The 257069-nt window shown below is 48.7% G+C and overlaps 17 protein-coding genes across 18 annotated transcripts; 7 read left to right on the forward strand and 10 right to left on the reverse strand.

Moving 5' to 3' along the window:
• Positions 1 to 2907: 2907 nt before the first annotated feature.
• Positions 2908 to 9112, forward strand: CEL (carboxyl ester lipase; the record flags this gene model as incomplete). Its single annotated transcript, XM_082008873.1, has 11 exons — positions 2908 to 2988; positions 3504 to 3654; positions 4077 to 4199; positions 4547 to 4744; positions 4845 to 4975; positions 5411 to 5518; positions 5746 to 5863; positions 6747 to 6933; positions 7489 to 7692; positions 8194 to 8391; positions 8902 to 9112. Exons 1-11 carry the CDS (start codon positions 2923 to 2925, stop codon positions 9110 to 9112), a joined length of 1695 nt encoding a protein of 564 aa, XP_081864999.1. The 5' UTR covers positions 2908 to 2922.
• A 718-nt stretch (positions 9113 to 9830) lies between these two features.
• Positions 9831 to 16835, forward strand: GTF3C5 (general transcription factor IIIC subunit 5; the record flags this gene model as incomplete). Its single annotated transcript, XM_082008960.1, has 11 exons — positions 9831 to 9980; positions 10428 to 10650; positions 10876 to 11074; positions 12151 to 12346; positions 12716 to 12820; positions 13326 to 13440; positions 14108 to 14188; positions 14719 to 14816; positions 15493 to 15575; positions 15876 to 16018; positions 16678 to 16835. The coding sequence occupies 11 exons, from the start codon at positions 9831 to 9833 to the stop codon at positions 16833 to 16835; spliced, it is 1551 nt and encodes a 516-aa protein (XP_081865086.1).
• A 3534-nt stretch (positions 16836 to 20369) lies between these two features.
• On the reverse strand, positions 20370 to 45629 carry RALGDS (ral guanine nucleotide dissociation stimulator; the record flags this gene model as incomplete). The annotated part of the gene is made up of 18 exons (XM_082009167.1): positions 20370 to 21157; positions 21364 to 21478; positions 21623 to 21982; positions 22206 to 22407; positions 22562 to 22657; positions 22845 to 22966; positions 23209 to 23241; positions 23532 to 23618; positions 23716 to 23793; positions 24493 to 24577; positions 24941 to 25044; positions 25174 to 25389; positions 25547 to 25668; positions 26063 to 26256; positions 26431 to 26505; positions 26896 to 27089; positions 27645 to 27755; positions 45447 to 45629. 18 exons carry the CDS (start codon positions 45627 to 45629, stop codon positions 20982 to 20984), a joined length of 2553 nt encoding a protein of 850 aa, XP_081865293.1. The 3' UTR covers positions 20370 to 20981.
• Positions 45630 to 86844: 41215 nt separating this feature from the next.
• GBGT1 (globoside alpha-1,3-N-acetylgalactosaminyltransferase 1 (FORS blood group)) lies at positions 86845 to 93040 on the reverse strand (the record flags this gene model as incomplete). Its single annotated transcript, XM_082008821.1, is given in 8 exon segments — positions 86845 to 87071; positions 87074 to 87401; positions 87405 to 87531; positions 87984 to 88118; positions 90183 to 90218; positions 90317 to 90367; positions 91704 to 91766; positions 92979 to 93040. Coding segments are annotated over 8 exon segments (1029 nt in total).
• Positions 93041 to 96043: 3003 nt separating this feature from the next.
• Positions 96044 to 120952, reverse strand: CCDC180 (coiled-coil domain containing 180; the record flags this gene model as incomplete). The annotated part of the gene is made up of 37 exons (XM_082009140.1): positions 96044 to 96228; positions 97629 to 97767; positions 98304 to 98409; positions 98653 to 98764; positions 99752 to 99889; positions 100704 to 100864; positions 101295 to 101436; positions 101785 to 101851; positions 102793 to 102867; positions 103449 to 103578; positions 104355 to 104425; positions 105181 to 105380; positions 106058 to 106171; positions 106535 to 106633; positions 107051 to 107167; positions 107375 to 107519; positions 107795 to 107941; positions 108467 to 108647; positions 109762 to 109937; positions 110410 to 110627; positions 111218 to 111447; positions 111553 to 111592; positions 112050 to 112176; positions 112670 to 112785; positions 113312 to 113485; positions 114104 to 114226; positions 114723 to 114811; positions 115502 to 115581; positions 116267 to 116386; positions 116615 to 116778; positions 117031 to 117126; positions 118139 to 118249; positions 118399 to 118527; positions 118624 to 118733; positions 119212 to 119294; positions 120122 to 120306; positions 120884 to 120952. The coding sequence occupies 37 exons, from the start codon at positions 120950 to 120952 to the stop codon at positions 96097 to 96099; spliced, it is 4716 nt and encodes a 1571-aa protein (XP_081865266.1). The 3' UTR covers positions 96044 to 96096.
• Positions 120953 to 121637: 685 nt separating this feature from the next.
• SURF6 (surfeit 6) lies at positions 121638 to 124228 on the reverse strand (the record flags this gene model as incomplete). The annotated part of the gene is made up of 4 exons (XM_082008928.1): positions 121638 to 122356; positions 122834 to 122925; positions 123541 to 123756; positions 124135 to 124228. The coding sequence occupies 4 exons, from the start codon at positions 124226 to 124228 to the stop codon at positions 121685 to 121687; spliced, it is 1074 nt and encodes a 357-aa protein (XP_081865054.1). The 3' UTR covers positions 121638 to 121684.
• A 1856-nt stretch (positions 124229 to 126084) lies between these two features.
• Positions 126085 to 131590, reverse strand: MED22 (mediator complex subunit 22; the record flags this gene model as incomplete). Of its 2 annotated transcripts, none has more annotated exons than XM_082008995.1 (4): positions 126085 to 126277; positions 130393 to 130601; positions 130926 to 131006; positions 131468 to 131590. In XM_082008995.1, 4 exons carry the CDS (start codon positions 131588 to 131590, stop codon positions 126085 to 126087), a joined length of 606 nt encoding a protein of 201 aa, XP_081865121.1. The 2 variants fall into 2 exon arrangements, with proteins under 2 accessions (XP_081865121.1, XP_081865120.1); XM_082008994.1 differs by having other exon boundaries at positions 126085 to 126283.
• Positions 131591 to 132104: 514 nt separating this feature from the next.
• On the forward strand, positions 132105 to 136020 carry RPL7A (ribosomal protein L7a; the record flags this gene model as incomplete). The annotated part of the gene is made up of 8 exons (XM_082009141.1): positions 132105 to 132116; positions 132317 to 132437; positions 132892 to 133041; positions 133890 to 134030; positions 134382 to 134461; positions 134806 to 134936; positions 135300 to 135369; positions 135871 to 136020. 8 exons carry the CDS (start codon positions 132105 to 132107, stop codon positions 135973 to 135975), a joined length of 810 nt encoding a protein of 269 aa, XP_081865267.1. The 3' UTR covers positions 135976 to 136020.
• A 1122-nt stretch (positions 136021 to 137142) lies between these two features.
• On the reverse strand, positions 137143 to 141330 carry SURF1 (SURF1 cytochrome c oxidase assembly factor; the record flags this gene model as incomplete). Its single annotated transcript, XM_082009105.1, has 9 exons — positions 137143 to 137209; positions 137495 to 137576; positions 138030 to 138192; positions 138561 to 138633; positions 138917 to 139108; positions 139927 to 140009; positions 140374 to 140501; positions 140626 to 140707; positions 141268 to 141330. 9 exons carry the CDS (start codon positions 141328 to 141330, stop codon positions 137143 to 137145), a joined length of 933 nt encoding a protein of 310 aa, XP_081865231.1.
• A 174-nt stretch (positions 141331 to 141504) lies between these two features.
• On the forward strand, positions 141505 to 145429 carry SURF2 (surfeit 2; the record flags this gene model as incomplete). The annotated part of the gene is made up of 6 exons (XM_082009168.1): positions 141505 to 141612; positions 141964 to 142118; positions 142350 to 142453; positions 143666 to 143857; positions 144443 to 144609; positions 145346 to 145429. 6 exons carry the CDS (start codon positions 141505 to 141507, stop codon positions 145427 to 145429), a joined length of 810 nt encoding a protein of 269 aa, XP_081865294.1.
• A 2888-nt stretch (positions 145430 to 148317) lies between these two features.
• On the reverse strand, positions 148318 to 159414 carry SURF4 (surfeit 4; the record flags this gene model as incomplete). The annotated part of the gene is made up of 6 exons (XM_082008874.1): positions 148318 to 148584; positions 148829 to 149015; positions 149981 to 150024; positions 150636 to 150712; positions 151659 to 151845; positions 159367 to 159414. 6 exons carry the CDS (start codon positions 159412 to 159414, stop codon positions 148318 to 148320), a joined length of 810 nt encoding a protein of 269 aa, XP_081865000.1.
• A 480-nt stretch (positions 159415 to 159894) lies between these two features.
• On the forward strand, positions 159895 to 173714 carry STKLD1 (serine/threonine kinase like domain containing 1; the record flags this gene model as incomplete). The annotated part of the gene is made up of 19 exons (XM_082009142.1): positions 159895 to 159909; positions 160379 to 160474; positions 160964 to 161008; positions 162334 to 162408; positions 163039 to 163143; positions 163353 to 163423; positions 164046 to 164161; positions 164635 to 164747; positions 164849 to 165009; positions 165457 to 165587; positions 166045 to 166128; positions 167343 to 167459; positions 168033 to 168167; positions 169105 to 169233; positions 170326 to 170454; positions 171332 to 171460; positions 172000 to 172137; positions 172476 to 172555; positions 173667 to 173714. 19 exons carry the CDS (start codon positions 159895 to 159897, stop codon positions 173712 to 173714), a joined length of 1917 nt encoding a protein of 638 aa, XP_081865268.1.
• A 599-nt stretch (positions 173715 to 174313) lies between these two features.
• Positions 174314 to 179121, reverse strand: REXO4 (REX4 homolog, 3'-5' exonuclease; the record flags this gene model as incomplete). The annotated part of the gene is made up of 8 exons (XM_082008961.1): positions 178626 to 179121; positions 177925 to 178283; positions 177469 to 177624; positions 177062 to 177255; positions 176553 to 176641; positions 175900 to 175974; positions 175159 to 175233; positions 174314 to 174415 (listed from the first exon to the last, which is right to left on the reverse strand). The coding sequence occupies exons 1-8, from the start codon at positions 178824 to 178826 to the stop codon at positions 174314 to 174316; spliced, it is 1251 nt and encodes a 416-aa protein (XP_081865087.1). The 5' UTR covers positions 178827 to 179121.
• A 284-nt stretch (positions 179122 to 179405) lies between these two features.
• ADAMTS13 (ADAM metallopeptidase with thrombospondin type 1 motif 13) lies at positions 179406 to 199525 on the forward strand (the record flags this gene model as incomplete). Its single annotated transcript, XM_082009143.1, has 30 exons — positions 179406 to 179480; positions 179790 to 179856; positions 180677 to 180960; positions 181160 to 181301; positions 181667 to 181806; positions 182590 to 182673; positions 182759 to 182883; positions 183677 to 183823; positions 184154 to 184288; positions 184844 to 184994; positions 185660 to 185764; positions 186225 to 186376; positions 186504 to 186567; positions 187115 to 187241; positions 187456 to 187604; positions 188998 to 189118; positions 189871 to 189951; positions 190224 to 190405; positions 190847 to 190982; positions 192702 to 192831; positions 193487 to 193676; positions 194381 to 194498; positions 194857 to 194986; positions 195596 to 195775; positions 196373 to 196577; positions 197076 to 197388; positions 197756 to 197902; positions 198373 to 198549; positions 198899 to 199083; positions 199367 to 199525. The coding sequence occupies 30 exons, from the start codon at positions 179406 to 179408 to the stop codon at positions 199523 to 199525; spliced, it is 4401 nt and encodes a 1466-aa protein (XP_081865269.1).
• Positions 199526 to 201824: 2299 nt separating this feature from the next.
• CACFD1 (calcium channel flower domain containing 1) lies at positions 201825 to 209023 on the forward strand. The gene is made up of 5 exons (XM_082009169.1): positions 201825 to 202054; positions 206967 to 207039; positions 207457 to 207582; positions 207756 to 207863; positions 208317 to 209023. Exons 1-5 carry the CDS (start codon positions 201931 to 201933, stop codon positions 208408 to 208410), a joined length of 525 nt encoding a protein of 174 aa, XP_081865295.1. The 5' UTR covers positions 201825 to 201930; the 3' UTR covers positions 208411 to 209023.
• Positions 209024 to 214324: 5301 nt separating this feature from the next.
• Positions 214325 to 218572, reverse strand: SLC2A6 (solute carrier family 2 member 6; the record flags this gene model as incomplete). Its single annotated transcript, XM_082008863.1, has 10 exons — positions 214325 to 214480; positions 214569 to 214714; positions 214995 to 215168; positions 215404 to 215512; positions 215641 to 215793; positions 215954 to 216165; positions 216694 to 216793; positions 217375 to 217581; positions 217682 to 217844; positions 218472 to 218572. The coding sequence occupies 10 exons, from the start codon at positions 218570 to 218572 to the stop codon at positions 214325 to 214327; spliced, it is 1521 nt and encodes a 506-aa protein (XP_081864989.1).
• Positions 218573 to 241502: 22930 nt separating this feature from the next.
• MYMK (myomaker, myoblast fusion factor) lies at positions 241503 to 249170 on the reverse strand (the record flags this gene model as incomplete). The annotated part of the gene is made up of 5 exons (XM_082009106.1): positions 241503 to 241787; positions 242855 to 242971; positions 243966 to 244114; positions 246514 to 246628; positions 249036 to 249170. The coding sequence occupies 5 exons, from the start codon at positions 249168 to 249170 to the stop codon at positions 241641 to 241643; spliced, it is 663 nt and encodes a 220-aa protein (XP_081865232.1). The 3' UTR covers positions 241503 to 241640.
• Between the last annotated feature and the right edge of the window lie 7899 nt (positions 249171 to 257069).

Genomic DNA, 257069 nt, shown 5'->3' on the forward strand with positions numbered 1-257069 from the left:
GTCCCTTCTCTTCCGAAATCTGCAGCACAAACTTCCATTTTCACATGTTCCCATGATGGCTCTGAGTCCGCGTGTGCCACAGGCAGAAAGCAAACCCGATCCTTTCCCTCTTCCTTAGGGAGGGCTACAACAATCCCCAGGTGTCTGGTGAGAACCTCATTGGCCTCAGCAGGGCCCGTCGCCCGCACAACGCTATCTTTGTGAACTTTGATGATGAAGAAATCCCAACTAAGCCGCTGGATGCTGCTGTACAGACCTGGAAGAAAATGTGCACCAATCCTGTGGATAAAAAGGTGGAGGAAGAGCTGAGAAAGGTACGTGCCGTACTCCTGAGCTGGGCTGAGCACTACACTGTGACATGCAGACCTCGCCAAAAATTCTTGTGGTCATAACTACTGCTGGCTTCTCTGAAGGTTTTGTGATTGTGTTTCCTGTTTAACCTTGTCAACAAGTGAGACATGGGCCTCTGTAATTAGGCCAGGAACCTGAACCCAGACCTTTGGGTTCCACTCCGGTTCGATATCAGTTGTCCTTTGTGCCGTTACCAAAACACACATTTGCTTTTTCTGTTCTCTAATCTATCATATGAGAAGGGCTGTACTGGCATATTCTGCCAGGGATACAGGAATATTTGGTGTCCTGAACAGCTGCAGCTCCCCTTGAAATGATGGATGAGATAAAAATTTGTCAAGGCATGACAATGTCATGTCAGGAAAGTGAGTGAGTGGCACATATCTGAAATGCTACCCAGGGGTCTGAAATTGTCTTCCTTAGAGTTGCCAGTGTTCTGAAAATGAATTTTGCAATTTGCCTTCTGCAGAGATCTCCAGCCCTTTTGGAGAGTAGACTGGCTGCTGGAGAGACATAGTCTGTTTTTCTGAGGATAACGATGGGCAAATCCGAAGACTGACTGATACAACAAGTCTCAGTAGACACCACTGAGACCACTCTGTTCAGGTCTGTGGTTGTTTCTGTATTATTTTAGCTCTTTGAAGTCCAACCTGCTCTCGGAATGCAGTAAAAGCCAATATCAGTGTCCACCCGGACAAGCTGAAACTTCTGTTGCTGTGTTTGGCCTATTACATAGTGAGTCTGTACATTGTGCCTTGTGCCTGTCTGAGGCTGCTAGGAGGCAGAGCAAGGGAGCATCAGCTGGATGTTCCTGGTTCTTCACATCTTGTGCGGGACGCTAGGTCTCAACCTTGTGACACAGGGCTCTCCTGCTCTGATTTTGCAGAGGGCAAGTTGATAGAAAGGTCTTCCTGAGGTCATCTAATAAGTACATGACAGAGCACCCAGTCATTAACATCAGATCACATCTCCCCCTCTTTCCGGGTTAAAGGGTTTTGTTGACCTGCTCAGTCTCCTCTCCCCACCTTGCTAAAGTCAGCATATCCCAAAGAAGAGCCTGCCTTTCACACACCAGTCCAGCACTTCTGCTACTGAGCTAGGGATATTCTGCAGGGTGCTTGCCCTCAGTTCGTTACTGGTTTTCTTTGTTCTCCTCTAGGTTACGCCCCTAATGATATGCCCGTGAAAGCAAAATGCAGCACGTATAACTACAGTCTGCCCATCACTGTCAAGAAGCCAGGTATGCTGTGCCAGCAGAAGGGCTTTCTTTCATTAAACAAGCAGTGAAGAGCAGCTGGCATAGATCTGGAAAGGATAAGGATGGTGAAGAGGATGAGGAAGAAGAGGACTTGAAGCCTTCTGATGGGAGTGAAAGCAAAACGGAGACAGAAATTCTGGACTATGTGTGAACTCAGCGAGCAGCCTGGCTGCTGTTGGACAGAATCGTCTCTGCTCTTGTTCCCTGAATGCTGAGCGTCCAGCCACCATGCCCAGGACGTGGGAAAGCAGAACTTGTACTAAGATGACAGTGACCTGTCTGCACCGACTGTGGTGCCTACTGATGGCCATCATTCTGGATGTTAGGGAGCCATTGCCTACATCTTCATAACTTCTGGCTAATAAACCCTCAAGCGACCTCAACAAACTCCCAAGAGTGAGCCCAAAATCCAACCCAGCTGGCAATACACCTGGCAAGAGGAGAAGCTGCATTCCTAAATCTCTCCATGTGTGGGATGTGCACCTTGGCCACATTGGTGGCCAGATGGAGAGTGGAAAAGGTGCCTGAGGAGATGCTGGGGGAAGCACTCCAGGGCTACTGGAGTCCCTGAGGCAGGTGCTGCCCTTCTGCTTGTCTAAGGGGAAGGAAATGCTGTGCCATGACCTCAGCATCGAGTCTCACTGGCAGTCTTGGAAATCAAGCCAGCAGGAAAACACACTTTACTGGCCGTGAGTAATTCCCTTCTGCAGGACATAGTGTATGGTGTCCTCACCAGCTGATGCACTTCTCAGTTCTGTTTTGACTTCCCAGTAGTCAGTAAGGACTGCAGGAAGCAGGCAATGGGGCAGAGCTTGTGGTCCCCAGAGCTTGGCCACCTACTAGTCTGCCATTGCTGGCTGGATTGTTACCACCCAGTCCCCAAAACTAAGGGTCTGCTGGCATTTTCTGAGTGTTGTGCATTCCCCAGTGTGTTACGAGTGCAAGGGTTCTCATTAGTTGCCGCTAATATGCTCTAATGCGTGGTTTCAGCCATGGTTTCAGCCTTCTGCACTTGTGTGAGGCTTCTCAAGGCTTCAGCATTTTTTATGTTCTCTGAAGTTTTGTTTGACTGAGATACTTCCTTAGGTTTGGCTTCCAGCCCACCAAAGCAACATCTGCAGGGCTCTCACACAGCGACGCCAGTCTATGTCAGCCATGGTTTGCCCTCAGCATGCTGAAGGACAAGTGTGTAGAGGCTCCCCTGGTTTACCTTAGAGCCAAGTCTGGGTCATGGCATTGACACACAGCTGCACTCCTAGCTGTATATATGTACGGCTTCATTTGGGGACTGACTCATCAGGTGAGCACTCATCATGGCTCGCTGGGAGATCCTGTGCTTTGCCTTGTGTTCCTACCTTGGCATAGCATGGGCTGCAACCGTAAGTACAAAAGCACTTCTTATGGCTTTGCAAGACATTTTGCCTGTTCCTGTCTGAATGAGCAAACTCCTGCTATATCTGGTCTGGAGCCCATGAAAGAGGGCCTGCAGACCGTGACAGCCAAGGCAGGGTGTTTTCCTGCCCTAAACATGGCAAAGGCTCTCAACAACATTTTTCCAAAAGTTCCTGCACAGTTCTCTGTCAGGTCTGGCTGGGTTTACATCTTAAGGCTGAAAGTCCTCACTTTCTGCTGTTTATGTTTGGGAGTGCAGGAGAATTGCTGCTGCCTGTCTGCTCCAAAGGGCAGCCTGCAGGACATCTGCATGGGCACATCTCCAGTGGCAGCTACCTGTGGGCTTTCCACAAGGGTCTAAAGGGACGGCTGGGGAAGGGGGGCTGCGAGTGGGTCCATCCGGGGGACTGGGGAGGGCAAGGTGTGGATGCTGGCAACATGGGAAGCCAGAGGCATGAAGGACTGTGCAATGATTTTCTCTTCTCAATGGGACCACACGTAGCTGGGTGTGGTGCACACCGAGGGTGGTTTTGTGGAAGGTGAGAGTAAAAAACTGGGACTCTTTGGGAACTACATCGACATCTTCAGAGGGATCCCCTTTGCTGCCCCACCAAAGACTCTGGAAGACCCCAAACCTCATCCTGGCTGGGATGGTAAGATCTAGCTTTTGAATGCCTTTGGTTTGGGGTTTTATTTTTGCTTCTCTCTCTTTAGTCCACTATTGACGAGACAAAGATGTTGTTGCCTGCTTTCATCTGCTAAGCTTTTAGCCTCATGGTGGGTATGAGAGTCTGTGTCTAAGTGTTCCCAAGCAACTCAAGTAACCACCTGAAGTAACAAAACCAAAGCATGGCACCTGCATCTCCCCTCCCCATGCCTCGGCTGTCCAGAACTAGTTCACATAGGAAAGGGTTCCTCTTTGTCACTCCCTCAGACCAGTCACAGTGGCTGGGGAAGCTTTGCTACCTCTGCACTGGACTCACAGAGGAGAGGGTGGATGGACAGACAGCTTGCAACCAAAGGATGGAGTTGGTGCCTCTAATTAGGACCTGCTGTCTTTCCTCTCTCCTCTCAGGAACATTGCAGGCAAAAAAATTCAAAAATCGCTGCATGCAGATGACGCTTACACAAACTGATGTCCGTGGGAGCGAGGACTGTCTCTATCTGAACATCTGGATCCCTCAAGGGAAAAGACAGGGTATGTGCTTGGCAGAGACCTGGGGAGGAGATTCTCAGTTGCCTTTTGTGGACAAATTGCTCTGGAGCATCTCTCAGCCACTATGTTTCCATAGTGGGCAACAGTGGGAGCACTGATTTTCAGAGGGAAAGGTGGGAGCCATGTCAACAAATGTCCCTCAGCTGCAGCCTGTTGGGAGTTTCAGCCTCTTCTACAGAGCATGGACTTTCTTGGCCATAGGCTATGGCAAAGCATCATGTCTGTTCATGCCCAGGTGGAGCGATACTCAACGAGTGGGTATGGGGATGGATGGGCAGCACCTTCCAGCTATGTTGTGGCTCACACTGCTTTTCTTCCTCATCTCCCAGTCTCTACCAACCTGCCAGTGATGATCTGGATCTATGGCGGCGCCTTCCTTTTAGGAGGGAGCCAGGGAGCGAACTTCCTCAATAACTACCTCTATGACGGCGAGGAGATTGCCGTGCGGGGCAATGTGATAGTGGTGACCATCAACTACCGCTTGGGGCCTCTGGGCTTCCTGAGCACCGGAGATGAAAACTTGCCAGGTACCATAGCTGCTCCCTCTTCAGGGGACCCTGTCACAGGTCCCCAGCTTATCAGCTTCGCTGTGCCCTTGCTGAATGGTGGGTGCTCTCTGTTGCTCAGGGAATTATGGGCTGAAGGACCAGCACATGGCTATTGCCTGGGTGAAGAGGAATATCAAGGCCTTTGGGGGTGACCCAGAAAACATCACCATCTTTGGAGAATCAGCCGGTGCCGCCAGTGTCTCCCTGCAGGTGTGTTGTACTTGTCAGACACCACCAGAGCCACTTCTCTTCTCTGTAAACGGGAGAGATGGTCCCCTTGGCACTCCACCGCTTTCCTCCACACATGCCCCTGATTAACATCCTCTCCCACCCAGGGACAGCAATGCTCAGCCTCTTTGCTTTCTAGCTGCTCCTGCTTCTTCAGTTTCACCAGCCCCTCTGCTGCAGGCATGTGTCCTCGCTTTTGGGAGCTCTGGTGAAATGGCATTTACTTGCCATGTCCCCTTTTCTCTTCTCACCATATCACCTTTTAATTTTAACTGTTGTGACTGTTAAATAGCCTGAGAGCTGGCAGCTTCCCTGGGCCTGCTGCACAAGCCGTGAGGGGATCAGCCTGGTCTGGCAGGCACTGGTCTCTTCAGGATTTTGTGTCTGAATCCCCCTTGTTTCTGTTTTGCACTACAGACGTTGTCCCCGAAGAACAAGGGCCTGTTCAAGAGAGCCATCAGCCAGAGCGGCGTTGCTCTCTGCAGCTGGGCCATCCAGAAGGACCCGCTTGCCTGGGCTAAAAAGGTAACGCGCAAGTCCTGCCTGAGAGAATGGAAAAACCAAAAAAAGTGATTCCCTAGAGAAGAGTGTAACTAGCAAGGGATTTGGTAAGAGCCATGCTGCCAAATAGTGCTTTGGAAACATGCTGCTTTGAGGTTAAAACCAATCTCTCCTCTGCCTCTATGAAGCCGGTAATGAAGCCTGGCTTTGGAAGGTAATGCTGGGAGGTTTCTTTATCTCTCCTCCTGCAGCTTGGACAAAATATGGGCTGCCCCACAGACAACACCACTGCCTTGGCTGCCTGCCTGCGTGTGTCTGACCCCAAAGCCATGACGCTGGCCTACCACCTGCAGCTGATCAACCTGCCCTGTAAGTGCCCTGGCCTGCACTGTGGTCCCCCACCCACACAGGGCTCACCATGCCTTTGACGGGACGCTGGCGTGATTGCCAGGAGTGTTGAAGCAGTGCTTGTGTCCTTCAGAAAGGGGACGATAATGGCAGAACTTGCAGTCACCCTTCCGCAGGCAGGTGCACATTGCACTGAATGAACACTGTCCATCATGCAATGGCAGCAGTGGCAGAATTACCCAAGGGCCTTGCCTTGGCTCCAGAGCAACTGTTTGGGCTTTCTGTTCTGTAAAAGCAGCAAGAGCAATTCCAGAACACAGATTACAAACAAAAAAATAATTGACCACAACCCTGCTATTTTCATCTGAGTCGCTGGGTGGAGTGTAGGACTCTCACACCAGGCAGGGAATGCCTTTGCTGCCTGTGGTGATTCCTTTCCCAAGAAGACTCTCCTCCGCTTGCTCTCCTCATGCTCCTAGTAAATAGCCCCAGCGTTTAGCCTCGCTCAGGACAGAGAGTGGCCAAGCCACTGCTGTGCAGCTGCACTGGCCAGAGCTGGCTGGCCTGGCAATGAGTGAGCACAGCAAGATGGGATGGGGAGAAGTTCCTACCTTTGGCTGGGCTTTTGGGGAAGGAACTGGGTGGAGGAGAGGAATTTTTGATGTTGCCTGTTGGTACTTCGCTGGCAGATCTCTTGCTCCTCTTACAAGCATGAGGTTTACTGAAAGTGATCCTGTGGTCACCCTGCTTCTGAATGACATCCTGCCCATGCTGAAGTCACAGCCCAAGCTCTCATTCACCTCAGCCTATTCTTTCTACAGTTTTTTGAGTTGTGGGATGTGCCAGACCATACATCTGTCTTTTCTCAGCTCCTAATGGACTTGATTTTTGTCTCCTGCTGCAGCTCCCCTGGTTCACACACTTGTCCTCACTCCTGTCGTCGATGGAGACTTCCTCCCAGACATGCCAGAGAACCTCTTTGCCAATGCCGCTGACATTGACTACATTGCTGGGGTCAATAACATGGATGGACACTTCTTTGCTGGCATTGATTTACCTGCTATTAACCGCCCACTTGTGAAAATCACTGCGTAAGTGAAGAATGCTTTTAAAACCCTTAGCATGAGGAATCTTATCTTTAATGTAGCTCCCAAACTCCAAGGACTTAGGCCTGAGTGGACAGGGCGCTACCTTCAAAACGGGATGTCACTCCAAGCCAGGGTGCCTAGGGCATATGTTGCCAAGGCCAGAGCCTTCACGAGAAGGACTAGCTAGTGGGGAAGCCTCCCCATATACCTTTAAGGTGCTTCTGAACTCAGCACCGGTGATAGGGTTGGCAGCCCTGATGCTCTCTGTCCAAAGCAGGTACATGCCAGACATGCTGGCTGCCTACCCCATAAGACTCCTCTTTGGGGATGAAAGGAACTTGTGGCCGATTTGGCCCCAAGCTGCTCAGCTGGAAAAGCTGGGAGGCACATGCCCTCCATCTAAGACCTGGACTGAAATCACTGGCTTTTACTCCACCAAACCATTGCTAACTGCAGGGTTGGATGTGAATGTCAGTGGGGTCTGGGATCCATTTCCATGAACCCAGCCCCACTTGAAGCTGCTGGTCTGTAATTAGTTGATACTACTTGTCTTTTCAGGGCCGAGTTCTACAATTTGGTCACAGGACTTACTGTGGACAGGGGCGAGCGTGGAGCCAATGCAACATACAATATCTATACACAAGCGTGGGGTGACAAGCCGGACCAGGAGGTCATGAAGAAGACAGTGGTGGACCTGGATACTGACTACATCTTCCTGGTTCCCACACAGCAGGCACTGAATCTGCATGTGCAGCACGCACGGTGAGCAGCTCAGCCCTGGCAGGAGCCCAAAGCCGACCGGGGGGCTGAAACGCTGCATTCCCAGCACAAGGGGTTGGGGAGTGGGTTAAGAGGGCTGAACTTGAAGGCAGCAGGCTTTTTGGTACTGAGCAGACACTTACATGTAACTCATACAAACGCTATTTCTCTAATGCTGCAAGGGAGTCATCCTAGGAATTTGTTTTAAATTCCCATGAAAAGAAGTTTTTGCTTCCTAAAAACTTCAGACTCATCCTAGCAATGTTTGATGGCACAAGATATGGCAGTTGGATCATATGAGGGTTAGGGTGAGAATCAGAAATCAAAGTTTAAAATTACCAGATAGAAGGATGTTTTCTGCTGATAGCACCTCTTAGATGCATGTGAGCATCTTCCAAGGCTGAATCTCTGGCTCTGCTGGTATTTGGAGTGTGGTTATAAATCTGCATCCCTTTCTCTGCTCTCCACTCACAGCTGTTTAAAAAGTCTTTTTCATTTCCCCAGGAATGCCAAGACATATAGCTACTTGTTCTCCCAGCCATCTCGAATGCCCGTCTACCCAAGATGGGTAGGAGCAGACCATGCTGATGACCTGCAGTACGTGTTTGGGAAACCCTTTGCCACCCCCCTGGGCTACCTGCCCAAGCACAGGACTGTCTCCAGTGCCATGATTGCTTACTGGACCAACTTTGCCAGGACAGGGTGAGTGACCCCGCTTCCACACTTGGGGCTTGCTGCAGCACTTCAACCTGCTGCTTTTGCCTGTTATCTTCACAGGAGCAATTCCCAAAAGTGGGATGTCCACTATCTGTACTTCTGTTGTGAGCCTGGCTCTATGTCTCCCGGTAGTGGAGTTTGCAGTGGGTCCTCCTTATCCAGGGAACACCTGGGGACAGCAGAAGCATTTTCAGAACCTGTGAACTCTGCTTAAACTTAATTATGAGTTTGTTTCTGAATTCTGGTGTTCAGGCAGGAGTTAAGCCCCTGCATGCAGCCAGGGATGATGCTAGCGGGGACCAAGGGAGGAGACTGCAGGTTGGCAAGTTGCTCCTAGCAGGCAGAATTGCTATGGCTTGTCCCGATGTCAAACTCTCTTTGCGCTCACTTAAAGCCTCGCTTGAGCAGATGGGATCCCTGCCAAACACCACAAACCTTGCTGCATCCACACGCTGCCCTGATAAAACTGAACTTTTATTTCTCCCTTTTCCCCAGTGATCCCAACAAAGGGAATTCAAAGGTGCCCACTACCTGGCCACCCTATACCAGTGAGGGCAGTTACTACCTGGAAATCAACAACAAGATAAACCAGAACTCCGTGAAGCAGAATCTGAAATCCCGGTACGTGAACTTCTGGAACACGGTCTATCAGAGTCTGCCACAGGTTGCCAACATGTCCCTGACCAAGGAACTGCTGTGGAGCTAAGAAAAAACTTTTTAAGACAGGGCCAATTCATTAAAGGCTTGCTTGTAACTGAGTGATTCTGGCTTCTCCGCATCTTTGCCGTGACAGGATTTTCTTGCTGACATTAAGGTTGGGCAGCAAGTGACGTGCAGTCTCTGGGCAATGCTGTTCCCCTGACCCGTAACGCAGCAGCGTCCCGGTGAAGCTGCTGACACACGGAGCCATGGCTCGGCCTGCTCTGCCAGCTGTTGGCTCAGGGTTTGGTTTTCCTCCTTGCCTGTGGCCCAGTCCTGACCTGTCCTCTGGATATCCCCGCGTCACCATCAACATTCACGCTAATAGCAAACAGCTCTTAGTTAAGCACAGTTGTAATACATGCACGCAAACCAGTTGGTGAACTGTTGCCGTAGATGCACAGAAATCACCTCAGAAACTCAAAGAGGGCAAAATAAACCCAAGGCGGGAGGTTATTCTGCACTGGTTCATGGGCCCAAGTCCCTTCTTCGCAGAGGCCGGGCTGGGCTGGGCACTTCTAGCTCCGAGCCCGGGCAGGGAGGGCAGCACGACCTGCGACTGGCCACGGGCCTCGGCTTCGGGCTCCGCCTCCGCCTCCACACACCCACCCCGAACCCCGCCAGGCCCCGCGCCGCCGCTGTAGGAACCGTCCTGCGGCGGAACCTTTGTGCGGCGGCCGGGGGGTGGGTGGGCAGCTGTCGGGAGGGACCGCGGCGGCGGAGGGATGGCGACGGAGAGGCGGTGGGGCGAGCGGGGTTCGGCTGTGCTGGAGCTGCCCCGCACGCCGCGGATGGTCTGCGTGGAGTACCCGGGGCTGGTGCGGGATGTCGGGGCCATGCTGCGGACGCTGGGAGGAGAGCAGGGGGTGTCGCGGGTGAGGGGGGCCCCGGGAGCTGGGGCGGCGGTTTTCCAGGCAGAGGGCTTGTGGAGCGGGGAGCCTGGCCCTGGGGAGGGAGATGGAGGCAGGAGGAGGGCCGTGGCCAAGGCCCCCCCCGCTGTGGGACCGCCTGTCCGGGCCGCTCGGGCCCAGCCGGGCCCCGCGCAGGCTCCACGCGTGTGTGCGGGGTGGCGCTGCCCACCTGGGTCGCTGCTGCCCACGAGAGAGGAGACAGGAGGCGTCGGGCAGGATGGGGGCGGCTGCGTGTCCCCCCGATGTGCTGCCGGTGTTGGTGGAGTCGGGAGTCACATCCCTGAGGTGGTGTGAGGGGAAACAGCCGGTGCCCATGTTGAGGGTGTGGGGCCGGGGGCTGGCACCAGAGTGGAGAGGAGATGGGCTGTGCAGGTGCGATGCTAATGGGGCTGTGCCTGCCCTTGCTGACAGATCTATGCGGACCCTGCCAAAAGGCTGGAGCTGTATTTCCGCCCCAAGGACCCTTACTGCCATCCTGTATGTGCCAATCGCTTCCCCACCTCTACCATGCTGCTCAAGGTGAAGAGGAGAACCAAAAAGAAGAAGCAGTTGGATGCCAAAGAACAAATCCAGCCAGAAGTCCAGTTTGAAATGGAAATTCTTGGGACTGTCACCACCGTTTACAAATTTCAAGGTAATACTTGGATTTGTGTCCACGTAGCGTAAAGACAAGTATGTCTGATGGGAAAGGGAAGTGTTTCCCTCTAAGAATTTAGGATTGGAAGGACAATCAAGTCTCCTTGCTGTATAAACCTTTGCATAAACTTATCAGACTCCTGCTTCTGAATGTTGGGTGTTGTAAGAAATACGGTTATATTCACAATGAACTTCACAATGTTTTAACCTTCATTTCTTACAGGAATGTCTGATTTCCAGTACCTGGCAATGCACTCTGGTCCTGATGGCAAACAAACCTCCATGTATGACAAAGTCCTGATGCTCAAACCAGAGAAGGAAGAATTTTTCAATAGAGAATTACCTCTCTACATCCCGCCACCAATTTTTTCACGTCTGGACACTCCCATTGACTATTTTTATCGGCCAGATATACAACACCGGTTAGTGCCTTTTCTCATAATGTAATAAATAGCTATGTTCATTCTGGAATGGACAGGCAGTGAAACATTTTGCTGCTTTGATATATACTTCTAACAAAAAGACTTCAAGTTAAGATCTCCTTTTTCATCACTTGGAGATGCCTTCAGTCTATTCTGATGTCAGTGTTGTTCCAAGATCTGTGCTCTTGAAGCATCAGAGCAGCAGCAAATACATTGTTCGTGTATTTAACCTATTTAAACTGCTGCCGTGTGCTGTTTTATCCCTCTTGATTTGGCACAGCAGAGGCAGGCACGCTTGAGAAACTGCCTGGCAGCAGAAACCTCAGCAAAAGTCTGCTCAAGGTGAGAGGAGTCTTGCCAGGTGAGGGGACGTGGTGATCTGGTAAAGGTGACTGCATCCCACGACATGCAGCGTGGGATGCAGTGAGCCTGGCTCTCTGCCTGCTTCCAGTGGGCTGGAGCTGAGGGGGGAGCGTGCAGGAGTCGATGCCATGTGTTCCTGTGACCACGCTCACCGGGCCTGTTCCCTCCTGGTCCCCAGCTGGTTTTGCCAGAAGAACAATCTGTGAGATCTCCCACAAGAAACATCTTTCATTTTCTCACTGTAGTCCTTCATCAGCACTTAAAAAAAAAGTTATCTTAACTGCATTTCCATCTTGCCTTGTCCCTGTACCCTACTGAGCTGCAGTAACTACAGTAGAGCAAATGCAGTGTGAAGCCTTTTGTGCTGGAAATACGTTGCCTATGAATCAGTAGCCAACTGCCTGAGGGTTTTCTGTCAGAGTACAGGGCACCTCCATCATCAGGCAGCTGGATGTATTTTTCGCAGGGTTTTCTTAAAATCTAAATTTTCTTTCCTCAGTGGTGTCACAAGATTCTTCTGTGGTACCGGTATGTGATTCCAAAATCCCTAGGGAGGTGGGGCCAAAGATAAACCAACCCATTGCTCACATGGCTGGTCCCTTCTCTTCCGAAATCTGCAGCACAAACTTCCATTTTCACATGTTCCCATGATGGCTCTGAGTCCGCGTGTGCCACAGGCAGAAAGCAAACCCGATCCTTTCCCTCTTCCTTAGGGAGGGCTACAACAATCCCCAGGTGTCTGGTGAGAACCTCATTGGCCTCAGCAGGGCCCGTCGCCCGCACAACGCTATCTTTGTGAACTTTGATGATGAAGAAATCCCAACTAAGCCGCTGGATGCTGCTGTACAGACCTGGAAGAAAATGTGCACCAATCCTGTGGATAAAAAGGTGGAGGAAGAGCTGAGAAAGGTACGTGCCGTACTCCTGAGCTGGGCTGAGCACTACATTGCACCATGCTGTGTAGGGAAAAACTGCATGCAGCCATTTTCTCTGACTTCCCCAAAAGTTCTTGGTGATTGTAACTGATCGCTACAGCAAGTATCAGTAGATGCCACTGACACTGCTGTCTTCAGTTTAATTATGCACGTCACGATTGGAATCTGTCTTTGCAGCCAACTCATATTATGTTCCTTTTTGTACCACTAGTTCTTACATTACCGTTCTGATAGCTCATACTAAGAGCCGAAGGCCTCGATAAGGAAGAAAGTCCACTTGGAAAGCCGAACTGCCATCAGTAACCCACTTCCCACTGTTTCTATGGTTTCTGTATTATTTTAGCTCTTTGAAGTCCGCCCTGTCTGGTCTCGGAATGCAGTAAAAGCCAATATCAGTGTCCACCCGGACAAGCTGAAACTTCTGTTGCCGTATTTGGCCTATTACATGGTGAGTCTGTACATCGTGCCTTGTGCCTGTCTGAGGCTGCTAGGAGGCAGAGCAAGGGAGCATCAGCTGGATGTTCCTCGTTCTTTACAGTTTCTGAGGTCCCAGCACTAAGCACCTGAGCTTAACGTTATGTAAAGAGAAAGAAGGAAGGAAAGTCTTGCTTTTGAATAGGAGTTAAAACCATGGAGGATTCAGTAACTTTTTGCTCCATTGGTTCTAACTGGCTTTGCAGTTCAGTCAGACACTCAATCGACTGTCCATCTTGCAATGGTAGCAGAATTTTGTGACCTTGCAAGTTAGTTTGTTAGAGCACACAAATATTTGTGCTTCGATGCATTGATTGCCCAGGTGTCAGTATATAAATTCTGGCACGGCAAGTGAGGAAAGAGCTGGTAAAAGAAAGAATCTTTGGACAATGAAGGGAAATAGAAGTTTTTTTGAAGAGCCTCTGCAACACTGTACTGGTTTATTTTGTAACCATCTTCCCCCATGTGTGTTTATACAGTTAACCGGTCCTTGGAGAAGCTTATGGGTTAGATTTGGGTATGACCCCAGAAAACACCCTGAAGCAAAGATTTATCAAGTACTGGACTTCCGAATTCGCTGTGGAATGAAATATGGTAAAAGGGCCCAACCCACAGAGACGCTCTCTCTGCTTTCTGATTAATCCTGGTAGTACTTTTCTTTTTACTTGCTTTTCAAACTCTTTTGCCATATTTCTGCTCTGAAGATGGCACCTTTTGAGCTCATGGCTTACCATAGTTCTTCCATAAACTCTTTTAGTACTTTATTTCACAGTATGCAGTATGCCTTGCCTCATCTGGCTGACTTCCCTCCTCCTTTGTGTTCAAAGCCCAGTGGATGTAGTAGACCATCTTCTGTCTTGCTCAGGGGAGGCACTGAGCAAGTAGATTCTGTTTACATAGTAGCTTTTCCTCAAGGACCTCAACGTCTTGTGCGGGACGCTAGGTCTCAGACTTTGGGACATGGGGTTCCCCTGCTCTGATTTTGCAGAGGGCAAGTTGAGAGAAAGAACTTCCTGAGGTCATCTAATAAGTCCATGACAGAGCATCCAGTTGTTAACATCAGATCACATCTCTCCCTCTTTCTGGGTTAAAGGGTTTTGTTGACCTGCTCAGTCTCCTCTCCCCACCTTGCTAAAGTCAGCATATCCCAAAGAGCAGCCTGCCTTTCACACACCAGTCCAGCACTTCTGTTACTGAGCTAGGGATATTCTGCAGGGTGCTTGCCCTCAGTTTGTTACTGGTTTTCTTTGTTCTCCTCTAGGTTACGCCCCTAATGATATGCCCGTGAAAGCAAAACGCAGCACGTATAACTACAGTCTGCCCATCACTGTCAAGAAGCCAGGTATGCTGTGCCAGCAGAAGGGCTGTCTGGCTCTTCTGTTTCTTTGTTTACCCCATCCTAGTCACAGATGGTGAAGGGTCTTTCTGTGTTCTAGCTGAGCCAAAATTGGAGCTTTATATCTGGTTATATGGTACAGCCAGTAGAAGAGTCTCCTTCCTAGAAGAGGAAGTTTTGTGAGAGTCGTGGATGCACGTCTGGCTGAGCCACAGTATTCATTAGCAGATAGAAGGGAGTTCTGCAGACAACACTGTTGGAATTCAGGATGCACTTCTGTTCAATGATGGTGCAGAGTCAAGGGAGAGTAGAAAAGGTTAAAATTATGAACAAATGGGCTGCAAAAAAAGCTACCAAACTCACCACCTTTCCCATGACTGTCCAGTAACATCTCTGAAGAATGAGCAACACATGCTCAGTTGCATGGTTGGTCTGGTTTTTGCTGACCGACAAAGTTGAATCAACATAGAGAATTGACAATACAATGCCACAGAGTGAAAGATGTCCTTAATTAGGACTCTTTTTTTCTCTTTCAGTAAGTCATACAGTCAGCATGCATGATCTGAAACAGGGGCTTGGTACATCTGGTGCATCCAGTGCAAAAAAGCCTGCCTCCAGCAGGTATAAACTGAAGGTAAGCATTACTCTCTTTTTCTGGAATCTTTAAATAGCTTCCTGAAAAAGGGGCGTTTCCTGTTTTGTCAGTTATTAAGGGGACAGTTGTGAGTGAGTTGATGTCCTCAGGTTTACCTGGGAAGCTGCTAGTTGTACATGTCGCTACAGAAGGTCACCTGCTGTGCACTGGATGTATTTCTTACATGCTGGAAGATGGGATTGGTATACTTAGCCCTGGTCTTAGATGTGATGAGCATTTTGTTTTGATTGGTAAAATTGGGACTTTATGGACAGTGAAGTGCAAAAAATCACTGTGTGTTTATGAGGTTGTCCTGCAAAATCCAGCAGGGCAAAATAAATATTTAAGCAGGAGTCTTTTATTCTTCCCTTTTTGCTAGAATGAAACCTATGTCCACTGTTATGCAGTAACAGGCTGCAGGCAGAGCTGCAGTTTGAAGAGATGAAGTGTGTTCTCTGCACAGCTGTGCTGTTGTGACTATGGCTGTAGTGAAATTTTGCTGCATTCCTCATTCAGCTTTATCTTTGCCATACGCAGACCTATGCCTTGGAACCGATTTGTGTTGGAAATGCCTTGTTCTTGAATCAGCCCATCAGAAGTACTTTCAGTTATGCCAGAGTTGTCCTGTTACACCATAAAAATGCACTTCAATCCTTTCCTTGTTTCTTCCACTTAGGAATCCATCTACATTTTCCGAGAAGGAGCTTTACCCCCTTACCGGCAGATGTTTTACCAGCTCTGTGACTTGAATGTGGAAAGGTATTGCACTCTAGCAGCTGAGTCTTCTGTTAGAGCTAGATTTCAAAGCCTATTGTTTATATCCAGCCCATTCCCCTCTCTCTCCTTGACTGGGAACTTGAGAGGTGTTCAGCTTCTGAATAAAAATAGAACAGACTTTTCACACATGAACTTCCTTTCCCATTTGACAATTATCTGAATAACCAAATATGCTATTCCAACTCAATGAAGTAAAATGGAAGTAAGCCATAGTCTGTCTCAATTGAAGCCTACTTCAGAATGTAGAAGGCTAATGTTTCCTTCCCTTTTGCTGCTTCTTAGCCTACAGAAAATCATCCGTCGGAATGATGGCACAGAGTCAGAATGTACAGAGCGGGATGGGTGGTGCCTTCCAAAGACTAGTGATGATCTGCGAGACACCATGTCCTTGATGATAAAGCAGATAATCAGATCCACAAGACCTGGTAAGGATGCTTGTAACCATTAAAGTGTATAACTACCTTCCAGATGGTGCTGAGACATTGTGGGCTGAATAAGGATGTTGCAGTCAGCACTGGGGCAGTAGCGTTCCTGCATTTGCCTCCTCTTTTCTGCTATGCCTGGTGTTCTTTGTGTTCCAGCTCATTACACTGTGTGAGCTGAGGCTGTTGTCCTGCAGCATGAACGTGGGTTGGGATTAGGAATGGCTGGGAGTAAAGGTGTTCTGTTTCATCTTCCCACTATCATGGCCTTCAGGTTTTAAATGTCTTTCCCAGTGATAATCAAGATCTTATTCTTACTGATCTATCTGTTGGTGGCATTTTACTTCTTATTGATGTTATTAATTGAACAAGTGAGGAAATTATTTTTCCATGATGCTGGGCCAAAGCACTATCCCAGTGAATTAGGTCAGAATCAGCTAGGAGAAGAGGCACAGCACTGCAGATCCGCTGTTGTTCTGCGAGCGTTCCTGTAGTATGAAAACAGATTGCATTGGGCTTGATCAAATTCTACTAAGCTGTGCAACTTAGCTGTGCCCCTCTGGCTTCTGCCTTCCTCTCACTTGTTTTATGAACTCTACTGCAAATGCCCCCAGGCTTCACTGAGAGAGGCATCACAGTGTCTTTCTCTCTTCCCAATTAAGCTCTTTTCTCAAGTACAACAAGCAGTGAAGATGGCAAAGAGCAGCTGGCATATGAGTCGGGAGAGGATGAGGATGATGAAGAGGAGGAGGAAGAGGACTTCAAGCCTTCTGATGGGAGTGAGAATGAAATGGAGACAGAAATTCTGGACTATGTGTGAACTCAGCGAGCAGCCTGGCTGCTGTTGGACAGAATCGTCGTCTCTGCTCTTGTTCCCTGAATGCTGAGCGTCCAGCCCCCATGCCCAGGACGTGGGAAAGCAGAACTTGTACTAAGATGACAGTGACCTGTCTGCACCGACTGCGGTGCCTGCTGATGGCCATCATTCTGGATGTTAGGGAGCCATTGCCTACATCTTCATAACTTCTGGCTAATAAACCCTCAAGCGACCTCAACAAACTCCCAAGAGTGAGCCCAAAATCCAACCCAGCTGGCAATACACCTGGCAAGAGGAGAAGCTGCATTCCTAAATCTCTCCATGTGTGGGATGTGCACCTTGGCCACATTGGTGGCCAGATGGAGAGTGGAAAAGGTGCCTGAGGAGATGCTGGGGGAAGCACTCCAGGGCTACTGGAGTCCCTGAGGCAGGTGCTGCCCTTCTGCTTGTCTAAGGGGAAGGAAATGCTGTGCCATGACCTCAGCATCGAGTCTCACTGGCAGTCTTGGAAATCAAGCCAGCAGGAAAACACACTTTACTGGCCGTGAGTAATTCCCTTCTGCAGGACATAGTGTATGGTGTCCTCACCAGCTGATGCACTTCTCAGTTCTGTTTTGACTTCCCAGTAGTCACACAGAGCTTGGCCACCCGCTAGTCTGCCATTGCTGTCTGGATTGTTACCACCCAGTCCCCAAAACTAAGGGTCTGCTGGCATTTTCTGTGTGTTGTGCATTCCCCAGTGTGTTACGAGTGCAAGGGTTCTCGTTAGTTGCTGCTAATATGCTCTAATGCGTGGTTTCAGCCATGGTTTCAGCCTTCTGCACTTGTGTGAGGCTTCTCAAGGCTTCAGCATTTTTTATGTTCTCTGAAGTTTTGTTAGACTGAGATATTTCCTTAGGTTTGGCCTCCAGCCCACCAAAGCAACATCTGCAGGGCTCTCACACAGTGACACAGAGCTGTGCCCCTGGATATGTATGTATGTGTATGTATACACAAGCTGCATTTGGGGACTGGATCCTCAGCTGTGCACACATCATGGCTAACTGGGAGAGCCTGTGCTTCTACCTTGGGTTAGTGTGGGCTGCAGCTGTCAGTGCAAAGGCATTTTTTATGGCTTTAAGACTTTATAAGGAGGGATGTGCACCCATCAGTCTGTCTGGGGCCACCTCCAGCCAGGGTTGGGTGTAGGTCCTGGCCCTGTGGGAATTCAGAGGCATGGGGGACTGTGCAATGGACTTGCTCTTCTCAACGCAGTGCAACAAGGCACTAAGAAAAAAGGAGAGCTGCGGTGGACATACCACTGCTGGGTAAGAATATGTGCTCAGGTATTGGCAAGCATCAAGAATAATCACTCTTAGCAACTCTAGGAAAACCAGACAAAGCCAAGCTTTCTATCAACAGGAGGCCCAAGGCCAAAACAGCCAGAAATAACTTGTGCCAGGGTTCATTTATTTCCCAGCTGTTTTCAAAATTCCTCTGCCTGGGAAGACTGCAGTGGTTTGGATGCTTAATTCTGCCTGAGCAGGTAATGGCATTACCAGTCCTGTCTGTACAATACGATCCTTTCATTTCCAAAAACCCAGCTTTAAACTAATCTACATAGCCAAAGGCACTGAGAAATTCTAGATAGTACACCCACACTCAGTATCACCACACCATCCACATAATCTCCACTAATGTCTGTGCAATTATAAAATAGAGAATAAATATGCTGGCCACGTTAGGAAACGAGCCCCTGAGCGTCAAAGGAACGATGCCTCAAAGCAGAACCACCGTCTCCACACCATAAGGACCAACCATTGCATATGCCCTTAAAGTCATTACTTCTCTCAAATGGAGTAAAACCAGTAAAGTGGATGTCACATTTATGCAGCTGGAAAATGCAACAGTCCTAGCAACCTGCAGGCTGAAATGGGGACGGTTCATTTGAAAAATCAGGCACTGGTTCCTCAGACAAAAAGCCTTTCTCAGTTTAAACACACAACAAAGCTCAACACGGCAGTTAAGGTAAGGTACAAACAACAGGTGCAACTGCTGCCTCCTGCACAGTCGAGTCCTCTCCTCTTTCTCCAGGAACATGCCAGTATTTTGGGGAAGGAGGCCAGGACAACCCCTGCCTTAGGGCAAGAGACATTTGAGCATCAGTATTTTATTGCAAAGACTAATTACATTGCTGTGTACAAGTCACACCAGGCAGTGTGCTCCTTCATTGAAGTGGTACAAAATACATATGGCACAGCCAGTCCCTCAGGTGACGCTGGGCTGCTGGGGGACACCGAGGGGAGGGGGACAGTGGGGGCCAGCGTGGCCCCAGGGTGGGCAGGAGCTGGCCAGCACAGAGCAGAAGGAAGACCCTGGGGCACTGGTGCCCAAGGGCAGAGGCTGGGCTGCAGGCAGGGTGGGAGGCAGGAGGCTGCCCCTGCGTCAGGGAGCCAGCGGCTCCCATCATGTGCAGCGATGGGTGATGCCACCTGAGGGGACACGGGGCTGGGAGAGCTCAGGGCTGACCACACTCACACCCATGCAGCCTCTTCCCCACCTAGTGCCTGGGGCCCACAGCCCAGCTCCTGCCACCAGCCCCCCAAGCACAGCTGTGCAGCATTGCTGCATCCCCAGGCACTGCCCAGGCCCCTCTCCTGGAGCCGGGCAAGGTGCCGCACCCGCAAGGCAGCACGGACAGACAGGTAACAGAAAAGATGTGCAGAAAGGAAGCACTTAAAAAAAAAAAAAAAAAAAAAAAAAAGAGGGATGGAGCCAGGAGCAAAAAAAAGGTCCCCCTTGGGTTAGTGTTTCCTACAGTGATTAAAACAAGCTTTTCTGCCCCTGCTCAAGTGACTAGTGGTACAGAAAAAGGGAGGGGGGAGCAAGCAGCATCTGCACCCCACAAGCACGGCAGAGCAACACTGCTGCTGCCAGCTTCCCTCCCAGCAGCCTTAAATAACCAGGGTGGGGAGAGGAGAGGGACTGGGCTGCAGGGCAGAGGGAGGCTGGATTAGTAAAATGTACAAGTTCATCTCTTCTATTTACAACCAATAAATATTGCCCCCCCAAATCAGTAAACTTTTTTGTTTTATACAAAAAAAGTCTCATTGCTGCTTCTCCCATGGTCAGTGTTTGGAAAAAGTCTGGTTAAAGCCCAAGGTAAGTGGCACTTTCTGCAGGTCAGGTGGTGGCAGCCAGGGCACCCAGAGCACCCTGAGCTCTCCAGCTCCTCACCTGTGTGTGCAGACCCAAGGTCTCTATTTACACAAGTTTGAACCTAAATTCATTCTCCTCCTCCTCCGCATTAGGCTGGCAGCCCTGGGGGCACGGCCCAAAGCTTCCCCTGCCGGTGGAAGAGACACTGGCGTTTGATCTTTGGTGCAAGTTTAATAGCGGACTGTTGAGTCCAGCTGGAGGATGTGCTGGATCGGGGCGAGAAGCGAGACCACGCAGGCTTCCAGTCGTCAAGAGCACGAGGTGCCCACTCCATCATGGCATGGACACAGCCTTCCTCCACGGAGCTCCGAGCACCGGTGCAGGGCTGCATCCTTTCCAGCTTGCCTCCCAGCCTGGGGCGTCCGCAGCTTCTCTCAAAGGAAGGAGAGGCAGAGATGCCCAGTGGTAGGGATGCCAGTTATCCCAGGAAGGATGTGGAGGTAAAACACCACCAGGAAAGCCGGGAAGGAGAGCACCCCACCATGTGAGAGGCTTTTCAGCCCCAGGGTGATGGCTCATGCTCTGCTCCTTGTGAACGGCCCCTCTGCGAGTCACTGCTCCCCGGCTTGCTTGGACACAAGGCACCTACGGCAGAGGCGGGCTCCAGCTCTGGGCTGGCTGGTGGCTGGACTAGTGTCGCACCGTGGAAGGTTAATAAAAAAAAGAAAAGAAAAGAAAAGGAGATATCCCCCCCCTCCCCCCCCTCGCTGCCTTCCTGTGTAGAAAAAAAAAGACCTGATTGAAACGGGAGCTTGTGCAGAGAGAGGCGGAGGCCGGCACTGGTTGCCAAAGCGCCCCGGCTCTCAGTGCAGGAGCGAGATGCACGGCCGTCCCCCGTGGGCAAGGGTCGCTCCTCTCGCCGTGCCAAGCAGCACAAGGACCGGCCGCAGCCGAGCTCAGAGCAGCCTGCCCCCAAGGCCCCGTCGGTGATGGGTGGCAGTGGGGCTGAGGCTAGAAGATGCCTTTGGCAATCTTCAGGCCTTTCTGCTTCATCCTGGGCAGGGTGGAGCTGGAGCCGTGCTTGATCTTCACCCCCTTGGAGAAGCCCCGCTTCTTGAGCACGAAGTCATAGTTGGCGGCAGAGTTCATGGCGTAGAAGACATTGGCATTGTCAGGGATCTTCAGCTCTGGAAATGAACAAAGGTGAGGGTCAGTCAGGCATCCTGTCCCTGAAAGGGGCCCAGAGTGGGGCTGAGAGTTGTTCCCGGGTGCTGGGATCCCTCTGCTGTCACCTCCCAGCCTTGCTCCAACCTGCTGCTGCCCAGGCTGCAGCACCATGTGGCTGGCGGGGGATGCAGCCCCCCCGGGAAGCCCCCCTCACCCCAGCACACACCTCTCTCCTCCGAGATGATCTGAACGAGCTCATAGTCTTCAGGCCGGTCCCCGTCCAAGTTGTGTTTGGCCATGGCCTTGCGAATAACGACTGGGGTCTTATCCTGGCTCGTCACCTGTGAGCACAGAGCGTTATTAACCAGGGAGTTCAAAACACTGCAAAGCCTCCCAATACTCTCTCCTCCCCAAATGGGCCATGCCCACATCCGAGCAGGGCGAGCCGCCCCTCCCCGGCATCAGCGCGGGTGCCCCGTGCTAACCAGGATGCTCTTGTACATGTTGCCGTTGTCCACAGCCAGGCTGACGCGGATGATACAGCAGTCATCGACCTGCTGGTTGTAGAGGGGCAGCGAGAGGGAGGAGTAGCTGGAGATGCCGGAGACCGAGCGCTTGTGGGTGCGGGAGGCCGTCACCGGCGTGGATGAGACGGAAGAGGACGAGGCACTGCTGGAGCCCGAGCCAATGCCCGACGTATCCAGGGAGGAGAGGGAGGTGGATTCCCAGAACTGGAGGGCAGGGAGGAGAGGGGATGCGGAGGACACAGTGGTTTTAGCTTCTCCATCGGCCACAGACGGGGCGTACCAGCGCTGGGGGAGGGAGGCCAGAGGAATCTCACTGACCTGTGACAACGGGGGACCGACACGACTACAGCCACTGGAGGTGCGAGGGCCCTGCCACGCTGCTGGAGCAGCAAGGGGCAGGGGCCTCCCTAGCCCCAGCAGGTCAGAAACAGCCCCCAGGACCCCCACCCATTCCCCCCAGCACCGGGGCAGAGGTGGGGCAGTCCCCACACGACGGCCACACCTGCCTCCAGAGACCCAGACCCCACCAGCTGCTCCATACCTTCTTCTCCTGGCAGTCAGGGGACTCGGGAATGAAGCTGATGTTGATCTCCTCCACGTCAGAGCTGCTGGAGCCGGCGGAGGTGACGCTCACAGAGTCGGTGGCATCCCCACTGCACAGGTACTGCCCACACTTGAGCTGGTCGAAGGATTTCGAGTGGGAGCTGCCGCTGGCACAGGGCTCGGTGCTTGGTGGCTGCCGGCTGCCAAGAGAGACACAGGGCAGGTGAGAAGGGAGCAGAACGAGGGAACGTTCGGCTGGCAGGACAGCAGCCACCCCAGCCCGGTGCTCTGCAATGCACAGCCAGAGACACCCCACGCTGGCCCCCGCCTCCAGCCCGCATCCCACAGACTCACTCGCTCCATCGCTTGATGATGCCCGTGTTTTTCTTCGCCTTCAACGTGTTGCTGGCTGACTCTGACAGTGGCTCGATCTCGCATGATAGCCCGTAGCTGGGAGAGGAGAGATGAGGGTGTGAGCCCTCTCTGCTGCCGTGGCGAGCACCGTGCCGGCAGGGCGAGGGAGGCGCAGCAGGGAGCGGAGCTCGGGGCAGCTGCTGCTCAGCAGCTGGAGGAGATGAGTGGTGGGACCTCTTGATGCACTGGCGGCAGCAAGGCCCCAGACCCTGCTCAGGCTCACCTCTCGGCCTCGCTGAGCCGCTCCAGGCTATGGAACCAGTCCACAAACTGGTCCTCCTGTGTGAAGCTGTAGTTGTTGCAGGCCGACTGAAGCAGCTTGATCTGGGCAATGACTTCAAACTCCTGCAGCAAATGGAAGCTGTGAGACCAGACCTGTTTTCCAGCCCCAGCCTCCTCCACAAACAGCCCAGCGCCACTCACGGAGGCAGATATGAAGGACTAGAATCCCCCTCCCCAAAAAACAAAGAACATGACAGCAAAAAAGGAGAGGGATCAACCCCAACGAGACTGGCGCAACCTGGAGTTGCACCAAATCAGCTTCCTCCCTCCGCCCCGCGGTGCTGCTGCCAGAGCAAAGCCCTCACCTTCCTTCTCTTCTCAAAGTTGATCAGCCCGCCCTGGAAAAGAAGGAGCCGAATGTCAGTGTGGGGCAGGCAGAAGAATATTGCTCCCACCCCTCCCTGCCCACCGGCTCGCTGCCACTGCAGCGTGGGCATCCCTGCCAAAGGGCAGCGCAGGAGCAGCCCACTTCCGTGGGCTGACAGAGGTGGATGTGCAGTGTCGGATATAGGACGCGCAGGATGCAGTGTCAGATACAGGACGCATGGGGGACCAGCCCTCCATTTATCAGCCCAGGCTCTGGGGCGGCTGTGCGGAGGAAGGAGAGGATAGAGATGGAGGTACATACATCCAGGAAATCCTTCATGGCGGTGTCAAGCATGACCAGGTCCGTAAGGAAGGTGCCAAGGTAGGGGATGGTGCCCTGCATCACACCCTGCAGAGACAGAAGGGACAGCGGGGTCAGCAGAGAGCGGGGACCAGCCCAGGCAGCCGCTGGGAAGGGGGCATGGGGGCAGCCGTGCCAGACTCACCATCTCTCGCTGCTGCTGCTGCCGCTTCTGAGCCCTCTTGGGGTTGATCTCCAAGGTGGCAAATTTGGACGTGCCCTCCTGGATGGTGGGAAGAGGTGAGGATCAGCGCAGGTGGGAAACTGCACTAGTAGATGAGCTAAAATTCACCCCTGCTTTTATCGGTACAACTTTCCTTGTAGAGGGAAAGAGGGATGAGGGGCAGAGGAGGAAATCACAGCTGAGCTTCACCACTCACAGGGAGGAGAGGCTTAGTGAATAGGAACTGCTGCTCCCATTTCCAGCTCTCCATAAATAGCTCCTCAATGGCATGTTTTGTTCCCCTTTAGATCTTGTGTCCTTTCAGCCCCCAAACTGGAGCTAGGCTGGGAAGCTGCAGAAAGTCTCCATGGGGAAGAAGGACATTTTTGCTGCAGCCTGTCACAAACCCTACAACCCCACTTGAAATCAAGAGGACTTTGCACTGGGCTGTTAAAATGCAGCTGCCTCTGGGGAGAAGCCGTCACCTGGTGCACTGGATCCTATCCCACTGGTTATCTCCGCTTGCCGAATTTCTCTGTGAGCTTCAGGCAATGATGACTTTTCGGCAGAGAAATAGAAAGCCCAGTCTGGTCCAGATATCCCTGCCCTGCTCCTCAGATTCAGCAGGCCCTGCCTGCACCCCTGCCTGCAACCCTGGCAGCATTGCCAGAGCTTCAGCCTGGTAGCTGGAACAACAGGGGAATTTCTGCCAGCATCAGCTGCCAGAGACAGGGCAATGCGGGTGCCGCTTCCCCATACCTTGATGAGAAGCTCCCGGCTCAGCGAGTGGTTGTTCTCATCGGAGAAGATCTCTGAGAGTTCATGGAAAGTGCGGAAGCTCTCCCTGCTCAGGGGAAAACACAAGGGGAAAGTCAGCAGCGGTGCCACCCTGGGGTCTCCTCCTTGCGCTGTCTTCTGCTCACCCAAATGATCCCAGCTATGCTCACAGCTCTAGCAGGGCCTTGCTTTTTGGGGGCTATTCCAGGGTGTTTTGCATGGAAAGGAGGAGGATGTGATAGGGCTTTTATTTCCTCACCCTCCTTAGATTCCCTGACACCTTATACTGGTCCCTGGGTTTTGGGCACACTCAAAGAGGCAATGCTGGAGCTGAGATAATCCCATCTATACATTCATGGGCCACAGCCACAGCACAACCTCCCCCTTTAAACCTCCCCGCAGCTGCAGGAGCCCAGCAGGTGCTGCTTACCGAAGGACCTCGTCCCAGGTCTTCTTCAGCCGGTGAACAGCGTTGCACTGCAGAGCCGAGAGGATGGCTCGGAGGGAGGAGAAGTTCTTCAGGATGCGGCACTCCTGGGAGCAGACAAGGAGATGACAGGACACAGCGTTAAAGAAAGCCCAGGGATCTGCTGGGATTCGCACACCGCAAAACCTCAGCCCTGGGCCAAGGAGGGAGGCGAGTGGGATGGCAGGCCGTCCTACCCGAGCCACTTCGATCCACCGCTCCACCACTTTAGCCCGCTGCTGTGGCTTCAGGGACCGGTCTCCGAGACACGTGGCAATGACACAGTTGGCCACGCTATTGAACTGCGAGACCGTGGCACGGATGGTGGGTGCCAGGTGCTCTTTGCCCTTCTTGTCTCGCTGGGACCAGATGCAGCCCAGGCAGTGGTAAGGCACCACTTTCTTAAACAGCTCCTGGAAGATAAAGGGATGGAGATGGGTCTCTTTCAGGTCCTCAGGAATGGAACAGGCCAGGAGGAAACGGTGGAAGGGAAGAGACAGGCCTGTGCCCAGAGCAGCAGATAGCAGGCAGGCAGAGCACCACTGACCCGGACATCAAATGAATACTCACAGCATCCATCAGCGTGAACTGTTCTGCCACCATCTCTGGGGAGAAGGAGAGGAAATCCGGCTTCCCGTCCCCAACCCCGTTCTCCTCCACCAGCTGGAAGGTGCAGCTGCCGTGGTCCACTGCTGTGAGAGACAGCGCAAAGCTGAGCGCTGCAGCGCTGTCGCAAGCCGGGGCCCACGCCGACCCATGCCAGACCCCTGCAGACACCCACATCCCACCTCCCAGGCTCTTAATTCCCATCTGGCTTCACACCTTGAGAAACGAGGCTCAGATAAAAGGATGGTAATTTTAAACCTGGACACAAGTGTCTGCAGAGGATTAAAGGCAGATTAGCTAATCCACTTAGAAATCCCACTTCTGGTACAGTTGGATTAACTTCCTGATATACCTCCATGTAAATGCAGGCAGCGTTTATGAAGGTTCAGCAGAGTTTTGGAGACCCTTGATGCCAACCAAGTAGCACTCTCTCCACCTGCAGCCCCAAATGGCCCCCCACAAGTGGGGAAAGGACCCCACCTTCCGCCTCGGACTCGCTCTGCTCTTGCTGCTGGAACTGGGCCAGCAGGATGCGGGCTCGGCGCTCCAGGTCGGAGCCAGGGATGTTGTGGCGCACGTAGGAGATGAGCTGCTTGAGGCAGGTGAAGTCCGGGGGCTTGCGGAAGTCCTCTGAGTACTGGTCCAGCCAGGCACCCAGGATGGAGGAGATGGTGCTGCAGGGAGGGGAGAAACACAGGCAAGCCTGCGTAAGAACTGGGTGCACCTGCGTGCACCCGCACGAGCCCCAAGCACCAGGAGCACCCCTGGGACAACACATCCCTTTGTACGAGAAACACAAGAGCTATCACCAGAGCCACCCATCTTGTTCACCCACAGTGCAGACTTACTTCTTGAGCTCCATCCTCTCATCCACAGCGTGCCTGGCATGGTCCCCGTTCGCCTGCACATGGAGTTTGCCGTACCTGGTGGGGCACAGCGAGGACGCAGTGAGCATCCTGGACTCCGCTGTGTCTCTCTTCTCTCCCCACATCACCCCCAGCTCTGCCAGGGGGTTGGGATGAACCTCTCATGCACTGTCCAGCTCCCCCCAGTTTGCCATGGCCCTTGTGTTATGGGAAGAGGGAAGCAGCCAGCACCGGCCACCTCCCAGCAGGGTACCCGCTGGAATGGCTCCAGCTCACTGGGAGGTTGTGTCCTCCCTGTCCTGCCCCAAAACCTTCATGCTGATGGGGCTGGAAGAAGCCCATCAGCCTTCCAAGGCACAGCAGCAGAAGATGCTGAGGCACTCCTGGCCAAGGGGGCTCAAACTCTGGCCACCCCCAGCTGCGTTTTGGGGCTCAGGGCAGCCTCACCTGTTAAGCAGCAGGTCCAGCACTTGCTTGGTGGTGGCGAAGGCCCGGTAAGTGCACAGGAAGATGGTGACGTAGGTGGAGTCATTGCCCTTGAAGGCTGAGACCAGGTACTCCACCAGCTTCTCCAAGGTCCCAGCTTTTATCGTCCGCACCTTACAGGTTTCGTAGAGGTTTAAGGCCGACTCATTCTCAAACTGCCAGGACAAGAGCAGAAGTCAGTGGGCTGGGTGAAAACAGACACGTTCAGGTGCAATGCGGTCCCACCAGCTTTGCAAGCAGTTTTTGGGTCTAGGCTGGGACCACGGACCCCCTACAGTGCCTGGGGCTCTCGTGATGGGCCTGGGGAAAGGGAAGCTGGGGTCTCCTCCAACACCGAATACCAGCAGCTCAACTGAGAAGACTTGAGCATTTGGGAAATCCCAGGAAAGGCCTCAAGGTTGCCGAAATCTAGATGCAAATGAGGGTTCCTCTATTGTGCAAAATGGAGCTTCAGATTGCTTCCCCTGTGACCCTTGCCGTGGGGCAGAGGCCAGCCGGTGCTCCTATACCCCTGCTCCCAAATAAGTACATGATTCCCAGACAAGGCTTGGAAGGAGCCCCCTGGACAGGAGCGTATAGGGGAGCAAGAAGAGGGCAGGACATGGGCTGGTAGAGACCCTGCCAAGCCCTGACTTCAGGTCACCATGTCTCAGGCAGGGAAACATCTGAAAACACGCCATGGTGGGAGGCTGGCAGAGCCCCCAGCTTACCCCCAGCCATCGCTGCCCTTTGTTGGCCGTGTGATGGAGCTGCACTTTCCGGAGCGATATGCTGTAGATCACGCCATCCTCCAGCTCTTCTCCGATCTCCTGTGTGGAGCTCTGCGCAAGAGGAGAAGATACACAATGAGATAAGGAGGGTGAAGCATGACAGAGGTGCTCTTGCGGGCTCGTACGAGGCATCTCAGCAAGCCAAAAGCAACAGCCGGCAGGCAGCGAGAGTCTCCCTCATCTGCTCAGAAATGCAAACCGGGCGACACCAGTCTGCACAGCCAGCTTAACCCTGGGCCCACCGGAGCCTGCACACAGGCAGAGACAAGACTTCTGGAAGCTGCTCTCGGTCTGCTCCATGTCCCCTGCCTCTGCATCTCAGCCCTTCTGCAAAGCGAGGCTGCACCAGCGCCGGGTGCCGGGCAGAGCAGGGAGCACTCGCCAGGCAGCCGGGGGGCAGGTGGCAGCACACCCCCGTACCCAGCCCCGGCTGCTTCCCCCTCCCCAAGCCTTTGCCTTTCCCGTAAGGTGACGCTGCTGCCCGGTCTGACCGTAATCTCGGTAATCTGCCCCTGCAGCAACTGAGCACCTCGGCGCAACTTCGGCAATAAATAATAACCGTGCAGCCAAGCCGCCCACGAGCTTTGGCAGCGCTGGCCACACACACAAGGCAGAAGTCCAAGGGAGAAGCTCAAAGCTGGGGGGAAACCTTGGGGAGCGGCACCGGGGAGGGCTCAGGCACAGCCGGGACAGGTCCCTGCACCCCTGGGGACACGCATCTCCGGGCCACAGCCCAACGCAGCTATGAGGCTCACGTTTCTGCTCTGGGGAGATGAAGACCATCTAAAGATTTGGTGAGGAAAGAGGGGATGCGTCTTGGGGCAGGTCCCCAGGCACACGCCTGCCGCAGTTCTCCCAGCCCCACGTGCCAATGCAGGGCTAGGCAGCAGCTCCAGCCCCACAAGAATAATTCAGTTCCCTCCCCCTTCTCTCTCACCATGCTCTGCTGAGTCAGCGCCTCTCTTAAGAAGATTTATTCAGATCCTTTTAAACACCGCGGGGATCTCCCCTGCCCTCCATCCCCCACGCCAAATGGCAGGACACGGTGTAACACGTGGCAAAACCCACTGCTCACCAGATGGGGAGAAAATGCCCGAAAGCAATAAGCTGGTTAGCAGGGGGAGGTGACCACGCGCTGGAGCGCAGGGGCTTGAGGACAAGTCCCCCCTGCGTAACACGCTGCTAGCCAGGGGCCAGAGCCAGCCCGCAGCTCTCCCTGCAATCTGCCTCTTAGGACCACAAAAGCCCCCAAGCAATGGCACAACGCAGGGCTCGCCGGGGACGAAGGTGCCGTGGGGCGGCCCAGGACGGAGCCGCAGGAGCGCCGCTGCTCCCTGCAGATATCCCCCTCCCAAACTGCTCCCCACGAACATGGGAACAGCCGTAGCCGGGGCCCCAGCTTCAGACCATGCTGCACATTGAGAGATGCTGAGCGGACAGCACCGAACACAACCCCGAGCCAACATACCGAACGTGCACCTAACATGCTCTTGGACCACCACCCTTCATCAGCAGCATCACAGCAGCAGTCACTGTGCTGTTATCGTACCCTGCTCGAGTCAAGTGCTGTTATTAGCAAGGAATTAAGGCAGGGAACAGCAGCCGGCTCAAAGAGTACAGGGAAAACTCTAAAAAGCCTTTCATTCATGGTTGTAATGAATGAGGACAGAGGATCCCCCTGGGCAGGGTTACTGGACTTCTTCCTCACTTTCTGATCAACCTGCTCTTCTCACTTCATGCCAGACTATCAAGAGGTTTGGTTGGCTGAAGCTCGAGGGGTCGCAAGGCTCCTAACTACGGCTGTGCTGTGAACATCAGAAGTCTTTCCTGGGGTGCAGTCGCTTCCAGACCAACCCCGACAGCACCCACACAGGCGGTGGACAGACAGACATCCTTCTGGACACCTGCATCAAGTCTCCCTGTTGTTCTTTGCTCTGGGATAAATTATAGCATAAATTTACATTCAAGTATAAACAGGTCTGAATTTCAAGAATAGAAAAGGCAGCCACCAGCACGGCATGCCCTGCGCCTTCCTAGACAGCGTGACACGAAAATACATCTCCCTCCTGCCTCAGTGAATCTCCCAGGCTGATGGTGCTGGCTGCTGCGGGTACTGTAGATCTGACCCCAGCTTTCCCCCAATTTATCTGGCCCAGGCCCAGGCAGGCTGGCAGCCCTGAGCCCCCACGGCTGGCACCACCCAGCCCAAACACCGCCAGGGTTGTGAACATGCCCCTGAGCCCACCCCAACACCCTGCTCCTCTGCAGCCCCACGTCACGTCCGCGCTGGGAACCATGCCAGAGCGGCCACCCATGACATTGGGCCCGGTGCAGGGAAGACGAAGCTGTTTAAACACATCAGTGAGGGGAAGGTGAGCTTGGTATGTAGCTAAAGGACCGGCAGCAGAGAGAGCGGGGCTTCTCCCCATCACCTCTCCATCTCTGCACCAAAAGCTCACAGGAACGAGGTGCTCCTATGCCACGTGAGTCACCCCCAACCCCAAAAGCAGTGATGCCTTAGCTGGGGATCGGAGGGACTGGCACAACCTCAGGAGACAGCTGCTAGCACTGCTAAAGCCTTGCGTCCGCCCTAGATCGGCCACCTACAGTGATGGCACCCAACCTGAGCCCAAGTCAGCCAAGTTGTCTTTATGCTATATACCTATAGATGCAGTTTCCAACAACAAGAAAGAAAAACTGTGGGAAGTCTTCCCAGTTTGTCCACAGAGACCATCAGACCCTGGTGCCCACAGCTACGTGCCGTCTTCCGGAAGCAACAGCAGTAGATGCCTTGGGTGCGCAAGCCCGCTGCCCGAGGGGCAGTGACAGAGAAAGGGGATCACTACCAATGGTGCTTCACATCAGCTCTCCCGGGCTCTCTTCCAGCCTTTATCACCCAACCTGCAGGTCAGCCCTACCACACATCTTCCAGTTATTCTGACTTTGGGCTGGAGGAAAGCTCTGGGTCCAGCAGGACCAGTCCTCTGTAGTCTAACTGAGGAAAGAGATTTGGCGGGGCAGTGGTAAACCCCAGACACAAATATCAAGAAAAATCAGATGCTTGCTGAGATGCAATTAAATTAATAAAGAAATCAAATCATATGGGAGGACAAAATGTCCCAGGATCAATCCATGAATCATTGGCAGCTGCTGTGCAACTACAGTGGAAAGTATTGCCATAATCATGCAGGGGTTTTCACTCCGTATTTTGTGTCGCGTGCAGAGGATACATCCAATTTTGATGTGCGTAGAAGCAAATTTCATTTCCTTCCCATATTCAAGACTGTCAGATTCATTCATTTTTTGTGTTGCTGACTTGTGCGATATCCCCCAAGGTTCCCCCTTTACAAACCACACACGAAGTATGCAGCTTCCCAGCGGTCTTCAGCCAGCCTCATGCCAAGAGCCAGGCGAGCTGCTACACTGGTACATTTTAAAATTTGGCTATTTATATTCTGCGTGAGCTTCCTCTTTCCTACCACTGCTTCTCTAAGATGCTGATTGTGCATTCCACACACGTTGGTTAAAAACCAATGAAGCAAAAAGCAGCAGCAGGATGGAGCCAGTGAAATCCCACTCCAACACCTGCACCAAATGTACGTTTCTCCCTTTGCAGATGAGGAGACACAGGGTGGGAGCAGGGCTGGGAGAGACAAAACCTTGACCTGTGGCTTACGTACATGCTGGCCACCAAGAACGCTGCAATCTTAAGTCTGGCACTCACACCAGGATTTCCAGCAAGTCAACCAAAGATGAATGTCTTCAAAATGGTCTCCAAAGAGCTCTGACAGACAAGTGCTGCTAAATATTACTGCAACAGCTACTGCTCCCCGTTGCCTGCCCTACACATCTGCTGGAGTTTTCCGTCCCTCGTAGCAGACAGGAACACGAGTCAAGCCTCAGCCGGCACAACCGCAGCCCAGCACCCACACGCAAACCCTCCTTCACCAGTGGTTCAACCTGAATAACCGAGCACCGCACCATGGCAGAGATACAGGCAAACCTTCCGCTCACTGCATCGCGTTGGCAGAAGAGATGCATCCACCAGGCCCAGACAGCGCTTTAAACAGCTGCAACAAGATTCAGCAAAGGTTTCCCGTGAAAGCACTAACGTGAAGCACGTTGATGATTACAGCATTTGTGCCTTCCGCCAAACTCGTCTGGAGGGGACTCGGCACACCAGAAAGTGAGATCCGACGCATTTCAAGATGGGCACCAAGAAAGGGAAGACATAGAAAATGAACATTCGACCACGATTTCACCAGCTCAGTGTGCAGTCCTGCTCCTCTCCATACAGCAGGAAAAAGGCCTCTCGATGGAGGGGCACAAGCTAAAAACACATGTTTAATTTAGGGGTATCAGACACCCAATTCTGCAGAATCAGAGGCTTTTGCAAAAGCAGCCATAAGTGAACTCTGCAGGAGTTTGTCTCCTGAAATATGAAACTGGAGGTCTGCACCAGATGGCTTGCCTGGTTTTAGAGACTGCTTCTTCCAACCGCAGATAGCCCCAGGCTGCGCGAGCAGCGAGCTCCCCACCGATGGTTCAAAGCATTGGTGACTACACCGGGGAGGAATTCCTGCTCCGTGCAATAAACTCCTTTACTCTCTGGTGAATGTTCTAGTACATGGCGTGGTGTCGAACCCCACGTCTTCACACGGAGGTTTAATAACGAGCTGTAAGATGTAGCCAAGGTTCGCGAGCCTGGAGGAAGGGCTGCGGTGCGAGGCACCCTCGCAGGAGCCAGGCAGAGAGCACTTCAGCTCTTCTCGCTGGCTTAGGGGAGGGGAAAATGCAAAAGCCAAACAGCGAAGCAAAATATTGGCTAGGGATCTGCATTTTAGAACGTGTTTGAGATCAGTCACGAAGGTGATTTTAGTAAGACAGGAGCAAAGTACAGGATTAAGTGTGAGCATGACAGCATCGCTGCACGTTACACACAGACAATTACCCAATAATTACCAGGTCTTAAGAGCTCTGATCCCACGTGCCCTGGGTTAGTGCATTGGCCTCCAAAGACACAAAATAATGAACTGTTATTGGAAAAAGGTATTAATTTCAGCACACGTGGAAGAGGCAAAACTGCTTAAAGTGCTTTTACTGATGCTCCCTGGACAACAGCTGGTTTAAAGATCAAGATGTTCGCGTTACTCTGTTCCCTTTCAGCTGGGCTTCACAAAATGCCTGTTCTACAGACAAGCATAACATACCACCGAGAGTATCTTTGCACTGTGATTTCAAAGGGCAGCTGCTACCAGCCTCAAGAGAGAAGCAGACACTAACCCTGCCCGTGGGGAGCTGGGAACCTGCGCCTGCTGGGAATTAACAGTCTCGCTGGCTAACGAGACAAGAAAAGGCAGAGTTGAGCCTCAGAGACATCACCAGGAGTTTCTCATTGAAGCTCCGCATTTGCACAAGTTCGAAAGGACTTGATTAAAGCTGGTAAAGCCAGAAACAGAAAGTGGGGGTTTGGTCTTTACAATCCCCAGTCCCTTCTCAGAATAACCCTTTCCCCACCAGCAATGGGAAATGGGCCTTTCCAGAAACGAAAGAAACCGGCTCCACCAAGGACCACGTCCTCCATGGCTGACACAAGCCCCGAGTTAACTTTCGTTTCGCTCTCAGGAGCGAATCCCGAAGTCACGCAACGAACGGCAACGACTTTGGGGCCTCTTATGTAAACTGAAGCGTATGACATTATGTAAAAGGGAAGAGGAAAAAAGCCACCCACATCTAGTGAAAGGAAAACAACTGCAGTTCCGTGAACCAAAGATAAAGACCGCGAAAGCAGAAGTACCGTCTGTCCTACACATCCAAAATAAGCGCACGCAGCACAACGCCCTTCCTCACGGGGACTTCCAGGCAAAAAGCCCTGTGGTGGATGTTCCCCCACAGCTCTGCCGGTCGGGATCCTCCGCTCCTCACACTCATCGGCAGTTTCCTTTCCCCGGCCGCTCTCAGGAAGGCTACAGAGACTACCCAAAGCTAGCGAGGAAGCTGCTGAATATCCCCCATTTTCGGGGAAAGGAAAGGTGCCCCATGCTGGTGCCTGCCTACCCCAGTGACCCACGGCATGTGCTTTGGATTAGCAGCCCCACTGAGGGCAGGAGCAGTCTTGCTCCCAAACACCATCCCAGTGATGGCCGTGGTGGCACCGGGGTTCTCTCCAGACAATGCTGGCCTCGGGCAGGTTGATCTCCTGTTGTCTCCTTTCTCCCCGAGCCGTGTTCCCGATGCCGCTGCCGGAGTTCAAGTCGCCTGCCACAGCTCAGCTGCACCCGGCCCCTGCCCTGGGCACTGCCTCCGCACAGAGATGTGGGGCAGATGGACATGATTCCTCCGGGTTTCCTGCACTCTCTGCCTGCCTTCCTGCCTGCTCAGAGCCGCCTGAAACCAGGACCGATTCCAACAGCCCATTAAAACATAATAACAAAGAGGGAAACAGGAAGAGAATAGAAAAAGGGCCAGAAGCTAAACTTAAACCCACTATGAAAAGAGGGTGTTTTTGCCAGGACACCCAGACAGTGGTGACAGCTGAGAGCCTGTTCTCACCCCATCTGCTGCTGGGCTCTGCAGCCAGGCTTTCCTGACACCCTCAGCTCCACTTTTGCTCTGCTTCAGGTGTTTTAGCAGCAAAAGCTGCACCCAGTGCCCGCAGGGAACAGCCCCGAGCTGTGCAGCACCCAGCAGCATGTGCTCCCAGGGAGAAGGACAGGGCAGAGGGAGGGAGCACATCAGCCCACATCTGCCTCTTGTGGGGATTTTACACTTCCCCCCTCGGGGTCTGGGGCTGCCCGAGCCTGATGGCAGGTTTGATCCTGCATCCGTAACCCAGACGGGTTGGAGACAATATTCAAAGGCAGCCTTTGCCACCCTCGCGTCTTAGGAAGAAGAGAAAGCAGCGGCTGGCAGATCGGTTACAAAGGCATCTTGTGACTTGCAGGCAGTGAGTCAGTGGCTGGAGCGAGGATTAGGAGCTCAGCGCTCGTGTCCAGAAACGAGACACAGCAGATACACAGGATTCCTCACCCGTTTGCTTTTGTTTTGCTTTTAAAGAAAACCAAGAGCCTTCCCACACAATAGAAACTTTTTTGCTCATTTTATGGTCTGGAAATCAAGAGTCAAAGATCTGCAAAGACTCTCTGTACCCAGTCCTCGCCGCCAGGCCCCGATGCAGGGGGTGATGCAGGTGCTGGGGGATCGGCCTTGGAAGGAGAATTCCCAGGGAAAAAACAAGCTCCATCTGCAACTGGCAGTGCCAGAGATACCTGCTTGGCTCCAAAGCCTGCATTTCCTACACCCGGGAGTACAGAAGACTACCAGCACCTCTACCTAGACATTTCCACCCTATGCGAAAATGCCACCGAAGCAGGACTTCCCTCGTGTTTCCTACCAGGGGATGTGCTGGGATGGGCTCCCTTCGCAGGCTGCTGAAGGTTAGAAGAAAACTGAGTGCAGCAGGTTTTGCTTCCTCTCTAAGTTGATGGAAAAAAGATCCCGCCGACACAGCAGTTCTAGCTCTTGCTCCACAATCCTTAGCTTTGCGTTCGTGACCGCTTCGGTGTGCGTTTCGGCAGCATCCATGCTCAGCGCCAACGCCTACACAGGGTCAGGCTCACGTACGAGGGACGCAGCTGGCCTTCGCTTACAGAGCAATTGCTCTGCTACAAACTCGCCTACAGCCCGGAGGGTAATTACTGGAAGTGAAACCAGAACGACATGACTGGTGGCAACTGGTGTATAAAAAATTAATACGTATTGCTCTGTAAGGGTAAATAAAGATTGAGTAGTTCATAGTAAGTCATTTCATCTCAGAACAAAGGTCTGTATTTCACCAAGATGGAACAATCTGCAAGAAACATAACAGAAACAAGTTCAAAAATTGATTTTTTTTTTGTGTGTGTACAGTAGCACCTGTAAGTCACAGGCAACGTGACAGCTCTATAATGCCCTATCCAAATGCAAAGAAAAACACAGTGTGTGTCCCAAAGAGGTTACAGTTCAAGCCTGATCTAATGTGAGTCTATTGATTCCACTGCTGAAACAGGGCCCTTTTGCACCAAGTGTGTTATTTCTGCGGCAGCAAGAACTGACATATATCACAGAATCACAGAATCACTAGGTTGGAAAGGACCTTCAAGATCATCAAGTCCAACCATTAATCCAGCACTACCATGTCCCCTAAACCATGTCCTGAAGCGCCACATCCACACGTTTTTTGAACACTTCCAGGGATGGCGACTCCACCACCTCCCTGGGCAGCCTGTTCCAATGCCTGACCACCCTCTCGGTGAAGAAATTTGGAAAGGTCAGCATTCAGAGCCGACATACCTTGAAACCAATTGGTATGCTCTCTCCTGAAATGCCAGTTATGTCTTAACACACGTTAACCAGAACACAAAGACTTGCTCGTTGTTGCAACTCCAGGGCAATGCTCGTCCCTTGCATGTACCATGCAAGCTAGTGAGCTCATCTATCCCAAAAGTCAAGTCTTTACGTTCTCAGCAACACAAAGCCTCGAATAAATATTCTCCTGCTCTCAGCTCATAGCCCACGTGCCAGTCCAAACAGCCAAAAAATTAATTTGAAGAAGTATCACCTGCTCTAAAACCATCTGCTTTTGCCAGACCTCCCCCTTGCCCCCGGCACGTACATGACCCACATGTACGAAGCGCACACCTCGGCACAGACCTGCGGCACGGGCAAGGCACGTGGGATATGCAGAAAGTGCAAAGCAACGACCATGGCTCCAGCAAACGCCAGGCATAAAACAGCCCAGAGTCAGGAAGCGGCTTTCAGCCCCTCGTGCCATGCTGAACCATCCCACTGGCTCCACGCCGACATTCCCAGGGAGTTTTGCCACACACCGTTCCCGAGCAGCCTGGAGAAGCTGTAAATGGCTGCCTATGCAGTAACTCACCTGCTATAGCTTACAGAGGGAAAAAGAAAGCAGAGCCCTATCTTTTTGTACTTTTGAAGGTGCACAGATTGGGGTGGACAAATTGGAGGCTGCCCAAAAGCCACGGCCCTGTCTGGCTGCAGTCTGGGTTACAGTAACTGCGCCATCACCCTTCATTTCAATTTGAACAAGGTTAATTTCGATTTAGCTCAGTCACATCCGTAGCGTAGATAAAGCTGAACCAAAATAAGCCCTCGTGAAATAAATGTGTCCACCCATGTATTTACACTGCCTTACATCAACTTACGTTCCCTCCATTAAAGCTGGTGCAATTGAAGCGTGGGCAAACCCGACAAGCCCAGACCTCTTGGGCCCCCCTCCCCAAATCCGATTGCCCCAGCTTGCGCAAAGGAGGATGCCTGGGGGGCTCCGGATGCCCCCAGCCCACTCTGACCCCAGAGCAGGGCAGGCTCGGGCACTCTCCCAGCTCGGTTCAATGCCGCCACTGTGCTCCTCGGGGCCGGAGCGGGGCTCGCGGTGCCGGTGGCACAGGAATGGCCTCGCCGGATGGCTCGCCCTTTGTGTGCGTGTCTGCATCAGGGTGACCCAGTAAACAGCTGAAGCAGAGAAAATGCAGGAACAATCCAGTGCAGGGAGGCAGCGAGGGGCTGCCAGTGAAAGGACGGGAGGAATAAATGCGAGCCTTTGTTCTCCGGCCGTGCCCCTCGCGCCTGACTCCCACCCCGGCCGGGATGACGTAGGACGCCTCCATTTGCTGCCGGCATGCTTCCCGGGCCGCCCTGCGCAAAGGTCCGGGCTGAGCCCGTCTCGTCCCAGCCTCCTCCTGACACCCACAGCCCCAGCACGTCTCAGGCCATCCCCTTCGCTCTGGGGAAGGGCTGGGAGAGATTCTCCTCTTGGATGGTCCCCCCTACTTGTTCCCCTCCCTGGGGCGCCTGTGGGAAGCTGGAAGAGAAAGCACTTCTGCTTTGTAATCAAGAAAATCTCACCTTCAGAGCATTACTTAAATAGGTGTCAACGAGGCAGGAGGTGCTATATAAGCAGGTGAGGAGGCAGGAGTCAACAAGCCGACACCTGGGGGGCCTGTAATCAGGATGCTCAGTCAACTAAGTCCAATTTCCACAGCTGAAGCAACTGGGAGCTTAAGTTTAATCGGCACCTTTGGGGCGAAAACAATTTGGGGAGGGGGGGGAGAATCCAGCTGTTGTCAAGTGCCTGAACACGCAGGCTGAGAGCTCGGGCAGCGAGGTTTGGACCTAGGCCCTGCCCCGAGAGCTGGGTGTGCCGGATCCTGCACATCCAGAGGGTGGGGAGCGGCCGTGGTACGAGGAGCACGGGTGTCCACGCAGGGCACGGGCAGCCGGGGTGGTGGGATGAATTCCCTCCCTGGACCCTCAGCACTGCACTTGTAGGTGCAGGTCCTGCCATGGACCGTGTCCAAGCATCAGCCACAGCGGGACCCACTCCATCAGCTGTTAGCCAGACCGGCGGGGGTGGCAGGGAGACAGCAGGCAGCTTCACACAGGGTTACTCCATTTCCCCACCTACCCTGATTCAACACAGATGTTTGGGACCATGCTTTCTCCCACTGTTTAAGACACAGCCCTTTTCCAGCGATTGCTGATGACGAAGGCGTACCAGTGTCTGCGGCAGCACACCTGCATCTGCTCGGGGGCACCGGGTGTCGGGATTTCAGCCTGGCACTGGGTCACCGCAGGCAAGCATTCCCTCGCGTTACTAGAGCTCTTTCACGGCAGGTAAAAGGCCACGCAAGGAAGCCGGCTCCTCCTGGCCACGGCACTTTGGTGAGCCGGTACAGGCATGCTCCCACCCTCACTGGTCTGTTCCTGCCACCCGGCTCCGTTCATCCCCTGGGATCACCGACCGTAGGTGAGCATCCCTGCAGCTCACCCTCCCATTTAAAGTTATTTTGGGGGACAAATCCTGGGATACCCAAAAAAGCCAATGTGCACAACGACCACGGGGCAGCCTCAGTGTGAAGAGGGCTTCCCTGGCTCCCTTCCTTTGACACTGCCTGGACTAAGACGGGTCAAGCCTCAAACAGCCCCATCCTCCCAGAGCTCAGTTTTGCTGAGGAACATGCTGAAATCTGTGGGAATGAGGACTGGGAGAGATGGGGTTTGTGGGATACCCCCCCCAAAGAAGCACCTCAGGGAATAAGTGTTTGTTATGACACCAGCATGAGCCATAGCTACGCTCTGAGTCACCCCCAGCGCGCTGCGAGGGAGGGACCAGCCTGGCCTGTCTTGATGCCAGTTCTCACTGTCGCAACCGGGACTGAATCTAGTAAACCGCATTGTCTAGAAATCCAGTGATCACAGTTGACGGTCACCAGCAACGGGCACCGCCGCCACGTTGCTCAGCGTAGAGATCCAGCCAAGGAGTCCCCATCAGCAGAACTGCAGCTGGGACCAAAGAAAAAAGAATCAAAAGCAAACAAGTAGAAACATTTGGAGAAAAGCTGGGTTGCTCTAAGGTGATAAACCAAACCAAGCATTAGCCTTGCTCTGAAAAGTCTGCTGTGATTGTGGGGGTTGCAGCGTGGGAGGAATGGGGGTGACACCATCAACCCCAGTTAACACTCCCATGTCCTCCAGTGCCCGCAGCTCACTGGCTCCACTGCTGCTCCAACGCACGGAGTGAGACCTCGCCAGCAGCAGGCCACCAGCTGAGCCTAAAAAGGCAAGTGTCTTTGAGCAAAATCTTGGGGGTTTTGGCCTAAACTGGAAGGTGAGGTCCCGAACCACACGAAGGTGTGCGCTTCAGCGGCCTTGTTCACTTCCCCCAGCTGAGTTTTGGCCCTGCCAGTCTCAGGCAACATGCTTTGCTTTGCCCAGCTTGGCTAAACGATGGTTTCCTGAAGTTAGTTCCAACTCTGAGAAGCCAACCCAAACCAAACACATCATTTCACAAACGAAAACACCGGCTTGAGCAGGGAGCCTAGCACAGGCTCTCAGCTTGCAAGTCTCCATGGAGATCCGACCACTGCAAAGAGCAGGGAAAGGTTGTGTGGTTTTGCTCCATCACATGAAAAGAAGTTCTGGTAAGACGGGTAGCGAGCCCTTTGAAAAGCAGGTTTCTACACAGGCCCTCGCTCAGCTGCTGTTTGTTAAAGTGTGGTTAGCAGAAAGAAAAGCCGCTCTAAAAATAATGCCTCAGCATTCCAGATGAAGTTGCCTCCGACAAGTTTCCTCTCCAATCTGCTCTGTTTGCAAGTCAAAACAACTTTGTTCCTCCCCTGTCAGCTCGGAGGACTTGGCTAGTGCCTGGCAGCGGGAGCCATCTCCGTCGACCCCGGGGCTCGCCAGGCAGCTGTGCCCACTGGCCCCGCTGCACAGGCACTCAGCACCCCACGTGCGGAGCGGGAAGACGCCCTTCCCCGTTCCAGAGTATTTCTGACAGCAGGGCTCATCGAAATACCAACTGTGTAATGAAAACAAACTCGCTGCCGTCGAGCTATGCAAGTGAAACAGGCCACGCATGTGCCTCTGCGTGTGCTTAATCTCCACCGACATTTAGCTGTCACATAACTACTGACCCTCAGGTATGTTAAAGAGGAACTCTCAGCAGTTACCTAATGCGGGAGCGCTGCCCTGTAGGAACCTGTACCAACACAGCCCCGGGAACAGAACCAAACTTTAAGTGATTATTTGCATAACATCATAAAAACAAAACACGCAAAATCAGGTGGAGAGGGACAGAGGTTTTAGGTGCTGCAGAGTCGCCGTTTCGCTGCGCCGAAGGAAACTGGTGTTTGCTCACTGCAGCCCACGCAACGGCATGGCCCACGCAGAGATTTAGGAAAGGGCTTTCCTGTCGCCTCTGGGAGAGCTATTCCCAGGTGTTAAAAGAACAAAAGGCCCATCCACAAAAACCCTTCTGCAAAGATCACACATGAGCAAAGCCTCTCCTGCGCTAGCCGGCAGCGTGTGTTCAGAGCAGGCTCGCCGGGCAGCACCCTTGCACCTCTGCCCCTGCTCCCATCCCCTGCCCGTGTCTCCGTTCAGGCGGCCAGCCTGCGAGGCAGAGCCCGGCGAGCGGCTGGGATTGCCCCACGCCAGCTCAGCGCTCCCTTTCCCTAACGACTCAGGAGCAAAGTCCAAATGCATCTTTGCCAGAGCTCCATAAGCCAGGAGGGCTGGGGCTGCTGCGACGTGCGGGTGAGTCCCACACGGGGACAGGATGAGACAAACCGACAACTGAAGTAGCCCAACAGCTCAATCCTTCCCTTGCTGCCAGTTTTCCCAGGCAGGCATGCTCCAGCTGCAGGCTGCGATACAGCTTCGGTGTGATGCTTAACAGGTCTCCCTGGACACCAGCTCCCTCCTCGTAAGAGCCCTCACACCAGCCTCATCTTTCAGCCTACAGATGTTTCTTGCTGTAGAATGAAGGTCCCACAGACTCCCGCAGCAAACACGACACACTTCGCACGAGCCACAGATGCTGCTGTTGGGTCTAACCCAGCACCACACGTGGATAAGCAAATTAATCTATGGAGGGTATGAGCCCTACGACTCAACTCTTTCTCCCCAAGGCCCAAGTAATGCTTCAAATCCCAACTGCCCTCATCCAGACCCTGCAGGTGCCATCCCACCAAAGCAGTGTACAAGCACTGACCTGCCACGAGCTGTGCTGGAGCCCCTCGGGCCCCCCGCCAGCAGCTCGGCCAGCTTTGTGTCCAAATCCCGCTCCTTAGCAACGGCATTTTTTCCCCCTCTCTGCTGGGTCCGTGGGAGATGAAGAAATATTTGAGAACTGAAACAGCCCTGCTGCAAGTATATATTCAAATAAAAGGACCACAGCCGCTTGAAAGCCAGTCACGAGGCAGCTCTGGAGATAACAGCATTAGAGAAAGTACAAAGAGGGGATGCCCAGCCTTTAAATGTGGTGTAGAGTGACCTAAATAAGCTCTCTGCTCCTTCAATTACATGGCCCTTGGGGGACAGAGCGTCTGGCAATTAGAGAGACGGAAAGGGTCATGGAGGAGCTGCGAGTAGTGAAGCCCTTCCTACAGCCAGACCAACTCAGGTGGCCCTAAAACCAGGCCATGCTCTGTCCCTGACTGTGGGGTGGTCACAGCCAACCCCTCAGCTCCAAAACAGCAGTGTTGGCTAAGCGAGACCCATCCCCGCAGGTACAGCTGGCTTGATGCTCTTTTTGCCCATTGCACCCCAAACCCCGGCACAGGGAAGCGTGGAAATCTTCCAAGACCGCATTTAGTTGCCCTGCCCAGCAATTCCACCTTGCTAGCTAGAAAATTGTTGGCCGCAGCAGAGCAATAGTGTGATCTGGGGGCCCCTGAAGCACCCTGAGCTGCAGCATGGGACCTCCTGCCTCCCCTGTTGCAGGGAGCCCCGGGAGCGAAACCGAGGTGCGGGGGTGGCTGGGGTGCGGCTTTGCCCATCCAGCCGGCGGATAAACAAAGATTTCAATTTCCAGGGCTGCCAGTCTGGTACTAAATCCACTAAAACCTCAGTGAGATCCCAGTACTGGAGGGTTTCCCACCCCTATGGAAACATGGCACAGCAGCCTCTGAGTAACACGATCCTTATACAAACACATTTAGAAAGCGCTCTCTGGCTTCTCTCTAACCATATCAAATAATAATAAAAAAATCCCTCCCACCTCTGTTATTCCCATCCTGCAGCAGCCACCAACAATCAGTACCTAGGCCTGCTCCTGGCCTCACTGCCGGCTCCAAACCCTTCTGGGAGGGAGCCAGAAGGCAGGTCCCCATCCAAGAAACACCAACAGATGATGTTCATCTGGCAAATTGCAAGGGGCATATCAGGTTGTACCTGGGGGAGAACAAGCTGGGAGAAAAGGATCTTCTTCCAAAGGCACCATAGGAAGCTAAAAGAAAATGGCTTTTAAGAGATATCTTTGCCCCTCCCTTGCCTCCTTCCTGGCTGTAAAGAACAAGCACTGACCTTCAAGGCATCTGGGCTGAGCAATTCTAGTTTTTGAGCATGTGTTTAGCAACTGAAAATCTCCTAATTATTCGGAAAACAAATAGAGCGAGAATAGCAAGGACACCAGCTTTTTTGATATGCATCAGCCCAGCCACTTGTCTAGAGGTTCAGAAACTTCAACCTCAGGAAAGTTTCAGTCTGTGTCATCTGCAGTGGTGTTTATGGCCCACTTGTCCAACAAGGACTAGGAGGAGGGCCACCAAATTCACTTTGTGGCTGCCACTGGACAGGAAGGATTGACACTCGCTGCTGATTTAGGATGGACTGGAACTGGAGAGGTCAAAGCAAAAGGTCTGCAAAGCTGCTCTGTTGATCCCTCGCTTGAGACAGTCAGTTTAAATTTTCCATTCCCTGTGGTTAAAATCACGGTGAGAACACTTGGCAACACGTGGCCATGAGACCTCGAGTAGAACCTCAAAGCGATGCTTGGATGACCGACACGGCTGCTGCGGGATACAGGCAAAGGTCTGCCCTGCTGACATCCGCAGGGGCTCAGCCGAGGAGCGGAAAACGAGATCTGCATTCCCCGCAACCTGCCCAGCAGCTTTCCAGGGATCCTCTATTCCCTGTGGGACCAGACTAGCTGTCCCACAAGCTGGCACAGCTCCAGCGAAACCAGCTCTGTCCCAGCGTGGGGGACACGCCGAGCCTGGGAAACACAACTCCTGTGGCGGAGGCGGCAGTCCCAGGCTCCCACCGGAGACCCGGGGACGGTGGCAGCACTGCGGGGCTGTTAACGGGAGTTAGCAAAACACTTACGGTCTCCAGTGTTTTTCTCATTCAAATAATCTGTCTTCCCCTGCCAGCGTGCATCTTTGCAGAGTAACTCTACCCGAGGATTATAACCAAACCAGGCTGCTGCCAGGACAGTTGTCACAACACTGACACTAATTTTTTTTCCTTTCCCCAAGCCGTGCACTGTAATGCCAGCAAGCACATCCCTCCTGGCACGGCTTAGTGAGCAATAGGGAGGCCCTCGCACAGGAACACGCCAGAGGTTAGTGGCTCTCTGAGCATCTCAAAGCTGCTCGGAAGGCAGCAGGTCACCCACCATATACCGCTCTGGGATTCACCTTTTCTCGCTGTCACTTGCAAATGGATGGTACAGAGAAAGGAGGAATTTGTCTGCAACTCGTTCAGGGCTGGGAGGCAAGCACAGGCAATCAGATGCCAGGACTGCGCTCGGACCATTACGCAGCACGGACCCATGTACAGCCCAGAGCACAAATCTAGGCAAAGACGACTTCGGAGGAGGTCTGGTGGGCAGTCGTGTCTCTGCGCTGCGCACAGGTGAGCGGGGGCTTGCTCAGGGCCAGCGGGGGCCATGCAAAGGCGCCTTCCGCCCCAGCGACCTCCTTTGCAGCCCCCATTGCCCGAGATGCTGCCAAACCCTCTCCTGATCTTCGGAGCCTCCTCCGTCCGGGGTGCATGGGGGCTCACATGTGCCAGGCAGCCTCTCCCCTGGGGTGAGAGCAGCACGCTGCATCACCCCCTCTTTTCCTCCCCACTCCTCTTGCTCTCCCTGCCAAAAGCACGGCCCCTCGGCCTCCCGGAGCGCGGAGGGCCGGAGAGGCTGGACTTCCTGCCAGGCATAACACGAACCAGATGATGTACTCCAAACAATGTCAGTACGCCCACCCCCAGGAGAGAGAAGCAGGGAGGGGAAAGGGGGGAAAATAAGCTGGATGGAGCTTTCATGAACTCTCGGCAGAGCTGATGAGTCCCTGCCATCAGGCCAGAGGTGAACCGATACAGCCGGAGCCCGAGATAATCCCTTCCCGTCTGTCGCTGACCAACACTTTCCATCACAGGTTATGGGGTTGATCGTTTAGCGCTGGGAGAAGGAGCCATCTGCCCCTGAAACTCTGGCTGCCCTCCACGGATATCTGCACGGTAACCCAAAAGGTTTTAGTGGCGATTCCCTCCCCTCCGCCAGCCCTCTCCAGCGGGAAGCATCCAGAGCGGAGCAGCACATCTGCAGCTGGCTCCAAATCCCAGCAAAGCCAGACTTGCTGACCCTTGTTGATATTAACCCTTGCACCACCAGCGCACCACGCAGGCCAGCCGTCAAAGCACCACCTCTGAACACCAAAACCTTCCTCCAGTTTCTGAGGTTCTCCCAACACACCGTTTGCTCAGAATCAATGACACTCCTGGTACGCTGAAGATGATTGTTCATTACTAAGAAAAAAGGCACAGCTCTGACTCAGATTATTTTGGGTGCCTCCACATGCAACTGCCATCAACAAACCACTCAGGCTGAGATCTCTAGGGGACCAGTCTGCCTCTGAACCGCCCAAAGTTGAATCCAAAGAACCACAAATATTTTGCATCCTCCAGCAAAGTCCTCCAGATGCCCGTAACCTTCCCAGAGGACACTTTTGTGGTTTGGACAAGACTGAAGCCTTAATAAGCAGCTCAAACCCAAGTAGACTCCTGCCTCCAGCAGCCAGAGTCTCAAATAAAATATTGAAAGCCCCCAGTTTTAGCAATCAGCCCCTTTCCCTGTTTGTCTTGAGGAAGAGCATCTCTTTGGTTTCTCCCAGCAGAGAGCATGGCAGCCTGCCTGCCAGTCAACAGCACAGGGACACACAGCAAAAAAACCAAGCAGGGGCACCTATTTATTGAATAAGATGAAACAGCACTATGCGTAGCGGTGCCCACAGCCATCCTCTTACCAAACTGCAGGCCGGCTTTGGCCAGGCTGCCAGCAAAGCAGAGAACCCCAAACTACAGACGTGCTCTGGGGCCCGCTCCATGCAGCGGGCTGAGCCTCTCAAACTCATCGCAGCAGTGACGCCCCCAACCACCCCCTACGCTCCCACTCACCTCCAAGGGCGGCAGGTCGGGGTCGAGCTGGGTGAAGCTGTGCAGCACCACGGGGCTGCTCTCCCCGGCCACCTCCAGCCTCACACCGCCCCAGAGGCTCCTGGCCCGCCGGCAGCCCTCGAACATCCTCTCGGGGGCGGGCGCGGCGGCATGGTGCGGCGGGGGGCGCCGGCGGCTCACCATGGGCAGCGCCGCCGCATCCCCGGCCCCGCACTCCGCCGCCGGCCCCGCCAGCGCCCCCGGGGTGCCCGGGGAGACGCACCGGGGCGGAAGGACGGACGCCCGGGTAAGGCCGGTCCCGGAGGGCTCGGGAAGCGGGCGGAGCGGCCCGGGAGGCGCGGCGTGAGCGCCTGCAGCAGCGGGGCAGGCACCAGGAGCCCGCAGCCGCCCCCGCCGCCGAGCAGCCGGCCTGGTGTGACGGCAAGCCTGGGAGGGAACCGGCGAGGCTGCAAAACCAGGCGCTGGATTTCCTCCCGCAGCCTCCGCCCGCCCCGGGGGCCGGCCCGCTCCGGCACGGCACGGCACGGCCCACGCGGGAGGGGAGGGGACACGGAGCCGTGGGAGGCGGCCGAGCTATGACCCCCCCCCCGCCCCCGAGCCCACAGAAACGCGAGGCGGGAGCTGCGGGCGGCGGGGACACGCAGCTGGCAGGAGGAGCGAAGCGGGGGCGGGGGCTGCGGGATGCGGACAGGGTGGGCGAGCCCCGGGGGTCTAACTAGGGCGGGCGGGTACAAAGCTGAACCGGTGACAGCAGCTCTGGAAGAGGATCCTTGTGTCACCAGGGGTCCATACAGCACCGAGGTGTGGGGTTCACACACCATCACCCCCCCAAAAAAAAGGGTAAATTCAGGTGCATGACTTAACAGCATGTGTTTTTGTCTGAACAGACAAGTTTTATCTCATCACATGAGCTCAGCCCCCACCAGCAGTGCCGTGTGTGTTCAGAGCACTGCCCAGCCCTTCCCTCTCCACAGCTGGACTTCATGGGGCGATGTGGTCATGGTGAGGCAGTGTCCCCAGGGAGCTGAAGGAATGTGACCAAGGCTTCACTGTGAGTTAGTGCCCGGAGCAGGGTCTGACCCCTTCCCTGTGCCAGGCCCCCCATGCGTGGCAAAGGGGGGAGCAGGGACCAAGGCACCTGCGCTCAGCTCAGCAGGGTCTCAGGGAAAGAGAGATGCGCCTGGGGGACAGCAGGGCTGTAGATCCCGCTTTAAGGAGGCTCTGAGCCTCCAAGACGGTGCTGAAACCCTGCAATGTAATTTTGTTTTCAGAGGAAAAGAGAAACGGGCAAAACCGTTTGTCATTTATCACCCCCCTGCGCGGAGCACAGCATGCTCTCACCCTCCCCTGGCTCTTCCCCTTCCCTCCTCACATGCTGCTGATAAACTGCATCACAAGGTCCAGGCAGTTGCTGCTGACAACACCAAAACCCAGACTTTTACGCCTCAGCTCCCTGCACAGCTGAAATAACATCAGCCTCCCAGGGCCTTCCAGCCCCACGGCTTTATTTCCAATGAGAACATGGAGCCTCGCCTCGCACATCCAGCCCTGCCGAGGGCACCAGCAGCCCTGCCCAGGCAGGAAAGGATTAAAAAAGCTGCCAGGGATGCGATATGCTTCAAACTCAAAAGTTTACCAGGCAGGAGGATGAATGAGGACAATGTGGGCTATTGTCCCGCTTATCTGGAACCACAGAGGGTCAAGGGGGCTTCCCGGGACACCCTGGGAAAGGGGACCCAGCCCTGCACCAGGGCCTTGCGCCGGCCCAAGGCAGCCCTGCTCCTTCGGGATGCTTTCTTGGAGGTGATGGGGATTTTAACACTGCCCAGACACAGAGCTGTGGCCCTGATCCCTGCCCAGGTTGCTCTGCCATACTGGTCAGGTCACCAGAGCTTTCTCCACCGTGGAAAGGATGTGACAATACTCTGCACAGAGGTGTCCTTAGACCCACTGGTGCATCATGCAGAAACTGTGATACTGCAAGATGGGCTATAAACTGAGATCGGTGGCACACATCGTTTCACTCTGTACGTACAGAAACACGAGGCAGCGCCCGGTTCTCTAGCAGGTATCAGTGCTGCCTCTCTGGGCTGTAGGGTCTTTGGGAGGGAAACTGTGCTTTTCTTCAGTGTTTATCTCTTAGGCCAGCGTAATCATGGCCCACCGCTGGAATTGCTTGGCACCGCTCAAGTGCACATGATAAGTAACAGCATTACTCATTTTCAGCTGGCAACACCCTCAAAAACCCTCCAGCTTTGTCTGACCTCTACAGAAAGATGCAGCACTCTGTTTGATGGTCAATTTTCACCAGTCCCTTGGCTGACCACTAAAGATGGTTTCAGAGGAGAAACACTTCTGATAATGGATAATAAATAATATAGGCAGGAAGGCAACTGTGAGGGTTTAAAAATAGCCAGCCAGTTTCCTTTCTCCTCTCCTGGGAACCTTCTGGGTCTGAAAAGCAAAACACTCAAACTGGGGTCAGGAGCCCAAGTTCAGGATGTTTGCTCAGCATAGCTAACCCCAAACACTCGGCCGTCAGGGGCCAGGCTCTTGAAAATCGTGAGATTCAAAACAAATAACTTTTCAGGCCTTCTATACAGATATACAGACAAAAGGCAACATGCAGGATCACATCCTCAGGTTTCTCCTCTACACCCTTGAAGGTCTAGAAATTGTTGAAAAATGCAATTATTTTACATGCACAGGACTCCAGGAGCAGGAGATTTAAGAAAAAGATCAGTGATTGACTCATGAAAAAAAAATAATCATCATCAAGTTACACTTGGCAAACTCAGCAAAAACTTTTCACAACACACTGAGCATTTTGCATTGACGTCAGCTGTAAATGTCCCATCGACTTCAGCGGGTGCAAGAGCAAAGACGGGCGCAGGAACCGGGTGCTGCGGGAAATCCCTTACTTCGTTTCTTTCTGCCACTCTGCAATCAGGACACGGCTGAATAAATACAAACCCATATGGCCAACGCTGGAGCATCTACAGATCACAAATCTATGCTCCTCTGTCACAGTCTCCAGCCCGCAGGCTTCTCTGCACAGCAAATAATGTGGAGTGGGTAACACAGAGGGGCTTTTGCAAACTCTAAGCCAGTTGCTCAACCTATTTGGGTCAGGACCTGCAGATTCAGACCTTAGTTTGTTTCTTAATAACCAGGCTCAGCGCGAACCCCGAGTCGTCTCTCCCCAGCACGTACAAGCTCGTACACGCAGCCTTTCAGCATCCCCTCAGCTCCATCCTCCAGCACTCCCAGCAACTGCCCTCCTTCGCTTTCATCTCGTGCTCCACTTCCAAGAAGGGCTGTCCAGCGTATTTCCTACAGGACAAAATTCACAGTGACCCAGTTCCTGTGCTCCTGTACTGCTGGGGCTTTTCCTTCCATCAGGCCGCGGACTGAGCGAGCGAGGCTGCCCACCCCAAAGCATCGCTCAGGAACGCTTTCACAGGGGTTGCTGCCTCCCGCATGGCATCGGTCGCTTGCAACACCCCCAAACGCTCCTTGCCACCGCTCCGAGGGCACGCACTGGCACCGCCTCGCAAAACCCGTATTTTCTTTCAGCCTCAATGAACCTACACGGGACAGATGCCAGAGCAAAGAACTGAAAAAAAGCTGATCTCAGCCCTGGCCACAGAAGGCAAGAATCAGCCCCAGCCGCCTCTAGCCGAGCTGCTCTCGAGCATCGTACACCACCGGCTTTGGCTGTTCGAAAAGCGAGTGAGCCGGGACCCAAATCAGCCCCAGTCTCCGATGGGAACCGGGCTGTTTCATGTGGGAGTTGCAACATTATCCGGCCTCTGTCCCAAAATCTGGCACCAACTCATAAGGCGTGTTGAGTAAATCCCTGCAGTGCTCTGTGTCAGGCCGTGTGCTATAAAATGGAGACGATAACACTTCCTTCTATTGTAAGGGCTGGGGAAACCCTTTTCATTGCTGTTTGTAAAGCACTTTGGAGGAAAAGTGTTACCAATAGAAAAGAATTATTAACTAAAAGTCAGTGCAAGTGTAACAAACTGCCTGAGTCCCACATCAAAACTTTTTGAACATCCAGATTTTAATTTGAAAGACTTTCCTTTCCACTGCCCAGGCTCAGTCAGAAGATTATTTTATTTTTATTTCTTATAAAATAATAATAATAAAAATGAAACAACTAGTAGTATCTCTTCTACTTCAGGATGAGGAAAAAAACCTCCAAGCTTGTGCAAGAAGGGAAAATGATGTCACTGCTCCATTCAGTACAATCTGTATATAGATGTTAGATTAGAGCAGTTGCTCCCAAAAGTCGGGGACCAACAGATCACCGCCAGCCCTCAGTCCCTCGCAGACCCAATTCTCACTTGCAAACATGACCGATGCCCCTATTTAACCATATTTTAGGGGTGAGCCACGCACCACCATGCTTACAGCAAGCATGGATTTTAGGAAATTCTCCGCCAAGCATTTCTGATCCAGGGCAGCTGGATCACCTGCTCTGCCTCCAGGCTTCAGGTGTTTCTCAGGGCCGTTTCCCCGGCCGATCAGGCACTATGAACTCTTTGTGTTGGCAGGGAGGAAGGCTGACTTGGGCTCTCCTGCACTTTGTGCCCCTTCTGCCGGTGGCACCTGCCCTCCAGCTGCAACACCTCCTCCTCCCCACGGTCCCCCATGGGCAGCTACCGGTTAAGCGCTGGGTTAATTCAGGAACACAGCTCTCCCCCAGCCTCTCCGAAGCATGCCAAACATCTAACACAGCAAGGCAAGCTCCTAATTATTGTCAGTTCCTAGCAAAGGAAGCACACCAAATCCCCGGGCAATTAGGATCTAAAACTCTCCATCCAGCTATTCTGTGTTTCATTTCCTGCAGCCCCTGAGCACAGCGGGGCTACAGCACCTCCTGCGGAGCCTGCCGACTCCTGAAGCTCAGCAACAGCAATGCAATTATGCCACAAGCATTGGAGACTCAAGAGCTTGCAGCAGTATTTCTCCTTGATCCTACTTCTTATGCTGTCCACTTGGCCCTAGTATTTGAGCATCTTCCATTAGGGTAGCAAGTGACAACAGAAACCTCTGTTTTTCAAGCTTGCTGACCTCTAAAAACTAAACGAGGCCAACACGGCGGTGGGGGGGGAAATCAAGCCACTTTCTAGGAAACAACTGACCACAGCACACTTTGTGCGGGCATTTCTGGGGAGAGGCGCCTTGATTCCTTAGCAGCAGAATGCTGCACAGCCATTTACAGTGAAAAGAAAATACCCAGAAAAGTAAGAGGCAAAATATAACTACTAACATTAAAATATGCCCAGAAAGCCATAGACGACGGGGTCCATCTTGTGAAAAGCACCAAGAGACCTTACAGCATTTTGCAGGGCACTGGCAAGGAGGTGTGGGAAAGCGGGCACAAAAGCTTGCCCAGAGCTCGCTGTTTTTAGAGGATCACAAAATACCCAGCAAGTTTTGTTACAGACCATCCCCGCATCGAGAGGGAGCTGCAGCTGCAACTTTCGCAGCACCTTCCTTTTCCACGCGCTTCTCCGCTGCCGTCCACGGCGCTCCCCTGAGTGCAGAGTTCAGCAGGCATTAAGCTGCTGAAGCCTGACACGCCGCAGACACACCAGAGCTCCTCTGGTAAAGACTATTATTTCTTGAGCTGTTTGTCTTTTATCTCCCTATCACCTTTCTGCCAGAATGTTTCAGTCAGCTCTTTTAACAAATACCACCTAAGGTGCTTGTAACCAAAAGAAAAACAGGAAAAACATTTTTCTATGTGGCTTAGCGATCAGCGTACGACGAGTTCAAGCCTCCCAGGTGCTCAGAGTTATTACAATTTCCATCCTTGCTTGCATGCGTCCTCTGCATAACAGTTGGGAAAATAAAATAACTGATAGAAAAGAGGAGAAAGGTTATGAAGCCGCAAATATTGTTAGGGAAAGACAGGAATGGGTGTAGCCCCTGAAGATAGGGGAAACTCCGTTCTGAAATCACAACAGCCTTTCTCATCTACCAGAAAAATAAAACGACGTAGTGAGATTTCATTATATATTGGAAACACATATCCAATCGCTGACGTTGGGCAAGGTCCAACCGTGGCAGTTTCATTGGCAAAGCACCCCGAGCCCTGCAGGGTCCCCCAACAGCTAGAGTCACTTTCCCAAAGCCAGCACAGCACCCCGAGCCCTTCGCTTCCCGGAGGGCACCCCGAGCGCTGCCAGCCTCTGCTGTGCTCAGACACAGTGGCCAGGGGCTATGCAGATCCACAAAGCAAAGTTAATCTGCCTCTCAGCTGCATCGCTTCCCAAAAGAAACTCATCCTATCAAGGAATTTACTGGGCATGACTTATTCGCCTCGGTACAACCTTCAGCGAGGGAGGAATGTGCTGGATTTTCTGTGCACGCGACTGCTCCTCCCTCCAGCACTTTCGTACTGTGCTGCTGGGGCCAGACTGGGAGCACTACCTCAGTTCAAAACACTGCTCTGTTAAATATGCAAAATATTCACTGCAACAACCGGTTGGTGACTGCCTATGAAAGAGGGAGCAGCATCACCTGCCGTCACGGCTTTGGGATGCTCATGTCTTTGCATGTGTAGGGCTGCGCAGCCCCGTCACTCCTCAAACGCCCCTTCAGCCTAGTGCAGCTCCTCCTAAATCACCCAGGGCAAGTGCTCTCCATGGCAGGGCTCGTGAGCCTGAGTGGAAAAGAAACAGAATGAAGCTCTGGCTCTGCTCACCTTACAAAAATACATTCAAGGGCAGGCAGTACATTTTTCCACAGACAATAACCAGCCAAAATGACACGTTCAGCTGAATCGTGTAAAAGGAGACTTTCAGAAACAAGAGGCTCTGGCAACTGATCAATAGAGAAATCCCAGCTAATGAAGAAACTTTGCTCGGCAGAGTGCCCGTCCTCATCATCAGCTCCTATCCCGGCACGTTCTCTAGCCCTGCTCTCACTCGCGCCTTGCCTGGCCGACGCGGGTGGGCTGCGCTGCTGCAGCCCCAAAGCGACATGTACACCCCACATCGCCTGTGCCAGGCTGACAGACAGACGGGGAATTCGGACCGGCCTTTGGGTCCCACTCTCCAGCCAGGGGAGCGAGACGGCAGCTTTATTCTGGCTGTCACCCCGCTGGCTCTCCTCTCCTCCTGGGTCAGAGAAGGTGGAGAGAGGCTCACCCCCGGCCCTCTGCCTGGGTGATGGCTCCTACAGCATGGATGGGGCACTGTTGAGCACCTGCACTTGCGTTATAGCTGGGGACATGCTCTGACTCCACACTGCTTGTTGTCCCTGGGGACAGGGATGCAGGTTTGCATCTGTGTGACTACCTCAACTGATGGAAATGTTACCCCAGCATGCTCAGACTCAGTTCCCTGAGCCTAATCAGCACCATACGTTCCCCTATCACTGGATCGACATGTCCGAACACACGTAGGAGAGGGAACGGTGCCACGAAGCTGCTAAGAAGTCCAAGAGAAAAGCGATGTCATAACACAAGCACAGGGAAGCAGTGCATACAGTTGATATGTTGCACAAGATTAAATTATGTCCAAAGCCTAGCTTAAACGTGGGAGCCAAACGGGCTGCAAGATGCCAGGCTGCTATGCCGAGCTGATCTGAAGAGCTACAGGTAGCAAAATAAAACAGATTTATGTGCACCCTAGGTTAAAGAGAGAATTATCCCAGCATAGGAATAAGATGGAACAGAATTAAATGTCAGATCCTGGAAATAAGTGAAGCAACAGTAAGGTGTACCACACACATAATGTTAATACGACAAGTATAAAATAAGAAATCCAGTTAAACAGGAACAAAGCCCCTTAATGGGGGACATGGAAAAGGATGTTCCAACAATGGTCCTGTATCTCCTTTGGCTGCACAAAGGTCAGGGAAAGCATACATCAAAACCCGGACGCATCGGAAAGCTGCCGTGAAAGCTGCAGGAAAGCTGACTTGATTTGAAGTGAGGAGTGAAACCTTGGAGCCAGCTCTGGCAAAGTGAAGAGCTGATGTGATTGAAAGTGAGCAGCCAAGAGAGGAGCCAGAGGGCCCGGAGCAGCCGCAGGGATGAGGGAGAGGAACTGAGGAAGGAGAGATGTCCAGCAGCTGGACCGGCAGCTAGTGTGCCCGGGTGCTTGCTGACACTGAGCGGCCCCTGCCAAGTCATTTGGGCCAAATATACGTCGGTCTCGGCTCGTATATTTGTATATTTCGCAGTGAGTGGACATTCTTTAACAGCTTGAGTACACACTTACTGGCGTTGGCCACGTGAGAGTCAGGAAAAGAGGCTGGCAAGGGCTGGAAAGGGAAAATTTCATTGCCCAGCTCTGAGCCGGGTATTGCAGAGGTGAAACAAAACACTCACATGGCTGAAAAGTCAATTAAGAATTGTAAAAAGTCTTTTAGTATTCCCAGGTATTGTTTGACCCTCAGACAAAGAATGTTTAAAAAAAAAATATATATATTTTCCCCTAGGTAATTACCACTTTAAAAGGTTTCCGCTCCGCATTGTTTTAGTGGGTGAAGTTATTCCAGCGCGTCTCTCAGTGGCCAGCAAAACTCTTTTTGTTGCGGGTTTTTGGCTTGGAGGAGCAGTGTTCTTCCAAACAATACTGTACGCCGGTGGCTAAGGGCCAGCTTTATCTCTCGGTTACAGTGGCACAAATATCAACAAACTCGGTGAGCGCCGCTGAGTCACACCACGACGCTGAGTCCATCCGCAGCGCTGCTGACCCTCCTGGCATTTTACCTTCGGGTCCATGATTTATGCTGTTTTTCCTTCAAGTCTTGGCTCCGTGAATCATGTTGAGTGCCGAAGAATTTTGGTTTTCATTAAAATAAAAAGGTCATCCCGCGAGCACTGAAACTACTTGTGTTGTTTCCTATGGTTTTGTGTCTCGAGACGGTCTTTAGTGCCTAAAAATGTACAAACTGAGAATGAAAATGTTTTTGTGGTTAAGCGTTTGTAAGAAGCATCTCCCACGTGGATTTTCTGGTGTCTAATAATACATGAACTCATGCTACAGATGTTTCGGGGCATTTAAAAGATTCTTTTCCTCCTCTCAACCATCTTGTTTCATCGTATTTGCGGACTTAATTATTTGCGAGCCCTCAGCCAAATTTGCATGAAGCAGGCCAGCAGCTTCAGAAGTCATTTGGGGAGAGAGGACACAGGCAGACAGACACTGTGATGACATTAACCTCATCTTGGTAGGAATAGATTTTAAGAATTTTCTGCCCTCCTCACTGCAGGAAAAACATTGCAGGAGGGTCAGGGACCTGACGGCGAGTGAAACAAGCTGCTCCCTATAGGTCTCATCCAACTTCAGTGAGACTTTCAGCAGCAGCGAGGCAACATCCTGCCCCCGATGAGCCTCTCCCATCTTTGACTCTCACGGCACAGAAAAGATGGGCTGATTAATCCATTCCTGAGCGGCCAGCATCAGTGCAGGTCAATTTGTTTTAATCTCAGCAGTGAACATTATATACATATCTATGATTAATTACCCATTGCTATTCGCGCTGTGCTGGTAAGGAGCGGTGTCAGTGTTTCCATTACACGTAGGCGTGTAACACAGCGGCACGCAGGTGCAACGCCAGCCAGAGCACGCACTGAGTCACCTTTTTGCAAAAGCCAAACCCCCGGAGAGCTTCCCTTTTCCCCCTTCCTCACCCCGGTGGAGATTCACCGCCTCTTGCAAAACTCTTTTCCGGAGCAGGTTCACAGCAAGAGAGTCGGGGCAGTGGGTACGTTTAGCAATCGAGGGCCCCTGAAAATCAAGGTCTGTTGTGGGTCTCAGATGGAGTCTGGTGCCATGCTGCAACTGGCATGGCAGCAGCAGACAGGTCTCCAGCGCTTGGAGACAGGGCCCTGCCTTGTGCTGACCCCAAAATAACTGGGGATGGATGGGCAGAGCCAGTTCCCCCCAGGGCCAAGGGCTGTGGGTGCAGAGGCATCGAGCCCTGTGCAGTGGGAAAAGGTGGAGCTGCACCCCCATAGCTTGTGCACCTCCTTCCCTGTGTTTCCCCCATCCCTCTGCCAAATAGAAAGGGAAATCCGGGATTTTCAGTCGCTTTTGATTCCCTCTTACTCCGCACACAGCGGGATGGGAAGGGATTAGTCTCCATTTCCTGGCTCCAGCCAGCTCGAAGGGCTGCCCAGGCGGGACCCCCCAGTCAGGGGCTCCCCGACCCCCGACTGCGACGCTGCCGGACCCCGCATTGCTGCAACAGCTGTCTCTATCCCGCCCTCCTCGGCACATCTCCCCAGAGCCCCCAGACATGCCTCCCAGCTGCTCCGGTCGGTCAGCCCAGGGTCTGGCACTACAAACTGCATTTCCCCTCCTTCCTCACTTGGTTGCAGTTTCTAACTTGTACTTGGTTTCTAGCATGGGAAGTAGAAGTGCTCGGGAGGGTGCGATGATGAAAGAAAAACCCCAGACTCTCAGAGCAATGCACACAGGAGCCTAAAGGGACAAGAAAAGAATGAGCAGAAAGGGGTTATTTTTAAGGTGGTGTTTTTGGGTGAGGCAGGAGACCAAGCTCCCTCGTCTCGGACCACCAGTGCTACCGGGGGTGTTGCTCTGCGTTTCCCCGTTGCCAACATCACAGCCAGACACCACTGAGACTGTCGCGCTACTCATCCCAAACAGCTCCTCAACATCTCCAAGTTAAGGGCCTGGATCCTGCCAGCTGCCCTCAGGAGCTCACAGCACCCAGCCCCAAACTACAAATGCAGCTGTCAGCAGGACGGGATCGGGATTCCCCACTCCCAGACTGCCGGAGAGGGCAAAGACCTGAGGTGCCCAGTTGCCGAGTGCTGCCGCAGCCCCACCACAAGCCCAGAGAAGCCAGGAGAGGAGCGAGGACACGGCAGAGGAGATGCCTGCATGACTCTGCACATCAGATGACACAAGAAAATCAACAAAACAGCCGTTGGATGTAAACAGCCCTTGGGGTTCATAACATATCAAGACTTCACTTTAAGATAGAGGAAGTTTCTTACCATAGAGGCACAGAGGAAGATGAGCACCCGCGACGCTGCTCACGACCAGCATTTGCATGGAAGTAATGCCTGAAAGCCTCAGCTGTGGGCCACAATACCAGGGTGCAAGCTGCCGCGCCAACAACGCGCTCCCCTCTCCAGACACCATGCGTGATGCCATGCACATGACTCCAGGAGCTGGGAGTTAAAAATACCAAATATCACAAGTTCTGCCCAAACCAAACGACCAGGCTGCCTGGCCTGTCCATTACAGCATTGTCATATGACAGCAAACAGCTCCTTCACCAGGCAGGAGGATCTGGTGAGAGCCATCTCCTCGGGCCGAGATGGAGCCAATCCTTTCAGCAACGTTAATACTAAAATAACGCAATTACAGCACTCCAGGTTGACATCAGACGGAGCCAACACGGAGCCACATCCGGCTGTCCTCTGCTTGGGCTGTAGTGTTTTATCACCTCACAAGCACATTGCTCGGAAACCAAAGATGCTATTTACATCAAAATGGCACTTGATAGCCAGCAAAGCAGCCAAATCAAGCCGTTTCAGGACAGGGCTCCAGGCAGGGTAGTTCCTTAGCATTATTTGAAGCTCACACGGCTAAATTCAGCCCTATCTGAATACAGCAGCAGTGCCTATCCGTGCTCAGCAATGCTTGAACAAAAAAAATTTGCTGTCTTATGCATGGGGACACTAGGGCACACTTAGGGTCAGGGGATCCACCGAAGCCACGTGTTGGCTTTCGGGAGGTGCTGAGAGCCCTGAGGCACGTCGGTGCTGGCCGAGAAGCAGCCGTGCAGCGACTGTGTGCTGATGTGAGGACCTTTCAGCAACACCCCGGACCGCAAGAGTGGAGCTTAAGTCAGCGAGAAGTGGTACCACCTGCCTCTGCAGCGGGAGCCACATCCGAAGGCAGGCAGGGTCCAGCTCAAGGCATTTAATTGCACGTCAAGCGCTCGCAGGGCACACCTCTGCTTCAGTATTGCCTCTTTCGGCTGTCTCAGCTGCAGCACGGCCTCGGGGCTCGCTGTTTGCTGCTGAAGCATGGGGCAAATAAATAGGGCCAGCTCCCATGGAGTCCCTGGATGGGAGATGCCCAGTGCTACATCCATGCTCTGCTGTCACATTTGTGGCTGTGAATGGGGTGAAACCTGGTTTCCCCTGTGTTTGCAGCTGGCAGACTCCAAATCAAGTGGCTGTATCGATGACTCCCACACCTACCAACTCATAATGTCTGCTTAGGGAGGGCAGAATAGCCAGGCACAAAGTGCCCTGTGCTCTTGCAAAGACCCGAAGTGGGCATCGCGACCCGCCTTTGATTGCCTGTAATGTGCCCAAACCAGTCAATGAACTGGACTGGACTTGCCCTGTGTGAGCACACGAGGGCTCCGAGCAGCGCTGGCAGCCCTCGCGGCACACTCCTGCGACAGCTGCTTCTGCAGGCGCTGCTCCGAGCCCCGATGCAAAGTGACAGGTGACAGCGAATTGCATTGACGGGCCCTTATTGAATCAAACTGTCAGGAGGCAGCTGCTCCGCGGCCCGCTGCCGATCTGCCGTTCATCGGGGTGCCCAGCCCCGGGGTGCAGGGATGGAGCCAGCTACTGCCAGCAGCACATGGGCACCGGGACCCGAGCGTGCATCTGCCTCAGCAGGGCCGGAAGCCACAAAAAACGCTCTGCCGAGTTTGAGGGTCCCCATGGTATCGTCAGGATGAAAAACGAGAGCGGAGAATGAGAAAGCCAAAAGCACAGAGAAGAGATCCCATTTCACTTGAGAAAAGGAAAGTGCAAGAGGCAGACCCTGTACCTCTCGGTGATACGTATTTAGAGAGTAAAAGCTGCAAAAGGAGCAAGCTGTTACATTGCCCTCAGATTTCAGACAGAGAAGCTGGTGCTAAAGGATGGGAAAGAAGAGCAAAGCAACAAAGAAATGCTCTAGGATGTCACCTTGAACATCACTCCATGTCATTAGCTAGAGATAAGTTGTAATGTCACCAAAATCAGTGGGTTTGCCTTGATTTATACCAGTAGACGATGTGGCACACAGTATTTTACCTAATTTTCTTTGCAGTTTCTGCTCCACAGCTAGTGCTAGCAAGCACAGATCCAGCCAGGCCACTTATAAAAATATATTGAAAGCAGATCGATCGAACAATTACTGGAAATGTCAGCTCCTTCTGCACTTGCAATACACGGAGAATTAGCATTGCTTTATCTGCACCAATAACTCCATCAGGGCAGCAGCAAGAGTTGTACAGGGGATTCCTGCCTCTGCAGCAGTGGAGCACCAGCGAGCACCCAGCACCCAGTGCTGCGGCACACACAAGGCAGCTGCCTGGAGATGCCACTGATGTGACCAAGCCCAACCTGCCGGCTATGCATGGGCCAAGCACAGACGCTTGGTGAGCACCATACATCTCAAAATCTGCAACTGGGACTTCCCAGAGACGATTGTGTTTGGGCTGTAATGACAAACCCTTGGGCAAGATGTACCCCAGGGACCTGCGTCAGACACTGGTCGAGGTTCCAGAGGTCTGGGTTTTCATTTCACTTTGGCAACCCTTGTCTGCCTGGCTCCATCAACACAGTCCTGCTAACTGCTTATTTCAAGTATAACCCTGGTATTAGTGGCCTGGCACTCCCATGGCTGTATTTCACTTGTTTATTCAGCCAGCGAACACAGGCACATACGGAGGTGAAGACTCTGGACGCTTTAGTACCAGTGAACCAAAACATAGCAGCAATCGGTGACCGTTTTCCCAATCCCTGTAAGTGTAAACACTCAGCTTATCACACCAACCATTCCCCCTCTGCAGCCTCATCAAGGGCTGGAAGTGGGGACTGCCACCGCCCTCCTGGGACAGCCACATGCAAAGACACTGCCTCTGCCATCAGCCAGCCAAAGGCACATCCAAGAGCGCTCATCGCCTTGCACGTTCATATTCACAGCTCATGGGGCAGCGGTTAGAGACCCTCTCCCAGGACTGATGAAACCAGCACTGAGGTACAGATGTGGCAGAGGGGTTACGCATGCTGTCCCGGGGGGCTGCAGCAGCACCCCATGGCACTACTGTGGAGCCACGGACAGGCTTAAAGCTGCCCCATACATGCACACAAGACACTTGCCAGGGCGATTCCCAGAAATCCCAAGACTTTACAGCACACTCCTGAATTTCTGCCCTTACAGATGAGAATTCAACCTGGGAGACTTTTTCCATAGTTTCTAGTTTTCTCCAAAGAAACTGAATGATGATTCACCCAAGGGAAAAGGAGAGTTTGGCCAAGAGCAGGGATGGAGGGATTTGTTGTTTTTGACTGCAATTGTGGTCAGGAAACAGTCCCAGCGCTCATTTGCAGCTCCTCCCTCTCGATAACATCTACCATACGCAGGCGGTGGAAAAGAAACAGCCTTTGATATAAACACAACAGAGTTTGATTCATTGCGGCGCTGTTTGCAGCTGCCGCTTCACCCCAACGCTTGGTGCATGGCTTCAACCTGTGATCGATGCAAGCACCAACTCCGTGGCCCCACTTGGCTCTCAGTTAAAGCCTTTCCACTCCCAATGTGCACAGGCTGGCCGAGCCGCACCGAGGGAGCGGAGGGATGCTGCTGGGGTGGCAGGAGAAGTCGAGTGTCTCAGCCCCAGCAGGGCTCAGTTACCAGCAAGTGTTCACCAGCAAGACAAGAGGATTTCACACCGTGCAACCCACCCCGCTCACAAGCTCACCCCATCGCCCAAAGCCACCCACTGCATCTGTGCCCCACAGCAACCCCCTGGGAAGGAGCTGAACCCCACTGACCCAGCATGGGGGACGCGTCTACCTCCTAGCCCTGGGGATGTGGCCTTCCAAGCTTGGCGAGGAAGGTGCATTTCCAGCCCCTTTACAGCGCCATGAACAGGATGGCCATCATCCTGCTGTGGGACGCAACCATTGAGTGCTGGACTGAACCACAAGGCTGGCTCTGGTGCCCATTGACTAAGCAGATCCTTTTGCTTGGTAAGTAACACCATTCCCACCCACTCCTGCGAGGACTAATTAGTTGCCATTTATGCAGCACTCCAAGGTGATACCTGTGCTGCAGACCAAGCAGCAACAAAGCTGGAAATTAGTAGCTCATTACTGCTGATCTGAAAGTTTTTCTTCTGCGTGCCAGAGGACAACATTTCACCCAAGCTACCCAGGTTGCAGTCAGCTAAAACACTTAAAGCTCAACTGAACAAGATCTCATATGCAGCAGGGTATAAGCCCGTGCTAGAGCAAACCTGGGAACTAATCATTTGTTCCCATCTCCAGCTCCTCTGAGCCTGGCTCTAAGGTCAAACTAAGCTTTTATCTTCTCCTGTATTCGAGCATGCTAGGAAAAAAAATAATATTAGAGGAATAAATTAGCATGTGAAATGTAATTTAACTAATTAGCCCACTGGAGTGGAAAATATTTGCTAACCACTTTGAAGTCAAACCTACTGCACTTATTAGGACATCACAGAGGAGAAAGGAAGGAGGCGAAGAGGGGGAGACCGCCAGCACAGGCTCCCAAGGATGCAAGAGCCTAAGCAGGACACCAAGAGTTTCACCTGATCATTTCTCTTTTCTCCTCACTCTGTAGAACTGCAATAAGCGTCCAACTCAGACATAGCTGTCCTGACCAAAGGCTGTGCTGCACTCCCCTCTGACTTGCCATTTACTGGACATGGCAACAAGAGGGTATTTCCCAGCTATTTTTGCTGCGACACAGGGCTGGGTCAGCTGCATGGCATTAGCCTGGGGTGCCGTCGGAGGCACAACCATGAGCGGACTGACCTGTAGGGCTGGAGGGATGCACTGGGACTTTGCGAGAAGGGCCTGGGCAGCAGCACCCACCCCTGCGGGACACTGGCTCACAGGCAGCTCGCAGGGAGCAGATATTGCTAATTAAGCGGACAAAACAGAGTGCCATAAGGCTCCATCATATTAGAGACCTGCCCAAGATGCCACAAAAAGCCGTTATATCACTTGCAACAGTCCATTCATTGATTTCCCCATTTCCCAGATATAGAAACTGTTGCTCTTTTATTAGCAAAACTTTGGAAATCCCTACCCATAATAGCAAGAGAGGCACCCTGGGAAATTTTGCAACTGCTGTGGCTGAATTATGAAAGGGAGGGATTGACAGCCCCACCGAAAGTAAGCAAGGGAGACAGAAACAAGAGCATTCTCTGCCCAACATGCACCACCACGTTGGGAGTAGTCGGGGGGACGCTTGTTCCCTTTCCAGCTGACCACAGGCACGAGCATCCCACATCTCTCCATTGCCTCAAACGGTCTACTGCTGGCTGGTGAAACACTTTCCAAAGGAGCCCTGCTCCACGCTGGGGCAGAGCAGTTTTCCTGAAAAACAGGGGTATGAGATGTCGACCCAACAGAGCTGCCATTCTGGAGGAACGGGCTTGAGCCCGAGTCTCATGTCTTAGTGGGGTGCCCCAATCCAGGCCTTGCCTGGCTCCCTTGCTCCTTTTTGAGGACAAAGCCCGGCTCCCGCGGGAAGCCAGCCTGAAAGGGGCCAGTTGCGTATTCAGCGATTGGATCTGCAGCACAAGGAAAGCACATTTTTCAAGCCAGGTCTTCCCCCAGCTATGGTCCAACTGGTAATGAGACGGATGGACAGGACCCTGCAGAAGAGCTTCACTGAGGTTATTTCCACACCATGCCTTGCTTGTGTGGGAAATATGGGCCAGAGAGATGGCAGGGTTTGTCCCCCGGGGAGGGTAGAGACCTGACGGCAACCCGGCTGTGCCAGGTCTCAGCAGGAGCACACACGACAGTGACCAGATGCTCCCGTGGCTTTCAGCTTTGCCCCGCACCTCCTGTCTGGGTCGCCAGTGCTGCTTAGTAGAGCTTCCTCTGGGTGCAAGCATCCAACGGTCCCCATGTAACACAGCTCCTAAACTTTTCTCAACCTGCTTGTGCCATCTCCAAGAAGAAAGGCAATTCATGAGCCTGGAAGTCCTGAAATAGAGGGGGGAATGCCAACACAGCTCCCTCCACCATGCCCACACAGACTGGCGGAAGCGACGTCGGGGAGATGAGCAGGCACCCGCACACAGGTGGGCGTGAGACACCAAACCCTGCCTGGCTGGGGGGAATCTTTCAGCTGTGAAAGAGGACTTTCCCCATCACTCCACAGACAGAAATGCTGCTCGGGACTTCCCCGCTGGCATTTCCGTGCTGGCCCATGGTTTGCAGCAGAGGGAGGTGCCAGGTCCACAGGGGCGCAGGAGCAGCTACGCACCCATTTTCCAGGAGAGGAAAACAGGGCGAGCATCCTTGGCCTCAAAGCAGCAGTATGTGAGCACGGAGAGGCAGAGCAGTCCCCAGTCCTCCTCCTGCTCACGGGTGCTGCCAGCCAATGCTCGCCCCTGGGTGTCTCAGCCTGCTCTGCCCAGTGCAGGACAGGACAGGGCAGGGCAGGGCATGAAAGCACCAGCAGAGCCCTGAGCTGGGATAGGTGACACAGCTGGGAAACACACATGGTGCACATGCAGAGCCTCAATTTGTGGAAATGGGGATACTGGAGACCACACTCCCAGCCTGACCTCATGGCAGTTCGAGTTTCCACAGGAAAGCGCTAACCCTTTCCGTCCTGCGTCCTGCACAACGGAGCTAACGCCCCAGCAACCACCTGAGGGCTGAGGACGCCCTGATGTGCCAGATTATGGACCGGTGCCTCACCGTCACACAGCTCCTGGGACTGGCTGTGACCCAGCAGTCGCCAAAGGGTTAGTGGGAATTGTTAAAAACCCACCCAACCAACCAACCAAAAAATCCTCTAAAACACTGCCTGACCCCTTTAAAAATTATTTTTCTTTTCTGCAATAAAACCAGGGATAAGATGAGCAAATGGAGGTCACTTCCAAGCAACCCCGGCCAGGGCATCCCCTGTGCCTGGTCCCTGGTGCTGCCCAGGTGAGCACAGGTCTCCAGCTCAGGCTTCCCCCTCTGCAGGAAGGGAAACCTCCACCTGTGTCGGGCAAACCCTGAGGATCCCCCACGCTGCACCACGGACCGCAGGGAAATCCAGCACCAGATTGCACTACTGAGCAGGAATGGATATCATGTAGCGTAAGCCTTGAGAAATCTGCTGCTCAAAAATCAAGCTAAATGAGAATAAAGCATCCTGCCACTGGTTCACCTGCTTCATCCCATACTCCAGCCACCTCCCAACGCCCAGCTGCCCTCCCTCCTTCCCATGCATGCTGCAGGAGGCACCTGCACTTTCGGGGCGCGTTTCCCACCCTCAGCACACCCCACCAGCTCTGCAGTGGCCATCACAGGTATCCTCATTAGTGCAGTAACACCGTAGAACCTGGCAAAGCCCTGGGGTGTTTCTAAATATAGGAGGCTCCCTGCAAGTCCCCTGTCCCTGCAGACACATTCGCAGGCTGCTGAGCTGGTGCTGGGGCTTCCCGCCCCTGCTGAGATCCAATACATCACCCTGCAGGAAAGTCCTCCCTCCTCCGAGGGAAGCAAGCTTCTTTCTGTACCATCATTTTACGTCTTTAAACACACACACACATAATGCAGAAGAGAAAGTAACATTAACCGTGACATATCAATTGTTTGCCATCAAGAAAAAAGAGATTTAAGGGTCCTGCAGTGACAGTACAAACACTGAATACACACAGCAAGAACATGGACTTTTCCCTGCCCTGAAATCAAAGGAGTTTTGCCTCAAATTTTAACAGCACCTGAATCACACCCAAAACCCTTACACAGGCGGGACACGGACCACTTGCCACCCACCAGCTCTGGGAAGAATTGCCCCTATTTCAGGTTCTCTAGTAGCTTTATCACAGGGTCCCTTCTTTTACAGCCAGATTCACAGTGTATTTCTGTGAGGGGCAGCGTTAAGGTGACAAGAGGAGCCCTCACCAGGAATCCCCTGACCCGAGTACATCAGGAAACCTCCACCTCAGTGCTGCAACCAATGCCAGTTTTTGCATCATGGCCCAAACGCAGCACAGCAGCAGAGTAAGGGGCAGGATCGATGCCCGCACAGGCGGCAAGACCACACAGGGCAACCACCAAGGTGTGTGAAGGCAGAGTCAAGCTCTGCAGCCGATTGCTGCCTCCCAGGTTTTCACACCCATCAGCCACCTCAGGGCAGCAGAGCCAGGACACACACAGCAAACGCTCCCTTTTGCACTGAGCAACAACAGAAGTCTTCTTCCATATAGAAAGGCTTCCCCTCCCTCCTAAACTCCTCCTTTCATTTTGGTGCCCTGGATTTGGCAAGTGCAAGACATGGTCTGCCTCAAAATACACCACTTCAGAGAGGAAACAGTCATATCTGGAGGCGGTGCCAGCTCTTGGCATCTTTAACTTTGCCAGAAGTTCACCACCCCAGACAGCGCCGGGGTGGGGTCATGGCATCTCTCTGCCCCTTGCACACCCACCCCGTTCCTGGAGCCGAAAACAGGCTGGCGGCTCACTTGCCTTCTACTTACATCATCATCCTGCACGCTCAGGGGGATATCCAACATGCACATCTGTACAGGCTGCACCAGAGCCTTCTGCACGTTGAACAAAGGTTTCGCCTCCATCTTCCCGGGGATGGAGGGGCTGCTCATTCTTCTCTCTCTCCTCCGCTACTCCTCTTCCAGGAGCAGGTCCAGCCCAGGCAGCGAAACAGATTGGAGATCTCTCCGTGCTCAATTTTGTCAGCACATCTTGCCAACAGCTGCTGCTTCTGCTTCTCTAAGAGGTCTTATTTCCTTCCTTGCAAATCAAAGAGCTGTAAGGAGCTGCACAGAGAGGCTGTGTGTGCGCGTGTGTGAGCAAGTGCGCCTGTGTGTGTGTGTGTGTGTGTGTAGCCAGCGACGTTCCTGAGGTCGGTGAAGCAGCCCTTTGCAAGCATGCCACAGCACGCTGCCTTCCCCCAGCCTCTCCTTTCTTTCAGGGCAATCTCGGGTCTGGCTCTGGCTGCTGCTTTGCACTGGCGCGAGGTTTTCAGCCTCATCTACATGCATGGCACTCTCAAACCCCATGCATTGTCTCAGAGACACAACAGGTCCTGCCTGCTGTTGCTTTCTGATTATGATCAAACTGTGTCTGCAGCAGCTACAGCATTTCCCTCTGGCTGTTGTGGCAGGCAAACAAGCAGAGCTGGAAGGATGAGAGGGTGTGAGACAGAGAGCATGAATTATCTGAGCTGGAGCCTCCCCTTTTCTTCTCTTCGTCCATCCCTCCTTTCCATTGTCAGAGGCAGTTTCAGCTCAGTGCCTTCCTGCACTCCATGGACCACAGTGAGGCTTAAATAATTCACATCCAGAGCGTGCTTCGGAATCTTATGGCACTGAAAATGCCACGTGGCACTAAAAGATGGTGAATATTGTTGATCATTTTGCTTGCCCGTCAATTCTGCGTGGAAAGTTTCACCCAGGTGAGCATGGCACCGTCTACCCTTTCCACCAGAGAGAGCCTGTGACTCCAAAACAGAGTTTTGCCAAAGGGACTATGGCACAAAATGGGGTGCTTTTGCTACAAAGAGGATCCTACTGCAATAGCAGTAGGATGAGAGAGTCGACACAAAGCAACATGTATAAGACCTGCACACACCTGTCACACAGACCTTATTGCTCTCACAAACAAGAGTAAACCTGGAGCCGAGTCCGTGGGCCACCTTCTCACCCCCATCAGCTGCAGGGACCAGGTTTAATAACTTGGGGAAACACCCAGGGCATCTCTCTCCAGGAAGGGCAGCAGTAGAGGACAGAAGCAGTTTGGTGGGTTCATCGAGCTGCACCCAGCGAGGGGAGTCAGTGAGGCCAGCTAAGTACCTCACAGAGGGGCCATGTGAAATGTCGGGGCCAAGTCAGTAAAAGGTCCCCATTGCCCTCAAACAGGCACTTGTATCCTCACAGCTGCCTTTCTTGCCGGGCCCAGCAGGGACAATATCAACAGGGTTAACAGACGCTGCTCCAGGCAGACTTTTTTGGGTGGTTTCCCATGACTACAGGCAACAGTGGGTCCCACTTTGGGGCTGCCCCTTGTTGCATGCAGGGCAAAGGTCTGGGATGGTGCAGCCCTGTTCCAGCTTTCCCAAAGCCAGCTGCTGCCTGAGGCTCACAGTGCTCCTGGGTTTCAGAACAGCACCGAGGAACCCAGCTGAGCCGGGCATTCCTGTGGCGTTAGGTAAGCTGGGCTTGGCAAGCCCCGCTCAGCACCCAGCCAGCGCCGGCCCCGCTCCCTCCTGGCCTCCCTCGCTGGGCTGAGTCATTCGCACAGGAGCCAGAGCCAGCCAAGATGCTGGGGTTAGACGCAAAGGGTCTCACGTGCACATGGACCCTTTGTGCTGCTTGCAGTTGGAGCTGGGCACCTTCCCAACACGCTGGGGCAGAACGTGGGACTGCAGTGGGGTCCAGCCCATCATTCCTGGGAGAAACTCAAGGGTGAGAAAACCAGTGTTTACATGCTGTGGGAATGGGAGCTAATGAACAAGCCTGGAAGAAGACCAGATAGGGATAAACCCACCATAAATAAATTTTAACTGGAAATTAGACAGATTTTTCAACCACCATATGGCTGAGACAAGCAGCAGCACAGGACACAGAGGCCAGCCCTGCAGCAATCCTGGGAACAGCCTCACAGGGGAGGAGAGACAGTAGATCACAGCTACAGCACATGGACAAAGCAGTATTCCAGGGCCATCCCCCAGCTGCTGGCTGACAGCTTGGCAACTGTCTGGCTCTCTTCATGGCAGAGAGGTAGTGCCACAGCCCAGGAAACACCCTGGCATGGCCAGTCACTGCCCCTCTACGTACATGATGTCTTGGTGATTCAATACAATGTGCACTCCCATGGAGGACAGTCCCATGTTTCACACTGCCATCACCAGCAACGAAATTTGCCCCCAGCATGGGCAGTACCCACAGCTCTGGTTCCAGGAAAGGTGATTCAACCCCGTGCTTCAGCCCCAGCTCAGGTTACTCACCTCCCTGCAACAACAGGCTGGCAGAGTACAGCTTTCCAATAACAACTTTCCAGTAACAAGCTGGGCTTGGCCAGCCAGGATTGCACCTTTCAACAGGCCTAGAGTGACTGCACCAACATCATGAGAAGGACACAGGTTTCACACTCAAGTGCCAGAATCTCCAAGGGCTACTATCCCCAGGAACACACATCATCCTGTTCAGTGACTAACCTTTCCCATGGGAACAGGAGTCTCTGCAAAGGTGGTGTCGAGGTATACGAGTCCCACCATTTGCTGGTGCCGGGGTCTGTGGAGCTCCCCTGGACCTCATGGTAACAGCAAGGGATAGACGGCAGAGGTTGCTACCCCAAAGCATACACTGCTGGCAGGGGCTCAGTCTACTCTGCTGGTCCGTAGAGCCCAGTGACTTCCCACCAGGCAGCCGTAAAGATGCCAAAGGGATAACCATTCTGGAAAAGTCAGAAACCACACAGGCAGACTGTGAAGGAAAGCAAAACTACAAGTGCAGAATTCCAGGAGAGATGCAAGGCCAAGCAACAGCAGAAGAGGCTGGATGAAAGAACAGCCGCTCTGGAGAACCGTCACAAACCAACAGCAACAGGACACAGTGGACGGGGGCTGATGGGACGCGAGAGCTGCTCTGCATGGAGAGTTTTAGCCAAAGGTAACCAGCCAGATGTCATGGGCATTTGCACAGTCCCAGAGAGAGCGTGAAACCTTCCCCTCGTCACCAGGGGCCAGCTCATGCATGTCTACCCACCAGTCTCCCCAGACACCTGCATAAGTCACTGGGGAACGTAACGGTCCTTCAACAGAAACCTGCGAAGTGGTTTTGAACAATTTTCCATTGGGAGACTTTCAGCAGAAGTACAAGGCGAAGATTCCCCCAGCATCGAACCAGCTCAGACAGGACGATCCTACGCAGATTTTTTGAACGACAGCCTCATCCTACTCCTCCTCCGGTCTGGCTGGCATGAGTGGAAACCGTGCCACAATCCCAGATCCTACAGCAACAGCAGCCGAGCACCTTAAATGTACTGCCTCATCGGTAACAAGAAGAGCCATCCCGACAAGCACAGGACTAACTCACTGCTGGAGCCCAACGGCACCGTGTGCCAACCCAAGGAGCGGGGAAGACCTGCGAGGGGTGGAAGAGAAATCTCCCCCTGGTATCACCTTACCCCAGTGGCCACTTCTGGCAGACAGGGAAGCCCCAGCACAGCCACTGATGCTCCCCCATTTCATTTTGCACTGGAGCTTTATTGTTTCCTGCAGATCCAGCTGAGCAGATAAAGCCCATCATGAGACCTCACTGCTTAGCAACCATTACTGGAAAAACACTGTTTTCCAGTAACAGTCTTGGCAGGAACAGAGCAACTACAGGGCAAATAAATTGCAGTCCCTACACCGGATGCATCCTGCTCACAACTGCTTTACTCCTGCCCCCACATTCCTTAAAGTCTGAACAGCCTCTGCTAGCACACTGTTTTGGGCACTTCATGATGGACCAGAACTGAATCTCTGCATAGGTGGATGCAGGTTTCAGTGACAAACTCATGCATAGGAGGATCTTAGTACCCATCGCTGCGATGGCGTAAACATTCAGAATGCTTCAAGAACTGGTGACCAACCTCTCTCACCATGTTGGTCATTCCTTACACCAAGCGACTCACAAGGACAAAGGCCCACCTAAGGAAGGCTGACTCCAATCCTTGATACAGTCAAGCATCAAAGACTTCCACAAAACTAAAGAAATTCCACAGAAATAACAATGGTGAGTTTGTTTTTCAAAGGAAATTTCAACTCCAGGTATTGTCCACAAGCTCAAACATCACTGCATCCTGCACATGCACGAGAATGCTGTACTTGAAACGACACAAAACCAACTAGTTTATTTTCACTGTGCGAGGCTGATAGAAAGGCAAAGAGGAAACAAAGCCGCATGAGGAATGAAAGGCAAATGGAAAATCCCAACAGCTCTTCCCCTTTGATACTTACTGTAATAGAAAGAGGAAATCTGCTTTCGAAAACAGAGAAATCCCAACCTGATAGCATCGCCCTGAAGAAATCTGTCATTTACAAAAAGCCTACGGGTGGATTTAGAGAAGCAGATGCAGACGCAGACACAGACATGAAGGTGGATGCCCAGTGGGACTTCCAGGAGACCATAAGCAGGTAGGATACCTATTTCTCAGTGAAAATCAGAGGCACCTTGGTATCTAAGCTCATGGGTGCTTCTGTGTATCTCATTTGAAATCTGTCTTGACCCAAATGAGTATGAGAACAAACCCCATTGATTTGTATCTGCACCCTTGTTTTAGGGATTTATTTGAAAAAGCTGCCCTTGTTCCCTTGTTCTCTCAAAGTTACTCCCGATAACAGCCACAGCCCATGCTGCACCTCACGCCTCTGGAAAGCCTGTCTGGCATTCAGCACCCTGAGCTGAATAAATTCCTGTGCTCCCCAGAATAGATACGTATGCAAAATTAATTCGCAATCAAGCCCGCGTGAAGCATGAGACGGCCTTTTAATAGGTGCAGAGCAGCAATTACCAATGCAAAGTGAAAGCCAACAAGCATTAAAGGGGGAGTGGGGGAAAACCAATTAGCTTTCTTGGGATTCCTCCACACATTTGCCACTTGAGGGATTTCAATTTTCACGTGCCCCTGGGGGCTGAGAGTGCACCCAGGGAGCCATCACGTCCCCGTAGGAGGGATGGGGACGCTTCCCCATGGCCTCCCTCCCCGTGGTCCCATGATGCGGCTGTGCTGGACCAGTCTCCATGGAGACGGTCACTGCAGCAACGGAGACCAGAGGTGCTCATGGGGCTGCAAGAGGATGCAAATGAGACTGAGGACCACCTCTCCCGCATAGGAAAGGGGCCATCAGGTACCCACACGCCTCCTTTCTGCTTCTGAGACTGTTTCCCTGCATCAGCAGGATAAAAGGGCTCTGCTGCTTGTGATCCAGCTGCCTCATCTTGTGCTGCAAACACTTTATCCTGTTTAAATCAGTCCCACGGGAGCTGGTAATATTGAGCTGTGACGGTGGGTACGGCACTGGGAGGGAGCTGAGCTCGAGGCTGTCATGGCAACAGTTTATTGAGTTTCCATAACCACCCTTTCCCCCAGAGACAGGGCCAGAGCCCACACCGGGGCACTAATGCAGCCCCCCGCCAGACGCACATGGCCAGGGAGCCCAGGCTGGGCAGAGCTGCTCAAGGAGGGGTACCTGCGGCTCTGGCCACCAGCCATCATGCAGCTGCCCGTGCCCCAGCTGGAGGAAGGATCCCATCCCTGGGCAGACACCGCAGAGCAGCTTCCCACTCCCTCCTGCCCCAAGAGGCACCAGCACCTGCTACCACCATGCTGCTGGGGGGCAAGGACAGTCACCATGTAACTCCCCACAGTTCATCACTGCCCCCACCATCAATCCTTCATTTACCCCAAAACTGATCTCAGTTTCCTGCTAGACTGAGCCCATTTAACAACATCCCCCCTGGTCTCATCTCCCATGTACAGCCACCCTGTGCTGCTAGAGTGACCTAGGCACAGCTCTCAGGCAGGGACATCCCCAGCACAAGACCTGAACATGTTTTGGGCATATATTACTGAGATGACTGTATTCATGCACGGGTGCCCAACTTCCCAGGCTGGGCATACACATAAGGCTCAGGAGCTGAGGGCTGCAGAGGTACTAATGTGAGAGGATGCCACAAACTGCCATGTGCCCATCACAGCTGTTCCCTCCCAGCTCCAAACATGAGGAAAAGCCCCATCATCTCTCAAAACATCTTACCATCAGGGGAGCCATCAGCACTCCAGCATTAAGACAGACAGGGGCCAAGAACAAGCTCCCAAATATAAGCACACCCTGGCTGCTCTAGGGCCAGCTCCAGACCCTGCCCTGGCACTGCAGCCAGCCATCTCGCTGGCACTCAGGCAGGCACAGCGCAGGGCACAGCAGAGCTCAGCTGACCCCACACCATCCCAGCAGCACGACCAGACATTTGCAAACAAAATCTTTGCTGGAGAAAAGAGAGGTGCTGGGGGAAACGGAGAGCTGAGGGTACCGGCAAGCCGCGACAATCCCCGCCGTTAGCAATTACAATTTCTCTGCAAGGGTTTATTCCACCTGCCAACCAGGCCAGAGCAGCAGCCATCTGCAGTGAGAGACCAGGCTGGCAGCAAGACCAGGGCATCTCTCCGGGCATATCTCTGCAGGCATCCAGGCCTGCATGCAAACAGAGGACACACAGACGTGATGTACAGCATTGCTACCTGGAGCACTCGCCACAGACAGAGCATCTACTGCGTCACCCATTTGGCTGAGCCTCCAGCACTGGGCAGGGCTGTTCCCTTCAGCACGTTTGCCAGGGCTTAGCTGAAGTTTAAACAATGACAAAGGAGGAGATTCCTGTCCCCCTAACCCTGCTCTCGCCCACGGGATGCGTGCCACAGAGTCTAAAACTATCTCAGTTCCTCATGCATACTTTAGCCTACATAACACATGGCCAAGAGGTTATCTTCAGATCCACATCACTGCTCTGTGTCACTTGGCAGACAATGGCAGGGCTCAGAGAGATAACAGAAAGAGACACGGCTGTGGCAGCTCACAGGTTTCCAGCCCTACACACTAAGCCAAAGGCTATCCCGATCCTCCCTCTTCATGCTTGCTTTGCAGGCTAGGGGGTTTAAAGAAGTTGCCACCATGCACAGTCCCCTCTCCACCAGCTTGTGTTAGCCAGGGGGATGGAAAACACTTGTTGTGTGGCCAGATTCCTGAAGCAGGTTGACTTTCCTGGAAGTTTCTTTCAGGGCTCCCATTCAGCTGCATTACGACAGGGAAGGGTCTGATGTTGCTTCCTCGGCTGTGAGGGGAGCCAATGCCTTTTGCAGACCTCTCCCAAGTGGCATGGCCCTGGATCAGAGCGGGAGAGGCATTTCAGCCTGGATCCCCCTTCCAGGATGGCAAGGGAGGCAAGGACACAGCAGGGCAGGACTGACCAAACCCCAAGGCTGTCAGCTTCGGTGGACACAGTCCAGAGCGCAGAGACCCCCGTCCCTGTCCCCCATCTCAGCTCTCCCAGGCCTGGTCCCCACGCAGCACAGACGTGCAGCCCGCCATGGAGCGGGCTGCACACCCCCCTCGGGGGCTGGGAGCCCGCTGCATTTTGGGGATGGGGAGTTGTGAGCTGACTTTGCATTGCACAGATTAATGAGCCATCCTACCAACCTGCTGTCTCCAGATGCTTTCTCACAGCAGAGAGGAGGGTAAAGCTCTCTCAGGCATCGCAGAGCAATGCAATGCAATGCAGTGCAAATGCCCATTCAGCTTTTAGGCCAAGCCTCCACTTTTGGCTGGAGAAAGAGAAAATGCCTGGGTTTCCCAGCAGCAGGCACAGGAGCTCGGGAACACCAGCCAGTGCCTTGGGACACGCAGCCGGTGCCATGGGGCTGCGTCAGCATCCTGACTGCCCGCGTGGTCCCAGGGGCTGCACTGACCGGGACCCTCGAAGCCAGAGAAACACGTGGCCGCTGCCGGCGGGCCAAGAGCATCCTCTGCATTTGCAGGAGGCCCCACTGGAGCAGCACACAGCGCGGGAGGTGGTCCGTCCTTCCCTCTGTCCTCCCTCCGGCACCGACCCGTCTCGCACCACACACCCAGCACAGCCATCTAGTGACTGCGCTGCAAATCGGATGAAACTCAGCCCTGGAGGCCCACCATTGATTTCTGTCGCCTAACGACAGGAAAGCTTTATAATCCTATTAACTAAACACCCTTTCAAGCAGCACTGGGAACAGTGCAAAGGGGAATTGTATAAGCAGTTAGAGCCACCCGGCGCAGCGCCCGGCTCTGATGGGTGCTGGGTGAATTCCCCAAAAGCATGTCTGCGACACCCGCAGCGGCTGGTGCAGCGCCAGTGGTGGTCCCTGCAAAGACATATTGGATCCTACCAAGAAACACGTGCTGTGGCCGCAGGTTGCTGGCCAGAATGCAAAGGAGCTAGGAGGCCTTGCACAGGAAAATGGTGCCCACACTTGCAGGACTTGTCCCCTGAAATATTGGCAATATGTACAAATATAATTGCATTTCAATCTCTTCCTAATTATCACCACCTTGGTAATACTTATAGACGTTTCCCAGCAAAAGGTACACTGCCTTGGCCAAAATATATAAACATTACATGGAAGAATGTGAATTTCGTTGTGACTTCCTAAGGAGAAAGGATATATTTCAGAATACTTTTATTTGCAAAATGTTTCAAGATTGCATCCCTCCACCCTAGTTTGCAACGATAGCGGGGTGGGGGGGGGGTGGGGGGGAGGAATAAAAAAAAAAAAGAAAGAAAAATCAAGCTTGCGCAGGATAAAATCCCAATTTCCTGCCCAGGCCCCCCAGAGTCATGCTGCATTTCCATACGAGGGCGAGAAATCTCCACGCTCCAGCAAGATCCAAGGAAACGCTACCGAGCCACAGGCAGAGACAGAGACCGGAGCAGCCGTGGGTACTGTGGCCAGACCTCCCACCGAGTGCCACAGGAAGGGCTGTGCCACTGCGCAAGATGCAGATGCCTGGCTGATGCCTCGTCTGACTAAAAGCCTTTCGGGTCCAGATCCCCTCCAAATGGCATGGTTGGAGGGTTCCCCTGAGGAGGAGGGTCTGTGCTGCGGCGGGAGGGAGATGCCTTTCCACCAGATGCACCTTCCCCAGACTGTGGAAGCATTTATCAGTCATCTCCCCTTCCCTTTAGTTATTCACACAGCATTGAAAATTGCCAGACCTAATATTTTCCACAACGGGTTATGAATGCAGAGGCACGGGACGGACTCTTTGTCAGGGGACACCATGCTGCAGGCATCCCCATCAGTGCCACGCACAGTGACGGAGAAGGAGGCCGGGCACAGCTCCCCTAAACAAAACCCTTTCCCTCCTTTTCGTGCTTATCCCACTGGGAGCAAAATAAACTGCCCTCCATGAGCACTAGGGAAGGAGCATGTCCAACTCTCCCATACTGGGACAAGGCTGCGGGGCCATAGGCTCTGGCTTGCAAACCCACCCCACTGAGGCACAGTGCTTGCACTAGCCTCGTTATTTTGGTGCCACCGAGGACAGCACAGCCACCAGAAGCGCCTGCCTGTCACCATGGAAATGCTGAACAGGAGGGTTTGAAGCCCACTGGGACTTTCAACCTCCGTCAAGCAACACAAGGCCCTTAAACAACCACGAGCCCTGAATGCTATTATGAGACTTGAGCTCCCCTCAGCCTGCTGGGCATGAGGCAGTGAACGTGGGACATGTCCCAGGGAAAAAGCTACCCGGAGAAAGGACAGCCCCCTGCTCCTCCGGCCTCTGCAGAGGCAGAGTTCAGCCCCGTCCCTCAGCTGCTCCTGCCCTGGACCAGCCAGCCCCGTCAGACGTGCACGCCCTGGATCTGCCCCGCAGACACCCCACAGCTCAGGCAGCAGTGGTTTTTGGGGTCTGCACGGCCAATGCTTTTACATGCCTCAACCACCACTGCCGTGGGAAGACTCCTCCATCCCCTCCAACCTGATTGCTGGCCCTTCCCCTGGGGCTGCCCAGCCTCCTTGGAGAGGGGCTAGAAAGCAGCCAAAATCCAGTGGTATTCCTGTTCCCCCATAACTTGGAGCAGGGCACGCAGCAGCAGCAACCATCCTGACCAGGGTGTTTCCACCTGCCCTGGACCTTGCCCCATGCCACCCGTCACTGTTCTTCACGCCGGTGGCGTCTCCTCCTCAGGGAAGCAAAGAGTCACGACTGCACGGGACACTGGACCAAGCAGGACAGGCAGGAAACACATGGTGGGAAATCCGCTGTGGGAGGGAAGCAGTGGGGCTGCCAAAGATTTCAAAGGGGCCTACAGGCTGCCCTGTGAAATGACCCCGACCTCCCCATTCCGTGCCGATGGCCCGCATGGAGCCAGGCAGGCTCCTTCGGTGCTGAACATGGCCTTTGCAGTGTTTGTTTCCTGCCTTCAGGCCAGGCAGGGTGTTTACAGCAAGGGAGTGGGAAACGGATCGGGATCGCATGGGGGAGGAATGATAAAAAGGAACAGCGGATGTCCTGAGAAACCCATGAGGGTGCAAGCCAGACACAGCTTTCAGGGTAGTATCAGCCAGCACGTGCCTTTGGGGAGGCTGCGAGCAGGTTTATATGGCCACATTGTGAATCCGGGGCAGAGCATTGCCTCTAGGCTGTGCCAGCAACCTGCATCCCAGTTGCTCGTCCCCTCCTGCGATAATGCCAGGAGTGCTTCTCCAGTCACACAAGTAATCCCTCCAAACAGCGTTGGTCAGCCTACAACAGTCAATACCTACACCACACCTCACTCATTTTCTCTCCCCACTCCTCCCTTTCTTCTCCAGACCCTACAGGGAGGTGTGGAGCCTTATCTGGGATGCCTTGACATCCCAGAGCTCTGGCGTCACATCTAAAGCCTCTCTGATTTTCTCCAGACCCTACACAGAAGCAGGACAGACCAAGGGAGGGCTTCTCCACTCTGAGTTGCAGCAGGCAAGCAACCCATTGGGGCACTGCTGTGCCCCTTCCTTCCCCCCCCAGCCCCCTCGCCCTGCCTTCTTCCTTCCCCCATCTTTTGAAATCTCTCTGCAGGCCGAGTAGTGAAGGACATTGCATTTCAGCTACATCTCCTCCAGGGAGTATGCGACGTTCACCAGCCCTGAGCGCAGGCAGGCAGAAGCCCACGGGGCTGTGCCGGAGCACAGCTTAGCGAACCCAGGAGCACCAGGGGCCTATAAATCTTTGCAGTGGATGAACTCCCGCTGGACTCCCGGGCCTCGAGGGAGCAGGAACTCTGTCCTGGGAGCCTGTGATCCCCTGGCATGCCACCACCAAGCCACCTTTGACGTCAGCTCATGTCTACAAACATTGTCTTTGACCCAGGGCCAAAACTTGCAATGCAGAGGAAAATCAGTGGAGAAAGCGAATCTCCACGGAGAGCCTGCTCCAAGAGCGCAAGGTGGCAAGGGACCGAGGGCCAAGGGCGAATGCACAGGCGCACCCAGGGTGACTTGGGAGCCAAAAGGGCCCCAAGAAATCAAGTCATTTAAAATGCAAATCCCCAAGGAAAACAGATGGGTGAACCTTCACTACAGGTCACACAGGCTGGACCTGGGCAGTCCCAGCAGGGAAACCTGCTAACATCTGGAGGCTCTGCCGCTGCCAGAGGATCATGCAGCAGCCGGGGGCTGACCGCAGGCAGAGCAAACTGGATATCTGGGAGACGTGGATCAGCTCAGCACCCAAACAGCTGCTGGCCAGTCCCTGCCACGGCCACTCCTGAATGCCCAGTGCTGCTCCAGCCACTGGGGCAGCAACACAGCGTGCTCAACCACACTGCCCCACATACGCATTTAAATACTACTATACCAACACTAACAGCACAGATGTGGCAGCCTGGAAAGTGGCAAAGGCACCTCTCCCAGCCACTACTGATGGAAAGGTCACGCGTTTGCCTGTTGTTTACTGAGCGCTAGGGAAAGCTGGGGGGTGGGTTGACTGGTGACAGTGGGAACAAGCACGAAAGGGAGCTGTGGATCAGGGCTTTCTTTTTGTAGGAGGGACACAGTGATTGACATGGCCTTGCTGAGGTCTCACGGCAGGCCCACGGTGGCTTTGGGATTGGACATCTGGTCTCCAAGGATTGACCTGGCTCATATTACTCATCACCAGGAAGCCAAACACAGCTCCTCCTCGGTGAGCAAGACGCAATCAACAAGCTCTGCTGAGCAGATCTGCTCCCTGCAGCAGAGCCCAGCTTGGCGTACGCGCCGCTTTCCAAGAGAGCCAGGCGCCTGCCATGCCCCGGCTCCCATCACCACTGACCCTTCTGAGCGCTGATGACGGCAAAACCCAATAACTCATAGGGAAAACAACAGTGCCATCTGCTGCACAGCCCCACTTGGCCCTGAGTGGTCCGACAGCTCGTGGCCTGCCCACACAAAGCATTCACACAGGCTTACACAGCTTGTGCTGGTTACAAGAAGCATGCAAAATGCATCCCCAACCAGCACCAAGCCAGGCACAGAGGCAGCAGCAAGCATCACTGCAGCAGGAAGGCAACCCTACAGTAGTCCTGAAAGCCGCCCGCAGCTGAGTGACTGGCGACAGCCTCTGGTTTGCACGGAATAGCAAAGGACAGCAGGATGGGGAGGCAGAACAGAACAAGAGAGCATCCAAGAGCCCATTTAGTGACCACAGGGTGTGAAGATGGAGGAAGAAGCAAGCTCACTTGGCAAAAGCAGGCAAACAACCCCTCCATCAGCACCCTGCAGGTGAAGTACATCTTGCAGACTCTCTACAGGCAAGGGGAGGAGGGGAAAAGGCAAACAGCCCCTAACACCCACCAAGCCTTGGCAAGCTAGCTGACACTATCCCGAGCTTCTGCTTTGGAGAGAAATCCCAGATTCTGGCACGAGATATCATGCACTCCCACATGTACTTTGTCACTCTGATACCCCAGAGAAACTCCAGGTAGTGGGGACACCTCGGAGAGCAGGGTCAGCCTGAGGGAGCTAAGGGCAGTTTCTCTGCACCTCCAGCCCCAGCAGCTGTGTGTGGTTGCCAGTTAGCCACCCCTGCTCCACAAGTGATCGCAGTTTGGTGGCAGGTGAAGCAGTTTCTCTGCATACACCACCTGGAAACCATGCTGGCATCCTCTGAGAGACATGTGTTGCTATAGCAATGGGAAAGGTATCAGAAGCAACACCAGCATTGATGGATAGTGCTGATTGCTTTTAAGATTGCCACACAAGATCAGGACCCCTGCTTCTCAAGGTCCAGTAGCCAGGCACCGTATAAGGGATGGCACAGTGAAAACACTGTGAGGAACTGAAAAACACAACCCCAAAGATGTCCAGAATAAACAAAGTCCTGAAAAGCCCTTCCTTTCCTCACATAGTCATCTCAAAGCAAACCAACCCTAAGGATAATAAACTGCACTGAGCTACAGGATGTCAAATCAATCATTACAGTATCCCAGAGATTTATTCTGGACCCTGCAGCAGTCACTGCATCCTCTGTTCACGCCTGACCAAGCCCTATCTGTGGGCACGTACACACATGCATGAGTGGGAGCTCCAGATGGAGCAGCTAAACCACACTGAGGAGGAACTTTGCATCTCTCCAGCTGATTCCTCTCAGACCCTGATGCCAGCTGGACTCTCGCCATCACTTGTTGCCAGCTTGCCCTCCAACCCACAGCAGAGCACCACCGACAGTTAACTCCTAGCCATTGGAGTCACTTCAGACACAGCTCCTTTCTCTGCCTCAGAGCAGATGAGAGACAGAGAGAAACAAATTCAGCTCCAGCCTTGCTTGCCTGCACTCAGGCACTCTGTGTCCTGCCCTCAGCCAGCCCCAAGGCTGCGTGTCCACCATCTGCTCCCTTCTGCAGTCCAAACGGCCAGTAAGGGAGAGAGGGGACGAGTCTGCAGCTCCAGGAGTTTGGTTCAGGATGGAAGCCACCTTCTAACCCAGCTCACATTCAGGTTTCAGTTTTAAAGGCTGAAATCCACCCTTGCACATGAACCTTTGCTTTCACATGTCATGACATCCTGAACAACACACCTGCAGCAATTAGATCAAAGGTGAAAAAAAACCCTCCTTGTTTGCTCAGCTTGTTTACTTTGCCGCACTCAGTTTTCCCAGTTGTTTGTGTCGGTCTTTCCCTTAGCAACCAGGGAGAGAAACATTTATGAGGCATAAAAAATGTAGCTGTACAGCCATAAGAGCTGGCAGGGTGCGGCTGTGGGTGCAGCTGGAAATTCCTCCTAACTGGTGGTCACAAATGATGGGACTTTGATGAATTGCACCCCTTAAACAGCAAAGTGGCCCATTCTCTTCAAGCAGGACATGCAGGCAGAATCAGGATTTCTAGCCTGTGCTCTCCACCATACCACCCACCTTGCAGGATCCTAGGCTTGTAACAAATACCCCTACATGCCTCAGTTTACCCATATATAAAAGGGGGGTAAATATAAAAAGTGACAGGAAGGATAAATTTGAGCCCTTAATACAAAGCACTCCATAGGAATGCAAGAGGCATTCCCCAACGCAGAAGGGAGACTGAGCTCTGGACATCTTTTTCTAGACAGCTTTGCACCTATAATTTTCTGGATCTCCCAGCAAGGTTATTCTCCACAGCCATGGTGACAAGGTACTCTTGTTCTTGACCCTTGGCAGGGTCAGAATCCAAACCCCAGCATTTTGGTTGCCACTCTCCTTTTCCAAAGAGACATGCCACAATCCAGCACACATGCATATGCTAGCACAGGCACTAGCTCCTACCTCACACACGTACCCCAAACAGAGCTAATTTAGCTTTTGCTTACAGGGCTGGATCAAGGCAAATGAGGCCCACACCAAACAGACCTACTGGGTGCAGGAGGCGGCTCTGGTATGCGCATTTTCCAGTCCAAAAATGGATCCCAGCCCACTTTTCCATCACAGCATCAGCCCTCCCCTTTATTCATCCTTTGGCTCCCAGGAACCATCGCTGCCCACTTACCTTCCCACCGCCCCCACAAGCGCAGCAGCACAGACCCTCCCTTCCCAGGGCTGGGGATGGGAGGGGAACATGAAAAAGGGAATAGAAAGTATAAAGTCAGAGGAGCATCAGGACCAAACAGACAGCCACATCCCGATGAGACCGCCAAATTTCATGCCTTTGCTTCATTATCCCCTACCCGAAAAGCACCAGCGGGTTTTTGACTGTAGAGCTTTTGGCCACCTGGGCTCTATTTGGCTTCATCCAGCCTCATAAACGCACCAGGCAGAGACAAGGGACCTCCTGGTGCCACTTGGCCTGAGCGCTGCAGCCCCAGCTTGTTGGCATGACACGCAGCAGCCACACAGTTCTGTAACGGTTGCAGCATCGCACTCACAGCAAGAACTTGTCCCAGACAGTCTTGCTTTCATTCCCAAACCTTCATCCCTGCTTCTACAGGCCACGCTTATCCATTATACAGATAGAAAGCAAACAAACAAAACAAAAAAACCCCCCAAAACCAAACCAAAACAAAAAAAATCCTTTCCCCCCACAAAGGCTTCTCCTCCATCAAAGCTCACGCTGCAACCCCGGGGGTCCGGACTGCTGGCACGTACAGTGTCCCCCTCCACCAGCAGGCAGCAAGGGACAGGCACCTGCAGCTACAGGCCCCCAGGAAATTGCCAACAGAGCCCACCCTCTCCCCGGCACTGCACATGCATTAGTCACCCGTGGCGGACACGCGTGGGCCGCCGTGAGCCCCCTCTAGCCAGGGTGCTGAAGGGGGCCGAGCTGGGCCGCCCGCCCCGCAGCGGCCACCGCGGAAGCGCTCCGGGGAAAGACAAAGCCGACGGGTGCAACGCACAAACTCACCTGAGTGTCGATCATCATCGTGCCCCGCGCATAGCCCTCGCCGGCCGCGCAGGGAGAGCCGCTGGTCCCCGCTCCGGGGCTCCGCGGGGCCGGCCTCACCGCCCCTCCGCGCTCCCGGGCGGCCGGGGCCGCGCCGCGCCGGCCATGGGCCCCCCCGCCGCCCCCGGGGACCGCCGGAGCCGCCGCCGCCAGCGCGGAGCGCGGCCGGGAGAGGCGGGGAGGGGCGGGGCGGGGGAGGGAGGAGGGAGGGGCGGTGAGCCCGGCCTGGCCGCCCGCGTCCCCGGGCGAGGGCCTGCAGGTGGGTGCGGGGGGCACCTTGCACCCCTGGGCCGACAACGAGGGCGCTTCCCCCGGGCACCTCTCCAGATGCACCCTCGGCCTGGTGCACCTGGGCACCCCACCTCGGTTTGGGTCACACACACCACCCCCCGAGGAGGTGGGTGCTGTGGGTGCCGCGGGGGGGCAGGACCCGTGGGAAAGCACCTTGCAGGCCTCGCCGGGGAGCGCGCAGCGGTTCGGCGGGTTTTGGCAGAGCGCTGCTGCGCAAGCTATAAATAGGAGAAAAGCTTCAGGGCAGAGAAAGGGGTCATCTGCTGGGCGAGATCCCCTGTGCGCGCTGCTGCCAAGCACGCCCCAGCAAGACACCTCTACCAAGGCGAGCCCGGCACCCTGCCACATCAGGACTGTGCCGCCAGCGCACAAACGTCCACCCTCCCTGCCTCATCCCTGCTCAATCCAACACCCGAAACGGGGGCATGGAGGGACCCGGGGAAAAAGCTGCTGGAGATTTCAGTGCACAGTCGATGTGTTGGAGCATGAGCTGTGTGAGACAGCGGAGGCTGAGTGAGCAAGGTTGCCCGGGAAACAGAAAGGCTGCATGCAAACGGCTCCAGTACTCATAGTTTATATTTATGAGGCCGATGACATGTGCCATTGCAGAGTGATGTCAGGAGAAGCAGGAGCTGAGAGGAGGCTGCGTCACTCTCCACAGCCCAGTGCACCCGAGCGGTGCAATGCTCCTGACTCAAGGCTACAGAGCCGGCCACTGCACTCTTGGGGACCAACAAACACACCCAGCACCCACACCAGTGCCACCGTATCTAACAGTCCCCTGTCCCAGGAGGCAGCAAGTGGGAAGAACCAACTTCGCCAGGGTCACAGTGGGAATTAGTGACAAGGCAGAGCCCATCACATCCGACCGTCCCACTCCTCCGTGGCTCCAGGCCAGCAGAACCAGCAGCTCTGGATGGGGAGCATAGCTAGGAAAGGAGAAGGTGCTGCCAGGGCTCTTGCTCTGGCACTAGATGCTGCTACAGAGCAGCATCATTCTAATTATAGTAACAGTGTCAGTGCTGAACAGTGGGAAAAATACATACTTCAAAAGGTCTGTAACTATGTAATTTGCTGCTGGGAAAACTCACTACAAAAAAACCCAGAACTAAGCACTTCTAAAAAGTAATTTGTACTCATCTGATTTGCTTTAAATTAGATAAAGGTTTGGGGGGGGATATTGGGTATGAGGTGGGCATACAAGCAACAGAGATTTCTGTTTAAAACTGCCTTTCTATTCATATGGCTTCATACTAGTTTTACATGAAACAGCGACATTTGGTGGATCTATGTTTAATCTAAATATAGCCCAAGAAAAGTCAAGTCAGTACAGCATTACTCTTACACTTAGAGAAAGGAGGGCGTTGGGTGGGTAGGCAGACATTTAAAAGTCACTTCTTCGATGCGTTTTGCTAGCAATACTTCCCTAAATTATTCGATTGTGTGGACCCACATGCAGAGCAGAACTGCAGGATTGGGGATTTAGCATGAGTAAAGTGCAACCCACTCCTGTAAATTCCTTCTCCAGTTCCTGCTGTCCCTGAAAGCACCCATCACTGTCATTGTCACGCCACCTGGAGAGCGGCTGTTGCTCTCTGCATGTTTCACCCCTGGGGATCCCACAGGGTCTTGCTGGGACAGGGAGGTGAAGCAGAGCATGGGGGAGAAAATTGTAACCCTGGTGCTTAGACCTGTCCTTTGAGATTAGAGCAAATCCCTACTGAGAAAGAAACTCATTCTGTGTATCTCACATTCACTAGTGAGCGACCAAGACTAGACCCTGTGTAGACACAGAAAAAGAGAGAGTCCCTTCCTTGAAAAGCCACAGGCAAACAGGTAAGACACGGGTAGGAAGAGTAAAACTAGCCATTCTGGCAGGGAGCTCACAGCCTTCCAGCTCCTTTCCACCACCATGCTGCTTTTGCTGCGTTAAGCCAGCCAAATGCACATGGCTATTCCCCAAGCTGGTTTTGTGCAGGGAACATGTAACTGCTGTTCTTATCCCTCCTCATGCGTATCTGCTTAAAGACCATGTCATTTCCATGCCTCCCAGCCACAGATCTCACACAGAGAAGGTTTCACCAGGCTAGTCCTTTCATAACTATCACTAGTTATCAAAGTGGTTGAGAATGACATTTCTGGTCAATAATGTCGGCCAACACCACCTGTGGGAAGGTTAAGGGACAGAAGTGAAAAAGGGTACTAGTCTGTCTTAGTGAAAATGATTCTTGTTCTACCAGTGGGGAGAACGAGAGGATGACAGTCTGGCCCTGCCTGGGATCATATTTGGTGCTGGAAGTGTCTGTTTCTTGCCCTCTAGAGTGGGGATGAATGCACCATGCAAGTCACCAGCTGGGACAAGAAAAGAAAAAGCCTGTCAGATAGGTTCTTAAATTAGATGGACAATGAATGATGAGTGTTCCAGCTGAGCAGAAAGGGATGGATGGAACAAGGGGCCCTGGGGAAGGCAACAAGCTACTGATCTGAGGCTTAGTTAAGGACAAACAGGGCTTGAGTCAGAAATACCTTGAAAGCACGATCAGATCCTCAGGCAGTGTAAATCAGCTGATGATTTATTTACATGTGGTGATTCACTTTTCATGCAGTATTGCGTACATGTTTCCAAGTCCAAATTCCCCTGGCACAAGGACATATGAGACAGCATTGTCCCCTGTGGTGACTGGAGGAAGACCTCACACGCAAGAGTGCCTTGCTACCATGTGCCTCCGCTTACCCACTGAGCAATGGGTGTTGGTGGGGAATTCAGATCAGAAAGCAGGTCCTCATGGAGCTCCCACACTGCCCACAAGTGCCCTGAGGGCTGCACAATCCAACTGAGAGAAGGAAAGCTTGCTGCTGGTGTTGGGGGAAGGGGATTAATGAGCAGGAGATGACAACAGAAGTCCAGGCTTTCATTAATTAGAGGAGGGCATGAGCATCTCCCACACTGCATCGAGGAGTGTGTTTCTGCAGTCACATTCTTCTGCTCACTGAAGAACGCAGGGAGTTTCTAGGTACTGCTTCAAATCACAGCCCTGTCAAGCAGAACTGTGTCACATAACATGTGACACAAGTCCTTCCCCTGGGGAAAAGCTGCAGGCCTGCCATGAAGATAAACATGTTTGGCACTGCACAAATCAGGCTATTACCACGTCGATCACAGGGTCTTGCATTCAGCCAAAAGGTGCCTAGGAAGCAGAGCCAGAAACCAAGCCTTTCACAAAAGTTTTTCAGAACAGGAACCCCAGGAACAGCGACCACCCTCTATCACACATCATTTGTGCTGGAGAACTTCCTCTCACAGTGGATTTAGTATAGGCTATGAATACCTGCACAGGAATTCAAGTACTAAATTAGTATGGCAGAATGAAGCCCAATGGCTGCGAATACAGGATGCAAACACAGATTAATTTAGAGCAGAATTAAGGCATAAGGGGAATTAGCCATTGGCACAGCTGACCTATGGATTTGTGGCTGCTATATTTGTTTTTATTGGATCTAAATGCTTTTCTAAGAGATCTAGCACAGCACAGTGTGTATGTATTGTGAGCTTGATACTGACATCAGGAGATAAAATTATCTGGCTTGTCCTGTGCTCATCAGACTAGATAGTTCCTTCTGGCTTGTAAAAGAATCCATATGCATATATATAGCAAAAGGCATAATGAGACCCTAGTTTCAGTCATGGCCTTTGGACACAACTGTTTTACAAATAAGACACATACAGTATTAATCTTTGGTTTGGTGGGAATATATCTTTTTGGAAATATTTGCATAAGGATCTTTCTTCACCTTTTTGGCTTAGATGATGTGCCTGGTTAACAAATAAAAAGACATCTTCACAGGAGATTCAGTTCCAGTTTAGTTATGTAGAGGGGTGTCTTCCTCCAGCACCACAGCACTAAGAACAGTCTGGACAAAATATAGTAAGGTAGACCCTTTTCTGGATAAAGCATGAATCAGCAGACCCAGCTACCACTAGGCATTTGGGGCTGGAGGTATTTTGTGTACCTTATCTATATTATGGGTACTGTGAAAGCTTTTCTAATTAGTCTTCTGGAAGATGAAATGCCTACAATGACACTGGCAAGTGCCATTTTCAGCCTGCTCACACAGGACTGAAATGGCTCGTTAAGTCATCTGCAGTCAGTGGTGGGGCCCTAAAGCTTTGAATACTTGACACACTGCCATACTGCAATTTTCTCATGTGAAGAGAAGCAAGAACAGTCAGACACCTCTTCCCCATTTTCTCCCTCCCAAATGAGCCTTTTTTCTTCCTTTTTTTTTTTTTAAACTGTTCCCTCAGAAACAGTCACCTTAGCCCTTTCACCCCTGCTTCTCTCCGTACCGAACAGCATGGCAGCAGTACTCGCCACTGCCATTCTCTGCTGCTCCCTGTGGTCTCCCTCCCTGCTCACGTTAAATAAGCATGACACAAACTTGCACAGCCCTTTGGTAGAATGCCTCAGGAGGTACCGCAGGAGATGTTTATGGCAGATGTGCTGTGGCAAGGTAGGTGGCACATGAACCTCCATGCTGTGACCTCAGTTGACAATTATGCAGTTGTCATTTGCAAGCCGTGGCTGTTCCCCATGTTTGGACCACCCCCGCCTGTTCACCCGAGTGAGCTGTCAGGCTTTAAAGGCTGCAAAATGCCTGGTTCAGCTTCTCATCACATTCACGCAAAGAAAATGTTAACCCCAGCCTACTTCCAGCTCTAGTCAGAACTCAGTTTCACTAGAGCATTTCATTATAAAATGAAATCACCCTGTTTGCTAGAAACGCCTTAGCTCTTACTGTCAGTTCCAGCAGCTTCTAGCCAGTTTGTTTTCACAGAGCTTAGAAAAGTTGGAAAGGACTGAAGTAATGGATAGGAACATGAGCTTCTCAATACCAGATTTTCTGTGCTGGAAAAGATTACATGATCTACAGAGACATGTGAACCAGGGAAAAGGTTCAGAGCACATCTGTGATTGAAATAAACCCAAGGAAGTTCAGTCTGGGTCTGAGCTGTGCCAGTTCCATCTAAACTCGGGTCTCCAAAACACAGATTGGAATTTGGAAGATAACTGCTCTGTGAATTCACACTATTTGTCCTGACAGACCAGGCTTCTTACTGGCAATGGCTGGCACCAGCTCTCTGCTGAGAAAGTCCAAGAAATCCTGCTGCACACTCATCTTGTTCCGAGCGCAAGATTCCTCCTGATCCTGACAAAGGTTGTGAGTTTAAATCACAATGCATGAAAATTTATCACCCTGCAGAATTCTTTTTTTTTTTTTTTAAAGTGAAAACATCTTTACTAAAACTCGAGGTCTTCTCCACAGGAATGTCAAATACCATTTTGATCTTGCTAAGTTTCTGCTAGGCTTCAGGAAAACAGGCAAAGGCACCTGCAGCCTTGCTATAAGGGCAGCCTTGCATTTCATAACTGGCCTTTTGGATGCCTTTTTGTATGCTGCAGACTCAAGCAGGATGCTTGTATTTACAAAGATCAGGAACCTAGAAACCTTTTCATTCTCACCTCCACTTTGGCTGCTGCTTCTGAAATGCATTAAGACTCCTGTTCTCCACAGAAGCTATCCACATGTTCCTTTCTCAGTTTGTTCACACTGGGAACAAAAATTCATGATGGGGCATATTCTGTGGGAGCTAATATTCAGTGGGTTTGATTGTGTAGAGGACATCTTTGCAAGGATCAGATGGTCAATCTCCCATCTCTTTGTAGTTTTTACCCATTGTGGAAAAATGTATGAGGTGAATTTCAGGGGGCTTTGGCTTCCTGTCATCCCATAAATACTCTGGAGAAAGCACCTTGGAGGGTTTGTGGGAGAGGAAGTGCCTGTTGAGATGGCTTTCTTCCTGCCAGGCTGCCATGATCCCATTGGCTTTGTCTGTCAGGATGGTCATGTGGCAAGTCTTGGTGAACTCATGACTTTCTTCACCAGCCCTCCAAACACAGCTCCACCGTAGTAAAAGTCCTCTTCTCCATCAGGGATGTAGGCTGCTGGATGTAGGCTCCTCCTCTCATAAGGGAACTGGTTTCGAGGGACATTGAAATAGCCAGGGCGTGTGGCCGCTACTGTATCACCCAGGGTCTCAGGCCCCCAGGCATTGTAGAACACCATGTCAATGTCCAGGCAGAAGAGGTAGTCCACCTCTTGATGGCTCGTCTCTGCTATGTGCTTGTTTATGGCCTCCATTCTGCGCATGGAGATCTTTTGCCAGCTGGGGTATTTCTTGATGGGGACAATGACAAATCTTCATCCAGGCTGCAGGTGGACATTGGGAATTGTCTCAGGGCTGTCAGTGAAGATATAATAGTTTACCTGATAGCCTTTCATGAAGTGTTTCTCTGCTGACTCCAAGAAGCGGCCCACAAACCTTGTGTATCTGTGCAGACACAAAACGTGAATAGCACAGCAGAGACAAGGGGATGCATGGTGGATTATGAAGGGTATTATAATGAACAGAAGACGACAAGGGATGAAGAGCGCTTACTAGCTATTGATGCAAGGACCCATACGCTTATACATGCGATAGGTAAAGTACAGTGGAAGACAAGGAACAAGGTGGATTTTCCCTGCTTTGACCAACCAAACACCTATCTACAGCTCTAATTCCCAAGACACATGCTAGTTCTTCAAAAATACTGACCATGCTTTAGGTACCTTGGGTGCTGAGTCTGTTGGCTTCTATGATTATGGACACAACACATGGGCATAAAAGTTTACTACAAATTAGGACAGATTTCAGCTCTGCTGAGGACAAGAAAAGCCAAAATGATCTTTCCACAGAGGAAGTACATCAACTCATGAACTGTGCCCACTGAGTGGTTCACTTACTTTCCAGTGGCAAAGGCTGTCACCCCTATGGTGAGATTCAGTGGCCTGTAGGCATTGTCTAGGATCTCAGAATTGAAGGTTCCTTCCCAGATGATGGGGGCCAGCCAAGGTGTGACTGTCAGCACATCCTGATGCCTGAAGGAAAAGAAAAGAGAATGTTAATGAAACGTAACTGTTCCTTTTGGTTTCAAGGCCAGTAAATGGGAAAGAAACACTAAAAAGGCAGCTAGAAGAAGAGTGTATCAGCATTAACTCATTATGGATGGTGTTATCTTCAGATCTTTTACCCTGTCCTCTTATTTAAGGCTACCAAGCACGGATTTCAGTTCCTGGGGTGAAATTAAGCACTGTTTAATGAATTGGCAAAAACCCAAGGATCTACTAAAATCTCATTTAAGCTCATAGGACATTTCTGCTGAGGAGAGTTTAATGACCACTGAACTCACAGAATGAGAAATTATGCACATTTGCTATCAGTCTGATGCAGATTGCTACATACAGATTACAACACAAGCAATAATATGAAAATTACTATAAAATTATACACCATTGCTGTGTTATTAAAACACAGCTTGCAGCATGACAGTTTATTTTTCCAGTATTTATATATAGCTTTAAAACATTCAGATATAATTTAGAATTCTGTATGTGAGCCAGCATTCAAATGTGTAACAAAGTTATAGAAAATCCTTAATCTCCTGTGTGGATAGTGGAAATATTGACTATACATGCAGCAGAGTCTGATTATGCCCTATTACAGCTATGCAATGCTGTTTCAACATTATTCTTTGTTTTCAGGGTTTCTTTCTTACATTTTTGATGTTAAAACAAGATGTCATTTATGATGTGTAATTTACCCTAGCCTGCTCACATTTGCCCCAGACCATGATGATTAGCACTCCACTAATGAAATTTGCCATACACAGTGCTCCACTTGGAGGCTGAAGCAGTCTCTCATCTGACATGCTCCCAAGGCACTAATAGCACAAAAACCAAACTAAGGGACCTGTGGGGAGCAGTTTGATGGGTGAGGCAGGAGTACACTTTCAGCCCAGATCTAATACTTTCAGTCTGAGTGGATACGAGAATAACAATTTCACTCCCTCCTGCAGTAATGCATATAAGTAAAAGATTAAATTATATAGGAAGAAAAATTTGGTTTGTACAAAATATACTGAGCTGTTCTCTTTCTTGGTTAATTATCTTTTTCTGGAGGGGGAGAGAGAGAGAGAAAGAAGGAAATCTGCAAGTTTGTTTTTCTAAGCAGGGCTTTTTTAAATTTAATTTTAAAGGGCTGCACTGGGTTTCCCAGTGACTCATTTCCATGGTATGCATCCTCTCAGTGTGTGCTAGTGAACTCCCTTCAGAAGATACAGCGCTCTAAACACTACATGATTCTCTCCTGATTTAGTCCAGTATATACTAGCTGATTTCACACATTAGTTTATTCCAATACGGAAGAGAGAACTATTCAGGCCTAGCACATGCTGTTAAAATAGAAGGGAGGGAGGGGGAAGATACGTACCAACAGGGTATGTTTATTAACTTGCAAGAGAATGGTGGCTGTTGAAGGTGAACTGCTAGAGATAAGAGTCAGGTCATAGGAGCTGGACCGAAGGAGACTGCTAACAAACACGAGCTGACAAGGAGTGTTTGCCTAAGTCACTTCTTAGTTGCTGCCTGAAACCTTCCAGGTCTGTTTAAGCTCACTGGTTTGACTGCTGCTCGTAGACTTGTCTGTGTGAGTGCCTGTAATTTGTTCCAGTGCAAGATCCAGCAGGTTAGCCGAAACCATTGCTGAAGGTCATACAAGGCACTTGCTTGATTTTGCCCTGAAATGGATTCAAAGCTCTTCCACAGCTGATTACAGCTACACCACAGTTCCAGACGGTATTTCTCACTGTCTTCCAACTATTAAATATCTCCTTGTCAAAAAGAGGCCCTGGCAGCAACACGTAGACAGGCTGTGTGTGCTAATGTATTAATTGGGAGTGTACAGTAGGTATGCTAGCAAGTATACAGTGACTAATCTCAATCTACAGCAGCATAGACAGCTGTAGACCTACCCATATGGTTCAAACTTCCCTGGGAACAAGCTGCTGTTCAGTGTGTACCAGGACTTTGAAACTGTGAGTGCCACCGAGCTCCCAAGCCAAAGTCAGCAGAAGCAAACAACAAAGTTCAAACAAAGAAACTTACTTTGGAGCCAGCACTCTTGGTTGCTGATAAAATAATCTGTAAAAAGGAAAAAATATGCACTGAATAATACATGAATATGCCTGGAAGAGAGGAACAGCAGTTTAAAGGTCAGGAAATAAAAAGCCAGTAATAACTGAGGAAAAAGCTGGATTAGCTTCTCTTCTGTGTATTGGAGTTTCATGGAGCTGCATGATGAGGTGGGAAAAGAAAGGGATTGTAATGCTTTTCCTAAAACAACAATCAGGTTCAGCTTCAGGACCTGTTGCTGTACTGACAGCTGTCCAAGTTCTTGCTCCAGCTGCTGCGCGCACTGCTCTGCCTGGTACAGAGAGTCAGACATTGCTTGTATGCGCCTTCAAAGGTTGCCAGGCGAGTAACAGTTCTGAAGCAGAGCATACAACAGAGCAAAGGCAGAAAGACGCTGGCAGCTCTCTGAGTCTCGTGAAGTCAAGTCAGAGTGTAGGGGTCAAAAACCAGGGAAGCACATGCTTGTTGGGGACTGCTACTTCTGGTCATGCATGTGCTCCATTCCCTGCATAACTGTTTCTGTTCACGTGGAGGGCTGAACTACCTGAAATATATCATACTTTAAAACAGCATTCAGAGAAATAAGCATCTTACTAGACAAAATGTTTTTTAATGGCTTGAAATAACCAGAAATGCTTCTGTAAGAGATCATCTTTTCTCTTTGCATTTTTTTGTTTTGTTTTTACAAGATCAGTAGGTCATGACAAAGGATGGGAAAAGGCGTGGCTTGTCACATTACAGCTATGGTCCGACAAGGCAGTGAAGTCACTTGGGCCATGTACCCTGTTCTGCCACAGTGTAAATTCTCTTTTATGCAGCTTTGAGATAGCTTTTAGGACCAAAGCCAAGTCAGTTAACTGTACATTAGTTTGCATCACGCAATGAAGCTGACCCCTTTAACTGTAAGGTTTCTGGAGAAGCATCTACCATTTAATTTTGTTCAGAACAGGCTTCTGGTCCACGACTCAAGTGCTGCCATAACACAAATACATTCATAAAGTGAGTGGAAAGCACTGATCATAGAGTGAAGATGAACATGATTAGGAGACTGGAGAGTTACTTCTAACTCTGCCAGAACTCCTTACGTGATCATTCATTTCACCTCTCTGATTTACGTTTCTCCATCTAGTAAGCTGGGATACTCAATCCACATCTCAAAGCAGAGTGAGATCCTGTGTGTACATGCGCACATGTGTGATTACAACCTGATAATGAACCCACTGTTAACCTGCTGGTCATGGTCTCTGTGATCCACAACAAAAAAGGCCTCACTCATGCTGTACAAACACAGAGCTGTCCTGAAGGGCAAGCAGACCAAAGCAGAAGAGGTTGCATTATTACTATTTTGTTTTAAGAAAGTGAATAATTATAGATTCATCACTGCATAAAAAAGAACAAGTGACTTCTTGTTAATAATTACTTATACCGTCAGTGAAGTACAGCTCCCATAACAATGCTCTGCATTATTAATTACATACAAAACAGAATACTTACAAGATTTCTGGGCAAGGAAGGTAATACGGGAGGTAGCGCACTTTTCCATTTCCAGCTGTAATCCTGTGATAGCAAAGAAACGTTTTAAGATAGGTAACGTTGGAAGAGATCTTCCTAGGATTTTCCAATCTTCTGAGAATCTGGCACAAATTTTGAGAAGTAACTCTTGCTAACTGCTTGTCTACTTTATTAATTAACATAGGATCCAGTGTATTCATGTTTTAATGTAATATACCGCTGCTAAGGCATAAATGGGAAACTCAGGACAAAACAAATCCAGAAGCTTGTAACATCAGGTCTATGTATTTTTATTTATATCAAGTGGCCTACGAAATGTAGGTCTACATGTTTTTGAAAAGCGTACACAAATGGATACACATAAGGCAATGCTCAAAAAGATTAAGTATGTAATACACACTGATGTGACATACTGACACTTCCTGGAACTTTAAATACTGTGTGTGCGTCCTTTAATTTACCTAGCAGACGAATAGGCTGCATAAGCTTTTTTATCCCTTCAGTTTTGATCACCATCTATATAGATTTTTATATACAATCACGTACTACTGGTGAAATGCAAACACCCACAATGTGAAATAAGAGCAAATTGCAACATCAGAAATACAGTACAATTAAGAATAATTAAGGCTTAATACAGTCTGTTCTCATAGTGGAGACTCTCAGGAACAAATTTGTTTCAAACTGATTTTAATAAAACATATTTCTTATAAATAACGTCTTTAACTTACAAAAAAATAATAATTGATACTTTGGTAGTTAATAGAAATGCCTAATCTCAGATTCCTTTCACATAGTGTTTGAGTTTGCTCAAGAGAATCTGTAAGGTATACTCAGTATTCAGTACACTCAAAGCTACCAACATACCCAGTGTCTGAAAGCAGCAATGTTTGATAGCTACAAAGCTATCCCTAGTTACATTGGAGTGAGTTTGGACTGTTTGGAGAGACAGATAATCATCTCTTTTAAGGAACTGAAATGTAACTGAAATACTCTGTACTTGAACATTTGTTTGTGAGTCAGATAAGGTGTTAGCAACCTAAATTAGACACAATTGGTCTTTTTTTCTCTCTCCCTTCGGAGGCTTCTCCCTCCACTAGTGTTACTTTATCTATTGTATGAATTACCGTTCGTTCTTACAGCTCTAAGAGGGACTTTCCATAAAATGCACTGCCTATATTTTTCTGCTACTACACGCATTACCGCATTATAGACAGGATGTTTTAAATATGATCAAGCTTGCCAGCAAATGCTTACCAGATAAACGTGATAACAACAAACAAACAGACAAGAAATCCCAACACTCTCCTGGAAATCATGTCTTCTAGAAAGAACAGCAATTTCTTACTCCCAGCAGCTTTCAATCTGCAAAGAACAAAAAAGCATGGGAAATTGGCTATAAATATCTCAATATGAGAGAAATGGATTATTTTATTTTAGAAGCATGAGGTTCTCCAAGCAGTTTCATTTTAATTCAGTCTTTCTGAAATCAGGAACGGGGAAGGAATCAGACTGTAAGAGCCAGGCCACTTAAGTCACTGAGGCAGTTCCTGTAAACCATTTGAGAAACCTCTCCATTTCAATGAGATCTAATCACAGTTATAAGTGCGGGGGAGCCTTTCTGATTCGATTCTAGTTTCTATAGATTTCATTTATTCATCTATAGCACAAACCCTTTGCAATTTAATAAACTCACCAAAACCAGTCATATCAGGTGATATGAAGAGCTAATACAGTTACCATTTCAGCTGGTAAACTCCGTCTTTCACAGAAGAGTAACTGCTAGACAGCTGCCTCCAAAGATGCATGTAGGAGAAAGGTAAGCTGTAAACGATGCAAGCAAAGAAACATTACATGACAACAATAATGCATATTGGCTAACGATATTTCTCTGCAAGTCTCCCTTTTCAGCTGCCATAAAAATCAACTTCCCCTAGCTCAGCTGTCTGACCTTAAAAGCTCAAATTAATCCCTTTTCTGTTCACAGGGAAGTAAAGGTTCCCACAGTGTGAACCACAGGCCCTGTGACAAACACACAATGCCTTTGCATGTGGCCTCCAAAAGGGCTTGTTACAAGCACGTTAATTGTTACGGGCTACATTCATTATTACCTTTAGTGAATACAAAACTACGGTACTGCAGGTAAGTCTCTTGTGTGTGCAAGCTCACTTTCGCCTCCTCAGCATCCTCCGTGTCCATATAAAGTGCTCCTCTGCAGAGCAAGCTTTCCAGGCTCCTGCTGTAGGGACTGTAATGCAGTCTCACGTTAGAGGAAAGCACTTTCTAGCATGTGACTGGAGCCTGGGGGAAAAATAAAGGCTGTTTGTCAAACTCCTATTTATAGACAGTCAACAGCATTTATGTTGGTGGGAGGAAACGGTACAGGGCATTCCTTTCAAGGAGGCTGAAGTAAGCATCAGAGATATCTTTTCTGTCCTCGCCCTTGGTAAGGCATACAACAATGCCTATGGATCTGAAAAGTCAGCGGCGATTCTCCCACCTTAATTTATTTGGTTATAAAAAGACAGGTAGCAAGAAGTTCTTTAATTTGCTTTATTATGCCATACAGAAGTCTGCTCTTGTGCTTCTTCCTCACTCTCCTGCCAACTGATCTAGTCAGTTTTCATCAAGAAGCATCACAAAATCCCACTTTAAAAAAAAAACAAAAAGTCTCAAGGCATTCCACCATTTAAAGCCTTTGTGGATTCATGCTGACCAGTTCTGGATTCTTGCATAAAAATGCTGCAGATCCACAAACGTAGAAGGATTTGCAACCAGCCTTTCCCATCTAGCTGTTATTCTATGCTTTCACCAGTTTTATCTAATTCCTGTGCTAATTCCATAATGAGAGTTGCTACACTGATGCGAGGACTTTTCAGTGCCACATATCTGACCTTGTGCTTGATGCCTCTGGCACATGCAAAATGGACAAGGGTGCAGAAGGGGCTTCAAAGAGTTGCTTTTCAATCATTCTTTGAGAACTGGCTAGTCATAGGGTGGGTAGGCAACCTATGACAGTGCTTTACTGCCCTTCTCATCAGGAGGCTTCCTAATTTCCAACCAGGATCTCCCTTGCTGCAGTTTAGGTCTGTGCCTTTTTATGACAGTGATCATGCACCTGGAGACTCCCTTTACATATCTGAAGGCTATGATATTTCCTTCCCTCTTCTATTCTGTGGGAATAAAAGTTAGCCTCAAATTGAATAGTAAAATTAAGGCAGAATTAAAAAAAAAAAAAAGACATGAGCATTCTGGTTGTTCTAGTGTAGTTTCAGCTATTATAACAGGCATAATGTACTTCCATGTGTCTTTACAGAATAAAGATCTAATCCCTCAGGAAAAGTAATACACATATTTTGAAATATTGTATCATTAGGAGCACAGCTGATGCATTCCCCGCTTCGCTTCAATTTCTCTGTTACAAATCTACAAGAACACTGGAGCCCGATGAGTTCAGAACATCTCCTTGCATTTAAAACCATCTCATTGACATTTACTGTAGTTGTCAACTCTAGGCTTCACAATGAATGCAAACAAAAATTAAATAGATGTCGTTGCAGTTAGTGACAGACTCTCCTAACAATCAGGAAAAACAGCTAAGGCACATTTAACAGTTACTCTGGTTCCTTGAATTTGTCCAGAGAGCTTTTTGAAAGTGATATAGTTGAAAGTAGCTATATTACTCCTAAATTAACTTGCTTGACCTCCCAGAACAAAGTAGTACTTTATCTTCAAGTCCTGCCTCAGAAAGCATTCTGGATTGCAAATAAATACCTCACTTGTAGACCATTCCATGGAAAATATTCTTTGTAGATCCACCATTTCAGATTTCTAAACCTGTATTTCAGATTTCTAAAACTGAAGTAGCGAGCTGTGAGTACAGTGATGTTCAGAATGTGAAGAAAGAGAGGATATCTGTGGGAAGGGCTTCATCTGTGCTGAAGAAAAAGTTTCCTTGCTGGGCTCCATTATTAAACAGGCTGCCTTTAACTATTATAGCTTCAGACTGTGCCATGACACAAACATATTCAATCACGCCTGAGTCTTGAACATGAACTTCAGTACAAATCCACTGCTTGGGCTTCTAGCTTTTCAGATTCTCATATTACAGCTAGCACCACAACGAGTTAACTTTACTCTGGCTGAGATCTGACTAGGAAGCACTGCACAGAGTCTACATTGCATTTACAGCACATTTGTCCGATTTTTTTATTTCAAGAGGCAAAAAATACTTCCTTTCACTATTGCACTTGTTCAGTGCAACAGAAATTTAAAAAAAATAGAAAAAGACTAAATCTATAACATCACTGACATTAGGACAAACTTGTTAGTTTACACCAACAGTGATCAAGACATCAGCAAGATTTGACTGATCTCATGTATAGAGTTGCTTTATCTTCTGGATGGATCGTTTCCACCAATCTTCCCAACGTTGAATTGTCAGCAGCTGAGCTGTACTTTCTTCCTTGATCTGGGCAAACTGCTGCTCGAGTTTACATTTGTATTTCTGTATAAAAAACAACAAGAACAATAAATGACAAAATTGGTAATGATGAAATAGAATTTTACTTTGCCTAAATCCAGGTCCTGATCCACTGTGTCAGAAGATTGCTTACAGGCCACTTATTTTCTGCCTTAGACAATAGAACTATATGAACAATGAATTACTCATTGCCTTCCTTTGGTGTTCCTTTTAAAGACTTCTGAAACTAAATTATCAGCAATAGTTAAATTTTGCTAAAAATGCAAGATCTCCATCTCACTTCCATCAGCTCCCTTTAATCAAAGAGCTGCCTTCTCTAGAGAAGAGAGAGGAAAGTGACCGTCTCAAAGACGGAATGCATTCTGGCTCATGCTGGAACTTCCTAAATCACGAGTATGAACTGAACTGTTACAAAGCTGCTAAAAAGGTATGTCAACGAAACAGGAACTTGTAGACTACCAAGAAAACCTCAAGGCACCTTTATTAAAGAGTCCCTGCTCCAAAATATAAAATACTGTATTTTTAATGCAACATACATTCAGGAAAATATTTCTGTGGCATGCATTTACTGTATCACATTCTGCTGACAAACTACATTCACTTCAAAACTGTACTGTAACCTGGTGCATAGGTACCATAACTAGATACATAAAACACATGCAAACTTATACTTTTGATTGCGTTTGCCATTGTTGACAGTGCATTTTACATTTCCCTATTAAAAAAAAAAAAAAATTAATTCAGTTCACTGGCAGTACAGTCACTTCCAGGACAGATGCATAAACACTGACCATTTATTTCCAAATGACTTAATGTAAGAATATTCTCTACTTCTCACTACTGTTTCACAAGCTATTGCCAGTGCAAATCAGAGTCTTGGACTTGTCTGGAACGTGCTCATTCTTCTAGCAGACTTAGTGAAGAAAGAGTGATCATTTTTATGGTGGAAACAATGATCTGTGATGGTTCAGGATATAAGATACGTATGAAGTATCTTACATCCTTCACCTTTTATGGAAAAATCAGCCTTTGTGATCTAAGGCTAGAGCCGTAGGCTTTAGAAAGAGAGGTGAATGAAAGCAAGCTGTATTGAAATGGCACTGTGTCAGCACCTTACTTTTTGAATTGTGATGCTGCTGAAATGCATGAAGTGTCCTGTTTCTGCCACCATCCATGCTTCTCTGATGAAACAATTCCCCATTGCAATGTATCTGAATGAGAGGGCTCCCTGAGAAACCAACTCTACTTTAAACACCATCACAAAGAAACAGACACAAGAGAGGATTTCTACTCAGGGTTGATATGGCTTTAAGATCTGAAAACTGAGTACATTAAAAACTTATATATAGCTATAATTTTCTTTAAAAAAACACCAAATCCACAACAGTAGCATCCCTACTCACAGTCCTTTCCCAGAGACCAACCTTATATACAGCATCTCTTGCTTCTACTACTGCTACGTGGCCCAGTGTAGTCTTAGCTGTTGTAACTGATGCAGTTGCTCTGCAAAGAATATAGTCTGAATTGTCTGTAAGAGTAGTCATGGGTATTCCTGGCCAAGTCCTTTAAAAAACCAAAACAAACAAACAAGCCACATGAGAGAGAAAGTTAGAAAAGAGAGCAGATTATACTTCTGTTACTCGTACTTGAAGTGCAAAAGATTAAATGGGATGTTTAATCTCCACAAAAGAAGTACCCTAAAAACTACTTTATTTAACACAAGCACCTTTTCTTTTAAGACTTCAGGATCTCTGCACAGTAAGTAGAATTCATATCTTCAATATAGAGTATATTCATAGATTTGAAAGCATTGAATTGATAAATAGTGGCTAGCACAGCGGCATAGCAAGAACATTGATATTGTATTGCTTTTCAATACAACACATAATTCACTTTTATTTATTTGGATCTATTGCTATTCTTTCTTTAAGATCATTACCCATCCAAACTGCCCCATAACTAGATAAAGGTCATCACTAATGATGAACATAGTATTCAGCAGTTTCAACAAGACAGCAAAAAACTATGAGGAGAATGTCCGATACCAGTTTAGAGAAGAGAAATTACATAGAACAGTGTTCAGTATCTTCAAATATTACCTGCTCCCACGCTCAATTAACTGTTTAACTTCACAGATTTCTAGAGGGAGTCCAGCTTGCTTACGACGGATTAAAGTGGATGTCTTCTCTCTTGGTATTTCAGTTTCTGGGAGAGAGTAGAAGCCAGACTCAGCAGCAACAAAACAATGGCAGTAATACCATTGTTTTCAAGTAACTATATGGAGCTAGATGTTCTTCACTTTCAAGAAATAGCTTTGCACACTTCATCATGCAAATCTTTCCATTTAAAGTACTATAGCATGTAAAAGTCTCTCCTTCCTAGGGAAAATCTGCTGCAATCTCTGAGAAGGAAGTGGAGGCCTGAACAAGCAATCTCATCTCTACTTACTTGCTACTTGTACATCATCAATAGTGATACTTTCATCTAATTCCAGAAGCAGCTTTTCAGTGAAGGTAGATAGTGCAGAAACAAAGTTCTGAGCACACTCAGCAGCACAGTCCTGTTGGGACATTGGAAACAAGTGAGAGGAATTACTTGGATAATTTGATCTCCTCTCCTTTTAGTTTAGCTCAGGAAGAACTACACAAGTATACAACCTTGACATTTTGCATCAGCTGCAAATAACAGACATAAGGCTCTAAGTTGCACATAAAAGGGTTTAAATGTGCCTCTCTGCAGTATTCTCAACACTACCTGCTTGCCTAAGGTAGAGTACATAGTGTATAGTTGCCCAGTAGTTGCATATTTGGTTTAAGCATCTAAACCTGATAAAAAACAGCTACCTGTAAATGAATCCTTCTGCCCAAAGCAAAGGCCATTTTGGACTACGGGTACTTTGGGTGGAAGTGCTTTGGCCAGGTATTATTGTAAAACAGGGTGTGTTTCTGTGTGTGTAGAGAGAGAAGGAGCTATTACTTCAGAATCCAAAAATTCAGAATTTTGAGTAAGTGGTCTGAGCAAAATAAACAAAGAGCTTTAATGCTGGGGAACCCTAGAGAATAGAGCAGGAAAAGTGTTTTGATTCCTGGATCTCTCCTGTAAAATTCTGCTTATTCCAGTTCTTAATCTTGTGTAGAAAAATGTCAATTATTTGCACTAGTGAAATGCACACAGAAGAAACCCTTCCAGGCATCTGTTGTCTGCAAGTAATATAACTAACCAGAGGATGTCACTGTTGCTCCCAATTTAGACTTAATATCCAATAATTCTACTATTAAGAGATGTCATCTCTTTCTCGGTATGTTCTATGAATGATACAAAAGATGAGTGAGTTCCACAATAAATCTATGTACATGTGCATATGCATTTATGTCTATATTGATCTAATGCTGATAATATGCAACTTAAAAGATAGATGAACAGGATTGCCTAAAACTGAAAACATTTTCCAGTTTACTTTTGATGGAGAGGAAAAATGTATCCAAGATGTACTCTCCTTTCCAAATGCAACATCTAAGTTCATATTAAGCAATGGTTTTACAATTACCTGCAGCATCTGTGCGTTGCGATGAATACCATCTGCTTGGTCTTTTTGCCTTTTTATTTCCTCTTGGCACAAAGCGTCCAGCTGAAGTAAGTTGTCTGGGTGTCCCAGAGAGGGATGCAACTGGTTCTTGTGCACAGCCTTTAAGTAAATACATAAGAAAGAAATGCCTTCAGTAAAGAATGTGCAATTGAGTCATAACAAGGAAGAAGTAAAACCCACATATTTTATATAAAAGTATTCAGAAAGACAAAGAAAATTTAGTGTGTTCCTTGACTCTCTAGAGATAAACCTTGCAGGGCAGTATATACCAAATTGCCTATCTGCTGGAGAGCAAGGCCTCTGATCTCACTTTGGTTTTTGTTTTCAACAAATAATAATCTCTCCTACCAAGTGGTAAACAAGATATCTTTTATACCTTTATATTTGTATTTTTTCCTGAATTTAACTTAATACTCAGAGGAATAAAATCTCAAGATACTACTCTGTAACTTTTTCTGCATGATCTCCATTATGATTCTGTTATCAGTTCTGATATTATCAGACAAAATATACCTCTTTTTTGAAAGATAGTAAATAATGATATTTCATTATCTGTATGTCACAGTACCTACAAACGAGCGCACCCATTCAGTGTGAGCTGTATAGCCATACTGCAACGTCACAGCCCTTAAGGAGTTTATAATCTTAAGTGTAAGATGACAGGCAGTGCTGTACAAGACTATAAAGAGGCAGCCCAATGCTGGAAGCAGTGAGAGAAGGGATTGAGTTACTAGAAATACAAGGCTTCCAGTAAAACTACACAGACTAACTGCAAACACAGAACTAAATCCATGCCTAGCTCAACAGTGAGTGATTAAGCAAACAGTGAGATTAATAAAAAGAACATTTTATAATTCTGATGCATTTAGCATTGCTTACACTGGAAGCATTCCAATATGTCCATGATACATACCTTCACACTCTCCCAGTCTTCCAGCTGTTTATTGAAGAGGTGCCGAATCTGACCAGTGGAATAGCTGAGCTTCTGCTCATGTTCTTTTAAAAGACTATAAACTGCCAACTGGGAGACATAAGGGACCTCCTTCTCAAACAACTTCAACTGATCCTGAAATTCTTTTTGAAAAAGACAGGGTGTTTATGTGACACAGAAGCATTCATTGCAAGGAAAAAAAAAGCCCCAAACACTCAGCTGAGTTGAATGTAAACTGCAAGGGTCAATCAACCTGGAATTTTCTCTCACAGAGATTCTGTCCCTGCCATTCCTTTTTCTACGTCCAATGCTTTGAGAAATATGCACTTGCTAAAAGACGTGACCTTGTACAGTGCTCTCAACTTAGTCAAGTGCCCTTCTGCCACTCTTTTCATAGCTGATAATATATGAAAGAGAGTATTGGCCCAGTTTCCAGTAAAATCAACTGGCGTTTTTCCACTGAGTGTGATGGATTGAGAAAGCTACATAATTCTCAATCACTGCAATTTTCACTTTACATAACTGAAAAATTATATACACAAGAAATTAAAAGTCTTAACTGAACGAATTTACCTATAAGACAGGAATTGTAGTAAACATCTGTCTGACTTTGGTATGACAACAGCTTCTGTTTGAGCATTTCTGCACAATGTTCAAATGTCTTTGGCAGATCTTCAGGCATTGTGATTTGAGGTGTCTCTTTTTGGTAGAACTCCTTCAGGAGATAAAGATAAAACAGAAACGTTGATAACACATTCAAACAAGTCACATCTAGGCATATTACAGTAGCTGGGATACATAAGGCTATCAACCACCAAAATAGCCATAAGGCTATTTGAGACCAGTTTTCTTCCTCTGATTCTGAAATGCTTAGTTAATATTTATAAAGAAACCTGTGATTAAAAATACACTGTGTCAAATACTTTTTTAAAAATTAGATGCATTGGCGAAGAAAGGAAAAATTTTGCATGGCTATCTAAACATTCTAAAGGACCAAAATTATTTAGCTGACACAGGAGACCTATGAAAGCAAGAGTGACCCAAGAACACTGGGTTTTCTTACCTCAGCGAGGCAGAGCAAGCTGTTATTACCCATCCAGAGAATATTCATAATAAACCCCTTAAAGGTACTGAAAATAAACAAAATTTCAAAAAATATTAAAAAAAGGACAATCACACTGTAAAATTATCACATTGGCAATATTTACTCTTTTTCAAATATTTTGTCCAGGTTTATTTTAATACATTTTTCAGAGCATACACAAAGAAATATTCAGAATGCCTAAGAACCTTCACCCCCATTAGTACAGATTCTCTTCAGAAGAAGTAAGGACTCTGAGCTATTGTCAATGCTTACTGGAGAACACCTCCATGGCCCTGTAACAAAAAAGCAATCTTAGCCAACTTCCTGTGCTGAAAACTTACCTTAAGAGCTTATCATGCGTTTCAGATAAACCAAAAATATTTGAAGGTGGATCTAGCTGTTTACTGGAAGTATTTTGAAATACAATGTGGAACAAAATTCCCAAGCACTTAAATGTCTTAGGCATTAATTTTAAGGGTTTTGCATGGCACATATGAAATATCTCAATTCTATATAGTACAACTGCACAGATCAAGAAAAAATGTGATCATTTTCTTAGAGGAGAATGGAACCATTTAAAAATCACCTCCTAAACAGTTTTTTCCTTGTTTATTCATATAAACATAATATTGAGCACAAGAACAAAGTGTATAAAATGTATTGATCTTTTTAGAGGTGAAAATAACTGAAAGACAGGCTATTTTGCATTTTCCAGCCCATTTTTTGTAAATGTACAAAATAGGCTCCAATGAAGCCACCTGTTTCAGATGTTAAACAGACTAAAATGGATAACTTTGATATTCACTATTATTACACTTCAGAAGGAACTGTTCTGCAAACACTTTGACCCATAAATATGAAGGCTAAATACCTTAAAACTCAATGGTGAACTCTATAGTTCACAATGATGGATGGATGGATGGATGGATGGATGGATGGATGTTTTTTTCACATTAACTTCTATTTCTGCAAATATACATGACTTACTCAGATTCTGGAGGCTTCTCCCCAAATATCTGGAATGTCTTGTCACTCAGAACTGGTCTGGTGTACTTCTGTATCCTAGGGAGGTAGAACGTTAATTTAAAACTATCCACAAGTATTTTCCTTCTCTGGCTGATTATTTGAGCTAGTCGGTCATATGATGGACATGAAACAGAAGAAAAATTCAGAAAAAATGTAACTCTAAAACTAGTTTTATATGAAAATAATTTTTTGGTGGAAGAAAATTCTCATCAATGGCTCTTCAAAAATTTTCTGTTGCTTTCAGTATTACAGTAGCTTGTTTCATCTGTCTATGGACTAAGCTGAAGACATACTATTTAGACACCAGACCTGAAAATTAAGTCATATTAATTTAAGAGTGGGGCTAGTCTATATTTCAACAACTTCAAAGTACAAAACAACAGCAGATGAGGGAGAAAAAGAATAATGTTTTTCCAGCCAAAATCTGAAAAAACCCCACACAGGGCTGATCATGAGGACATAAACAGGGAAAAGATCTCAAAAGATATGCATAGATGGAAAGAAGGCTAACACAAAGAAGCATTAAGAATTTTTCAAAGAACAGGAAGTGGATAAAGTTTAGGTAAATTTCTGCATAGGAATATTATAAGTGGAATTCCTCCTTTCAGGGGTCTTACCTTCCTGTTGGCATCTTTTTGTTAAAAGACTTCTTGGGGATCTGAGCTGCATAGCTGCAAATAGCAGAGTTCTGAGGACCTTCATCAGATACATTTAAGTGAGAACTCCTCTTTGGGGTGGGAAGAACTGCTTTATATTTAACAAGAAAAGATGAAGAACATTGTATAAATGCCAACTGAAGTCTTTTTTATATGGTTACATAGTTTGTGTTCTCATTTCTATAACCTTTCCTTACAACATTAAGGGGACAACTATAGGAACAATCATTTCTGGCAGACAGAACTGACATAACCTGGCAGTGGCAACAGCAATAAAGGCTGTGCACTGGGGCATGAGAAATGGGAACGTCACAGGAAATACATGGTAGATGGGAGGAGATTTAAAACAACATTAAGACAGGTAATAAGACAGAGAATGAATGGGCTACATTCAGAGTCTTGGCTGTGATGGGGACTTAGGAATGTGGAAGAGAGGATATATCTTTGGAAGTGACTAGAGGAGTCAAGCTCTGGAGAAGATAGATGAGGAAATGGGAACACTAGGTAGGGAGTAGCTGGGGTTACATCTGCACTCACCTCCGAGTGAACGATAATACACTGTGAGAAGGATCCCTGATCCCCTACATATTTTCATGACTTCTGATTCTTTTCTCCACCCCTTTACCCTTTTGCCATCACAAATATGGGTACGTTTTATAAGATTATCATCTCATTCTGCAGCTCCATTGGTTAAGAGCCAAAAATCATCTTCTTATTGCAAAGATGTCCAAGAAAAAAGTTGGGATGCACAACTCTTTCGGAGCTAGCATGTAAGCCACTGGCCTGGAACATGCTAGACCTGCTCAGTGATACGCTAGGAACTACAGTTTAGATGAATGTAATATATTAAAAGAAATGCTGGCACACCTGGTCCTAATGAACGTGAGTGATCATTTCTCTCCTGATTTAGGCCTGAAGATTTTCTGGATGGCTGAATTCTGAAACAAAACAAAAAAAAGAGCTAAGCAGCTACTCAATACCCTGCTGTTTTATATTATATACTGTACTATATTATATATTATATAGAGAACTATATAAGTTCTTTATCCCTACCATGTGCTAAGTGCAGTTAAATTTCTGAGATAATATTTAACAGATAGGATTACTTTTACAACTGACAGTGTAAATATAAATACTTTTATGGGACTAATTGTTTAACTGGAATCTCATAATTTCCACAAGCAAAACTCCATTAAAATATTTATTTGCAAATCACACACTTGTCACACTGTTCATTTCACACTTTGTATGTTCATTCAACTATGTAGCATGTAATCACCTTTCAACTAAAATAAGACTCTAAAAGACAAAAATTTAATACCTAAAACTTCTCATAGTGCTATAAACTAGATACCACTTATTACTTACATTGGGGCATTTTTGACTATTAGAGATCTTGCTCTTAAAAAGCAAGCAGTTTCAGCTAGACTGATTTTTAAAGCTACACTGATCAGAAAGTATGTAGTAGGATTATCTATGAACAATACGTTCAGTAGTTCTGCATATACAAAAGTAAACTACAAAATATTAATTCAGGAAAACCTTTATATGCTTCTGGAATATACATGTGAAAAAGACTGTAGTGAAGGCCCACGTAGTGTTATCATGAGCCTCATGACGCAAAGAGGTATATATAGCAAAGAAAAGATAAAGACAATGGCAGAAAAATACCTTTAGGCAAACAAGTACTTACTCAAGTAATTTTTTTATAACGCTTATTGATAAATCATCAACTGCAGACTTTCCCATTCTGCTTGGATTTAACAAAGGAAATTTGTCAGGATCCATCCCCATCACCATCACTTTGTTCTCATCTCTGAGACACTCTGTTCGAATGGCAACAGCAATTGGACCTTGTAACGTAACATCCGCTGGAAGAGGGGTAAAGTCCTCCTGAAATGGGAAGAAAAATGAAACCCTGTTGAATGTGGCAGGCAATTAGTGAAAGCATGACACGTAGTTAGTGATTACTAAAGCAGATTTTCCAAACATACACTATTTTGTTTCACAGGCTGAAAGAAAATTTTTTATAATTCTAGGAGTAATGTTGTTACAGCTATACAATACTGAGACACTTAAAAGTAGTTAAGAATAGATTCTCATAATTATCATAAGCAGTATTTAAGTATATACCCTTAAAACAATGATCCACTGTAGATTACAAAACAACGACAGACTTTCCAGACAAGGAAGGTAAAAAACGCCAAACCACTTTAAAAAAAACAAACCTCTTCAGGATACATTTTATTTTTTTTTTTAGTTATTTAAAGAAGCCCATGAAATATGTATCTATGAATAGTGCTACACCTTGAAAGTAAACTCTTGTGAAGAACCAAGCAACATGTGATACTGCACATCTTTAACATTTAGTAAACTCAGTGGTGACTGATTTACTCAGCTTCTTAAAAAAGCTGGCCTAATGTTACAATGTCTTGGACAGCTTGGCATAATGCAGCATCTTTCTTCATTTGAAAATTCAAAGCACAGATTCTGAAAAACCTTTAAAACGTATATACATAAAAATTCACTCAATATTAAATAAAACATAGAGAACTTAAATGCTATCTTACATTATCATGTGGGCTCATTGCTTTTACTAGCAAGCAGTCAAGATACTGGCTCCTCTTTTTCAGTTCTTTCAACACTACTTTGGCAAAATCATACAACCCTTCAGAAGTCAAAGCCTGAAAGATATAAAAATACAGATTTACTAAGCTATCTATTTCAGAATTTTCAAATATACTGACTGATGCATACAACATCATTTGATTCCATTCTGTCACCATTTTATTTACACATACATGGAAGAAATGAGATTGTGTAGAGGCTGAGGTTTTTGTTTGGCAAACAGGAAAGCAGGTACAGGACCTTCCTGAGCAAAAATTCTGTGGTAAAGTATTTTATTTATCTTTCCACCCAATCTTCCAAATGTGTATAAACATAAATCTACCTCAAGAATATATGTTTATACATTATACAAACATGCAGAGTGAGTAAAATTAATACCAGGTCAAATTAAATACCATTTCATCCTGATTAGAACTTGCTGCTTTATCTGCAGTAGGATGAGCACAAGCATCTATCTTCTGATGGAGCTTCTCCAGATAAGAGTTTAATGTCACTGCCTGCAAATTGGATTTTGCTACCTAAAGGAGAAACAGATATTGGTGAAATCTCATGAATCTCATTCAAAGGATTTTCAGAGGATCCATTTTGAAACCACCAGACCTGCTGGTAAAAATACTCAATCGCTGGTACTCAGAGGAGAAGCTGAAAACAGTAATTCACAAAAGCAACACTTCATGTCTTTTACTGCACCACACAAAAATGCTGGTCTATTCAGATGTACATACTCAATGTGCTGCAAGACCACAGAGTTCCAGCATAGTTGCAGCAGCAGTAAAAACATAGTTTTAAGCTGATAATGATAGAAAACAGGGTTTGAATTAATATAAAAAGTCACTTAATGTTTGTCCACTCTGAATTCAGCCAAAAATCTTTTCAATGGAATAAAAGATAAATTATAATTCATTTAAGCAAAGTTCTGATGTTTCTGTTTGTACCTCTGATTTGATTTGCACTCGTAGATTTGTCAAAAATCGTCGGATCTTCTCCATAAAGACTCGATTCATAAAGAGGTAGCGGAACTTTGTTTCAGACTGGTTGATAAGTTCAGTAGCCTTTAAGAATGCCAGAAACAAGAGACAGAACTAATTAATTCTCACTTTTTAAAACTTAAATAGAACTCAGCACTCCTAGTTATTTTTTCTGTCATGTAATTGTCACACAGAACAGTCTTACAGTCCTAATGTGGGAGCAGGCTGATTATAAATCACATCAAATATGCAGATATAATAAATAATTCAAAAGAATGAAACTCTGCACACCTGCTCCAAGCAGCTCGATTCCATTTTCTCCACATCTGTCTTGATTAAACTTTCAAAAGAGTCAATACGCTTACTTTCTTTCTGAAGACGCTTGCTGAAAGACTTTACCTCCTCAGGAGAAAAGTTACCTCCCTCCAAAAACAATCTGAAAGCAACCAGCAAAGTAAAAGCAATTGGCTATGAGTCTTCCTTGTATCAAAGGCTATTTTAGCTAAGCAGCCTGAAAACATAGATATCAACACAAATGTGATGAAAACGGTATAATAATTGTGACTTAACAAAATAAATTTGTTTTTTTAAATAGCAAACTAGATCAATAATAAAATAATCATTAATTTTACTGTTCTGCCTATGCAACAAATGTTGATGCCCAGAAATAGGTAGCTATTTATAAACAATACTCCAATGAAATCTCTATACCTGCAAGCTTTGAGAAAATCCACATTTGAATCCCTTAATTTTCCTAAAGCTTCCTCCAGATAGTTCCGGTAACTCCTGAGAGAAACCTGGATCACTTCCAGATGATTATGTAGCTCTGAGTGCAGATTGTTGCTGAAAGAAACTAACCTACCAGCACATAATAAGACAGGGGAAATATACAGAAAGAGGAGCACACATTATGATTCAGAGACTGCTGGCTGTAAAGCCATGAACAAAATCTTAGAGCTCAAGAGTGTTTTAGTATTCTGAAAGCAATTCACTGAACTGTGATTGCTCTGATGAACACTTGGAAGATATCAGCAAGCAGTTGATGCTATTGAAGAGTATCCGTCAAAACCAATTAGTCAATTGTGTAACTTCAGTAAACTGTTCAAAATCTAAACAGACGAAACATCTTTTTTACTTTAAGACTGCCAGCACTTTGCAAATACATGAAAATTGTCATGTATTCAGCACTGATTTTAATTTCTTCAGGGAAAGATAGAGGAAACAAAAATTCTTTAAATTTTTTTAAAGTTTCATGAAGCAGTCTTCATTGAAGAGTAATGACATATAAAATAGATTCAGATGCAAACCAGGAACATCTCAGACCGTAATCAAGAGTATTTAACTATGGAAATTCACAGCCAGCAACACCTGTGGCACACTTACTTCTCAGTCATAGGAGCACTGAGGAGGACAGACTCCATGTCACAGATTCGTGAATGTAAGTTTTTGCTGTTATTATTTTGCTGATCACAAAATTTGAGAAATTCAGCACGCTCTTTTTTCAGAGCTTCCACCACCCCTGCACAGTGGCACTCGAGACGCTCTTTGTGAAGCAACAGTTCCACTGATAAGAAAATAAATTTTACAATATGGTCATTATTCCCTGTTTACTATGGGCTATCACAACCACCAGCCAACCTATTATCAGAAGCAGCAGCAAGATAAACTGAGCCAAATCTCAGAGTGGCTGAAACATACAAATAAAATAGATCTGATTCTGTTTCTTTGACTTTTCTCCTGTGTTTGACATCTATCCCTGGCAGCTCCCAATCCATTCAAATCACCAATGTCTTTTGTTTACTCTAAGCCCTCTTTTTCCTTTATTTTTGGTCACTGCTAACATATGCACTATCTATCTGATCTCAGTCTTGTAACAAAAGTAAAGGTAAAGGTTTTTTTTCTTCAATGGAAAATACACTTCTCCCTACTGTTGTTGGGAAAAAAAAAAAAATCATTTTTGGTCTCCCTTCTGGAATGATATTGGATAAATCAAAAGCCAGCCAATCAACCTTAAGAAAACTGCCAGAAAAGGCACCTGTCCTCTTTGCAGGAAAAAGTGGAATTGAAAAATTATTTGCCTGTTCTCCCAGAAGACAATTTTTTACTTTATATGTTAAAAACCAACAAACCTGTCTTAAATATTTTTTTCCACCAGAAAAACCTGACACTTCTCAAAAAAAAAAAAAGCGTTCTTATTAGTGGCCAATCTGTAGCTGCTCCGTGACACTTCATGTAGCTAAACCCTTCCTCTCCTGTATTCAGAAGTCAAGCCCTGGCATTTTGTCTCTCCCAACACTTGCTAATTCTTTTTCTGCAACACTTTTAAAATTTTTTTTTGTACATTGCAAGCTCTTGTTAAATAATTTCAAGGAGAATGAGGATTCACAAATATTGACAATACAAACTAAATGTTCTACATCTGTTACAATCAAGTCATCAATCAAGGCACTGCTGGGTATTTTCCAAACATAATATAGCACAAACCAGTATGAGCTATAGAAAAGAAACATCTTTTTAAAAATACATGAGTAACATATTGTACTAGGAATTAGTAGACACTCAGCTGCTTCCTGCTGTCCTCTATTACTGAGTCAACTGACACTGAAACATATTTTGGTCTACTTCTGGTCATCTCTAAATGAAGACACGCAATGCTCAGAGTAAAAAAAAGTCGGTACCAGCTCTAACATTGCAGATATTTGTCTCTATATTCTCCTGCCTTCGTTGATGCAAGCAAAGACGTAGATGAAGTTCTGAATTCAGCTCCTCTTTCTTGGCAGCTACAAAGACACAGGAGTTGGACAAAGACTCTGCAAACCATTTCTCCAAGTGCTCAAAAAAGCAGAGGCGAATCCTATGAGTGAAAAATATTACAGTGAGGAACAGTAAGTAATAAATAAGAATTTATTAAATATATTAATTCTAAGAACTTAACTTCTGACTATAGGAAGATATGTTTTATTACCATTTGCACAATACCAGTATAGTTTTTGAGCTGGCTGCATAATACTGAGTACCAGGCATTTTACCTTCGTGGCTCTGCAGGGAATTTGGGCAAATTACTTGCCTTTCTGTAGTATGTTTTCTCAGTAAATAATTTTCTGTAAAATATTAGTGTTCTGTAAGAGGTAAATGCTTGTGTGATACTTTGAGAGCCACGATGAAAAGCATTATAAAAATTTTCACTTATTTTTATCAATTTAAAAAGAGGAATAACATCAAAATAATTAGATTTTTTTTGCATCTTTAGTCTAATATTTCTTCCAAACAGCTGAAATTTGTCTATTACCTAAAGGGAAAGAAAGAACAAACTGTTTTCTACTAACCGTTTCTTCAGCTCTACAAACACGGTTTCTTTGATAAGTACGCATTTCAGGTACGTAGGAAGTGATTCTTTGTTTTCATATTTTGTAAAATAAGCCTCTGGGATGTCAGTCTTTCCTGCCTCTTCAACTCCAAGAACTGTGTAAGAGTTTCTACTAGAAGTGGAAAAGGTCTCAACAGCAATTTCAGAGCTTTCTGCCTTGCTGCTGTTGAACGTAACCTAGGAAACAACTGGAAATCATCATCTGTTACCTTTAAAGGTATAATCATAGAATCAACAGTGCACAAGCTGATGTAAGAATCCTAAGGACATTAAGAATAACATTCTTGTTCTCAATTTGGACAACATTCATGCAGAGAATATGCTTGCAAGTCTCAATAGGCAGAGTCATCAATGTTTTGAAAGGTTTTTGTTATGGTAACAAAGTCACATAACTAAAGACCTGAAAAACTAATACTTAGATACAAATACAGCTTAAATCATTCACCATGGGTTAAGAATACTATGATGAAAGAAAGAAAGAAAGATATTTCAAAAAAAATTCCATGCAAAAGGTTTTTACAAGGGTAAAAGCAGTGCAAGAGGAATGGTTGTAAACTGTTTTATACACTCCATTTGCACATAAAAAGGTCTAAACCCCTAATAGTCCAGAAATAAATGGAAACAATAAAGACTCCTGCATGTTTTGTGTACAAACTAAATCTAATCTCTGTTAAGGAATTTAGACTTACCTCAAAAAAAGACGACTTCCTATTCATCATTATTTTGTGCAAGACTCCACCTTCAAATTTATTCTCTTTTTCACTTACCTGTGTAAAGCTTACCCCCTGTTCTGCATGCTCAGTTTCTTCACTTCCATAAGGAATAACTTCTTTTTCCTCTGTTTCTTCAGTTTCCTGTGCAAAGACCTCCTCATTCTCAGTTGTGATTGTTTCCTCATTTTCTCCTTGAAAACTGTCCGTCTTTTCTTCTGCTTCATTTTCTTGCACAATGCTCTCAGCTTGCTGCTCCACCAGACATTCAGCTTCTGAAGCCTTAACTAGTTCTTTCCAGTTAAAGCAGAGTTTTACTGGTCACAATCCAAAGAAATACAGATTGAAAAACAAGCAAGCAAAAATACCTGTTTGTACTGTTGATGTATTACCTTGATCGTGAAATGTGGAGTCTGTCTTTCCTTGCAAGTTCTAAAAGCAAAACAACAACAAAAAACCCCACACAATTTAAAAATAAGGATTTGCTTGCTATTAGAAATCCATATTCTCTTACTATTAAAAATCCATATTCCTTCTCAAAATATATCTATTTCAATAAGATATGATAGTCTTGAATGGATCACATCTTCTAAAGAAGCTGTAACACTCGAATTGATTAATATCATTTTGTTACCTTGCAGTTTTCTGTTTAAAAGGCAAGTGAATTTGCTGAAATGCAGTTTGTAACAAGGACAGAGTTAAAAGTGTAGGACAGAGAAAGGTTTTGTGTTATCCCCTCTATTACTACCAAAAGCACTTAAGTCCTATAGTCAAAACAATGCTTTAGTTAATATAATCCAAATTTTAAAGCTAACGTAAATGTTCCGAAAATTGAAAAATTAATACACCAGTAAGATTTTAAACCAGAAGAAGTTGTTTTTCTTTATACCTGTTTGAAGATTTCCTTTACATTAAAATATTGGCTGATGGATATACTATAAGAAATCAATTCCCACAAAATAGCTTCTGGGTAAGCCATTACTTTATCCATTAGAACTTGGTTGAATGTCTCATACCTGTCAAATTTAAGGTCACTGTTTAAGAGACTCATGTATGTATAGAAATAAAATTAAATACGACTACAATGTCTTTAAATCAACATATAACTTTTTGACAAATCTCATGAAACCTTTGGGCTAAACATTGTACTATGTTTAGCGTGAATACAATCACATCCTGGCTTGTAGGGATTAGTTTATCAGAAATATAAATGCACAGAAGTTAAGAAATATTCACAATAAAGTATTTCAGATCTTTCATTTTGGATGGGAAACCACTCAAGACCTGTGCTTACATAAGGAATATTAGAGGTGAGAGGTCAAATTACTGTCCTTCATGTTAGTTCTGTATCACACTCAGCTGTGACTGAAGTTTTCATTTTACATTCTTACATGAAGTAGCAAGCAGTGTTTTTCCACACCTTCACACTACAGCATAAACAAGACCTAAGCAGTACAATCAACATTCAAGTATACTTTACTTTTTAAGTTTGCACTAGAAAATTCATACCTAGCTCTAACTTCATCTAAAGAAGAAAGGGCATTCTTCAAATATTGCTGCAGCTTTTCTTCAGAGCTCGCGGTTCTCATTTCACCCAAAATTATATCCAGATTAGCTTCCATAATCTAAGGCCACATAAAAAGAACCCAGTAAAAATTATTTACTAATTACTGAAATTCTTCATAACTATTTACGATTCAAACAATTTAATTCTGTACACATATTCTACACCAAGAAGGGATGCTACCTTACCAAAACTCATCTATTATGAAGATCTTTCATAATGAAAGATGAACACCTCTGACATTGCCACTCTAAGTTGTATGTTATACCCATGAGAACTTGACATACAAACAAGACTCTATACCTGCACAAGTTCTTATGAGTAGTAGAAACTTGCAGCCATTTAATACCCAAGATATAATCTTTATCACCATTGCCATATCAAGAATATGACTGTACGTTAATTGTGAATCAAGCAATTAGCAAAAAATGTACCTGACAGAATGAAACTACCCTGTAGAAATTCCAGTATAAATGTCAAAGAATACGTTTTAAATTTTATACCAAGTATTTTGAATTCCAGAGGGTTCTCTGCATTAAGAAGTCCTTTCTTTACATCATACCACATCTTTGTTTTTATGTTTATACCTGTATTAAGTTATCCTGTTTCGATCTGCATTCATCTAATTTCTTCTGAAGTTCACCTTCCTGCTGGGACAGTTTGACTTGATGGACATCCCAGAGACCCATGGCCTCCTGAAAATAGCTGTACAAGTCTCTACAATTCTGCTCATTCTGTTTAGCCAGCTCCTCAAAGTCTCTCTAAAGAAATACATGTAAGTGAACCAGTTACTATTAAACTGTTTGCTGGAAGCTGAAATGAATAAGTAAGGGGACATTGGACATGATAAAAGGCTGTCTGGAAGTACATTATCAGTATTCAACACAGTCTCTTCTATTTGGAGAGGAAAAAATAGTCCAAGTAATCTGGAAAAGAATGTGGATTTTTGTTCTAGATGCTGAGAGTATCAAAACTTCAGTTTATTCTTCTGGTACTGTAAAGCACAGAATCATCAAATTCTGCATATGCCGTGAAGTATCTGGCCATCTATCATTTTAGGAACAACTGTCCAGTCATTTTCATGTATGGAATCACAAAAGATAGGATTGAAGGAAATTTGGGAGATCACTGAAATCTATTTCTCTGCCTCCAGGCAGGATGGGCTACCCCTAATTTATCCCCGACAACCTATTATAAATATAAACCAAACAATTATGAACTCTTCTCCTTGAATCACACCAAACTTTTTTATTTCTGGGGCAGGTGTTCAGTTACACTATGGACCTCTTTCTAAAGTGACATCAATAGCCTAAGAGGCAGTAGTGCAGGAAGAACAGACTACTCCCAAAGAGTAATAAAAATATATGTAATAAACGTACATTCATATGCTCCAGTTCTTCTTCAAACTGACTTTTTAGTTTCTCAATCAACGGAAGTAAGTCAGAATTCACAATTTCTTCAGCCTCTTTTTTTGTGCAAACATTCAGATTCAACAGGTTATTCTAAATGAAAAGAATGCTAAGTTATTAACATGCATGTAACATAACAAATATTGTGTGGCTTTTTGAGACTATGGCTAAACTTAACATTTCTTCTTTTCTTGTGAATGGAGAGAACAGATTCAACCGCCAAGATCTCACTTCTGCTAGGAAACAGTACAATTCTATTTGGACACTAAAGGAGAAACTCAGGCAGAGAGGGGGAATTTCTTTCCTGAGGTGAGACAGATTCAGCACAAAGGTTCTGACCCTGCGTGTTCCACTTGAGTCGGGGACAGTACCCTTTCATTACTGGCATTTGTTACTGCTTTTACACATTTCAAGTACAAATACCACATGCTACTGTGAAACAAAGTAAGTTTTCTCACAGAATAAGACAGAGGTTAAAAAGTAATTTCACTTGTTATAGCACTGTTTGGTGGACCCTCAAACACTGTAACAACACATCGTGTACTGTTACCAACAATCCTTCCAAGAATTTGCAAAGCTAGATACTAACCTTGCATAACTGCACTTCTGCCAAACATTTTTGCTGGACTACCTCATACTGGATGCGTATTTTCATCATACACTGCACATTGTGGGTATCTGAAGGATATGGAAGAACAGACCATTGTAAAGATTTCCTTATTTCACAGTGCAGTGTGAAATGGAAACATGACAGAGGTCCTGTGCTTAGTCTCAGCACAGGTAATGTATCCCAGTAGTGTCTTCACACTTGTATGATGCTATCAACCAACAAAATAAGATGTTTTAATACAAAACTTTTTACCATGATGCTTCAAAGTAGTGAGCTATTTAGAGTCCCACACAACTTCTTTGCTACTATGCAGGCTACAAACATTAAGACAGGAAAAGGGAAACAGAGGGTAGACATACAGAGGGAAGGCATACTCTAGGACTCAGAGAAAGGAAGCATCTCAAATACTTCCCCTCTCATTCTCCATGAGGTAAAAAGGAGTATTTTTGTATGATTGAGAACTGACCTGCATTAAAATTAACCTTCTATTTTCCCCAGGCTAATTCTAAACAAGTCAGTTCCTGCTAGATTTCACCATGCAGAAATGTTTGTTCTGGCAAAAGGGAGGCGATGCAATAGAGAGCGTATTTCAGCCGTATTGCTAGCTCAAAGCAGCTTAGAAGGTACATGGAATCACATGGAACAAAGAATATAGCAAACATATACTTTCAAAGCAACCATCTGACTCATTACTGCCTAGAAAAAAGAAAGAATTAATTCCTTGAATTCCAGACTAGTTTTATGATTTCCGAACTTACCTATACTTTTGTTTAAATTCACCAAAGATCTGTACCATTCATTTATCTCGGCTTTCGTGTGTGTTGGAGGCAACAAATCACTATGGAAATCACAAACAAGAATCAGATATCTTCAAATATAATCCAGTCAGTGCTTAAAGGATAAAATTATGAATCAAAGTAACTATAGTACTGTGCTTTATTTTATTTACAGCCATCTCAGCAGTGAAAACAAAACAAGATGATTGCTGTTTTTGAAGGCCACTGTTTACTGACAAGGAACTAACTAATCTATCTTGTCGCTACATACATTGTAAGACAAAAACTGTAAATATTGTAACGCATTGCACCCAAACCTTCTTCTTGTTGTCAGGATGGACATTCAAACATAGCAGTGTTTGATTTCTATCAAGACTTCTTTCTTAATTTATTATAGGAATTAAACTCCCACAAAGAAATAATGCCTTGACAAAAATCACCAATTTTTATTTCTCTGACCATACTTGTCTGCCCCTTTCTACTATGTTTCAAATGTTAGTAAGATTTACTTTTGTCTTCCTGCATTTCTAGCCCTCAGTCACCCTCCATTTAGTGTAACTGGTGCACTGAAAACTAAGAATGCATTTTTTCCATTAAAAAGAGCTTTACAAAAGAAGTTTAGGCCCTGCCTTCCTGCTGCATTGTACAATTGCACACTGAAATGGAGTAAAGTGCATTTTCTAGTTAAACCCCTCATTAACTCTAGAAAGAATTCTTTTTTCCTTTTTTGCTGTTCTTTTGTCATACCTAAGATGCTGCAAAAATTCCAGTCTCTTTTCACTAAGTAAAATCTGATCTGTTAACATATTTTCTATTTCTGTTTTCACAGTTGGGGGATTCTGTATTTCTTCATTTGCCATAAATTCTCTGTAAGATGGAAGAACACACTGAAGTAAGTATCTGTTTGGGAAAATCTAATGTTCAAAATACAAATACAAAATATATTTTATACATACCAGGTAAAAAAAAAAAGAATGTAAAGTTCTTTTAGCTTTTCAGTTTTATAGTGGAAAAATGATATGTATAGAAAACACAAGTGAACATTAGTCACTATGTGTTATTCATACTCCAAAACATAATTGTAAAATTTCTGACCTGAAACTGTGAATTACATAATTCTTTTGGATGAGCTTCCAGTCCTTGACTCTATCTTGCCATTTCAATCGATCTGATAATTCCCTCTTCATCTCTGATTTCATTAGATTAAAGAACAGCTTGGCAATTGCCCTCTGATTAGCCAACAGTGCTCTGTTAATCATCTGTATATTAAAAAATAAAAACTGGAATAAATGCAGCATATAACATGCAAAAAATAAATATTGCCTGTTCTAACTAAAACAAAGGAAAAAGAATGCAAATTATAAAGAATACCCTGCAAAATAGAAAACTCTCCTATATTGCAGTGATTGATAGGTAGAAATAATGAATTTCAGTTGGAAAAAAAGACATTCTGGGAGTATTCGGATTGCTACCTTCTCGCAGGTAGATCAGACTCAATATGAAAGATTTACCATAGCCTCATCATTCATGAACCTGTGAACATCTGCTGACAAGAAGAAGGAAATTTCCTCCAGTATCACGGTATACTTCCTCAGTACTTCTGTTATCTGTGCAATAAAAGAATAAAGAACAAGAACAAAACAAATCTCTGTAACTCAAACGTCAGTTTCGCAAGTTAAGCAATGATATGAACAAGCCTATTTTTTTCCATTAAAATTAATACAATCTGATAAACAGATTGAGAAGTGAATCTCAAAATACCTATCTTAAATACCGATTTTTTTTTAATCATTCATAAAAATAGTAACTAAAACATCCCATTTCCTTACTATTCAAGTGATTTCTCTTTAGTATCTGTGATAACTGAGTGCTCTGCAGATAGGCTGCAATCTGAATTTAATAATCAAACCAACTTCCTTTCAGGTATCTGTAGTGAATCCACCAGTGGTTGTTTTAATTTAAGCAAATGTGGTTATCTCTGGTATTTTTCATAACTAATCAAACAGAAAAGTTACTGGTGATACTGTCATGCCTATATTGCAAAGAGAGGACAACCTGACACGGGTATAATAGATAGCTTCTGTTTGCCTACAAGGACAAAGCAGCAAGGACTTCTTTATGGACTATCTATTTATTTATCCAAACTTTAATGTGATAGCCAATGACTTTTACAGGTCAGGCTGAATGTATGTAACTATAGCATGTCTGCTACTGATACCCAGCCTACGCAAACTAAAATTAGCTAGGGTATGTCTGTGCATGTTCTCAGCTGCTGAAGAGCTATCTCCCAACAAAACAACATTAGACCTGATAACAGTTTGATCTAAATAACCCTGCAGAAAAATAAAAGCAGCTCACGTATTCCTTGCATCTTTAGTACAGGTAATCGTGTAAGAAACAAACACCTTGTAACTGGAAGAGAAATATTTTCTCCTGATTATGTGGGTGTAAAATGAGAGAATGATCTATTGACGAAAAGACAGTAATCACCTACACAACAGAAGCCCTGGCAGATCTCTTTGACTCCTGTGGAAACAAGCTACCCTTTGTTCTACATCCAGCATTATGAGCAAATAATAATTTTATGCTTAATTAACAGCTATTAAGACTACAGCTCACTTTATCAGCCCGACTCCTTTCAACCTCTTTTAGGGATTCATCCATTTCCCTAATCCACTTCTTTCTGGTCAAGGATTCCTGCTGGACGATATTCCACAGTTCTTCCAAATCCTGCAAGAAGGATTTATTCTCAATCTCACTGAAAAGTAAATGTGGCGAAAAAAAATTCTATCTCAAAAATTAGGCAAAACATAAGAAGCTATGTTACGCAGACCAGGTGCAAATACCGGATGATGAGACAATGGCATGAACTGCCTTACTTCAATCGAGAAACCTTCCAGAGTAGTGTCAGACTCAATCTTTTTAAACAGAAGTTCAATTTTTCTGTCAGATTCCATGAGTTTTGTCAGAAGGAATTTTCCAGGCTCCAAAACAAAGGGTTCCATCTCCTAAAAAGGTGAGGAAGTCAGTCTGATCTTTTGAATATCAGGCCCTGACCTTAGTATAGTGCTCTAGACTACCTGGATTACAAAATCCAGTTTTACCCTGGCAATGCAGGCAAGCTCATGATACATTAAGGTTAGTGCTTCATCATGACGGGCTCGTCGGCGTTCTGACAAGCGTTCCAAGATATTACTCCTCGTTTCATCAGGAACTGCCAAGAAAGAAATGAGGATGATGTCGCTTGGAACTGTTGCTGCAGAATGCATAACGCATGCACAATGAATCACTAAAACCACCCTGTAACCTCTGTGGTTTGTGCAGCTATTACAGTGCGTGGCAGCTTTCCTTCCCAGGAAGGGAAATCTATGCAAATGTACATTAAAAATAGTAAAGCCTATTTTAAATTTTCCTTTGATTTTATTAATTTGGGATTTCAATCAAGCAATGAGATCTGCTTACGTCATAACTGGAATTTATGTCTAAACATTGACTGTTATTGACTGACAATTTTACAACCATTTTTTCTACAAGTAGACTCTTCATCTTCAAAATTACTTACAAATCATCAAAAATGTGTTGGGTCATTTCTGAGCTTGATTTTATACTTTGTTCAGCTAAAACCATTATATGTATGGTGGCTCCTAAAAACACAAATTAAAATATCTGACATTGAGGGAAATAAATTTTACCAACAAAATCAGGTAGGGATCTGACTTCCTCAGCTGCATTTACATCTACATTTTTCCAAGCCTTTTGAAATGTCGCAGCTTCGCTGAAACAGAAAGAGAATAAAGCTTTGATTTGTATTAAATACGTAAGAGTAGGGATCTGCAATAGGTATAATATTCAACTTAATTGGCAAAATGTAACATTTAAGTGAACACAAGCATTCTAACTTCAAAGAATGTGGTTCAAAGAATTAATGTTGCTTCTGAGATGAATTGGACTGAGTAATTATGTATCCTGGGTTGATCACAACCTCAAATCTGCTATGACATCATAAAAAACAATAAATGCTGGATTTAACAGATGTAAACTACAAAGACATACATACTATCTCTAAAAGGTATAAAAACCTATGAACTGTTAAGTAAGAACTATCTAGAAATGCGGAAATAGCCTTTATCTGCCTACTGCTAAGGCACTGTGTTTCTGCCTGGGGGAAGTGAGAATAAGGGTATTATTACTCATGAGAAGAGTTAGGGTGAAAAGGATGGATGCACTAACTTCTTTTCTTGCTCATTGCATAAAAACTACTGCATCATCATGTAAACCATTAACACAGTTTAAAATATAGTTCAAAAATATATATCAGACTGTGCTTATATCTGATTGCTTTGAACAAAAAAGACATACAATTTCTTTTAAAAAGAGAAGCCACAAAATATGTATGTCATTACAAAGATTAGCCTGTTAATCTGCACTTTAACAGGCAGCAGCTCATTATACTTAATTTACATCTGGCAAGGAGACAGTCTATTACAAGTTTTTAGTGCTTTGACTAAGAAATCATGATCATCTAGCTCCCAGTGCGAACCTTATAACTCCATACCTATAGTCATGAACATATAATTGTTTTTTTCTGCCTCTAATCTTTACCTGTACGGTGGTGGCTTTTCTGTGAAGTCATTGTAGGGCGTTCTTTCAGCACACTTCTGTTGGTAACATGGTAGTAGCCTGGCATCAGTAGAAATTTCTGAATCCCTCACCAAAGCAAGTCTTTCACTCTTCATAGAAAACCTAGACTTGTTCCTCACTTCATCTGAAGAGTGTACTAAGTGAACCTTCAAAGAACCGTAATCAAAATGGTTAGAATTCTTTCTAGCCTACTGAATGAGAATAATGACGAAATAATTGATAAAAACGGGGCAAATAATTGATAAAAACCAGGATGGTGGCAGAAGAGAAAGGTAAAATAACTAACATTACTTGGCACATGCATAACAATTTTCATACAAGGCTATTTTCAACATAGGAAAAAAAGAAATCCCTTTCCTCAGAGAGGAAAACTGAAGCAAACTCAGTTGTGTGCCTAGCTTATGGTTACGAGGAAAGTCAACAGCAGAGCGAGAACTGCCTGAATGCGGCTTACCATGACTCTCAATTTATCTTTACTGCTGCATTATAATGATTCTGCCTTCAGTTAATGTATCCTGGTACACAACAAAGATGCAGAAGCACCCATAGGTGCATTAGAAAGCCCATGCTGAAGATAACACAACTATTTTCTACTAAAACAAGCAAAAACCAGAAAGGTTGAAACCGACCTCTGGTTTGAGGTCACCGCTTCAACAGCCAGCTAACGACTGACCAACTTAACTGACTCACTTGGCTTTTACCTGTTTTTTGGGGTTTTTTTACCTCATCTTCGAAGATATGTTTGTAGACTTCCCTGCCGGGAATGAGGCGCACAGCCCGCACCGGCTGCATGGGGCCCAGCACAGGTGACTTCCAGGCCCGTTTCCAGAAGAATTGCAATTTACAAGCTGGGGGCCGAGGGAAGAGAGAACATTTCGGTTGGAAACGGTTCTCCTTGCAGGGAGGGCTCTGGAGTGAGGGGGGAAGAGCCCCTCTGCCCCCCGGCCGGGGCTCCTGGGTCCCCTCAGGGGAGCCGAGGCGGGCCCGACCGCCAGCGCGCTCACCTCAGCCGCGCTCCCGCCGCATAGCAACAGAAAAGAGGGCGTGGCGGGCAGCCCTTCGCGTTGCCACGGCAGCGCGTGGAGGCAGGGCCTAGGTCAGCCCCGCCCCCCCGGGACTCTGCCCACGCCCCCGGCGGGAAGCTGGTTCCGGGGTGGGGGCGCGGCCCGGTTCCCCCGGTGGCAACCACAGCCTGCGGGCTTCCAGATACGTCCAGCACCGTAGGGTGCGTCAGGGGAAATAACTGCAACTGACACTCCCCCTTTAGGAAAAGGATAGTCATTATTGTAATAAATCAGCGGGAAGGTGTTTCTTCGGAGTAAGAAATTTAATTAACACACAATAGGCTTTTTTTTGTTTTAATGTTAAGTTAGGATGCCATGGCTATGCCTGCCCCACAGGCTGGCATCCTCGGTGCTGCCTCCTCCGGGACAGGCAGAAGGACAGTCCGCTCTACAATGGCTGGTCCCCGACCCCACAAGCAGAACTTCCCTTCCCAGGCTGCAGGGACCAGCTGCCCTGCTCTCACTTTAAGCCAGCTTTTTTCAAGTCCTCTGGCAGAACCCGGCCTTTCTTCCGGGCCCTGGCTTTCTTCTTCTCCATCCTATCCTTCTTCTTCTTCTGAATGTTCTTGCGGCGCTTTTCCTGCTGCTGTTGCATCCTCTCCACCACTTTTTCTGTCCGCTTCTCCCACTGCCTTTGGCGTTGCGCTTTACGTTTCTCTTTACGCTTCAGAGCTTCCTTCAGACGCTCCTCATCATCACGAATCTTCACGCCTTCCGCCTTATAGAGAACATTTGTCCATTTCATCTTGTTCTCTAGCTCCTGAGCTTTCTTCTGGTCCTTATCCTTCAGTTCCTCCAGCTTGTTCTTCCTGGTCTCCAGCCTGCTTAGCAGCTGTTTGTAGTTTTTGCCCGTCAGAGGAGTGATATTGCCTTTCACTGCTTTCCTCTTCTCTTTCTTCTTCTGGATCTTGCTCAACTCATTCTCTTCATGGACTTCAACCCTGTTAAAGACAACCTCAGCTGTGCTCTCCTCCTTTTTGCTTTCTGGCTCTACCAGTACCTCCTCAGTTTCTTTCTTATCCATTTTTGCCTTCATCTTCAACTCCTTTCTTCGGCGCTTCTTTCTCTCTCTCTCATACTTCCTTCGCTGCCTCTTCTCCAGGACTGCAGGGGGTAATTCTTTGCCATCGTCCTAAGAAAAAGGATGGACATCAATCAGGAGCCTTAAAGGGATAAAGCAGAATTAAAAGTGGGATGTCCTCAAGTTCCCCATTTCAAACTTCTAGGAAGTATAGTACATGTGACAAGAAGCTGTGGGCTCAGCTTTTAGAGATACTAAACACAGTAAAGGCATTTCAAACCCTGTATTCTCTCTCAACACCCCACAGCTATGTTCCCTTTCAGGCTCTTAGTGCTTTTCTCTTTCCTAAAAATCACCAGAAACATGCACTCCTCCAAGCCAGGCCCTACCTTTTTTTATGTGTTTTTCCAGACCACAGAATACACACAAGTCTCCCAGCAATACCTACCGGCACTTCCTTAGGAGATGGAATTAGCTCAAACACTGAGCCCTGCAAGGTCATAGTCTTGCCCCCACATCCCCCAGGAGGCTAGGGAGAACTTCTATTGCATAAATACACATATGGATATATAAAAAGAGTTCTCATACTTGTCCAGAAGCTTTTTTAATCTTCTCATGCAGTCTCTGACGCAAGAGATTCATTGCGGAAAAAGAAGTGGAACTTGGTTCACTTTTGCTCCCTGAAAACAAGAGGAAGAAAATAAAAATACTTAAGAGACAGCACTAGCTACACAGAACAACTTTCTATGTCTATGGGAGAAGCTGAGAAGTCTTTAGATTCTGTGAATAGAAGAATGGAAAATCTAAAGAAACCAGGAGCTTCTATTTCATTGGTTTCTTTAGAATTCCCCCTTTCTATCCATATTATCATTCAACACTGCCAGCCAGAGTGGCCTGGCATGCCCTGTAGCTGCCTAACAAGCCAGAAGAGAAGTACCAAGCTAGTGGAAACAAAGACGCCAAGGACATCTTTTCTCTGTGATCAGGCTTTTCAAAATCATAATGAAAAGCCTGCCTGGCATGACAGATTGCATCCAGTAATTCCCAGAAGTTACCCAAATACATAAAAAGTCTGTGATTCATACTAAACGCTCCTGTTTCCCGAGAGCCACCCAGTAGTGACGTTACAAATTTATGTACATGTGCTTTTAGGGCACATGGAATAATCAAAGACGTTTTCAATTCAGCTGAATGTCTTAAAGGCTTTCCAAACTATACATGTGTGAAGACACTGAAATGCAGCCACCTCAGGTCAGGTAACTTTAACCAGACCATGACAACACTGGTCTTCTTACCTATAACCAAACTCTCATTTCTGCTCTGTGTAACACCCTGTGGAGATGATTTGCTGGCTTGAGGGACTGCTTTCTGTTCTGGAGTAGGTTCATTGGTGTTAGAGACCACCTGTTTGACTGAAGGAACATTTGTCTTCTCAGCTTGCTTCCTGGGTTTCTTTCTCTTCTTTTTCTTGAGCTGCCTGCTGGCATCCTCGGGCTGACCTGGCTTAGATACTAGAAGACAAAGACAAGTTACACAAAACAGGACACCGCATTCCCACTTCATAACATTCAGTTATTACTGAAGACTAAAGTTCCAGCATGGCAATGGCATATCTCAATCTTAAAAAATTCCATAGTTTAGGATTTATTTAAGTAGAGCCAAACATGCTTGCACCCTTCACGAAAATCCCAGTTCTTCCACGTCCAATCACCACGTGCATACAAGTGCCCAGAAGCCCCACGCTACAGCAAAGATTGTTTTTTCTTACAAAAAAAGGGCACAACGCCGCTCCCCCGGGTCAAGCACCCCGTGGAGGCGAGCCTGTCACAAGCCCCGACTCCCAGAAACCGGCCGGGAGGGACAGAGCCGAAGCACTGCAGCTCCGTTACCAAATTTCCTCTTCCGCGACTCCGGGGCTTGCTGCAGGCAGACCTTCCTCGCCAAGCCCTGCAGGTAGGAGTCCTGGGCGGCCAGGCTGGCCATTACGGCCCCGGGGTGGCCCGCCCAGCCCGGGCGCGGCTCCCTCAGCCGAGACGCGCGGTCCCCTCCGCCGGGCACCGTGAGGACCGCAGCATCCTCCTCGTGCGGCGCCTTCGGCAGGAAGTGACCTCAGCGCGCCGGGCAGGAAGTGACGGCTGCGCGGCGGGCAGGAGCCGGCGGGCAGGAGCCGGCCCCAAGAGCTGCCTCGGCGGAGCGTCCGCCGGCGTCGCTGCGGAGCTCTGCCCCAGCCAGGCGGGAGGCGCTCGGCCCTCCGCTGGAGCGGCCGCAGGTCGTCCCGCTGCCGGTAGCCCTCCGATCCGCCCCCTGCCAGGTTAGGCTCCGGGCTGGAGGTCCCAAACCCTCATGGGCGCTGAGCGCGGGGGAGGAGAAAGACCTGTAACCGGCTCGGTCTGTAGGGGCCGAACCTCTGCCTGCACGGGGTGTGAGGCTTCCAGAGTACGGCTTGGCTAGGCTCGGCTCTCCGACAGGTTTAACCATAATGACGGTTTCTGTGGCATGGAGGGGACTGCAGCCCTACATGGCGACAGCTGCAAGGAGTGGTTTTTTCTTTCAAAACCTGCAGAGAAACACTCGTCCTTAACACTTGTCATATTTTCACAAAGCTTTGTGGCTGAAAACACACGCTTTAAAAATTGTACAAAAGAGTTAGTTTTATTAAATCACCTAATTACAAAAATAAATGGAATGGAAGGAAAATAAAACAAAAAATATACCAAAATTCACATCCTAAGAAACAAGACGTTACAGCAGAATGCTGGGGAAGCTCGGCTCAGCTGTTTAGAATGGACCCATGGCTCTGCGGTGCCCACGACACCGAGCTGTCGCGACCATATTCCAGTTCAACTAGACCCCCCTTTCAGCTGCATGGTCCGAGTCAGCGCAGAACAACCGCCAAGAGAAAGGGCAGAAGACGTGCCAAGCTGCCGCACAACTGCAGACAAAGCACCAGAAGTGTTGTTTGGAAGGAAACTGCCAGAGTAACTGAGTATTGCTCAATGCCCCATACACCTCAGTTATCTCAAGATTTTTTTATTAGACTAAACTATCAGTCAGTGTAAATGCTGGCTTCCCGTTAGCTCAGGCTATGTTAATAAAAAGTCTCTGTGTAAACACTGAAAAAGGAATTGGACTAACTAAAGCATGTTGCTGCTTCTATCTGCAGCCTTCAGCAAGTGGCACTATCAATACCTCAGTCTGATTCCTCAGTTTGCCCTTTCCTCTTCAAAAGGGGAATACTGCTTTTTCATAAGGGTCTCCTCAGAGCCTCCTCCTAAATGACTGCAAGCAAGAAGTTCAAGTTTGTGAAGCACTCTGACAGCGAAGACTGCTGTGTAAAAAATACTACAAGATTCTTATTCTAGTTAAGTAGAACAGAGGTTGTCAGATGCCATCCTGAGATAGCTTTAAAGCAGCCAGAACATCAGTAACCTCAGCAAGCAGGGTAAAAACCCCAACACACTCACTGCCCCCACACTTGGCTCAAGTTTAGCCCAAACAGATTCAACTCCCAACACTCCAGCATGTACTTACTGAGATACACATGGAAACAAACTTGATTTCTAATGAACTCTACAGTAACTGCCATGTAAAAGCAAACCTAACTTGTTAGAACAATCAACTTTGTATTTACTTATCACTATCTCTTAAGGGAGAGGAACACTCATGGCAATGTCCCGGGGTGGAGAACACACTGTGGCTATCCAGTGAGCAGAAACCTGCAAATACAGCTCCAGTGCCTTCTCCTGACAGTGGGAGACGCTTGCTCAGTACAGCAGGTGGAAGACTTCCAGCAGCGCAGTGCTGCCAGGAGGAACATGTTCAGCAGCAGAGGATCCTCTTCAGGAGTGCTCTGTGGGGCCTGCCCCGTGCCCATTCACGTGAGGGTGCGATGGGGTTGAGCTCTGGGAGGTAGCAACACTCTGCTCTGCTGTGGCAGCTGTCAGAGGCATGGAGAGGCTTTCGGGGGACAGCGTGGCAAAGTCTTGTCTCCAGTAGGCTTCGCACAGTGGAAGATCATTGCTGTCACATAGACTGTAGCTTTCCAGAACAAACAACCCCAGTAAGGAGAGACAGCAGGTGCCATAAGAGAGGAGAGGAGGGAGGAAAAGGGTGGGGGGAGCAAGACAGAAGCAAAGCATTAAGAAAATGGCAAAAAAACGTTCATGGATGTAAGGTCTTGTGTTCACAAGTTCATCACAAGTCTTGTGACACTGGCTTTCCCTTGGCCACCCCTTAAGGGCTGGTCTTGAACCTCATGGGCCTGGTGAGAATCAGGGGAATTTCAGAGACAGAACTGTTGCTACAAACTGAAACAGAGGCTCAATTCTACTCCAGATGCTCTAAGTCCCTGAAAAGATCTGGGCTGAAGTCCTGGCACCCCAAGTTTGGCAGTTCTGCTACTGATTTGAATGAGATGAGGACCTCATCCATAATTATTTTACTTGGCATTAGATCACAACCTATGTGAAGAAAAAAGTATAAATCCTGCTCTAAATTAAAGTTCATCAAAAAAGCTAGTACAATTGTTTTAGGGCCTGTCCCTGTCATGATAAAGAAGAAACCCATGTGCACCCTTGCCCTTTCTTGAAAGTGCTCCACAGAAAGTCTGGGTCTTCTGTTGAAGCTCCCCAGCCTGACTATAAAGTACAGACGGCTCCTACCACTTTCAGCAGAACCTGAGCTAACAGTTCGTCTAAAAACAGCTTGCTGGATGAACCAGCAGTGTGGGAAAGTAACATTTTTAAACAACTGGCTAATTCTTGCCTGTGCTCTAAGGAAAACACAATGTGTAAGGGACAAAACTAAAAACGATAGAAGAAACTGGAACAAAACCAAAACAAATTCCAAAGAGAGGAAGGACCTGCACACACAGGAGACACCCAAGACAAAGTGAGTGCTGGAGCGGAAAGCAGCTTGCGTTCAGAGTAAAACAAACCCAATGGGTCAAGTGATTTTGTTGTTGCAGCTTTATTTACATTTTTAATGTATGGACTTGAATAGATTCTTAGGGAAATATTTTAAGTGTAGAAATATGAGACACTTCAAATTGCACAAACATGAAACACGTTGAGATCTAACCCCACACTCAGGACAGCTCCTATGGTCTCAGAGGAGAGAGCAATAGAACACAAATGCAAGTCTGGAGCTTAGAAGGCAAGCTGGACTTGGAGTTATCGCTTTGGGGAACAAGCACACAAAGCACTAGTTGCAAGCATCTGCTTCTGAGCTCTTTTCTGGCAGCATCACCCAGCTGGTTTTGCAGCAGAAGTGAGAAGGCAGTGGATACAGGTTTTATATCTGGGGCCTTTTGTAAAATTCCTCGGAAGATCACGCTTCCCTACAGTCCCCAACACACAGTGAAGTTGGGCTCAGTTAGCAAAGACCTTCAGGACCGAACCAGAACTACAACTTCTTTTCTGTCTTAGACCTCAGGCTATGGTTTCCAAGGAGAACCATGCCACAGCATTCACCACATCTTGGCAGGGGAGTTCCTAACAAAATTTTAGCTGTGTCATAAGCATAACTGCTTTTCCTGCTGGCCCAGTTAGAACAGTTCCAAAAGTCTAAGCTTCGCCTCTCATGTAAAACTCCTCAAAAGTCAGGGAGAATGAGCAGCTACTGCACAGCCCACAACAGCACTGGCTAGCCTGCTACTCTGTCTTTTGACTGAGGGCTTCTCAGTGCGTGGAAGGGACTTGACTACTCTCCTCGAGCCACGCAGCCAGGTCTGTGTGCAGAGGAACAGCTCTAGGAAAGCTACTTGAACACTGTGACCAAAAGCAAAGATTCCTTCAAGAACAACCTACTCAGCTTTAGTTTCAAGGACTTGCTTTCAGGTCTCCTCATCAAAACTCCAACATAACCTGACCCTACACCTGAGGCACATCCTATTAGTTACTCACTATGGGCAAGGGGCTGTCTCCTAAGCCCCTTTAGCACAGCGGCAGTGACAACTGCTAGGCAGGAGACACTCCCTTCCACAGGCTTTTCACAGCAGTTGGGAGCAGTGCACAGAGACCAAGCAAGCTACACAGCATAGGGCAGCTCTCAGCTTCACAGCACCTGAAGGCGTGCTGCTGCAGGGAGCTCACTTTTCTACAGCCTTCCCTGGAGGGACAACCTAAAATAAACTAACCAGCAAGCTTCCGGGGCATGGGGGAGCAGTTTGATGGGATGGCTGTATGGAACCTATATCCTGGCCTCACAGGACTGCACACCTCTTTGTAAATCCTGTGGGATCAAGCCCCACAAGAAAGTAACAGATGGTGCAGAGAGGCAACCCCAGCTGGGCTCCCAGGACAGCGCAGAATGCCTGTTTGTGGGCAAACCAGCTATTGCATTTATAGCCATTTAAACATGATTGTCACTCAAGACTATGTGTGACATAACAGAAACCCTTTTTCCCACATTAGACAATAAGGTTTCATTAAAAATATCTTTGTACTCTAATTATAAAAGGACTTTGAATAAATCACTTTCTATATTTACACATACATAATTTCTTTGGTGCAGAAAAAGGCAAGAAAGAGCACAGGAAGGGAATAAGTGCTAAAAGCAAATGACCAAGTGCTACATGATATGAGGTTTCAGTGGAGGGATCCTAGCTCTGTAGATCTGCCAAGTTTCCTCACCTGGTGACCACTCATATAAGAAAGCACGAAGGCAACTGTGTTTGGTGCATGCCAACATTTGTGCTTAGGCGTTTGTTACGAAGGGTTGCTTTACATGGCAGCTGGTGCCAGGCAGGTGAACCGACCATGCCAGCATGGTCAGAACCCCTTAGTCCAAAAGTTAAAGCTACTGACACACAGTGGTGGCAGTCTGGTGGCAGTGTGAGAAGCATGTCTGGCACACGTGAAGCACTATCATCCCACACTGCATCACTTTGGATACAGCTCACTGCTATGCTGTATGTAGCCTATGTAGTGGACGCACCCCTGACCTATTAGGGCCTGGACTGGTGCTTGGGTGTGTGACCATCGCTCTTCATGTTGGAGATATTTCTGGGATCCCTTGCCACTCCCCAAAAAACCCGAGTAAAGTTCGAAAAACAATTCTAAACTTTTACCTCGAGTTTTCTTTCAATGTCATAGCAGCTCCTAAGTTATGTCATATCAGCATCTTTTTACTCTTAAAATACATACGTTATCCATAAATAATGACCTAACATCTGAAGATACTGAGCAATTAGGGTTTCAGTTGGCTTAGCTGGGATTATGAGCATTCAGCGTTTTTAGAAAGAAGGGAAAGGCAAAAATAGAAAACCTGGTCATTAAAATCTTAAGTAAGATTTTGAAAAGTTAAGTTTTTGTTTAGAAGTCATAGGATTATTGCACTGACTTTACTTAGCTTGGACAGTGCAGCCAAAATATTCAGATTTTCATTTATTTTCTCCTGCTTTCATTTACTGCATCATCAACTAGAAGTGCTGGAGTGCATGACAGAAAATAAAAAAAAAAAATAAAGTGTCTGAATTCTCTAAAGCCTCTTTTCTAAGAATCTTTTTAAAATATTAAAAACCCCACCAAAAAATCAGTAAGAAGTCTCCCATAGAAAATTCTATTACAATACTTCGTAATTCAATGAAACTAAGTCTCTTTTCTCATTGCAAATGTTCACCCCACAGGACTCCAGGCAGCTGGGGGCATTGGACTACAAGGGAAAAGGCACACTGTGTAACCAGGTCACTTGTGAAAGAACTCACCATGAAGACGTGGTGATCTCATCTAACATTAGGACCCAGCTCAGCAAGCTAGTCTCCAAGCGGGGGGAGAGAGAGAGAGAGGCTCCTCCAGAGGGATACTCAGACAGAAGCCTATACCCCCAAGGAAATTCATCTCCTTTTACAATGACTACAAAGGAAGCCTAAGCAAATTATCTGTCAACCCTATCCAACTAAATCGGGCACCTAGAGTTGGATGCTGTGAATACCTCCTTCACCATGACATTTATACCCCGTAGGGTATCTACAAGGAAAAGGAAGTTCCTTTAGTTGTAGAAAAAGGGTTTGACCTCATTAAGAACAGGAGCAAAAATTTGTTGGGAACATTCTCAAGACCTATACTCTAAGGACTACTTGTTTGTCTGGACTAACTACCCCAAAAGGACTGGAGTCATAAGGCAGAAGTCCACTGCCCTATTTGTACCTGGAAGAGTAATATTCTTCTTCTAGCTCGTACAGGTCAATGGAGATCTCATCCCGTAGTGCAATCAACTTCTTGTCACATTCCTCCTGCAAGCTTCTCAGCTGCTGGTTGCGCTGGTTGATAGCTTCATTCACAGAGGGGAAATCATTGAGGATCAAGAACTGCTTCAGGTCAGACACAAGTTTCATCAGGGACTCACCAGCTCGGACCTTGTAGCAGCAAGAAAAATCACATAGCCCATAGTAGATCAAAACAGTGCTTTGCTCCAAGCCTAAAACAAGATCTCCCAAGGTGCTTCTTCAGCCCAAGCTTTGAATAAAGTAAAAAAATCCCACATTATGTGAGCATTCTGACAGAAGCCTATAGCTGACAAGCCAGGCTACCCAGCTTTCCACAACCACCCCAAATATCAAGTTACTCTTCTAGCAGCAGTCCTCATGAGAGTTATAAAGGCTGCCCTAGATGCAATAATGAATGCAATGGTACCCAAAGGATGTGCTGCCCACTGATTTGAAACGCAGAGTGCTACTCACAATGTTTGCAGCTCTGACATGCATCTCATAGTTATCTTGTTCACCCTGGGTTGCTCGAGAGACTTGAGTTTCATCCTCAATCTAATGAAAAAAGTATACATATCCACCTTTACATACTAAAACCCTGACAGATGATTACTACATTACAGGGCATTTCATTTTACTTCAATCCACACCTGGAATCCCTGTGGCTGCCTCTGGACCCTATGGCATCTGCGTATCATCTTTGCTACCCGCCCAGGTTGCTTCTGCAGCCCTCCCCCGTTCAGCAACCCCGCTTCGCTGCCCACAGGGCGGAGGCGGGGAGGCTGGCGAGCAGCCGGGGAGAAAAGGGTGCTGCCCGCCCTGGGGAAGGGACTCTCTTCCCGCATGGCCGCCCTCGAGGGAACCGGGAGAAAGGTACCCCCGCCAAGCCCCTCAGGGACCCCCGTCTTTCCTCAAAGCTGCCTCCGGTGAAAACCCACCCCTCTCCCGTCAGGAGCCCGGGTGCTCCCGCAGGCGCGGTCCCCTCCCCTCGGGGCTCGGCTACAGCCTAGGCCCACCTTAGCAGTCTTGATGATTTCGGTGAAGTTGTCCATGATGGACTTGACGTCGTCTTTGAGGCGCTTGTTGTAGGACTGCAGCAGAGTCTCTTTGCTCTGCGGCAGCACTCGCTGCTGCGCCATGGCTGCCCTGCCTTCCCGCCCCTCTCGACCTTTGGCCCCGCCCCGCCGCGCGCGACGCCGCCGTCCTCTCGCGAGACGTGACGCCCCATAGATATTTCCCAGCATGCACTGGTCTGCCTTTCTCTTCCTGAGTCCAAGATGGTGAGTTCGGGCGAGCGCGGGGCGGGGGCTAGGACTGGGGCTATCTGCTGCCATCCGCCCCCATCGCTGGGCCGCGGCCCGGGAGGGAGGGCCGCGCGGGTGCTCAGTAGCCTGGGAGGTTGTTGGAGGAGTGTTTCGTGCCCGATTTATGGTGCCCGGGGCCGGTCCGGCGGAGGCCGGGTCTGGGCCTACGCGCCTGCAGCGGGACGTCCACGCAGCGCGGCGCCGCCTGGCTCGGGCTGCTGGGAGCGGGGCAGCCCGGTCAGGCCGCAGCGCGTTGCCAGGTGGAGGGCGGATCTCGGCCCGGACTCGGTGGCCACTAGCTCGCGCTGGTGGTGTCGGGGAGCGCAAGGCTGGGGGGCGCTAGCTGCTCATGGGGCCATTGGTGCCCGGCCGAGGAGAGCAACACGCAAGTTCTAAACTGCGCCCGTCTCGAGGAGGTTCATAAACCTTTTAAAGGCAAATCGAAGGATTTGCTCTCTCTGGAAGACCAAGGCGAGGCTGAGAGGCTTGCAAAAGTGCATTTCCAAGGTGGACTGAAAGCTTTGGAAGCAAAAGAAGGAAGAATTTATTTTTTGCTTGCAGCCGAAAGGAAAGAAGGCCAAGGGCAAGAAGGTGGCACCAGCCCCTGCTGTAGTCAAGAAGCAGGAGGCCAAGAAGGTCGTCAATCCCCTCTTTGAGAAGAGGCCTAAGAACTTTGGCATTGGTGAGTAAGTGGACATCTGGGCTATGCATGCAAGGTGGATTTTTTTTGTTGTTTATTATAGTCAGCTATTTAAATTGCAAACAATCATATTGTAATAAAGTTATAGACAGGAGAAAGTGATGAAAGCAGTTGACTTGCTGCCTGCAATTAAGAGGTGTCCTTTGTTAGGTATATGGAGGTGGCTGTTGACAATTTGCTGAATATCTTGTAGTATAAAGATTCATTGCGTGATTCTGTTGTGATGAATCTTGCCATTTTGCACGTGGTGTGGTAAATAAGTTCAGACTATCATAGTGCCATTTGTGCATGGTGTGCAGATGATGTGAAAGAATATTTGCTATCTGAGTGATAGTGCTGACACTTCACCACCAAGATCACTGATGCACTCATGCCCATTCCATGCTGTTGCTCTCTGGGTTTGGAAAAGCTTTGAGTTAAAGTCTGTATTTTTTAGGACAGGATATCCAGCCAAAGCGTGATCTCACACGTTTCGTGAAATGGCCACGCTACATCAGGCTGCAGCGCCAGAGGTCCATTCTTTACAAACGCTTGAAGGTGCCTCCTGCCATTAACCAGTTCACTCAGGCTTTGGACCGCCAGACAGGTAAGCATGTGCCCCACAATGTTCTGTTGACTTGGGTTGTTAATGGGATATGCCTCAGAAGAGGAAAGAAACCAAAATAAGACTTAATAAAGGTAAGATGGAGAGTATTTTTTGAATCATTTTAGGGAGGCTTTAATAGTGACTGGTGATGTGAAAAGCAAGCTGCTGTCTGAATTTGCTGGCTTAAGTCTTGATAGCTGCTATGTACTTTGAAAAGGGGTATAGAAAATACCAAAGGTCCTACTCAATGACCTGAACCCAGGGTTATTGTAACTGCATGTTTCCATTGGAGTCCGTTCTTCCAGCTTGGTGTAGAACAGTGCAGGGTTCTTTTAACTGTGTAAACAGATAGCTTGAGAAATCTATATGAGTGCAGACTTTGGCAGGAAAGCCAGCATTCTGCAAACTGACATCGAGATGGGGGAAGAAGGGACTTCAGGGTCTTCTGTGAAACAAGTAAATAGTCTTTTCTGGGTGACAGTGTTTATGCAAGAAACTTTCAGCCTATGTAGAGTAACTCCCTCATAGATGTTGCCAAACAAGTTGCTTGCTTGAAAGGAGAAAGCGCACCACCTTTAATCATAATTGCTGCGAGGGTCAACAGGCTTTTTTTCATCCAAACAGTGAAGGAGCTCTCATTGCCAACAGAGGTGCACCTATGGCCTCTAGAGGCACTCTGCTAGCTCTGCTCTTGCACTGTGCGAATGATGCTAACTCTTTGCTGTCTAAATATACTTTGATGACAACCACCAAGATCGCTGATGCACTGCAGTCTTTCTAAAAGTAATGCTTAGATTTTTTTTTTTCCAGGTTATGCAGCTAACTAACTAGTAGGTGTTGTCTTACAGCTACACAGCTTCTGAAGCTGGCGCACAAATACAGGCCAGAAAATAAGCAAGAGAAGAAGCAGAGGCTACTGGCTCGGGCTGAGCAGAAGGCTGCAGGAAAGGGAGATGCGCCGACTAAGCGGCCACCAGTCCTCCGAGCAGGTAATTGTACTTGGCTGCTTGCATGTATGGGAGCATGGTGCTTTGTTAGAGAGAAAACTGATGAGTTGGTGCTCCAACTAAACAGGACTGGACAAGCTATTGCAATGATGTATGAATTTCTTCACCTGAGCTCAAAGTGAAGAGCAAAATAGACGAGCTTTTTAACCCTGAGCTTTAGCAGATTGTCCATGGAATATCTTCTCTGTACTGCTGAATGGATGTGAAAAGTTTTCACAACTTTAATAATGAAGCTGCGCTATGGAATCTGAGCTGATTGTGTGAGGCTTATAGGAAAGGTCAGAAAATAGACTGTGAGCGGAATCAAAGCTTACCTATAATGTGTTTTTTCAGGTATTAACAGTGTCACGACTCTGGTAGAGAACAAGAAAGCTCAGCTTGTAGTTATTGCCCATGATGTAGACCCCATTGAGGTAAGCATACTCGCTTGTACATCTTACAGGCTACCTGTGTAACTTAACTGCAATAGAACTAGGCTTGGGGTGAAAATGCATTTTAGGAGAAATTTACTGCATGAAAATGGAATGCATAGAATGATGCATTTACCAGAACTGGAATACTTAACGCATGTTCATAGTTTTTCTGGTGTTACAGTGAGGCTTGGTCCTTGCAATGATGTATGAATTTCTTCACCTGAATCAACAATGAAGAGCAAAATGAGCTTTTTAACACTGAGCAACTGTCACAGCCCAGGCTGATTGGAAGAATAAAAAGATAATACTCCCTCAGTTATATAGCACACTCCCTTTCTTTTCAGCTGGTGGTGTTCTTGCCTGCTCTGTGCCGCAAGATGGGAGTGCCATACTGCATCATCAAGGGCAAAGCCAGACTCGGGCGACTGGTCCACAGGAAAACTTGTACCTCTGTTGCTTTCACCCAAGTTAACCCGTAAGTGTTCTGCATGCTGCACAGAGTACAGGGCAGACAGATAGCAAACTTGTGTCTCTAGTTTAAAGGAGTAAAACTAAATAAAATACTACTAGATGTCCTTTTGTATGAAGAGCTCTGTCGGATCCTGAAGATACAGATTATTTTGGTTTACCAAAATGGATGGTTACTCTAAAATATGTGGATGGAATTATTAACCTTAATGTGAGCAGTGCAAGTTTCTAAAGCATCGATGGTTGGCATGGTTAACTCTTTCCAAATGATGCTTATGCTTAACCTGAAAAATCACATTGCCACTACAGCTTCAGTCTTGAGGTAAAAGACTTGGGGAAGGTATTGAATTAAGGCTCTAATCACCAACAGGGAGGATAAGGGAGCCCTTGCAAAGCTGGTGGAGGCTGTCAAGACCAACTACAATGACAGATACGATGAGGTAAGATACTCTGTGCTGCTACCCTTGTCTTATAGTTTATACTGTTAATGTCCCCAAAAGCTTCCTGGTGAAATGCAAATTATTTCAGACATAGTGGCATCAGCTTTAAGCCTGTTGAGTGTGTTGTACCTAGACTGCTTACGATGTGTTCAGATTCTGTACCTGAGGGTGGGGTAAAAAGTGAATGCTGTCACCAAGTTACAAATAAATGGAGCTATCGCAGGGCTAGGATTGTAGAGAGGGCAACAGCTTCTGCTAGGCTCAACTCCATCCCCCAAGTCCAGAAGTTATGTGATGGCTGAATCCAGCATCATTAACGGGGAAGGGTTTTAAACTCTTGTATTTCTGCGCTACCCCAAAACGTTGTACTGCTTGAAATGTGTAGGACTTCCTGGCTGAGGGAGCTCTTCCCCTTGTGCATAAAGGAGTGGAATTGAGCAAGTCGTTTGAAAGACATCAGGGGTTCTATGACGTATTTAACCTGTTCTCGCTTCTCTGCAGATTCGTCGTCACTGGGGTGGTAATGTCTTGGGTCCAAAATCAGTGGCTCGCATCGCTAAGCTTGAAAAAGCAAAGGCTAAAGAACTGGCTACCAAGCTGGGCTAAAGATGTACTGGATTGCTACCGTGTTTTCTGTACATAAAAAGAATAAACCCCTCAAATTAAGTTTCAGTGGTCTCTATTAATGGGAGTGTTCCAGGTAGTGGGTAGCACATTAGCATTGCCTTCCTTCTGTGCCTTCCATCAGAGGATTGAGTAGTGCTGCACAGGAACAGCTACGTAGAGCAGGTTAGTACTTTACTTGGAGCAACTGACCTTAACTGCCAGTCCTCCCCTTTGAACACACAGCCCATCAACAGCAGCTCAGCTGCACATGCTGTGTGATCATAGAGTTGAATGGGCTAGGCTAGTTCTAGCTACAAATCTGGCTGAGTTGTGCAAATACCTCTCCATTGGAAATGGCTCTAGATCATCTTCATTAGTACTTAAGGCCTGATTACAGTATGGGTTAGATAGGGTGTTACTTTTTAGCAGACTAACCAGATGGGGATGTCCTCCTGGGAGTCTGTAATGCCTCTTCCAGGGCAAGAATGATCAGTGAAGGCAGGCTGAAGTGGGGGAAGAATCTAGACCTTGTCCATGTGTTCTTTCCTGACTACTGACTTGGTCTTGCAGTATTAGAGGCTACCAAGTTTGATAAGGCTTCAGCAGAGGTAGCTGCTGCTTGTTCTTGCTAACCCTCATGATGCTCTTGCCCACCTAGACTTGAGTATCCACAGTAACATTCAGGTCTGTCACTATTAAGATGTGAGATGTACAATGCAAGTCATAAGGCAAGCACCTATAGGTCCTCTTTATTTATTCTGGTGCAACTGCTGTGAACCACTCCTCGCTTCAGGAATGATTCCTCCGTAGAAAGAAAGTTTGATTCACAAAATCCCTTCCCATCTTCCAGAAAATACAGCAGTGGCGAAGTTAAAATGTTGTAGCTGACAACCAACCACAACAGAAAAATGTATCCTTGGGATTACTGCATGAATCATCTTTGCTAGAAGTCTCAGCCATGCTTCCAAGCTGTGCAGGCAGAACCACACTGGTAGGAGCTTGGGGGCTGCAGCAGTGGCTTAAAGTCTATTTGCAGCTTCAGAGCTGAACATGTTGCCCTGAAACTCTGGGTGCTTCAGTTATTCAGGACTGATCAGGCAACAGCCTTGTATAAAAGTGTGCTCTTCACTGTGGTGTACAGTACAGTGAAGAAAGTAGCCCTTCCCCTCACAGAGGTATTTTTTGTATAAATTTTCTGTACCACAAGAATGAAGTTGCAGCACATAAGCCATACCTATGAAAGAAAAGAAAACCACACATTTGCACCTTTTCAAGATGGACTGAACCTCCTTAAGTCAGCTGCGGTGCAATAAAACACAGTTATTTCAAATCGCCTTGCAAATGTTACTTAGGTTAAAAATTCAGGCTGTCGTAGCTTAAGCACTCATCCAGTCTCACTGATGCAGGAGCAAGGATGCTGGGCAAAAATTGCTCCCTTGCTTTCAACAGAAAGCAGTTCAAAGCTTTGCCTTCAAAAACCCCAATGGAAGGTCAGTCAAATCCTGGCTGGGTGACTTACCAGGTGATGATGTACTGCATGTGCTCGTTTCTCAGGCTCACTCTTGTCTGGCCACCGATGGGTCCCCCTGGGACTGTGCTTCCTATAGGTACATGGTGCACAAGTTAAAGCTCTAGTCTGTGCGTAGAGCTGCCCTTGCTGTGAGAAATGGGATGAAGGTGGTAAGTCGTGTGGATACCCTGCCCCTCTTCTTGGGCAACAGTGTTCCCAAGTTAGCAAAGCCAGAGCTGTGGGGCCTGTGGCCCTACAGCAAGTGACTGGTTGTGCTCAAGGCATCAACCACCACCTGCGTCTCTTCTGAGCATCCTACTGTCCCCAGTGCTGGCTGCCTCTCGCCTTCCAAATAGTGAACCTAGCAGAGCACGCAGAGAAGGATGCAATACCTTGTGGGACTCCACTATCTTAATGCTCTTTTCCAACCTAAATGATTCTATGATTTTACCTTTCCAAGTGTCCAGGAGAAGTAACTAACTGAATGGGAAGGGGGGAAGACTGATGTAAATTGGAGGTGGGGTTGGGTTCCTCTGTGACTTACTGAAATCTGCATCAATAAAGACGGGCTCAGCACCGGTCACCTTTGCCATAGCCTCCAGGTCACGGTAGTGCCACCGGTTTTTCTCAATGTTATTTTCAGGTACAAAAGGTTTTCGGGTTTCTGATAATCTCACCACCCCAGTGAGATCAATTTCATCTTCAATCTGAAGAGAAAGGCAGAGGAGAAAAAAGTAACCTTTCAGGACTCATTTCATGTCCTGGCATACAAAGTCGTGGTAGAAAAATATGGCACTTTGCGGGGTCTGATTATAAATCAAATGGTTGTGCCCTGCAGTGGGGCAGTGCTGTAACACAGCAGGGGAAAAAGCAGATCAAGAACAGCTTCTTGTTTGTAAAAAACATTACTTACTTACCAAAAAGGTGGGAAGAAAAGGTTTATCTTCAAGAAGTGCAATGACTGTAACTTCCCATGATGCTGAACATGGCTACTACCTTTCTTGGTTTGTCAGTAGTGCCTCTGGGTAATCACGGGGCAGAGAGTAATATGCAACATTCCCTGTATCCCCCTTACCTGTCCCTTCAGCCTGGTCTCCGGTTTCAGTTTCTTTTTGGGCACAAATCCTCGGTTGACTAAAATTGTCATCCTAGAGTTACATAAAAAGGTACGGCTCATGAGTGAAAGGAAATTTATGCTTGCTGCTGCCTAGAACTAAGTACCAAAAACAGAAGCAATCCATGTGTTTGGTGCCACTTTTTTTGTCATCTTGAGTGCACATTATAAGGGAATTTAAATACAATTTTGAATCAAATCTCAGTGACTTAACAGACTGTGAGAGGAAGCAATTTATATAAACCCAACCACCATGATTCAGCTTTTCAAAACAGAAGTGAGTTGCTCACATGAACTGTAACTTTTAATTTACTTACCCTAGTTCTGTGCAGTAGAAAGGAGTAATGACATTTGCTCCATTTTCTGGGTGGGATGTGAGCCGCCCGGCTTCTCTGGCTTCTCGCTCAGGGTCCACAAGTGACCGTGGCAAAATATAGAGCTCCTTGGAGTGGTCGAAATGCCCTCGAACCTTTACAGGTCTGTACTCCAATTCCTTCAATTCCATGGGACTGCATGGAAAAAGATGAAAACAAAATCATGGCTGCAACAGGCAAATTGAGTTAGGGGATTTTGGGATTCTTCTTTACCCTAATGGTTCGCTCCTCTAGGGCCAGGGGGCAAATACAAATAGAAGACAAGCACCTCATAGAATAAGCAGCTGGCTTACTATTTTATTACTATCATAGTGGATCAAACCAAGATGATCATGAGTATTTAGAAAGCAATTCTCTTCCATGATATCCGTAAGCTAGTGCCACCTCAATGACACACACAGCTGATCAGCAGGAGGATACAGTGCATGTGCATCCAGCCAACAGGGAGCATTTTGTTCCCATCCCAGACTGAAATGGAACAACTGAACTGTTTCGACTGTTGTGCCATATGGCCAAGTGACCTTAAAAATCTCTCTCATATCTGACACAACTGCTCCACGCTTGGGGCAGGGTCTGCTATTGATCTAAGATTCCCTGTTGCAGGAATAATCCCTTTGGGATATCACAGGCACCAGCTACCAGGCCCTCCTTCTCCAGGTGAATTACATACGGTACGAACTACATACCACATTCTCCTGAATCTCCTGAGATTCATCCTTTTTACGTGCATTTAGAGTATCCCATAGGGAAGTGTTCACTTACTTAGTCTCTTACTAAAAATAAGGAAATTAACAGGATGTCTATCCTTCTAATTTGCTTGCACGTCCTAATTCCTATTGCATTCCTTCATTTTCATGCAGTTTAGTTCAGTATAAGCTCATTAGTGCAGGAACCATATATGCCCAGCACACTGTCAGTACTCTGTAGACAATAAACTGTCTCAGCTTCCTTACTCTAATGTCAGAGGGATGGGCTCTGATGTAATTCTTGATGCCAGTTGTGCAATCAAATCTAATTTCCACTTTCGCCGCTGAACCTGAAAGCACACAAACACAAAGGTAATTCCGTATGGTAGAACAAAGCAATAAAATAGCCCAGCAAGTCTTAAAATCTGTGTCTTAAGTTTCTCCTCAGACCTGGCCTAAAACCGGGTAATTTGAGACATGGAAATGGAAGCTACTGACTTTAATTTGAGGAAATATTTACACTGACATAAAAGTGTCAAAAATAAGAATCTCTCCTTTAAAGATTTACAAATGGACACTTAGAAAACAGAACGGTAAAATAACAGCAAATCTTTACCCTATATGTGATTTGAACTAGATTAAACAGCCAGAGATGGAAAAACCTGACGGCCCTCAAGTGCTCATCTCTTGAAAAAATGAAATATTTGTTTGTACCTGCCAAGTGCCAAGACAGAATGTGGCCAGAGGGACCAGGAAAAGGCCCCATTTGAGTAAGATATCCTCTCCAGATGCATCAGCAGCTGTTGTAGAACTTCGTGGTCTGCAGAACCTCAAACAAACATCTAGAGAAAAACAAAACGAGGAATAGAATTTGTACAGGAGAGGAGATGCCAAATTCCTGCAGAAAACGTCACCTCTTGGTATAAGGTTGAAACAGGGCAGAAGCCCAAGTAAATATTTTCTTACCTTTAGTCTGCTGCACCACACCAGCACCTGCTTTAGTTAGAGGATACCCAAAAAATGTTCTTCTGATCAAGCAATGTGATACCTACATGAAATAAGAAGGATCCTTTGTAGTGTCTCTGTTTTGTAGAATTTGTATCTAGATGATACCAGTTGCCTCAATGATTGCATGAAATTTTGTCTACCCATTGATGTAAGTCTCATCTGAGCAACCGCCTGTGAAACACTACGGGTTAGGTTATAATTTAAACAACATAATAACCAAATTCCAGTTACAGAGCTAACCATAGCACAGCAAATGATCTATCCCTTTCCATCCATGCCATCAGCAAACGTACACACCATCTTAATTTGTTCTTGAAATAAATGCCAGCCGAGCACCTGCCCTTCCCGCTTCCTCCCCTCCCTGCCACGCTGGAGCGGCACAAGGACAGATTTACAGTCTTCTTGCCACCGATTCCGCTCACTTTCAGCGCCGCTTCTCCCCGCGCAGTGAAACCGGTTCCCACACCCTGACGAGGGAGCACCAACCCACCGCGGCCACAGCCCGGGCCCTGCCAACGGAAGGGCGGCGGCTGCGGGGAGCCTGCGCCCCGGACAGGATGGGGGCCTTACCCGGCCCGGCCCGGCCCCGCTCCCCTCAGCCCTCACCTGGTGCTCCCGCAGCAGCCGCGGCCCCGCGCGCAGCAGCAGCCTCCCCGTCGCCATGGCAACGCCGCCACCGTGGCCTTCCGCGCCGCCACTCGCCTCCGGCCCAGGCAGTCCCGGCGCGGGCAGGCAGGCAGACTGCCTCTCTAGCCGCCCCTCTCTATGGTGTCCGCCGCTCCCCGGCGTGGCCGGCACCGGAAGTTGAGGCGAGCGCCTGTCTAGCGGCGCCGCGCTATGGCGGGGCTGGGGCCTGTCGGCGGCGCGGCCATGTCTGAGGTGCCCGAGGAGGAGCGGCTCTTCCTGCGGCAGCACCCGCTCCTCAGCCTTACGGAGCCGGGCAAGGTGGGGTTGGGGCCGGGCTGTGAGGGGCTGTGGGGCGCCTTGAGGGCTGGGGCTGTCCTCGAGGCGGGCCGTCAGGGGGGCCGGGGGCGCCTCCCTGAGGGGATGCCGGGGCTGCGTCCCCCGAGAGGGCCGTGAGGGGAGACGAAGCCGGTTGGTAGGAGGCCGGAGAGGTTACCCTGGCAGATGGGCTCGGCCCCAGTGAGCTCCTTGGCCCGGAGGCTTTTTTCCCGCCGTGGCAGTCGGAGGAGGGATGGGGAGGAGGACGCTGGTGAGAGCCTGAGGTCTCTCCCGCCCTTCCCAGCCCTCGGGTAAGCCCCTGGGCTTCCCTGACCAGACATCGTTTTTCTTCAGGTGAGATGCAGGCTGACAGGCCACGAGATGCCATGTCGGCTGTCAGAGCTGCAGGCTTATACTAATGGCAAGAAGTATCAGCGGCTGATAAAGACAGCCAGAGAGTTTGACTATGGCAAGTTTGAGCCCCATATAGTGCCCAGCACAAAGAATCTGTACGTATTCTTCTTCTTGTGTGTTATGCTTCACACCTTGTTCAATCTATCATCTCAGACATAAAGTGGTCGACCTTTACAAAGTTCTTGAATCTTTATGGGTTTTGGGAGAGTGGGAAAGACCTTATAAAGTATTTATCAACTTTGAGCCCAGTACTTGTAAGTGAAAAGTTATTAAGTAATAGCATACTTAAACTCTGTCGCTGGCTTTTTTATTTCTGTGTCTGTCAGACACCAGCTGTTTTGCAAGCTCACTCTCAGACACATCAACAAGTTTCCAGAGCATGTGCTGCGTCATGTCCAAGGGAAGCGCTACCAGAAGGCCCTAAAAACATGTAAGTAGCTTTTCACAGAATCACAGAATCACAGAATCACTAGGTTGGAAAGGACCTTTAAGATCATCAAGTCCAACCATTAATCCAAAACCACCATGTCCCCTAAACCATGTCCTGAAGTGCCACATCCACACGTTTTTTGAACACTTCCAGGGATGGCGACTCCACCACCTCCCTGGGCAGCCTGTTCCAATGCCTGACCACCCTCTCAGTGAAGAAATTTTTCCTAATATCCAATCTAAACCTCCCCTGGCGCAACTTGAGGCCATTTCCTCTTGTCCTATCACTAGTTACTTGGGAGAAGAGACCAACACCCTCATCGCCACAACCCCCTTTCAGGTAGTTGTAGAGAGCGATAAGGTCTCCCCTCAGCCTCCTCTTCTCCAGACTAAACAACCCCAGTTCCCTCAGCCGCTCCTCATAAGACATGTGCTCCAGACCCCTCACCAGCTTCGTTGCCCTTCTCTGGACACGCTCCAGCACCTCAGCATCCTTCTTGTAGTGAGGGGCCCAAAACTGAACACAGTATTCAAGGTGCAGCCTCACCAGGGCCGAGTACAGGGGCACAATCACTTCCCTGCTCCTGCTGGCCACACTATTCCTGATACAGGCCAGGACGCTGTTGGCCTTCTTGGCCACCTGGGCACACTGCCGGCTCATATTCAGCCGGCTGTCAACCAGCACCCCCAGGTCCCTTTCCGCCGGGCTGCTCTCCAGCCACTCCTCCCCAAGCCTGTAGCATTGCATGGGGTTGTTGTGGCCAAAGTGCAGGTCTGAAGACAGAAGCAGTCAGTTTTTTCCCCTGAGCTGTTGAGATTCCCGTAGCTCTACATGACGGAAGGGGATCCATTTTCTTTAGATTGACAGTAATATACTGCTGTTGCTGTGTGTGCTCCTCTGCTAGGAAGGAAGACCCCAGGTACAGGGAGCAATAGGCCTCTAGCAATACCTTGGAACATCCTTACTTGAGAGGAGCGGTTCTAAAACTTCCCCAGAGAGGGTGGTTCACACGTGTCCTGCACAGTCTCTGTGTTAACATCTTTCCTGTCTTTCATGGTCCATAGTATCGATGTAGATTACATGAATGTATATTAGAGTTGGATCTTGACATACTTTTGAGTTGTATTTAATATAAGCTAGAGCTGGAGATGAAAAGGAATAAGGTGACTGTGTGGGCTTTGCTAAGTGCTGCCTGACCCCTTGCACTATTAGATGAGGAGTGCCAGAAGGAAGGAGTGGAGTATGTCCCTGCCTGCTTGCGACAGAAGAAGCAGCGGACACAGCACCCTGATGATCAAATGAACCGGAGCAGGCAGCCTTACAGAAGAGAGGAATTCTGGGAGCCAAAGTCCAGTGATGAGGATGGAGAGGAGACGGACGACAGCATGAGTGACCTGTACCCATGTGAGTAAGAACATTGGTATCATCTATGTCCTGAAGGGCGTTTGTTGGCTAATTTTCTCCTGGCTTCTTTATACTGCTCCCTGCTGCTCGTGTGCTAGAGGCATGTGACTTCCAGTTGGGAGTTCCTGGGTTTCAGAAGGCTTACCACCAGTAAATAATAGCAGTCATCACTAAGTAATAACCAGAGTTGGATCACATAAGGTGTGAGGGGAGGGATACAAGATCCACTGGGATTTGCTGCTTTAGGTATCTCTGCTTTCTTCATTTCTCAGCAAGTGCTTGAGTCTGACAGAAGTTGGTCAGACCGTTCTGTTGACTTATGTCTGGAGATGCAGCCTTGCTGTAGGAGGGCAGAGGTGTAACACTACAGAACCACCCATGCTGAATGGTTCCCAGAACGGGGCTAGTGAGAGCATGAGGCACATTTCTAATAGAACACCAAGTATTTCAGTAGTGACATGTACACACGCAGAGACTGGAAGCAACTTGGGAAATTACCTTTAAGATGCCCTCAAAGTAAAGTTAGGGGGAGGCAGAGCCTGTGTGCACAGGAGACTGATTCTGAGCTAAATCTTTGTATTTTAGCTGCACTCTTCCCAGAAAAAATCCCAGCAACTCCACAAACCACAAAGGGCAGCGATGACTTTGCAACAGACAGCGAGGATGATGGCACCAGGCAGAATGGTGACGTGAACGGAGAGGACGGTGGGAGAACGGATGTCAACAGAGCAGTTGGCAACAAAAGGGGAAAGGTGGGAGTCACACTGCCACATGCAGCAGCAGGGGAGCGTGGAACTGGGATCCCATCCTGTAGGTGTTCATCTGATCTATTCCTATCCAAGAACCAGCAGAAGGTGCAAAGCTGATCAAAGAATAGACTTTCCCCAAGTGCCAGCCACTGACTCACAGCCTGAGGTGTGAATTACTACCAGTAAATGCTTATGCTGCCTGCAGTAACTAGGGATGTTCCTGCCTGTATAAATCTTTGGTGGGATCCTGCTGCACACTTCACAGGGAGACTGAAGCATGTCTTGTGGGTTCCATAATCTTCTTCCTCATACACACAAACAGTAGTTAAAGCCTTTTGAAGTCACAGGGTCCTTCTAGCCCCTTTTTCTGCCTCTTTTGAGGAGGTTTGGAAAGCAGGCAGATGTTACATACATAAAGATGCATACACCTTTAACTCTAAGGCAGATCCTTTAAAACCCTATCACACCAGAAAGTGAAGGCTAGATAAAGTTTAGGCTCATTCCTGAGGAGACTGTTGCTGTTTGCATCTAATGAAACCACCTGCCTGTCAGAGAAAAGGATGCTAGCCAGGATCTTTCCTTGCCCTATCTGCAAGCTATCTCCTACCAGTGCTGTGCTTGTTCTGTGGTATCCTTGGTAAAGGAGACCATACTCAGCTTCTCTTCTTTAAGATACCTTGGGCAGGGCTAGACTTGGGTTTTGCAAAAAGCTGATTAACTCTTTTTTTTTCTTCCACAGAAACAGTCAGGCCCTTTAAAGAAGAAATTCAAGACTCATCATCAAAAATCTAAGATCTTCAAGAAAGCAACAAACGGCAAATAAATTTTATGATAAATACATGGCCTGAAGCCTGTTGTATAACAGCTCTAGAGGATGCCCAAGTCTGGCTGAAGTATGTGTCTATTCCAGTTAACCATTACAGCTGGGGAGGGGAAGGATAGGGTGGAATTAAGCTGTATTCTAACAGCCTTGAGCCACCCCCCACCACTGAGGGAAGGATGGCTGCTGCAGTCAAGTGCTCAGACCTCAATAGGTAGGGGGGAAAAAAAAGCACAGAAGACCACTAACCACCATTTCCAGGTAGCCTAGCTGTGGAGCATCACCAGTCACACACCCCAAATGGATACAAAGATGCCATTGTTTTATTTTGATTGTTTCCAAAAATCAAAACATTTTCAAACACAACTAAGGTACAAAATACAGCATAAAATGAGAATTTATACTTATTTCTTTTTCCACATAGAAAGCAAAAATATATTCAGAATGAATTCCAGACCACTTTGCAGAGCCAATTGATAGCTGACATCCTGCTTGTGAGAGCTTCTCAGCCACGGGGAGAGGTCACTGTATTTTTGGGAGATGCACAAATACAGCAGTGTATGTAGGAAACTAGAATCTTCTGCATCAGGACTCACAGTTAGTAAGTCTGCCAATTGCGCTGCCTAGAAATGCCTTGTAATGCCCTCCACCTAACTGTGCCCCTTTAGTACCGCAATACTTCTGCTGCAAGGGACAGTATCTGTTCCTTTTCTGGGATCTTTTGGTGGAAAGGGGACTTGATTTTCACAGAGGAAACCAGTCAATATTTCAGACTAGTTCATCACCCAGCTCCTTAGACAAGACACAAGGAAGTTAAGAAAACCAACTTAAGGGCTACTTACAGGAGTTGTTTCTATCATTCCATTTATAAATACTATGAACATCAACAGCAGTTAAGATATCTGAGAACAGCTGCCTTGATGTAGCCTGAAACCATCCTAAGACCTGGAGTGAAAGTGAACAAAAGCATCCTGTGCTGCACATCCATAACTGAAAGGACCAGTTTTGTTTTGCTATGAAGAAACGGGCACAGTGAAGACTTGAGGTGAAAAACCTATTTAAAAAGAAAGCTTTATATGTGACCTGAACATAAATGCTGGCTTCCCCTCCCATCTACCCCCACATACCAATACATTTCTTTCAGCAGCAGCACATCTTGCTATTACATAGGCTGTTTTCCCCTTAAGATGATGAAATCACTAGTTTAACACTCAACAGTGCTCTTCTATTTGTCATCAGTTCTTTCAGCCTAGTTTTCTTTCCTAAAATGGAACCGTTAAGCTGAACTGTCCAGGTTAGTGTCCTTACCAGGAGACCCTAGTAAATAGCTCCTGCTGGAGGTACTCAGCTGAATTACTCCTTGAACAAACCATCGAGCAGCTTTCTCAAGGGAGACAACAGTGCAAGGAATCAACATAACATTAGGAAGTTGGTAGGGCTCATGCTTTCTAGAATTCTTTCATGATCTAGTGAAACAGGTTCACCTAGTTTACTAGCAGAGGACAAAATGTCTCTTCTGATCAGCACTAAGCATGTTCATGGCACAGAGGTGAAAACAGGGCCTTCCTCCTCACCATGATGCTGAGGAGTTCCTCCCTCTGAACATGCAAGTTACACCCCTGGCTGCTTATTTGCTGCACAGGCTTTGCACTTGCGTTCTTCAGCTATAACCGTTTGTGTACAGAGTAGAGAACTGGGGCTATGGCAGCACACAGCTGACTTCCCCATTTCCTCCCTACACCTCTCAGGCATGGTCCGAGATGGCAGAGAGAAGGGGCTGTTCTGGAGAGTTCAGCACCCCAGCTCTTCCACTGTTCAGTCAGCTGTGACTTTCACAGCTGAGAGACTGACAGAAGTGAATGTAAGAAGCAAAGACTACAGATTAGAAGATTGACTGCTCTCATCACACATGTACTGAGTGCGGGGGAAAAGGGGAAGTTTCTGTAATTCTGAAGACACTTTCACCAACAACCTGCAATTCAGATATGAACTGGGGGCATATATAGATGGAAGCTGGTTAATAGCAGAAAGGAGCTTTTATTATGGAACCGGCAGCACAACTTGGCTCCCTTCTTGGGAATTCAGGAGGGGCAACTGGGGAAAGAATGCTGAATAAAGAGTTCTTTTGGCACAGAATTTTAACAGAATCTAACATTCTGTCTCTTCAGGAGTATCTCCCCCCTTCCTTCTTGAAATTTCATTAGCCATACAGGATTCCTGATTAGCAATACAGGCTTCTCCCTTGTCCCCCTCAAGAGAGGGGAACTGGGACATATTAGAAAACCCTCTCCCTTTTCTTACCTACAGCAGGGTACAATTATTTTCAGGGTTTTCTTTTTGCCTTTTATTTGGGGCAGGAAACACCTCCCCTCTTGTTAAACAACATCTAATTACAGGCCTCTCTGATTATTCTTCTTTTGATGCTGCTTTCCACCTTGATAAGCAGTGCTATAACCAGCAATGGAACTCCTTATGCACAAGACCGTTTTGATGAGGGTGAGAAAGGGGATCCACTTTTTTAGTTATAGCTAGAACCCAACAGCACACTGAATGATACAGCTGTATCTGCTCACAGTACTTCAAATTTTAAAACATTGCTGACATTAAAGACAGCAACTGTTCTACTGCAACTCACTGAAGTGTCAGCAAAATGCAGGTTCCTTGGGTTAGTTCCAAATCTAGGAAGTTAGAATAAGCCTAGGCAACATTCCTTGAAGAAATAGGATTTTATCTATTGTATTACTGGTGCCACTGTAAATCAAATTCAGAACATCTGTGCCTTTAATAGGAAGGGGGCATGTACATGTAAAATGCTGGCAGTTTTTGTTGAATCCATAGAGAATCAGTTCTGAACTTAATAGGTTATGTCCCAAGAAGTGTTGCTATTCCTGTTACCACTCTTTTTTCTTCTCATCCATGGAGACTCCACCAGGGCCCAGTGCAACCACAAGGAGGAGCCCTCCAATTACAGACATGGTCTGGAAGAAGTCGTATTTGAGGAAGTCATGCATGGGCTTGTAGGCTGGGACGGTCCAGAAGGCATTGAAGTAGATGTTGATGCCAAACAGCCAGATGACTAAAGTCAAGGCAGCCAGCTTAGTCTTGAAGCCAATTGCCACCAAGATAATCAGGGCTGTGCCCACAATGTTCTGCAGAATCTGCAAGGAAAAAACCCACAAGCTTACATACGATTCTTAAACAGATATACAAACATCAGGACAGAGCATGGATAAGTTCAGCAAATGGGTTGTCATGGCACAGATGATTTAATAACTTTTCTAAATATTAATTCTACTAAAAAATAGATTTAAGTTAAAAGCATTGAGTACATCCTGCAGCCAATCTGGGAGCTGGTACTAAATTCTAGTTTCTTAACTCATACTTTTATACTCAGATACTTACAGAAAAGAAGTTCATATCAAAATGTAGCAGTGTCATGAACATGAGGACCAGCAGCACACGGCCCCCCAGCTGCATGTACTGTTTAGGAGAGCTTTCCCGCATGGTAGGGACACCAGCAAACATGCTCTTCCCCTCTGAGCGTGACTCAGCCAAAAGCAGCAGTAAGCCTCCCCCAAGGGCAAGGTTCCTACAGAAAGATAGAAATGGAGGGGAAAAAAAAGTAGTTTATTACAGCTTGCACTGATCTACAGATTTGAAGTCTCGCCTGACAATTTCAACTCAGTAAGAATCTGCATGCTAGGGAGGAATGATGCACTCTGCACCTTGTGATGCGTGTCTGCATTAGACTCCACAGCTGAAATGGCAGCATGGTACACAATTTACACAAGCCTGCATAGACAGGTACAGCCTGCCAGAGAAGTCCAGCACCCACAGTTCAGGCAGAGTTGCTTAGCATCTATTACAGCATGCATTTAGTTGTGTTGAAGTTATTCTGTACCTCAGGTTTAGCCATATATGCCAAAGTAGTGCAGAGGTTGCTTTGAGAAAACACAACAGTGGTACCGCTAAAAGAAGTTACACATTTACAGGGTTGTAGTAAGCCCAGAATGTAGTGCTGCTCCCTGCCCTCCCCACAGAGGAGTGAAAAGGCAAAAGCCAGACATCACTCAGGATTTTACAAGAAAGCTCATGTTTAAGAACCCTGCCTTCTACTTCAGGAAGGTGTTACAGATTTAAAATCCCAGAAACCACTCTAATACCTACATGCTTTGTTTTCTCAGAAAATGGCTTCAGTCATGCATAAGCATGGTTGCTATTTTAGCCATTTAGGAAATAATAGCAGCTCACTGATCCAGTCTAGACAGTTGTTTGCGAGCTCTCGGCAAGGAGGTTAGTAGCAGAAGCACTTAGATCCTAGTGGGTTAGCATTAGTCTTTCCCTTCTACAGCACTGAGCCAGCTGTCTATGGTTTAAAACAGACTACTGATTTTTTTTTTTTAAGTGCTGTCATTTCTTGTTTAATGCAAATGCATCATTTATAAAATCTTCCTAGTAAATACCATGTACAAAGATTACTTCCACTATCAGAGAGTGGCAGTGACAGACAACAGTTTTCATTGTTTTGATAAAAGCCTTAAGAAGTAGACATACCTCATCAAGAACTTCAGGTCCCATAGAATGCTGTATGCAATTGTCTAGGCAAAGAAGAAAACAGCTTAGAACACCATATAAATTACACTGAAGTTCTGTGATTCTGTTCTGAATTTACGTTATAATCTTAAGCCTGTCCTATCCATAGCAGAAGTCAATTAGAAGTGTGTTATACTGAAGGAAACAAGGTAGATTACATCAATGTGGTCAGCGTAAAACAGAATTTGACTTGTGCTTTAGCCCCCACAACTCCTCATTGGTTTTGAACAGGAAGGATGCTACTAGCTAGGATCCTTTGTGATGGGGACAGTCCTTTATAGCAGCTGTGTGCTGCTGAAGGCCAAAGTAACTGCAAGTTCCACATTTGGCATGTTATTGACATACAGGTAAACTGCAAGTTACTTCTGCTAAATTGGTCAAGTATTGAATCAACATCTCCAGCTGACTAATTGCAACTACAGCCAAGGATCTAATGGGCACATCAGCAGAACCAAAGTAGCAAAATAGTTCAATGCCATTGAGGACTGGCACTAGGCCAGGGTGGAGAAAAATTTCAGGGTTGTGAGTTGTATTTAAGTATGTTGGCAATAGTGGGGGCTAAGAGAGAAGATTTGAAAGACGTGGTTTAGAAGGGCTGAAGACTGAAGCCTCCTACCTGTAATGCTATAATTCCAAATAGTCCAAAGCAGGCATATTGCACAAAGTTCCTACTCAGCACCAGGATACAGCCGCCTGAGTTGGGGAAATTGAACACAGTTACAGTTTTGGCTTGCACAGGAAAAGATGCTGCAGGAATGCTAACTTGTTTTGAACTGAGCAGACCGATTTCTTTCAACTGTGCCACAAAGAACATCAGGCAGGAAATTTTAATGGCACACTGGCACAAATCAGTTTGAGAACCAAGAAGTTTTAGTGCATTTTAAAATGTTTTACAATTCCAGAAGTATCTTTTACTTTACAAAGGGTAAGCACATGCTGAATACAGTCCCCAACACACAGCACTGTATAGCAGCTATCAGTGTTAAAGCATTAAAAGAAGTTAAAAAGAAACTCAACTCATCAAAAATAAACTGGTGGAGCAATCAAGAACAGTAGATCAGGGACATAATGTAAACAGAAAAGAATTTTACTTCTCTCCATTTCTGACGCCCTAAGTCCACCTAGCACACAGAGAAGCTCTGCTTCTGGGATTATTTTGATTCCTGGGCTTTGAAAGTCTGACACAAGCACCTCTCAGGCTTAAGTGTACCAACTGCAGGATAAGACTTTGCCATTGAGATTAATACCTATAAAAATAACAGGCTGAGAAAGTCTTAACACTGCCCTGTTTAAGAAAATACAAGTATTTCATTTAGTGAATTCAGGGGGTGTGGTATGTGTTTATAGATGCATGTACAGAACTGAAAACAGATTGTCCTAATGGATTCTTGGCATCTCTGACTTGGAGGTAGTGTCACAAGAAATTCTCTAAGACTACTTCCAGGAAAGGCCAAAACAGGTCAGTTAAGGTTCTTTTCATTCAGCCCATGCAGTACTATCAGTTCTAAGCTGCCAATGGCTATTAAGAAATCAGTGAGGCATCCCATGCTTACATGATTCACAGTGCTTACAGGAGCCAGGGTGGCAGACACACTGGAGTGCTCTGGCATCCACCTTTAACAGCCTTAAAGCCACTTACTCAGCTGTCCGAAGAGATTTATGAACACAAAGATGGAGGCCAGGAAATAGCCACAGTTCCACGTGCCGTCAATGTAATCCCTCTGTTCACTCCACTGGAACCACATGCGGATACCATCCTCCAGGAAGGTGCTGATCAGGCACAGGCGGGCCACGTGGGGAAGGTACTGCTTCGTCACCCTCAGGAACTGCATGGGCAGACAGCAGAGTTAGCAGGGAAGGAAGACAAGGTGATATTCAAGGCATAACAGATCCATGCACTCTGTAGACTCTGAGGTCAGCAGTTCTCATGCACACAGGGTCATCAACATCTGGAGAGCAACACATACTTGGGACTTGGATTTAATGAAATTCTTCTCCACTCCCATCTGAGAACTCTTGGGAGCAGTGGAGGAGAACCTGTTGTCGTGCTCCACTCAAAAAGCGTTTTGGACAAGGACTTTGAGAAAAGCAGAATCCAGCAGCACCTTTCTATGTAGGAACAACTGTGTTTTGATGGAGCTCTCGCTAGATGAAGGCTGACCTTGGTTTTAGTTTGTCTATCTCAGGGTTTCATGTTACAGCTCAACTATCAGATAGCCAGGAGCCGAAAGGGCAATCCTACTCCCACCCACATGCTCAGGCACTCAACACCCTGTAATAAACTGATCCAGGGAGTTAGGCTGACAGAAGACTAATTCTGTGCAAATTAAAAACATTAGTAAGCTTTCTGCCAAGCTAGTTCCCTCTAACAGCTCAGAAAAGCAACAGTACAAAGCATATGTACTCGTGTAGCAGGAACAGCTATAGCCATTGCATGAAATTGCAACCTCTACCCAAGCATACATGGTTTCTACTTCCATTAAAAATAGCATCCTCTGCAGAAAGAAAATACACATTTATATGTGCAATTCAGTGTAGTAGTTAAAAGGAAATTATATCATCATGCAATAGATGCTGAGCCTTAGTTCTTGGGAATGCAAGACGTATCTGGTCCCACATACCCCTTCGTCCTGCATGCTCACTGGTTAGTTTGCTCTACGACTACAGAATTATAAAGGACCAAATACAGAATTGCCAAACAGGGTCTAAACTAGCATACTCTGCAGGACTGTGAGGTGCACAGTAAAACTTACTGCCTCTGAATTATGACAAGTGCTTAACTGTCACCCAGTTTCCTAAACAGCGCTGGTTATTACTTAATGGAGACTTCCACTAGGATTTGCATTGTCACTGTGAACACAAGATAGCACCTGACTGCCCTATTTCATGCACAAGTTCAGCTCAGCCAGATCACTAGGACACGTTTGGAGTCAGTGTATACTACTGTTTGAGTAAGCGCAATCTAATAAGAAACAAATGTAAATTTAATCTAAAACTAACTACACAAGATTATCCAACAGGTTTCTACCTTCAGGTGACAGGAGCAGTTTGGGCAGGTTGACACTTGTGAAAGTAAATGCCCATGCCACAAGCCTTCATGTAGAACTGCCAGCCTCCACAGAGATCCCCGAGTTAGAACTAGGAGGAGGAGCTATTTAATAAAACTCCATTGTCCAACACAAAGTTCAACATGTTGTAAGGCACATTGATTCATACACTTTATGCAATACTAAAATAACTGAAGCATGAAAAAGGGTGGGGGAACCCACTTGTGTATAGGTGTTTTCCAGACGGCATTAAACTATATTAGTAAAAAAATTAACAGAAAAGGCACACAAACCTTTTCTTTCATAATTCAGTACTTACATGGACTTCAGATTAGACAATACAGCTGATAGTTTCTCTGGGCAGAATTTTTTTTTTTTTTTTTAAGTTCTGGCAGCATTGCATGCTTTCATGGGAGTATGGGGAAGGGAGACTAAAGACATTTCTAAAAGTTTATTCTTGCCATAGTAATTAGTAAATACTAAAGGCTGTTCCAAATCCTATGCAAATGACAAGCTTTGCTTACTTGTGTACTGAAGATTATAACAAGAAAAAAAAATAACCTAGCAAACATGCTTAATAGTTAATTCAACAGTTAATATCAGAACAAACTACACTAGTTGTACTACATGCATCCAGAGTCTAAGGGTCAAGATTCAAGTTAATCAAGTGCATTTTGAAGTGCAGCTGTACTCTGACTCAGGGCTGCCACTTCAGGCTTTTTTAACCCATGTTAACAGTTGGATGAATGAGTCACAAGAGAATTTGTGATCTTTGTCACTGAATGAGATGCACATCTTCGTTTACAGGTTGCTTCTCTCCTGGATTTCACTGTTCGGGCAAGCTTGCTCAGGAATACTAAGGATAAAAGTTGGTTTGGAAATAGTACAAAACCAGACGTGGTTTGTGAAGTAAGTCTGCCTTGTCAAGACACAGAACAGGCAACTTTGGTCTAGAAGGAAATGAAAGAGGGCAAGTGCTGGGCATCTATCTGTAAGAAAAGGTAAAAAAAACACTGCTGTGGAAAGGCTGAAAAAAGAAGCAAACATTAGAGATGATACCTGCCTCCAGGCCTCATCTTTGTTCTTTTGAAGTGGGTCATGTGAGCCAATCTCATCTTCCCCTTTCCTGAAACCAAAGAACTGCCAACAGTCCAGGTGAAGGAGCCAAGGTGGCATTTAACATTTACCTGTTCTCATGGCATATAGTGGGAATTTAACACTATCTATTAAACATGAGTGTGCACATCCAATCAGCTGAAGGCAAGTCAGAAAGACTGAAGCGTAAGGCAGCTGCAGTGCTAAGCAACCTTATCATGACACACATCATCTCTGAACATCCATAACTCATGTAGCTGCATTTACTTAGCTACACACAAGTTGAAACTCATGTACACAGCAAACTTAAAGTAAGTAACCTTCAGAAACAGACTGTATGAACAAAAAAATCCAAGCCGAAGAACAACTAGCCATGGAGACCCAGAAAGAAAGGAAGAAAACAATTACATGATAACTACAAGGGAACCTAAACAGACATCAAGTGATGTTACAATTAGAGGATTTGGTTATAAATCACCTAAATCACTTAACTAAGGACAGAATAACTTATAAGAAACAAGAGATTTCTGGAAGTGGGACTGAACTAATAGTACCAGACCCTGGTTTTGCTCCTACACATCACTAGCAAAGCGTGGTTCAAATGCTGCACTCAGACCACTTCCTACTTCCTTTATGATTCACACAGATAAAAGCAGCACATACAGGAAACTTGGTAGCTGCAGTTAATAAACATATCCAACTAAGACATGGGACTTGGAATGCACACTCCACTAAGCACAATACACATAAGCCAAAGCAAAACTGCTGAGACTGATGGAGGTGGCAGTTTTAAACTCATTACATTAAGTAACTGGATGGTTTATTCTGCTATGGGCTTTGCATCAACTGTTCTTAGCACATACTGCCTCCTTTCAAGAGGCAAAGCATCTTGAGAAAAGACAACAAAATGCTAAAGTAAAACTATTTTAAAGAAGAACAGCTGGTTCTGTGGTCGCAGCCAAGTCACTAACATACACCAGAGGGGCCTTCTATTGCCACTTGCCCCTCTATAACAGGATTAGAAAGGCAAAGATAAATTTAAATGCTCCTCTTAGTTTAAGCAAAGATGCACAAGAGAATCCAGGGATCCCTAAATCAAATCTCTGCTCAAAATCAGTTTTTCAAAATGAGGCTTTAAATATTCAAACCCATAAACAGGCCCACCCAAAGAGAGGTACAGTGACTCTTTCTGACTCTTACCATACTTTCTAAACTATATCCCATCTCCAACAGTTTCAAGTTACAAATGCAGTCCATTTTGTTAGAAGGGTACATACTATAGCATAATTACAGGTATTTTAAGATCAATACCCAGCCAGGATTTTGGAATTTTTTGCTGTCACCTAGGTATATTCTGTCCAAACAGAGAAGCCTTTTCTGTGTGTGTGTACATGTGTGTGTTCTTGGATGAGGGATGTTATGATCAAGGTGATGAACAGCAGTCTGCTATTCTAGGCAGAAAGCCCTCTTGTGGGCTGCACAGCATTATTAGCCTACAGCTTCTGACAAAGGCATATTCCAAATATCTAGCTTGTATTCATTTAAGGGATTACTTTGTTCTGGGAGGACAGAGACCTCTGGGAGGTCCCCAGCAGCCTGGGACACCAGTGATCTCTTCTGGAATAGGTTGCTCAATCCTCTGGCAGAGAGAAAAAAACCACTTCCTTTCACCAACCTGTACATACCCACTGAAGGAGATCACACCTAATAATCACAAGGACAGTAACACCCACCACACTGCACTAATCAACGTCTACAAATTATTGTAAAAGCTGGGAACAGAGGCTTTCCCACTTATTTCAAAAGGCAAGAGGAGAGCTCCGACCCACTAGAACATTGCCAGAGGTCTTAACTAGGTTTTTAATTGCAGGAAAATTCCTCATTACAATGCTTTTCACTCCTAAAGTGTGCTTTATACCAATTCCCTTTTCCAAAAGCCTATTTATGAATCAAATCCTTAAAGTAGGATTTATTAGCCATGTGTTGCAGTTTGCCATCTCTCTTCATGGGACGACTCTTTCTCAGCTTAATCAGAATAGGCTATTTGGCTTACAACGATAAAGGATCGGTGTACTGACATGACTACATTACCAAGAGTTTTCAAATTCAGTTTTTTAATATAAAACACAAGAAGTTCAAGCTAACAATGAAATGTTTTCTTCTCCCTTCTGTTTTCTGCAACATAGGATACAGAGATGTCAGAATTAGCTGAACAACGAGCATCAGCATTTATGTTGAAAAATCAATCAAAAACCCCAGAGTCTGTTCTCCCTTAAAGTCCTTTCACTGCAGTACAATGACTCAATAGTCTCCTTGCATTTTTGTCCATAATTTTTTTTCAGAATAGCAGAAATACCAGGCACCCACATTCCTAAAGATTATTGCAGACACCAGAAGAGTTGCCCGAGATCTTCTCCCTCTTATGGGGATTACAGAGGACAGACAACCAGTTCTATAACCCTAAACAATCAATACAAGCCCCAAATATAGTACAACGTTAGCAGTATACGGTAACTGCAACAAAGGGCTTAGCATGTAATGTTTTAACAAGAATCACTACAAAAGGGCTTAACTTCTGAGTATGTAAATTACTTAATAACATTGGGCTAGTGTTATGGGGCTTAAAATCAAACCAACCCATAAAGCCTATAGCTGGGCATCTGAACCAAGATCTTGATTTCCTTGCACTGTGTATCACCTAGATTTTAAGAACCCTTAATAGCTTTTCCACCCTCCTCAATAGCTAATAAGTTGCCTTCCCTGAAATCAAGAGCACCACCCCCCAACACCCACTGAATAGTGGTCTCCGCTGCAGTCCTTGGAAACTGCCAGCAGCTCAGAGCAGAACAGCTCGCCAGCCGTACTGCACACCTGCAGGCTACAAACTCATGCTATAGCTGAGCTAAACTAAGGGCTTGTTCTCATCACAAGTGACCTTACCACCAGCACTGGTGCTCGCTTGACCTAAACAATGAGATAATTGAACCAACAGAAAAAATAAACTCCTTTTTTTTTTCTGCCAGTTCAGCTCTCCAATCCATTGACAGAAAAGTGCTAGTGAGAGAGAAAAGGTGAACATAGCCTTGGGAGAAGTAGGACAACCCCTTTCACTGATACCTAGCTGTCAGACAAGCTTAGCTGCCTTGTAGGACCATGTCTTCAGTGCACTAGTTTACCTCTCAAGTGGAATTTGTTACTTGTTACTACTGAGCCACTTGTTACTACTGAGTACCTTGGCATGTAAGGCGTAATTTGCTAATTCAAAGGGAAACTACAGCATTTGAGAACATTTAAGCTTTCATGTTTGAATTTAAGGAACAGATTATCCTTGCCTTTAAGAGACATTCAGTACTTACTGAAAAGCCATGGAAGCAGCTGTAACACTTTCCCACAGGGCTTTTATGCTACAGACATTACGACTCATTAGCTCTTGAGCACTAGTACAGGGACTGGAGAAAGCAAGGTTATCCATGAGTTCAGCTCCCAGAACAGCCATTGTCCAGCTTTGTTACCTCTGCCTCCATCAAGGAGAGTTTCAACATAATTTCAGTCCTAGCATTTTTTTTAATCCAAGGTGAACTAACAGTTTCTGTAGGGCCAAATGCTAACTTTGCAATATACACCAAAGGTAATTGTTTAGTAAATCTCTCCACTCCTACACTGGTGTGATACTGAGTTCTAGCAGCATACACAGTACTGAAAGTAACCGACTGAGCTAAGAGGCAGCTATTTGGATGCAGAATTATCAGAGTTAGTTACTTGGAAAGCCATAAAAAAATGTTTTGCAATCTGATGGGTAAGTGTATGCAAACACTCCAAATTCTGCAGCTAAAGGAAAGATTCATCTTTAAATGGAATGTGGCCAAGCACAAATAAAGTTGTGCCATTTAAAACTCATTTCAGGGGGAAGCAAACTGCAATTTAGCTGGACAAAAGAGCTTTAGGTAATATGAAAAAAGGGGTCTTAAGACATCTAGAAATAGTCACACAGGAATAAATAAAGAGGTGTTATAAAAAGGTCATGACAAGTGTTGTAAATTTTGGCAAGTAATTTGAACACTGTAGCGATAGTTTACTTTCTCCTCTAAAAGGAATGAGAGGCGAAGGTAAACAGAGAATGACAAAGATGATCCAGACACCCCTTAAACTGAATACTCCACACACCATAAGAAGCTCTGTCTCTAAAACGAGTCTTCCATCTGGGGGTGGGGAGGGAAGTGCAGAACAGGTTTTCCCAGTGAAACTCAGTTAAAGGCACAGAGGAAGCACAGCCCCCTCAGAGCTGTGACGTGTTATCGTGCACCACACAACTCGCACAGCTTCAACAGGCAGAGTTGTAGAAGCAGGCAGAATCAGATTTTCCAGAGAACTTGCTAAATATGATTAGATGCTGCCTCTTATTTTCAATTAGATGAATCACCATGACAGTGAAGATTTTTCTAACACCATCACCAGCAAATCAGCTACTTACACTCAAAATATTCCTGCTCTCACATACAGTAAGAGATCACGAACTTCTATTTAACAGAAGTCTGTTAAGGGCCTCCACTGAAATAAATGCAAAAAGGATTACAAGATGTCATTTGCCTTCCTTTTGCTCCAATTCAAGCACAGTACTAGGGTGCTGGCAAGCCAGTTTAGGTTTCCAGATAATCAGTCGGAGTTTAGATTTTTGCTTTCCTGTCACCACCACCTCGCCTCCTTTTCCTATGCCCCTTTATGCCCTACTTGCCAGCCTGGACGGCTTGCAAGAAGACGAGAGCAGCTCGGCCTCCTGCTCTCTTTCCATTTATTCTCTTCCAGGCAGAAGCCCAGTTCCTGAAGAGAACTCGCCTGCTGCACTGTAGGAGCAGCTCAAGAGCTGCCGCAGAGCTCGCATGAGGGCAGGGGGCAGCCCCTCCCGCTGGGACGCGGCCGCTGGGCCTGCGCCGGCCGCCCTCATTCCGGCAGGGCACCGGGCCCCCAGCCTCCCCTGGGAGGCGACGAGGCCGAGGAAGCCCACAGCCCCACCGGAGAGACAGGCCCCAAGGCGGCGACCCCGCACCGGGCGGCCGCCATCCCAGCCGGGCCCCTCAGGGCAGCGGCCTAACCTCCCCCGCACCTCAGCGCGGGGCCCACCGAGGCGCCCCCCTCACAGCCAGCTCAGCGCCCGAAAGAACGGCCCAGCGCACAAAGGCCACCCGACCAGAGAAGGAGGGCACCCACCTGGTCCGCGAAGTCCTCAGCGGTGCTCATGATGTCGTTCTGGCCCATGGCAGCGGGAGGGGGGCTGCTGCGCGCCTGGGGCCCGGCCTCACTCTCACAGACGGCTGCAGAGAGGGCGGGAGGGAGCGCCGGGCCGGGCCGCGCCGCCGCTCGGCTGCTGCTGCCACGTAGGCCAGCCCTTAAAGGCGCCGCGCGGGCGGCAGCGCCGGCGCACGCGGGGCGGTGACCCCGGGAGGGCGGGCCGGCCCCGCCCCTCCGCGCCGCGCACTTAAAGGGACCGCACCGCCTGCTGGGAGACGTTCTTGGGGGGGTCGCGCGGAGGGGGTGGGGTTGGGTTCGGGGTTTACTCCGTGATTCTGCCCCAGCCTGGGCGTTTATAACTGCGTGTTTTGGGTTTGAAAGCGTTGCCTGGGGAGAAGGGGAAGCGTCTCTGCCTCTCCCTGCCCTGCACTACCAACGGCTGAGGGGCCGCCCTGCGCCCGGGGGTGTCTCCATACTCGCCGCCGGGAGGCTGGGCCCTGTCCTGCTATGGAGAAATACAAGGTGCTGCCCGAAGAGGCAGGCCCTGCCTGGCAGGAAGGGGGCAGCTGTGGCCCTGCATGGTGGTGTAGCGGAGGGGGCGTAGTACCCTTGGGGTCGTACATGACTGGGGGTGGGAGTGTTAAGTGGCCTTGGGGGGTACATGGCCCTGGAGGGGGTGTGTGGCCTTGATGAGGGTGTAAGTTGCTCTGAGGAAGAGGCCTGTATGGCCCCAGGGAGGGAAGAGCTGGGGTGTGGATGGCCCTGGGGAGATGGGGGGGTGCTTTGCTCAGCAGGGGGGAAGGGAGGGGAAATGTCCCTGGGGGGAGGCCTCTCTGCTTCTCCAGAGCTGGGGTGGCTGTGGTCCTGCAGTGGGAAACTAGAGGTGTGTGGAGGGTGTCTGGGGGAATGTGGTTTGAAGGGCCTTTCTGCCTTGGTTGTTCTACCGCTTGCAGCTGAGCAAGTGCATTAGCATCTCTCCTCTGCCCCACAGGTGCTGGGGCAGCTGCAGCCTGGGGCACTGGGCACTATGCTGGTAGTTGAATTGAAAACAGAAAAGGGTGCGGAGAAGAAATATGTGATAAAGCAGGTGAGAAGGTGGTTGCTAGGAAAACAAGAGTCCATTGGCATGATTGTTATCTCCATGGACCCTTCTTACAGTAACAGAGACAAACAATGTTAGGCAGCTTGGCCACAGGGTAAGAGTAGGCTTGCACCTTACTGTGCTGCTGTTTTGGAGATCACAAGTTTCAGATCAGTTTACTAGAATCTTGAGGTTAAAAAAAGAAGGGGGAGCAGCCTATTTAGGTCCACGCAGTGTGTTTTCACCTTACTTTCACAGCTTACTGCTGTGTTGATAGTCCAGGAGAAGGACTGGCTACCTGTTGCAGACTATTTAAAGCTCTGTTTCTGGCCATCTCCCAACAGCAAGGCTGGTCCAAACATTAGAGATTGGTGCTATCACTGAAAAATTATGCTAATTTATACATACTTTGCAGTTCATGTCATCTTGGCAAGATTGTTCTGACTTAAAGTTTGTCTGTCTCTGTATTACATCCTAGTCTTCTGTTTGGTGCAGGTTGAATGCATTGAAGAAGGGCAAGCAAATGAAGCCTTGAAGGAGGTATCAGTGCAGTTTTTCTTTACTACTTCACTTACAAAGACCAAAGTCTTAACAGAATAAAGTCTTTTATCTACAAGGGTTGACTAAGTAAATAATCAAGATATAAATCAGGTAGGACTATCTGAGGAGTGTTCTCCTTGCCCTCTGCTTGAGCTCAGGCCAAGATTTTGTATTAATTGTTCTTATATTTGAATATGTAGATTCAAATGGACAGCTGCTCTCAGAGGGATAGTCTTTTTTTCAGAGTGTATTTGTTTTGTGCTGAAGACATAAAGCAAAGCTCACCCTTTTGGCCTTTAAGCTGAAGGAGAATCTTGATCTGTTTACAGTTTATTATTAATAACTCAATTTCTAGTTAACATTTCATTATATGTTCATTTCTCAGAGTTGGGTGGGTTTTGATGTGAATGATTTGACCAGTTTTCTTCTTTTGTTGAACTTTTTTTGTGCGAACATGTTTCAATGCCTCGAGTAAGAAGCAACATCAGAAAAACTATTAAAATAACAAAATTTCTCTCAACAAATTATGTGAAGTAGCACATGATGAATTAGTCTCACAGTGTCCAGTATGCTTGACATCTGCAGTTCTAAATGAGTGAGAATACATGTCTGTACAGATGCTTCATCCTACTCGAGAGGTGACCTCTTTATGTACCGAGACTGGCTTTACTGATAAAGTTTCATCCAGTTTTTCTGCTGATGTACACATCTATTGAAATAAATGCAGTTGTACCAGCTGAGAGCATGGCTCTTCTTAGTTTTTCTGGTGTCTGCACAGCCACGAACATAACTATAGGAGAGCATGTTGAATTCTTTTTAACTTTTACATCATCAGTAAATTTGCTAAAGTAGTTGGTAATTGTTAGAGCTCTACACGGAAATCAACTTCAAGGAGATAAGCATCTCACTAGTGTCATCATATTTTCTGAGGTTCAAGCTTATGTAGGGGTTACTGGAAATAGTGGTTATGCTAGAAAAATCTTCTTGACTTTCATATTCTAGTATGTGTTTTCTGGTTTGGATGTTACGAACTGAAGAAGGGAGATGTTTACATATCATCTCCCTAAGGATCAGTTTATAGCCTTGAATCTCACTCACAAGGCTGCTACAGCATTACATTGAGTACAGCCTTAGTGAAATATTTTCCTCAACTTGACACTTGCGCATGCAAGTATATAACAGAGCTTGCACACTGAAAGAATTTGATCAGACATGCAACATGAACAAGTCGGGAACTCCTTAGGATATTATTGTTTAAGGTCTTCTTAATGGGAAGAGCTATGTAGCTGGAGGAAGCTCTGTATTTTTTTTTTTATTCTATGCAGGCAATGGATTTGCTAAAACTTCATCATACAAACATCTGTGCTTACAAGGAATTTTTTGTGACTTGGGATAATGAGGTGAGAATGAAATAGGATTGGTTAAACTGGAATACGTGGTTAACATTGTAGGCATGTAAGCATTTTTGCAGATTTAAATTTCGGGTCATTGGTGTGATATACTAAAAAAGAAGGTTATTCCATTTGAAACAGGCCTGCTTTTTAAACTCCTGAAAAAAAACATGCTGAAAAGCTGTGAAGATATATGGATTGGAGCCCACCACATGGCAGTATTGCACACTGACTCACTGATTCTGATGTGAATCAGTGTGCAATACTGACTTTCATGCCTGCATGAAAACCCTTTTATAGGAGACTATAGGAAGCTGAAAGCCCTGACTTATTTTCAAATTTTATTCAGTGCTCAGGCAAAATTTGTCTTGATTTTATGGATGTATACTTGACTTGAATTGTCCCATATGGCTTCAGATAAGATGCTTGATAATGTTTAAAAAAAAAAAAAGAAAAAAATGCTGTATTTTTATTAAAAGAAAGTAAATATTGCCTCCTCTTTTAGCAATTAATCGTTTCAGAACGCCTTGGCATTGGTGAACATCGCGCCCACCAGTTTGGCCAAGTGCTTGGTTTTATCTTACTGGGTATGTTATTATTTGCAGACAATTGGACAATTTTGGTGTCATTTTATTACAGATATCATCTCTGTTCCTTTGTCTGGTAATGCAGCACTCAGGCCAAGGAGATCTTTCATCTGTAATCAAGGAAAAAAGGCAGAAGTCAGAAAAAATAACAGACATGGTAAAATATACAGAAGAGGCATCTGGTTGAACTGGCAGAGTCTCACTGCTTTTATATTTCTTCCTTAGTATTCCTTCGTTCTCAAAGTCCTTCCTAAAATCTTCACAGCACAGTGTTTTGCTGAAGGGTGGTTTTGGAAGCTATCTTCCAAAATATATTTGGAATTTATTCTGTTTATGTTACACTTTCATGTCTATTCTCCTCAACAGGTGATTGTGAAGTTCCTGGGACAGATGGTGGATGCTTTATTATATATACACAAACAAAATATTCTCCACAGGTAAGTAGAAGTCTCAGCCTGATAAGTCATTGTTCTTTGCAGTGACTGTTGGTTCAGCACAGCTGCCCAGAGGCAGTGAATTTTACTGTTCCAAAAGGGGGAGCAGGAGGTAAAAATTCTGGACTTCATATATAGGTTAGTTTTCTGTGACTTCTGAAGTCATCTATTTCTTGAGTTTTGTATAGAATTATCCATTTGAATGAGGTGTTATGTCTGTTTTTTTGAATGCACTAAAATTATAATATTAATATTAGAACATTAACCATCTCTGTTAACGCTTACGTTTCGGTGGCTGTGATGGACAAGGTATACTTTGTATATTTAAAGTAAGACAACCGTTGCATACCATGTTCAGATAAAGTTGTGTCACAATCACAAAGTTTAAAGCATTTCACAGTAGAAGAAGAAAATAGTTGTATTTCAGTTGACTTTCACTTGTATATTTAAAAAAACCTAACAAAACTGACAACCACGAACAAAAAACCCCAAAGCCCTTACCACCACCCCATGTACTCTCTCCCCAAAACTCCCAAGCCTTCTGATGTGTAAAGATGCTGGGAGCCTACAGTTCTTATATGATTGGACTGATTTCATGGGCTGACAGAAAATATTTGTGTTGCAGAAATCTCAAGCCATCAAACATACTTGTGACTGGTGAAGCATCCTTCATGCTTAGCGACTTCAGTACAGAAACACTTATGACAGATGAGCTGAAATGGAAAATAAGAGTGGAAGAAAGTAGATATTTGTTTTACATTTTTGTTACTTTGTTTTTGAAGATTATGATGAATATTTTTAGTCCTCAGAGAAAAATCAGCCGAAGAGGAAAGAATGATCTTCCCTCCCTCTTCTCCGCATTATACTATTTGTCTTCTAAAGTATGAATAGGATATTCATAGGCGGTTGCCTGCAGCATTAATTGTGTTCACAGTTAAAAATTGCAGCTATGTTTGTGAGTCTCAGAACTCTGCAACAGATACAGTTGGAATCTTTTTTAGCTTTATACATATGCAGTAACATCTTAGAAAATTGTTCATTAGTTATATAGTGTTTCTTAGTCTTTTGTGGCATATCACCAGTTAAAAAAGTCTAATCTCTGCAGAATATCTCTAAATTATTTTTAGGCATAAAACAATTGCCTGCAGTTTATGCATGTGCAAGCAAAATCTGTATAGTACAATGTCAGCAATATATGATTCTTATTTCAACAGATAGCAAGTCTTGGATGGCTCCAGAAACATTTGTTTTTTCTTTTACTGAGAAATCTGACATCTGGTCTCTAGGTTGTATTCTACTTGACATGACGACCTGCTTTGTTCTGAATGTATGTAATAATGTTTCATTATAGATTTAAAATGTCATGGACCCACCAGGATGTCTGTAAACGAGTGTGTGAAAGCTCTGCTGATACTATACTCTTTACAGGCAGAAGAGATAACGTCATTACTGCAGGATATTAGACAGGATACCAGCCGTCTTGAGGGGGTTCTGACACTAATGCAAAATGGAGATAACGGCTCTTTGCCTTTATTTCCAATTTTATTTATGATGCTACAGATTCAGCCCAGCATGAGACCCACAGCAAAGTGAGTTCTGGATGCATTCCCTTTATTTTTTGTCCTATACCCAACCTGCCTTCACAAAGACAGGAATGTTAGCTACTGTTTGAAAGAGATTGAGGCAAGGTTGCTGATTTTATGGCCTCAACTAATTGAATTATTAAAAAAGTCAGAGACTTGGCATTCATTCAGAAGTGGGTATTCTGATACGTGTAGGTGTCCTTTTTGAAGAGTTACTTTATAAAATCATGTTGTACACAATTTTACAAGCCATTAACTTATAGCCTAAGCTCAATGTGAACTCTTTCATTAGCCATTTTGAAGTAAATTGTGTAAGCTCTGTCAAAAATAATCCAGTCTTCAAAGAAGTCTTATTAGCGTCTTTACATCAAAATGAAACAGAGGCTGTAGAATTTTTTTTGTAACTTACCAGTTCTAACTTACTGGTACTGCTTTTGTCTCTTGTAATTCTAGGTATCTGACTGACGTTCCATTTATTAGGGAATGCCTGACCGTTGCTGGTGTCTCTTTAGTGAATCTGAAAAAGTCTTTGCCTCCCAAAATAATAGATGTGCTCCTTGAGGGAGGAATCGAAAATGTTTTAGGTAAAAAGGAAAGTAAGATTAATGTAATAGTGATTTTCATAGGAAGTAAACCTATGTGTTGTTTTCCAGTCAGCCTATATCCTACTTGAAAATGAATTATTGGACATTCATTTTACTTGAAATAAAATGGGATACTGTTTGGAGGAAGGATCACTATACAGCCTTTTCTATAACCTCATAAAATTATCAGCCATACCTACTGCACAAGTTACATGGGGTCTGCGCTGGTTTCGGCTGGGATAGAGTTAATTTTCTTCATAGTAGCATGGTGAATCATAGCACTTTGTAATATTTAAATGTTTGATGTGTTAGCAGAAAAGTTTTTCTCTTTTCAACAATCACATATTACATTCTTTTCATTTATATGAATTCACATCTTGCACAAAATAGTGAAATTTGAGTGCTTTTTATAAGTGTTTGTATCAAATGGTTACAAGAATTTTCTTGTTTTATGTAGAATTCATGCAGGCTTTCTGGGATATAGAAGAAGCACAGGCTAAAGCCATTCAGCTCCTTGCCAGCTTTATAAGAGATGAAAGTGGTAAGGCACTATTTTATTAATTTATTTATTCTGCTCTTTCCTTATATTTTGAGATAATAGGAAGTGAAAATAGGAAGAGGAGAAAAAATTGCCCTGACAATAGATGAGAATGGAATTGTTCTCCTCCTATTTCTCATTTTTGCAGTGTACTGGAATAGGTCACTAGTTGACGTTACTGTATTGGTACTTGTTTTGTAAATGCTTTTGTTGAACAGCAGAGGTGTTTTACTGGATAAGAAAAATGGGCACTGGAAAAAACTTAGTGATATTTTAATTGGCAACGAAGGCAAATTGGCAAACTGATATTTGAAGAGGTAATTTGTATCAGTGTTGGGGCAACTTGGGGGTAATGCCTAGGGCTGTAAGACTGGCAGAGCAAAAGGAAGCTACACGTGTCTAGTCTCTATGTGTCTAGTAAAGCTATGTGAGTGAAGACAGTATATTTTCTCACCACATCTGCACATTTTTCAGACTAATCTTTCAGGTCAAGATTAATATTTTCAAAGAACCGTGTTAACTTGGTTATAAAATGTGCTGCCATTTGATAGTGATAGCATTTTAATGTTGGCATTGGCTTATGATGTTAAAACACAGGGGTGTTCATATGTGTAATCAATAAGGGAAAAGAATAATTTGTTTTTTTCCTTAGAGTTACGTATACCTTCAGCTCTGTTCCTGAAGAAATCTTTACTTGGTAATACAACATGAATGGATTCCTAAAAACCATCCAGTGTTTCCTCAACATTTTATCATGTATTTGTGAATTCACTGAATAGCTGTATTAGCTATTCCAAAAGCTCAAAGTCTTCCTAGAATTAGGAGACCTGGTGAAATACTTTCCTCCACACGTTCTGAAAAACATGGTTTTGGGCTCAGGCACAATGTTCTACCCCACAACTTGCTACATGACCAGTGAACAATGCCAGTGTGACTTAATGCGGAACGTGCTGGCTACGCTTAGCTTGCATAGCCTTGCAGCTGTCTTTAATAAGAGACGTTTCCCATAGAGACTGCGAAATTCACTCTGTATTGTTCCATCTATACTTGCATTTTGTTTTTTCTGATCCAAGAAGATTGTTCTGCCATATCACATTGTCCATAGGGACTCAAATTTATTTGAAACTGGAACTCTTGTGTTTTGGAGCATAGATACCCACTGAGCATGCTAAGCTATGTAACTGAATGTTGTCTCAAATAATATCTTTTCCCCACAGCCTTGCCCTACCTGCTAACATTCACTGAATTGATTGCTTTTGCCATGAAGACTCATGTAGAATCTCTCAAGTTACAAGTAGATGGTTGCCATTTATTGCTTGAAATTCTTAGTCAAGGTACAGTTATGAGACTTCCAACTTATGCTGGGTAATCCAGCCTTTCTCTTGTAAAGTTAGATATAGCAGATAAGGTTTGAAATGGGTTCAGTAATGATTTTGTGGGATAAATTTAAAGTAATAGAGGAGCTTAACCAGCTTTAACAAGAGTCTGGATTCTTACGGACTTTCTTCAGGACTGGCATACATGAATTTTGTGTTAGTGTTAGTTTTAGATACAGATTACTGATCTTAGTTTCACGTTATGTGCAGTATTACTAGAATGTATAAATAAGACTCTGAGCGTTCTGGTATTTGAATTTCAAATCAGGAAAGTGTAGAATACTTTTTGGTCTCTTGTGTGGTCCCTGCTGTCACTCTCTTGGCAATTTACCCTAATAACACCTGATAATGATACGAGCTTGAAAATAGTAAGAATTGTGTTTCAGAAAAAGAAAATTTAAAGTAACTTTTAGATATGTTATGTGAAGAAATGCTGTTAATGGAATGTTTTATTTATGATGACAGCAGGTGCCTCAGACTTCATTCAAAATCACTGAAATCTTTGTTCTGGTCAAATGTTTGCTTTGACAGCTCTAGAACAGGATGTGGTGATAGCCCTGGATGAGAATGTGGCCAGCTCTCTGTTAGTGACAGTGAGAAAACACTCTGAAAATGAAGAGTTACTTTCATTGGTCTGCACATTACTGATGATGACTTCAACCAGTGGTGGGTCACCTTGTTCATTTGTGGGGAATATTCTTATGTTTCTACTTTTATAATCTAATCCAAGATGTGATGCAGAACTCATGACTTCATGGAAAGATGTGGATGTCTGTAGGTATTAGTTTAATAGTGGTAATATTGGTAAGATTGACTAGATACTGGTAAGGTAACGTACCTGAAAGTATAAGTTAGACTGCTGAGGCTTTAGGTGCTTACATAATACATAATTGTATGTATTAGAGTGGTCCTGCGTTTGATCTTGTTTTGTAAACAAGTATAAACTGTGCAAATAGTAGCGCTTGGGAAAATGAGAACATAAAACCTGGATTCTATTTTTGGCTGTGCCATGGTGAATTGAAACCATTCTACCTGATATCTCTACTTTGCTTTTTCTCCTGAGATTGTAATTGCTAAATATTTATAGTATTTTTTACTTGTTTTCAGTGTCAGTTCAACAGTCATCAGAAGGCTGTTTTTATAATGCTTACAGAAGGATTTAGCAGCACGGGGATAATCTTAAAAAAAAAAAAGTGCAAAGTGTCATGTACAAATAAACTTACCATCTAAGACCAAAGTATTTTTCTACATTGTTTCCTAACTCTGAAGCTGAGGTAGATTGAATGGCTGAATTACAGACATTTGAAAAATAGTAATTTATATCCTCTCAGTTCCTTTTCTGCTCTGTGAATTTCAGGTCTGTAGGGGAAAAAGGAGGGCCAGACATCAGTTTGAAAGGGTCACTTGTGCTAAACGCTATGCTTAAGTGCATCTTGTTAAAGAATTCAGTCTGTTTTCTTGCTTTCTTTTGTCCAGCTGATGGTATCATGTTACTAGTTTGTTATCACCGTTTAAATATGGGTAGTAGTGTTGTCTGTTGCGAGGACAGTGAGTGGGACAAAAATACCAGATTCTACAGAAGTTCTTTTTCTGTGCTTTTCAGAAGTTGCTGCAGATAATCTAAGGAAAGTTGGAGTAATTCCAGACCTTCTGTCAATTTTAAGAATTTTTCTTCATAATGAAAAGATCTGCCTCTCTTGCTGTGGAGTGCTTTGGAGTTTGGCTGTGAGTGGTAAGTAGAACACAGCAAGCATTGTGCTTAGACTCATGTGACTGAAAGGCAGCAGGTATTGTGCCTCATCGAGTTCACACATTCCTGTTGCTGGGACTGGATTTTTCTTCTTTCTCCTGTTCTGGAGAGATGTCTCCACAGCACTACTAGAACAACTTTAAATGATCCAGAGTTAACTGCAAACTAATGCAGACTTTTCAGCAACCCTTTTTTGCGATAAGGTGTCAAAGTAAAATTTTTACTGTTTAGGCCAAGAGATGACTTATGAAGATGACTGTCAGAAAGGCTCCACACAGCTACTGGTTTGTCAGTCATGGTTTTGCTCTGCTATTAGCAGAGGGAGTGCAGTGCAAACAGTATATTAGATTAGGTATCAGAATAGCATTCAGAATCAAAAGCATCTTATTTCATTGCAGCACTGGTCTAAATCTTGAGTTGGAGATCTGCTAGAGACTTGCTTTTCTGAAAGAAATTGGCAAGGTTGGCAAGGTGGCAGTGTACTCTTCCCATTGCCTTAGAACTAAACCAGCATCATCCCACAGAATTGGAGAGCCATGGGTGATGGCTTGAGCTGACCCCTTCTTATGAGACCACGCTGGGAGTTTATGGGATTTGTTTGTGACATGTTCTTGTATAGGTGTGTGGTGTTCTAATCATCAAGGAAGGCTGAAAGCACAGAATGTGCACAACTGCACTTGGTGTGTTTTATTCCCTCTGAGCAACAAGCCACCCATTTGATTTATGTGACTAGCTAAATATCCATTCTGCAGACTGTATTCTGTCAAAAAGGTGGTTATTTTTTGAGGTTTCATGCTGTGATCCCTATGTATAATTTAAATGCCAAAGAAAGAGTTGCTGGAGAAGTTCAGCTTTCTGCAATAAACGTTACTATTAGTCCTGTAAAATTTGATTTGGTTTTGTATATTTTTACATTCCTTCCTTCTGCTGTTGGCGGTACTAAAATAACATGACATTACTCCAATGCCATCACCTATTAAGGTTTTACTGATAGAATTTGACATACAATGTGCTTATGATATTATTACTTGATTAAATAATTTGATGTGCTTACTTTTTGTTATGGTGATTCAGAGAATAACATAGACCAAGCATTGCTGAGAAGTGCTGTCCCCGTTATCTCTGCGGTCATTCAAGAGCACCTCCAGAATGGAACAGTTACGGAGTTAGCTTGCTCAGCTCTATGGGCATTGTCACTCCAAGGTGTGTTTTCCCAGCCTTCTTGTCCCTTTGCATGGAAAAGGCTAGTATGCCAAACATGTGTCTCAGTGCTGATTCCTGAAATACAGGCTGCAGATGGCAGCAGAGTTAGAAACTTGCATCCTCTCTTAACTGGGCTTCCCTGAACTTGCTCTATAACACTCCCAAATTAAGCTATTTTTGATGAGATGTAGCAATTACATAACTAGATACTGCTGGTGGTTACTGTAATGACAACCCATGTCGTGCAGAGCATTCTGTCTGGCTTACCTCCTAAGACCAAGAATCCCATTTGTGTTACCTTTGAACACAGCATTAGTGTTGTGCAGCATGGGCTGGGAGGTTTGGGCTTTTTTATGCCATTTCCTTTGTAAACTGGGAACAACATTTCAGATTAAAAAATAAATGCATATCTCTTTCATTATCATGTGCACTAGGGAACGCATCCTTAGAGTACTACTCTCTTAATTCTTCCTCATGCAAGAATATTGCCAGATGTTTACCTACTGCCCTGTGCTTATGCCATTGTTCCACTGGGAAGAGCTGAGTAAAAGACCCTAAGCAATCTCGTTTCTAGTACCCACTGGCAGACTAGGTTGAGCGTTCAGGACTCTCCATTCCTTTTGGCTTGAAGAATGAAAGGGAATCTTAACATAGAAGATGTATCAGAAATTTCTTTAGACCCCTGGATCAACTCACGATAAGACTTTATCGGGCCTTTACCACAGTAGAGGTTTTCACATGCTTTCTTTGTAACTTTTATCGTATAATTAAAAAGTCATTTCAGAAACAGGAGGGAGAAGTTGAAATGCTCATAAGTGTTTTAAAGGCTTTTGAGTATATTGAAGTTTTGGGGTTTTGTGTGTGTGTTTTTTTAAAGGTTGCTTAACTGAAAATGAGTATGAGCCTACAACAGCGCTTCTGCTGGATGCACTGAGGATGAATCCAGAAAGACCAGTGCTGGTGAAGAACACCTGCCTGGCATTAGCAAGTCTTCTAAGGCTATCTGGTAACATTCAGCAATTCTTTATTAATTTTATTTATTAATTGCAAATCATTTCAGACATGGATGTTTCTGTATAAGTTCAAGAGTTCATAGTGGATTGGCGCTGCTCTCCCAAGTTAATCTTTTCTTGCAGGACTGGAAGAGGAAATAGTGAATCTGGAGGTAAGAATTTTTTTCTTCCCATGAACCCAGCATGCGTGTATGAGAAGTATTAGATCAGCACAGTCTGATCCATTAGTAACCTGAGTGCTTTGTTACTTCTTTTATGTTGTTTCAAGTGTGTAAATGGGTAGAGCATAAATAATACGAAAACAGTAAACGTGAAAATATCACTTCTGCCATGCATGACAGTGTTGGCTGCATATATGGTCTTCTACTTGTTGCCCAAATATGCATCAGAATAGCTTTTAGGAAGGCTGAAAATAATGGACATGACTTCCTAGAAAAATATTACACATGTGCTAGCTGGAGCAGGAGACTGGAAAGCAGGTAATGCAGTCTGCAGCTACCAATTAGCCCAGCTGTGTTTGTCTCCCTTTCAGAAATATCAGCGTTGAGATTTATAATGGATTCAAAAGGCAGTGGAATAAACTTGATCAAAGATGCTTACCACCTTCACTTCGATGATCCAGAAGTGGTGGAAAATATCTGTATGCTGATGAACGAGATGGTTCAGTATGGTGAGATGGTGGTGGTGTTTGCCAAGTCTTTTCCTCTCTCCCACCTCCAAAAGACAGTAAAGAAAACTGTAACAGCAGCTGCTCAGGGCCATGTTAGTTGCTCTCAGGAAAGACTTGCTATGTATTTGAGACAGGAGGATGAATTGGAACTGATTGTTCATCCCACTTGTTCTTGAATAAGTAGAAATGTCCTCCTGATGCTACAATGTTAGAACTTCATCTTATCCTGCCTTCTGTTTGTGTAGATCAGTCCCCTCCCTGCTCTCGTTTAGCTCCTAGCTGAAACCATTGGCAGTTGTTCTAGTAACCACAGAGTATCCTGTTCATTTCCACTACAGATGACGTTGTGCTGGATATGCTGTCCCAGAGAATGGAAGAACTGCTGTCTGAAATAAAAACCCGCTTTCCATCTAGCATGGTATGTAGAAGTCACTGTGATAATGAAGGGTGGATACTTAGTATACTCTTTCTGGTCATGGATTTTATCATTCTCAAATAGCTGGAATTACATAGCGCAGAAGTTTACAGAATTATGTGTATATGGGTTGAACAGTGAGTTTGTAAGAATATTTCTAACTACCAAAACCAAGTAGTTGTAAGTTGGTTTTTTTTTCCTTATGCTTTATGCTGTAATTTTTTTGAAAATATATTCTGGTCTCTTGCAACATTGCACTAATTCACGATATTCCTCATTCTAAAATGTGGTAAAGTTTACAGGAATAAAGCATATTACATTCAACTATTTTTGCTCTATAAGTAACAACCTTAAAGACAAACAAGGCCAACAAAACAAACCCTTGTGACAGTTTGCCTGAAGATTTAACTTGTATTAAATTCCAACAAGTAGTCATACTGAAAAAAAGATAACTGTCAAAACACCAGAAACACAGTTCAAGCTATTTAATGTGTTACACTAATATTTCCTTTGCAATGGCTTGCTATCAAGAAACCAGTAATTAGAAGCTTGTTCATCAAGCCAGTAAAACTGGTTAGTCTTATAACGTTGCTCTTTTTAGTTACTCATTTAGCCTGCTTACGTAGCTTGTCTGAAAGACAGTTACACACAAACTTGTTCTCCAGTGTCTCCTGCAGGCATTGCTTGCACCATTTTAATGAACACTGCAGCTATAAGGTAGTGCAGAAAAGAATCACAAAAGAGAAGCAAGCTCCCTCTTCTGTTGTAAATGTAATTCGTTGTTCCCTGTGTCCCCGTTAACAGACAGCACAGACAGACTAGGCCAGAACACTCTCCTCCTGGCAATACAGTGTGCGACATGCAACTGCTAAATCTCTGAAACCCGTTCCTTGTTACCTTCCAGTATCAGTTTAGATTATTTAAATCATGTCATTACCAGACTGAATACTAATGCTAGTTGCTTTGGATTTTGCAGAATCAGACCCCACATATGTTTAAAACAGCAGCCACTTTAAAGACCTATGTTAAACAGTTTTTTATTAATAAATGAATATAAAAATAAGTGAAACAACAAGGTAGTCTTGTCTTTGACAATTCTCACATTTCTCTCCAGGAGATAATGACCATTGTGGATGCAACGCTTTTGAAACTGCAGAAGTAAAAGAAAAACTTCTTGTATAAGAACAAGACTTGTACACTTCTGGTTCAGATATAAAAGCTTAGATCCTCCAGAAATATTTTAAAAGATTTTTCTCACAAGATTAATATCAGGCCACTAATATATAAACAGTTATATTCTGTTGATTTAGGTACCACAACTGTGAGACTAACAGCAATAATTAAGAATTCACCTTACTTTGTAGACTTCAAAATATTTGAAATAACGATTTTAATCTGGGCAGTTGCAGCAAAGCAATGACAGTTTCTTCCTTCAAGTATCATAATTTAAAAACACTTTTTTTTAACTTACTCAGTGTATCTTTCCTTTGCAGAAATTTAACTGATGAAGTACTTCACAAATGCAGGCGTTTGTTACAACTATTGTTAAACACAGTAGTAGGCATTAGGTATAGGTACCACCCTGAATGGGGATACTAGCAGTATTCTCGTACGGCAGCATTCCTATACCAGGTTAGAAAGTATTGCCTTTTGATTGATTTTTGAAGTAGCTGCTGTCAGTTCTGAGTTATCTATAAATTTGCCCTGGAGTGTGACATGAAACCAGCAAAAGCTGCAGATAAAAACACAGGGTAGAATTATTCAAGTTTTACAATTTTTATTGTTAGATTTGTTCTTAACAGCAGCTTCCCATTTCTTTTTCTCCAAGGTGTACAGTCTCATAGCTGCTTGTGCATCCTGAATCTAAAAGAGAACAGAACAAACAGGAGGCTTAATGAAACATAGCTGACATGGTTTAAGAACATTATTGTTAATAAGCAGCTATATCTTCCATCATTTTAGTACGCCCTTTCAATTAGCATTTCATAATCTCTAGATTTAGGTTCTATGACTAGTGGAAGGGGATGAATATGTATTCAGAATGCATGGGCCACCACAAGGCTATGCACTTCTCTTTCTGATCATGACTTGGAAAGTCATAATGAAAAAATACTCTTGATACAGTGTCTTGGAGATACCCTCACAATTTGTCCTGCTTCTTCAGTTCATTCCTCTGTTGTATCGTCCTGTCCACTGAAAGAAAGGAACTAACTGCTGAGGTTCAGTATAGGCTCTCACACTATTTTATATAACCTGCCAGAGCACAACAGTGCAGAGTGCTGTTTTTAAGGTAAGCAGTCTATACTTGAGAATTACTTTTTTCCCCTGGGGATCTTAAAATAACAAGAATATTTAAACAATATACAGCTGACTTGTACGAAAGAAGTTTATGAGAATAAGGAAATAATCAAAGTGGTATGAGGCACGTAATGATAAACAAGCTTAGATGACAATCTTAAGCTCTGGTTGGACACCAGCATGCAGTGTTAACTTTCATTGAGAGGCTAGAATGAAGCCACAGCATTCTAGATTGAAGCCAGATCCTAGAGCTAATGTGTAGTACCTTGTTACCTACCCAAAAATGTATGTTCTGATTAGATACATACCGAGCAGTGCTCTGATGTCTGCACTTGAACATTTAGCAGTTTCTCACAGAGCAGCTTCAATGATGGCCGTGCATTCTAGAAATAGAAAAGATAGAATCATGCTGTCTTGCACTACTTGAAATATATATGTGTGTATATATATATAAAAAAAATTAGTTTAAGCGTAAATAAAGTGCAGCACATCGCAGCTTCTACTGGTGAACTGTCAAAAAGAATTCATGAATTACGAGATTTATGCGTGCACTGCTGAGAGAATTTTATGTGTATTACCATAACCCTAAGATTTATGGTTGTGGTGCTTTGTTGTGAAAAAGAAAACCTGAGTATATAGTTATGAAACTTAAAATATCTCCTGATAATCTGAACCTTTACTCCTGCAGTCTAAGCAGAAATTTGAAGCTGATACCATCACTAAGTAGAACTATACAGTCTTATTTTGCTATGCAGAAAAGCATTATGAAGACCATGCAAGTGCTACAAAATAGGAGAGCTACTGAATTTTGTGCACAGGTATTACTGGTAATGTTTGTACTGAAGTACCTAACTTACTGATATATTTCAAACACTAAGTAAGCATTCAAATAGACTAATATTTTAAAACACAAAAAGCAGGCATCCCTATTTCAGGTAGGAAAAAAGGAACGGGGTCAGGTAGAGGCAGGTTTTAGAGTGAGCTAGCAGCTGGGAGTCAGCAGCTCAAGAGTCAGTTAATTGAGGTGCACCTTCCCATCAGTTTCTTACCTTGACTCTCTGTCTGAAAGGCTTGTATCTTTGCGTGTCACGTATTTTCTTCCTAGGGTGATCAAGAAATAGGACCTAGAAGAAATTACATTTCCAATCCAAAGTGTGCTGTTGCATGGAAACTTACACAGCTGAAGCTACAGCTTCCTCTTTCCTTCCATCCGTTATAAGAGAGAGTTCAAAACCATGAATGGACAAGACCAAGATCATCCAGACACTGGCTGGATTCAAGAACCACAGTTCTACTTAGCATGAGAAACAGAAGTGAATCTGGAGACACCACCTGTAGAGACTACCTGCAGTGCTGGGACAGCATGATGTAAGATAGCTGTCTCCTGGTAATGTTGACCAGACTGCTGAGCTTTGGGGGTTAAGCAAAGCATGCAAACAGTTTTCTTCATCATTCTGTTTCTTTCCTGGCTCTTTAGTAAGCAGACCAGTGCCACTAGCAACAGAGTTTAGATGTTGAAGAACTTTAGGGGACAAGTGACTAGGGCTATACTTGGTGCAGCATGAAACAAGAAACTGAGATAAAGCTGTAGTTTCTAGGAGTTTAGGTATGTTCCTCTGATCCAGAAAGATGTATTAGAAATTTAATCAATCTTAAATTTTTGGAGCCTTGCCTTCAAAGTAACAAGTCTGCAGCCATGTACCTTTAGATCATTGCGTAAGGCATGTCCAACTAAAATCCTTCCCTTCAAGATGTCAGCAACCTCCTTCTGAACTGTTTTAAAATCTTCACCTAAAAATACCACACAATGAAACACTTTCAATTAGATGCACAAGACAACTAAGCAAACTACAGTTTAAAAAATGCATCTTTTGTGAAGGCAATTGTATCCTTGGGATTGTAATTATACAAATTTGTACAGTACACTAAATCCTCTGCTTGGTACAAGAGCATAGAGAATTCCATAAAGAGCACAGCACTAAAAGGAAATAAGCTTCCTATTAATCCCATACCATAATCCATGAGAATTTCTTCTAGGGCATTAGTGACCACTCTGTAATAAGTAATTTTTCTTAGCATTCAGACTGCATCTTGTTTTCCATTTCCCAAAACAGGTCTAAAACTTATCCAAGCTCAGCCAACAAGGCTTCTGTGATAGCCCGTTAAATTCCCCCTCCTAAAGAACATTTTTGGGGACAAAAACCCTCCTACCTGTATTTATATTCTCAGGTCGTATGCCACTAACAGCTGTTCTGTAATCAGTCACCTCTTCTGTAGGCTTGACATACTTGTCATAAATGCATTTTCCAAATTGGTTCACGATGGACACACGAGCCACAATACTATCTTCACCCTTGGGTCCTGCTCCTACCATCTCACAGTCCATGGCTATAGCTCGTGTCAGCCTAAAAGACAAAGGACAGCTTGGTGACACCTCTATTCCAGGGACTGCATAGTGGCATTCATAAAGTTCACACATTGATACAAATGAGGAAAACTTGGCAGTTTGTTTGTCAGCAGACTCGGGGAAATGTCAGCTTATGCCATGCACCTGCAAATCACAGTTATTAGATAATCTCAATGTCTCTGCTGCCACTTCCCGCTGGAATGCCACTTACCCTTCAGAAGCCTTTTCTTTAACCAGCACCTGCTCCACAGACTGTTTGGATTGGACTGTTTCAAGTCCCAGATTTCTTCTAGCAATTTTTGCTGCTTCAGGTCCTATTGCTGCTTCAATGTCTTTTGGATCAACATCATCAAACCAGATTTCAGCCCTGGTAAGTACAGATTTAATTACATTTAATGGTCTTAAAGCAGTCTTGCATCTTTATAGTGTAGGAAAAGCATTTTTTTTTTTTTTTTAAATCAAGAAATTAGCTCTGTGAAAATTAGTCTAGTCCTGTCACCTATGTAGGTTCACTGCTATATCTGAGGAGTAGGGGCAGGATGCATCTTACTTCTCCCAAAATTTAGTCTGAAAAAGTGTAGGTGTTTTCAATGTACTGCTCTGTGCTCCTTACGTGCACCTCCCAAAATAAATATTCACATACATGTGTGATGCCTGAAGTACTCACTCTTTGGGTTGCTGCTCCGTATGTTCTTCAGCTTTCCTCTTCTTATGTTTTATATCACCTTTCTCCTTTAAAATGTTGCCATTTTTCTTTTTTTCTTTGCAGCCATTTCCATTGCTTTTGGTGCCATTTAAGTTCTTATCCATTGTAACCCTCTTGGATTTTGGCTTAGCCGAAGGAGGATTATCTTTAGCAGAACTGTTGTCCATTTTATTTGTGGATTTGGCCTTTACCATGTTCTCATTCCCATTGATAGCTGGAACATCTTGGCTATTTCCTGCTTTGAGTGGATGCTTCTTTTTAGTGTATGTTTGACACGTAGAGAGGGACTCGTTGGAGCTATTTGCCTTTTGTTTCAGTAGCTAAAATGGAAAAAAAAAAAGTAAAAAAGCATTATCTCCCTCTGTTTCTGACCCCTGCCATTATTTCTGAGGGCTCTTGGCACACCGCCTCAGTGCCAAGCGGCCCTGGACTCTCTAGCTCTAGGGGAATTACCTGCAACAGGACGTCCCACATGCCTACCCGTGGCACACTATTGACACAATTTTTTTTTTTTTTTTTTTTTTTTAATTACTGTATGCAACGTGGGACTGCATTCAGAGAATGGCAGCATGGCCCCGGCCCTCCCCGGGCGGCTGCCCCGGCCCAGACCCTCGGCGGGTGGCTGCGGCTCGCCCCAGGCGAATCCCCCCGGTTCCCCTCACCTTCTGCAGCGCCTTCCAGTTGGAGGAGAACTCTCGGGGGCTACGGGGTGGAGCTGCCGCCGCCATGTCGGGGCCTTTCGCCACGGTCCCCGTCGCCGCTTCCCCACCGCCGCGCCAGACCTTCCTCCTCCTCCTGCCCTTCCTGCGGGCCGCGGCGCTCGGCGCCGGCGCCTCAGGCTCCGCGGGGCTCTGCTTCGCCATGCGGCCGGACCTCTCTGCGGGGCCGCCGGGGCGGGGGAAGCGAGTCCAAACCGGGCCGGTGCTACAGCTTCTGCCACGCCGGGACCGCGCAGCAGCGCACCGGCCCGGCGGGGAACGCCGACCCGCGCTTCGGTTCCGGGCTGCGGGGCCTGCCCCGGTGAGGGCCTGGCAGGCGGTGTGAGCTGGGCCGACAGTCGGTGTGGGTTCGCCCCGACTGCCATGGTGGAGGCGTGGGGCTTGTCAGGGCAGAGGTTGAACGGCACGGACCCTTTCCCCCCCGCAAATCACCCCTTGTGTGTTTGGCTGCTAAGACTGGCTCAAAGCTGGTTATTGCTGCGCTCTTTGGCTGCAGTAAAGTTGCAAACATTGCGCAAAACGGCCCTCCCTCCAGCTGTTCCTGTAAAGCCTCCGGCTGCAGGCCGTTCCCCCCGACTGCCCCTCTCTGCAGAGGATCAGCTCCCCTGTTTGTTTAAACCCTGCACTCTTCCCTTCCGCTCCACGTGATGCCTTGGGCCAAACATCGTTTTAATCACCCCTGGGCCGCGCTGACTCCGCAGCGCTGGTTGCAACTCCTCCAGCATGATCGTCAGCTTGACGATCCGGGCGCTCGTGATGCTCCCTTTGGGGTTCTGCTGGCCGTCGGCTTTCCAAGAGGTGAGTTTGACCTCTAGAAAACACAGTTTCCAGGAAGCCTTTTTTTATTTCTAGGAAAAAAAAGAAGAGACAACACAATGTCTTCTAAGCCAAAATCCATCAAACCTCACTAATCGAGAAGATAAAGCTGTTTCCTCTGGGTGGCTGTTGTGCAGCCCATGCTTAGTGCAAAATAAAGCCATGAGAACTTGGCATCGGTACTTGTTGAGTTGTTCGCTGGCGTTCCTTCCAGGTTAGGTCCGGTTAAGTGATAGTCTTGTATCCATTTGTTTTTCTTCAAAAAATGCAAAGCTATTCTTCTTCTTGCAGAAATTTCTCGGCGCTTTGGACGTAGAAGATGTTTTCTCTTATTTTGGAACAAACTCAGTGTCTGATGGTATGCAGGGCTCATTCCTTCTTGATTTTGGAACACATCTGTCAGTTTATTTCTAATCCTGTATGTTTGATAACGCTAAGAACACTTATTAACAAACCCTGATCTGACAAGCATTTAGCGTTTCTAAGTCACATTACTCAGTGAGGCAATCCATGTTTCAGTGTGAAAGAACTGGGTCAGTATTTAAAATCTGCTGAAGGAGATATAATAAATCTTTTTGCACATTTATCCAATGGTCTTCATTCTCTGTATTGGTATTTTTCTATATGATTAACAAATCCAGGTCTTCTGAGTGGGAAGCTTTAGACTAAGAATAGCTTTAAATGCATTTCATAATTTCTTTGAAATAAACATGTTGAGAGCCTAGTATTCTGGGTCTGAATTGATGGTAGTTCAGAATAAAGATATGTTTTAAACTCTCAAATCCTTAAGGCAGGGATGTTGTCTACTTGTGAGTTCACCTAGTGCTTATTTCAGTGTCTCTGTCTGGACTATGATAATTCTCGCTCAGCAATACTTAACGTCTGAGGAAGTAAAACTGTCTCAGCCTTTGTTAAATGAACTGCTCTCCTTATCGAGAGAGAAAAAGCTTTGATAAATCACGAGCCAGTTTCAGAGTTGTTGTCTCTTACCAATCGGATTATCCTCACTCTGGGATACATGAAAGCATAGAAGTTCTTTGCTGACACAATGACCCCGAAAGGCAGTTGGCATCTGGAGAGTATTTTTCCTAGGGAGATAGACCATTACATTTGTTTTCTGTGTATTATTGTTTCTCATAACTGTTCCCCTTGTTCTGGTCTTGTTTAATTTCTTTCAGTACCTGAGTTTGTTGTTGCTGAGCCAACTTGCCCTTGTAAAGAAGAACAGATTGGACTGATGTCCTGTCAGATTCAGCATTGCTCCATTGAGGCCTGGGGAGAACTCTATGCCTTTGAATTTCTAGAGGACCATGCCCTTCTTTCCTCTTCTTTTGTGAGCAATCAAGTGGTGAACTCTTCCTTTAGCTTACTGAAGCGATTCTCAGGCAACTGCTTTGCAGGTGGAAATCCACTGCAACCTCCTGGGGCTAAGTGCAGAGTCACTTACTGTGAAGGGCAGCTGGTGAGTATGCACTGAACTTATTCTTACAAGCGTTTACAGCCTTTGTAGGTTTGCAGCCTCATGCCCCAAACGTGTGTGAACCATCCATTTAATAAATCTGAGCATTATGAAGGAGAAACAGGAAGGATATGGCACACAGTTCTCCACTGATAGCAAATGTCTTTGGAATAACTCAGAGATGGAATTTCATCTCCTTTAGCAAGGAGTCATCATTGCAGATGAGGAAAAGATTCACATCAGGCCTGTCAGAAGCAAAGATGTGGCCCTGCTGAAGGACCTTGGCTTCTCCAGGCCCCACATTCTCTTCAGAACTGCTGCAAGAGAGGCACATATGACAAGAGGTAATGTACCTGGAGAGGAAGCCCTGCTTGTTCTGCTTGGAAAAGCTGTCTCCTGGTAGTGTGGTTGCTTGCATGAGCTCATAAGAAAAAACTGTATCTACAAACATATGAGTATACTTGATATATGTTTCTCACCTCACTGAGGTGTAACTAGTGTGTTTACATTTAGGTATTTGTCATTCTGATAGCATAAGCATGTTATTAAGGATGCTGGCAGGTGAAAGAAACCAACAGAAGTGGGAAACCTGAGCAAGCAACTGGAGGAGTGGTCTTCCAGCTGGATTATTCTAGTCTTTTGGGAAAAGGGAGATGATCTGTAGGAGCCTTTATGTTGTCTTGCATTTGTGTCCCTTTGTGCTGTTCAGCAGGGCGCTTTCCTTCTCGCCTGCAGAAGAGGGCTGAGGGAGCTGTCAAACATCTGGAGCTGATGGTTGTGGCAGGTCCAGATGTTTACTTGTACCACAAAGAAGACACGGAGCGATATATTCTTACGAACCTGAACATTGTGAGTAGCTTTGTGTTTGGATTGCTGTCCAAGTGTGAGAGCTCACGGTGTTACAGGCTGTGCCACAGGCAAACTGGCCTCTGTGAGTGCACGTTCAGAGGTGTTTGTGGTTACCAGCTCCTAGTACAGAGCACTGCTTATGTGCACGGTGTTCCTCTGTGCTTCCCTTGCCACTGCATGGCCAGCTTTCCCTTGTACAAGGAGCTGCATGAGTAAAAGTGGATGTTGGAAGTTTTGGATTGTGGCCTTAAAACCCACGAGGAAAATGTAGGTCTTCACTTCATTACTAATATTGTTGTGTGCCAGATACAGTAGCAAGAGTTTTATCACCAGAGCCTTGATCCAGTCCCCGCTGATTTCAGTGAGATTGAACCAGATCCACTGAATTAACCTTAAATTTTACATTTGAACATTTTATTTCTATTACAGGATTTCTCTAAATGTCTCCTTTTGCTATTAAGAATTTCTTTATGCATTTTTTCTGTGCATATATTGCAAAAAAGACTTTAGCATTCACTCTCCTACTCTATGAAACTGTTTTCCATGTGGATTCTTCTCTCTGTTTCAGAGTAACTGACAAGTCTAACAACACTTCTCATCTGTTGACAGATTTATTTACATTTGTAGTGCATGCTTTAATGTTGTACTTCCTGGTGGTTTTATAGTTGCCCCTTATGGTTACCAGTGTGTTACCTTTGTAGGGAATGCAACCCTTTTATTTGGAACAGGTAGTGGGAGTTACTGAGGTGCCACCTTTATGGAACCCTTTCTGTCTCTTAACAGGGGGCTGAGCTGCTGAGAGATGCCTCACTGGGTGCTCATTTCAGGGTTCATCTCATGCAAATGCTTGTTTTGAGAGAACCAGAGGTAAGCAGGGAGGACCATGTTCAAGTGCTGTCCAAGGGGTTGCTAAAAGCTGTGTGAAATGTGCAAACATGTGCCTTCGCTCTAGGCAGAGGTAAACATCACAACAAATATCACCTCCTCGCTGATCAGTGTTTGTGAGTGGAGCAGGAAGGTCAACCCCCAGAATGACTCTGACCCCCAGCACGCTGATATTGTCCTCTACGTCACCAGGTACTGTAGTTCCCCTGCCCTGGGGAGGGGCTGGAAACAGAGCTGATGGTGTCCAGCTATTAGCGCAGTGACGGTGATTTGTGCTGGCTCTTCCAGCAGTTGGGCATCAGAGTCTTTGGAAATGGATTGGTTCTCCTGTTTGGGGTTGATTCTTCTGCCCTTAGTGTAATGCAGATAGTCAGAAGTGCTGTTTCTTCACTTTTTGAAGGAACTGGAATACTCCCCAAGCACTGACCAGCCAGACTTGAGCAGACATTGTGTGTTCCAGAGCAGCACAGCCAAACCCTCTGCAGCTTTTTGTGGGTAGAAAAGTCGAACAGTAACCAGAAGTGAAAACCCACTGGTGTTTTCTATGGAAGATTTCTAGTGCTACTCTGACTCAGACATTTTGTCTGACTTTCAGGCTCCTTGCTCTAAATTGCCTTGGCTAAATGTGTTGAAGGCAAACTTTTCTTGAGTGTAATGGCTTTGTTTTGGTGCTGTTTCTTCAAAGAGATGATGATACTGTTCTGTCTTTTGCAAATAGGATTAGATCATTTTATTCTATTCTGCTTGTCTGGGGACACTGGGATTTTTTAATGTAGAATCACCACAAATTTTTAACAGCGGGCATTCATGGGACCTTTCTGCTACCATCTTGCCCTAGGGAGCTCCATGTGTCAAAAGAAATGTTAAGTAGCTGGCAAATTTAGATCTGGAAAGTGCAAATAAATTCAGTTGAATGTCTAGACCTGACTTTATTAGCTGCAATGGTTCTTTGCTCTTTCTTCTGTATCTGTCTCCCTTACTTTAGGTTTGACCTGGAGTTACCTGATGGGAACAAGGAGCTACGTGGAGTGACTCAGTTAGGTGGAGTCTGCTCTTCCATCTGGAGCTGTGTTATTACCCAGGACACTGGCTTTGACCTTGGAGTCACCATAGCCCATGAGATTGGGCATAGGTCAGTAGGAAAGCCCCGGACCAGCCCACTATGTTTTATTCAGGTAAAAACAGTCACGAGTTTAAAGGATTCTGAAGAAGGAAAAGGAACTCTTGGCATAACAGAGGTTTCCCATAGATTATTAAAAACTTTTGGAAAGAGTTTCTTGCATTTCTTGCATTCCTGCATGCTCTGTGACCATTAGAAGCTGAAAAGAGGAGAGAAAAGCTTTGTGACAACAGTCAAAGGAAAGGCTGCAGAGGGAGCTCAGCCCTTGCTTAGAGAAAAGAGGCTCAGAGGGAACTCAACCTCTGGATTTCTTCTCAAGGCACTGTGCTGCTTCTGTTACAGTCTTGGAATCCCCCATGACGGTGAGGGGAATCGGTGCAGCAGCAGCGGTTACATCATGGGTTCAGCAGGAAACCACAACAGCATTGACCTAGCCTGGTCGCAGTGCAGCCGAGAAGAGTTCCTGGCCTTTGTCAGGTAAGGGAATGGTTGAGTTCTGTGTGTGCATGTGGGAGTGGTTCCCTGTGCTGGGAGCTTAGGAGAGAGCAGGGAAAGACAAGGGATGCAATAGGACATTCCTGGAAAATGAGGAACTGTGAAAAGTTTGGGGTTTGTTTATTTCTTATCACTTGTGTCTGTTGCTGAGGTTAAACCCAGTTTTTGCTTCGAGGAGCTGGAAATTACTTTGGTTAGTGACTAACATGTCTGGGCTGTGTTTGGCTTCTCAGACGCTAGCTCAGCCTGGAAATTTTATTGAAAATGTCAGAGCATCTAGGTTTAAACAAGCATTGTGGGCTGTGAGCTGGCTGGGTGAGGAATAGGCATGAGTTTCTGTTATAACTTCAGCTGCAGGGAACTGTGAGCATCTCCAGGCAGCTGCTGCAGCTAAATCCATCCCAGCCTGCAGTAAGCATGTGTTGTCTGGGAAAGCAACAGCCAACTCCCAGAATAAAACTCAGCAGAAGTTTGCAAACATGTCTTTGTCCTTACTGCCCACAGCTGGGAAAGTGATATTTCTTATGTTTCTATCAGCACAGGCCAAACAAACTGCTTAAATGACCTGCCGGACATGGACAGCAGCATCCCTGGATGGAAGCCTGGCTTGTACTATGGAGCAGATGAGCAATGTAAAATAGCCTTTGGGAGTGTTGCTACAGCATGCACCTTCGCTGACAGCAATGTTGTAGGTAGAAAGTTTGTCTTGCTAGGGGCAGCAGGGAATGTTCTGGAGCCAAGATTCAAGAAAAGGGAGCTGGGGACATTTGTATTATAAAGCAATGGAAGGTGCTTTCCTGTCGCAGATTTCTTGGTAAAGAACAAGCCTTCAAAGGCTTTCAGAATGCTTCCCTTCTCTGTCATGTCCTTTGTCCATATAAGTCTCCTTTAAAGTTTGCACAGTACCCAGAACCTTCTGTCCAAATGGAGGCCTGGCGGTGCTAGTGCTGGGTACACCTACTCGGGCGAGTCTTGGGTCCTGTCTTGGGGAGCTCTTATTCATTGGATCCCTTCAGCTTCCGCGCCGTTGCCCAAGTACACATGGCTGAGAAATGCAGCATGGCTAATAATTGCCATCTGGACATATTTTGTTAATGAGGAAGCACTAAGGTGGGTGAAACTTTAATTGCTTCAGTTGATCATCTTCTAGCATTACAGCTGGAGGTGATGGTCTTTTGACATGCCCACAACTTTTGCAAGCAGGAGAAATGAGGGAACTTGCTTGCATTGCTGGGTAGCTGTAGGGAAACCAAACATCTGGGACATGCACGATTTAAATGGAGAAGCTTTTGGGACTGCTGGACTGCTGTGTTGATGAGCCTAAGTGACTCCCTGATTTTCTTGTCACACCAGGACATATGTGAAGTTCTCTCATGCCATGTACAACCAGGAGACAAATCCAGCTGTACTCGGCTTCTTGTTCCCCTTTTGGATGGTACTGAGTGTGGAATCAATAAGGTAAGAATGATCAGAAGTGGGTGTGGGTGCTATGGAGCTCATTAGATAGCAAGACATTGTTGGTGGCTGTAAGGTACATGGCACCCTGCTCCTTGGCCAGGGAACTAAGGCCAGACACTGCAGCCACAAACTGGTACCAGCTGATCTTGGTGTTTCTGCCTTCTCTGTATCTCTAGAGTTGCTTTGCAGGTCTATAGCTTGATATCTGACCTCTCTTCCAAGGCTTTGCTTTCTACTTGAAATGACCTGTCAGCACTTTGTTTTAACCCCAGTCTCATGTTAGACTGTAATTAGTAATGAGACTCTTCTAGCCTCTTGTGAGAAGGTGCTTCATTCATCTTGGGATTCTCTGTTATAGCCTGGCCTGTAAAAAGATGGGGGCTTGTGCCACCCATGTACATCCCAGCCCTGCTGGGTTCGCTCTGGTGCTGCTGCCAATTTTGTATATTCTTGGTCCTAGTGGTGCTCCAAGGGACAGTGCAGCTCTCTGGAAGAACTGAATCCCACGGCTGTAGTCCATGGGCAATGGTCCAGCTGGAGCCCCTTCTCCTCTTGCTCCCGCAGCTGCGGAGGTGGTGTTGTGATAAGGCAGCGGTTCTGTAACAACCCCAGGTAAGAAGTGAGGAGCTGGGGAGTTTGCAATGCCTCTTGACTGATTCAGGGCCAGGAGTTCTGGCTCTTGCTCTTTGCTTGGGACAAACCTGCCTGTGTTGAGGAGTACTTTTCCTGTCATTTCCAGGCCTGCTTTTGGGGGGCAGGAATGCCGTGGCGACAGCATCCAAGTGGAGATGTGCAATACACAGGTAGTGGAGCTCATCACATCTTCTGAGCTTTTTCCTTAATGCTGTTTAACCCTTTGAAAGCTGTATAGTTTGGGACTGTAATTTTCACAGCTGATTGCTCTGGGAAAGAGGACTGAAGATCTGGCATACAGCCTCCATCTGTCTGATGACAGGAGAGGTTTGTTCCACTGTGTCTGAAGACAGCAGTATTATTTAATAGCATTGTTCATGTGTAATGAAGCATTTTCTGTATGCCTTCATAGCAGGACAGACACTGAGAAAATAGTGACTCACTTAATGATAGTTTTCTTCAAAGGGACATTCTTATATTGTTCCTATTTTCCTTATCCATTTATTTTGTATAAATAGCAAAGATATCAGCTTCCAAACACAATTCTCTGCATATCCTGCAGCCTCCCTTTAAAGTGGTTTTCTTTATTTGCAGTTGTTTTGGTGTTTTACTTACCAGCCACTGCTTTCTGCCTTTAGCTAGTGGGTAAAATGCTGCTTGGGATTCTATGCTCAGTAACTTCCTTTCATTACCCATACAATTCTCTCTGGGATGTAGGCCTGTTTGATGACCCAGCAGTACTTTATGACTGAACAATGTGCAGCAACAAATTTAAAGCCACTGTATCTCACTGTAGAAGCACCATCCTTTTATACCTGGACTTCTGCTGTTGGCTTTGCCAAAGGTAAGGAAAGGCTGAGAAAACATGGTTTCTTTGTGGAGGGGAGCGCTCATGGAGCTGTCTGTACTTTGAAGTCAACAGGCCATTTCATTGATTGTTTTCATGTGAAACCTGGATACTCTTTCTGTCAGATCCTTTTGACTTCTTCCCATTGCTTGGTGGTCAGCCACATGCCTTTCTGAAAGAGTAACTCGTTTCTTCTGTCTGCCTCCTCCAGGGGACATGCTATGCAAGCACATGTGCAGGGCCGTTGAGAAAGAATTCATGGTAAGCCGTGAGGACAGTTTCATAGATGGAACCAGATGTGAGCAGGATGACTCTGAACACCACGGGGCTTTCAGTCTGTGTGTAATGGGAAGCTGCAGAGTAAGTAACTGGGGAATCCAGGTGAACATTTGACATAATCTGCACCAAAGGAGTCAGTTTACTAGGAGCAGGGGTAAAAAAACACAGTGTCCCAAACAACACAGTGAACTCTTCTCAAAAGAGAGTTTTGTTCTTAGCTTATTGGATGGAGTCCAACAGATCTACTGTTCTGTCACTGCATCCAATGCCAATGCCCTCTAGATAAGACATTCTGCTAATTATGCAGTAAGTACATAAGGCTATTCATCCCTAATCCAAGAAGCAATTGGTTTATGAGTTGGTTGAGGAGACATCATTAGCTGTTCAGTTTGCATGGTATAAATAGCCCTAGAAAATGCTGACTCTGAAGAAAAGTTACATGATTTGAACATACCAGGTCAGTGGCAAAATAAGGAGTAAAACTTGGGAATCATAATTTGACAAATTGATTGTTGCAGTGTCACTAATCAAAACTGAAGTATAACTTTTTTTCTGGATTGGATGCAAGAAAGGCATTCCTTCATGATGAACTTGAATATAACTGCACCGTGCTGTTTGCATTTTAGTAACTGCTCTATGTTGACCCGGTTGTATATTTTCTGTTGTTTCTTTACATTCCCAGAATACACTTTTAATGCTATGTTTTTCTTACTATCCTCATGTTCACAATGTTTTGTAATGCGTTTCCACCTAATGAACAGCAGAGGGTGTAGGCATAATCTATTCTGATTTCTGCTGTTCTGTTGACAACAGTGATAAATACGTATGTTATGGCAGCATCCAAAGTCTGGGATCAGTGCCTCTAGCATAATACGTATGTTATGGCAGCATCCAAAGTCTGGGATCAGTGCCTCTAGCATAAATTCAGCAGTCGCACATGTTTTGCTGCTAAGCCTGCTGAGATCCTCCTGTAGCTTTGTGTAAATTAGTCTTGTTCATGGGAATGAGGATAGAATCTCTTTTTTGAGCTTCATGGGATTGAAGGCCACGCTGAAGGATGTGAGCTAGGTTTGAGTTTGGGGAGATAAAGATTCCTTTAGAGCCTGCCATTCATGTTTCCTGCTCTCCTGGGCTTTTGTTCCCCCCTCTGGGCCCAGAAGGAGTCCATAGGAGAGGGGGAGTACAGAGCCTTTGTTTTAGGTCACAGGAGAAATCTTTCTGGGCTGCTTCTTATGGGAAAGAAGATGTCACGCAGTTAATGAAACTTCTTGTGCTCTCAGCTAAGACTTTCCAACCCCTGACTTTGCATGCTGCTGTACAGTGGTAGATCTAGGTACAAATGCATCTTTGTCTACGTTGTCTTAAATTCAAATTACAAATGAAAAAGGCCGTTTCAGGAATTCAGGCAATGTTGCTTTCATTCGCTTGTTTTCTCGGAATAGGCAAGTCTTGACAGACTCTCCCCTTTGCACAGGCATTTGGGTGTGATGGCCAGATGGACTCCAAGAAGATAATGGACTCTTGCAAGGTCTGTGGGGGTGATAATACCACTTGCACCAAAGTGAGTGGATCTTACACAGAAGGAAAAGCTAAAGGTGTGTAGTCCTCACCCTCAAGCTCAACATTATGGTACTGTTAGTACGTTGCATATTCAGTGTTCATAATCTTCCGTATGTGACTTCTTGTTTCTGCTTCTGTTAGATTTTATTTTATGGAGGATATGGCAACGGAGTTTGGGTAGTCAACAGAAGGCGGCAGCTAAGATATATAGCAGGGAGGTAGCTTCTGTGTAGGCAGAGTGACTCTTTTGGTCATAGTTCTTCTTCGGACATGGACCAGAAATGTAGCCATTTGGTAAGCCCAGCAAATTACTGGGACTTGGGGGCTGTGTCAGGTGCTTCATGAGATGTTAAACATCCATTTGGGAACTGATCTGCCTCTTGCAGTATCACATATAGATATTAGCAGAGAACATAAAAAGACCAAAAGAAAGATGAGAACAGGACCCAGAATTCAGTTCAGTTTTGTTTGCTGTATTCACCATCACTATGTTCAAGCCAAGCTGATAGAGCTAATGTCAGTGTGAAGTTAGCCTGCTGGCCATCACTGTTGTATCCTTATTTTTCTTATATTAGCTGTATAACCCCTGTCTGCAATTAAGCTTTGTTGCCTTGGGCTGTTGCCTGTAAGGCACTGTTGCCTGTAAGGCACTGTTGCCTGTAAGGCTTGCCCTCCAATGGATAGCGTGCTAGTAAGGGGAAGAGGGGTTAATCTGTAATCGCCAGCCTTTTTAAGAGAGGCACAGTAATGGAAGGTGACCATATCTTCTTTCTTTTCATCCTTCCAGAGTACACTACATTTCTCTCCCTGCCTTACAACACCACTTTGGTCCATGTTACCAATCGGAGACCGCTCTTCACACATTTGGGTGAGTTGAATAAAAAGGAGAGGAGGGACTACAGGCAGGGCTAAAACAAGCTTGTATAAACAAAAAAATGAAATTTGAGAGGAAGGTTCTTGATGATGCAGTTTTGTTGTGGGATCCTCTCCAGTAGGATCTGGTAGAAGCCATGTTCTTAGGGATGCCTGACTTAGGTCAAACTGGTTCCTAGCAAATGGGCAGTCTGTAGCTGCCAGCACCAGGGTATCCTGGTGACCACAACGTATCTCTTAACCTCACTGGTACTTTTGCTCCTCTAGCTGTGAAGGTTAAAGGAGAGTATGTGGTTGCTGGAAAAGGAAAAATCTCACTGAATGTAACCTATCCTTCGGTTCTGGAGGACAGACAGATCAAATACAAAGTGTTTCTCACCAAGGACAACCTGCCAAGCCTGGAGGAAGTCCAAGTGGATGGGCCAACACAAGAAGAAATTGAAATACAGGTAAATTAAAATAGCAGAGTTGGAAAGGGGCCAGTCAGAACTGGCCAGGCTGAGTTTGTGTAGCTCTGCTGCAGTGCAGAATCCAGGTGTAGTAAGCTTTGTGTCCAAGGCCATTGGAGATGGTATTCACTAAGAGTGATGGTGTTGCTGCTTTTGGGAAAGGTTGAGCGCTGGCTGCCTATGGGCTTTCTGCCGGTCTGGGGGATGGTTGTGTGGGGAAAAGCATACAGAGTTAAACATTTTGCTTGGCTTAATCTTTTTTTCAGTGCCCTGTGCACAGTATTCACAGAGTTAGTACTCTGCATGTGGCAAGAATTGAGAGTTGTTTGAGAGTCATTGAGGCTCAGGATTGGATGGAATAGGGGGCCAACTTCTTATCTCTGTCTTAAGAAATGAGTCTGCATTGATTTGTGCATTGACCACAACTTTTTCCTTCACCAGGTCTATCGAAGGTATGCAAAAGAATATGGCAATGCCACCAACCCAGACATCACCTTCAGCTATTTTGTCCCAAAAGAGAATTTGACATACATGTGGATTACTCAGCAGGGGCCATGTTCAGTGACCTGTGGGGAAGGTGAGGCAGCAGTACTCCAATAGTTACTTTTTATGGAGATCTGGGCAGACTTCTAGTTTGGCTGGCTGTTAGTCAGCCAGATCTTTACCCTGTGGGCTCTCCTGGGCTGACTGAAAGAAATGTGACATCAGTGATAGATACTTGGTTAGAACTTATTAAACAGCTCAACTGAATTTAAAAGCCCATTGCTGAAAGCGAGCTGCAGTTGCCAGTGTTAAACAGAACCAAAGAAGAGTGGTGCAGCTTTTGAATTAAATTAGCAAATCAGCAGATGAGCTGAATCATCAAAATGATAGTGAAAATGTTTGATCGTGAAGAGGATTTTTAAATAGGTTTTAGCTGAACTTTTGGGTTTAAGACTAAATAATTTTCTCAGATTTTTCAAAGTTATTGAAAACTGTAATTTGAAGTTGGCTAAACATCAAAAGTCTGAGACCAAAGTGGTATCTACTGTCTAACTAAAGCCTCAGAGCTAATTATAAAACTTCCTTCTTAGAATTCTATTCCTGTGCCATAGCTAATCCTTTCTGTCTCCCTGAAGAAATCATAATGCAGATTGTAACAGATCACTCTGGTAGACAGTGTGACATCTTGTTTGCCAGATAATACAGATGACACTGGCAAGCCTCTCAAGGCTTTTATGACAAGGATTTAGAAAATACATTAATGAATACTTAATGGAAGTCAATCTATAGGACTAGTTATGTCTGGAGAGCTTTTCTCCAGCAGATTTCCCAGGTGAACTGGTTGCTGAAACCCTGAAGTAAAGAACTCAAAACACTTTAGGGCCTCCCAGCTAATGCAGTCACAGACAAAAAAATGAGAAAGCTGGGACTTAAAATAACAAAGTTGAGAATCCGAGCTGAAATTGCATCTTGAGAGCTGAAAGTGATGCTTAGGCCCTCCTTACCAACAGACTTTACTTGAAAACAAGGAAGGCAGTGAAAAGATAACATTGCTGATTGATTCTTGACATTTGCTTCTCGGGGTCATGCTCTTTGAGATTCAGGAATGCGTGTGTGTCTGTGGGTAGCTCATTCACTGCAAAGAAGACTCTTTACAGCTTTGCTTGTAAGTTTTTTGAGTTTGAATTTTCACCTGCTTTACCTGTTAGGTTTAGTATTGTTAAAAATCTTGATTATAGCTGTAGTTTTAGAATATTTAATTTCTTGTATGCCACAGGCACTGCAAGTCTGCAGTTTCTCTCCCAGTACCCCTAGTCTAATTTTGGGTGTTGATGATCACTTTGAGCACATTGGCGCGGTGCTGTCTGGGTACAAAGGCTGCGTGATATTACATGATTAGTTCTACAGAACGCCATTTAAAAATGGCTGACTGCTAGAGCTTATTTTCATCAACCTGTCCATCATCAGTCAGACATCAAGATCATTAGAATTAATTTGGACCAAATTATCATTGATATCCTTGTTCTTGCAAATGGCCAGTTTAGAGCAATCTTTCAATTTTTGCAGTGGATTATCCATCAAACTTCTCATTTTCTGGGGTTTTAATCTTGGAAAGTCACTTTAAAACTCTTGAGGAAAAGTTATATCAGAAAGGAAGGGGTTGGTGTGTTTATAGAAAGCCTGTATTCCCAAATATACCATTTTCCTGGACAGATGATTTGAGGAAAATGAAATTACAGCATCTTCCTAGCGTAATAGAGGTGAACTGTTCACTTTGTGTATAACTTCCTTTCCTTTTCCTTTTGTATCCCAGGGACACGACCAGTGGATCCTGTATGCTTTGACCAGACAAAGAATGAAATAACAGAGGATCAGTGGTGTCTGGAGCTCCCACGGCCCCTTTCAGAGCACAAGCCTTGTGCCATGGAGCCATGCCTGTACAGGTTGGTGTTCCTGGAAGCTCAGATGAATTCTTGCTTTGCTTGTCCTTTCTCTGCCAGCTAACCCAGTCTCTTGCAGTCTCATTTGCATTGTGCAAGGTGAAAAAGGAGAGTTATGAAGTAGTTTCTTCTGAATTATAATGGTTTAGCAGATCCCAAACCATTTTCTCTCTTTCCTGGTCCCATGAGGTGGGATGTCAGCTGAATGAATGGGAGATATTCCTTCCAATATTTGACAGTAGCCTGCTAAATGAAAATACTTTAAGGGCATGGCCAGAAGATGTCTGCTCACATCCTTTCCAAGATTTTGGCAACAAAGATTTGATCTTACTCTGGAGGACACCCTTGTGTTAATTAGACTGGAAAGAGGACCAAGAGCCAAGCCTGCCCAGACATTGATCTCATAGATATTTTGGTGTTTAATAAAAAGTGATTACACTGTGAACTATAGCTCTTTAGCTGAGGTGCTTTTAGTCCTAGAGCTGTCAGTGCAAGGACTTAAATTTCCAGCAGTTGTCCTCTCAATCACATCCAGACAAGACTCTTGAAATAGAGAAGCTGAATACTCTGTATGACCCATTTCTGTAATCAGTGGCATGAGTAATAAACCTCCATGATTCAGATGAGAAATAGGGTGATAAAACTACTTCCCATTTAGGTGGAAGATAACACAGATAGGTGAATGCTCTGCTGTCTGTGGAACCGGAGTTGCCCAGCAGAATCTGACCTGTGTTCAGTTTCATCATGGATTGGAGACTGTTGTGGATGACAGCTTATGCCCAGCAGAAGAAAAACCCCTCTCCGTTGTGCCGTGTGTGGTTAATGTCTGCCCTTTAGGCTGGGACAAAGTGAGTTTATTGGCTTGGCTTGTTTCAGGAGTCTCACTGGGAGCTTTGCACTTGTGATCCACAGGAGGCTACCAGTTAGGAAGAACCACTTTGTTACTGGAGTCTGGGAGGGTGGTTTATACCAAGGATGTCTTAAAGGCTCATCCTGTTGTTTTAGAAATCTCTATCCCTTTTAATGCTGCTGGATTAATCCGTAGTGGTGGGTTGTTTAGGGCAGGTGTTGACAATGTTCCTTCTTAATTTCTCCTCACAGAGTCCAACAAAAGCAGAAACAGAAATTAACCCCTCATCCACTGGTAAATAACTCAACAGGCAAACAGAGAGGTTCTGACATGGTAGGGAGGATGGCTAGTAGGGAAAAGAGCTTCTTAGCACGGGATCACTGGTCCAAATCTGTACTGAGGAGCCACTGCCAGGTTTACATTTACAGATGGGGAAGAGATTGCATTAGGCATCTCCAGTCTTGGGTATCTCTCTTCAGGTAGCATGAATTAGGAGGGGTCTTGGCTGTTGGGTGTCGTTAGCTATTCCTAACACTTACATGTTCTGCAAAAATGGAGGAAGTGCTTAAATGTGCCTCTTTCTTCAGTGACAGCAAATATGTTGTAGGCTTGATCTGGAGGTATCCCCTGGCTTCATTAGATCGGGACCAGTGTGGAAAGCAGGTGCCAATGTCAGTCTGAGTCTTTTTGCTCTGTTCTGAGGAGGAAGATGCACACTTGATTCAGACTTCGGCATCACTTGGGCATATCCAACTGGAGAATCAGACCGTGTATGTTTGGACCCCTCTAACTGGAGAATGTTCTGTCTCCTGTGGTAGAGGTGAGATCTTTCAGTGCTGCAGGGAAGATACTTGGCTGTAGGTGTGAGCTCAGTTCCTAGGAACCTCAGGGACCCGGTCTTTTCCCCTTTACAGTTCAAAGTGCATGTGTAACTGTGTCACAATTTTTTTGAGTCTGGAAGAGGCAAAGGGGCCTGGCTCAGACAGGGAATAGTTTAGAGGGCTGTCTGGCTGCCGCTGTGTTCCAGTGTTGGAAGAGGGGATGAGCACAATAAGTGTGCCTGGGGCTTGGGAAGAGTTTCCTTGTTTTGTACGCACAGATGCAACTGACACTGCTTGGCTTCAAGCATTTTCAACCCTTGCATGCATGCTGTGCAGTAAGATCGCTTTCCTTTCTAGGTAAGACTCAGCTACGGTATGTATGTGTGGCTTTTGACACCAAAGAAGAAACCCAAGAAGAAAACTGTCATCCAGTGCCAAAGCCAGAGAGCAGGATGGAAGTCTGCAGTCTCAGTCCCTGCCCACCAAGGTAAAGCCGTTACCAGGAGACAAAGAGCCAGTGAGAGGTCTTTCCTTCCTCTCACCATGTCCAGGGACATGGCAAAGTAAGGGTGAAGCTGCTCTGAGGATGTTATCTTTCTTTCCCCTTCTTTGAAAGGCCAGCCAGCTGCAAAAACAGTAGCAGTGATCCAAACTCAGCACACTGAGTCTTTCCTGGGCTGGTATATTCTCAAACAGAAGTAAGTGCAGTCTTTGGAGTTTGAGTCCAGGGAAAAACTGAAAACCTCTTGATTCCTTATTATGCTGGGGAAGTAGGAACAAATCCATCACTGCAAAAGATGGTGACGCATTTGCCAGCTGTACGGTTTCCACTTAGCATCAAGGAAAGTAGCTAGAATTAAATGCTCTAAGAATCTGCGATAGCTGCTCTGAGAATGAAGGAAATTGCTTGCACTTTCCTTAGGGTTTATGGAATTGCAGCACTCAGTGGTGTGGCTAGTGATCTCTCAAACATGAACCAGTGTGTTTGTGTGCATTAACACAATTCCAGTTGTACTTCCATAGACTGGTTGGATTTAAAATCCAGTGAAGACGGGTGACAGCTGGAGGTACTCACTGATGGCTGCGTTATTCCCAGGTGGCATTACAAAATGGGCTCCTGCAGTGTAAGCTGTGGAGGAGGTGTGATACACAAAGTCTCCTACTGTGCAAGGGAGGCCGGTGAGAAGGCAGAAGAGATTGTGGCAGACACCCAGTGTGATGGTTTGTCTCACCTAGAGGAGCAGGAGCTGTGTAATTTGGAGCTGTGCCCTCTGAGGTCAAAATGGCCATATGGGCCACAAGAGGGGGGAAGAGCGGTTGTCCGTAAACACGTATGGTGTGATCTAGGAAACGGCTCAGTGTTGATAAACAGGGCAGAGCTTGCCCTGCACTGCTTGCTGTTGGTTTGGAAAGCTGCTGGCATCTGAACCTTCTTTACATGCTACAGGATGCTGCTCCCATGATGAAATAACCCTGGGTTGGTTTCTGATCTGACTGTTCAGAGTGGTGTGCGTTTTGGAGGGAGATAAGATTGTTCATGCAGTTAAGCCTGTGTATGACACCCTGGGAAAGACTCTAACGAATGTAGAGTAAGACTCGATGTGTATTTCAAGTCTCTGGGCTTCCTGCAAAATGCAAATGCCCTTTGTTTGGGTCCAACTCCAAACTTGCCCCAGACTGCCCAGCCTTGTTTCAAAGGCTGCCTTGTAAGTACTGTAGGCAGCAAAGTGTGTGAGGCAGAGGAGTGAAGAAAGCTGCTGAGAAGCGGAAGGCAGAAGGATGAGGGAGTTGCAGTGCATTCTCTACAATGAGAGATAGTAGAGAGTGGGGATTAATCACAAACTTAATTTTTCTCCTCCTTGTCCTCTGTCAGATGGAAGGTAACTCCAGCTGGCCCCTGTTCCTCCAGCTGTGGGCTCGGCTTAGCCGTTCAGCTGGTCACCTGTGTGCAGATTCACCAAGGCAAGGAGATTTTACTGGAGGAGAGTTTGTGTCCTGTGGTGGAGAAGCCACTTACCAGCATCCCCTGTGTCATCCGAATGTGCTCTTACGAATGGAGCTTCAGCGAGTGGACAGAGGTATTTGCTCCTGTTCAGATGCAGCACTTGGTGTCTAATGGTTTTATAGCCATTCACTGCTCTAAAGCATACAGGGGAGAAAGACCACTTCTGCTTTGTGTATTTACTTCCCACAGAAATCCTAAACTGTTTCTAGGGGTGTTTTCCATCCTTTCTGCTGCCCTGTGTTTAGCAACCATAGGTCTGCTTCCCACCTTTCTCAGCTAAGGTTTTGGCTGCAATTTAAAAATGGTCCTTAGTATGTTTTCTTCTGGAATGCAGATCTTTTCAGATTTTTAGGAAGTGATTCTGCAGTTCCAAGATATAGGTTGGAAGATCCTTTGGGAGGTGGGCCATCTTATAGCTGATGAAACTAGAGCACTGAAAGGGCAAGTAACGGAACAGCATCAGTGAACAAAAGATCAGCCCTCCAGACCATGCCTGAGCCTATAAATGTGTTTATTTCCAAATACCAACTGAAACACACGTATTAAGGCCTGTGGGTTTCTTCCTCTGCAGTGTTCAACTTCGTGTGGGAATGGCATTCAGACACGGCAGGATTTCTGCCTTAACCCGCTAACCCGTAAGCAAGTGAACCCCATCTTCTGCAGGCATTTCCCCAAGGCTATTGTGGTACGTGGCTGCTCCAGAGGGCCCTGTCCTGAGTGGGTGGTGGGGACCGAGTCCCATGGAGCAGAACTGCAGACAGTGACACCAGCCGTGCATCTGATGACGGCTGCAACTGCCAAAGAGGCAAGGTACAAGGACCTGGATCTTCCTCCATCTGCTGTGCCCGCTGTGCCTCAGGAACAGACAAAGGAGACCAGTGGAGGTGAGGAGGACACTACCAAAAGGTAGAGATAGGTGCTTACTGGGTGCAGCTGCGTTGTGGGATGCTACTGCCATACAGGGACAGGAGCATGGGAAGGGAATACTCCTGCTTAGGAGGGGCAACATGCTGTTCCTTCCAGCATGCCATGAGCTGTCCATGTTACCTGAGCTAGGAGCAAGGACTCCCTTCCTTGGGCTTTCCAAAGCTCTTCTGACTTGGGACTTCTTGGGGCACCAGCTGACTTTTCCCATGCTTTACCTGGAAGGTGTGCACTTGTCTGTGCATTGTGCCACGGAGGGAATGGGGGCTTTTCTTCAGTGGCTGTAGTTCCTTCTGGATGTATTTCTCATCTGCCTCTGCTATACAGGTGTCTGTGGAAAGCTCTTTCTCAATGCAACCGGGGTCATCAACATGACTGGTGTGGAGAGCAGCGACTGCACTGTGGCCATCGGACGTCCTCTCAGGGAGGAGATAACAGTCAGCGTCCTGGAGAGCTCTCTCAACTGCAGTGCAGGTACTGCCCAGGGTGTGCTGGGGACTAGCCTGGCCCTTCAGGAATCTGCACCTCTCATGCCCATGTGCTTTTCATGCCCTGAAAGGTTCTTGCTCCCTTGGAGCCTGTTTAATCTCTGAAATAATTTTAAGGATTTTTCTGTCCCACCAAGTTGTTGCCAGATGGGACTAAATAAGATGATGCCTTTCTTCCCCCTACATAAGGGTTTCTTACCTGGTTTGTTGGTAGATAAGAGATGAAAGGTGTTTATGGGACTAAAGAAGCTGGTTGCTTTGGCTTGTTATAAACTCTCTCTGTAATATACCCTCTTGCTGGAATCAGCACAATTAGATTAGTTAACTGGACTGTTTTCGTGACAGATTTTGATAAGATAGGGACAAAATGCAGGAATTACTTGTTTCCAGACCTATGTAAGATAGGTTGCGGCCTTTTACTTAAGTGTTTCTAGTCCCTGTTCTCATCCATTCCAGGTGAGGTAGTGCTGTTTTCTGGACGAATGATGTGGCGGACAGGCTGCAGGAAGCTCCCTTTATCACTGATAAATTCCAGAACGAATACATTGATTGTGAAACAGCGTGTTTTGCTGCCAGGGAATGGCATCATTCTTCAGTACAACAGCAGAACTGCAACTAAAAAATATTACCAAGGTACCTTACTGAAAGCTTTGCTATTGCTTTAGATTAAGGCACCCATGACAAGGCCCACAGAGTTCCACAGATCATGATTGCCTATGGAAATCCACGGAAACCTTGTTTTATTTTTAGCAGCTAATAAGACCTTTCTTGAGGAATGTTGGAATTAGTATTACTTGTGGACTACCCCTCTGTCTGTTTTAAAGGCAAGCCCCCTGCAGGTGTTTGCTGATGCTTGGAGGTTCCCAGATGAAAATCCTTGGAGAAACTTTTCTGCCTGCATTTAATTTAAATGATATCTTTCTTGGAGATGCTGGCCACTTCTCTAAATCTTTTTCCTTTCTGCTCTTTTTCCCCCTCTCAGACTGTGACAAGCAGCTATTTGGTCCCCAAGGTGAAATAGTGAATCCTGTGCAATTGCCTGATCAAAGGCAAGAAGTAGTGTGTCGGACCTTCATCAATGTGGCTCCTCGGCATCGCATAGCTATCCGCGCCTTATATATTGACCTGGGCAATAAGAGCAACCAAACGCATTTTAATTACATCCTGGTGAGTCAGAAACCGAAAGGGGATAGTTTGGATGGGTACGGACCCATCTCCTCATTAGACATTTCCATCCAGATGCAAAGTTCAGTCATAAATGCTAGAGGATCAGACTCTGGTCTCTTATGTAAATGTAGATGTGAATAAGCCCTACTGATGTCTACTGTATTTCTTCTAATCTTTGTATGGGGCAGCTTTTTTTATAGACTGATAGGCAAGACCCCAGTATTTTGTGGGTACTCCACTTGTAGGCTGCTATGATATAACGGTTCAGTCTTTCTTTATGCAGGTCCGTGATGTGAGCACCATGAAGACAACGGTGTTCCATGGGAAACAACAATTCTTCTGGCAATCAACAGGAAGCCAAGCTGAAATTGAATTTCATGAAAATGTTAAGGATCACCGAACAAGTTTCTGGGCTGAATATCATGCTATTGAGCCCCAATGAAAGAGGGCCGGGCCACTGCACTGAGAAAGGCTGTAGTCCAGTTAGCCATTGCTGCCTGCTCACTGCTTGAGGTCACACGAGTCACTTAATGTTTTTGCAACTGCTTCCCCATCTGTTGAGTAAGAACAATATGTACTGACTCCTTTGGGATCTCAGTAATTATAAAGGTTATACAAAAGACATGTAACTACCAATTATTTAGTAAATAGTCCTCATACAGATTTCCTGTTTGTGTTGATTGATATTAATGCAGTTTGCATGTCTGCAGTTAGTGACTTGGACACTGAAGTCTCAGGGTCCTGTTTTTGTAATATGCTGTGGCCTTTTAGGATTGTAATTTTATTTCTCAGTGGCTCAGTGTCCCGTTACAAACCTCTGTATACCGCAAGTAGCTACGATTATGGCTTAACCATTAAGTTCACTCTTGGGTGGTGTAAATGCCCCTTAAAACTGAAGCCTATTTTTTTATAACATTCCAATTCTGGAATGTTATAAAGAAGGCAAAGATGTGTATGAGGATGAAGCACTAGCACAAGACAAGTGTGTGGGGGCAAGGCGGTTCCTTTGCTCAGGAGGGTGGCGCAACACTAGGAGAGGTTACCTGGAAAGCTGATGGAATTGCTCATCCTTGAATGTTTTCAAGAGTTGGCTAGACCAAGGCACAGCTGACCTGGTCAATCCGTGGTGATAGTTGGCTTTGTATCGGAGGACTAAATGACATCCAGAGGTCCCTCCCCAGCCACCCCTTCTGTGGTTCTACTATTATATATCTGACAGTGATACCAGTACTTCTTTTCTATGGGAAAACAAAATAATTCTGTCTCTTAATGATGGGTTTGGTGCCAAGACATATTTACTCAGATAAGAACAGTAGCTGTGCTATTAATCAGCTTGTATCTTCATATCACAGGAACTGTGCAGTGAGAGATCGTTGGGACTGCATGATACAAGTTGTAGCAGGAAGAGGTATTTTAGAGCAATGACAAATATTCACTCAAGATTGATTTAAATAGATTTTTATGTTGTTTTTATTTAATATCTTGAACATCAGACCATGCTTTGGTCCAAGTCTGTCATCTTCCTCAAAATCACAATATACTGCTTAAAGGGTCTTTTCTGCACCTGGAGCCTGGCTGGACACATCTGCCCTTGCTTTTCTTGCTGGATGCAATAAATGATTGTGCCTGGGCAATTTTAACCCTGCTTCCGCTTTCTTTCAGTAGAATTCTCTGACATTGACATCGTTTTACAACCGCAAAATCTTACTTTCTTCTGTCGTCTTAATAGTTGGTTTTTGCTGGTTAAGCCTGCAGTTTTTTGCCTGCCAGCCTCCAGATTTACGTTCCATTCCTGGAAGAGCTAGAAAGTAGATTCCTGAAGCGAGATCCATGAGGAGCTGGATATATCAGCTATCCCACTGCAGTGCGTGGGTGATGCAGGCACTGGGCCTTCATTTCCTGTCTAACAGGAGATGTTAATGAAAAGACATCTTTTTCTTAATCCTTTTTTGTAACCTTTTAGCAGATGGGATCTGTCTTCCCACCCCGCTCTGGATCCTAAGTCTCACTGCTGTTTATTGTTCCAGATCAACTGCGCAGAGTCCCAGGTCTGCAGAGATGGGCTCTGGTTACTGACTGTACGCTCCATGTTAATTTGCAAAAAATGCAGCTGTTTTCTTTAGAGTGTGAGAGAATTAAGGCTGCTTCCCTGTGCCATTTGTTTGGATTCCAACAGGTTGCAAACTGGGGCATCTCTGACTTGCAAAGTCCTAGTTTTGATTTATTTCCTAGGGAGAAAAACCTGATTCCATTCAGATTAAGGGGAGCGTTTCCTTCTTACCTCGAGGGCAGAATTTTGTTAACGCTCTTAAATTCTCGTTAATGCAAAAATTTCATGTTTCCCTTTCCTCTGAGCACACACCGGCCAGCTGGACAACAGCACCTGCTCGTGAGGCAGGGGAAGCGGGACCCCAAGCTCCTGTGCACCCCAGACCCCGGCGTGGCATGCATGCCTGCGCGCTGCCTATGAATATGTACACGATGGGCTCTGCCCACCAGCCTTTTAACGAGAGTGACATCAAAGCCCTGCCTGCTGGAGGAGGGGACCCACAATGCAATACGCAGGCGGACTTGGAGGCAGCTCCCACGGCCGCTGGCATCGCTGCTGCAGGCAGAGACCCTCCATTGTCAGCCCCGGGGGGCCCGCGGGGGCCAGGCCCTGCGCGGGGTTGCGAGGAGCGGCCCAGCAGCGGCAGGGCCGGGTTTAGGGGCTGTCTCCTGGGTTGGCTGGAGGGGGGCACGGGGGGGGCGTCTCACCTGGAGGGGCGGGGGGGGGGCATCCTGCGGTGCTGGGGCTCAGGCGGGGAGCGGGGTGCTGCCCCCTGACCCCCCGGGAGCGGGGGTGCCATGAGCTCTCAGGATGAGCAGTTCCAAGCAGCAGCCCCTGACCCAGCGGCTTCCTTCGCCGATGATGGCATGACCTGGTGGTACAGGTGGCTCTGCCGGATTGCCGGGGTCATCGGGGGCTTGTGTAAGTATCCCCTTCCCCTGCAGCCAAAGCTCCCCCCGGCGCCGCTTGTGCATGCGGAAGCGCGCGTCAGGCGTCCCGCCTGCCCCTTGCTGGGGTGACGCTTGCGTAGGGGGGTGCACCACCAAACATGTGGGGTCACGGGTTTGTGTCTGGACGTTGGCTTGCTGCGTTCTGGGCAGGAGGAAGAGGCGTGGACGTGCCTGAAGTGGGGTGGGTTTAGCTGGCACACGAGGGATGCGCTTTGCGCTCCGCGAACCTGCTGAACTTTGGCACCTGGGAGAAGGGACGTCACGGGGGGATCTGCAAATCCTCCAGTTCCGTCTTGGATACGCCACTGGCTGGGAATGGTGGAAATGGCCGAGCCCCTGGTCCTGCGGGAGGGCTGCGGGCAGATACGCCAGACGATTTTACCGTGAGCACCAGGCTCGGGGTGCTCAGCAGGGTCAGGTTCAAGGCTTGAACAGGGGCTGCAGGATTTGATTCATCCTATTTGACTGTCAGGTGTTTGTATGTTCCTGCAACTTCTTTTCCTTCCCCATCCTGAACGTGGGAGCGCGTTTCCCGTTACTCCCGTTGTTGATCGCAGAGGGCCTGCCTGTGGTTTTTGGAAGGCTAATAATGGACTTGGTTTGTGTTGTGTGTTTTTAAGGGGTTTAGTCTTGGATGCAGAGAAGGGAGCCGGTGTACAGCAAAGTGAGTTGGCTGCGCTCTGAATTACCTGCTGCTGAAAAAAATTTTCCCAGGGAAAGAGCTTTGCAATTTTGCCAGAAATCAGCCTGTCCTGTAGTGCTGTTTCGCTACATTCTGTGGGGAGATTAATAGGTCTTAAAAGCAGGAGGGACTGTTATGACCGCTTAGTCTGATCTCCTGCAGAGCACAGGATGGAGAATTTCTTCTGCTTCAGGTCCACGTCCTCTAGTAAAACAAGAGTGTTTCTCAGCCAGTGCAGTCAGCCCTGATTTATTCCCTTGGCTGTAGCGTTTCGTCCGATCCCCCTCTCCCTCTGCCCCCTTCCCATGCCTGCCTCTTGCCTCAGGACTTGACTGCACAAGCCCACGGTGTTTTTGCGGCCGACCTGGTAGCCCGTGGTATCGTCAGGCAGGCTCCTTACAGCCCTTTTTGGCTGGGCTGGTAAAACATACGCTGCTCGCTCCGTTTCATGTCTCGGGTGCTGAAATTCTGGAGGTGTGAAAAGATTTGGTAGGACTGCTCTTACGGGGCAAAACATGCTGGCCTCGCCATGCTCTGCCTGAGGCCCCCGCGCTTCTGGTCCCGGCAGACGGCCAAGAGACCAGCTGGGACGTGTCTTCAGTGCAGGTCCCAGGTGGGGGTTTAGTGTAGCGGCGTCTTTCCCACGGGCTGGGGCTGTAGCCGGAGCCTCGCTGCTTTTTATGTGGCTTTGGCCCGTGCACAGCTCAGGGGGATGCGGATGGAGGGTGAAGAGCTGGAGAGGGTGGCTGTTGGGTCGCCTTGGTGGTGTTGCCCACCTCATGCTAGAGCAGCTCGTGAGAGGCTTAAAAGCAGTGCAAGTCATTGAAGATGTATTTTTTTCTCTGTCTTCATTTTTCAAAGCAGCTGAATTATACTTGGATTATTTTCCCAACCTTTTGTTCACAGCTCTGAGAACTCACGACTTGTTTTTAAAGGAAAGCTGAGAGTTTTACGTATTTGGGTGAGTCTGGGAGAAGAAGCTTTTGGAAGCAGAGCCAGGCTCTAAACAGGATTGCCAATGATTTGGGCAGTCAGACAGCTTCCTCTGGAGCACAGTCTCCCTTCGTGAGGTTTGTCAGGCAGAGGACGAGGCAGCATGAGAGACAAAGTCCTCTTAGGAGCAGGGAGATGGGGAAAGAGGCAACCCTCCAATGCCCCGTGCTAGTAATGGCCCTCTCCAAAATGCTCTTTGTTCAGCATCACCTTGTTAAAGGTGGGCAGTTTGGAAAAGGGGTGACTAATAAAACACCAAGGCTGGAGTTTGCTGCTATTTTCAGAGCTTGCTATGAAAGAACAGAAATAATTTACAAGGATTTTGAGCAACCAGACTGTGGTTCTGCTACAGAGATGGATTATTTCTTACAGAAGGAAAAATTCCTGGTAGAAAGGAGGAGAAACTCCGTTAGTGGAGGTGAGACTGGCAGACAATGTCTACCACACCTTGCAGCCCACTACTTGCTTAAGCCAGAAAGGTCCAGAGGCCAGAGCAGGAACAAGAACAACAAGGTTCTGGATCTGTTTCTGGCTCTTGCACAGGCTGGCTTGGTGATCTTGGCCAAGTCCCTTCTCTCCCTTGTGTTCCTGTTTGTAAAAGGATGAGGAGAGTCTGTGGCTTTTGTAAAATACTCTAGGAGCAAAAATAGGCTTGTGTTGAGGACAGTGACCAGCTGCTTGACGTGAATAGAGCCTTTGTGGGTCATGGTGTTCCTCCCCCCCCATTTTAGCTCCCAGTTATTTGTGCTTCCCCAGGGATTCGGGATGGGACAGCAGTTAAACAAATGGCAGAACTGTCTGTCTTCCATAGCTTACGTGCCATTGAGCGTTATCTGCATTTTAAACCTATTGCAAGGCCTCTGTTGTGCAAAACGTCTCTGTCCCCTTTTGGCTACTGAGGCAGGAGCCGATCCCATCCCAGTGGGACAAGGATGTACCAGACTGCTGTGGGATGCGCTGCTCTGCAAAGGAGACCGAAGGTCACTGAATCGTTATCTCTGCGGCTGTTGGCAACCGCCACTGAGTGCAGTGTTCCTGCAATTACAAACCTTTGACTCCTGTCCTGCTGGTTGGTGCTTGTGCTGACGTAGAGGCTTGCTCAGCTCAGACTTGCTGGGTCATTAGTCCATTGGCAACCAGGGCGGTTGCTTAGCTGAAACTCCCACAGGGACGCTTAGTGCTCAAGGGTGGTTTTGGGGTGCTTGAGGACAGAGCCCTGACAAAACAACCCCTGGTTGTCTGGATTAAAAAAAAAGAATAAGGCCAAAAACTGCTTGAAAAAATAATATTCTGCTTCCCCAGGTTTGCTCTGTGGTTGAGATCAGTTTTGTAGCTCTGTGAACCTCTTGGGCTGCTCCGCTCCACCTGCTAAACAAGGCAGGGTTCTGCCCCAGCCCTGGCTGCGGTTTGGGGACAGCCGAGAGGTGGATGATTTTTGCTGTTCTGCTAATTACAAAGTGCCTGAAAGTCACTTAACGTTATTTTCAGGAGTGTGCTTTCCTGGGTGAGAGCAAGTGTCACGAGCCTGCGGTGCTTCCCCGAGCTCCTCTCCTATCAGCTTCTGAGGCTTTGCTGGTCGCAGAGAGGAATTGGAATCCTCCGTGTTGTGCTCAGCTCTCCGAGCTGCCCACTGCTCCCAGCAATCCTGCTTGCCGTTGCTTTTCCAGCTCTTCAGCTGATTGCATGTGTGACCATGAGCAGATCATCCCACCCCAGCGCCTCAGCTTCCCCCTGCAGTGTGGGGACGCTGGCGCTGGTCCCTTTGCCATGGGAGGATGAGAAGCGCCCTGGGAGCATGGATATTAACGTGTCCTCTGGCATTTCTTCTCTGTTGGCTGATCTTGTTCTTGCAGGATTCTCTGAAAGATTGTGGGTCCTGTAGAATAGTCCCAGGAAGCCTTTAAAAACCACCTTGTTTGGTTGTTTCCTGAAACCAAGAGGTCACTTGCTTGTGGGGTGACCTTCGATCGGTCTTGTCATAGGCCTGCAGCTCTGTTTCCCAGTCCAGTAAATAAAGATAACTATTTCTAAGGGAACTTTGAGGATTCATCGGCGACTGTTTGAAAGGAACCTCGCCAAGGTCTGCCAGGCGTTTGAAGGTCAGGACTGCTCACAGCAGCTCTGCTCAGGGACACACGAACAGACGTCTGAAATAATACCCAAACCCGGGCTGGTCTCGCTCCCAGAGACAGACTGTGCTGCTCTTCGTTGTGCCGCTAATCATCCCCAAAACAGCCTCTAAGGGCTGCATAGCCTCAGCTGGAGTTTTGGAGGGGGGTGGCGTTTACTGTGGACTCAGTCTGTGTCTCGCTGCCCTCCCTGCCTGCGCTCGGGCTCCCGGGTGGGCAGCGGCAGCCTGTCGGTGTCGGCGGAGGAGAGGGGCCGTATCAAGTGCCGGGAGCGCTCTGCAAGTTTAATGAGGCAGGGAGGAGGCAGATGCCACCTCGGCTTGTATCGCTGCTGCCTGGTGCCTCTCCTTGCATGCCAATCGGGAGCGCTGGGGCTATTTTGGGCTCTGCTTTAACTGGCATCCGCTTCCATTTGTGTTGGTGGAGACCCAACCTTGGCTCTTTTCTGCCCACCTCCAGTGCAGAACCAGCACTGTGTGGCTGAGACCAGGTTCACCTCTGCTTTATTTATTGTTTGCCCATGTGCCTTGGTGCTGCAGGTAACGTTTTTGCTGAACTTTCCCTGTGCTGCTCAGGCCTGCTGGGACCTCTTTGTTCATCCTGGGGGAAAGCGGTTCTTCCTTAGCAAATAAAACCCCGGGTGCCACAGAGTGCCACATACGTAACTCCATGTAAAAGCAGATGCTCTGTTGTACTCAAGTAAAACAGTTGTGCAAGTGTCACGCCGAGACACCAAATATTCAGAGCAAAAGGGTACCCGGCCGGAGGAGCCTGGAACACTCCTGGGCTCCTCATCGGGCCATCAGCCCCTTCCACCCGCCCTCCTGTGCTTCTCGGTACAGGCTGATCTGCAGTGCCTGGAGGTGCCGGCCAAGGCAAGGGCTCTCCTGGGCAGCCCCTGATCTACAGAACAGCCCAAAATACAGGAGACCAAAATCGAGCCGGTGGGGCTGCAAGGTCCTGTCGCAGGACAGAGCCGGGAGGAGAAGCCAGCCCTGCTTGCTGGGCTCTGGCCCCACTGCCACTGTGGGCACGCTGGGCTGGTCTTCATGGTCACTGAAAGCCTCTTTGCCTTCCAGCCTGTGCCTTCGCTGGTCTCTGGAACTGTGTCACCATCAACCCCCTGAACATCGCGGCCGGCGTGTGGATGATGTGAGCAGAGTTTCCTTTCTTTTTTCTGCTGGGAGGGAGGTTTGGTTAGTTGGGCACCACTGGGCGAGGGGCAGAGCTGCCCCGCTTGGGCGGTGGACGTGAGGGAAACGTCCGTCAGGCACTGCAGGCTCTGAATTGCCAGATCTTGCTTCATTGGGCGGGTTGAGATGCTGCCTTTATTTATATTCTTTCTTCTTTCCCTATCCCCTTCCCTACCCCGTTTTAGGTAAATACTGGGATACCCTTATCCAAATAAGTCTGGGGCACCAGGGTTTGGGAATTATCAAGAAGGAGGGAAGGAGCGCAGTGGGGTCCAGCCCTGCCGTTCCCTTTTGCCTGCCGTTGGCCATGGGAGCATTGCTGACCCTTGCTCCGGGCCACGCAGGCAGGATTAACTCTGGTTTGCTCTATCTGGAGGCTCAACGCCTTCGTCCTGTTCCTGTGTGAAGCCCCTTTCTGCTGCCAGTTTATCGAGTTTGCGAACGCCGTCTCTGCGAGGGCGGACAAGCTGCGGCCCTGGCAGAAAGCTGCTTTCTACTGCGGGTGAGGATGCGCCCGGGGCTGGGTGGTGGGATGTTGGGCGTGTGGGTGTGTTGTGGCACTGAAGCCTCCCCAGGGACCGCGTTGGGATGCTCACGGGCACACTGCAGTGGATGAGCATCCCCGCATCGCGCGCTGAGCGGAGCCCGGCTTTGAGGGCTGCCTCTGTCTTCCAGGATGGCTGTATTCCCGGTCATGCTCAGCCTGACGCTGACCACGCTCTTTGGAAATGCCGTTGCGTTTGCCACCGGAGTCCTTTATGGCCTGTCGGCGCTTGGCAAAAAGTAAGAGAGATCTGTCTGCTTGTGCAGAGGGGGAGGGAAGGGGAAGGAAGCCCTCGCCCCCATCTGCCCCCCGGAGGCTATGCTTTCCTCTTGTACTAGCCACGCTTTCAGGTGTAAATGCTGCCGGAGCACATCTCCCTGCCATCATCTCAAATCCCTGGGAGGGAAGGTCCTAGGGTTTGCTGAAGCTCTGAGCTTTTCCTTGGGAGCTCAGTCTAGGTTGCCCTGTGGGTCCCAGTCCTCTTTCCACAGCCGTTGGATGGGTGGGCTCAGCTCTGGGGGTGGTGAGCGGCTTTGGTGGGGTGGGCGAGCGCCAGCAAGTCTCATTTCACTCCTGGCATCCCGCGGCACGGAGAGGCCCTGGCCCCGGTTGAGAGATCTCTGTGCCAGGTGCTTACCCACCATGGTGGGCACCCGGAGCTCACGTCCCCACGCCGTCCTGTCTCTCTGCAGGGGAGATGCCATTTCCTATGCCCGGATCCACCAGCAGCAGAAGCAAATGGATGAAGAGAAGCTGACGGGGGCCCTAGAGGGACAGGCTCTCTGAAGCACGCAAGCTCAGGTTAACCTGTCCTGGACACTGAGATGTTGGTGAAGATACAGAAATCCACTCTACCCTTCCCCCTGCCCGTTCCCCTCTCTGTTATGCCGCCATTTCCCTGGACACTGCAGCAACTGGAAATCTCAGGGGCTGGGGTGGGCTGTGTCCTCTTTTCACACCAGCAGCCAGATCTTAGTGCGTTGGCCCCTCTCCTCAACCAAATATCTCACAGTCCCCCTATTTTTTATCTTTTTTTTTTTTTTCTGCAGAGGTGCTGGCTCTTTGAGTGCTGATTTACAAGCCTGAATAGGTAACCTTTCTTTGGAATGACGCCTGATAATGAGCCGAGGATGCAGTGCTCGTTTGGGAACTGCTCTCCGGACGGGGTGAGGAGGGACAGAGCTGACATGCCAGCTCCTTGCCTGTGCTGGTCTCATGCCTGGGGATAACCTGCCTTTGCACGTTTTTAGTAACGCTCTCTGGTGTGGCCCTTCCCAGGTATAATACAGTAATCCAGGGTTTAGCAATACATGATGATGCTTAAGCTTGGTCTTCTTCCATTGAGTATATTTTAATATGGGTCCAGTTAGGCCAGGCATCAGAGGCATTGCAGGAAAGGACTTCCAGCAAAAAACCTGTATAAAGGCAATAACCATCTCTGCAGAGGAGCTGCCAGAGGTGCTGGGGCAGATCCTGACACCTACAAAGCATAATCCCCCCTTCCTCTGGATACAGCTGCAAGCAGTTGCTGCAATTTACTTGAATTATAAGAATTAATTAATTTGTCTTAATAAGGGTGCTTTTCTTAAGCTTCACACTTTTACTGGGGAAGAAGAGAAGTGAGGTTTGCTTGAGCTCAGTTGAAAAAGGGTACAGTTGCTTGAGCCAGGAAGGGTTTTTTGCTGGTGTAAGAGTTACTGATGTGCAAGAGCATCCTTCTCTGAGACTCTGCTCTGTTCTCTCTCGCTCCCCGCAGCCGCTCTTGCTCCCGTGCCCCATCCCTCTGCGCAAGGGACCTGCTCTTTGCTGCTGTCTTGTACGGCCTTTCTCTTTGGGCTCATGTTTTTTTCGTGTCAGTCCTGGGCTGGTTTTGTATGGGAAGGTGGCATAGCCTTCCTTTGCAAACGCAGAGGAGTCTGCACCATTTCAGTGTGGATAGCTGGGATGTCTTGCTGCTTTATTCCAGGCTCCATCAGTGGTTCTTGCATCATATTTTCTGTTTGCTTTGTATCATGCAGAACAAAACTGCTCGCAGAGTCCGGATCCCCCTCTTCTTGTGACGGTTTCTTCTGGGATTTTTAATTTATTTGATTTTACAGGATTCCTTTTTATTTTGATTAAGAAAAAGGGGAATAATTTATTTCTCGTTATTTAAGTATTTTAATGGGACTCATTTTCTCTGGACACAGGAGAAAGGAGTGCCCTGTTTCCTGTTCTTCAAAGGACTGCCTCATGTCGTCGGGGGGTCTCTGAACCCAGGGAGAGCCCTGGCTGCTGTAACTGGGATACCATAAAATCCTACTTCAGCCTTCAGAGCGTTTCTCAGACTTTTGGAAAATGTGTTGTCCTTTGACCCCTTCATTGTCTTCTGGGCCACTGGCTTGACAAATTTTGTCTTCCCCCTCTTCTGGGAGAGAGAAGGGAGAAAAACTGGGCTGTTGCTGCCGGATTGGAGGCTTGTGCTCACCCAGCAGCCAAGGCAGGTCGCAGCCATGGTGAGCAGTGGCAGCGGGGACTGCAGCCTGTTCTTACTGCCCTGCCCTGGGAGCTGAGCTCCTGCTGCCACCACCGCTTCGTGGTCCCATTTGAATCAGCGGGGTACGAGAGGGCTACGCTGGGGTCTGAGAAACACTGCTGAGGCTGAGTGCTGTCTGTCAGAAGGGTCTGTCCGCCAGCCGCCCTGTGGCTTCTGAGCAGCGTTGTGTTGGAAAATATCTGTATAACGTCTTCCTCTAGGTACGGTGCGTGTTCCTGTTAGCCGAAAGGCACCGGAACATCCCTGGCAGGGCCGGGGATGGAGCCGCTGGCGGAGGGGGCGGCTGGGTACGGGGGTAGCGCGTGCATCGCGGCGGGAGCAGGGCGGTCCCTGGGCATCGGGGGGCTAAGCTGTCGGCTGATGTTAGCTGCTGTTTCTTCGGCGGAGTGCAGGGAGGTGTGAGGATTTACACCAGTCAGGAACGCAGCTTGGGTTGACTTGCACACGCGGGCCCGTGCAGCTGGGTGCTGGGCGGCCACCTTGTGCGAAGCCCCTTTCCCCCAGGCCTCTGAACCGTGATTGCTCTGACACCAGCTTGCCTGGGACGCAGGATAGGCACCGCCAGCCCAGATGCGGCTTATTTCAATAAAGGCTGCGCCGTTTTGGCCCCCCCGGCTCTGGGCTGCTGCATGCAACGCACGGGCCGTCCGCCTGCCTTGTGCGTGTGTGGAGGGCCCACAGCCTCCGGCGCGGCCACGCTGCCTGCAGTAATGGGGTGCCGCGGGAGGAGCACAGCGCAGCCCATGGGAGGCTTCGGTGGTAATAGCCCCTCCGCGCCCCGAGCCAGTGGTGTCCCTGTGCAGTTCCTTCACTGGGCGGTTCAAGTGTGGAGTCCTGCCTAGCGAGCAGGGCATCTGCTTTGATTTCACGGGGGTTTGGGGAGTTAAGTAGTGTTTAGTAGAGGAATGTCGCAGGCTGATGCACGTAGCCGCGAGCATGTCTTTGGTAGTGACTGCTTTGCTCTGTGAGTAGTTCCGCAGTAGCTTTAGCGACCCGAGGAGAAAGGCAAAGCAGAGGCGATGACAGAGTAACACTTGCCGGCTGAGCTACGCCCGCGGTGATGAACCACAGAACTGGTAGGACCCTTGCTGGCTTCATCTGTTTGTCCGACTGCCATAGACCAGCAGCGGTCCCTGGGGCCGGTACAGGCAGATGCTGCTCCAGGTCACCTGGATGGGTCTGCTCTGCTCCCTTGGCACCAACCGCAGAAGGCCCTTGGATGCCAGCGGTGCTGCCATGCTGTGTTTTGTGGCAGTTGGGTCTGACGCTGAGGCCAAGGCAAGAGAACATCTGCATCAGCTCTGCCACTGTTAGCAGGTTGCAAAGCTGAGCTCCAAGCTCAATGCTTTTGTTGAAAATGGGTCTCGGGGACTCTTCTGTAAGAGCTGAGCTGGAGCCTTTGGCCACAATGCTTAAAGACGCCGGGTCTGTTCAGTGTCTCTGCCTGCCGCAACAGGAGGTGTCTCAGATCCGTGCTCCAAGAGTGCTGACTCCTACGGATGCGTATCTGGACTGGGAGCTCTTGAGAATTTCGTCTGTCTGTGATGCAGCTGAAACCAAGCCAGATGCTGCCATCATTGCAGATGTGGCTTGGTGACAGCACCCATGGCTTTAAGAGTTGTAGTGACAGTTAGTGGATGGTCTCACCTCCATGTGGGCAAGGGACTGTTTTTGTGGAGATAAAGGACCTTTAGAGTAGTAGCATCACAGTAGTTAATATGCCCACTCACAGTGCATGGTGGTTATTAATCGTGTTTAGAGGCACCATCAGGGTGCTTGGAGCTGTGTAAGGATAAATGAATTAAAAGCCCTGCTCTAGAGATTTTACAGGCTCAACTCAATCCCTGCTGATGGCATCCAGGTTGGATGGCTAATCCATGGGGTCTCTGTGGAAGAGGTTCTGCTTGCCAGGTCTTGGAAAGGCCTCTTGGGAGATGATGGGACAGAAGTTTTGTTACATGAGAACTCAAGAGCGGGTGATGCATTGACTACAGTGAGTTGTTGACACCAAGAGTGGAAGAACACCTGGGTACTGGCAGCACTTGTGCACTTAGCAATGGACTGTTACACCATTCACCACGTGAGCTGTGCACTTCTTTCTTACCCACATGCATTTATATAGCATGCAACTCTTCCATGTCCCATTCAGTCATGAAGCTGACAGCACTTGTGCATATTAGCTCCACTGTCCCCTGGGGCCGTCCGCTGGGTGTGAAGAGAAGAGCAGCAGCTCACTTTCTGCTGCATACCCCGACCTCGCTGCTCTGGGCAGGAGCTGATTTTTGTAACATCAATTGATTCTCTGTGTGTGCAGTGAATAAAAAGACCATTCTACCTCTGGAAAGAGCCACTGTGATTTCTCAGACTCTAAATGTTGTAGCAAAAGCCCTCAGACTTTCTATAGTGAAGAAAGGAGGTCACTCAGAAAATGCTTCTCCAATGAGATTCTCACAGGACCTGAAGAGTCCAACCTCGTTTCATATTTGGGTATTTCCTCCTTAGACCGAGCCCTGGGAAGCTCAATTCATCTTTGTCATTTTTTCCTCAGGAAAAAAATCTATTGTCTTCAGGGAAGGGTTTCACTGAAGTGAAGATATCAAGACCTGGTCCATAGCCGTGTGAGTAAGAGAACACTCTAGCACAGGGCTGCCAGAGATCCTGGTCTTCAGAAAGTCAGTGGAAACCAGAGGCTCTTGAGACCTCTCATAATCGGGCCATGCTTAGAAACAGTCATATTCCAGCCAGGGCTAAACATCTTTCTGGAAATGGGTCTCAGCTGCAAAGATTAGGTATAATACTGAATTCTCTGTGGCTTTGATTTTGGCCCATCTCGCTTCTGTCCCAGGCTGCTTCAAATTAATCCTCTGATAAAGCACATCTCTTAGGTGATTTGTCTCATCTCCTGCTGCAGGGGATCTAAATAGTAGTTAGCGTACCTTGAGATCTGGGTCAAGTATGCTATGTTACCCCACGCTTCCTTGTCACAGCAGGCTGAGCGTTCCAGGAATGGGAGGACACAAGCATCTCCACCAGACCTCGGGATGCCAAATGCATTTCAGGAGGTTGGACAAATGCTTGGAAAAGTCATCTTCCAGCTCAGCCTTTGTTGTGCCCTTTGGAGGAGTTAGGTTGGATGTGATACTCAGTAAGGCCACCTCCTGCAGCTGTGTTTTACCTAGGGTTAGGTTCTGCAAAAATTTTAAAAAGTTCTGATCTTGCAGCACACACAGGAAAGGGGTAAGAGCCATTTGCTACTAACTATGCAGTTGAAATCTGAGTGACAGAGGTGGAGGCTCCACACTCAACCGTGATGGAGGCACATCCACCTTTCTCTTTGTGAATGAGTAAAACCCTGGGTTGGGAAGGACCCATCCCAGAACAAAGTATTGTCAGTACCCACTGTGTCTTTCCTACAGTGAATCACTTGCACTACAGCTGAATGTGTGTCTGTTCCCGTCCTTTGTTTTGTCCTGGGTTTTCTTTGTGAAGTGTATTTGGTCTTGTTCATTAGGCTTCAATGTAATGTGTGTTTTTAGAGCAATAAAACGTGGCAGTTTTTTATACAAAATATCTGGCTCTGCCTCTTTTAAAGTCCTTAAGTACATGAGACTCATCTGGGAAGCTGCAGACTGCTGTGGTCCCCTTGTCACATTCCTGGTCTGCCTCTCCCACCCCACATGCCTGCAGCTCCCTTCACTGCAAATCAAGGCAACATCTTGCAGTTGGAGGCAAAACTGTTTTATTCTTGCAACTACATAATGAACTTTTGCCAAAACAGCTACAGCTGTTACCTCTGTTCCAGCCAGACATGGGGGCTCCTGGGCGGGTGCTGAGAGAAGGATGTGCGTGGTCTGTTGTCTGCAGCCACACGTTTTATTTTCCAGGACGTCTTTATCTCCAGCCTGGCGCTGGTTACCTGGTTCCATGTCGTACTTGGGTTGACATGTTGCCCAGAGAGCAACAGGTAGTGTTGAATGACGGGAAGAGAAGGTAAAGTTCCAGTTGGCAACTTCTACATCCAAAGCAGGACAGTCATTGCTGCCCGTTCCTCTCCCATTGCCTTCGCAGAGAGCTCCAGCCTCCACCTCCAGCAGCACAACAGTTTTCTTTGTTGCCCTTGAGCATGTGGACTGGTAGCCTGGCACGGCTGGCAGATGGCAGCTCCTACCTCATGAACGACCTCCGGCCAGTCCTGAAGAAGGACTCTATCTGTTCCAGGGACCTGCCTTTGGTTTCTGGAACGCAGCAGCCAGTGAATAAGATGTTCCCAGCACAGATGATGGTGAAGAATAGGAAGGGTACCTCAAGGCCGAAGGCTTCCTGGAAAGTGGGACAGAAAGCAGACATGAGCTGGGTCAGAGAGGGTCTGAGGAGGGGCTGCCGAACACCCTCCTGGGGCAGTACCCACCACGACCCGGAGGAAGAACTGGGTCAGGATGAAGGCTGTCAGCCAGCTCACGACAACACAGAGGCCCGAGGCCACCCCGCGGGCTTTCAGAGGGAGGATCTCGGACATCAGCAACCAAGTGATGGGGCCCCAGCCCATGGCATAACCTGCAGGGGAGGACGGGCAAGGTGAGGCTGTTGAGGCTTCAGAGCCCACTGGGGAGCACAGAAGAGCCCCACGCAAACCTGCCCTGCTCCCACATCAATCATTACTGCCCTGCCACTCATGCTCCTTCAGGCCTCAAAGTGACTTCAGATGCTATCTTTTTGGGTCTTCCAGGAACATCTGCCTGCCTTCCAACTCCAAGCCCAAGTCTCCTTGCTCCGTATCACCCTGCCTCAGATGAGAAACTTTCCCCCAGGCTGGTACCCAGCGCTCTGCACCTACCCATTATGAAGAACATGGTTGCCAGGAGGGGGATGAGGGTGATGTAGTTGGTTGGCTCAGCAGGAAGGTTGGCAAAGCTCGCCAGGGTCTTGTTGGCAATGGTGCTGTTTTGAGAAGCTGGCACAAAATGGATATAGAGCCCCATGGTCAGATTGGAGACCAACATGACACCGGCTGTGGAGAGATGCAACAGCACAGCAGGACTGATTGGTGAGTGATCTCCTCCATGCCAGGGGCTGAGCTCCCGGGAACACCTCTGCTCAGGAGCTGAGCTACCACCAAAGGAAAGAAACCCCCTCTCCCTGCCTGAGTCCTCCATGGCTGGAGTTTCCACTCCTGCACATTTGCAGAGCTCCTGGAAGTCCTTAAATATGAGCTTCCCTTGCACAACGGTGGGAGAGAGACATACCCGATACAAAAAGAAGAATCTTCCTCCCAGCTTTATCCATCGACACAGCAGCGATTGCCACCGAGAACAGACGTACCAAGCCAACAAGAGCTGCATCGTACTCTGGTTTCTGCAACAGCAAAAGCAGTGGGGAAGCTGAGATGGGAAAGCCAGGGAGAGCCGCCGGGGACTTGGAGCATCGGGCAGCCATCACTGAAGACAAGGCAGTCTGAGCATGGGCCGGACCCCAGGGCTCACCAGGATGACGGATGTTTTCTTGAATATTGACTGCAGATACACAAGGACACAGGTGACACCGGAGAGCTGCTGCAGGAACCTCATCCCCACCGCGATCAGGATGGGCTTGTAAATGAAGGGGTCCTTGATCTCGGCACAGGAAACCTGCCGGCTCTGGAGGGGACAAAGCCAGAAAACTGAGGTGTTACCACCTTGGAGCACCCGCCACCACGGCACCCAGAAGATAGCTCAGGAGTTCCCAAAGGAGGCTGGATTTTGCAATTTTCACATTACATCTCCCCTCTGCTGGAGGTGAGCCCCGTCCCCTCCTCACCTGCTTCCTCACGCTGTCCTTGATCTGCTCATACTCGCGGGCGTAGTCTGCGTCCTTGCCCCGCAGCCAGCACAGCGACCCCAGGGCCTCCTCATCCTTCTCCTGGGAGAGCAGGAACCGGGGCGAGTTGGGCACGAAGCAGAGCAGGACGATCATGGCGAGCACAGGCACCTCCCCTGCGACGGCCAGCCAGCGCCAGTCCAGGACCAGACCTGCCCGAGCAGCACGGTTAGGAGGGGACTCCGGGCCTTGCCGCCACCTGGGCACCCCAACAACAGAGGTTTAATAAATCTCAGGGGGGAGGGAAATAATCCCAAAAACTAGAGGGGGTTTTCCATGTTTTTCTCCCAACAAAGAAGCATTTTCAGCTGATGTTCAATTCCAGCGACCTCCCCCAAATCTTAGAGGGTCCAGCAAGCCCCTGTGGCAGCCAGGGCGCAGGCGGGCAGGAGATGCACATGCAGTTCAGCACGCGCTGCCCTTCAGCCCTGACGAAGCCCCTGCAGGCACGGTGACGGCCACGGGGCCGTGTGGGTTCTGGATTTATCCCTCTGAGCACAAGTGTGGGTTATGCACGGGTGATCCTGTCCAGGCCCCCTTTGCACACCCGTGGTGGTGGTTGCGAGCTGGCTGCGAGGGGAAGGAATCCATCAACTTGCGCAGAAAGTTGTTTAAAATAAATTCCCCTTCCCTAAGGTCTCGCCGAGGGTTTCCTGCCCTCTGAACGCCGAGATACTTGCCTAGCGCGTACAGGACGAGGGAGCCCAGCACAGCCATGATCTGAGGGCAAGCGCCCAGCATGCCTCTGACCCCGGGGTGGGAGATCTCAGAGATGTAGACCTGGAGCAGGACAATACACACTTCACGGAGCCGCAATATACAGCCAGCATCCCCAAAGCCTGTACGCTGGTGCCTCGCGGTTGTCCACCGCAACCTGGGGAAACCCAAACTGCTGGGAAACTGCCCGTTCGGGTGGAAACCTGACTGGTCCAGCGGCGTGAGCTGGTCCTGGCAGGCGCCGCGCGTCCCTCCCACACCCAGCGTGGGAGAAGTGCCGCAGGGCATGCCCAGGCTCCCATTGCCGGAGGGACGTACCCCAGGGTTACTCAATTCTTGCCTTCCCCTCTGCATGCAACACGAGGTTGGCGTTTGGTAAACACGGGAGGAAATAACTGCTGGGAGGAAAGGGGCAGGGATCGAGGACCTGCCTTCCCCTTTCTGTGGGCAAAAAAGTCCAGCGCTGTGGGGGCGGCTCAGGCTGGCCATGCCGAGGCCACTAACGCAGTGCGTCCTCCCCAGCCGCGGCCCCGGAGCTCTGCTGATGCCTCCAAAAAGCATCGGGATGCCACAGGCTCAGCTATGGCACCATCCCATCTCCCACCGCGCAAATCCCCAGCAAACTCCCTCCCGCGCCGCGTTACCGGGATGGAGGCGGACGTCACGCCGCCGGCGTAGCCTGTCAGCACGCGGCCCAGCAGCAGCATCCCAGTGCCCTGGGCTCCGGCCATCAGCGCGTACCCTGCGGCGGAGGGCAGCGCCGAGAACATGATGCTCAGCTTGCGGCCCAGGCGGTCGTTGAGGAGCATGGCGCTGAGGCCCCCCGCCGCCGCTCCCAGCATGAACACCGACTACAGGGAGACATGGAGAGGGGCCTCGGTGGGTCCGGGCTCTCCCTGCACGCCCCCCTGGCCCTGCCCGCCCCCCGGCAGGGATGGCCCCGCTCCTTACCCCAAACCAGGATGCTGTGTGCTGGTCCAGCCTCAGCGCAGGGCTGGGGTGAGCCTCCAGGGCAGGGATGACGGGTGAGGGGTAAACCAGGGCGAAGCCAAAATTGAAGTTCCCCAGGACAGCAGCAAACACAGCCAGGTAGAGCCGCCTGTTGCGGAGGCTCCTGAGGGAGGGATGGAGCCAGAAGGATGTGTCGGGTGTCCTTATCGCACCCGGCAGAAACTTTAACTCTGTCTCGCAGCTTCCCCCAGCCTTTGCCCAGGCTCCTGTGACACCCACGGAGGGTTTTTCCCGGGGAGCGGCCCTGCACAGCCCCAGGCTGGTGGGCTTTCTCCGAGTGGAGCAGCAGCTGCTCCTGCCTTGTCACGGGGGGCGAGAGCCCGTCCCCCCAGGCACTGCCCATGCTTTCCTCTCCACACCGCCGGGTGGTTTTCAGCAGGTTCAACGAAACAAGAAAAGCAGAAGCTGGAGCGAGGCGGCAGCACAGACCCAGCTGGCTCACCCCGGCGAAGCAGGGAGGGGGTTTCTGTCAAGACCCCCTGGCCCCCGCCGCAGGACCCTGTGCCCCCTCAAGAGTCGGATGCCCAAAAGCATGCACACCCGCAGCTCTCCCAGGCGGGCTCATCCGGCACTGCACACCCTGGGCAGGATGAGACCCCAGCTCAAGGCAACTGAGCAATGACAGCAGCATGAAGCAGCTCTCCCACCGGCTCCCACCAGCCCAGCGCTCTTGGGACGGGGGGCACAGCCCACCCCTCAGCCAGCCCCACGGCCCCAGCCTGGCCCTTACCGCAGGTACTCCTTGTCGAGCCTCTTGCCAGCGCTCTCGGGGAAGGTCCGATACGAGGAGCTCACCTTCCTCACGAGGGGCTCCCGTGCGCTCGGCTCCATGGCAGTGCTGTGGCTGGTGCCCGGTGCGGATGCTGCTTCGCTCGAGGCCGGATGCTTGGGGCTGCCTTCAGGGACGGGGAGGAAAAGGCAGCTGAAAGCGAAAGGGGAGAGGCCGCCCGGCGTTGCCTAATCAGAGAAATCTGTGCCTCGTGGGCTTATGCCTGGCTGGCCTCTGGGGAGGAAACTGGGGGGGCCGGAAAACCAGCAGGCAAAGAGCCATGGGGAAATGATAGTGCCCCGCAGCCTCCGACCCATGCCCACCCAGCCCCTGTCCCACCCGGACCCCATCGACACCAAAACCATCACTGCGGCGGCGCTTATGGGGACGATCCTTGCAGAACTGTTTCCACCAACAGAAATGCCCCTTTGCTAAGGCCACATCTCTCCACTTGAGGAACTGCTACCAGTTAGACTGGCCAAACGCTGCTTCTTTTTACAAGGGTGAATTGTGTCCGTGTGAGCCTCCACAGCCGCTCTGGGGAAGGGATTTCACTGTAGACCAGAGCTGAGGAAGAGGAATGGCATGAAACCAGAGGGATGTGAACATGGAGGGAGCACGGGGAGCAGGTGAGCGGGATGAAGAGCGCTGACGAGGATGGAAAAGAGGAGGGCAGCATCTCTGCCACATTGAGTGCAGCTGCTGGCAGCCCCGGGCTGCCCATGGGTGCCTTTGACCCCTGGCCCTGATCCCCACCACCCCACAGGGCTCAGCAGGCAGCATTCTGCTGGGGCATCTACAAATCCTGGGGGTCCGCAAGGTCTGAACTCACCCTGTAGGAAAATGGGAAACACACGTACTGGCTTTGCACTTGGATTTAATCAGCAAAACATGTCTTTCCCTAAACTATGGTAGCGCTCCTCTTGTTTCCACCATTCACCTTAGTCCCTGGTGCTTTTGGGACCACCTGGATGGTTTCTGCATCCCCAACCTGTGTGGGAGCCCCAGTGACACTTCGGTGTCAGCCAGGACCTGCTACGCTCTTCCCTCTGTGCAATCTGGTTCCCCTTCTGCAACCACCAAGTGCCACATTTAGTGTCTGACCTATGCTGGGGATTTACAGCTGAATCAGGCACTCAGGGCTGTGATTCCTCTGCGGGAAGAAGGGTGGATGCGAGGAGCGAGGAGATGTTGGGGTGGTAGGCCAGCTCATCCAAAAACTTTCCCGTGCCGTGTTGGTCTGAGCACGGATGTCAGAACAGCCTCCAGCCAACCTGGAGCTGGTCCCTGCACCCCGGGCACCCCCTCCATCAGCAAACGCCACCGGCCACCTCCCTTACATGCATTTTGCTCTGTGCACCTGGGCCGGTTTGCTCCCGTCGTGGCAATGCTCTGTGCAAGGTCATGGCCCCGCACAGGGCAGCGGGGGCCGGGGAGCATCGCTGCTGGTTGCATCTTGCAGACCCAGGAAAATCTGCAGGTGAGTGGCTTTAGGGAATTTGAAGAGGAAGGGTGCACTCTGCATTCATGCATTCGCTGCATGAATTTGCAGCATCCTTCCTCTTCAAATTCCCTAAGGCCAGTCATTAAGAAAGTTATTCTTTATCCCCTCTGTCCCTCCCAGGCCTCAGCTTTTTCCCCAAACCAGGTATACTGAGTCTCTGCGATGCAATATTTGCCATGTTCCATCCCAAAGCAGCTGCCTTTCAGCCCTGTGAGTTAAAAAAAGGGCCCCCAAAGCAGGATGGGAGGGAGGGGGTGCTGGGGGCGGAGGGGCGATGCTGCTGGGGCTGGCGCGGGTGAAAAGTGGCTGCAGGTGCTGAGCCCGATGGTGCTCGCTGGGGAGCGTGGCTGCAAGGTCAGGGCTTTTCTTTTTTCCCTCCCTCATCCTTGCTTTTGCCGCAAACATCTCTAGCAAGGAGGAAGCTGTGGGCCTGCTGGTTAGTTATCTCTGGCTCTTTCCACGGCGGAGCTGCTTGGCTGCTGCTTTTTGGGACTGTGGTGGGGCCGAGTGTGCTGCCCGGTGCAGGGTCACGCCAGCCTTGTGCTTGTGCTTCTCAGAGGGGTTTGTGCGCCGGGCCGCGGGTCCCTGCCGCGGCTGGGGCACCTCCTTGGCCGCGCGCGCCTGTCGCGGACCTCGGGGAAGGACGCGGTATCTGTCCTAAACCTGAAGCCACTTGGACAGGGGAGAGAGAGGAGTGCTCAAGCCAGCCTCCCCCCCTTCTATCCAGCGGGAAAAAGTAAATTGGAGAGGAGCCGTGAGCCGGAGCAGTGGGAGCTCCCTGAAACGCGAGGGGTTATCCAGCCTCTGCGCAGATTTGTCAACTGCTTCAAACAGGAAATTACTTCGTGTCTTGAAAAACCTCCAAGCACCTGTAACGCTGGGAAGCACGGGGGGCTGCTCTCGGCCGGGGGAGCCGGGGCTGAGCCCCCGGGCAGGGCCGTCCCTGGGTGCACGGGGACGGTGGCCTCTGGAGGGAAATGGGGTCCCCCGGGCGTGGTGTAGCAGGTCGCCACGCTCATTTTCGGTAAGCACCATGTCCTCGCTCTGCCCTACATAGTTTCTTTCTAAAAGCACAGTCTTGGTGAGGAATAAAGTACCCACCACCCTGTCCCTGCTCCACATCTCCCTGGGGACTTGCTGTAGGTCCTACCAAAACAAGCAAGGGGTGGGTGAGGTGAAAGAAGACGCCGCATCAGCGGTGTCTCTGGAGGGCTGTGCTTGGCCATCGGTATGGGGAAGTGGCTTCTGGCCCCCTCCCCGCCTCTGCGGCAAGTAACGGGGCTCCAGGCCCTCGAGGGTGAACCAGGGAGGAATGAGGCACTTGCCCTGGGAAAGCAGCAAACCAGCCCACGGCCAATTAACGAGCAATCTGGTTTTGCTGAGAGCTGTTGGCTGCCTCGGCCGGCGTGATGCATTGCTCCGGCTCAACAGGACCTTCCTCCCTTCTTGACAGCTGCGCGACAGATCATGAACATATGCAAAAAAATAAACTGCATCAAAGCCACTTGGCAACTTAACTAACCCAATTCATAAATTAATTTCTATTCCTCTTGTAAGGGAGAAATCAGTCACTCCTCAAGGATATTCGTCTCTATCGCTCATCTGGCCACATCCTTTCATAAATCTTCCCCGTAAGTCTGAACCGGTGATTGCTGGGTCAAGGTGTAATAACGCTCAGTGCCTGTGCCGGGCTCAGGGGCAGCGCCGGGGCTGGTTCTCCCTGCGTCGCCGCGTCCCGTGAGGCTGTAGCAGAGCTGGTGTTTGGCAGCGTGGTGCTGTTCTGTGGGTGATTTTGGGGAGCGTGCGGTCCCCGCTGGGGAGCCGTCGGGGCAGCGCAGAGGTACGGCGGTGAAGCAGCGCCTTGCAAAATGTGTGTGAACGGCACGTGCCAGGTTTCCAGAGCCATGCAGGGGGGCCGGTGCCTGCGGGGTGCTGGGGGGCCACGGAGGGAGGGTGGGTGCTTGGTGGGGGCAGGTAGCAGGCTGGGCGCACCCCTGCGGCACGGCGCTTGAGGAGCTGGGGGAGTCCGAGCCCGGGAGCTTTCCGAGACCCCACGGCTTCGCGAAGCGGTGCCTTGCACCCCCGGTTCCAGATAGGCATTGGTGCCTGCAGCCCCAGGTTAGCTTTTCCAACCAGGCAGACAGGAGCCAGCTCTTCTCTGCTGTATCCCTCGCTCCGCTCCCCCCTTGCAGAAAAAAATCAGCACCTTTTCAGGCTGCCATCTGTTTATTTTGTTGGACTCCAAACTTGCTGAAATGTCTTTCGATGGATGAAGCAGCGCAGAGTAGAAGAACAGAGCCTGGCAGGCTGCATGGTGAGTGGAAAATAGTTTTTTTGGACTTTCTGGAGTTTGAAGCCCTGATGATGGATGTGCATGCGAGGGATGGTAATGGCTTTGTAAGTATCAAAACACAGAGCAAAAGAATAACTCTGCCTAATAGACTGAGAAATGTATGTCGGACAGGATCCTCTCTGCTCCGACACGGGCGAGAGCGGCGGCGCTGAATGATGAAGTGCTGCGGGGCTCGGAGCAGCGGCTTGTAGTGGTTTAACGTATTGGAAAAAATGGTACAACTAGTTTTGAAAAAATATTAGATGCTAGCTATGAATGTGTTGGAAAAGGCTGCATCTTGCCTCAAAATGAGTCTCGAGGAGACCCGTCGTGTTCGCGGTGATCTGTTCGAGGGGCTCGCAGCCGCCCGTGGCTCTGAGCCGCCGGGCAGGACTGCCTGTGCCTCCTGGCTCCCCTCTTGCTGCCTTCCCCCTCTGCTTCTGGTGTCCAGACCTACTGACAAAAGTGATGGGTTTATGTGGAAATTCTGTGGGGATAAATATTTGCCTGTCAGCGACGCTAGGTCAGGGCATGATTTCTCATGTGCCATTTGGAAATGACATTTCCAAACAAAATTAGAATTTCCCATTGAGGGTTTTTTTTGTCATTTTTAAGTTGGAAAAGGGTTGAATTTGGGGGGTTTCCTGGTCGCCACACAAGTGAAAGACTTGTTCCTCCTCCCCATGCTTACAGCGAGGGGTTTTGGTGTCCCGTTTCCAACCTGGCTAACCCAGACCTGTGTGTGATCCATGGGATTCACCAAAAGCAGGATGTTTTTTCCTGCTTGTGGGGCTTTTTTTCAGGTCGTGTGAAATCTCGTGACACCCACAGATACAAGTGAAACTGAGACAGTAGTTTAAAAGAGGGTGTGGGGGCAGATCGCAAGTTTCCAGCCCTTCCTGTGCGATGTGGTGGCTTCGTCACTGGCTGCATCTCCTGCTGCGGCTTTCGGGTGGCCGCTGGCCCGGGCCGGTGCGCGCGAGCAGCGTCGAGGCGGTGCGGGGCCATGTCCTCCTGGGGCCCGAATTTCCCTGGGCTTGTGGTGGCTGCTGGGAGAGGGAGGGATGTGGCCAGCGATGCTCAGAGCTGGCTCCTCGTGGTCCTTGCGCCCCATAGATCTGTGTCTTGGCTTGCTCAGGTGACGCGGTTGATCTTCATGCAGGGGTGTCTACGCGGCGATGCTGCCCGAAAGCAGGGGCTGAGCATCCCCAGGGATGCTGTGCTTTCGGATGGGTCGGCAATTTTCTTCCACAAAATCCAGCGCTGGGCGGGACGAGCTGGGATGTGGCTGCCTCTGGCCAGGACAAGCCCTGGTGGCCCTCGGTGCTCCGGTGCCGAGCCGGGAGGGGGTCGGGCGCTGTGAAGCAGCGGCACCGGGCGCTCGTGGGGATGGGTGAAAGCTCGGGGAGCGCAGGGCTGCACCCAGCGGCTGTGGCGGCATGTGCGGAAATACGGCCGAGCCTTGCTGCTTGAGGGGCTGCATGTTCCCCCTCCCGAGACCCGGTGGCTTGGGTGACCCGCAGCCTTGGAAGGACAGTTCTGCCGTCCTCACATCAGGATGTAGCCATGGGGCCTAACAATAGAATGTAAAGAACAGGCACAAAATAAAGTTTCCTTTCCGAAATATCCTGTATATCCAGAGCCACATTAGGCACCAACAAGGTTTCGGACACTGTGTTGGTTGAGAGGTGGCGAGATAAATAAAACAACTTTCAAGAAGAGGTTTTTTTAAGAAATCTTTTATTTTTTTTTTTTTTTAGGGTGCCCAGTTCAAGTCCATGGGCTGCTGGGACAGGCTTTGAAGCATTGCCTGTTGCGGTGCCACAACCTGTGGGTTTTTTTTGGATCCCCCTTCATTTGCTATGGGCATTTCTGCTGGGTATTTAAAGCAAAGCTGCTTTTTCTCTGATGGCAAGGGCTGGATTTCTTTATGCTTTGGGACACAAATCTCCCCCCAGATTCCTGAGAGCTGCTGCCTGCTCCTTCCTTGGCTCTGTGTGGTTTTTTCCTGTTTCATATGATTTTTTTTTTTTTTTTTTAAAAAAAGGGCAAAACAAAACATATCATTTCCTTGATTTAATGTGAGCCAATTATGGTTCACAGGCTGTTAACTTCATCACCACTTCTTCCAAGAAAGACCTTGGTAAAATAAACCATCACGCCAGCGCAGCAGAGCTGGCAGCCGTGCCGGTGCGCCAGGACCTGCCGTCGGGCTCCGCGTGCGACCGGCAAAGCCCCAGCTCGAATCACAGCATTTCATCCCCCCCTCAGCTGGAAAAAAAGCTAACGGCTCTGTCGCACACATGCCCGTTAAAATATCCAACCACTTGTTGTACATCTGCTGACGGATACCAACTGGAAAGGAGATTAGGGCTCAGACTCCCGCGCTGGGCTGTCTGCCCCTCCTAATGAGGAACAGATTGGAGCCCTCGCCGGCGCTCGAGCGCGGCACGCTGCCTCCGGCGCCCGGCAAATGGCAAAATCAGGAGGGACGGGGCAGCCGGCGGATACCACGGCGCGGGACAGTGTTATTAAAATGCGCCGGCAGCCAGGCATGGCCAGGGCTTGGGCGACTGCTGCGTGGGGTGCTGGGTGGTCCGCAGTGGGATGCTGGGGTCTGCAATGAGCTGGTGGGACCCTGGGGGGTTGAGGGGCACCGGAGTTGACGCACGTTTGCAGTAAGGGCTGGCACATACCGGGGATGCTCTGGGGGATGCTGTGCTTGCCCCTGCGCTGTCCTGCCCGTTGCCCCCAAATCAGTGATTCGCACATCTGGAGGCAGGATGTGACCCCTCTGACCTGGGCACCGCTGGCCTGGGCACCCGGAGCCTGGCAGTGTCCGGCCACAGTGAAATCCCGCGTAGGACGCGTCGCCTCTTGCGACGGGGGCCAGCGCGGGAATGTTAACGTTTTTCTGCGGCTAATTCGGGGCCGTGGGCAGACCCGGCGCTGCCTTCTCCCTCCCTCCCCACCACTGGTGCTTGTTTTATTTTATGTTTCTTTTCAGTGGCGGTTGAATTGAGAATTAAGATGTGCCGAGACCTAATCCCAAATAAAAATGCCAGCGCGTTCCCTGCGGGACCCTTGGTTTAACCTCCGAGGTGGGCAGCGCCGCTGGCCCGTGTGCGGCTCAGCCGTGGGGACACCGTCCCTGTCCCGGGGCTGGGAGCGAGGGCAGAGGAAACCCAGCTCCTTCCCTTTGGCAAAGCGCTTTTCACCGGGGGTAGGGATTGATCGTAAATGGTTTGCCTCGCTGGGAATTCGGGGATTGCAGCCTGCGGCGTGCCCTCACCAAGGAGGATGATGCCCTCTCGGGTCCCGTGGGACTTTCATGCTGTGCATCATCTGCCAAGAGCCTGCCGTTGCCAGCAGGGATAAGGGATGGGGACAAGGCCATGTCCGGGCCGGGGCTGTGACACTGTGGTGGGCAGGCTGGCGTCCGGCTGCTGGCAGAGAGGAGCGGGATTGCCATGGCGGCCTATAAAAAGGCAAAGATGAGCTGGGATTCCTACACAAGAGGGAACGGAAGGCAGCTGCGTCCTTGAAGCAGGAGAAGAAGGAGCTTTTTATAAGCCCATTTTTGCAGGCACCTTTTAACCCGTTTATCCTGCTGACAGAAAATCTCGTGGATGAAATTTGGGGTGAAAGCGGAGACCTGAAAGCACATTTCTGCTCCGCCAGTGATCTGTTAATGGGATAATCTTGTTACAGCCACCTGGTAGTCTTGGAGTGAATCTTGAGTATTCCTGGGCAGATAAATTAGTATCTTATTGGCATAACAGCACTCTGCCTCGTGATCCTGGGGTGTCCCCCAACATCCCAGCCCTTGGTTGCTTTCCCATTCAAGGTCATTAGAAGCAGCACTAAATACTTTCAATTTTTCTTAAACAAAAGGAGCTTTGAGGTTTTTGAAGATCAAGATGCACCAGACGGACCAGGATTTTATTCATGGGCCTTTGGGCCAAGCCCTACGTGCATTAAAAAAAAAGTCTTTACGCATCTCCATGGTCTTGAGTTTCTCTGAGTTTTGTGAAAATCAGTGGCTGGGTAGAGGAGAGAAAAACCAATAACGTGTCCCTGCCATGGGGAAAACTGTTCTCGCCAGCCTGTGCCCATGCTGCGAACCAGCCGCCAGCGCCTCGACTCCTCTCCCTTCCCACCAACTTTGTTGCAGCTCCTCTGGGCTTTTTTCCTTGCGCTTTTAAACCCCACGTGGCATGTGTCCCCCAACCCTGAACTCTCCCTCACCCGCCTGTAGCCACCGCGGCAGGTGGGAGCAGCCCCAACCCCTCGCTCCCAAAATTCATTTCCCCTGGGAAAGCCTCCTAAACCGGTTACTCGTCCCCCTGCCTCCCGGGTACCTGATGGGCAAGCCAGACCTTGCAGGAGGATGAGATGGGAAAATTTGGGAGTGAGAAGGAGCAGGGATCATACAGGAGAGTGATTGGAGGTGCCGTCCCTGCTCAGTCCCCGTCTCAACCCGGGGGCTCCCTGGCTTTTGGGGAACACTTGCCCGGGTGTCCAGAGCCCCCGGGCCTCTGCCCGTGTCTGGAGGAGCTCATGTGAAACCCATTAAAAGCGTAAGGAAAGGGAGCACGACGGTTGGGAATCATTTTGTTTGGGTTTCTAAAACGTGCGCATGAAAACACTGTGTGGTTTTCTGACAAATTTGAAACAGCGCTGCTCAATTCGCTCCAGCGCTGCTACTGTTGATCTAGCAGACTGTAAAGCATTTATTGGAGTTGCTTGAGGCGAACTTAAGCATCTGTGGAATAACAAGTCCAGGAAGTAATTGCATCCACAAGGAAAATATTTTTATGTATAATTCAGTGACCCATTTTATAAACATTGCGGTTCCACCTTGGACTTTTGTTTTTTTCTTTCCCCCCCCCCCTTTTTTTTTCTTCATCCGCAGCCTTCCCTCTCCAAGCGTCTGAGGTTAGCGAGAGGTGCGGAGCTGCGTTTGGCGGCTCCGTGCTCGGTAAGGCATGGCGCTGGGCGGGAGGTGGGGAGGAAAGCCTCGGTGCTACGGGGGGGCCTGGGGTCCGGCTCCAGAGGTGGCACCACGGCTGGGGACGCCGGTGCTGGGCTCTCCGGAGAAGCAGAGAGACAGCGTGGATTGCTCCCGCCGAGCTTGGCAAGCGCAGAGGAATTGTTTCGGGGCAAAGGCTTTTCTTTCTTCCTTAGCAAACCAGCTTTACGAGAAGATGAGTCATTTACAGCCTGGGTGGCATCGCGCTCAGCGATGGGCTGCAGAGCCCGCGGGGGCTCTCTGTCCAGTTTTGGGTTTTTTTGGGGGGTTTCTTTTCCATGCGGTATAAGTACACCCCCCCCTGCTCCATCTCTCTCGACCCAGGAGCTCCGTTTGCTCTCACGGCACGGCACAGTGGGAGTTGGAAGGAGCAGTTGCCCAAAGACCTTTCGGGGGGGACCGTCCCGTCCCGAGTGTGGCAGCCTGGGCACGGCTGGTCTGGGGACCGGCATTAGATAAGGCGTTCAAAGGGCGATTGCTTAAAAAACATAGATACGCTCTGAACAGAACAAAGCTATGAAAAAACAAAGCTGCAAAACACCATATTTAAATGGCACTGAATTTTCGTGAGGTTAACATTGTGGGGGTTCTGTAGGTGCCCTGGCACCTTAGCTGGGGTGGAGCTGCCCCTCCTAGGGCGGGGGGGTTGATCTTCCCTTCTCCCGCTTTGCCGGCCACAGGTTTGTTGGCATCTTTATGCCTCGGTGGGGAATAAAAGTCTGACCCAGACCGAACGGTGAAAGGGACGTGGGTGCTGTGCCCACCCTCCCTGCGGCACCGCGAGGAAGCGACCGACCCCCCCCCCACCCCAGCACTGCCGGGATGGACCCAGCGCCGCCGGGATGGACCCAGCGCCTCCCGCCCGGCTGCGAGCCCCCGGCTCCCGCCCCGCCGTCTCTCCCCGCGCACAAGGCACGGCTCGAAGCCGGGCAGTGCTCAATACTGGAGGGCAACCCTCAACCCGGAGGTGCCCGGCGGAGCCTCCCCCCTGCTTTTCCCGCTGCTCCCACCGCCCCCGGAGTGCGGTGCCCTGGGTGCAGCCGCCCCCCTGCCGCGGAGCCCGATGCCAAGGGCAGCCCCGGGGCCAGGCCCCCCTCCAGGAGGGAGAAGAAAACAAAACAAAACAGGCCTGGGAGTAAATATTATCTGAATATAAAGGAACGCGATGTTTCTTCGTATGGGTCTAGAATTTCTGCCTTTTAACAGCTAACCTTGACTCAGCCAATATCCACAACATGCAGCCCTGGCCAAAATATGCTGGGCCTTAAAGTACCACAACAGCTGTTTTTCTTGCTAAAATATGACATTAAATTTTTTGGACGGCTGGATGCTTCCTTGATGAAAGTGGAATAAGGGGCTATTTTTCTTCTCTCTCCTCTCTCCCTCACCCCCACTCCCGTCTTTCCTCCTCCTCCTGTGCAAGGCGATAAAGCCCGAGGCTTCGCAGCCATCCCGTGCGGGCGGCTGGCCGATGCGCCCGCAGGCCGGAGCCCCGGCTGCAACCCGAGAGAGGGGGCTGCTGCTCGCCGACCCCCCCCCCCCCCCCCCCTTGTTATTCCTGGATCCCTCCCACGCCCCGGCAGAATCGCCGCCAGCAGCAGTTACAGCCCTGACATCTTGTTTTGCCGATGGTTTGTAGCATGTCAAAAATGTTCCGCCCTTAAAACAAGGGCACCGGTGCGGGGGCCAGGGGCGGTGGGGCGGGCGGGTCTCCCAGTGGGTTTTGCGCTTTGGACCCCCCCGCCTCTGTCCTCGCAAGAGAGCTTGGGGCTTTCCAAGAGTTCCAGCTGCAGCCACATATCTGGCCCCGTGAGCCGGTTCTGGTCCCTCTCCCCGAAGCGACCTGTATTTGGAGATATCACGGGTGGCGTGAGCCGGTGCTGGCCAGGATTCGCCCCTCTTGCCCCTGCAAGGGCAGTGAGGTCTCGCGCAGGGTTTGCCGCCAGCCACGGCGCAAACAACGCTGCGGTGGCTTTTGCTTTGATGGTGTCCCCTGGGTGTCACCTGGCACGACGGGTGCCTTTCCGGACAGCGTGTTTGTCCACGGGTGCTTTTGCTGCATTTCCTGGGCTGCAGCAGGCACTGGAACGAGGATTTGCAGCGGAGTCACTGCCCTGGATCTTCAAACGCAGGAACGACCCCGGCGGGAGTAGGGATGCACCCTGGCTGGTGCCGGCGAGGCGGCTCTGCTCGACAGCACTGCGGCCGCCCGTGAGCGGCATCGCCCAGCGGGACCTGGGTGTGGGTGCGGGGCAGCCTGGGACACGCTCATGGGTGATGTGGGCAGCATCAGGATGGGGTGTCCGCTTCCCTCATCCCCATCCCGTCCCCACCTCTGGAAGTGCTGTTGCTCCTTGCCCAGCTCCCCGTGCACTGTTGAGGACAAAGTCCCTGCCAGCCATGCCTCATCCTCCCCTTCTTTTTCCTTTTTTTAAAAGTCAGCTTGATTTTTAATGGGAGACAGAAGAATTTTTAAAAGAGGGGAGGTGGGAACCAAACCAGGACGAGGGCTGCATTGCCCAGAGCCTCCTGGGCTCGTTGCTTTGGACTGAGGCCTGACATCCCGTGGGCCGACGAACCGGCACCACCGGCAAGATGCTGCACGGGCAGCATGGCATCACCGCCACGGGCTCGGGCTTACCCATCGCTCCTCTTATTTCCTTAACGATTTTCCTGCAGTACCTTATTTATACCTAACACTTTATCCACCAAGCCATCACGCTCACTGCGCACAGATCTATTTACGGAGACCCGCAAGTACTCGTGGTGATGGGGGATGCGGCCGGGGGGTGCGTGGGGTGCCGGGCTGGGTCCCTGGCGGTACCCACGTGTGTGTATAAGGTACGTGTTCCCCTTTCCCCGGCCGCCGAGCATGTGGTTGGAATTAGCGGTGCGGCTGCAGGGGGAGCGGGCAGCTGGGTTTCTCCGGAGCGTTTCAGTGCTTAATCTCTGAAGAATGCAGAATGTCTGTCTGGACGCCCCAGCCAAGATCAACTCCGCGGCACGGGGAGGCCAATATAAACGTTCATGTTTTGTGTCACCGAGATTTCATTAGATGTTTTTTATGTAATTGCATAAGTCGAACTACCGTGATGAAAATGCCACAGTGAACAAATGAGATGAATTGTGAAACCTCTCCTTCGAGGAGACGCTGGCCTCCTCCGGACTGCGGGGATCCAGCTCCAGCCTCTTCCAAGGCGCTTATGACCTTTTGGGATAAATAAGAGGCTGTTTTCCTGTGTTCCCCCACCTCCACCCCTCACCCTGATGTCAGGGCAAGCTCGGACCTTGGCTGGGCAGCAGGTCTCCCCATGGCCGGCGCTGGGATGCAGAGGGGCTGGCTGGCCCCGTGCTCCGGCTGGCTCCCATGTCTCCTCCCAAATCTGAGGGAGGCAGTGGGACGGGGAGAGAGGAAGAAAAATCTCTCTCACTTCTTGGCCACCTGATGTCCAAGTGCTCTGTGGCATCTGAATGATATCGCTTCCCCCTCGGTTTCTCGCTTTAAACCCCTGGTAGAGGCAGCGAGGGCGAGCTGCCGAGCTCTGCTAGCATTTGCAGCGATGCTGTGCCCCACCCCTCTTACGACCCTCTCCGCTAATGATATGACTCTTAAAGAGTTTCCCTGATGATACAGTTTAGTGCCAATTTAATTAGGCCTTAATCAGTGCCTGCTCGATTCAAAGACAGACACGCTCCCCGACACCAGGCAGCTCCGTGGGCTGGGGAGCACTGGGACAGGACGGTGCTGCTCCTCCCCAGGACGCACAGGTTCAGCAGGGCGGCATCCCGGGACCCGCCACCTTCCCCGGCTGCACGCCCGCCCTGGTTCTCCTTGGTGGCTCGGCGGCACGGACACCTCCGCGGGGTGAGAGGCTGGACCCACCGGGACGGCAGCCTGGCGCAGAGCCCCTGGGTTTTGCTCCCAGAGGAGGTTTTCCCACAGATGCACAGCGGGGATGGGGAAGGCGGCCGGCAGTGCGGGAGCTCCGGGTGTTGCATCCCTGCGGCGGCTTCTGCGAGATGGGCTGGAACGGTCGCCCTCGCCGCAGACACATCTGCTGGGCGGGAGGGCCTGGAATTTGGGATATTGTTTTTCTGGCGGGGAGAGGTGGGTGCCAAAAGCCTGATAAATTAATCACCTCTGACATGGGTCAGTCCAGCTTCTGGCGTGCGCAGGCTGGGCCCCCCGAGCCGCCGAGCGGAGACGGTGCTGCTGCAACGCGAAAGTTCATTATGCAGCGAGACTGGGAGCAGCCGCCCGGGAAGGAGCGGGGTTTGGCCGGGCTGGGACGGGGCAGCCGCTGCCGGTGGGGGCTGGACCGCTGCGCTCCCCCCAGGGCGGCCGGCTGCGGGAGATGCGGTGGCACGACTCTTGCCAGCTGCCTGTGCCTGGCGATGCCGTGACCTGACAGTGCCCGTCGCCTGCTGTGCAGCAGGGCTTGGCCCCTGGGAGGTGGGGATGTATTTAGGGTTTGAACAGCTCCCGGCACAACGAGGTCCTTGGTCAGGGATGGCTGGAGGGCTAGCGGGCGTACGGAGCCCACGGGAGGCTGCAGGGGATGGGGATGTGTGGCACGCAGGGGATGTGCAGGACATAAAAGGGGTGCAACTGTGGGAGGTCACAGGCAGCTTATTGTAGTCACCCCCACCCCTGCAGGCAGGTGTGTGCTGCTGGGGGCTCCGGGCTGGGTGTCCCACCCTCTGCATGCTGGCAAGCCCGGAGCTGGGCCAGTGGGCTGATGCTGGTACAGCCCAGTGCATGGTCCAAGGTGGGAACCCTGCTTCCCCCTCCCATGATGAACAGCATTGTGGACCCGCCGTGGTGGGGCTTTGCTTTGTGGGGACTCCATCGATCCAGTCTCTTTGCTGGCTGCTCAAGCCCAAGGCAAGGCAGGCTGAGCCTGCTTCTCACCAGGCTCCTCTTGCCCTTGGGGAGGGGATGGGGGTCACAGAATCATTAAGGTTGGAAAAGACCTTTAAGATCATCAAGTCCAACCATCAACCACAGCACCCAGGTGCCTTTCACCATTCAGACTGGGTCCTGTCGGTCTGTGCCAGTACAGGGTGCCCATCCCTGGGGGGGTGGCAGTCCCTGACCCTGGAGGAGTCTCTGCTGCTCATGGTGCTCTCCGGAGATGAGACAGTGAAGGGCTTCACTTGCCTGGTCCTGGGTCTTCTGCATGGCTGGGAAACCAAGGGCATTTTTCTGTTTTTAATGACTCTACTTACCATCTGCCTCCTTCCCATTTTATCTACTCTCCTCTCTCGTTTTCTGCTTCCCTTCCCAGTAACCACCAGCATCTCTCTCCTGGCAGCAGCAGCATGTGCTTTACGTTCCCCAGTCTTTTTTGGGACCATTTCTGCTGAGGAAAGGAGAAAGAGTGAAGTGGAATGGGGAGTAAAGCTGGGAGTAAAGGGTCCAACTGGGGTCTCTGAGAGCGTTACGGGCTGCATTTGTCCTTCTCATTCACCAAGGCGTATCCAGGCACCGCGCAGGGCAGGAGCATGCTGCTCTGGGTGGGAGAAGCCGTTCAGGGCAGGAGATGTTAAGACACACGGCATGTGCTGCAATCTGCCTTTGGGATCTGAGCAGAGCTCATCAGGACAATGCAGAAGCTTCCCTCCATCCCTCCTGTCTTCTCAGCTTGCTTGCTCTCCTTCTCTCTCCCCCCCCCTTTTTTTTTTTGTCCAGACATAATTAATGTAAACCAAATGCTTTGTGCACAGCTGCTGGCATCCTGAAACCATTTTGTGTGTGGTCTTTCCTTTAGCCTGGACAGAGATGGAGCAAAACTCTGAGCACTATCCCAGACCTGCTTGGGTAGAGAGCAGCATCTATTGCACAAGAGGCACCTTGAGTTTCTGTGTTCCCCTCATGAGATGAGGTTATGCGATGGCCGGTTGAACTGGTTTAAATAAAACCATGGAGCTGCCCAAAAACTTCATCTCCCAAATCCAGCCAAACCCAAGCTTGACTTTTCTTGCTGGTTGGATGAAATTTGCTTAACTGAAACCCCAAATGTCTGTCTCATTTTCGTGGCTGCCTCTGTGTGTCTTCATTCCCCCAGGGCTGGACACTAATGTACCAAAGCTGCTGTGGGAAGGATGTCTTCACACTGCGTCTGGCACCTTTGGACCTGGGGAGCAGCAAGATCTTGTGATTTAATTTTTTCCAGCCAAAGGGACAATTTCTGATCACTGCCATCGCTTGGCACTGCCACTGGATCTTTAGGGCATGAGTATTTGGCCCTACTTGTTACATTCCCAAAACCCCAAGCAGTGTCGGAGCCTCTCGCATCCCGAGCGGCTCCCGACTGCCCGCAAGCCCTTGGACTCCCCGTAGCGCCGGTGCCAGGGCTGAGCGGCTCCGCACCTTCTGCAGCCCCACGCTTCGCTGCCAGCGCTGCCCCTGCGGCCGCCCCTTCCCAGCCCCTCTCAGATGGTGCTTTTCTCCTCCATTGCTCCGACCGCTCCCTTAAAACCCCCGCGAGGCACCTGGGATCATCAGCAAAAAGTAGCAACTTCCATATCCCACATCCCGCTGTCTCACCGGTAGCACTCCGGGTGCGCTGGGAGAGGTGCAAAGTACCAAGGGATGCTCGGCTTCAAAAAAAGTCCCTTTTTTTGCCAAACACCCCGCCGAGGTGGCGGACGCGATCCTGCCGCCGTGCGGCGAGGGCCGCCAAGCACCGCTGGTGTGCCGGCTCGCTCCGGGCCCTGCGGTGAGTCAGTGGCTGAGCATTTTGCAAACATTTAAGTTAAATGGGAAGCATCTGACAGCCCTGCCATGGACGTTCTTTGGATTCCAGGGCGATTAGGATGCTGCAGATGCCTGGGCGAGAAGGTGGGCTGGGTGGTGTTTCTGGGAGCAACAGCTCTCAGGTTTCTGCTCAAAAACTCTTCCCCTATTGTGGTTTGGGGCTGGGGGGACTGGGGGTGACACCTCTTGAATGCATCCTCCCCGTGGAGACTGGACAACTGGGGCACGTCTTGAGGTGGCTCCTTCTGGGCCGGCTCTGAGCAAAGAGCTGAGAGGAAAACCCATGTGCAATGGAACAGTCGCAGTTTGGGGCAATATTTGCAATTTACTTTTCCCTTCCTCAAACAAAGGTCTGGAGAGCACGTGCATGCATCCACACAGTATTTTAGTTAAAAAAAATCTGATTTTCTGTGGAAGATGAGTTTCGGTGGAAGACGAGTTTCCGTGGAAGATTAGTTTCCATGGAAAACTTTCAACCAGCCCATGGTGGGGTGCCTGAAGAGACATCCAGGAGGGTGGATTTCTGCTCTCAGCACTTGATGGGGTGATGTTCACAGGAGAGGGGAAGGGTCCTGACTTGCAGAGAAATGCCCTCCCCGGCTCCCATACTCGCACCCAGCCCCAGCCCCATGCCAGGATTCTCCGGGGTCGTGAGACTGCTGAGCACCAGAAAACGAATTGTCTGCACTGAGTGCCCCACAGCTCCCGGGCGATGACAATTTTAAACGAGTGAGAGGTTGAAAAATAGTGAGTGAGATTTTTTAAAAGGTCACCTTGGCCAAGGAGGCAAAAATTCTTCCTTGCGCGAGAGAGATGCTTGAGGAACTGCCTTAAAATTAATCCAAAACATGAGCCCAGCTCCAAATGAGTGGGACTTGGCAAGACGGCTGGACACATTATCTTTAAATATAGGCAGGCATCCCGGAGGGTTTATGGTGGTTTTCCTGGTCACTTCTTGCTTCTCCGTCTCCCCCTCCGCTCCCTCCTCCTTGCATAATTCTCTCTATTTTAATGCCTCTTTCCACATTTTGGGTAGTCATTTGTCTGTTGGTATGAAGACTCCCTAAACCAGGCAGGGTTGCGACACTGCAAGAGCTTTTGTGTCGGGGTGTTTTGCTTCCAGCGGCACTTTTCCTCAGGAGGCCGTTGCGCCGGCGGCCGGCAGCCGCTGCCCCGAGGAGGCTACGGCTCTCAAGGGATTGCAAAGTATTTTCAAAGGTGGAAACACCTCTGGCTTTTGGGTTGGGGCTCTGATGGACCTCAGTCTGTGCAAAACTGGGGTGAGACCTGGTGGGCTTCTGACCCTCAGTGCAGCGACTGGAGCAGGTCCTCACTGGCCAGTGCAGCCCCTAAAACTCCTGTACCGGGGGGTGGTGTGCCTGGCATGCTGGAAGGCTTGCAGGGGTGGGCTCTGCAGCGTTTTCCCAAGCCACTCGGCACCCTTTATACTCTTCCCACCTTAAACGCGCGGCTGGGGGCTTACAGAAAAAGAAGGGGACTCGGTTTAGGCTGGGAAGGAGAAACAAGCCCCTTACCACCAAAGCAGGGAGGCTCAGGACCTGCTTGGGCTTTGAAGAGGGCTGTCGGACACGTCTGGACGTACAAAGACACATCTGTCTTTAATCCTTCCCTCTGTAACTGAGACCGGGTCCAGGCAGAGCCGCGGCAAACCCTCGCCGCGTGCTGCAGGTATGTGCGCATATGCATTTGAAGGGCCTTGGCAGCGCGGCAGTGCTAGGCCGGTTAGAGCCATATGTTCTTGCAAATGCAGCTTCCTATTGACTTGTTAAACATTTGCTATTTATCAGATTTTGCTTTTAAACTGTCTGTAACAGTCTGGGAGAACTTGTGTCAAAATCCCTTCCAGATGTGAAGGTGCTACCCGATACTTCGGTTATAACCTGGACCCTCGCTCCTGCTCCATTCAGATTAGCTCAACTACTGTGAAAACGAAAATGCAAATAAAGACATAGAAAGAGAGAAGAGATGCATATAAAACTTCCCTTTTACAGGCAAAACAGATCCTGCCTTTATAAGGAGATTATGAGTTTTACCGGTGAACATTTGCTTTGCTGGAAAACCACAGGTAAGCAGGGGAGAGCAGCCACCGTCCCTGTCTGTCCATGCGGGTGTTTTTTAAAGCATTATTGACTTTTTTCCCCGTTGAAATAATGTTTCTTTGGGTCTGGGGCTTCCAGACACATCAGCTCGTTTTACGAGCATCAGATGATGTGTGCAGTTGGAAACCTGAGCAGTTCCCTTGCATTGGGAGCACATGGATCAGATAACGACGGTTCGTTAAATGCTCATTGAAAGGCTCTTGCAAGGTTGGGAACTTTTCTTAGCAGCACCCGCTCTGCAGACACGCTGCCCTGTCCGTCTCCAGAAGGAGCTTTGGGGCCACAAGATATTCCCAGATTAAAACAACTTCTCTCGCTCTGTGGTAATTGTCAGATCGTATACAGCCCGAGCCAGCTCCCATCGTAGCGAGGGAGGGTTTTTCCACTGACTTTAAGAGGCGCTGGACCCGGGCCATCCTCTGTGTAATGCGGATCCGGGAGTGTGCGTGATGCACTGCATGATGACAGAATTTCTGGGAGATTGGCCTAAACCAAAAACCTTGGACCGCCGCTCCCTGGGACTGCTCCGCCGGAGGAGCGGGGAGGCTGGAGACACCGAACCTGGACCGGGAGCGGGTTTTTGCAGCTGCGAAAGCATCCCCGCAAGAGCCGAGCGAGCCTGGCTGCTTTGCATCTGCCCTTCCCGGGGTCGGGGACTCGGTGCTCCGGTTTGGTCGCTTGGGTTGAGTCCACCATCCGCATCCGTCTCCGGCGCTGCCGGGGGGAGCAGACACCTGCGAGTGTGCGAGGGGCTGCTTGCCCGACCCCCCCGGGAGCTGAGCAGCTCAGCCTGTCTGCAGCGCTGCAGCCGAGCCGTCCCGTGCCCCGAAAATATCCCGTTGCTGCCGGACGCTGCTGAGCAGTGCTGGGATGGGGCTGCCCCGCTCGCGCCAAGCGGGCTGGAAGGTTTGGTTGGAAATCTTGCTGAAAGGCTGAGAGGAAAGAGGAGGAGAAGAGAAACCTGCCGGGACGTTGCATGACGTTACTTTAAGCAAACCCCTGATGCATCAATGTTTTTTCTCTTGCTGGTGCTGGGTTAGGCTGCTTTGCACCCGCGCAGGAGGTACCACTTTATTGACCCCCACGGCTGCAGCTGCTCTATCTCCATCCTGCCGAAAGGTGTTGTTTCTGCAGAGCGGCACCCGCCATGGCAAATCGCACCCTGCTCCTCCTGCGTGCCCCCTGACCCCTCTGAAGCACAGGAGATCATCTTTGTGCACCCAAAAAAGATACGCACCGGGGCTGGGGTAGCTGGAGCAAAGCTGAAAGATACCAAGTGGTCCTGGCTAAGTGCTTCCGTTGCTTCATCTCCCCTTTTTTCCATGTTGGCGGATGGGGCTGGTTTCTCATAGTGCATCTGTATCATGTCGCAGGGCTGTGGAGCCTTGGGTCTGTGTAGGACATGGGTGGTGACTCCCCTTGGCCCCTGCGGACCTGGCGTTACAGGGCGCAGACATCTCTGGATGAGGGAGACCGGAGGGCGACGGAGGGCAAGACCTCTCCCTGGGGGTTCCCACAGAGCCCCTGCCTCTACCTGCACCAAAAATCACCATTTCTGAATTTCCAGGGGAATCACGCTTCTTTGGCCCTCCCCGGGAGGCGGCAGGACGTCCCTGGAAGTCCTGGTGGATGCACCTCCTCGGCTTGTCCATCACCACTCCCGATGAGCTGCATCTGCCTCAGGCTGGAGCAGCAGCACTCGCTGAAGTGGGATAACATCCCCGTGGCCTAAAGGGCGAAAAAATGGTTAGAAGGAAAGCCTTGGCCCCACGGTCTGTGAGTTAACCTGGCAGGGCTGGCCGGGCTGGCTCGCAACAGGAACGTGCACGGAGGAAGGGCGGTGTGAGGGTGAGGAGGGAAGAGCGGTGTGTGGAAAAAAACCCGAAGCGATCTTTCAAAATCACGTGGTGATAAGGCATTTTCTGGAGTGCCCCATAGAGCTGGCAGCAGAAACCAGGCCTTTATGTTTTGGTCTGGCTAGTTTTTCGCTTTCTGCAGCCAAGGGGATCTGGATAAAGTTTGCCTGGAAGATTAGCTGGCACCGAGCCCGACTAGACATCTCTGGAAGCTTCCCCCCCGAGCAGGAGTAGGTCCTAATTCCCGTCTCGTCCCGGCCCTGCCGTAGGCGAGCGTGGAGGGACGTGTGTTTCCCGGAGGGGACAGCTCAACCAGGCCGCCCCGAAGCCCCGTCGCCGCCCGCTGGTCCCCGTGCCTGCTGCAAGGTCGCCGGTGGGGCGGCAGCCTGGGGCCAGCCCCCCGCACGCCGGGTCAGCGGTGGGATCTGCTGGGGATGCTGGGGAGCGTGCAGGGGCGAGCGAGGTCCCGGCGGATCCCTGCCGCTGCGGTCCCTGCGTGCGGCAGAGGCGACGCCCTGCAGCCCAGGGGGTGGGAAGGCAGCACGGAGCCTCGGCACCGGTGCCCGGCGCTTGTGGCTTTGCGTCAGCCCTCGCCTGGGGACGCGCGTCCTCCGCGTGGTCTGCCCCGACGCCGAAACCGAGCGGGGAAATGGGGTGTGCGGGAGCCCCCGAGCAGGGCTGGCCTGCCCGGTGCCAGCACCGGACTCGGCAGCGGCTGCAGGGTCCGAGCACGTCGGTGCTGGCTGCGGGGCAGAGCCGGCGGGGGACGGAGGCGCGGGGAGAGAGGCCGTGCGATGCCGTCCCTGCGGGGCCAGCGCGCAGCCCGCGCTGCCGCTGCGGCCCAGGCACAAGGCAAATGGGGTTTTGTGCCTGCGGAGGCATGGCGGAGCAGGAGGGAGGCTGGCAGGCTCCTGCCCTCCCTGGTCGCTGCTCTCTGCCGCTGTGCTGGTAGCAGATGCCGATGCCTCCGGAGCGGAAAGCCTGGTCCCTCCCCTCTCATTCCTTTTTTCCTTTTTTCTTTCTTTTTTTCTTCCTCCCCCCAGCTGATCTTAAAAAAAGCCTGGGCGGTTTGGGCTTCGTGAAACCCAAATGCCTTTTGCAGCATCAAGCCTGGATCCCATAAGTAATATCCCAGTGTTCGAGAATAAGACAGTATATGAAGTAGACGGGGAGCTATAAAGACGCTTTAAAAGGGGCAATAAAAGTTTTGGGTTTCATATCGTCTTACCAAAGAAGAGAATAACAGAGAAGCAGGAAATTTCAGTAGCAGACATGACAAAGGTCACAGCACTCAGACTGCACCTTAGACGAAAACACCTACTCTTATGAAAACAGCAAGAATTTTTGGCAGAGGCTCAAGAGCTCTTACAGGCAAAGCTCTCGGCAGCGCTAAAAGGTTACAAGAGACTGTTTTGTCTACGTTGCTGTAAATGTTTATAATATTTCCCTGCATTTGTATTGCAGGGGATATCCTGCCTGGGTGATAGTGAATTCAGCCCGTGCACCTTCCTCCTGGGTGTCAGGGTGCCTGGTCCCGCCGCAGCGGGTGCTGCCGCCGGCATGGGGCTGATGCCATGGCAGGGACCCCGCGGACGTGCCCGGCTGCGTTTCGGCCCCGAGGGTGGGTGCTGGTCCCAGGAGCAGAGGGGTGCACAGTCTGAGCAGCGCCATAGGGCATCAGCAGGGAGAGGGGAAAAAGGAAACCTTGCCTGAGATTTTACTGTATGCAATACACTTTTTGGGGGTTTTTTTTGTGTAACACCTGAATACATGGCAGGTGGGAGCAGGAGCTTTCGTTTACTCAGCTGGGCCATAACTAACGTGCCCTCCTTGTTCGCATGGGGTTTGTCAAACTTTTTTCCCTCCCGCTGGGGTTTGCTCCAGGCTTGTGCGTGTCACCGCAGTCCTGGAGGGGCCGAACAGTCACAGCGTGCGTCGGGGGGTCCGGGTGCCTCTGACCAGCGGCTGCAGCAGGCAGCGAAGGGTGCGCGGGGGGATGGCGGCGGCTGGCGCTACTGGGCAGGCTCCTGGGGAGAGTCAGCGTTCGGTATTTGCGCGTGGGTAATGCACACCCAGAGACGTGCTCGGGGTGGCTCAGCGAGAGCCCGCGCGGCCCTGGCCGTGGGACACCCATGTGGGTGACCCCTCGGGAAGTGGCTGTGCGCCCTCGGAGCCGGCTCTGGCACACAGCCCCAAGGTGCTGCTTGCACTCAGCTCTGAATTAGGAGTCCGAGCACTTGGCACTCCTTTTTGGGGGTGCCCTGAGCAGTCCTCGCGTGGCAAAGCAGTCCAGTAACGTGCAAGCAATGGGGAAAGCATTGCACGTGAACCCTTAGAGCATCTTGCAAACATCCTGGGGCTGGATGAAGAAAAAGACCTGGTGTGCTGGGTTGGTTTGGGTGCTGGTGAACCCTTTGAAAAGCCTTTGCTAGCGCTGCCTCTGCGTGCAGCTGCATCGGCTGTGCCACCGCTTGCCAGTGACTCTTGGATGCTCGGGGGTTCATAATTCATTTATATTTTTGTTGGAAGCTCCATTCAGGTTTGGTTGTTGCCCTGTTGCAGGAAGTTGCTCTGATGAATGACCGGGGTGGATTTCTCTTCCAGAGGAACCCAGGCTTTCTGTGGACATCACTGTATATCAATACTGCTCTAATTGTCCATGACATATAGTCTTGGCGTTTTTCCCAGGCAGTCTAAATAAATCATACACTTCTGCTATAGTAAATAGTCTGTTAGAAGAGATGTTATAAGCTTACGGCCCTCCCCCTCCCTCCAGGAGCTTCTTTTCACTGCCTCTAATTTTCCATGGACTTTCCATACTACCGAGGCTCTCCGCAAGGGCACCTGCTGCCCGCACCGCCCGGGCAGGTCTGCGGGGACAAAGTGCCCAATGTTGCAGCTGCCTCCAGGCTGGGGGGGCTGTGGGCAGGGGAGGGGGTGGCCGTGCCCAGAGCTCAGCTCTGGGGTTGGCATCTGCCCTCGACGGAGCAGAGCTGAGCTGGAAAGTTTCTTGCACCGCTTAAGAAATGCTGGAATTGCACACTTGCAAAGTCTTTGTTAGTATATATTATTTACATCAAGAGAATGCATAAATAAAATAGCAAATATCTCACAAAAATACAGGTTCTATTAATTGGGTGTTGCAAACGAAGCCCCGTGTGCTCAGGCTGGGCAACCTCGCATGGAGGGGACAACGTGGGTCCCCCTGGGCTGGCGGAGGGGACAGCCCGGGCAGTGACATGGCCCGGGAGTGCCAGGGTCTCCCAGGACAGGGGACAGGGTTGCAGCCCAGACAGGTTCTTCTCCGGGGAGAAGTACAGGTATGTAGCAAACTGCAAGTGCAAGCTCTGCTAGCGCCGGTGGTGGAAAGGCGAAGACTTTCCAGGGGAGAAAAGCCCGGGGAGTGCACAGAGCTGGTGGGAAAAGATGCCGGTGTCCCAGAGGAAACTGCAGTGGGAAGGCATTTTGCTTCTGGATGCACCCCTCCATTGCCCCAGGAGCAGAGGAGCGAGCTCGCCCGGGCGGCTCAGACGCAGCAGCAGAGCGTGGAGCAGTCGAGCCTGGCTGGCGTCCCGGCGCTCCCGGCCTTCTTGTTCTCCTTGGGCAGCAGCAGCACGAAGGCCATGGCCAAGGCGCAGTGGTAGAAGCTGTGCACGTAGGTGTAATCCCACTCCTGCAAGCGGGGAGAGCATTAGCGAGACCTGCCGGGGCCGCGGTAGCCGCGGTGCCGGGAGCTCTGCGTTAGGTGCAAAACATCAGGTTTCTGCAAGTAGCCAAAAGGAAAGGGATAAAAAAATATTCCTGAGCCCTCTGCCTCTTTTTGTTGTCAGAGAAAAAGGGATTTCCAGCCTTAAAAAAAAAAAAAAAAAGCAAAGTGGATTTAACACATTCCAATTTGCACATTTCCCAATTCTTGAATGAAGTGTTTCATTACCCTGCAAAGGACGCGGCGGCGAGGCCGGGGCGTGGGGGGAGGCGGTTTCTGCTAAGTGACATTTTTATGTTCTGCTAGAATTTGCAATTACTAAATGCTTTGAAAAATAATCCTTGGGGATGACTGTGAGGTTGTATCTAGCAGCTCCCAATGCACAGAGCAGCCGTAACGGCGGGGCTGAGCGCAGGCATGACCGGCAGCTGTGTCGGGGGGTTATCGCCTTCCCCGTGCGGGACAGACGGACCCTTTTGCACAGGACGGGCGGACTGGCCAACAATGAGAGCAAAAGCCTATAAACACGGGATCGAGTGCCCCTGGGAGTCAACTGAGAGTCTTTGCTTTGGCTTGAGCCAGTTTTGGATCCGGACGTGCCTGGGTCATATCCAGTCCCCGCTGTGGCTCCGTGAGGTGTCCTTAAGTCACCCATGCCCAGCTTCCAAAAAACCCCACTCATATTTGACAAAACCATTTTGAGGACCACATAGGGCTGAAGAAAACATGGCCCATGTCCTTGCAACTCACTTAATGGGTGAAAAAGAGAGAGAGCATCACCCTGCGTGTCACCCACTGTCACATCTGTCCCTGCCCACACCACAGTTAACGGGCCAGGGGCTGGGACAGGGACAAGCCGGGAAGACCCTCATCCCTGTCACCAGACCCTGGTGTGCCCAGCCCAGAGACCTGCACCTGAGCCGGGTTTTGTCCAAGGCTGGATGCAGCCCAGCGGCGCGAAGCGGGAGGTCTCCCCTCCTGGTAACGTCCTCCACACCTTGTAAAGTCAGGGTGATTGAGCGTGCAGCAGGTACCTCAAAGAAGAACCTCAGCATCAGTGCTAACGCCCCGAAACAGAAGCCAGGACCAATCTGCTGGGTGTAGACGCTCTTGTCTGGATAGAGCCCTTTCTTCTCTTTCATCTTTTGTAGCTGGAAGGAAAGGGAGAGCACACCAGGCGTTATTGACCCGGATTTAGCTGGCTGCTCTGCATCCTGAAGATCCCATGAATGCTGAGATAAAACCACGCCATCCCACAGACTGGGGGTCTGCCTGCACGTGGGAAGCACCTCTGCCTGCGTGCTGCAAGGGGTCCTCCCGCTTCATTCCTGATCATCATGCTGTTTTCTTAACATTCAGCCCCAAACCCAGCTCAGGGAGTGTGTGCCCTCACAAACCCAGTCTTTGGGAGAGCAGATCCCAGCATAGCATCCGCAGGCTGGGGGATGCAGGGTGGTCCCGTGCCTCCGGTCCCCTCCCTGCCCATCCCCTCCCCATTGTGCCCACTTGCTTTTAGCTGCTGGCCGGGCAATTAGACGGGGCTTAGCAACAGTATGTAGCTGGGACTGGCATCGCTCTATTTCCGTGGTGCTTGGCAGCACTTTCCTGCAATTTTTATCCCATCACTGAATCCTTCTCGCCCACTCCTGCCAATGGCTCCACCACCGCGCTCCCGCCTGGGTCCACAGCATCTGCTGTGTGCGGGGCACAGGCTGCAGCGCCGTGCCCGACTGTCCCAGCCGGCTTCAGGCAGACTACAGGCAGATTCCTTCCCACTTTATCACCGTGTTTTATGCACATCTTCCACTGGCTCCAGGGCAGTTTACCAGACCCCTCTGCCTCTGAGTAGCTGTAAAAACTCCATAAATACGTTTCTTCTGATTAGAAATGCAGGGACAGGAGATGTGGTAGATTGCTCAGACCAATCGAATCTGGCATTTATCACAAAGGCTGCTTGCTGTCTGCCTGCTTTCTGCTCGGGTTGAAGGAGAAGTGCTGTTTAATCACTGTGATGGCCTGTGCTGTGAGAGCTGGACCTTGAGGAGGAAACTGCTGGCGCAGGTCAGACCCCTCCGTGTAGGGCTCAGCCCCTTCCCCGCCGCGAGCATCCTGCAAAGCCCCGGCGTGGGGCCCTTCCCTACGTACCCATTTCACAGTTATCACCAGGACGGCCGTCCCAATGGGTCCCGAGTAGACGCCGTAGCCCCAGCGGTTGTGGTAGATCCTCACGGCGATGGTGAGGACGCCGAACATGACGAAGGTCGATCTCTTCGGCTCGTCAAACTCTGCCAGGGCTGCGTAGCACCGAGCACAGGGAGCATCAGCTCACCCACCCCCTTCCTCGGCTGCCCTCCTACAGCCTTACTGGGGTCTGTCCCACCGGCTCTGGGGACCCTCAGCATTGCATCCAGGTCTGGTTTGCCCTTCTTACGCCTCACAGCTGGGGAAACTGAGGCACACGGGGGCAAAGCAAACCATCCCGGGGCAGCTGAGTGGTAGGTCTAAGAGCCGATTTTAGAGGTCTTACGTTCAACGTTGCGCGTGGAAGCTAAAGGAGATTTCCCACCCGTATTTCTCTTTCCTGCCTCGACCCAGCAGTTGGAGGCGATTGCAAAGGTGCCTGCACCCAGTGAGCCTGCAATTGGCTCTGGGGTTCATCCTTCCTCTCCAGCCCTCCCAAACTTGCCGGCTCACCCCGATACAGCCCCCATCACCCCGCTCTGGAAGGACCGTGCTCGCCAGCACGATGGCGACCGGGCTGCCTGGCCATGCCGGCACCTGCCTGAGGTTTGCAAGCTGGAAGTCGCCAGTGCGAGTAAATTATTAGAGGCTTTTGTTTAGCACAGAATGGGGTAATAACTGATAAAAGTTATGGATCCCAGGGGGCTCCGTGCTTTTCCAGCTCGCACAGCTGTGTTATGGCTGTCCTGGATTTGCATTCCGGGAAGCGTGCCCGAGGGTCTGTGTCCGCACATGTGTGCTCGGGCTTTACAAGCCACAGCGAGAGGCTTCCCTGGGCTTCAGTCACCACACCTTCCATGTCCTTGGATCGTGGTTTTATAGGGAGTTTGGCTAAGGGATAATGTCCGCATTTTAATCTCTGTTGTTTCCCTGCGGGTCAATATTTTAAACATCGTCGTCCGGGATTTGTATTTTTTTGCAAGGTTTTTGAATGCAGTAATGAAGCAATCAAGTTGAATTTTGCTGCAAGGAGCCAAAGTGTCTGGATCGGCCCTGACCTACCCCGACACTGCTGTTACCTGCTGAAAATGCCCTTTGGAGATGATTTGCCTCTTTGCCTTCTCCAGCCGAGCAGAGACAGCACTGAAGTGCGGGAGCCCACCTTGGGACTCGCGCCGTGGGGGAACAGAGCCTTTGCTAAGGTTAATATTTCCCCCACTCATTTATGGGGGATAAATCATGGGAGATTTATCCCGTCGCATGCCCTGGAAGGGGGATGCTGCTGTCTGCGCTGCTCGACGGCGAAGGGAGGAGGGGTGGATGTGTACCCACGGAGGGGGTGCTGCCCCACGGCTCCTGCAGGAGCCCCCCATCCCAGCCAGAGGTCCTGCGCCATCCCTGGAGCCCTGAGGGGCAGAGGGGAAAGTCCTGTGAGAGTTTTGGGGCTGTGCATCGGCGTGGTGACCCCAGCTCGGCACCAGGAGGGCTGGCGACGCAGTCCCTGGGTGTGCGGCTGCTAGAGACAGTCCGAATCTGTTGAGCAAAGCCTTTGCTGTTGGAAAGTGACTGTCCCCTCATCTCTCTCCCTGTACCCTACTCTATTTTCCTGTCAGAAACACTCACATCCTTCCAAAAAACATGTTGGCAAAATGGGAAAAAAATAGATTTGAAATTTTCATCCTTCTTTAGTTTTGTCTTCTTTCTTTCTTTCATTTTTATTATACATTGTTTCAGTGGCAAATGCGGAACAAAATGAGAAAAAAAGAGAGTGAAGGGAATGTGGGAAAAGGGAAACTGAGTAATAGGGCAAGGGTCAAGATTTTTAATAAAAAGGGATTGAAATATATTTCTGCATATTCTAAGCAGATCTAATATTTCTCATCAGCCCAGACTAGGCTTTTGATAAACTAGGAAGATATACTGGTTTTGACTTAACCACTTTGATTTGCATGCTAGCAAGGGCAGTGGCAGATTCTGCATTTCTTAATGCCCCCCATCAGGACAGGACAAGCTGATGGGCCCAGTATGGGGAAAATGAGGAGAAATGGGAGATTCCCTGCTATATGAGGTTTCAAACTAAGTCACCTCATAGTCCTGTCCCGCCTTGAACTAAAGCACAAGGCTGCATATGCTACTTGCCAATTTGAAATAAATAATTCTGCTGTTCTAAGGACATGCATAAGAGCTGGTGAAGGCAGAGGAACACCCGGTGCCAAAGCTCTGTTTATCTCCAAGAGCAAAACTTCTCCAGCCACCACTCAGGACAGTTTTCATGTGTGTCTGAACCCCACCGAGTGCAATGGCTTTCCAAGGCATGGATGATGTAAAAATGGATTAAACCATAGTGTGGGCTGACTTCCATAGAAGACAGTCTCAGAGCTAAGTCTTGCAGATTATGCGCTCGCATTTCTGGGGGCTGTACCCACCAACCGTCCCACCAGCGATGCTGCCAAACCCTGCCCGACCTGCAGATGCTGGTGCTCTGTAGGAACCATGAGAGACCAGTGCTTACCCATCAGGGACACCCAGATGGACAGAGCTGTTCCATAGATGCTGAAGTACTCTAGGATATCGTAGCGCATGAAGCACAGCACTGATAAACCAGGGCCGTCACATGCATGGTAAATCTATTAAAAAAAAAAAAAAAGGCATTAAGAAAGCTAGTTGTCTACCCATGGACCGCTAAAGTAAAATAAATTACTTCTGATTTTATCAGTTGGTTTGAAACAGCCTTTTCATGGCTGTTAAGAGGATGGCCAGCCAGGAACAGGCCAGTCTCATATACACCAGGGTCACTGATATGCAGTAATGAATATATTTGAGAAATAATGTCACCGTTCCCAATTGCAAATTGCCTGAGAATCAGCATTCTTCTCTCTTAGTACAAATTACTTGTGGATGAGCTTCAGTTTGCCTCTTGGTCCGTGCCAGAATTTGCAATCTGATGACCAAGCGGCTTCAAGCCGAGCCGCAGGCGGTGCGGGGACGTCCTCTCCAGCAGAAGGAGGGCTCTGAGGTTGTGGTTCTGATTGCGAAAGATCCTTGTACAACAATTCAAAATGAGCATCCGGATGACATGTGTAGAGATGCCAGGTCACTGTCCAGGCGAGCTAGAGTTTGTATGGCTAGAGTCTGAATGCCGGGGAATTCACTCATTAGTGCATTCCCTTAAAAGCTGCTGGTTCCTGCCCGTTAGCTCACTGATTAGGTTATCTGCTCAAAACCATTGTCATGCAACATCGTGCAAACCAAGCCAGGAGGAATTTTCCAGTGCCATCAGAGGAATGCTCCCAGTGTTTGCCTGGCGCTCGCCTTTTCCTCCCAGCACTCAGCCCTGCGAGTTTTCTAGTGGTAGCACCAGCGTGCTTCGCTCTTGCTGAAGAAGTCCCTTCACCGCTTGGCAGGACGCCCTTGGAACAATCCTCGCTGTCATGGCCCAGCAGGGATGCTGATATTATTTATAATGGCAATTGCTGCAAGTCCTTTGGCTCGCTGCAGTTTCTAGAAAAGATTGCACCACGGCCGTAATTCTTTTCTCTGCTTGAGATTGAGCTCGAGGAGTCTGGAGATGGGGGGAAGCAAGGGTGGAAGACAAAGAGCGTGTTTCTGGCCGGCGTCGCAGCACTTGTCTGCAATGGACATATGCTTTCACTGCTCTGGTGAGGTCTCCTGAGGGAGGAGGAGTGGGATGCTACAAGAAAGGCAACGGCAGCAGCTGCTGCCCTTCCTAGCCCCCCAGCCATGCTGGCAGCTGCCTCCCCTTCCCCACGCACAGATACTTTGCCTCTTCAATCTCTTCGGCGAGGACCTGTTCCACCTCCCGTCGCAACACGTGCCAATTTTCCTATTGACTTCTCGGGGAGGTGGAGCAGACACAAAACCGGTGCGAAATGAAATTGTAGATGTCTGGCTTCCCTGGGGAGCTGGGGGGGCTCGGTTGGGACGTTTTTGTTAACTAGTCCTGTAGTTTTTATGGAACTGGCAGAATTCCTCCCCCTGTGTTGTGCTTTAATTGGAGGCTTAAATGGTGGATCCTTAGGCATAAGAGACTGGCCTGGTTCAGAGCCCTGCTTTACCCTCAGCGCTGCTGTGGAAGAGCTTTTCACACCGGGAGGGTCCTTTATCTACACCCTGTCTCAGTTCCTCTGTCTCTGTGCAAGGGATGTGACAACCCTCATGAGATGCCTTGATGGGGAGAAGAGGTAAATGCAGTATTGGTTGGGCTGCTGGGCTATTTCCTTCATATTTTTTAGCAGGGCACTGCCATGGGGTTAAAGAGGAGATTTTTTTCCAGTGGGAATGCTGCTTTAGGTGCTCAACCCGTGTGTGTATGGAGGCACTTGGCAGCGATACAAAGTGCATGGCAGCTTACTGCTGGGAGCAGCAATATGAATCATTTCATGTATGTACGGGCAACTGACTTTCTCCACCCGTTATTCCCACGCGAAGGAAGGCAGGGTGATTCTGAGCCTGGTGAAACACACGTTTTCAAACCACTCTGCCAGGGTGGAGGGTTAATAATTATTTTTCTTAACAGCTCAGCAGCATGTTTTAGTCTTTCCTTTCCCAGTGCAGAAACTCCCCTGACTCCAGCATTGCTCCCATCACCAGTTAGCAATTGCAAAATCAATAATTCAACTACGTGCTTTTGGCTAAAACAACAGAAGCATAGCAAGAGACTCTGGATACAATTTAAACCCCAAATTCATTATGGCCACTTACCAGCTGTAAAACAAAGAGAAAAATCATCTCTAAAACACTGCGAATCAATCAAGTTGCTTTGCACCCAGTCCCTCTCCCTAACCTCACAACCAGAAAACGCCATCACATCTATGTAAGGCCACCCCTTAGGACATCCAAAACCGAAGAATCAGCTACTCAGCACCGCACACGGTGGGAAATAACTGAAAATGGATATTCTGGGGTCACACTCGCTGCTGTTGGCTGAGATCCCGCTACCCTTCTCAGTGGAGACCCGATGCAAGGGGCATTCGGGGGGATGAAACACGCCGTGGGGGGACGGAGACATCTTACCGCCACGAAGAACATGGTGAAGAAGTAGACCATGGCTTCCATGTGGAAACGCCGCTTGGCCGCGATGCTGATGGTGGGGAGGAAGACCAAGGTGCTGACGGTGGGCAGAAGGAGCTTGGCCACCAGCGAACCCATGGGTGCCTCGTGGGCTGGTGGCTCCCGGCGACGGCGTCTCTGTGAGCTGGACAGGGATGGTGGGGAAAACAGCCGTGGCGAGCGTGCTTGAAAATTTAAATGCCCTGCGTGGCCGGGAGGGCTGCGGGCAGGGAACAGCTGCTGCCGCAGCCGCCCCTTCGCTCCTGTCTCTCCCCAATGGTGAAATTCCTGACGCAGCCGGCGGCTCCCGGCGGCAGATGCTCTGTGCCCCCGATACCGCCCCGGGTGTTTCTAAAGGAGCGGAGGGGAATGTCGCCCTCGCACGCCTTGCGCCGGGTGTCGGAACTGGGTGCGCAGTGGGCGAGGACTGTGGGTTTGCTCACCCCCCATGGGGACACCCCACCTCTGCATCCCACTGCCCCCACTGGCACAAAGGAGGGAAGAACTGGTACGTGGCAGGTACCAATGGGACGTATCCTGCTACCTTTGCTGTACCTGAGAACTACACGCCAAGCCCCAAATCTGCCTTTTGTTTCCCCACGAGGGCGTACCTGGCGTGGGGGGCCCTGCTCTAGCAGAGCCCAGGCATCGGGGAGCTGGTGTGATGCGGCATCTAACGCCCGCTGCGCGTGCCTAAGGGCCCTCCTGTGCACCGGGGTGGACTTAAGCGCAGTTGAGTTTCTCAGCCATGCCCTCAGCGTGGACACCTCCAGGAGATCCGTCTGAAATTCAGGAGCTGAGTGTCTCAGGGAGTGGAGGAATTTGAGCAGATCGTTGTGAGGTGCAGAAAAGCTGGAGGAAAGGAGACCAAAAGCCAAGCAGCGTTCGGGCTGCTAATCCACTCAGTGGCGTCTCTCTTTTATTATGACTTTTTATTATATCACTGCTGCTCCCCTCCTGGGTTAATATCTTTTCCTTGGAGCCTCGCAGGGATTCTCGGCATCTTTTCGGTACAGCTGTTCCCGGGACGCGGGGAGCAGGAATGCTACGCTTGAGCAACTGCCTTTGTGGCTGCGGGTTTGGGGAGGAGGCTGCGAGCCGCGATATGAGCCACCATTTCTGAGGCCGATAGGATGGGCTCGCCTGTCCCCCGGGAGGGGGTCCGGTGGAAAAGCAGGCATGCAGGGAGCAAAAAATGCTCGTTAAACCACTCCAGCTAAGTTGGAAAGGGCTCCGGGAGGGGGAGCGAGGGGGGGTTGTGTGTGCAGTGAGAATGGCACGACAGCATTAAAGCACTGACCCGAGAGGGCTGGGTTGAGAGCCTTCCTCGGGGCACAGCTGAGATGAGCTGGGTAGGGCTCCCATTTTTAGCTGATATTGCAGGAACCGTCCACGCTCCCTGGCTGGCTGCCCGCAGCATCTCCGCGCAGGATGCTGCCCACACCGCGCCTCCAGCCGCCCTCCTGCCTGGACAAGCCATAAACTTACCACAAACCCCTGCAAAATTGAATCTCTACTAATAAATAAGGAAAAAGTATGGTCTCCCTTTTTACCATGAAAATTAATCCCTCTAAGCCAGCACATAAATACCCTGCTTCTCTCCAGGCGTCCAGCCCTGAGTGGGAAGCGGAGCCGAGTATCAGCTCACCCCAGAGTACCCTGTCCCTTTTCTGTGCCATATCCTCAGGCGTACCCGTTATTCCGTGTTACTCGTGCGTGAGCTGCCTGGAGCGAGGAAGGTGCTCGGGGCCGCTGCATGCTGCGCCGCGGGGCTTGTCTCCGGGAGGGTTTTGAGTAGGGATGGGGTCAGCTGATTGCACAAACTGCTCTGGATTCCTGGCCAAGCAAACTGCATCTCGCCCTGCTTTTGTGGCCATGAGGTTGGTGTCAGAGGGGTGAAAATACAGCTCAAAACCTGTTGGTGAGGACAAACTTCCACGCCTGGGTGCACAGCAGCCCTCCTCACCCTCATGGGACCGTTTGCAAGGACATGGCAGTTGTGCAACCAGCCACCACTTGCAAGGACATCCAAGGGTGGTGGTTGTGCAACAAGCCAAATGGCATCAGTTGAAAAATATGATCAAGCAGTTTTTAAACGCATCCCCCTCGCCCCCATCCTTTGCCCAAAGTCTAGCTGAAGCCCACTGGAAAGGAAACCCCACTGGCTGCTGGATGCAGCAAGTGCCAGCCATGGCAAGCGCTCCCCCGAGCAGGGAAGTGTTGGAGCTCTAAGGAGCAAGAAAACATTCCACAGGTTGTTGGGGTTTTTTTTTTGTTTTGTTTTTTCTCTCCCAGCTGCACACCCTGGGCTGGCGTTTGGTTTGCGGCCAGCGCTGTAGGCACAGAGGAAAAAAATCGCACCGGTTTGCACACGTGTTCCAGCTATTATTGAAAAAGAGACCCCAAAGTAAACTGCGAGGCAAGAGGCAGGCAGGTGGCAAGCTCCTGGCGGGAGCTGCTGCTTAAAAGGTCTTTGTTCAGGCTGCAAACAAACCGCAGTGCTAGACATGGGCTTTGCAAACCTTCCCGGGAAGGAACCCAAATAACAAAGGGCCAGGACTTTGTTCCTTCTCTCCTAAACAGGTAGGAAATGTAGAAAGAGCAAATTTTAGCTCCTGCACTTAAGTACTTCTGGAAAGCGAATTTTAAATCTACATTCCACAGGGCTAATTTTGTGTGGACCAGAGTGCACGCAGGAACGGTGATATATATGGCTGAAAACTGGTTCCCAGATGCCAAAACCAGGTTCTGGTATGCTGCCCTGCATCCTTCCGGGCTAACATTAACCATGACTTTCTGTAAGCACTTCCACCCTTTCAGCTCAGACATCGCGGCGAAGGAGGGAGCCATAGATAGTTTTGTTTTATTTTTAATATGAGGGTGATGCTTTGCAAGTAGCATATATTGCAACAGAGGGTGAGGGACCTGTGCCAGCTGAGCGTACCGAGAGTATGTTCTCCTCGGGGTAAGTGTAGGATGATCTTTCATTGTGTGGAGTGGACTGTATCAGAACTGAAACCTGCTCCGTTAAGTATCCCCGGTTTCTGCCAGGTTTGAAATAACGGCGATAACGACACTAAAAGGGGGAGTCAAGGTTGCAGCCGCTTTGTGGGCTTCCAGTTCGCAGCGCTGCAACGCGAGCGTCAGCGTGACGCATGCGTGCGCGGCTGCGCCAATTCAGTGCTTACCGCAAAGCGTTATTTACCGCTTCCATTACTTCAGAGTCTAATTTTCCATCTCCACGCCACTTTGACTTGTGCGCTCTGGACTTAGGGATGATGGCGAAAAGCTGGATGACAACCTGGTTTCAGCAGGTCGATGTACAAGAGCCGCGGTTCTGGAGCAGCATGATCAGCCCCAAGGAGCCCTGAGCAATTTGACGCGTACAGCACCATCCGGCTTGCAAAGATTTGTCTTCTTGCTGCTCTGCCTCGGGAATTAGATCAAGAAACCTCCTGGCGTGAAGCAGCCTGGTGCAAGCCCATTGCCACAAGCCCTTCCCTGCCCAGCTGGAGAAGGGATGGCTGTAGCATCTGGATAAAATGCCTCTTATTACGTTCCGCAGCCTGTGATCAGAGCCGCTGCGTGAGACGCCGGTGCGGGTGGTGCTTTCTGGACGGCTGAAAGGCCCTGGCACCAGGGAAAATGAGCCCAGTAAGCGCAGGGCCACCAGCTGTGCCTGAGCCCCTCGCACGGCCGGTGCTGCAGACCCAGCTCCGATCAGCCGCAGCTCTCGCCCGCTCCCACCCGCAGCCCTGCCAAAGCACCTGCGTCCTTCTTTTTTTATTAGTGGAATAAATTGCCACTTAAAATATCCATTCTCCGTAAGGCCTGGCTCCATTTTAGGCAGCTTTAGCTGAATACTTGCCCTTAAAAAAATTCCCCCTTCCCATCTCCCTGTTCAATAAACCTATTATGCATATTCCTCGCAGGTATCCCTACTTCTTCTTTCCTTGGGGCTTTTTTTCACTCTTCCCTTCTCCTCTACCCTGTCATGGCCTGTTACAAGCATGTCACCGTTAACGGCAAGGACATCTCTTGTCTTGTCACCAGTTTTCCATTGCTCGTACCCTTCGGGGTGTCCCGGGGCAGCCATCCCGCTGCCAAATTCAGGGAGGCAGTGCAGGGGTTTATTGCTCATTTCATGGTGTTTAATGGGGTTTTTTTACAGTCATGGCTGCTGGAGCCCAGTAACGATGTGAGGGTCTCAGCTCTCACCCTGTTGGTCAAAAATGTCATTTTCTGAAGAGAAAAGCTTGAAGCTGTGATGCTTCAAGGCTCAAAATCCAGAAGGGAATGAAACGACTCTTAGGGTTTTGGGGAGTCTGACTCATGATTTTTGAATGCCTGTGGTTGGCAATGCTGCATAGCTGATGTCCCTCAGCACAATACTGTACAACTTCCATGTGAGACTCATTCCATTAAAAGAAAAGGCTTTGTACTTTTTTTTTTAATCTTTGCATAGCTAAAATTTTGAATCAAGCGTGACTTGTCTGGAAGCTCCTCCAGGTTCTTGCAGGGACATGTACTCTCTGGGGAGAGGTAAAATTAAAGTCTGCACAGAAAAAAGAGGCTTTTAAAGCCATTGAAACTCTATGGCCATGACCATACCTGGGGTCACTGCGGTCGCTTGTGGCTTTCAAACTGCCCAGAGATATTTTTTAATAGGAATCTGATGGCAAGAGCAGCTTGGTGGCTTTGGCTTTTTCAGTTTGACTCAACATTTTGCAAATCTCCATGATGAAACCCTCGCACTAACATATAAATCATCGCTATCCACATTGCATGGAGGCACGCAGAGATGAAGCGCGTTGCCCAACACTGCGCCGTAGGTCACTCTGCAAGGGACCGGGACTGTCTCTAAAGGACACTTTTTTTGGTCTCCTCTTGCTTGTTTTAGTTACCCAGCGGTAAGCCATAGCCACAGTTCTTGAGGAGAAGGTAGGGCTGGCTGCCAGGGCCTTTTTTGGGGGCTTTGACACATTTTGATCCCCCTGGCAATGTCCCAGCCATGCAGAGACCTCACCCACTCAGTGGATGGATTAAATCTGCCCATGCCGTGCCAGGCTCACCTGGAAATAACGCGTGTAGCCGTGCAGAAGTGTTGAACAAACGGGTCGCTTCTGTAGGCAGTTTTAAAAAAGAAGAAAGTCGGTTAGTCGTCTCGCCCCCGAGCGAAGACGAAGCTGCTGGGGGGTGGTCCTGGGCCAACAGACTCTGGGCCAACAGACTCCAGACCACGCTCCTGCTCCTCCTCCAGCCTGGCCCTCCTGGACCTGAGCAGGCATTTCGGTGGGACTGGCTATGGCAGAGCCATCCTGTCTGCTCTGCTGGCACACGGGCTGAGCCAGAAAAAGGGCCAATTTTTCTGGGAAAGCAGTGCTGGTGCGGAAGACCGCTGGGAAAGCGGTCTCAGGTTCACCAAGAGCAGGTCCTGTGGTATGTTGTTCATGGAGGACCTGCTCTAGGGTCATGCTTTGTGGTGCTGGGTGTTACCTCCGGCGGGTCCAAGGGCTGATGCTCGGGTCAGGGTGGGAAGGTGTCCTGCAATGCGATGGTTGATTCTGTGATGGGGATCACAGTGAGATGGTCAATGCCCTGTGCCTGGATCGGAGCTTCCCATCACTCTCTGCTCCGGGTCAAGGATGGAGGTCCCTCTACCGCAGCAAAGATCCCCCCTACTGCTCCCTAGGTGAGAGAGGGCCTGATCCTGCAAAATGCAGAGTGCCTCTGCTTGGCTGAGCAGCCCCAACTCCCGCTGAGCCGCGACAGTGCCCAGCCCAGCACTTTGTTGAACTCGTTTCAGCCAAGGAAACTCCTTTCCTCTGCAGGCACTTCTCTGGCCAAACCAGCAGCCGGTTGCCGGCGTCTCTCCCCTGGCTGGAGGAGGTTATTTTGGAGTGTCTGCTGCTCCTTTTATTTGCACTCTGAATTATGCACAGCACTGGTTTGGGGTGGAAAGCCTGGCAGCTGCCTGCCGCACCGCTGCCGTGTGTCCCTCGGGGAGGCTGTTGGGGCAAGAGCCCGCCGGCCCCACGCCGCTGCGGGGATGGGCATCACACCGGCGGCTCCGAGCCTCCTTGTGCGGTGCCCGGAGGTGCATGCGCAGTGCCGGCACTGCCGGTCTGCCTTGCTGGAGTGTGGGATGTGGGGAGTAGGGCTGGCTCAGAGACCCTCGCCCAAATCCTAAATTTCCCTGGGAAAGTCCAATACAAGCCCTCAGTGACCGTCCCTGGGTGGGAAAGCCTCTCGCTGTCCATGCAGGTGCATCTTGTCTCAATTTACTCCAAGCCCAAAAGCAGTAAATAACATCTGCAAACCATTTCTAACGCTTATGCCAAAAACTGGGAGATAAAAAACGCTGTCGTCTGAGCCTGGCTGTCAGTGATTAATGCCGTACCTGCCGGCAGCCTCGGCAGCAGCACCCGTGGCCCCAGGGCTTTGGGGGCAGCACTGGCCCCAGGGGTTTTGGGGTGGCGGGAACTGGGACTGGTCCAGCCCCGCGTTGGAGCCGTGGGGTTTGGCTGATATGAAGCTGGACAAAGGCTCGTGTTTTGGATCTGCTCTCCGGTGCAGATTTGTTTTCGGGGCTGTTTTTGCTCCCACCGAGGTGATGGCATTGCTCCTGCTGATTTGACGAGGACAGGCCGGGGCTGCGTAAGCCACGCTGCTGCAGCCAGGGATAACACTGCGTGATTTATGGGAGCAATCGGTTGCCACTAGGAGCTGGTTAGGAATTTTCCGATGAAACGGGGATTGCGTCAGAAACCGCTGAGTCATCTCAACTGTTTCATAAAAACTAAAAAATAAAAAAATTCCTTCGGCTTTGATGAACTTTTGGTGAAGGACAGAGACCGAATGCGTCTCGCCTGCTGCCGGCTGCCCCAGCACTTGCCTCAGGGACAGCCTTCCCCCACCTTCCCGCTTTCCTCCCCCCAGTGCTCCCCAGCCCCGGGCATCCCTGCAGCACGACGGGGTGCGGGGTCACCCGGGGATAGGGTCTCTGGGGGTGCAACCTCCTGGAAAACCCCGGGGCTGGCAGGAGTGCTGGGGGGACGCTGGGGCTCACACAGACCCAGGCTGCTCTGGCGTTTTCAATGTGAAATATTTTGATGGTTTTAAAACCTCTCGTGTTCAGACTTTTCCCTCCCGGTTGTTCCGAAACGGAAAGGGTTTTCTCCTGCGTGTCTCGGGCTGGGATATTTTGAAATGCAGAAGTTGGGTGAACTCAAGTGCTAAATTTTCCCAGTGTCCTGGTCACAGCCAACCGATGGAAAATTGAAAGTTGCAAATCAACCTAGCTGGGTAAATTAAAACAGGCTGGCAGACATTTAGCCAAACAGAAAAGGAGACTTCATTTCCCATGTAAATTTTTTGGGACGGATTCTCTGCTCAGCTTCACACAGCCATCCCTGGGAGGACTGGGTCCAAATTCACAACGCCACGGAGCCGCAGCAATTCCCGCGGGGTGCTGGGAGCTGTGCGGGGATCCATGGTGGGGGTCCCGGATTGGAGCTCCTGGCCCATGGCAAATGGTGACGGAGCTGAATGTTGCGACCAAGGGCCAGGAGCAGCCGCTGGCAATAACCACAATAAACTCTAGTGATCGCCTTGGGCGCGGACCCAGTGCTGGGGTGCGGTCACCGGCTGGGAGTACTGGTTTTTGCCCTGTGTGGGGCAGGTCTAGAGGGGAAGGAAGAAAGGCTTGAGCTGAAGCACCTCTGCTGCGACGGAGGAAATCATCCAGGTGGGCTGCTCGAAGCTGCTGGGTGAGGTGTCTTATCAACCACATTTTACATGTAAAGACTGCAGAGAACAGACCATGTATATCGTGTATAGGTGATGTACGCTGTGTAACTGTGTCCTTCTTTAGGCCATAGGCTTTTCTCTCTGACACAGACACTCAGATCAGGTACAGTACATGCACTGAGCCGTGGCGACTGTTCTCATCCAAAAAGGCTCTTCACGTGCTCCAAGCCCATTTTCTGACCACCACCA

This window comes from Phaethon aethereus (genome assembly GCF_964289735.1).
Source record: "Phaethon aethereus genome assembly, chromosome: 20".
NCBI classification, from domain to species: domain Eukaryota; kingdom Metazoa; phylum Chordata; class Aves; order Phaethontiformes; family Phaethontidae; genus Phaethon; species Phaethon aethereus.

Bases quoted from the DNA above. Each gene is read 5' to 3' on its own strand.
- CACFD1 (XM_082009169.1), top strand. From the start codon at position 201,931: ATGAGCTCTCAGGATGAGCAGTTCCAAGCAGCAGCCCCTGACCCAGCG. The intron at 207,040-207,456 runs GTGAGCAGAGTT...CTCTATCTGGAG, and splicing joins GCGGCCGGCGTGTGGATGAT to GCTCAACGCCTTCGTCCTGT. The intron at 207,583-207,755 runs GTGAGGATGCGC...TCTGTCTTCCAG, and splicing joins AAAGCTGCTTTCTACTGCGG to GATGGCTGTATTCCCGGTCA.